We start from the raw sequence: 288,358 nt of genomic DNA, 5'->3' as shown, positions 1-288,358 counted from the left end.
AAGATGAGATTCCAGTTGTTGATTCTTTCTGCTAGTTCCTGTGCTGCTGAGATTTTGTTCATAATGTCTTTTCCTATGCCAATGCTTTCCAGAGTTCTACCTAATTTATCTTAAAGCAAGTTTAGTGTTTCTGTCTTAATATTTATATCTTTAATCCACGTCAATCTTAGTTTAGTGCCTGGTGATAGATATGAGTCTAGTTTTAATCTTTGGCAGGTTGAAATCCAGTTTTTCCAACACCATTTATTAAATAGGCTATCTTTCCTCCAATGATGGTGGTTGGCTCCTTTGTCAAAGATGAGGTGGCTGAGCATGTCTGGAGTTGTTTCTGCATCTTCTAATATATTCAACTGATCCTCAGGTCTGTTCGTTTGCCAGTACCATGCTGATTTTTATCACAGTAGCTTTGTAGTATAGTTTCAAGTTGGGGATTGTGATACCCCCAGCCATGTCTCTGTTGCTTAGAATTACTTTAGCTATTCTAGATCTGTTATGGTTCCAAAGGAATTTTTGGATTGATTTCTCTAGTTCTGTGAAGTATATTGTTGGAATTTCAATTGGCATTGCATTGAATCTATATAGTAGTTTTGGAAGTATGGCCATTTTCACTATATTGGTTCTTCCTACCCAGGAGCAAGGGATGTCTTTCCAGTTTCTTGTATCCTCTTCTATCTCTTTTTTCAGAATGCTGCAGTTTTCAGTGTAGAGGTCTTTTGCTTCATTTGTTAGATTGAATCATAGATATTTCATTATTTTGGATGCTATTGTAAAAGGAATTGTTTCCCTAATTGCTCTCTCAGTGAGTCTGTTATTTGTGTACAATAAGGCAAGTGTTTTTTGAGTGTTGACCTTGTAAGGAGCTACTCTGCTGAATTGGTCTATTAAGTCTAGAAGTCTTTTGGTGGAGTTTTTTGGGTCTTCTATGTAAAGTATCATATCGTCAGCAAATAATGACAGTTTAACTTCTTCTTTTCCTATCTTTATTCTTTTTATTTCTTTCTCTTTTCTAATTTCTGTGGCTAATGTTTCCAGAACTATATTGAACAGGAGTGGTGATAGTGAGCATCTTTGTCTTGTTCCTGATTTTAGCATGAAAGTTTTCAGTTTTTGATCATTTAGTATAATGTTGGCTTTGGTTTTTCATAGATAGCCTTAATCAGGTTAAGATAAAGACCTTCTATTCCAATTTTCTGTAGGGTTTTTTTTTTTATCATGAATGGGTGCTGGATTTTGTTGAATGCTTTTTCTGCATCTATTGAGATGATCATATGGTTTTTGTCCTTGACTCTGTTAATATGGTGTAATACATTTATTGATTTAGGGATGTTGAACCATCCTTGCATCCCTGAGATAAATCTGACTTGGTCAGGGTGTATGATCTTCTTGATGACACTCTGTATTCTGTTTGCCAGTATCTTGTTGAGGATTTTTGCATCTATGTTCATTAGGGAGATTGGCCTGTAGTTCTCTTTTTGGGTTGGGTCTTTCCCTGGTTTTGGAATCAAAGTAACACTTGCTTCCAAGAATGAATTTGGAAGTATTGCTTCCCTTTCAATTTCCTTGTTGAGTTTAAAGAGTAATGGTAATAGTTCTTCTTTAAACATCTTGTAGAATTCAGCAGTGAATCCATCAGGACCTGGGGCTTTTCTTTGTTGGTAAATATTTTATTACATTTTCAATTTCACTCATTGTAATTGAGGTGTTTAAAATTTCTATATCTCCTTCATTTAACTTTGGCAATTTGTATATATCTAGGAATCTGCCCATTTCTTCTGTATTTTCCATTTTATTGGAGTAGAGGGTCTCAAAGTATGTATTGATGATCCTCTGGATTTCTGTAGGATCTGCTATGACTTCACCTTTTTCATTCTTAATTGCATTGTATTTGTGCCTTTTCTTTCCTTTTTTTGATAAGGGCTAAAATTTATCTATTTTATTTATTCTTTCAAAAAACTAACTCTTTGATTCATTGATTTTTTTTTGTATTGTTCTCTTAGTCTCCATTGCATTGATTTCTGCCCTGATCTTTATAATTTCCTGTCTTGTATGAGCCTTGGATTCGTTATGCTCTTCCTTTTCTAGGAGCTTGAGGTTCTGCACTAGGTTATTTAATTGAGTTCTCTCTGTTTTCCTAATATGGGCATTCACTGCTATGAATTTCCCACGTAGAACTGCTTTCATTGTGTCCCATAGCTTCCTTTATGTTGTACTGGCATTTTCATTTACTTGTAGAAACTTTAATTTCTTCTTTAATTACTTCTGTGACCCATTGATTGTTCAAGAGGCTGTTATTCAGTTTCCATGTGTTTGTTGGGGTTTTGTGGTTTCTTATGTTTGTTTGTTTGTTTTTTGGTACCGGGGATCAAACTCGGGTCCTTGCGCTTGTGCAGCAGGTGCGAAACCACTGAGCTAAATCCTTGGCCCTTGCGGTTTCTTATGTTATTGATCTCCAATTTTTTTTTTTTTTTTTTTGGTACCAGGGATCGAACTTGGGTCCTTGTGCTTGTGAGGCAAGCAGCGGAAATGCTGAGCTAAATCCCTGGCCCCTTGAACTCCAATTTTATTGCACTATGGTCTGATAATATACAGGGGGTAACTTCAATTCTGTTACATTTACTTAGACATATCCTATGAGCTAGAATGTGGTCTATTCTGGAGAATGACCTGTGTGCAGCTGAAAAGCATGTGTATTCCGATTTTGTGGGGTGGAACACTCTGTAAACATCTATTAAGTCCATTTATTCAATAGCTTGGTTCAGTTCTAGAATTTCTTTGTTAACGTTTTGTCTAGATGATCTGTCTATTTGTGATAGTGGGGTATTGAGGTCCCCCACTACAATTGTGTTAGTGTTTATTTGGGTTTTCATGTCTATTAATATTTGTTTTGTATAGTTGATGGCATTTGTATTTGTGTATATATATTTAGGATTGTCATCTATTCCTCTTGGATTGTTTCCTTCACAAGGATGTAGTGACCATCTTTGTCTCTCTTAATTAGTTTTGGTTTGAAATCTACATTGTCTACAAATAAGATTGCTACCACTGCTTTCTCCTGGTTTCCTGTGGCATGGAAAACTGTTTTCCATCCTTTTACTTTCAGTCTATGAGTTCCTTTTTGAGTTAGGTGTCTTTGTTGTATACAGAATATTGTTGCATTTTCCCTTTTAATCCATTCTGCCAGTCTATTTCTTTTGATTGATGAATTGATGCCATTAACATTCACGTTATAATTGATAGATATTGATTTACCCTTGTCATGATGTTTTACTTTTGTTGGCTCTTTTATTTCTTGTTTTTTCCCCCTTTCCCTTTAGTGTCTTACCTTGCCTGGTGGCTTCCCTCTGTTGGGCCTCGTGGAGTTGTGACCTTCATTGCTTTTTTCTAGGATATTGTTTAGAATTGCTTGTAGTGCTGGTTTGGTGTTCATGAAATTTCTCAGGTGTTCTTTGTCGTGGAAGTATCTAATTTCCCCATTGATTTTGAAATATAATTTTGCAGGATACAACAGTGTAGTTTGGAAGTTATTTTCTTTCAGGGCTTGGAATACTTCACTCCAGGTTCTCCTTGATTTGAGGGTTTGTGTTGAGAAGCCTGCTGTGATTCTGATAGGCTTTCCTTTGTAGGTGATTTGTTTTTTTTCTTTAACTGCTTGTAGAATTTTGTTTTTCTGTTGGGTTTCTGGGATCTTACGTATTATATGTCTAGATGTAGATTTTTTTTTGATTATGGCTAGTTGGAGTTCTATATGCCTCACTTATCTGTATATCCAATTCTCTACCTCTGTCTTCCACTATTCCTTCTTTGAACAATTTTTTTTATGTCATTTGTGCTTTCTCCTGTTTTTTCATAGACTTCTGCCAGTCTTATGTTATTCTTCTTTGCATCATCTAGCAGTTGTTGGATTGATTTCTCGTGGTCCCTTACTATTTTTAAGAAATCTCTATTTTCATGGTCTCTAACCATGATCCTGTCTTCCATATCTGATGTTCTATCTTCAGATTCCCTTAATCTGCTCTGGATACTTTTAATGGAGTTTTTGATCTCCTGAATACCTGTTTGAATCTGTTTCATGGATTTCATTTCTTTCTTATGTTGTGTGATCATGGTTTCTATTTCTTTCTTATTCTGGGTATTCATGGGTTCCAGCATGTTTCTGAGGTCATCTATTTTTTTATCTGTTTCTGTTCTAGATCCTCTAATCATGTCTTTCACTCTGCTTACCATCTCTGTAGATATCTGGGAGATTATTTCTGCTTTGAATTTTTCTAGAGCCTCATTCATCTGTTTTGTTACTTCCTGTGCCAACAGTTCAGGGTGTCCAGGTGATTGGTTATGGATCTTTTCCATCTAATTTCCCCCAGGATTTACCCTTGGTGGGGTGGAAGTCTGAGTTTGTGCCTTGGTTAAATGTCTTCTCATTTTTGTTTTTGGTACTGCCCTTTGTTTAACTCCTGGGTTGATAGTTTGAAATTGCTTATTGTAGGTATCTTTGTTGCTTGTAATTAGAACCCTTATGGAATGATTGCTTCTCAGAGGTGTCTTCCAGATATAGCTGGACTTTAAGTTTTGAGTCTCTAATGTCTCTAAGGCTATCTCATTTTCCTTATACTAGGAAGGTTCATTGACTAAATCAATAACAACACCTTAGCCCAAGTGATACAATCAGCAACACCATTGCATCAAGTACATCTTTGGAAATGATATTTTGTTGTAGTTATTAATCTATCACCTTTAGCTGTGTGAATTAAATCAAGATTGAGGACCAACCCAACATATAGTGAATAAAGTCTTCAATATAACAACTTTACCCTTTGGGATGGGGAGTTAGAAGGGGTTGGGGAGGGAGGGACAGATGGGAAGAAGGATAGAGGAAGGTTAGCAGTGTGGCCAGAGGACACAGATGAGAAGGAAAAAGAGAAAAATAGGAAAATAAAGAACTCTGAATGAGGACCAAAGGAGGGACAAAAAGGGAAGATGAACAATGTGGGAGAGCAAGAGAGTGAGTGTAAGAGAGAGAGAAAGGAAAGTGAAAAGAAAGAAGAAAGAAGGAAAAAGAGAAAATCAAATATTTGCAAAGAGTAGGAAGAAAAGATAAGAGAAGCAAAAGAAAAGAAAAGAAAAACAATCTAATAATACTAATTTTGGGAATAAAAAATAACAATGAAGATGAAGAGCCTCTTTCAGGGTATGTCTCTGCTGTCACAACAGTCAACTTGGGTAGCAGTGTGCAGATATAAGTCAATAAGTCTCAGCAAGCTAGTTGCAGACCCATGAGATTCAGGCAGATTTCTGGCTGCAAGTCCCAAGTTGAGCTCCCTTTTCTCCTGTAGGGTTGAACTCTGCAGAGTTGTATTGCAGATTCCAGCTTCCCTTCCCCTGAAGATAGTCCCAGTCCTGATGGGAGGTGAAGATGACTCCAACTTACCCAGTACAGTGCTCTGGTGGTCCGGTGTCCTCTGCACCTTTGTAGTGTGGAACCAGGTGGCTGTACAGAGAAGAGGCCAGAGGAACAGGGGTGGGTGGGGGTGGGGTGGGGATGTGTCCATTGGATTGCTGCCCAGGTGCGGGCTGATTTGGTGTGTTCCATGAGACTCAGGACCTTCGTATGGTGTCCGCAGACCTGCCTGTCTGCAGTGGACTCTTGAAAAGTTTTTTTTTTAATGTTGTTTACACTCTTTCCTGTTTCTTCATTGACTCTGATCAGTCTTATGTTGTTCTTCTTCCCATCCTCTAGCATCTCCTGGATTGATTTCTCATGGTCCCTTACCATTTTTAAGAAATTTTATTTTCCTCATCCCTAATTGCAATCCTGTCTTTTATATCTTGTATTCTGTCCTCACATTGGTTCATTCTGCTGAGTAAATTTGCAATGGAGTTTTTAATCTCCTGGATATCTGTTTGCATCTGTTTTATGAATCCCATTTTTTCCTATGTTGTGATTCCATTGTGTTTCTCAGCTCCGTATTTTTTTTTATCTCTGTCTAAATTTGTTCATCATGTCTTGGACTATGGACACAATCTCTGTTATTATCTGATAAATTATTTCTGATTTAATGTTTTCAGACTCTCTTTCATTGCTAGTTCAGGGAATCCAGGTGGTTGACTATCAGATTGTTCCATCCAGTTGCCCTTTGGGGTTGCTTTACGTGATATGGGAGTTTAGTTTTGAGACTTCTTTATATGTCTTCTCATTTCAGCAGATGCAACCTGCTGGGCCTTTTTAAAGGCAACTTTTTGCTCACCCTGTGGTCTTCAATTGTCAGGAAGCCACAGAGAGGTCTTTTCTCCATCCTCACCCACGCACTAATTCCTTTGTTCAGAATTGTGGCCTTCTGAATCTCTGCACTGCCCTGTTTTCTGGACAGGGTTCTGCCTGGAATTTATGCACAGTTAGGATGGTATCTAGCCTTACTTCTAGCTGGGGCTTACCCCTCCATGTAGCTTTGTTTTGGAAGGGCCTTGTTGGGGGTTGTGCACCTGTCATTGAGTGGGCTTCTGGTTGGGGTCCGAATGAACTTGCCAATGGTATCAGGGCAGGCCTCTGCCTGTTGCTTGTGCACCTGTGGAGCTTTTTTTCAGTAGGGTCTTGATCTGGGCCTGTAAGTCCAAGCTGGATGGCACCTGCCTGCAACTACCTAAGGGTCTTTTTTTAAGGCAGTTTTATTTTGCAGTGAGCAAATTTTGGAGGTCGGTAACAACCATTCTTATTTTTTAGTTATTTTGATGGGAATTTAAACATTTGACACAATTTAAGTGAGAGCATAACTTAGTGAATAGTCAGCCATATGTAAGGAAAACTTATGATTTGCTTCTTGCAAACTGATTTCCCTGAGCAAGCTTTAAAATATCATTTGCCACACATAGAATGTTACAGGGCCAGTGCATTGCATAAAGTGAGGTACAGATTATTGATTTAATTTCTTAGAAAAGCTCAGCTTTTAGAGATTTCATGGAGGAACTAAATTTCTCACAAAGCCAAATTGTCGTAGTAAATTGACATTTCAGAGAAATGACTGCATTTTCCAAAAGTTTGGCACAGCTTTTATTTTTAAATAAGAAGTTGTGAACCACCTGGTGCTGTCTGAGCTACACCACCCCATTCTGGGCCTCCCAGCCAGCGGTGGACAGGTGAGGAGTGGAGCTGCTCAGAAGCCTGCAGCACCACACCAACCCCCCACCCACTCTGGCCTCCTGGTTGTGCCTGTACCTGGATCCGCACCTCAGAGGCACAGGGGGTCATAAAGGCCAGTGCCCTGAGCTCCAGAAGATAGAGCAGAAGTGAACAACAGAAAGAGGGCCTCTCTCAGCTCCTTGATGAAAATTGAAGCCCACTTGTAAAGTGAAGAGAATCTTTGCAATAAACGCACACCAGACCACTGTAGTTGGTAAGTTGGAGGGATCACCACCTCCCATTGGAACCTGGACTATCTTCAGGGGAAGGGTAGCTGGAACCTGTAGAAAACCCTTGCAGAGCTCAACCCTGCAGGAGGGCAGGGAGCTCAACTTGGGCCTTGCAGCCAGAAATCAGCCTGAATCTCAAGGGTCTACTGGTGGCTTGTGGAGACTAATTGACTTAGACCTGCACACTGCAGCCCACATTGTCTATTGTGACAGCAGAGACATACCTTGAAGGAGGCCCTTTATTTTTATTTTTTGTTATTTTCTTAATAATTTTTTCTCTCTTTTTAAATTTTTATTTGTTTTTTCTACACTTCAAATTTTTTCTTTCTCCTTTTTCTCACTTGCTCACTCTCTCACTCTCCCACATTTTTCTTCATCTCCCTTTTTGTTACTGTTCTTACTCTAATTCAGGTTTCTTCTTATTTTTTCCTTCTCTTGATTGTCATTAGTTTCAAAGGAAAGTGAATACAGTTTCTAGCTTCCCTATTGCTGATAGGTTGTTCTGTTCTTGTCTTTGTTCTTTAATTCTGTCTTTTCCTCTTGTCTTCAAAAGTTCCCTAGAGTTTGCACGATCTTCCTGTGTCTTCTGGCTTCACTTCTAACCTTTCCCTATCTTTCTACCTATCTCTCCCTCCCTCCCCAACTCCTTCTAAGTCCCCATCCCAAAGGATAAGGTTGTAATATTGAAGAGTGTATTCACTATAAACATATTTTGGGCTGGTCCTTGATTTTCATTTAATTCACACAGCTAAAGGTGATAGATTAGTAATGACCACAAGTTGTTATTTTCTAAGCTGTACTTTATATTATTGTTATTGCTGTCTGTATCACTTGGGCTAAGGTGTTGTAATTGACCTAATCAGTTATCCTTCTGGTTAATGAAAATGAGATTGCTCCAGAGTCATTAGAGATTCAAAACCTTAAGACCAGCTATATCTAGAAGACACCCTGAGAAGCAATCATTCCATAAAGGTTCTAAATACAAGCAACAAAGATACCTACAATAACAAATATTGAAGTTTCAACCCAGGAACTAAACCAAAGACAGTACCAAGAACAAAAATAAAAATGTGAAGACATTTAAGCAAGGCTCAATCCCAGACTTCCACCTCACCAAAAGCAAACTCTGGGGGAAAAGAGGTGGAAAAGTTGGATAATCAACCACCTAGGCACCCTGAACTGATAGCACAGGAAGTAACAAAACAGATGAATGAGGGTCAGAAAAATTCAAAACAGAAATAATTTCCCACATAACTACAGAGATGATGAGGAGAATGAAAGATAAGATTAGAGACTCTAGAACAGAAACAGATAAAAAAATAGATGAGTTCAGGAACATTATGGAAGCCATGAATGCCCAGCATAGGAAAGAAATGGAAATCATGAAATGGAATCCATGAAACAGATTCAAACAGATATCCAGGATATTAAAAATTCTATTGAAAGTATATACAGTAGACTGAGCCAATCTGAAGACAGAATGTCAGACATAGAAGGCAGGATGGTGGTCAGTGACCTTGAAAAGAGAGATCTCTTAAAACTAGTAAGGGGAGGGGCCAGGGATTTATCTCAGTGGTTCCTGCACTTGCCTTGCAAGCACAAGGTCCTGAGTTTGATCCCCAGTACCAAAAAAAAAAAAAAAAAAAAAAAAAAAAACCGTTTTGGGGCCAGGTATTTAGCTCAGTGGTTCTGGTGCCTGCTTCTCAAGTGCAAGGTCCCAAGTTCAATCCCCACTACCAAAAAACGAAACAACAACAAAAAAACTAGTAAGGGACCATGAGAAATCAATCCAACAGCTCCTAGAAGATGCAAAGAAGAATAATATAAGACTGTTAGGAGTCCATGAAAAAGCAGGAGAAAGTACAAATGACATTTAAAAATCTCTTCCCAGAATTAATGACAAAAAACTTCCCAAACAGAGCAAAAGAATTTAACTTACCCATAAGTGAGGCATATAAGACCCCAACTACCCATGATCAAAAAATATCTACACCTAGACATATAATAATCAAGAAACTAGAAACCCAACAGAAGAACAAAATGCTACAAGCAGTAAGAGAAAAGAAACAAATCACATAAAAAGGAAAGCCAACCAGAATCACAGCAGACTTCTCATTACAAATTCTCAAGGCAAGAAGAACCTGGAATGAAGTATTTCAAGCCCTATAGAAAAATAACCTCCAACCTAGATCAATATACCATGCAAAACTATCTTACAAAATGAGTGGAGAAATAAGATACTTTCATGACAAAAAGCACCTAAGGAACTTCATGAATACCAAACCCAAAAGCCAAAAGAATTTAAACAATATCCTAGGAAAAGATAATGAAGATGACAACCCCATTAAGCCCAGGAGAATAAATCCATCAGGCATGACAAGAAAATAAATTCAAAGGGAGACAAACCAACAAAAAGAAAATGTTATGACAAGGATAAGTCAATACATGTCAGTTATAACCATCAGTGTTAATGGTCTCAACTCACCAATCAAAAGAAACAGACTGGCAGAATGGATTAAGAAGCAAAATCCAACAATATCCTATATACAAGAAATGCACCTAGTTCAAAAGAAACTCATAGATTGAAAGTAAAAAGATGGAAAACAGTTTTCCATGCAACAGGAACCCAGAAAAAAGCAGGGGTAGGTATCTTATTTACACACAAATAAAATTTCAGACCAAAACTAATTAAGAGAGACAAAGAAGGTTACTACATCCTGGTAAAGGGAACAATCCAAGAGGAAGAGACGACAATCATAAATATATATGCACCAAATACTAATGCCCCCAACTACACAAAACAAATATAAATGGACATGAAAATCCAAATAAGCACTAATACAATTGTAGTGGGAGACCTCAATACCCCACTGTCACAAATAGACAGATGATCTAGTGAAAAAATCAACAGTGAAATACTAGACTTGAACCAAGGCTTTGAACAAATGGACATAATAGACATCTACAGAGTGTTCCACCCTACAAAGTCAGAATATACATTCTTTTAGAATGACACAGGCCATTCTCCAAAATACACCACATACTACTTCATAGAACATGTTTAAGTAAATGCAAAGGAATTGAAGTTATCCTGTGTATATTATCAGACCATAGTGCAATTAAACTGGAGATCAATAGCATAAGAAACAACAAGAACTTTACAAACACATGGAAATTGAATAACAATCTCCTGAACAATCAATGGTCACAGAGGAAATCAAAGAAATTAGACAGTGTTTGCAATTAAATGATAATATCAGTACAACATACAGTAATCTATGAGACACAATGAAATCAGTTCCATGAGACAAATCCATAGCAGTGAATGCCCACACTAGGAAAATGGTGTGAGCTCAAATAAACAACCTAATGCTGAATGTTAAGCTCCTAGAAGAAGAAGAGCAGGACAAACTTCAGGCTCACACAAGGGAGGAAATTATAAAGATCAGAGCAAAAATTAATGCAATGGAGACTAAGAGAATGACACAAAAAAACCAACGAATCAAAGAGTTGGTTTTTCGAAAGAATAAATAAAATTGATTAACCCTTAGCCAAGTTTATCCAAAAAAGGAAAGAAAAGGTTCAAATCCATGCAATTAGAAAAGAAAAAGGTGAAGTCACAACAGATCCAGCAGAAATCCAGAGGATCATCAATACCTACTTCGATAACCTGTACTCTAGTAAAATGGAAAACACAGAAGAAATGGACAGATTTCTAGATACATATGAATTACCAAAGTTGAACCAAGAAGATATAAAAAATCTAAACATCCCAAATACAATTAGTGAAATTGAAAGCATAATTAAAAATTTATCAACAAAGAAAAGCCCAGGTCCTGATGGCTTCATGGCTGAATTTTATAAGACACTTGGAGAAGAACTATTGCCACTACTCTTTAAACTTTTCAATGAAATTGAAAGGGAAGCAATACTTTCAAATTCATTCCTGAAAGCAAGTATTACTTCGATTCCAAACCAGGGAAAGACCCAACCAAAAAAGAGAACTACAGGCCAATCTCCTTAATGAACAATGATTCAAAAATCCTCAATAAGATACTGGCAAACAGAATACAGAGGTTCATCAAGATCATACACCTTGACCAAGTCAGATTTATCCCAGGGATGCAAGGATGGTTCAACATACATAAATCAATAAACGTAATACACTATATTAACAAAGTCAAGGACAAAAACCACATGATCATCTCAATAGATGCAGAAAAAGCATTCCACGATATTCAACACTCATTCATGATAAAAACCTTGCAGAAAATTAGAATAAAGGGTGTTTATCTCAACTTCATAAAGGCTATCTATGAAAAACCAACAGCCAACATCATACTAAATGGTCAAAAACTGAAAACCTTCATGCTAAAATCAGGAACTAGACAAGGATGTCCACTATCACCACTCCTCTTCAGTATAGTTTTGGAAATATTAGCCACTGCAATTAGACAAAAGAAAGACATAAAAGCAATAAAAATAGTAAAGGAAGAATTTAAACTGTCATTATTTGCTGATGATATGATACTATATATTGAAGACCCAAAAAACTCCATCAAAAGACTTCTAGACTTAATTGACAGATTCAGTAGTGTAGCTGGATACAAGGTAAACACTCAAAAATCAATAGCCTTCTTGTACACAAATAACAGATTCACTGAGAGAGAAATAAGAAAACAATCCCTTTCACAATAGCATCCAAAAAAATGAAATATCAAGGAATCAATCTAATGAAGGAAGCAAATGTTGAGAGCTACAACACTCTGAAAAAAGAGATTGAAGAGGATATAAGAAAATGGAAAGACATCCCTTGTTCCTGGGTAGAAAGAACCAATACAGTGAAAATGGCCATACTTCCGCAACTAGTATACAGATTCACTGCAATCCCACTTGAAATCACAGCACCATACTTCATGGACCTTGAGAAAACAATCCAAAAATTCATTTGTTACAAGAAGAGACCCAGAATAGCAAAAGCAATTCTAGGCAACAGAGACATGGCAGGGGGCATCTCAACCCACAACTTGAAACTGTACTACAAAGCCAATGTGATAAAAACAGCATGGTACTGGCAAAGAAATAGACCTGAGGATCAGTCTAATAGCCTAGAAGATACAGAAACAACTCTAGACATACACAGCTACCTCATCTTTGACAAAGGAGCCAACCATCCTCACTGGAGGAAAGATAGCCTCTTTAATAAATGGTGTTAGATAAACTGGATTTCAACTTGCAAAGATTAAAACTAGATCCTTATCTTTCACCATGCACTAAACTAAAATCAAAATAGATTAATGATCTAAATATTAAAACAGAAACATTAAACTTGCTGGAAGGTAAGTTAAGTAGAACTCTTGAAGACATTGGCATAGGAAAAAACTTTATGAACAAATCCTCAGCAGCACGAGAACTAGCACAAAGAATCAACAACTGGGATCTCATCTTTTTAAAAAGCTTCTGCACTGCAAGAGAAACCACCAACAGAGCTAAGAGACAAGCTACAATGTGGGAAAATATTTTTACCAGCTGTTCCTCAGACAAAGGTCTACTATCTAGAACATATAAAGAACTGAAAAAAATCAGACCCCCCAAATATAAAGACCCAATTCAAATATGGGCATCAGAAATGAATAGACATTTCTCAGACAAAGAAGTAAAAGCACCCAATAAACATATTAAAAAAATGTTCAACATCATCGGTCATTTGAGAGATGCAGATGAATACAATGCTGAGATTCTACCTCACCCCAATAAGAATGGCTGCTATTAAGAAATCAACCAATAACAAATGCTGGCAGTGCTGTGGGGAGAAAGGAACCCTTCTTCATTTTTGGTGGGAGTGCAGACTGGTTCAACTACTATAGGAAATCAATATGAAGGTACCTCAGACAACTAGGATTGGAAGTCCCATTTGATCCAGCTATTCCCCTGCTGGGTATCTTCCCAAAAGAATTAAAAGAATCATACCACAGTTATATATGCTCACCCATGTTTATAGTGGCACAGTTTGTAATAGCTAAAACTTGGAAACAAAAACAGTCCAATTGCCCATCAACTGGAGACTGGATGAGAAGATGTATTTGTTTTTTTTTGGTACCAGGGATCGAACTCGGGTCCTTGCACTTGCAAGGAAGGCGATGGAACCACTGGGCTAAATCCCCGGCCCTGTATTTTTTTTTGTAATAAAATGAAGTACTACTCAGCCATAAAGAATGAGAAAATAGAGACATTCATAGCTAAGTGGATGCACAATGAGGCCATACTCTTAAGTGAAATAAATAGAACACACATGTGTACATACCGAATAGTTTCTCTGGTGTGAAAAACTAAAGTGTAAGTAAGGATCAAAATGTATAATTGATATTGTGAAGTAGGAAGAAAAGGTCTAAAGGAGTAGGGGAAGTGGGAGGGTTAGGGAAAAGAAAAGAAGGGAAAAGAAAAAATATGAGAAAAGGAACAAAATGGAAACAAAGTCTTTGTAAATAGGGAAGGGTGGGTGGGGTGAAGGGAGGGGAGGGGAAAGGGGAAAAAGTAAGAACCAAGATACATCATGTAAAAGTACAGGATTCCAATAATGAATGTAACTGTATTGTACAGCTAAAATGTATCAATAAAGTTTATGAAAAAAAAAGAATTTGCATCTCAACTTTGAAGGTAGTTCAAGTAAGTCAATAATTGTGTTAGTTATTCTGTATATACAAAATAGATTATGCTTGATTAGAAATTATAATTAGTAAATATACCTAGAAATATTGAATACCTTTGTTTTTATCTTTTCTTGGTTATAAAGGAGATAGGTAGCTATAGATATACAGATATAAAGGAAATACTCAAATGTCTTTAGGATATGATATCCTCCTAGTGAAAATATAAAGGATGAGACAGTGTAGGATAGTCTACATACATATTCACTAGTATTGGTTGTAAATTGGTGTTTTATAGGGTCAAGGGAGAACTTCCTCATGACCATTGGATGCTAATAATCAGTCAGTAAACTGGGATGAGAATACAAAAGTAATAACATACTTCATTTATACAGTAGTTTATAGTATGCAATACCAATGCAACTTTCATAAATATTGTCATCTGTTAGCTTCTCCCAGATAACCAGAACAGGATGTGAGGAGAATCTGGCTGCAACATCTGTCATCCCATTGATCAACTCAATCTCAGGGTTGATTTGGTTGATCTGGCTGGCTAGGAGTGTATCCCCCTCCTCCCTCACTGCTCCATATGCATCCTCCTAAAGCTGTGTGCTCAGTTGAAGAGGATGACCACCCCCCCAGAGGAGGACCATTTCCTCAGTGAAGGGTGTACAATTAGCTATGCTCCCCTATTAGCATGTCCAAACAAGCTACGGTATAGATGTTCACACATAAAAGTAGGCTGTGCCACACTTGAAGTTATATTTTATATAATATATATGATATATACTATATATACACAACATATAATATATGCAATATATATACATATGTGCATATGTATATACACAATATATCCAATATATTTACTGTATTTATCTATACAATATAATATATATATATATATATTTCTCAAGAACAAACCAATGAATAGATGGCCATACTTACAACAGTTGTGAGAAAAAATATTGCTGAGCAGAAAAGCACACCGCTTGAAAGAGTGTTGGTTTGCTAAGGCAAGTACATTTCCTCAAAGATAAAGAGTGTCCTTTTGGCTACGTAGATAACCTGACTGCCCCTCAGCAGGCCAAGACAGTGTCTTCAGATTGCTACAAGGTAGGGACCTGACTGCCACCTAGGGGCAAGGGATCGAAAGTCAAATTTTTTACGTAATCCTCTGCACATTTTGAAAGTAAAGTTTTTATTGGCCAAATGCTTGTTATTTTGCTTTTTAAATTTGGTGGTCAAATATTTCTAATGTGATATTTTTATATCACTTTTTCTAGTCATAATGAAATGAGAATTCTGGGTTTCATGTCCCAAAATCGCCAGTCGCCTTATCCATAAAAGTAAATGTGGCCAAGGCTCTAATGAAACATTAAAACTGTGAGTCATCCTGAATGTTGCTCTTTTCTCACTCTCCATATTAACTCTTTCAGCTTTTTCTATTGATACTGTCCAAAATTTACCTGCAAGTCAGCCTCAAATGCATTCATCATCGGTTTTGTGAACAGCTTCTATATCTTTCCATCTGTTCTCTGCATTTCCCAGAGACTCTTTGTCAATTGTCATGGGTTTTGAGAGTATTGGATTGTTAGTGCCAACTTAGAGGAAAGTTGACATTTTATCACTTGTCTTCACAGAGAGAAACTTGACTGTAATTTTTCTCCTGAAGACAGCACATACCTGGGGTGTCATTATCCTGCCCAAATATATTCTTCACCTTATGGCCAGAGTGTCATAAATCTGATGATATTCTTATGCACTTTACACTTTCCAATGGCATTCTCTAGCACTTAGGAAAAATTCTTTTAAAAAATTATTTGATTCTAAATCAATCTCAAACTAACAAAAAAATTTCAAGTACAACACAAAAATCATTTTGCCCCAACCATTTCAGAAAAAGTTGTCGATCTGTTGCCCATTGTCCTAAAAATTATAGTGTATATTTCCTCCAGGCCAGGACTTTGTCCTCCATAATCACAAAGTGATCAGCAAAGACTAGAAATAAGAACAGAGAGATTGCTATCACCTATTCCTAAGATCCTACTCAAGTTTTGCCAGTTGTCATAAGAGCATTTTTTAATACCTAAGTGATTTTAATCATATCTTAAAATGGGTGGGGATTTTAATCTTTCTCTGTCTTTCCTGTTATTTTTTTACCTTGATTCTGTAAATCTTAAGTCAGTTATTTCCTTGAACACCCTTTATTTTTATTAATCTAATGTTGACTCAGGTTTTGTGCCTCTGAAATAGATATTACTAAAGAAGTGTTATGCTCTTATTCTTATTTACCATCAAGCTGGAGTTCTCCCATCTCTGCTGATGTTACTGGGGATTCCTGGACTAAGCAGCATCTGTCATACATCTCTGTAGTCACCTATGTGTGTAAGCAGCACCACATTTGAGAGTCTGTCTTCTCCATCAATTCTTACTCTCAGTTGTTGCTGCCACATTAGATCGAAACCTGAAAGCTGGCTTTATCGTCTTTCTTTCCCTACTTCTTTCCACACAGGAATTAAACAAGTGCAGTGAGGACAACTGTGTTTTGAAGGAAATATTGCTATTTTTCTAACATTATTAGAGGCCTTCAAAGTGGAGTGGGCAAAGTATTGACAGAATACAATACCCTGGGCCTCAGGTTTGAGGGCTGAGTAGGGAAACATTAACATATAGGTCTCAGTACAACCAAAAGGATGACTAAAATCTCTTAAGGAGCCTTATAGTCTAAAGAGAATAAGGAGATAAGAAAAGAATTTTTAAAAATAGGGATATGGCGAGAATGTTGAAGGCAAGAGTTGGACAGCAAATGAGAAATCACTACTGAAAGCTTACAAAAGGTATCAAACAGCAAGTGGATAGGTAGCAAGAAGAAAAAAATCTTTTAGAGCTTGATCAGCAACAGATAGATACACAAAGTGATCTAAGGGTGACGTAGCTAGACTTTGGAAGAAGAAAAATTAGAATTTTGAATGTGTGCCTGTTTTCCTTGGTAAACAGAAATTTTATTTATTATTTTTGCTAAGAAGGAAAACTAATACATATTGAACATCCATTATATAATCGTCATTTTGCTGGATGTGTTAATATGACATTATTTAATAAACTACCATTAAAAAAAATTAAATTGGCACTACCATACTTGGAATTATGGTTCAAAAACATAGATTAATCTGAACCTCAAATTTGCACAAGACCATAGATCAGATGTAAAAAAAAAAGATAAAATTAATGCTAGATTAATGATTTGTTTTATTTTTGTCTCTTCAGATTTTTATGGAGTAAATTCAAATTTGACCTTCATGAATTATAATTGTTTTGTAAGTCTTTCTGGAAGATCAGAATTCTCTATCTTATAAAAGTTAATTATAAATGTAGAGCACTTCAGTCATTATTGGACACTGAAACTTGGTAAAGGCTGAAGGGTGTGTAGTGCAGAAATAGTCTCCATTTGTTTATTCAATTAGTTAATATGTGTTTTATGAGTGCCTATAATGTTACAAATGCCCTTTTTGTATTGAGAATACATTAGTGAGAAAAACATTCTGTGCTCTCACTGACTTTGTCTTTATGACTATGAAGACATGCAATAAGTATGCAAATGTAATGTACACAGGGATCATGATCAGTATAACAAGAAAGCAAGGTCAAAGATTGACAAGTGATGGTGGGGATAGAAGGGAACTAAGGAATACTTCTTTAGGTAGAGAATGATGGAGATCTTCTCTGTTAAAATGATAATGAAGCACAGACCAAAGTGAATGAACCAGCCACATGAATATCTCCTAAAGAGCTGATCAAGTAGAATCAAAGATCTCTGCTGTTTGAATAATAGCAAGAAGCCCATTCTAGTTGGAAATGGAGTGTAAGGGAGGCAGGAAAGATTTATAGGAGTTATTAACAAGGTGATATGATATACTTGATTGATAGTCATCAATGGATATTGACTTATACATTTCAAATTTTTGTAACATGTTCCATTGTTATTATTATTATTATTATTATTATTACTATTATTTTGCAGTACTGGGGATCGAACTCAGGACCTCAGGACCTTGCACTTGTGAAGCTGGTGGCGAACCACTGAGCTAAATGCCCTGCCCCTCCATTATTATTGATTTACATCAAAAAGTACATAGTAATGCAAATGTTTTACTCTTTGAAGCTCAAGTGCTTTAGGTGAAGAGGCCCACTGGTTCATTACCTCCCTCCCTCTGGCAGTGAAGAACAGAGATTAAAAAGTCTCCTTAGCCAATTATACCTATGACTTTAATGATCTAAGTCTTTGTAATGAATCATTGAAAATAACCGAGAGAATTAGCTCTAAATATTATGATTTTCATTTTCCAGATTAAGAACTGGAGTCCATAAAAGTGAAGCCTCTTGAGGAAATTGTTTTTAATCTTAATATAAACTTTAAGCTTACTAACTAGTGACAAGTCATGAGACTGTAAATAGTTATCAAGTGGAATAAATGTCAATCCCACATGTCTCATGATGCACAAAAGCATTTAGCAGCCTATAAATCAGAGGGGAATTGAATCCACACACCCTGTTTCCTGGAATTTCTTACATAGTCAAATGGATATGTATAGACTTAAAACAGAACGGTGAGCCTCATAATACCACGAATTCCACAGTGGCTTTCTACTAGGCACGTTACTTATGAACAAAACATCAGTGATGTGTTTCTTCTGGGATTATATTATCTGGATCAAGTAGAAGTACTTTAAAATATCAAGCTCTTACCATACAAATTTCAGAAACCATTTTAAAAATCATGCAGAAGAGTATTAGAAGCACAGGGATAACATTGGCAAGATATTATTTGAGAATATCAATATTTTAAAAATATGAGCACTGGTGTTAAAAACATATGAAGTTAGTTACAGCTGGGTAAACTTTGGAAAGATGCCCAGGCTTTCTAAGTCTCAAAACCCTTAACTTTAAAATGGGAAAAATAATAATGTTTGTATCACAGAATTGGTATGGTTGATAAATAGAATAATGCCTGTAACTTTTTAAATACAACCCCTGCTATAATAACCATCTGATAAACAATATATATCAGAAAAGTATACACAAATGATTATATGGCCCTGTACCTTAAGTAATACAACTTATTAGACTCTTTAAAATGTAATTATTTAGGAGGATTAAAAGTAGTAGAGATAGCAGTAAAATACAGCCTCTCCAAGATCTGGAATCCAGTAACTTAATGAAAAGGGAAAAAATTGGATATCCAGTAATTAATAGGGAGCTGAAAGGAAAACTAGGAATTAAAGAGAAGTTGGGAAAACAGAGAACAGTGTAGACAAATGAATGAAGCAAGCTGGAAAGCTGACCCTGGATCTCAGGGGGACCTGTCTCCCTTGACACAAGCTAAGACTGGAGAGGGTTGGTGGATCCATGGAAAAACAACAGAGCAGGATGGCAGTGCTACCCTCAAGAAAAGCCCATGGCTATTATAAACTGCAGTAAAAGCATAAAAGAATAGGATTTTATTTTGAAATTATCTCTTTTCACAAGGTAGGCTACAGTTGGAGAAAAAAATCTAGGGCGATATCTGCCATATTTGAGAAGATTTAATACAAAGCCATTTTTGGAAGGAGTTAATTTGTAAAGACAGAGCCACATAACAACTACAGAACAACTACACTTCAGAACTTCTTTTGTCATCCTACCACAGTGACTGAGTGGGAGTCAGCCATAAGAGATTGTTATGGAAAATGAGTGGGCTATACATAGACTTCTTGAAAAGTTTGGCAAGAAGATAGGCCCAACTTGTGTGGCTTTTGGAAACAGCTGGGTCTGAAAGTGTTGGCATTAAATCCAGCTGTCTGCTTGAATTCCCACCCTGTTGCCTACATCCAGCACAAAACTCAGTGGTTGGTTTGCTTTCCTTGTCTACCAACTTGAGGAAGGGTACACTTCAGCTTGCCACAGCCTAGGATGTATGAACAGAGGGGACTCTGGAGCATGGGGTCACCACACAAACCCACGGCATGAAAATCTAAATGACTTGATATTAACAGAGAAGCACAGAAAGAGGAACCTGCCTGAATGACTGCTTATGATTACAGAAAAAACAGGACAGGATTCAGTATTCACATATAAATCATGTGTGGAAGCAAAATAAAACTTAGTAATGACTCACTATTTCTACCCCATCTCTAGTGGATTCCTACTCTAGAGCCTTGAAACAAATTACTTTTTCAAAAACAAGAAGCAATTCTTTTTGACTCATTTCTTTTTAAAATTTTTTGTTGTTTTTATTTGAGGTTTGTCATTTTCTTTTTTTCCGCTTAATTATTCCACTTTTCTTCTTAGTTTTTCTTTATTTTACTGTATTTCTTTTCCTTCTTTCTTATTCATTCTTTTCGGATACTTTTACATAATTCTATTAATTTTATTCTTTAATAGAATCTTTTACTTCACTTTTTTCTCCTCCTTGTCATCAACATTTTCTTTACTTTTCAAATTTTATGTACTTTATTCTCCTCTTCCCCATCCCTTCTATCTTCACTAAGGTAACCACCAAGCTTTATGAACCTATGGATATTCAGTTAACTCTATGTCAATATTGTTGAATTGTTTTCCATTGTTAAAGATGATTATTTAGTACATATTTACTGTATGCCAATATTTGGTTTGTCTTTGTGTCTGGATCACAATTATGCATCTTTTTCTATGGTTAAGGGTGGTATGTTGGTAGGCCTTATTGGTTCTTATGGTATGTTAATATCCAATTAGTCTTTTACTCTATTATTCTTGTTGATTTTGTTGCTATTGGCAGGGTGGCGTAATTGTTACTATTAATTTTTTTTCTGTACACCAATATCTCCTTTGACTTCTTGTCATTGACAATACTATTGTCCATGTCTAGAGAACTGGGAGCTGGGGCAATTGAACTGTACTCTCCTCTTCCAAGTTAGTGGAAATGAGTGGGTCTTGGGACAGAAGCAAAGGGCTATAGTTAGTCAAGTTGCACCACCATGAAACAGACACTAACTAAAGAGACCTCCATAGCAGCAACACAATAGCTACAAATTTCAGCATACAAATAAAGAAAATACATGTGGGTAGACAAGGCAACAAAATGGCTCCCCAAATAACCAACCCCCCTAATCCATAGAGCATCAAGGAGGATCAGGAAATCAAAAGCCATACAACCAAGTTATTCTAAATGATAAAAGAAAAGATTAAAAGAAGAGATTAATAAAACGCTGTGGATGCTCAAAAAAGATATAACTAAACAAATAATGGAATTAAATAAAATAATTAGCAAGCTTACAGAAGATATTAATAAAAAGCTACCTGAAGTAAATAAATAATGCAATACAGAAATGACCAGTTTAGGAAAGAATTAGAGTCCATGAAAAGCAGCTAAAGAGAAATCCATAAGCAGTAGAAGTGACCAGTGAGAGAACAGAATTTTGAATGTAGAAGATAGGGCTAATTCTGGTGACCATATACTCACAGATACCTTAAAAACAACAGGAGAATATGAAAAATGGATCCAACATCTACTAGATGACACAAAGAAGACAAACTGCAGATTAGTTGGGATTAGAAAATATCAAAAGATATCACAAATGGTATTAAAACCTGTTTATAGGAAAAAATAGGAGGAAACTTTCCAAATATGGGAGAAGAACTTAACACATAAATGAGGCATATAGAATTCAAATAGACATGAACAGAAAAGAATTTCTCCATGACATCATAGTCTTGATCCTAGAAGTCCAACACAAGAAGAGAATCTTGAAAGCTCTTTAAAAAAACCAACAAGGCACTAATAAAGGTAAATTCATTATAATTATAGCAGTTTTCTCCAAACAAAACTTAAAAGCCAGGAAACCTTGGAGTGAAGTGTTTCAAGTACTAAAACAAAACAGCTTCCAACCCAGACTGATATATCCTACAAAGTTATCTCTCAGAATTGATGGAGAAATTAGTCTTTCCATGAGAAAAGAGCACCTTAAATATTCATAATTACCAAACCCAGCACTCCAAAAATTCTCAAGGAAATTCAGAAAAGATAAAATAAAGTAAATGATGCCAAAATAATACACCAAATAGAGTGGGCATTTAAACAGAAGTGGGGAAAAGGAATCAAAAGCAGAAAAAAAATCCAATGACAGAAGTAACTCAATGAATTTCTGTAATAACTCTCTATATGAATATTTTTAATTCTCCAATCAAAAGACACATTGTTAGATTGGATGAAAAAATAAAACTCAACAGTATGCTATTTAAAAAACACACTTAATCCCAAAAGAAGTCCATAGACTAAAAGTCAAAGAATGGAAAACAATATTTCATGTAAGAGAAGTCTGAAAACAAGTAGGAGTATCTATCCTATTTTCAGACAAAGTACACTTCAGGCCAAAACTGTTCAGAAGAGTTAATGGAAGTCACTACATACTGGTTATGAAAACAATTCAACAGGAAGAAATAACAGTTACAAACATATATGCACTGAAATCTAGTATACCCAACTTCACAAAACAAACACTGCCAGACATAAACGATCTGGTACACATCAACATATTTATAGTGGGGGATATTAATGCCCTACTGCCACAAATCTACATATCAACTAGACAAAAAGTCAATAAAAATTTATTCCAGTTGAACCACACTTTCAAACAAATGGACTCAATAATACAGAGTGTTCAACCCAACAATAACACAACACACATTCTTCTCAAGGAAATTTCTCAAAAATAGACCACATGCTATCCATCCAATAAAGCATGCTTAGGTGATTGCAAATTAATAAGAATTATCTCATGTATAACCTGATCATAATATAATGGAACTAGAAATCAAAAGCTAAAGAAAGTATGCAAACATATGGAAATTAAATGATATACTGTTGAATAGTGAATGGGTCACAGAAAATATAAAAGAAGAAATTCTATCATTCCTACAATCAAATGATAATGCCAGCATAACATTCAGAACCTGTAGTACACAATGAAAGCAGCCCTAATGGGAAAGATTATATCTATTAAATCCTGCATCAGAAAAACAGAGTGAATCACTAATGATGCACTTCAAAGTCCTAAAAAAAGGAAGAAAAATCCAAACCATAAACTATTACAAGGAAGGAAATTATAAAGATCAGAGTGCAAATTAATGAAAAGGAAACTGAAAACCAATACAAAAAAATCAATAAATTGATGAGCTGGTGTTTTGAAAGAATAAAGAAAAGAGATATCCCTTTATCCAGTCTCACCAAAAAAAGGAAAGAAAAGACACAGATCCAAGCAATTAGAAAGGAAAAATGTGAAATCACAAAGGACACCACTGAAATGCAAAAGATTATCAGTAAGTACTTTAAAAATATATACTCCAAAAATTGAGGAACCCCGAAGAAATAGATAGATTGATATATATGAATTACCAAAACTGAACCAATACAATATGAAAACCTTGAACAATATAGTAACAATCAATGAAATTGAAGCAGTAGTTAAAAACCTACCAAGAAAAGCCCAGAACCTGATGGATTCAACACTGAATTGTACAAAAACTTCAGGGAAGATCTAAGACCAATACTCCTCAAACTAATAAAATTGAAAAGGAAGGAGTATGCCCAAAAATTATCCTTGGAAGCTAAGGTTGCTGTGATTGCTAAACCAGACAAGGACACAACCAAAAAAGAGAGCTACAGCTTAATCTCGTTAATAAATGTAGATCCAAAATCCTCAATGAGATATTGGCAAACAAAATGCAAAAAATCATACTCATTGCCAAGTAGCCTTTATTATAGCAATAAAGGGAAGGTTCTAAATACACAAATCAATAAATGTAATATATCACATAAGCAGAAATAGAAAAAAAATCACACAATGATCTCAAAAGATGCAGAAAAATCCATCGACTAAATCTTACATCAGTTCATTTAAAAAACTTTGAAGAGACTAGATTTGGAAGGACCTTTTTTCAATCTGATAAAAGCCATTTATAACAAACCTACTGCCAAAATCATTGTGGTGTAAATGGGGAAAATCTGAAAGTTTTCTCTCTAAAATCAAAAGTAGAACAAAGATGCCCATTGTCATCATTTCTGTTCAATATTACTTGAAACATTAGCCAGAGAAATCAAATTTTTTTTTTTTTTTTTTTTTTTTTTTTTTGGCACCGGGGATCAAACTCAGGACCTTGCACTTGCAAGGCAGGCGGCAGAACCACTGAGCTAAATCCCCGGCCCAGCCAGAGAAATTAGGCAAGAGAAAGAAATAAAAAGGATTTGTACAGAAAAGAAAAACCTTAAATTATTGTTTGCAGAAGACATGCTCCTCCACATAGAAGACTCAAAAATTTCCATGAAAATACTTCTAGAATTAGTAACCTAATTCAGCAGTGAAGCAGAAATCACACAGAAAACTGAATACTTTTTCTGTGTACATAAATCACACAGAAAAATGAATAGTTTTCCTGTACACCAATAATAAATTCACAGAAAGAAATTAGGAAAGCAATACCATTTATAAGGCATCAAGAAAAATTAAATATTCAGGAATTAACCTAATCAAGGGTGTGAAAGACCTGCACAATAAAAAATATAGTAGTCTGTAAAAAGATATTGATGAGGATATCAGAAAATGGAAAGTACCCTGTTCCTTACTCCTATTTTTGTAAGACATGAAACTAAGTGTGCAATATTGAAATGTTTGTCCCACATACCACTTCAACATAAAGTAAGTGCACCTTTTCAGAAATAAGTCATAAAATAGTAAATGGCTTTTATATTTAAATCTACTTTTATATGTTATTTCATTTTAGGTAAGTTGAATGAGAAAAATATGTTCTACATAGTAAGAATGTGAACATGGCCTCAGATCTATGTGTTATTTATATTAAGGATATTTTATAACCAAAATTAATTTCTACAGAAAAATATATGCCTGAAATTGAGATCAACTTTGTATTTCATGACAAAATATCAGTGGAAAAGAGAAATAGTTAAATTACCTAATAAGAGAAAGGCGTAAGAATTCCAAGAAGAAATTGGAGTTTTCTTTCTTGAATAGGTTAAGAAGCATGAGGAACATTTATCTATTTTTATCCATGTATTTGGTTGTCTATTTTCCTGGAAAATAGCAAAATAAAGCCAATGTGTTTTTTTTTCTATTCAGGATAATCAGCAGATTTTTTCTCCATTAAATTTATTGGTACATTTTACGCATAAAATACAGTTACATTAATCATTGGGATCTTGTACCTTTACATGATTATCTTGGTCCTTATTTTTTTCCCCTTCCCCTGACTTCCCTTCACCCCCCTCCATCCTTCCATATTTGCAAAGACTTTGTTTCCATTTTTTTCCTTTTCTCATGTTTTTTCTTTTCCTTTCTTTCCCTTCCCCTACCCCTCCCACTTCCCCTACTTCTTTAAACCTTTTCTTCCTATTATACAATATCAATTATACATTTTTAAAATTGCAATATCAAGATCTAGGAGAAATTACCACAGATTTTACAGAATTTAGAAGGATATAGAAAGTATATTACAAAAATATTTTTTGAAATAAATTTGACAACTTCTAAGAAGTACCTTGGAAGACAAATTAATGAAACTAACTCTGGAAGAAATATAAAATTTCAATAGCACCTATTAAAGAAAGTATATTCCTAGCTTGAAAACCTACCTATATGACGACAACAGACTCATATACATTTTAGCTGATAAATTTATCAAACAATTAAAGCAGAAAAAAGAAGGAACACTTCTCCCCTCATTTTAGGAACTCAACATTGTGCTAATCCTAAAACTGGATAAAGATAATAGGAGAAAAAAGTATGAACATAGCAATTTGTTTAACAAAACAAACTATTAGAAGTCAGATCTGGTGGTATATACAAAGTGGTTTTATTATAGTGATGGGAGTGTTGGTTCAGCATTGGAAGATCCACTCCCGAAAGTCATCATTTTAACAGAGGAAAAGAAAAAGCCATATGATCCTGTCACTAGTTGGAGAAAAAGTACTGGACTAAATTCTACAGCTCTTCATAGTAACAACTATCAGGAGACTAGAAGTAGAACAGAACTTCTCAACAGATCAAAGACATGAACTCCATACTTTCAGCAAAAATGCCTTATATGAATGGAGAATTTACAATGCTTTCTCCCTAAGGTGGGGAACAAGGGTAGCTATGCCTACTCTTCATCTGTCCATTAAACTTTGAAACATAGGCCTAAACCAAAATAGTCTGGCAATAAAAAGACACAATTAGTATTGGATTGGCAAGGTAGAAATAAAATCTTTATATGTAGATGAAATGATCATCTACAGAGAAAACACTAAGAAATCTCTAGGAGCCCCTAGAACTTGTATTTGAATTTACCAGGATTAGAAAACACAAGGTATATATAAAAATTCAGGTCTATGTATACTTGCTATAAATGAAGAATTGTATATTGAAATTTAAAAGTTATGTAGGAGTACAAAGGACCAGAAAAGTAAAAAGAAAAAGAAAAAAAAAATGTTGGAAGACATTTAGTACCTAATTTTAAGACTGCCTCTAAAGCTATAGTAATCAAGGCAGTTTTGGTGTAAGGAAAGACATATAGATCATTGGAATAAAACAGAGAATCTAGAAATAGAACCACACATATATGTTCCACTAAGTTTTGAAAGATTATTTAATATTAACATTTTATAGAATACAAAAACAATTCAAGAGCAGAAGAAAAGATATTGTTTTCAGCAAATTGCACTAGAGCACCTGGTATCCATATATAAAAAATTAACCTCAACCCTTTATTTCCATACATAAAAATAACTTGAAAGGATCTATGAGCCTCAATATGAAATACTAAAACTATAAAACTTTAAGAAGAAATTTTAAGGGAAAATGTTTATGAATTTAGGGTAGGCAATTACTCCTAGGATACAAAAAACATGATGTATAAAAGAAAAAAATTGATAAATGAACTTTTGAACTTTAAATGACATCCTTAAAATGAAAAGTAGTCCTTAAACAGACCATATTTACACTGCATATAACCTATGACCAGAATATATGAAGAATTCTTACAGCTCATTAATAGACAACCCAATTAAAAAGTAGACACAAGAAGATGATAAATAGCCAGGACAGCACAAGGAAAGGTGTGCAACACTAGAATCAGAAAAATACTAATCAGTACAATAACAAGATTGATTATACACTCATTAGAGAGATGAAGTTAAAAGTTTTTAAAGCCTTGTCATGACTTTTTCTTTTTGTTGGATTCTCCCTATTTACATTTAAATTCTTGTCACATCTGATGGATTCATTCTGCTGTGGTTCCTGAGGTTGTGATCCTCATTGTTTGTTCCTAGGATATTACCTAAAATTTTTTCAATTGCCTGTTTGGTATTCATGAAGTTCCTAAGGTGCTCTTTATCATGAACGTATCTTAATTCTCCATCAATTTTGAAAGATAGTTTTGCAGAGTACATCAATCTGGGTTGGAGGCTGTTTTCCTTTAGGGCTTGAAATATGTCACTCCAAGCTCTTCTTGCCTTGAGGGTTTGCATTGAGAAGTCTGCTGTGATTTTGATGGGATTTCCTTTGTATGTCATTTGTTTCTTTTCTTTAATTGCTTGTAGAATTTTGTTCTTCTGTTGGGTTTCTGGAATCCTATTATATGCCTATGTGTAGATATTTTTTGATCAAGGCTAGTTGGAGTCCTATATGCCTCACTTATCTGTATGTCAAGTTCTTCTCCTCTGCTTGGGAAGTTTTCTGGCATCACTTCTGTGAATAGGTTTTTTATGTCATCTGCACTCTCTGCTGTTTCTTCATCAGTGTTATGTTATTATTCTTTGCATTGTCTAGCAGCTGCTGGATTGATTTCTCATGGCCCCTTACAATTTTAAAGCAATTTTTCTTTACCTGGTCACTAATTGGAATCTTATCTTCTATATCTGAAATTCTGTCCTCACATTGGTTCACTCTGCTGCATAGGCTTTCACTGGAGTTTTTCATCTCCTGGAAATCTGTTTGTATCTGTTTTATGGATTCCATTTGTTTCCTATGTCGTGATTCCATCATGTTCTTCAGCTCCTCTATTTTTTTATCTCTGTCCTCTCTAGATTTATTAAGCATGTCTTGCACTATGGACACAATCTATGCTGTTATGTGAGAAATTATTTCTGATTTCATTTTTTCCAGATCCTCTTTTATTGCCAGTTCTGGGAGTCCAGGTGGTTGAATATCAGATTGTTCCATCATGTTTCCCTTTGGGGTTACTTAAGGTGATCTGGAAGTCTGTTTTTGAGGCTTGTTTACATGTCTTCTCATTTCGACAGGGGTGAGGGTTGTTGCTGGCACCCACACGACTCACCTCCTCTACCCTGGGAGTGGTGGAATGGCGGCCAGGGAGCCTCCTCCTGGGCTCTCAGATAACAGTCATTATTGTCAGAAATTGCAACAATTCTGGGCAGCAGTGGAGAGCGAGTAGACCCAGAGCCTGGAGGATGAGAGCAGGGGGGCACACGAGTGGTGTCCCAGGCCTGCGGTGCCATAGCTCCGACCTCTGAGTGAGGAAGCACCATTGTGAGGAGAGCCCCACCACTCCCTGTGCACCAGAGAGACTGAGCACTGCTATTCCCACCTCTTCCCACGAGATCCTAGCCACCAGCAGATTTTTTTTACTGATTGTGAAACATCAAATCTCAACCCTTCCAGGAGGAAACAAGCACTGTAACATATATTCATGTCATATGGTTGCTTAGACCCTGAATCTCAATGGGAAGCTTCCTGGCTTTTCCCTGCTTGGTGTCTCCGTGGGCTGGTGAGGATTCATTTAGGTTAATGACTGTCAGCTGATTCAAAACTACAGCACTAAAGACCTCCTTCATTTGCTTTCTCTTACTTGAAATATGTGTACATAATTTCACTTGCAAAAAGGAGTACTTCAAAATGAGTCATCATGAAGCCACTGAATATTTGGGGTGTTAGTAAAAAGGTATCACAGAATGAGCTTACCTTATAAGAAAACTCTATGGAGGGGGTGTACGAACTTAGTCTTTGCCTTTTTTTGTTATAAGCTACAACTGTCATGTAGTTAACATGCTATTTAATACTGTAATGATGATTACCTGGAATAACATCCTTATTTCTTTAATAATAAAGTATATAGTGAAATTGAAATTTTAAAAAACTATAAATATAGATTTCAAATTAAGATCTAGCTTTTGTTCAAAAATATAATGTACAAAATAAGTTTCATCATGGTTCTCAATAGAAAATTATCATCAATATCAAGTCCACAATTTTATACTATTTTTATTGTCTCAGGCACACTATATTTTTTAATTTTTGTTAAAAAAATATAACCTACAAAGTAAGTTATTTTTCTCAATAGAAAATTATCAACATCAAGTCTACATCTTTATGACATTTTTTATTGTCTCAGGCAGATTATATTTAAAATTATCAACATCAAGTCTACATTTTTATAACATTTTTTATCATCTCAGGCAGATTATATTTATAATTTGATTCAGCTTTGTTGTAATATAATGACCACAGTGTTATTATTTCTGTTGAGAAGTGAGTAACAAATGAGATTCAGACATTAGCAAATGAATGGCCTTTTTCTGAGTTTCCTACTAGGCAACACTGACTCTTCACAATCTGAGATTCTACAATTGTAGGAGCCATTTCTAAATCATATTTCAGTCCTTTGAAGTAGAAATTTGATTACTGAGGCCACATATAAAGTTGCTTTATAAGAACAAATGCATATTAATATGTATGAAGAAAATTGTTCCCTATAACTAATTGAAAATAATTCTCATTTCTTATTAACTGGTACTAAACTTGCTGTTAGCAAAACAAGATTTAGAAAATAATCAAATAACCAAATCAAACCTTAATACCCAGCACAGATAGAAAGGCAAGTTGTAGATCAGTATGATACTTTTAAAAAGAGAGCCAATAGCTCCTCGTGAGATAGGGATGAGCTCATTTCTCAGCTTTCAAGGAGTAGTCACAAAGAAAATAAAAGAAAACAATTAAGGGGAGAAAGGAGATCTAGGGGACCATATGACCCCATTTCATAAAAAAAAATTGTCAAGAAATCTGCATTTTGTAGAGTTTAAGAGGACAAATAAAATTAAAAATCCCTGTTGTGTGATTTCAAATTGATCTGGGTTTAATAATATGAAACTGTTCTTGAAGTCTTTAGTAGTTTAGTTATCTAGCTTTACGCAAAAACTTCAGGGGGGGTGGATAGTGGCTGTTCCCAGGGGATATTGCATGGCTGGAGTTTTTCATGTGTATTTTCATGACAAGGAGGAGTTTCATTATCACATGTAAGCAAAGATGACCAATAAAATTTTTTTTACAAAATTCACAGGAAATATTGTAAGCAGGGCCTCAGACACTTAGGGGTTTGGGGGAATCATTGAGGAGTTGCTCAGTCAAACAAGGACCTGAGTTCTTTATGACATTGGACAACACAGAGCCAGGGACAGCACACACAAGGTCATCCTGTCTCAATCTCTACACTGTATTCTCTGCCATCCTCATCACGGGATTTTTAACCTTGTAAATTCAAAATAATCACTTCTACTTTGTCAGGATGCCTGTAGAAGAAAAAGAGAAGGCAAAAGTTATGAACCAGCTGAAGCTTATTCTTTGTCTTAGTCACTTTCTCAATGCTATGACAAAATGCCCACTACCCCCAATTTGAAGGAAGAGAGGTTTATTTTGGGTTATGATTTTTAGAGGGTTCAATCCATAGTCAGCTGGCTCCTAAGCAGAAAGGTCATAGTAGAGGAAAGCTGTTCACATCCTGGCCACCAGAATGCAGAGAAAAAAAAGGAGGAACTGGGGACCGGCATCTTCTGACCAGACCCCACCTCCTAACAGTGCATTCTACTCTGAATTCTTCAGTGAATTAAATATACCAGGCTCCAATCAACTTCCAAAAGCCCAGCCTTTGAACACATGAGCCTTCGTATACATATATATATATATATATATATATATATATATATATATATATATACCATAACATTCTTTTTTGGTCAAAAGCAATTGGATTCCTAGAATCCCCACTCAGCTGGCACTTACTTGCCCATCATTGACTAGGACTGATTCATGTGGCCATGCATACTTGGGCAGGTGAGTACGTAACTAGATACACTGATATGCTAAACATAATTGAGATTCTGTTTATAAAGAAAAAGGATGAAGTCCAGTACCATTTTTAAAGGTTGAGCATTTGAAAAATTATTACTATTTAAAACAAACAATTCTTAAACTTGATGAGTCTAAAAATGCAGATAATTGAGTTTATCATTCTCTCCTAAATATTAAAAGCCCTGTGTTTCCCCTTAGAGTGAATGTAAATGGTACTTTCCTGGGAAAGACTCATTAAAGAAATCCCATATGGACCTCAAGCTCTCAGGAGTAAAAGGAAGTAGGCTGTGTGCAGCCACTACTTCATGAATTACAACCCATCTGGCTTCATGAAAGGACTCTGCAAGGCAAATGGATGTGTTTTATCTGGTGCAACAATAACGACACCTGAGGCTTGATGCCAAGTGACTTGATAATCACTATGCCAAAGTGGCTGCACACACATCTCCTCTGGCCTTCCCAGGGTCTTCCACTTTCATCGTGCTTCAGGAAATCATTAAACTGCACCACACTGGTACTAGAGAAACCTAGTTTTCATTTTTGTTTTTGTTTTTAATAAGGAGACAATATTCTTCCCTTTTAAATTGTGTTAGTATTGAATAAAATATAGTTTTGGAACTGAAGTCTGTTTTTCAGATGTATTGGAATCTATATTGTTTTTCCTACATAGTTGACTTTATGGACTATGTGGGGCCTTATGAAGAGCAATCTAGCAATAGCAAGAATAAAATTGCATTCTCTCTTCTGTGCAAAGACCTTGGGGGAAGGAGTTCACTTTTCTGGCTTCAATATTTCATGTTTAGAACTAGGAGTTTGGGGTAGAAGAAGATTTTCATTACTTTCAGTGACCATGTTGTCTCTTCCATATAGTAAGACATTGTCTTATAAAATGACTGGATTCAGGGTACATAAGATCATTTGATATGGTTTCCTTTTATTAGAAAGCAAAGTTGCTCTCCTTCACTTTCAGTCATTCTCCACAAAGACTGAGAAGGTCATGAGAAATTAGTAACAGATGGAACAAGTGTAGAATAAGGATGTTAGCTCGCATCCAGACTTTATCCTGAATATAGGCACAATGGTAACTAATGTGCCACTTAGGGTCATTTTTCTTTTCAGTTTTAGCAAATAGTCCACCCGACTCATAAGTCTACATAAGTAATTAAATAAATATTCATTTTTGATAATGAATAGAATGTGCATTACATACAAAAAGCATTATAAAAAAAGTTCATTATAGGGTTATATACAAAATTTCTATGCACAATATATTGTAAGTTCAGAACTCTGGGAGACTGAGAAACAAGTATCGCAAGTTGGAGCCCAGCTTGGGCAAGTTAGCAACTTAGTGGGACTCTGTTTCAAACATAAAAAGGAAGTAAAGATTGGGAATATGCTCAGTTCAGAAGCCCTGGGTTTAATCCCCACTACCACAAAAGAAAAGATAAAGAATGAATTTAATAACTGACAAGGTAGCATGGTGGTATCTAGAACATAGGATTTTATTGGGGGACCAGTGATAGGATTAAAATGAAAATCATTGCAAAAGAAATGATAATAAATAATATGAGTACATTATGTTTTATTGTGTAGATTAATTAAAAGTGTAATGATTGCCTCTCTAAAAGAAAGATGTATACTTTCTATCTATCACTAATTTATTCCGTTAAAAATTTTCCAAGACAACAAAACATAATGTTCATAACTGAAGAAGTTGAAGAAATTGGAAGTTAATAAGGGAACAGGATGTATGTGAACCTCTATGTTAAAGTTTTGCTTTGTGCTTCATCAAGCCCTTTTCAGTCTCCATTTTCTAAAATCATATATTTTTGTATCACCTTCCAGGTCTTATCATATTTGCATGTAGGAATATTATAATTGGTATTCTTGACACTAATTAACAATTTAGTTGTTAGGAAAATAATGTTCAAGTTAAGTTTACTTTAGTATTTTTATTGATAGGTAGTTTCAATCCCAGGTTTCAAAATGGATAAAGACTATGACTTTCACCTCTTTCTTGGGAATCTTTTATGACAGTAGATCAAACACTGTCCTTCACACCGATTCAGTTCAGATGGGTCAATGGATAAAAAGTGTCTACTTACATATAAAACATATTAATGAAATGAAGAGGAAATTGTGATGAAAATATGAGAAATCATGATTAGAATATTTAATAAAATTTTGCAAGATTAGGCTGCAAAAAGTTGACTCTCAACTTATAATTCTTTACTTAAAAATTTGAAAGGTACTTATTGGGCAAAGTCTCCCTCAGAGGGTTAGCAAAATTCTAGTGATAAATTCTGAATGAAATGGTCCCTCCCTTCAAAGATTCAGAGACAGTGGAGGACCATAATCAAGGGATAGCGTTATTTCAATTCAGCATTATAAGGGCGGTTGTGGATGTGTCCATGTGTACAGGAACAGAAAAGAAGGACCATGGGACAAGACTGGTAATGTCAGGCACTCAGATACTCAGTCCATGAAGGGGCTCCCAAGATCAGTGTGGCACAGGAAGGACAGAAGGTGACGCTGAGTGAAAACCATAGGTTAAAGTGGAAGCTGTTATAATGCAGACTGCATTTCCAGAATAGAAATCTGTCACTGTAGAAATACTTAGGTCAGAATATTCTTCATCTAAGGGAAGGGGAATTAATCTAGAAAGACATATTTAAAAATTTAGATGTCTGAAAGCCATTAATGGATATTGATGGGAAATAGTAAATTGAGAAAGAAAGGGCTGCGAAACTTCAAAGACACACTGAAGAGGAATTATTTGTTGGTAGTTGATCAACTGTTGTCTGACTTGATTTAAACTAAAAGAAGAGGGACTGGGGATTTAGCTCAGTGGTGCCACCCCCTCCCTCACGAGCACAAGGTCCTGAGTTCAATCCCTGGTACCAAAAAATAATAATAAATAAATAAATAAATAAATAAACTAAAAGAATTGTTAGAAAAGTTTTGATGGTTGCAGAATAGGAGAAGATGGAGAAGAGATAGGAGTCGTGACTGGCAGTATTTGTGTAGCTGAAAAATCAGTCCTACAAAAGTGAGAGAAGCCAACAATCTATTCTAGCATTCTGGTTTTGTTTCTGGGGTTTTTTTTACAGGGTTTCACTATGCATCCCAAGCTGACCTTGAACTCACTATTTAGACTATGCTGGCCTCTAGCTCACAGAAATCCTCCTGTCAGCCTCAGCAGCATTAGGATTGCAGGTATTGACACCTTGCCTGTCTTCCATACAGTTTTAACAAGGTAGCTTTTCTCTCACTAACTTTCTAAGGTTAACTATAAAATCTGAGTAAAACATAAAATGATTTTCTTAGAAAACAGACCATAAATCCAGAATATAAGGCACAAAATCCTGGAGGAAGGGGGAACATAAACTGCAATTTGAAACCAGCCACTTTCCTTCTAATGTGTAGGCAGTAAGCTTATGTAGAAAGTGATATTTTAGGGTTATTCAAACTCTGAAGTAGTTGTATAGACAAACCACAAAAGTACAAGTCTAGAGACCTACATTTCTGGTGAGGAAACATAGAAAAGGAAGCCTGATATTGAATGCTTTTCCTAATTGAACCATTCCTTCCTGAGATTTACTGGATAAGAGAGCAAAACATCCATCAGAAAGAAAAAGCCTGGAAGTTAAAAAAGTAAGCGGCAGATGGAATGGGTTTAGGAATACAGGAGTTGAAGGTGTGCAGAAATAGAACTCTGATTAATCAGTCCTAATATCAGCCAAATGATTGAAGTGCTCAGGTTGTGGGCAAGCTGGAAAAGGACTTTGATGAGAACTGAAATGCATCTTCCTTCCCCACTGGATCAAGATGAGTACTTAAACTCTAAACTACTTCAAGAATAAATGGAGCATCCTTTTGGGATACAGAAAATATTAATTAAAATCCGAATTATTTTAAATTCTACCTGTCATGTAATAAAAATATGTCAGTTATTCCAGGAAATAGAACCAAATAAATAACAACCAACAGTGAAAAGAAAGCAGTAGAAATACAATCTGAAGTGATTTATAGATTTGAATTATAAGACATAGACAGTAAAATCACTTTGATTACTAGTAGGAAAACTGAAAAAAGAACAGAATTAAAGCAAAGGATAACATTAAGAAAAAATTCTAATAGAAAAATTCTAATAACAGGAATTAAGAATTATATTGGTAAGTTTAATAGCAAATCAGATTTTTCTGAAGAAGAAAATTAAGAAATTAGGATATAAAATTCAAGACTGAATAGAAAGAAATAGGGGACAGGTAGCAAATGCAGAGAAGAGTGAACTAGAAAAGATAAGAAGACGTAATATCCTGACCCATCAATAGACAGACAAAAAAATTACTGAATCAAAAATACCAGAAAGGGCCAGGGATTCAGCTCAGTGGTTTTGCCACCTGCTGTGCAAACGCAAGGACCCAAGTTTGATCCCCGGTACCAAAAAAAAAAGAAAAGAAAAAACAGGAATATATAGTGAAATAAATGCGAAGAAAGCTGTATCTAGAATACAGTTTTAAGTTTGAAAACTATAAACAGCTAATAAAAGATATATTTCTTTAACAGGTCAAAACTTAAAATTGTGAATATAAATAATAAAAACCAGAAGGAAACAACATGAACTCTTACATAGCTGAAAGAAATTTTCCTATTGGATGGGAATATTAATGAGAAATCAATGTGAAGTAGAAATGCTTCAGTCAAATGAATGCTGAGAAAATTTGAGAGATCCATACAATATAAATAATAGTGGGGATTTTTTAAGTGGAAATAAAATGATGTTAGATTGAATCACAGAAATCCAAGGAAAGAATTTTGCAGTTTAATTAAATATTAAATATATGCCAAATTTAAGATCCAGTAATTCCATTTTTAGGCATTTGCCTAAGAAAAATGAAAACATGCTTTCACTAAAACGTTGCATATGAATTTAAGGGAAGTGTTATTCTTCCCAATCACTGAATCTGAGATATACATCACTGTCATCAGGAGAGTGAATGAACAAATTTTTGCATATTTTACAATAGAATACTGGTACAATAGCAATGAAAACAAACTCCTGATACATGAAACAGCATAAACAAGTTTTGAAAACAGCATGTAGTGCAAAAGAAGCCAGATACCAAAAGCTATGTTTGTAATATGATTCCATTTTCATGAAAACCAAGAACAACCCTAGTTTATGGTTAACAGTGTTTTTTTTTTATGGGGGGTTGGTTAAATGGGCTGATAGAAATATGTATATCAAATATAGTACTGATAATATAAATTATTTTATCAAACTCACAATATTATATCCCGAAAATCAATATATTTGAATGCCTGTAAATTGTATCTCAAGAAAAGATAAAAGATATTCTCTAAAATAGTAAAAGATAAAGGAAACTTCAAGGCAAGATGCATTACTAGAAACAAACAATAATATTGCATAACGAAAAGGTCAATCCACCAGAAATATATAACAATTCCAAATTTATGTTGCTAAATATCTAATCTTCAAAGGTCACCAGACTTCAAGCTGGTCCCCCAAAGTAGAGATTAAGATATTTGACCTACTCTACCTGTGGGGTAGTTGCAGGCTTGTTGATTTCCATCACAGAGAGAATTTACAGGATGCATCAGTAAGAGTTAGAATGGGATTTATTAGGTAGAACTTTACAAGCACAGACTCAGACTTAGAGTGCAGTCCCTCAAAAGGGAGAGAGGTGCATTATAGTCTGGAACTGGAAATATTTATTTTTTTGGTGGTGGAAATCTAGAATTTTTGATTCGGTAGAAAATTTAGGCTTGGTTTACAAGAGAAAATGGATGGCCCAATCACAGATAGCTAGTGACTTATTTTACTAGTAAAAGGATGGCCTATTTTACAGAAGAAAGGGCCAGGTCATCTATTGCATTTTTTAAAAAGATGGGTGTCCTGATTTTCCCCCCAATTTCTCAATTCTCTGAATCTATTTCTTTATCTTAATATCAGTTTTTTGCCCTTTGCCTTATCAACTAAAGTATTTTATGGACTTATAATATCTTTTAAGAGATTTGGGTGCAAGGGAGCTGGAAGAAAAGAAACATAAACTAGCCTAGGGAGTACAGATATGGGGAACCTGGGGAACTCTGATTATTTTCTGAAGCTGCAGGCTTCTTGAAAGTACAATTTTTAAATCATGGTTATTCTTGCCTCCTTTCTACCTTTATTTCTTCTAGTCCACCTCACAAAGATATAAAGTAAAATCTAACACAACTAAAGGGAAGAAACATATATAAAATTAAACATTTGGATTTATTTATTGATATACAACAGAAAAAATTGGAAAAAGAATGTTAAATATATATCAGGGCCAGTGAGTTGAAGGGAGGCCCCATCAGGTGAGATTCCCAAAGAAAAGAACACATGTGGATCAGATATTACAAAGCAGGAACAAAACTTTAATTTCCAGCACAGAATTTATAGTAGTTCTTTATCAGCTTTATGAAGACACAGTAAGACAAAATATTCTGGGTGACCTTGAACGCCATATGGCACGTGCATGGTTATCTATGCTGATTCATTTTTATATAATGGAGCCCCATCCGGCACCTGCACTAAATGATAGGGTTGTGTCCTCAGGTGCCCTCAGGCCTCCTATAATATACTAAAGAACTGAATAACATTATCAAATTAATATTGAAACCAATATTAAATAATGAATGATATAAAAATAGTTATATTAAATAGTTGTATTAAATATAATTAATCATATGTTCCAAAACCCCACAATATTGATTATGCCCAAAACATGCTGTGAGCAGCACAGGCTACAAAGAGTTAAATCCCTCGATTGGCTTACTTTAAGAAGGGAGTCTGACTGAAGCTACGTGACTCACAGAAGTATCTCATGAGCAATGTGGTAGTGGGCAGGTTAAAATGACCTCCCCGCTAACAGCCACAGCCAAGACAAGAGTAATGGCCTATGAGGCTGTGGGGGCTAATACAAGATGACAACCATAGCTGAGGTTAGAGTAATGGGACTCAAATTCCATTCCCACAATTAGTGCCTTCATAGCTTGAAGGACAATGCTGTGATTACAACCATATATTTTGTTCATCTTGCTTTTAATTTGAAAATGCTTTGACTTCTCTTTAAAGCCTTGCCTACATTAGTTTCCATAGTAATTTCACGTACTGCACATCTATACATGCACCTTTACCCTGACTGATGAATAATAAAATTCAGTGGAAGAAATGGACCAGTGCCCTTTGCCAAAGGAGCAATGGCTGTCCCAGTTCACACTTTGTTTTTAACTCTGTCTTAAGTTTTCTTCAACTTAGTATCATGCATTGGGCAGGTGGGGACTAGAAACTTACTGCAGGAGTCTCTGACACATATGGGGTGGGAATAGTTGCAGTTAAAGAATCAAACTGGACCTGAAATGGACCAGATACCACCTTGTAGAAAGACCATGCCCTTTCAGTAATCAGTGTAACCCTGTATAAGCTTTTGTTTTGTTTTCATGTGTTTTGAATTTTATTTCCTTCAGTCATACAAAGAAATTTCAGTATGAAATACTGAGTAACAGTGTTTTACTATCAAACACCTAATTCTAATCTCCCTCAAAAATTGTATGTCATGTTCATACCACTGTGTTTTGAGGCATCAATTATTTTGTTCACTTGTTTCTTTTCCCATAATGGTTTTTCAGATTTATTCATGAACACAGTGAAGGATTGACTCAGCAACTTGTGTCAGTCAAACCCTGCACATTCAAGAGAGAAAACCAGTTCATGACTGGCTGCTGGGAGACAACCTCTTACCCTTTGGAATATCACCATTGTCATCTTCTTCCTAAATAATTTACAAATTGTCTTTGTTTGCTTGAGTTCTTGACCACATTTTATGAGTTTGTCCGGTGAGTGGGAAGAATGAACTGAATAACTAAAGTCAGTCACATGAGCCCTGCCTGCCTAAAAATCTGATACCTTGGGCAGGGCATGGTGGCATTGGCCTCTAATCCTTGGAGGCTGAGGAAGGAGGATTGAAATTTCAAGCCAAGGAGGAGTAGTTTAGCAATTTAGCAAGGCTATCTGAATATAAACTATAAATTTTCCTTATGAAAATGTCCCTCTGAGAAGCACTGAGTTTGCTTCTTTCATGTAGACAGTTGGTTTCACTAATTTGAAACAGATTTTTTCTATTAATAATCTTGGGATTTCACATTGTACTATATAGCCATAAATTTCAATCACATAACTGTTTATAAGCCTGAGGCTTAGAATTTTCTCTCCCTGATAGTTCTTACCACTTTCTTGGGCTGGTAGATAGAGTATATGTCCCCTATTATCCTAATATTGTAATACCCAAATTATTGTGTTCATCAGTCTATCCATACTTCTAACTTTACATGGGAACAACATTTCCAACTCTTTTTCTTAAATCAGGTGGTTATCTATTCTTTTTAACTCATGAACCGATAATAAACTACTATTCTTTGTGGAATAATCCTATGACTCACTGTCTTATATTTAAATATACCCAATAGCCACAGTACGTTTCACTTCAATTTTAATTTGAACTTCACTTTTATAGTTGAGATGTTTATATGTCTTATGTTTAATGTCAGAGGAAACTGAATATATATCATACCAAGCAAGCCAGTACTGTTAATCTGAATGACTCAGATGACTCAGAGGTGGCCAAAGAACAGATAAATGTTTTAACCAAAATGAAAGGTAACCAATAACAATAATCAAGAAAAGTGGACATTTTAGAATCCATAAAATTAAGCAACCAAATTAAGATTGAAGTCTCCTAAAAAAAGAATTAACAATTTTTTCAGAAGCACTTATTTTACTCTCGAGATTTATGCATTAAAACTTAGTGTTATCATGGTAAACATATGTGAGGACAAACACTTTCAGGTGGATTCTTCTTGAATATTTGTGCAGTTCATCAGACTTAAGATTTCTAGTTAGAGAGACAAAAAGTGAGTGCCTTTGTTATTACTGTGAGTTCTTCATTGACAATTGTGAGGCAGAAGATTAGGGTACAGCAAACTGGCTAGGGAAGTGGGCATGACCCATTAAACTTTCTTCACAAAAGAGTTCCAAACGCTCTGCACAGAACCAATCAGAGAGAGCTATCTTCAGTTCTTCTTGTGAGAACTCAAACAGGCTTTTGATAGTATGGCCTAGACCTGACATCAGCCCGAGAAGTGAAAGATAAAAAAGACACCCACCGTCCAGCTGGGGCCATTGTTAGCTCTTTCAGTGGCCCACCTTCTTCTTTCCAGGGTGCAACTCTTTTTTTAACCAAAGTGACTCTACAGAGCATGTTTCTTTTCTTTTCTTTTATCTTTTCTTTTCTTATCTTAATAAATGTAAAATCTTGGGACATTTGCACTTGTCTTGACCAATTCTTTGCTCAGGCAAACAACCTTCAGAAGGAGACTCCAGCACCCCCGAACCTTGTAACAATTGGACCCAGTTATGTTCCTCACTTGACACTGTGCAGGAAACGTTCACTAAACATTTACCGTATTATAGACCTAGCAATTTTTCATTCTACTATTAAAATGTTATGTTCAATAAATTTTATTTTAAATTTACAAATATGTATTACATCTAATAAAAAATTATGAACTATTTTTTTAATTTATATATTAATTGGTACATTTTAGGTATACAACACATTTACATTTACCATTGGGTGCTTGTACCTGAACATGATGTATCTTAGTTCTTATTTTTTTCCCCATTACTTATGTGCCCTTCACCCCCACCACCCTTCCCTATTTACATAGACTTTGTTTCCATTTTTTTTTCTTTCTCATAATTTTTCCTCTCCTTTCTTCCCTTTCCCCTTCCCCTCTCGCCACCCCTCCACCTTTGGACCTTTTCCTATTTCAAATTATCAATTATTTGTTTTAGTCATTTTCATCCTTATTTACACTCAGTTTCTCACACTAGAGAAACTATTCAGTATTTACACATGTGTGTCCTATTTATTTCACTTAAGAGAATGGCATCAATATCCATCCATTTAGCTATAAATGACTCTAGTTTCTCGATCTTTATGGCTGAGTAGTAATTCATTTTATTAAAAAAAACCACATTTTCTTTATCCAGTCTCCAGTTGATGGGCAATTGAGCTGTTTCCAATACTTAGCTATTACAAATTGTGCCGCTATAAACATAGGTGCACATATATCGCTGTGGTATGATTCTTTTAATTCTTTGGGAAAGATACCCACCCAGTAGGTGATGAACTATTTTAGTCACAGACTAGTAGCATGATATGTAACTACTTTTATCAGATTATTACAAGCCAAATAATCTATTTGTGTGTATATTAGTAGTAATTCTACTCGGTGATAAAATCCAAGCAGTGTGGTACATAAATTAATCAAGGACATAAACTAGGTAACATCTACAACAGAGAGATTGTTCAACTTTATTTAATGGTCACCGACAGCCGGAGCTCAATCTGATATTTGTGATTTCACTGAGCACCTAAAGCAGTCTCCACACGTGAAAACAGCATGCTCCATACCCAAGTATTGCTTACACTTATAGCTCGTGTGTTGTTTTCCTTTTTTTTTTTTGGCATGACATACTTGACATCTTGCTTATCTTCTTGCTTTTTTTGGAGATTCTTGTGGTGTTTATCCTGTCTGTCCACCCGTTTGCTCCAGAATTCTGTTGGGGAGCTCTTTGGCAGATATATACTGTTCTTTCTTTATTGTAACTGACCATTTATCAAGTCGAGTCCCAATCCTCTAAGAAAATTTTCCATGATATTTTGTGCCTATTTTCTTTGTAAACTATGAAACTATGCTTAACATGTTTAGGATTGAGTAAAACACAGCTATTGGCAAATGCTTTGCCTTTCCAGTGATATTATAGTTCCAGTGATACGATATGATATGATACGATATGCATAACTCATCAACAACATCTAATCCACCTTTCATTTTGTTGTAAAATGTCAACATTAATGGCTTCATTTGTATTGAGGATTCATTATCAATCTTGTTATTTGTTTGTTTTTTTTGAAACAGGATCTTACTATATAATCCAGGCTAGCGTTGAACTCACTATATAGCATAGGCTGACCTTGGACACACAGGATCCTTCTGATTTAGCCTCCCAAGTGCTAGGATTACAGGCATCCACAACCAGCTTTGCTATTAATCTTATCATCATGGTGTAACATTGCCAGTATCAATATTATTTTGTTTTTATTCACCATAGTGCTGTCCAAGCTAGCCTAGAACTCACTATGTAGCACTGCTGACCTTGAACTCACAGGATCCTCCTGCCTCAGCCTCTTGAGTATTGGGATTACAGGTGTGCACCATGTCCAGCTTCACTACCAAGCTTACCATCATGGTGTAATGTTGACCACATCAATACTACTTTGTTTTTCTTTACCATATAGGAGCCCAATGTTATGTCTTTTCTGAAATTCATTATAATATACATTTCTCTATTGTGAACTTGCAGCATTTTTTTCAGGAATCTCTTCTTTGTTCCTATGCTGGTCAACTGGTGTTCTTTTAGCAAATGTAACATCAATGGGTAGGTGATTAGTGAACCAGTTGTTGAATGTTGGATCAGTTCTTGAAATAGGTGTAACAAGTCCATTCACAACATCATATGGTTTATTACTGCACAAATAGAGCCCTGGTAGCTGAGCTCCAGGGTAAATGTCTAAATTCAAGGTGTAAAATGCCTTTGCTTCTACAAGGACATGTATTTTTCTACCATATTTGGGAGGATTATTTGCCATATATCACCAAATACTTCAACAACCACAAAATGATGCAAGTTGTTTGTCAGTTGTCATGTATTCAGATGCTGTATAAATTACTTGACAGTTTAAAACAAAGCTTTCAAAACATGAGCAAATAGATGCCAAATTGTTAATTTTTTTTTTCTTTCTTGGTGGGTCTTTTTGTCTTCAAAACCTAGGCAATTTGGAAGGAAACCAAATCTCGAGTGTCATAATTGTTCTAAAAATTACAATGTCACATCTGTCACTTCTCCATAAATCCTTTAGATTCTGATGATTCGAATTAGGAAGTCCTGCTATGAAGGCTTTTAGTTCAGATAGTGAGGTGTTATGATAGTTATATTTTTGAGTATTACTATTGATACATATAGAATGTTTTCTTGTATTTCATTATTATTGTATTTAAAAATATCTTTTAATGTATTTTCTGTTACAATTTCCAACACTGAATTGCAATGTTGGCATTTCAACAGGTTTCACCCCTGGCAAGAATGTAATAACATTTTCTGACCTAGTACTAATGTTGGATAATTCAGGTATGTATAACCATTTTGTAGTATTTTGACTTGTCAAATATTTATTTACATTACTGCTTTCTTCCTCATCTGCATCAGAGGTCTTCATTCTGTATTTCTCTATCTATTTGTCATATCTTGCTCCATCTCAGTGTCTCAACTTCTTTGGTTTACATGATCCAAGTCATCATCAATAGCTGAATCACCTGATGACTCACTTTCTACCTCCTCCCAAAGTTGTAAAAGCAGATTTTCATGAGACATTGTACTGAAGTAGGCTAATTCTACAAGAAAAAAACAAAAGAAAACATTTAATAAAGCAAATTATATATGAACAAAAATTTAGTGTAGCACATAATGTGGGTAAAATTCACCTTTTTACACTTTGACACGTGGGCACACACCTTGCTGTTTGTCACACCAAGTAGCTGAACAGAAAGATTGCTTCCTGTATTGTCCAAGTGCAGCTACTGAGACTCACAGCAGGCTACCATTATGCTAAAGTACATATTTTCATTAAAAAGTATGGTCAGGGTATTCTTTTTACCCACCATGATGCTCCTTTTTGTTTTCCAAAGAACTTCTTTGCATTTATTGTTATAATGGAACTGGTGGCAGAACTATTATTTTACACCTTTAGGTTGGATAATCTGCATAAAAAAGCTTATTTATCTTCTTCACGTGTATTGTTTCATATGCTGTCACTTGGTACCTGGTAAAACTTTTGATCTGTGATTTTAAAAATCCAGATTTAAAAAAATATGTGTTCCCATGAATATGATTTTGTATATTTCTTCCACCAAATGAACTATAACAAAATATATGACTTTATTATAAATTCAATGGGTTTATATCTTGTACACATTAAAAATATGATAGCGATATTAACTTTAAATTAATTATTTGATGGCTTCTTTTTTCCACAACAAACTTAATAGAATTAAATGAACATATTAACATGTATATATTTTATATAAAGATGATTTGCCCACAGCATCATCTAATTGGCTGAGAGCTTAGAAAGAACATAAAGTAAGAGGAAAGATAAATTCTGTTTTATTTGGAGACAGGACACCCTTCCTCTGCCCAAGGATATCAGAACTCCAGGTTTTCCAGACCTGGTCCCTGAGATTTGTGCCAGAGGACTAGCCAGGCTACGAACTTCTCTGATTCCCCAGTATTCATAAGCTGTATATTCAGATTTCTTGGTCTTTAAAATTGCATAACCCAATTCTTTTAATAAATCATCTTTTCCCCACTTACCTATGCATGTATCATTATCTCTATCATTATTGTATAGAACTATGTATCCATGTAACTTATTGTCACTCTTTCTTTGGAGGGTCCTGACTCAAACACATCCTTTCTTGCCCTTTATCAATTCTCTTGGGAAAAGCATGAGGCTTATAATGAGTTTGTGGGGAGTTAATTAAATAACACCTATCAGCATTAACAAGTCTCAAGTGTTTAACATAAGAAGTCTACGTTTTGATAGAAAGTGGGCTTACCTTTAGGAAGCCTGGATTAGAATCTGTATCTCCAGTTTATCAGCTCTGTGAATGAGATTAGTTGACTTCTTTAACTCAGTTGCCTTACCTGTAATATCAAGATTGTAGTAGCATCTTCCCTCAGAACTACAGAAGAATATGATTAAATAATGTGTCCAAGACTCTTCTTTATAGTTATCTTATTGTACATTAAATTGTCATTTTCACCATGAATGTCTACTCTAAGACCTTAGAAAACTGAAGGGTCTATTATTGAAGAGCCAGCCTATGCTAACAGATGCCTGTGTTGTTTGCCTGTGTAGCAGCTCCAACCTACTTGGAATTGTCAGGTATATTGAGAGTGCTCCAAGGAGAGAAATGGCATTCAGGTCTTGTTCTAAAAGGGCTTGGTCATGATTGCATTGCTGCTTTTTATTAAGCTCCCCAAATATTTTCTTGAATAGTCCTTAGATACGTCTTTTCAGAAACTGACAAGAAGATTGAGCTGTCAATTTACAATTACAAAGAACTGCATCAAGAAAATGTAATGGCATCTGAAAAAATTACAAGTGTATCGATTCAATTATGCTTGTAAACCTCGAGGAGAATATAAATCTCTAAGCTTTTTTCCCCTGAAGTCCATCATGAATAGATGAAAGATTCTTTTGATTAAAAAAACTAATAGAAATAATTAAATTATATAATAAAAATGTTTTACAGCTGTTTTATGCCTGGCTGTGCCATATACACAGTTGTTTTTAATTCCTGCTTATTTATTTTTTGTATCCTGCTTGCTCTGTTCAATACTTTTTCAAATTCTAATTATCATTTAATGTGGGTGTTTGTTTTCAGTGTAGATAATTTTTATATACCCCTTTCTGCTTGTTAGCTTGATTCTCTTAGCACTTTAGCATTTGATTTGGCCCATCATGATTCCTCATATTATGGAAAAGCTTTTCACTCAATCAAAAAGTGTTTACTGTGCATCCATTATATTCCAAAAATAGTCCTATTTTCTGAGGACACAGTAAGACAAAGGATTTCTGCTTTCTGTCAGGGAGCTGGTAATCTCATAAGATAGGTAGACACAAAAATTAATAATCAATTAATTGAATTACCTTATAGTTGCCTTCAGGAAGACAGAATAAGATGCTACCTGTTATAGTGTGAATAATAGTGAGAAATTATCTAACATTATTTTTATCTTCCAACCTTACCAAGCCATTAAACAATATATGACATATAAGAAAACATTGCATTAAAAGCAGTGCTGGAACACAGATAATAATTCCTATGGTATACATTAATGGCAGCATTTGCTGGTAATAAGCATCATGCAAGATGTGATAGGTGGAAGAGATGGACAGGGTACAATTTTCCAAAGCACACATGGACCCATGAGCTTGGAATTCTGGCATTCTCACCTGTGTAGGAATGTTCTTCAGAACCACCCTCCCCTGCTCTACTTACACAGTCTTAAGTAGTTGTGTGAAATTTTCTAGAAAATCTTGAAGTTTGAGAATTTTTTCAGCATCAAAATTCCTTTGGCACATGAAATTGAGACCTGTGGCAAAGCCTCTCTGCCTGTGGCCCTTTTGTTTTTCCAAAGCTTTTTTATATCCATAATTCCTGAACATGGCAATAATGCCGCAACTGTTTACAGGGACTTTGATTTTCTTAGTTGCATAGTGACAGACACACCACACCCCATCACTGCTCACTTGGCTTCTTCATAGGCTTCTTAATATTTCCCATTGACCGGGCTCTACTCCTTGGTAGACTATTCTCAACAAGGCAGAAGAGAATGCCAGGTAATGTGTAGCCATATCATGTTACTACTCTGCTTGCCTTCCAATGGCTTCCCATTGGAGTCAGAAGAAAGACTATTTTTAAAGCAATATCTAATCATCTGTGTTTGATCTCATCCCCATCTACATCTTCTTTTTTCTCCTACCACAGGGATTCTATCATTCCATACCTCTCAGACTATTTTCTCCTCACACATGTAAAGCATACCCCCTTTGCCAGAAAATCTGTTCTCTCAGATACTGACATGTCTCACTATTGTACTTCAGTAATATCTTTTACAATTTTTTTGTGTTTTATTTATTTATTTTTATTAGTGCATGATTGCAGTACATAATGTTTGTATTCCTTTTATAGAGTTGGTACGTGTACATAGCACATCTTAATTCCTTTTTTTCTTCCCTTTTCCCTTCCCTCCCTCCCCCTCAACCTCTTAATCCCTTTCCTATTTGAGAAAGATCCATCTCCCTGCTTCCTACTATCTTTTATTTGCTCTTTATTTACATAGCATCAGAGATGTTTTTGTCTCTCCAATCTCATACCTCAATACCAACTGTCCTTCTAATATGACATGTGTAATTTTTTTCAAAGAACAACATGACATATTTTTTATTAGTTTTGTTGTTTGTTCTTTATTAAACTCTTAGATTGCATAATTCTGTGACTAAATCAGCTCCATTGAGATAGTATGAATGCAATAACTGTTTATTGCATGAGTTTCTACTTTTTGTGAGATGTTTGTTGGATAAATTAACAAGATCCAAAAAAGCCACCAAAAGAAACCATAAAACTTCTTGGAATTCCATGTAACTTCTCAGAATTCCAAAGTAGCTTAACTGCAGAAAACTCCTTAATATAACAAGAAAGGTCTCAGATATTTGTTAGGCTTATAAAAATCACGTATTTTATGCAAGGCAAAATTATCAATAATTTGAGAGATACAGGCAATTATGAAGTGTAGGTGAATCATGTGGAAGTATGGCATTACAAACCTTACCCCCTGGTTTTTTTATTGCTGCCTGTGCCACTCTGACATTTATTTAGCATAAGAATTCTCTAAAGGACTCAGGGAGGGTGTCATTTGCACAATAGGAGATATTTCAATGAGAAAATATTGTTATTTCTACTCAGTCACATACAGACTCTGACATTCCTTTTTAGTAGTTCTTGAATCACAGATCTACGAAGTATAAATGTATTTACCATAAGTTTTCTAGAATGACCAGGAGCATCATGCTAAAATTATCCTATAAGTGAAAGATTCTACTAGAAATTCTTATCAGAACATATTCAAAGAGAAATGACTATGGCCTTTCTTTTGTTCCTACTAGTTTCTCCTCTTTCTCTGGGCTTGCTTGGATAGGAAGTATAGGGGTCAGTTCAGAGGCTTACAGTTAGCTTCCTACACATTTAAACTGATGAGTGGGCAACCCATAAGAAGCAATATATTTCCTGTGTCCATATTTTCAAGAATGAATAACACTTTAGAAATTAACTGGTTAGAGATCTCAGGAAAGGAAGGTTAAAATTCTTGGAACTTCACCTTCTCACTGGTAAAATATAGATGATAACTTCTTTCCTTGAAAACAAGACCTAGCCTGTCCTTTTCTTACCTGCCATCACAATTCTCTTGTTTGGTGGTTACTTTGTAAGGAAGATAAGGCAAGGCTAAAGTAAGGTAAGGACAGGCTGATTAGGGCTGGCATTTTTGATCTCTAGTTTTCAAGGTTGATTATTTTCCACCTAGGTCTTATTTTCAGGGAAAATATGGTGTTGTCCTGAGACTTAATTAGATAAATACATGTAAAGTGCTTAGAAGTGTGCTTAATAGAAACTGAACAGTCAATAGTAGATACACATTTATGACTTCAGTGCAAGGTTGTTTGCTGGTTGTCTACATTTTGATATCAAGATTGTTTTTCTTTTTATACCTTCAGAATTAGGTAATTTTCCGAGGTTTGCTAAGAAAATAGAATTATGTAGTGTTTTGTAAGAGTTCAAATTTTAGAAATGTCCAGAATGCTTTTATATAAAATGAGTTTAATCATAAGAAGCTATGATTTCATCTGATTATGCTATAAAAATGAATCTTTACCCCTATATAGTCATAGATTGCAGGGAATCACAATTTAAACAGACCACTGACTGAGTTAGCATCATTCAATTCTATCAACTACATCTGGCCATCCCTCTGTTTGCTTAAGATAAAAGTTTGATAGTTTGATGGTGGTTGACTTTAAATAGATTAAAATTCTTATCACCAGGGGATTAGATTTAAAGTCATTCCCTGGAAAAAATTGAGGTTATGTATTTTTAACTTTCTGAGCTCTGCAGCTGATTAGTTAGAATTTAAATTTTTGATTCCCCTAGGCAATGGTTTGAAACTTCTTATAGACCAGGACAAAATCTCTGGGGCTCTTTTTGAAGTAGGCCTCTATTGAGCAATCATTTTGAAAAGTACTTTATTTGGAAAGAATAAAGTAAAATTTAAAGACACACAGGAAGTCATTGTGGTCCTCATAAGTGAATTAAGATGTTCTCTAGAGCTGACTAGGAAAGGAATATCACTTGGAAAGGTGATTTTCTTTCATGTCAATTTCATTTCGGCATAAATAACATGCACCTGAAAAAAAGTCCCCATGAAAATTGACTACCTGCCTATGGAAAGAGAATGTCTGCTGATTATAAAAATCATTATAGCAATCTAAAATTTCATATCTCATGTATAGAACTAAAATTCCAGAAATATTCTAGTAACAAAACGTATTTCTAGTGGTTAAGTTCTAATTAGGCAAAGTTGTCATAAATTAAACATAAATATCTCAGGGAAAAAATGTAAATGCCATTACTAAGAAAAAATCCAATTAAAATCCATTATAGCCCTTTGGTTTGTAAAACAGAAAAACTTACTAGATATTGAGAAATGGAACCCATTACACAGGTTAGAGGGCTAAAAAAAGAAAAACAGAATATGGAGTTAACAGAGAGATAATAAACTAAAAATCATCTCCTTCCCTTAGGCTGAAGAAAAGAATGTAAATATCAATAGGGATGGAAGAAATGTCTGGGGAAGCTCAGAGGAGGGCACCCACTCTGGTGCTGATGCTGTGGAGCCCCTGGGGATGTGGTCTCCAAAGACGGAGGAGGGAACTATTGAGTCAAAGTCAATAGGAAACAAACAAAAATAACAAGTCCTCATCTTTGTACTGGCCCTTCAATCTCCCTCTCCTACCCTCTAACAGAAGATCCTGAAGGATCTTTGCAAAAATCAGCTGATCCTAACAGGCAAAGGAAATTAATTTGCAGAGTCCCAGCCTTACTCATTCAAAGCCCAGTGGATTTTAAAGGAGTGACTTCATATCATAGCAGCTGTAGCAGTGCTTAAAAAAAATTATGTTCATATAAACACCTGCTTTCTTTTATAGAAAATATCTTCACATTTTGTACAAACAGAAGTGGGAGACAATGTTTGGTTATAGGAAAGGAGTAAAAAGAGAAAGCATTTTCTAAGTAATTAACTTTTTATTCATTTTAATATCACCAGCAAGTGTTAATAAATTGAAAACATAAAAATTATACTTTCAGAAAAATGGACAAATACACTATGTAAAAATGTTCTCATAGGGTACACACTAGCAAAACTGATATACTTAGACTGCCTTTTAAATACAACTAGCATATAAAATCTAAAAATCTAGAATGCCCCATGGATTCTAAATATATTGAATTGTTATTTAATAAGTAATTTATTCTAAATTGTGGTTTACGAATGATCAATTGTATTATGGGTATGATTTTGTTTAGAATGCCCAACCTACTAATTGAATTTTAAAATTAAAAAATGTTAATTTAATTATACATGTCAATGGGGTGCAGTGTGATAATTCAAGACATGTACAGTATTAATAATCGAATCAGAGTACTTAGCATTTACATCTCCTTAAATTTAAAAAAAATTTTGATTAAAATGTAATTATTATATATTTATGGTACACAATATGATCTTTCAATACATGTATACCATATGAACCGATCAAATTAGGGTAGTGAATGTTTCCATTTCCTTGTCATTACTTTAATCTTTGGAGGCTTTGAACTAAATTTAGAGTAGTAAAATTATTCCAATTTCATCTTTATCATGCATTCTCTTTCATCCAATAAAATTATAAATGTAGGTACAACTAATGTGATGGCTGTAAATAGAAAAATAAATCTTTAGATTAAAATATAAATGTATATAAAGTAGTCCAATAATAAATATAAGCCATGTGTCAGGGCAGGGCTTCTATGGCAAAGGGACGTTAAGTATAATTTTCCACTCATTCGCTCATTTAACAGACACATATGGACAGCCAATTATGTACAGCACAGTCGTTTTGCAGGATACTTAGATTGTTCAGTCCCAATGCCTATCTTCAAACACTTAAATTCCAGGAATCGGCAATTCTAAATTACACATTAATAGCGTATCAGTGTTAGTGTATTGGCCAGCATCATTTCTTCATTCATTCTGTATCATGGCACATTAAAAACTAATAGGCAATGTCTGACTCTCGCTTCATGCCACCTAAATAACCATTACCTCTTTCCCATTTGACCCTATCTTAATCATCTCCCCAGAAACTGCTGTCAGGCACTTAATGTCTTTGAAACATGAGGTTTTTCTCTAAATTGTCTAAAACCATTAGGATCAGAGAGGCAGGGCATGTTGTTGTCAAGAATGCCTGGTTCACAGATATATAAAAGTAGCACAGATCAGAGAAAATCTTCCCACTATGGAATACAAACTGGTAAAACACAAAGGTAAATACCACAGTCCCACTTGTGGCCTTACTGATGTCATGTTATTTATCCACAGCATCTTTAGTTCTCATGGGAACCCCATTAGATACAGCCTTCTCTACTTCATAGATACACGTGAAATTTAGAGGCTTCCAAAAACTTTTTAAACAAAACATATATAGTATTAAGTACAATTAAATTTTGAATTTGATCTGTTGAAAGTTATTTTCACTGTATCACGTTATATTTTGTTATAGTTATAAGACTGCACTCAGCTATACAGCTATTTGCTTGCTTATTTAATAGTAAACTATTATGTGAATTTATGTCAAACAACTTTCTGTGATTGGAAAGCAGGGCTCCCTTTTAATAGCTGCTGTCTGTATGTATAGGGATACTTGGGGCTTTGGAGTTGCTAAGAAGCTCAGACCTTCAATATTGTTCTTTGATGATGAACAGCCCTCAATAGTATGGTGCAATTAGCTAATCACTGAAGGAAATGAAAAGCAAATGAAGTCAGAATCAATGGTCCTGGAGGGTATGTGTTTTACGGTGGACTAAAGAAGGTAAAAGATATTTTGTATTGGTGCTTTTTAAAGATGATATGTTTGCTCCATGTCAATTATAAAATGAAGTTTACACATGATTTAGGAAAAATTATTTATTTTTACAATGCAACATAGGATATAAAAAATATCTTCAGTGCATGATCACAAGCTCTAAATTGGAAAGGAGATTCTGTAATACATATTTTACAGATGAGGAAAGAAAACTGTGGTGTTAACATAGATAAATATGAACTTCTATAACCTTTTTAAGTGAAATGAGCTAGACTAGATATTCATAATAATAAATAAAGTATAAAATAAATAGAAAAGCAAGAGAAATACTCCTGCATCTCTAACAATCAATTACTTTGTGTCTTGATTTTTTATTGACCTGATTTGCTCTACTTTATTTCACTCTTAATTCAACTTAGCAAACATATTGTCTTCAGAGGCTCTTTAAGCTATGCTTTGTCAAAAGACATTAAATAAAAGTAAACTCCTTTAGAAAAGCATTTTATGTAGTCATCAATCATGATATCAGTATGTACTTTCTATTGCAATTATATTTACAACGACCCCTTCTGTCTCCTCCTGTGCACCTGTCAACTCAAATAAATGATCTTCCAAGATCACTCCTGCTCTCATTAGTTTAGAGATTTCTCTATGCACTGTCCCTTGGCAATGTTTCCCTTTCTTCAAAACCTGCTTTAAAGATCAACTCTTCATAAAACCTGTCTTGATCCTCCTGAGAAGGTATTATCCTACATTTCTGCTACTAACTTCTTGATTGTAAACATCACCTGCACTCTATTCTCTGGACGGTTGAGTATGTCACATCTCCCACAAGATGTGATGGAGGAGGGATGCAGTGATGTGTAATCAGTGTCTCGAGATAGACAACATGGACACATTGGAGCTTCATTTTCATACTAGGTCTCCTCTGAGCATTCTTCCTTCTATCAGTCTCCATAATTATCCTCCTTGTTTGATCGCTTACTCCATTTTGATTTCCAAAGAACTTAGGAGGAAGTTTGGTACCTAGATTGTATAAGCTCAAAAAAGATTGGCTGTATTCATATCAAATTTAACTCAGGAAAATGAGCAGAGTACAAATTTTACAATGTGCTGTAAACGCAATGCTTTCTTTAGAGTAATTTATACATTGTTTTCTGGTCATTTTAAAGTTTTGTGCCAGTGTCTGTAACTAAGAGAGGCCAAGAGAGGGATGCTCACTCACATTTCTAATCCCAGAATTCTGGGAGGTTGAGGAAATTCAATCACAAGTGAGGGGCCAGCCAGTGACATATAGTGAGTTTGAGATCAGCTTGGAACTTGAGAAGGCCCTGTCTCAAAAAAACCCCCAAAAAACTCAAAGAACGAACCTCTAAAATAAAAGAGCATGTCTTGGTGATTGGAGAGACAGTAGGATCTCAGGACAACCAACATGCTGACTGCAAAGTTGCTAGGGATGTAAAGGAGCAAATTAACTCTTTGATCATGTTGGTTTTCTTCTGGAAAACATCCAAGTATATGACCGAAGTCTGAATCATATAAGGTATATTTTTTCTTTTGTCTGAGGAAATAGAAATATTTTAAGAGAGCATTTACTTATTTAATAACCTACAAGAAAGTACAGACCCCAAAGCTAAGAGGAAAATAATGAGTTGAGTGTCTGGGAACATTCACTTATACTTATTACTTTTATAACCCTGTTTGATTTTTTGGAATAATATAATTAAGCTAATAAAATTTGTAGCATGATTCATATAAATTTATTAATAAATGAATCAGAATAATTCTAAATTAACAAGAACCTTGGATTTATGGAACTGAATTATTGATAAAAACATCTCTGGCTATTTTGACAATATATTTTATTTTGCTTATTCATTCAATTTTTTTCCTTATTCAACTTTTAAAAGGAACATGAGGATTATGAATTAAATAAGCAAGAGATAAATTATTAATGGAAATCTCACTTATTTTATTCTTTTATCTAGTTAAGAATTTCTTAGCTGGATCCTTTGTTCCATTTTGTGATAGGCAGAAATTACTCAGTGGGAAAAATATCATGCACAGAAACTAACATTTCAGAGCAGGTGGAAAACTGAAGCTCATTTTCAAATCATATCCATTTAGGATTTAGAGAATTTTAATGGCTTTATGTATTTAACTTCCTTCCAGAGTTGGGATATTATATTCATTTTCTTCATTGAAATATACAAACTTCATGACAAAATGCTATTATTTATTTCACTACCAAAACTGATAGATGATACACTCTTATTTTAATAAAAGTAATGGGAACCAGGATTGTGTTTTGCAATTTATTATATTCTGAGGGCATGGAAATCTCATCCAAATGTCAGAAAAACCTGACTTCCTAAGTAAGAATTATAGAAAAAGCTCATGTAATAGCTTAAGTGAATATTCAAGTAATATCAAATACCAAAAATTTTACACACCAAAAATCATAACTTTTACAGTCATTTAGACATACTGAATATTTTTAAGTAGGAAAAAATAAAGTTACATAAAATAGCCAGCAACTCTATGATAGAGGCCATTCCTCTTTAAAGGCTTAATGTTACAGCCACATTGTAATTATCCAATTAAATCAAAGTGAATTACGGCAAAGCAAGTACAACATGTCTATTCTGTAATATGATGCACAAAATTGGTATGTGCAAAAATAGGTACAAAGCATCAGATTTCCAAATCAACACACCAACTTTAATTTAGGCAACCAGTGCATTTGGACAGAGGTAAAAACTCAACTAGGGGCTTCATAGTGTTGCATATAATTATGATATGTCACCAAGATTTTGAAAAATGAATTCAAACATAGAAAAATAAAATGAATAGCTTTACCAAATTAACATAGCAAGCTAACTTAATACATTATTTGAAAAAATTTTATTGAATTAATAAAGCACTTATATTAGTATATTTGAATTCATTTTATGAAAAAATAATTATTTATTAAAATAACTTGATTTAAAAAACTTGAAATATCTCCTTTCTTATCCATAGGTGTCACCCATTTGTAAATGTAGGCCAAAGGTTCATATTCAGGAAGTAAACTCTATGTAGCCATTAAATAGGAGGCTCTAATATACTGATCAATTTCAATACTGGCTTTTAAATAAGCTCCTCCAGGGCTCTTCAAAGAACATCTCCAAGCCTTGCCGGGGTCCTGCCCTAAGGGGTCAGCACCAAGAGTTGTTGCCAGAGTACAGCAGGGTACCTCTGGGTTCTGTTCCAGCAGCGTCAATATCTTCTCTTCTGATGATTCACTCTCTGTCATTAAGTAATTCTAGCATTCTGAGGGGGCCTATTCTTCATCGGAAATATTTTTGTTTTCCCATAGTGTTAATGGGTATTAAACATATACATAAACTATCCATCCTCACTAGTATACTTCTTTTAGTTTGTTGTTTGCAAAAGGAAATATCCATTAGTAGCTTTCTGGTGCAAACATCTTCTAAGCAGAGAATAAACATAGAATTCTGTATAACTAGGAAGAACTGGAGGTGATAGACATCCTGTGTGTGAATAGCTGCAGGACAAATGAATGGTAAATTTTTCACCTAATTTATTTTCCTTTCTTCACTGCTGTTATAAATGAAAAGCCTTAGCATATATACTATATTTTTTTCGATTATTCATTGAAAGTAAAGTGATCTATGAAGATTCCTAAAGAGACGAAACAATATAAAATATGGCTAATTATTAAAAAAATTCTTTGGTGCATCATCTTTGAATCAAAGGGCATAAAAGTAAGCATGGCAATAAATAAATCAGTCAAGCCACATAAAAAACAGTAAGTTTTATCGCAAGTAATGTGTATAAAATATGTAGAATAATGAAAATAATCTTGATTTATGGTATTTGATGAATCTTTTCTTATTCACCAGTTGATCAAATTAATGTGATTATTTTTATAAGTGGATATGTTTTCAATATAGAGTATTCAAAATTGCTACAATTCTTTGATTTTTCTATTACAAAATTATTTTATTTTCCACTTACTTGGTTTTATTTTTAACATGTGAAATTGACTTCCTATCAGGGAGATATGACAGTGATCTTATCAATGTGGTTTGTAAAGCCAACTAGACTTGCAAGGTCTGAATTGTGGTAGATCAAGTTACTTGCTATTTGGGGCCTGTCATGGTGAAGCATGCCTGTAATCGAAGCACTCTGAATGCTGAAACAGGAAGATCTCCAAGAGTTTGAGCACAGCCTGAGCTACATATTGAGTTCAAGGCCAGGCTGAACTACATAGTGAGACCCTGTCTCAAAAAACAAACAAATAAAAAAACAAAAATTACTTGCTATTAAAAGGTCAGAATTCTTTTAAAAGGTAGAATTCAGTAGTTTTGAAAATGTTGGTAGGTAGATGTATAGTAATATTGGTTCTTAAAATTCATTTTCTAAGAATACACATTCAATATTTTTGAAAGTACCCACTCACTAAATCAAACTTTATAAAATGGGTGTGCAATTCATCAGCAATTAAATATATTATAGAGTTTTGCTTTATTTATATGAAACACATCATAATCACTAAGCTTTCAGATGGTATATGTGTGCCTGAGTATAAGAATAACTCAGAATTGTGTAACTTATGCCATAAAAGGATCTATGATTTTAAAGCACTTAAAAAAGACCTTCCTATTTTAAAAGGAGAATGCAGTCCATAAAATTTTAGAAATCAAAGATTTGGGGAAGTAAACTTCAATCCTAAAGTATATTCTGTACTCTAAGATTTGGGAAGAGTTGATATAAATAAAGTGTATACTTATGTAAGTCAGTTTTTTTGTCACTCTAACAAAAGAAAACATTTTTCTTAACTCAAGTTAGGAAATTATTATACATTTTATATATCTTTATATAAAAATTACAAGTAGCAAGCATATGACACAAAGAAATGGAAGAGTAACAGCAGTATTTGAGAATGCATGCTTTTTACAATGTGTCTAATAAAGAGGATATTTCCCCAACTCAAATATCCAGTACTGACATGCAGGGTATTTTCTCAAACTGTCAATTCAGTCATATTGCTAAGTGCCTAATCAAAAATATGTCTATTGTAGGGTATGAATGGTAAAATACCTTATTTCAAAATGATTTCTGAAACTCGGTATCATCCTTTGATGCAACATAAAAAGGAAATCATGGTTATACAGGGAAGACAAAGAAAATGAGATTTTTTTCTTATTGCCATCTAGTAATTTTACTCATTACTTTTTACTGTGTTTAATAATAACACTAAAATAATAGGTGTGTATAGTCCATAAAACCTCTAGCTGGTGTTTCCATGGTCCACAGTTTCACTTTTCACTGTAGCATGTTCAAAATCACTCAGGAACGCACTATTCTCAAGCAGTCTATATAATGAAAACAATGTATATGTAACATAAGGTTCATCCAAAGTTGGTTTTTTTTCACATATCACACAATGTACAATTATATAACAAAGACATAAACAACATAGAAACAAAAGTGAAACTGACAATAAAAATAAGGTTGGGATAGTCTTAATCAGGAACTAATTTCTTCTTCAAGTTTCCAGTAAATCTCAAAATGTATTTAAAAACTAAGGAGCACTTGGTGGCCAGCAACCAAATTACGAAATGAACATATCATTGTGCAGCGGGGATGTCTTGCCGAAGGAGTAACAAATGTCTGTAATTCTTAAGTTTGGATAAAGGCAGTGGAATGAATTTAGAAATATGTCCACTTTTCACAATTCACTATAGAATTTTCTTTTCACAGTCCCCATGTTTGTATAAATAGTTCTTCTCTGAAAATAAAACACAGTTAAAACATTTTCTTCCAATGAAAAATGCATACAAATACACTAATTTTTCAAGGTAATATATATAGCAAGGAAGTGTATTCCCTAATTCAAGAATAGTTGACAGGCTTGAAGAGTTTTGAAGAGATTAGCTGTCAAGCAAATTTAATTGGAGACAAATTAGACTAATATACACATAGACTATCAAGTACAGAAAGTAAAACCTTGTGTTATTTGGTGACAAAATAGATGTACAGATAGACAAGTGGTAGTAATGAAATCTTTTACATGCTGCATTTAATTTTGATGAGATAAGCTACATATTCATGCAAAAATAAAAGTGACAAAATTGTCTGAGGACTACTAAAAACTTAACGTTTACATTTTGAATAGAATGTTGCCAAATTATCACTAAGGTAATTACCACTTTAATATAATCACTTCATTCACCTCCATTGTATTAAGAATAAATATTCTATTTTTATTTATTTTGTAAAATGGTTTCTTGTGGTATTAATTCTAAGAGATCATGTGTTCATTACTTTTAGTATCATTATCTTAAAATATGTAAAATATAGCTTATTAAATCAATATCCTTTTAATAATATTTTAGTACAATGCTTAATGGTAAGACTGTTAACATATATTTTAAAGTTATATATGGCAAAAATCATCCCCATAAGCATTGGACATTTATATTTATAATTATGAAATTTTATGAAACACGCATCTCAATAAATAATGAATAAATGTCACATAGCCTAAAAAAACTACAAGACAGTTGCAACAAAACAAAACAAAACAGAGTACAACCAAGTGGGTGAAGGAACCAAAGGCATTTGCTTACCTTGAATTTTCTTTTTAGACCCTAGTTGTGTTGTATTCAGATTCATGTTTGCTTAGAGACCCAATGAGGCAGAACCTGGAATGTTACGGCTATTTCATTCAACCAAGTAGTATTTGGGCATAAAATAAATATATGCATAGCGATATTTACTTAAAAGCATTCCCAAAATTTATAAAACAATGGAAATAACTGTTTGCCATCAACATGCAAGACATCAAATCAAATAAAATATTTTAGATTTTGAGAATGTATAAAAAAATGGAAAAAGTATGTACATTTATAAAATAAACTAAATACTAGTAAACATGCAAAAAACAAAATTAGATGATGTTAAATTTTAATTCTTTTCTAATTTTAAATTCTCTATCCTCAAAACTTTTATTCATTTAAGTGCCAATATACAATAAGAAATTACTTTATATCTCTAAACAAGAAAATAAAATGTTTCTACTCTCTACATTTAAATATCAATGTTCAGTATCATAGCAATGCTGTCATATGCAACTTGTGATACATCATCTGGTATGGAGAAGACAACTATTTTCATTTTCACACAAAATAAGTATATTATGTTGAAAAATATGTTATTTTTGTATCAGAACTGTTCAACAAAATGGATTAACCATTTTAGTAAGGCAATTTTTTCCAAATGTATTTTCTATTTTAAAATGTATAAATATTGAACAATCTGTATTATAAATTGAAAGTTTTAATTTTATGCAAATAAACATTTGTATATATGCTTAAAATAGAATATTTTTGTTCTATTGTGCATATGTATATATATCATGCAATATGGGACTTAAAATACAGATAGTACTAAAAAAGAAAAAGAGAATATGGTTAAATCATTTAAAGGGAAATGAAATATGAAGACAAAATAGGACACGATACTCTGGAAGTATTTCAGTCCTCAGGTTATAGTTGTCATCAAAAAATTTATTGATACTGACCGCTGGACGGCTTTATCGTGTCTGGACAGCCTGTGACTCGTGGTTGGCACCTCCTCGATTTCATCGATGTCACAGGCATCTGCAGCATCTTGTGAGTAGTTGTGTTTCATGACGAGAATGTTTCTTCTGTTCATGGGTGGGATGAGGGGCTTGGCGGGCTGTGCAGGCATTTCCGTCAAGATAGAAGCATCTCTTGTGCTGAGGTTACTGCGGCTGCCTTTAGTACTGGACAGTTGGGATCCACAGTGATGGTCATGAATGCATTTGGAAGATGACCTCCGCAGTTTGTGGTAATTTTCAAAGTCATTTGCCACATCTGCAAAGTCAGCTGTTGCTCCTGTCCCTCTGAGAGTACATAACTCATAGTGAGGAGGCTCAAACACCTCCTGGAAAACTGTCTGGTCAAAGTCTGATTTCCTTTGGACGTATTTTTTACGAGGCTGTTTGATCTGTACAATGACAGAAATGATAATAAGGATGATCACAATGCAGGAAGTCACGCCAATTACAGTCCCACTGGTGTTGGTCAGCTGGTCCAGCAGGCTGGTTTTCCTCTTTTCTGCAGGTAGGAGACAGTGAAAACAATAGACAGACAAAACAAGAAACAACCCACCACACATTAATATTATGGTCAAAACATATATTGAAAATTTTAAAATGAAATAGGCTGAGCATGGAATTTTCACAGGCTTAAAGCAGCATAAAAATATTTAAAAATAGAAAATGTTCTCACTTTTCACGAGGGCCCTACCTTCTAGCCCTGCAAATACCCCTCTCATTGCCCAGCATATTGGCTTTAAATAATTACGTGTATATATGTATAAGTATGTATGTATATTTATATATACACATATACACATATGAGTGCATCTATATGAGTGTATGTTAAAGAAATTTGTACAAGATCTGTGTCATGACATTTGGGAAGAAATTATAATTTTATAAAGTAAGTTATTTTCTTCAGTTAGTTTTAAAGATACTGGTAAACCACACTGCTGTAAGTATAAATATATTCATATTATTCTGTGCCTATGCTTGACAGAGATGGCTGAAGTTAAACTAACCATAGCATCTGGGTACCAAAATGTAATCTAATTCAAATTTAAGACAGACATTTTGGAATGGTGTCATGAGAGCCTGAATTAGTTCTTTGCCAAATTAAGTAGCCATAACTGGCAAAAATTACTGGGAAAAGTAATTGAATTTAAATTCTTATATAATGCAACTTTGGAAAATGTCTGAAAGGTATTTAGCACATGGAGATGCATCTATTTGAAATTAGCTGGATTTCTTTCAGAACAGTGAGCATCTGTGGCATTTGAGCCACAACTGACTCCCTGCACCCTCAGATTATTGCCTCTGCTCAGGGAAATTGTAGAAAAGGACACAGGGCATCCTTTGAAGATAAAGAAATTAAAATTTACTGTATTACCAAAATAAGAATGGGAAAAAAAGAATTCAGAAAAAGTAACAGGGCCTCAGAAAAATATAGCAAACAAACAAGGGTGTACAGAAGGAGAGAAGAAACAGGAAAAACATTTTTAAAAAACAATGGCTGAAAATTTTCCAGACTTGATGACAGAACCCATATCTAAGTTCAACAAAGTTCAAGTAGAATAAATGCAAAAAATCCATGCTTAGATATATAATATTTAAAAAGTTAAAAAGAAACAAATAAAAAAATATAGAAATGAGCTCAGCAAAAACCCTCCTCAGAGCCCTAATCAGACTATTATCTGGTTTGTCATCAATGGAGGCTGAAGGCAGTAGAATAATAAATTCAAATTACTGCAACCAAAAACAAAGCCCAAATCATCACAACAAGAACTGTACACTAAACCACAATATCTAGTAAAACTACTTTCAAGAATGAAATGAACAGACTGATAGATAAACAAAAGCAAAAACAGAATCAATGCTGAAAGAGAAGTCTGTAAAAGAAATAAGGAAGGAAATTCTTTGAAGTGAAAACATGTGACCAAAGACAATAGCAAATCCACATGGAAAATGTAATGACAATGGCTTAAACTGAAAAATAAATACAGAGGCAATCATGTCAATAATTAGGAAAAACGATTCAGCTGAGAATTTCTTTTGTACTCACTTATTTAAAAAAACCCCACAGTGTTGTACATACATAATTGTACTGTTCAGTCCATAACTTACAGAAATATCACGTATTTGAACAAAAGTACAAACAAGATTGCCGAGTTAAACTAATCCTGGAGTAAGGAAATGACATCAAGGGTAAAGTAAGTCTAATTAAAGAATTGTGTAAGAAATTATACTGGCATATATGTGCCATCTTTTCTTCTGCCAACTTCTCCAAAAGATTTAAATTATATAAAGTAAAAATTACCATAATAAATTAATGAGTGTACCACATAAAGAGACATAATTTGGGGAGAAAGGAAGAGAGATAAGAGGTTTACAGAAATAATGTTTTTATATTTCACTAGAATTGTTAGTATAAATCTGAAATAGCTTCTGAAAAGTCAAACTGTTTATTACAACTCCAAAGCAATCACTAGGAAAAAAATCAAGAATACACTGAAAAACTACTAAAAAATTAAAACATTACACTAGAATATATTCACTTAATAAAGAAGAGCAGAGTAAAGGAAGTCTTAGAGGGGAAAAATGTAAGAAATGTAGGAAAAACTATAATGGTAGATAAGAATCCAACTATATTAATAACTGTATATTAAATATGAATACATGGAACAACCTAATAAAAAGTAAAGGGTGCTAAACTGGATTTAAAAAATAAGATTCAACATATGCTGTGTATAGGAAAAACACTTTTAGTACTGAGGGTTGAGCCCAGGGTCTCATGCATGCTAGGCAAGCATTATATCACAGCTATATCCCCAGCCTACATAGAAAAAAACACTTTCTATTCAAAAGATAGAGACAGATAGAAAGTAGGGAATGGTTTCACAATTGTAAGGAAGCTGGAGTGGCTACTCTAGTGTCAGACAAAGTAACTTTAAGAGAAACTATGTTACTAAACATATTGCTTTATGGTGATAAAATGTTCAATTCATCAGAAGACATGAAAATTATAAACACATACTGTCCTAACAGCAAAGTTAAAAAATACATAAAACAAAAGCTTTACAAAACTAAAGAGAGAAGCAGATAACGCAGCCATACTTAGAGAGTTAACTATCCTCTTTCAATAATGGGTAAAACATGGAAGATCAAAAAGAAAACTGAATATTGATACGTTGTAGAACAATCCCCCAATATCAGCAAATGCACATTGTTTTCAAGGGCACATGGACATTCTTTTCGGCTATATTTCAGGCTAAGCCACAAAATCTCCAGTACACTGTAAGTTATTGAAATCATAAAAAGTATGTTCTATCACAAGAAAATCGATCAGAAATCAAATGAATGGTTGAGCCTTCTAGAGAACATGACAGGGACTTTCATAAGACACATCAGTTCGGAATTTCTAGATTGTTGCCTCAGGCAAAATACTCTTTACAGGTATGGCAACAAATCCCGCTGGGCAAACAAAGCTGGTAGTGACTATGACTCATTAATAGTGCGGTGTGAGGATAATTCAGCCTACAATAATAATTCAGATAGTATTTAACTTTCTATCTACTGACAAGTGGTTCCTGGGACACAGAATTAGTGATGACCAATACCTCATTATCAAAATAGTTACTGCTATTCAACTCATCTTATTGACTCTGCAAAACAATGGCTGCTGTGTGATGCTTTCCTGTGCCTATGAACAGAAGCCTTTTCAATAAGTAATACCAGATTCTAGCCATCTGAGAGTTACCAGTCTGCTTATGTTTTTTTGCAAATTGCTTAAGAGTGAACCTGAGCAAAAGAATACATGATAGTTCCAACTTAACATACAACACAAACCAGCCAAGGAACCCTGTCTACATAACCCTTTACAGAGAGGCTAGAGAAGGTACTGGGAGCACTGGGAAATATTTTTAATTGGAAAAGTAGAAAAATATTTTGGTAGCACATTTGGAGTGGAGTTAAGAGGCTGAAAGAACTTGAAAGCACAAATGCTTCTTGAAGATATTCTATCTCTAGAGTGCAACAAATAAAAAAAAACTGGAATGAATGAGAGGTGTGACTATGGGTTGAGGGTTACCAGGTATGAGAGTGAAGTAATGTATTCTATGGAAGAATCCAATTTACTCTCTGTGGCTTTACAGGTTATAAGATATTTTTAATCAGCATTCTAGTGGTGAAGATAGTCCACTACGAATTAATGAGTGAGGAAATGTGTGGATACAGCCTAAGTAAAGGCAAAACAAAATGCCTACAAATTGATTATAAGACATGTGCAGCTCACAAAGCCCCTATATACTTATTTTTATGACCAATGAATATAAGCTTTTTTCTCATTGTACAGGAAGGAGATTTTGCAAATTTCAAAAACTAATCATTACCTTTACAATGATTTTCATCCCAAGGATATACACAGTTCTGGAGTCCATTGCAGACCAATGTATTATTAATACACATGTTACTATGGCAGAAGAATGTATTGCCTTCACAAGGAGCTAAAAGCAAAGAAAACAAGACAACAGAATTGTATCTTATGCCCAGTATTAAATCACTCACATTCCAAAGCTAGAAATGAGAAGATTAGAGTGACAAGTTGCCATAGGATTGAGTTAAGCAATCCGCCTGGTGGTTCTGAGCAGTGCTGCTGCACTGGTTATTATTTCCTGTACTACAGACAAAGCAGGCATTTGGGGGCTGGTACTCAGCTTACAAGAATGGCAAGGAATCTTTGTCTTCTTCTGTTTATTCCCAGAGGTGCTTTTCTTTTTGGTTTTTAAGATGATGAATTCACTTAGCAAAACTTATGTGGCTACTAGAGCATAAGTTATGCTTCACACTTGAATTCTGCTTGCATAAGTTTAGTTTTTCTGTGCCAAACACTCATTTGAAATATTAAAATAATTTTGAAAAATATATGGCAAATGCAATACTAATGAAGAAAATAAAGGAGGGGTGGAAGTGTAGAAGGGAGGGAAGGGGAATGGGAAAAAACAAGAACTCAGATATATCATGTACAGGTGCAAATTCCCAATGATGGATGTGATCATAACGTATACCTTAAGTGTACCAATAATTAATAAAAAAAAAAGAAACACTAAACCAAACCTTGTAACATCATTTAGGCATATCAAAAACAAAAGAGGTCATGACAATTCAGAACTAAAGTAAAGTTAATTCTAAAAAACATAGGAAAAAATGTATCAGGGTCATACACTGTATACATTTACTCTACTACACAGTATTTTACACATTCTAGTAACAATGAACAGTGACCATGATCTTCAGATTACAGTACACATTTATGCAAAGGAAGGCAAAGCTGGAATCCCAAGAAGATACAAAATCTGGCCATTTAACTACCAGGATATGTGAGGGACAAATACAGCATAGCGAAATATTAGATAGGATTTTAACATTAGGAAGACTACATTTCTTTCATTATTAGAATAATAGCATATTTAAAAGTTTCTATAGTACATTACATTGTGGATTATAGTTTACAGAGAATGCCTTAAAGCTCACTTTTGTTTTTGTCTTTCTGAACATTGCAAATAGCTCATTAAATATAATTTTAGGGTTTATTTTGTTCAATAATATTTCTCCAATCCTTTCATAAATAAACATCTTAGAAAAATGTATATTAATGCAAACTACACAATTTATGGTAATTAATCATTCAAGATTTTATAATGATCAATGCTGTCTAAGCACTGCGGTAATGAATTATTTACAAAACTATGTATTGTTTGTGTTTTAGAATGGTAGTTTCTTTACTATATTTCTATACTACTCAAAATGCTCAGGAAAATACTTTGCACAAAGCAAACTTAGTAGTATTTTAATACTCCCAGAGAAATTCTTATGAGGAAAATATTAAAATCCTGAAAATCAAAAGTAAGGCAAAGAGAGAAGGAACTCAAACTAAATGGCTCCTTCTGACTTTTAGCCCCATCCCAATAAAAAGTTACTTCTTCTTCCTTCTGTTCATTTTGACTTTCAGGTCCTTGTTAAAGAGTAAAAACATGTAATGGTTAGAAAGAAATGAGAGTAAAGTGTACATAGTGGTAATTTTGGAAAGTATCATTTTTATACTTTATTGGGTTAGTGATTTGCTAAACAGAATATAAACCCATTATAATGTAAAATTTAAGGATCTGGGGTTTTATTGCAAAAGCCTGTTTCTTACCATAGAATTGAATTTGCATTTCTGTACCCAGCCTCAGTGGTTTCTATGGAAATGACATGGTCTGCTAAGGAGATAATGAATGTTGTCAAAAACTTGTCCACAGAATATAAAGAAGTTTTCTGTAAATAGATTGGAATAGCTACAAAATGCTTTTGTAAAAAGCATCACTTAACAAATTGCAGTGATTTTGAATGTATAGTTAATCACCAAGCAAAGAATTTCTTTAAAAGAACATAAGTGTTTATCTACCTTCCATAATAAGTTGGAAAAATTGTAATTACTCAGTAGAATGGATTTGTTTAGATTTTATATATATATAATTACATAAATTAAAGAGTCATTTTATGCTGTGTTTGAGTGAAGTACTATAGTATATCGGTGAGAACACTGAGATTTGGATTTTAAATAATTCAAATGTGGCTTTGTTTTAGCTGTTTATTAATTTTGAAACTGTCAATCAATGCATTGGTATCAGTTATTCAATATTAGTGGTTTTACTGGCAATGCAATAGATAATCCAGGAATGACAATAAATCACATTCTTGACAAGCTTCTTGACAATAAGTAATTATGCATATACGCCATCTAATTAGGAATCGTTTTCGCTTTTATTTTATTCTCCAGATAATACTCCATATCTTTTCTCACTTACTTTTCTTAGTATTTATAGAATTGCTATGGAAAAGACAAAAACACACAAGTAATCAAACCCTGCTCTGTTTAAAAAACAGATCTACAATGTCTTATACATACTAAAGAAAAATAAAATTTATCTTATAGATACCAAAACTATATCAGATTCTGAATTTCCTTGATATGGTTTGCTGAATAATTCTCTCAAAAATACAGAGAGGCAATGGCCTGTTACAGATCTCTATTTTCTTTTGCTTAAGAAGTAAAATGTCATTTCATACTGACCACATCAAGACAGTGTTCACAATGCTTTCCCAGGGACCCTGGGACACTGTGCACCAACAGCAATGGTGAGGCCTCACGTCACACGTAGAGTTTACCGACCATTCCCGGAGTGTGACTGTGATCTAGAAATTGATTTGTTAAGATGTAGTGCAGCAGTCTTGTCGCCAAAAGATTGTCGTATGTGTAAGGCATCATTAGTTTTGATTTGCATAATACAGAAAGTGTACATTAAAATACTACAAAGTGATTCTGCTGCCACTGTCGTCTCCTCTTTCATGAATCAGTGCATGCACATTTGTGAGAAGCGGGATTTTTCAGCTATGGAATTGACTGTACTTTACATAAATCATAGAGAGTGCTTCTTCAGACATGGAAGTCTGGGACTGAGTGGCCTGACAGCAGGACAGAGGGAGGGCAGGCTGCAACCAGGGCTGGAAAGAACTATGATCCTGGAGGAAAGATTTCTTATTGCTTGAGCACATGCAGTTTTATTAGACAGAGGAGAGCACTTGATGAGGCACACTGGACCCTGGCTACCTGGTCTCAAACTCCCAGAGCCATACCTGTCAAACACGGTGGGCTTGAGCCTGCTAGTGCATCAGCTATTTGGCTGTTACATCTGTCAGTGAGATGAACCTGGTGCTTCCCTAGCGAGTGTGTGAGGGCAGATGTAGTGTCTGCTGCATGGTACAGGCATTCTAAAATGACTGCCATCTGGTGTTAAGGACAGTTATGCAAAGGTTGTGAGCCAAATGTCTGATTTTAAAGCATATGTGCAGCACTACTAAGTTATGTGACTTTAGGCAAACACATTCAAACATTTTCCATTTCACATCTAACAGCAATCCAACATCTAACAGCAATAATATCAACCACTGCATAGTCGCATGAGAAGAAAATGTGCCAAACTTTTAAGTACACGAAGGAGACACTGTCGGTTACATGGTATACTGTAAGTAAATATTAGCTTTTTTTTAAACAATTGCACTGATAGTTACTAAAATAAGATAAAACCTTGCAATATTGAGGAGATATATGATATAAAAGATAAATGATAGCTGGATGTGGTGGTACATGCCTGTAAACCCAACTAGCTAGGAGGCTGAGGCAGGAGGATTACAATTTGGAGGCCAGCCTGGGCAACTTTTCAAGATCCTGTTCTAGGTTCAATCTCTAGTACCAAAAAAGGCGATTTAATTGATATTACATTTCATAATTTGTAAAGTGAGGAGTGTCATTCATAGATTTCATACTAGCACTATGTGTGAATCTATATTTGAAAGATATGTTCAGAGCTTTCTTAAAACTAAGTTTTCCTGATTATTTTTGTATCTTGGAGAATATATACCTCTATATAACCCTGCTCACTGAAAAATATTATGGTTCAATTATAAAAAGGAAACAAAAAATAGAATTTAGGCATATTAAATACCATGGCTAAAACAAAATTTAGGATATGTTTGTCCTACTTAAAAAAGCAAGGTTTAATTGGACAAGATATTCAACTTTTAAAAGTTTAACAAGACCATCAAAACAGTACATATTTTCTAACATCAAGTTGTAAAGAGAGTTATTTTTGGAGACATAAGATGAGCAAGATTTAGAAAAGAATGCATCATGGCCATTTGATTGTAATATGAAGGGACTCTGTTTACAAAGTATTGATCCATCCCATCGAACTAAAACTTGCACAAAAGTGACAAGATTGTCTTAAAATTGTAGTAACAAGATTTTTCAAAATATTCAGAAATTTAATACACACATCCAGATTTTGAGATTATCTACAGGCACTTTGATTGAATACTACAGTTTAAAATGTCTTCAGTGAGTGTGTATCTTAATATTTCATAGCAAATGCTTTGGAAATGCGAAGTCCAGCTTGCTCAGGAGTGAAAGACAGAGATTGTGTGAGTCATTGAGACATGTGTGGTTCATCACTTTCTCAACCTCCCCTACACACAAAGGGTTCTGAGAAGTCCTGTAGGAAGGAAGCTCATTTAACTTTAAGTCATGTAATTCTTATTTTATTTGTTTACCACTTAATAGATGAAATAATTGTTTTTAAAAACTTTAGGAAATTTTGCCCTAGTATTAAAATACCACTGTAGTGATGAAATTTCTAATTCTTAAGAAAATATAGAACAGTGTGTGAGATTATTAAGATATAAATCTGGATAACAATGAGACTATCCTTTTTTATTTTAAAAACTCATGCATAAATACACTGTGGGAAAATTTTATGGGAAGTTCAGCAATGGTTATATCCAGATTCGCTGAAGTTACTGTGTAGTTCTTTTTGAAAAATTTTCAATATGGACACATATATGTATGGTAATATGAACAGACATGTATGTGTATATACACACACAGTTTTGTAATTGTTGAAAAATTCCTAACTTTTCATGAAATGAATACTGAATCCCAATCAAAAAAGGGAACTTCCCCTTTCATACTTTTGGACAAGTAATGCTGTAGGTTTTGAATAGCACCTATACTTTCCTATATTTTAAAATAGTTAATAAACTTAATGTATTTGATGAATATTGTTTCATTGCTCTTGTATTGGCTTTAAAATAGTATATGTTCCCAGTAGAGTCACAAGGTGGCGGGATGGCATCAAAGATCAGTGACAGTGTCTCTGTCCCTCAGGATGGTTAAGCCAGGAATGTACCTGGGACAAACCACTTTTATCTGTATATCCCAAATATATTACTGCTTCCTTCAAGAAATGAATAATACAGCAGGAGAGATGAATAAGAATTTTGAGCATATATGAATTTGGTTAAGTTAGGGCACAAAAAGACTACTAGTCATAACACAAAATTTTAAGGAAGTTTCAAAGATCTCATAATGGATAGTGCCACCATTTTTCAGTGTTTGTCTCATGTAGATAAATACTGCATCTATTCTATAATTGAGAGGCTTTAAATTTGTAATTGCTACTTTAATGCTGAAGTTATTAAAGCTTATTCTTGCTTTTTTTTCTGGGATTCTTTCTTTTTATAAAACAAATCCAAAATCCACTAAATAATCTTCAATAAATACTTAAACAAAACTGAAGTAGAACTAGAAAATTTTTCTTTGAAAAAGTGATATTTCAAATATTTGTTTGTTACCATTAATAAAAACAATATCGATATACTAATTCAACGTCAAAGACATAACCAAAATGCAGCAAAAAAACATGGAAATGTAAGGGCTGTTTGCTAATGTTCTCCTAAAACATCAGTCATTATCTGAATTTGTGCTTAGGGCTGAGGATCACATGACCCCTGCCCTATCCATTCGTACTTTTGTTCTCTCCGCGCAGTCTCCTTGTTTCTTGCTTTCCTCAAATTCTTTTCTTTGAACTTTTACGGTGGGGCGGGGGGGGCGGATAGGGCAGAGTCTCACTAAATTGCCAGGATTGAATTGAAGTCAGACACTCCTGCCTCAGCCTCCCAAAGGCTGGGACTACAGGCATGTGCCACCATGCCAGGCTTTTTTAACTTCTGTCATCTGAACTTCATCTAAAGTTCACATAGCTCTCGTCCTCCCTGTGTGGGCAACAGCCACACACATTCCTTCACACACAAATACCTGCTCAGACACACATGCATACACACTCATACACACAGCCACATGCACTCCTTTGGGTCTTCTGCCTTTAAAAATATCATTCATCATTTCCTCAACCTTTAATTTCAATGGAAATGCTCACTGATGTGTGCGGAGAAGCTGGCGGATTAGGGAATAGCTTGGAGTACATGTTCATCTTCTTGGTTTATTTCTTAGAATCAATTCTTATCAGCTTTGAAGACAATGATTTATTAAAACACTGATATTCAAGATGATATGGAGCCAAGGAATAGAGGATGAAGCAGCCTATCCTATTGCTCTCTTTGGTTGAGAGATGAAGGCAAAGCTCCACATTGTTATAGACGTGGAATTGTGGCACACATCTACTCTACACAGTTAAGTAATTCATACTCCATAGCAAAAATCTAGCACACTCAAAATTAAAGTGCTTTCAGTTTGTAATAGCTAAAGCTTGGAAGCAGCCCAAGTGCCCATCAACAGGAAACTGGATAAAGAAGATGTGTTTTTTTGTAAAATGGAGTACTACTCAGCCATAAAGAAAGAAAAACTCGAGTCATTTATAGCTAAATGGATGCATATCGAGGCCATACTCTTAAGTGAAATAAATAGGACACACATGCACACACGTGTAAATACCGAATAGTTTCTCTAGTGTGAGAAACTGATAATGTAAACAAGAGTTAAAATGATTAAAATGAATAATTGATAATTTGAAATAGGAAAAAAGGTCCAAAGATGAAGGAGTGAAAGGAGGGGAAGGGGAAAGGAAAAGAGGGAAAGGAAATCTACGAGAAAAGAAAAAAAATGGAAATGAAATCTATGTAAATAGGGAAGGGTGGAGGAGGTGAAGGGTGCACAGGTAATGGGGGAAAAAATAAGAACCAAGATACACCATGTACAGGTACAAACACCCAATGATAAATGTAAACGAATTGTATACCTAAAATGTACCAATAAAATTTTTAAAAAATTAAAGTGCTTTGTTTAATTTAGGTGGGTGAGATGATTTTTCTTCCCTTTGGCCACTATGCTAAGGTCTACTGAAGTCTGTGGTTATTTCCTGGGGTTCTGTGCGCTCTTTATATTCTCTCTCCAAATCTTCTCTATGAGTGACTTGGGTGGACTCAGAGCCCCAACTCTTCCTTCACTCAGGGCTTACATCAGAGAACAAGACTTGCCCTGAACCCTCAGATTTCTACTTAACATCCCCACTTGGAATTCTAATCACCATCCCAATGAAGTATGGCTAAAAGGACTCACAGAAAGCTACTGTCATCCTCATACCTGAACTCCCACCTTCATTCTCCCCCAGGCACACCTTCCTGGCATTAATTAAGGGCATGGCAATCCCATAGCCATTCAGGTTAACAGCACAGATTGTTCAAGTCCTTTATTTTTTCTACACCCTCATGCAAATTGGACAGTGCCCCTGGCATTGCTTAACTCCAAGTCCTTGTTATTGTACTCATTGCTACCACTGAGTTACAATCAGGGTCTACATTTATCCCATTGGAATGGCTGCTACAGGAAATTTTGCCATTGGAAAAGTAAATCAGACAGCTTTCACTCTATGAATAATACTCCCCCCAAATACTCCAATACTTTCTCATAAAGTTAGATTAAACCATATCCCTTGGTGTATGGTGATTTCCACTCTGAGAGCCCGTGCTTACCCACAACCTGCACTGGATCCTGTTGCACTCAGGGGTCACAGTCCACTCACTGTGCACCCTCCTCCTCCTTCCCCACTATGTGACTCCACAGTGGCTCTTCCCACAGTAGCTCCTAGGACTTGACCTTGTCTCCTATATTTATCTTATCTCCAGTGTCTGCCTCCTCATATGAGAATATACAGGAGCAACATGGACCACTGTACATGTTTAATAAATGCTTATTGTCAGACCTTATATTTTTATCAAATTTTGGTTTTGGTACCAGAAATTGAACTCAGGACCTTGTGCTTTTGAGGTAGGCAGAGGAACCACTGAGCTAAATCCCCAGCCCCAGACCTTATATCTTTAAATGGCAAAATTTCTTCAAAAAGTACAATGGATATGAAATGCTATCAACTCACTAAAGTCATATCTTAATAATAGTATTAATTTCTAAGGAATTTCAAACTTTTCTTAATAAAGTTGATGGAGGAAAATAACTGAAATATCAGAGATACCAATTATAAATAATTAGATCATGGGGTTTTAAAATGACAAAACTGGATTAAAAAATGTATAGCTCACTGCTGATTGTCATTTTTAATTGTAGTGTTCTAATTAAAGAAAGATGAATATATATTCTTAGTTACTTTCATTGCATTGGAGCATAATATCCAATACCAACAAATTAAAGGAGGAAAGCTTTCTTTGGTTCACAGTTGTACAAGTTTCAGTCCACAGCTGGCTGGCTCCAAGGCAGGGCGCTATGACGTACAGGAAGAAGAGAGAGAGTGTAAAGGGTGGTATGAGGAAGAGACAAACACTTCCAGGCCATTCTCCCTGGGACCCACCTCTTCTGACCAGATCTCACCTCCCAACAGGAAGTCAGTCATAAACTCATCAGTGGACTAATCCACTGATGATTATCATGGGCCCATGATCCAGTCACCTCTCCAAAGGCCTATTTATGGGTGTATGAGGCTTTGGGGGGATATCTAGATATAAACCATCATCTATATCTATATCATCTATATCTATATCTATATCTATATCTATATCTATAGTCTCAACATTGCCCCAAAACAAGTGTTTTGGGTTTTTCAACTTGTTTGGGGTTTGTCAAAAATAAATGAGAACTTTTCCCTGCCACCAGATTTGAAACTGAAGATGGTCATTAGGCTATATAATTAGGAGAAATGATATCGCATTTAAAAGTTACTGATCAAATTTTAGGCCAGAAATAGATTCGTGGGTCTTCTATTTATGTCCTTTATCATTTGCATATTTGTTTTGTAAAATCAATACTTGTTTCCAAAACTCTCTGTTCTGATGTGAATGTGACTTAAGTTATTGGTCAAAAATATCCAGCTTTATCAAGAGATATATCTTAATCTCTTTTTTAATATAAAAATATTGTTCAAAAACTTTAGTTTAATCTCAAACACAATTATTGGATTCTTTTTCAATCTTGTGCTAAAATTGCATATTCTCGTTGTTCTAGGAGATGCTATATTTAAGAAAGGGAAACACATCTCCATGTGAAAATTATGTTTCATAGACAGATACAATTTCTTTCCCCTCAGATAGTTTGAACCACATCATGAGATAACTATTTTTAATTCTAAAAAATATTGTAAATTTTATGCTATTGTTATGTCTGCCATGAGTCAGCTACACAATGATTTATTCATTATGTGCAATTAAACTTACAATTGCAATAAGAAGGATGTTGAATTGCTTCTTGTCCACACACTGATTATTATTAAACCTTGGACATGTGGTCTGGGTTTGTTTTAAAGACTGATTTATGCATGTCTGAAATAGTCAATGTTTAGACACATTGTTCCTGTAAAAGGAACAATAATATAAGTTCAATAATATTTGGCTTACTATTGAACTTGTCAAATTCCAAAAAAGAAAATAGCAAGTAAAGATTAGAGCTGAGCATTAACAAACCTCAAATTTGTGTTTGTGCTAATTTAAGTGGTAGCAATGCAAGATAATAATCTGTCTCATTATAGCAAACATACACTGTGTATTTTCAGAGACAAATGTAAACTGCAGTGGCTGTAAAACCAGAGTAAGAGAGGTCAATATGTGTTTTCTTCAAGGATCCTACCAAAAGGTACAAGAACTCTGCTGCCTGTAATTGTGTCCATGAGATCCTTTGTAGACTCACACTTTTAATATAAAGGCAATGTTGTTCTAAAATGTTCTATGAAAGTTCTACAACATTCCTTAAGTTATTCAATGAATATACACAGAATCCAGATTTATTTAAATAACTTGTTTTACCTAAAAATTGCTTGATAGGACTGATGTTAAATTTTAAGCATTTCATTAAACTGTTATACATATACATAAAACGTTTTCAATAATTTGAATTGAATGACCAAGTCACTAATAAAAATCCATCAAGAATATATTAAAATATTTGATAGTTGTTTGTTTTATGGTCAATTAGACTAAAACAAAAGGTTGGAAAAAGGAAAAGGAAGGAAGGAAGGAAGAAGGGAGAGAAGAGGGGAGAAAAGGAGGAAAAAAGGAAGGAAGGCAGTTAGGAAGGAAGGAATGAAAGAATGAAGGAAAGAAGGAAGGAAGAGACAGAGGAAGGGTGGTTCCTTACAGTTAACACAATTTTATATCATTTTCCTTTGCTCAATAGCTTCATTGCATTTGAAAATAAAATGTTAACAATCAGAATTTCAGTATTTGCTATCCTGCTAACAGATACAATGTTAGCTGTCTTCCTTTCACCCTCTGTTCAGTTCCAGACACAAATATTTAAAATTTTCATCTGTCCAAAATGCTTCTCCTTTTTTTTAGAAAGAGAATTGAGCAATAAAAAGTAGGCATTATAATTGAAGTTACCCCCCATATATTATCAGATCATAGTGCAATAAAATTGGAGATCAATAACATAAGAAAACGCAAAACATCCACAAATACATGGAAATTGAACAACACCCTCCTGAAGAACCAATGGGTGACAGAGGAAATTAATGAAGAAATTAGACAGTTTCTACAAGTAAATGATAATGCCAGTACAACATACAGGAATCTGTGGGACATAATGAAAGCAGTTCTACGTGGGAAATTCATAGCAGTGAATGCCCATATTAGGAAAACAGAGAGAACTCAGTTAAATAACCTAGTGCAGAACCTCAAGCTCCTAGAAAAGGAAGAGCATAACAAACCCAAAGCTTGTACAAGGTAGGAAATTATAAAGATCTGAGCAGAAATCAATGCAATGGAGACTAAGAGAACAATACAAAAAAAATCAATGAATCAGAGTTGGTATTTATAAAGAATAAATAAAATTGATAAACCTTTAGCCAACCTTATCAAAAAAAGGAAAGAAAAGCCTCAAATCCATGCAATTAAGAACAAAAAAGGTGAAGTCACCACAGATCCACCAGAAATACAGAGGATCTTCAATACCTACTTTGAGAACCTGTATTCTAATAAAATGGAAAACACAGAAGAAATGGGCAGATTCCTAGATACATATGAATTGCCAAAATTAAACGAAGAAGATATAGAAATTCTAAACACTCCAATAACAATGAGTAAAATAGAAAATGTAATAAAACACTTACCAACAAAGAAAAGCCCAGGTCCTGATGGCTTCACTGCTGAATTTTACAAGACGTTTAAAGAAGAACTATCACCATTACTCTTTAAACTCATCAAGGAAATTGAAAGGGAAGCAAGGTGTCCAGATTCATTCCTGGAAGCAAGTGTTACTTTGATCCCAAAACCAAGGAAAGACCCAACCCAAAAAAAGAACTACAGACCAATCTCCCTAATGAACATAGATGCAAAAATCCTCAACAAGATACTGGCAAACAGAATACAGAGGGTCATCAAGAAGATCATACACCCTGACCAAGTCGGATTTATCCCAGGGATGCAAGGATGGATCAACATCCCTAAATCAATAAATGTAATACACTATATTAACAGAGTCAAGGACAAAATCCATATGATCATCTCAATAGATGCAGAAAAAGTATTTGACAAAATCCAACACCCATTCATGATAAAAACGCTACAGAAAATTGGCATAGAAGGTCTTAATCTCAACCTGATTGAGGCTATCTTTGAAAAACCAACAGCCAACATCATACTAAATGGTCAAAAACTGAAAACTTTCATGCTAAAATCTGGAAGAAGACAAGGATGCCCACTATCACCACTCCTGTTCAATATTGTTCTGGAAACATTAACCATAGTAATTAGAAAAGAGAAAGAAATAAAAGGAATAAAGATAGGAAAGGAAAAAGTGAAACTGTCATTATTTGCTGATAATGTGATACTTTACATAGAAGATCCAAAAAACTCAATCAAAAGTCTTCTAGACCTAATTGATAGATTCAGTAGAGTAGCTGGATACAAAGTCAACACTCAAAAAACAATAACCTTCTTATACTCAAATAGTAGACCCATTGAGAGAGAAATTTGGGAAATAATTCCTTTTACAATAGCATCTAAAAAAATGAAATATCTAGCAATCAACCTAACAAAGGAAGCAAAAGACCTCTACACTGAAAACTATGGCATTCTGAAGAAGGAAATCGAAGAGGATATAAAAAAATGGAAAGATATCCCTTGTTCCTGGGTAGGAAGAACCAATATAGTGAAAATGGCCATACTTCCAAAACTGCTATACAGATTTAATGCAATGCCGACTGAAATTCCAACAATATACTTCACAGAAATAGAGAAAACAATCCAAAAATTCATTTGGAAGCAGAAGAAACCTAGAATAGCAAAAGCAATTCTAGGCAACAGAGACATGGCTGGCGGTATCACAATCCCCAACTTGAAACTATACTACAAAGCTACTGTGATAAAAACAGCATGGTACTGGCAAAGAAACAGAACCGAAGATCAGTGGAATAGATTAGAAGATCCAGAAACAACTCCAGACATACTCAGTCACCTCATCTTTGACAAAGGAGCCAACCACCCTCACTGGAGGAAAGATAGGCTATTTAATAAATGGTGTTGGAAAAACTGGATATCAACCTGCCAAAGAGTAAAACTAGACCCATACCTATCACCATGCACTAAACTAAGATCAAAGTGGATTAAAGATCTAAATATTAAGACAGAAACACTAAACTTGGTGGAAGATAAGTTAGGTAGAACTCTTGATGACATTGGCATAGGAAAAGACTTTATGAACAAATCTTCAGTAGCACAGGAGCTAGCACAAAGAATCAACAACTTGGATCTCATCTTATTAAAAATCTTCTGCACTGCAAGAGAAACTACCAACAGAGCTAAGAGACAACCTACAATGTGGGAAGAAGTTTTTAGCAGCTGTACCTCAGACAAAGGTCTACTATTGAGAATATATAAAGAATTGAAAAAAATCAGACCCCCCAAATTCAAAGACCCAATTCAAAAATGGGCATCTGAAATGAACAGACATTTCTCAGACAAAGAAGTAAAAACTTCAAATAAATATATGAAAAAATGTTCAATATCACTGGTCATTTGAGAGACGCAGATGAAAATAACACCGAGATTCCACCTCACCCAAGAAAGAATGGGTGCTCTCAAGAATTCAACCAATAACAAATGCTGGCGGGGGTGTGGAGAGAAAGGAACTCTTCTCCATTGTTGGTGGGAATGTAGACTGGTGCAATCACTGTGGAAATCAGTATGGAGATACCTCAAAGAACTAGGACTGCAGGTCCCATTTGACCCAGCTATTCCCCTACTGGGAGTCTTCCCCAAAGAATAAAAAGAATCATACCACAGCGATATATGTGCAACTATGTTTATAGCAGCACAGTTTGTAATAGCTAAAGCTTGGAAACCGCCCAAGTGCCCATCGACTAGAAACTGGATAAAGAAGATGTGGTTTTTTAATAAAATGAAGTACTACTCAGACATAAAGAATGAGAAACTAGAGACATTTATAGCTAAATGGATGCATATTGAGGCCATACTCTTAAGTGAAATAAATAGGACACAGAGGTGTAAATATCGAATAGTTTCTCTAGTGTGAGAAACTGAAAGTGTAAATAAGGATGAATATGATTAAAATGAATAATTTATAATTTGAAATAGGAAAAGCTCCAAGAGTTTGGGGGTGGTGGGCAGGGAAGGGGAAAGGGAAGAAGGGAAAGGAAAAATTATGAGAAAGAAAAAAAATGGAATCAAAGTCTGTGTAAATAGGGAAGGGTGGAGGGGGTGAAGTGTGCATAGGTAATGGGGGAAAAAAGAAGAGCTAAGATACATCATGTTCAGGTACAAACACCCAATGATAAATGTAAATGTATTGCATACCTAAAATGTACCAATAAATATATATTTACAAAGTAGGCATTATACATAACTAAGAGGCCAATATTGAACATATGCTCTTAAACATTTTATCACCCTATTGCATATTTCTTAAATGAAATAATTTGTTCAGATAACTGATTTGTGTTTCTGTCTCTGAAAATGTTTAACATTAATGTTGAATGTTAATGCTTCCCAGCCACCCTGAATTAAGCATCTTTGCTCCACCACGCCCTTCCTCCAAGGTGTTTCTGCCATGGAGCCAGGCAGTTTGATTTTCCCAAAACTGTGAGCCAAATTAAACCTCCTCTTTGTGGTTATGGTTTTGTGCGTATTGGTACTGGGTGTGGGTTAAGCCACTGATAAGATTAGTGACCTCATAGTCCAAGCACCTCTACAGGAGTCTCAATCCAGTCAAGCTGACAATGAAATTTAACCGCATAGCTAGGTCATACACTTGTGTTGTTTGAAACAACTAAATGAAAATTACTTTTTACAGCAGCAATACAAAACTAATACACCTAGCCAATATATAAAATAGCTGGTCGCACAAGTAATCCGAACACTGAAGTTCCTCTGTACTTCTGCAGAGATGGATATGGTCATACCACACTGCAATGGGGGGCCACATGAGGGCAGAGATAGAAATAAATGAGATCACCAATATGGGACAGCTGCAATTTTCACCCACGACACTCTGACAACTCATGTACCACACAGCTGTGATATGTGCCAAGTGTGACACATCTCTAGTTCATTCTACCTTTTAATGTGTGAAAGTGAATTCAAGGACATACTCACGTCATACCAAGTGGGACTTTTGATATTGCATCTAGTGTTCTACGGCCGTTGCAAAAATGAAGGCTTAAATGCAAGATTTTGTCATGAATTAAGACATCCGTTATATGTGTTTTGGATGACAAATGGTGAAGAAATTTTGATTGTAATGAATTCATAGTAATTATATAATCTGAAAGAGTAAGTCTTTGGGTTATAATATAATATCTTCAACTGTTTGTACAATTAAAACAGTATTGATCATTTATGTTCTGAAATTGTAAGTCTTAATTTTATTAACGTAGAAAAGTATATACAGTTTTGTTTTCTTAGAATTAATGCATTCTTTCAGAAAGTCATATTTCTAGATTTTAATTTTTTACCAAAACAATACAAAAGACAAAAATACTGGTAATATCTTAATTTCATTTTCTTCTGCTCATGTGTATTACGTATATAAGATAAAATATATTAAATATGTGTTTCACATAAATGTACAAAAGTATATTCATAATGCATATGTGTTTTCTTTGTTACTTACCTTTATCATTTCTCTCTCTCTCTCTCTTTTGCAGCGTGGACACTCAAGCCTAGGGCCTCTACCAACTGTATAATATCTCTAACCGACATCTTATATTTTAACATAGTTTTCTGCCTGCATTCATCGAGCCCACCACCTTAAGGATATTCCCAGAACCATTTAAACAAACTACTTGTCTTAGTTATTTTTCCTTGTTGATGAGACAAAATATGCAATACCCAAAGTTAAAGGAGGAGTTTTGGTTCACTGTAGAAGTTTCAATGCATAGTTGGCTGGCTGCAAGACAGGGTGGCATGGCAGAAGGACATCACAAGGAGAGAAACAGTTCATGGCAGGCAGAAGGCAGCAAGAAGCAAGCCACAAACACTAGATTCTTTCTGTCCCTTTATATCATATGTACTTTTAGGTGGGTAGCACTCACATCCAGGTTGGAACACCCTGAATCCTACCCAGAACTATCCCAAACCAATCAGTAGGCTAATTTAGTAATCACACACCCTTAATCCCGGCATCACACACTCTAGATCCTGCCACCCCCACCTATGAGTGCATAAGGATTTGAAGGACATCTACACACAATTTATGATACCACTTAAGCATGTTTCATCTTTCCTCACTTCTTTTTAACCTATCACAGGTAAATAATCTTAGTGGCCAATATTTTAGATTGAAAGTGAGGACTTTTCTTTGCTTATCTCTATTTAGAACTTTGATATGTGTACTGAATTGCCCCTTTGGAAACTTGCACTTTTCTACCAGCAGTACACATGCTTTCCTTTTTACCATGGCATCTCCAAGTTGGGTATTTCATTATTTTTTAATCATCTCATAGACAAAAATGGAGTGTTATTACTATTTGAATGTACATCTCTTTGTTTACTACTGTAATACCTACTACTGTAGGTATTTTTAATGTTCAATAAACTATTTTCACTTCATTTATACATTATTCACTTTGTCTCATTTTCTTATAAGATACCTATCTTTTAATTATTGGGTTATAAATCTTTATCATTTATGTCTATTGTTTATTATTCTTCAGCTCATTTTTATTATTTATCTTGACCAATGATTTGTATATTAATACATATCTTAAAAATTACATATTTGAAATACTGATGTTTTCTTTTATGCATCATGGGTTTAATATTTACTTTCAGAAGACCTGCCAAAGTATGACATAATACATTATGCAATTTCCCAGCATAATTTTTATACTGTTAATATTTATACCTATGCCATCTGGTATTTATGTTACTGTATGACATACATAAGTAAATACCTCCTACATTAATAAAATGTTCCTAATCTTCATAATAGGGAGTTACTGAGATCTCTAGAACAAGATGTCCATTTACACTTGACATTAAGTTTGTAACATTGCTATCTCTAGTATGTAATATGATCTTTACTTGGTGAAATACTGAGTGAAATCAATGCATTTTGGCTTTAGTAATTACTCCAAATTTGTATTGTATTTAACATCACCTTTTCTAGTGGTATAACATTATTGTCAAACAAGAATTACTGGTGTGAAATATTAAATAAGAAGATTGAGATTTTTCTTTCTCTAATCCTGGATTGCTTTAAGAACTCTAACTTTGAAAATGTGTTTATTTATTCATAATCAAGAAAGTATGCAAAATATTCTGCATTTTTATGCCTGAAAGTACTTGGAAAAGATAAACTTCAGAAGATTATTATCAGCATAGTTGGTGTGCGTTGACAGAATGTTACTGAACATGGTACATTTACACATTAACATTTAAGTTACAGTCTATATTTTTTTTCTTTAGGATCCAACAAATTCAGTCTATTGAAATAATATGATTGTTTTCTTAGTTACTACAAAATTAGGAGTTTGAACTAAGACAAAACACTGATTTTGTAAACAAGAGGCAGATGAAAGGCTATACTTGTGTTCTAGAAAGAAAAATATAATAAAACTGAACACTGAAATCATAATCATAAAAGATCTAACTAAGATAGGCAAATGCTGGAGGAAAAATCTCTACAAGAAGAGAGTTCAGTTTTGTAGAATACAGTTTTACTGTTTAATTTACCAAAGCAAATAAGGAAGTGTGTGGTGGGGGTCCAGAAGAGATTACCAGATACAAATGAATGTTTTCTGAAGTCACATACTGGAATTAAATTTGAATGAATGAAGCATTTTAGGTAGGCAGCATCTTAGAAGCATCTTAGGTAGGTAGCATCTTAGAAGAAGTGGCTGTCTTAAGTAACTTCATGCATCAATTTCTGAGTGCCTAACATATGCTTAAGAAAAAAAAGTAGGAGTGGAAAAACAGAAATATCACAATAAGAGATGATGTAGCTAAGATGATTAGGCTAAGAAACTAGTAATAGTCACTCAACTTTTAGGGTCAAACTGATGCTGGAGTGGTTATATTTTCTTCTTTTAATACAATTGCCTCTTGGCACATCTCTCTAACTACCACACTTAGGAACAGTAATATGTTAATAATTATATTGTAAAATTTGATATTTAGATCATTAACAACCCCACATCATTGCAGTAGGAACATGTGTTAGTTTTATATACTGAGTCACAAATTAGCACAAATTTACCAGCTTAAAGCAACAGTCATTTATTATCTCACCTATATGTATCCCAGAAGTCTTGGTAGGACTTAAGTGAGTTCTTTCCTTATAACCTCACAAAGCTAAAGTCAAGAATTCAAGCTGGGGATTTAGCTCAGTGGCACTGCTCCTGCCTCTTGAGTGCAAGGTCCTAAGTTCGATCACTGGTACCACACACACACACACACACACACACACACACACACACACACAAAGAATTCAACTCCAGTTGGGCTTTCATCGGAGTCTGGAGGCCATCCTGAATGTCATCCAGGTTGTTGGGATTATAGGACTGTGGCTTCTGCTTTCTGGCTGCCTGACAACTGAAGGACATTCTCAAGTCATAAGAATGACCTGCCAGTCCCTACCACATGGTCCCCCATGTAATAAGGCTGTTTGTTCCTCTATTACCAGCAGGAATATTTTCTATAGTGTAGAATCTCTCTAACTTCTCCTAAGCCTGAATTTCAGAACTTCTTTTAAATCAGACCATTTGATTGGACCAGGTCAACCAGAGCAGCTTTCCTTTTGATTAGGGTCAACTTATTAGAGACCTTAACTACCTTAACTTCCCTTTGTCATATAATATAACATGATGATGAAGCGGGACCCTGTTAGTTTCACAACTTTTTTTGTACTTGAAGATAGGATTATATATAAGGGTTTTTTTTATTGTTTTCTTTCTTTCCAAGCAAGAGGGGAGATATTAAGGTCAAACAAAGTTCCTATTGTAGTCTGGCTGCCTGTGCTTTCCTTCCCTCACTGCTGCAACACACATTCAGAAGGGGAACATTTCATATAAATTCACTCAAAGTCCAAAATTTCTCTTAAAACTCATCAGCATGAAGCTCCAAATCTCATCAGTGAAATAATCTGGCGCAGATGGGGCAGATGGGTGTGTATGGCCCTTGAGGATTACTCCATTCCAGCCAGGGTCTGGTTTCTCTCCCTGTGTAGGCTTATGAAACTACAGAGACAAGCTCCCTGGCACAGCATTCCCAACCTCTAGTGGCAGTGCAGATTTAAGATTCTGGTTTAAGAATACAAAAATGAAAAATGGAAAGGAAACAGGAGTAATGCGGCTATCATGCCTTTGAAACATACCAGGTTACAAGTTGATTTTTCTTGATTATGTTTCAGAGTCTAGGAAAGATCCTTTGTGGCTTTGGTTCTGCTGAGTAATCTTTTCTCATGCAAAGCAAAATATATTTGCAGGTGTGTAATTTTATTCTGATTATTGAATGTCATTAGAATTTGGGTATTCTGACTTTATTTTCATTAGGTTCTCTCTTTGTTCTTTTCAGTCCAGTTGGAAAGTATTTCTCCTGAAATAATTTTCCCAAGAAGCTTGTAGGCCTTCTTTGAGATTAGTGGGGTTTTGCTCCTTTAGAAAAAAAGTCACCTTTACAAATCCCTTTAACATGGTTCTTCTGCCTGGGTTCTGGTAAGATGGTGAAGGTCAGGGCCCTTCATCCTTCTTGAGGCCCTAAGGTTGATGTAGAGAACCTGGGAAGCACAACTTTAACCATTTAAAGGTGTCTTTTTTTGTTATTAAATACTATATCTTGTGATATTTCTGATGTTTTAGCAATGCTTGTACATCAAAAATGCAGTCTTTTCTTTAGGCCATGGGTTCAGTAATCATTTCTGACTTGTAACTTCTCTTCCACCAGAAGAGGCTAGGGGTTTCCCAAATCACCCTGTTCTGATTGCCCTTTTCTTTAATTATTCTTCTTTTGATTTATTTTTCCCATCTCATAGGTAACTTTAAGCAACATGAAGAAGCCAGCTGACACCTTCCACACTGAACTGGGTGATTTCCTTAGGCACACAGCCTTGGGTGCAGGAGCTCTGCTTGACACATGCCTGCAAGGCACTGTTCTGCTGAACTTTCTGCTGTTCCCAAACAAAGATACCTGTCTTCCAGTTTCGAATAACATGTTCTGCACTTATGGAGCCCTCACAGGCCATCACCCAAATCTAAGCTTCTATTCCCTGTCTGTCCAAGGCAATCTAGGCTCTTTCCCCTCAGCCTCCTCAAAATGACTCCAATTTCCTTCAACTACACATCACTGCCTAGTCTCATTGTTATAGCAGTACCTCATTTTCAATTCCCAAATCTGCAGTAGATTTGTATTGCTGTGTAGCAAAGTACCACAAATTTAGATTTTTAAAATCTCACCCACTTATTTTGATATGGTTTCTGTGGGTCAGAGGCCACAGCACTTGATCTTCTGCACCAGGTACAGTTGAGTGTTAGGTGTAGCTGTGCTCTTTAACCTTTTGCTGAGATCCCTCTTTCTGGATTTTTAGGTCATGGTCAGAATTCAGTTCCTCAGAGGCATTTGACTGAGGTCCTCACCATGGTGCTTACTGTTCAGGTTAGTGTTGCTCTGAGTTCCTACAGGCTGCCTCTCTCACAGCCAAGCAGGTCACACGTGGCTGCTTGTAGGGATAGCAGTATCACTGACTGACGTTTCAGCTGAGTTTAGAGAACTGCCTGATTAGGGCAGGCCCACCTAAGATCTTATACCTTTTAGTTAATTTACAGTCAATTGATTGAGGGCCAGATTTACACTTACAGAACAACTTTTGCTATAGACTATAAAATAATAACTAAGTGATATCTGAAGCTTCTATCTATTGCAAGAGGAGGCGATTACAGGAGGCTTCTATCAAGAGATAACAGTCTTTTTGTCATACAAGAAAAAATTTAAATGGAACTCAAATGTTATTGTATCTACATGGCTTTATTATAAGTAAATCTGTAGCTCAAACTTGATAGACTAGTGTCACATGTTAATTTGAAACTACATTATTTCATTTCTGCAAACTATAAACAATTTCCTTATAACCTCAGTATTTTCTTTTTATTTGTATGTCTGTTTTCAACAGAAATATGTCACTCATTAATCAAGTAGTAAGTGATTGATATTTTATTGTGTAAAAGCTGTAAATAAGAGCAGATGAGAAGCTAAATGTAGAACTTCAGAAATCAGAACTAGACCCTACTCATGTTATACACCCATCATCATGAATTGATGTTTCAAACACAGAGCAAGATTGTTTCAGAAAAGGAAACAGGTAATTCTACTGGTACAAGCACTTTTCATTATGGTCCCTATTTTTCCATATTGGACAACTAATCTTAAATATATAGTTTGATAATAGTTGGTCACAAATAAGTACATTCAGAATTAAAATATCACTAAATATAATCATGTTTTAAAAACTGCATAATTCTTTAAGGTAAATTAATTTATAAAAAGTTATGCAGGGCCAGGGATTTAGCTCAGTGGTTTCGCAGCCTGCCTTGAAAGCACAAGGTCCCGTGTTCGATCACTGGTACCAAAAAAAAAAGTTATGCAAATTTATAAAGCTATATTATAGGAATCAAATCAATAAAGTGAAACAGCATTTTTTGATGATTGTAAGAATTTTCCAATGTATGGCGTATTTATCTCAAATTGGATTCTTTTTAAACTATAAGTAGGTTTCTCATGTAGATCTGTCTCAGATTTGTTGCTTTTTGAACTATGAAAGTGAATTAGGTACTTATAAACTAATTGTACTATTAGCTCAGAACATTTCTGAAGTGTTAAATATTATGTCATAGAGTCCTTCCTTAGAACATATAAGCCATAACTCATATGTAAAATATTTTTTCTTCTATTTTGGATTACCAGTACATGATGTCTTCTAAGAGTGGACTAAATACATCAAAAAATGCATTGAGAATGTTTAAAATGATACAACCTAACAAAGTCAAAGATTGCCCCTTTGGTAATAATACAGATTTGTGTCTTGCCCGGTGAAGGATATGGTGTGGGTGTGATTCTTCTGAAGACAAAGTGTTTTGCAGCAGTGAAGACCAGTGTGGCGCAGTGAGTTCAGCAACAATCTCTGATGAGACAGCAAAAAACGGAAGGAAAGAGAGCCCGGCAGGGAACTGCAGTACTCCACCCAGGAGATGGAGGTTCAGAGGCATTATTTCTCAGCCTTGGCTGCAGGTAACCCCTTTTTTATTTCAATGACCTTATGATCTTCCCATTACTTGTATTAATGAATTTTTTGTTGCAACTATCATCATCTAACACACATTTTATAAAATTCTTCTACTGTGTACACGCAAGCTAAAAGTCTGAGGGCATTTGTAAGAAATTTATACTTTCCCTTAGAGATTCATTCTTCCCCTTTTCTGTAGTTTATTCAGATACAGATGTAAAAGTAGGATGACTTGAAATTATATTCACGTTGGTATTCATCAGTCCTCAGATTAGTATGTTTTAGAATAGAAGTTCCACATTACAATTTTCTCCTTAGAATACTTGTAGTCCTTGGAAATTCTCATGATTATAACATGTAAGTATCACGTGTAGCCAGAGTATGTAATAAATAGGAACAAATAATCAAAATTCTGCTTGTAGCCGGGGATTTAGCTCGGTGGTTTCACCACCTGCTGCGCAGGCGCAAGGACCCGAGTTTGATCCCCGGTACCAAAAAAAAAAAAAAAAAAAAAAAAAATTCGCTTGTAAAGTGCTTAAAACACTGCTGACATCCAACCTTAACTGTTCCCTATTTTTCATCTTTTTCATCAGACTTCTCTGTAGAAAATTGAGTGCTCTGTCACAGAAGTGCCCAAAGTGCCCAAGTTATACACAAGAGGCTTCATGAGACTGGGAACCAGACTGCTATTCTTGCCTCAGTCCTATTAAAAAATTGCATATGGGATTGAGAATGAGCAGGGAAACTCAATTAACTTCCCTGGACCTTTTCTTTTTCTGTTTGAGTTCTTAAAATATGAGGGATTGAAATAGATGGTTTTTAAACTCGCCTCTGACCCCTGGAAAAAATACCCTTTTGTCCTAACATAAAAATATTTAACAGACATCACTACACTACTGAGTAATTCTATTCTAGTTCATCTAGGCTGCTATACCAAAATATCATAAACTTAGTAGCTTATAATCAACAGAAATTTTATTTCCTAGGTCAGGAGGCTGGGGATCTAAATCAACTCCCTGGAAAATATGGTGTCTAGTGAGGGCCACTGTCTTTAGAGAAATAATCTTCTTCCAACCTCAGCTGCCAGAAGAGGGAAGGGATCTCCCTAGCTATTTTTTGTAAGGTTACTAATCTCTCTATGAGGGCCCTGACCTCACCAAATATCACCTCACAAAGGCCTTACCCACCACTACATACCATCCCCTTGGAGGTGAGAGTCTCAATGTACAGATTTTGAACAGACAAAAACATATTATTAGTTATGCTATATATTTATTATACATAAAATTATAAACATAGAGGGAGACAATTTGTACACCTATTTTTGTGAGATGAATGCGGTTTGTCCCTGAAAACTGATGATAAAATTTAATCCCCATTGTGACAAAAAGGGTGGAAATCTAACATAAATAGGGTTTTTAGGGATGTAACACTTGGGAAGTGATAAAAGGCATCAGGGTGGATCCCCATGATTGAACCCTGGTGGCTTTATCAGAAGACAGAGTAACCAAAGTAACACACGATCACTTTTCTTGCACGCGATGCCTGCACTGCCTTTGGTGTCTGCCAGCCCAGAGCCCATTGCCACATGAGGCTCCAGGCCTTGCACCTCTAGAACCATGAGCCAAAATAAACTTCCTGCCTTTATAACTTACACAATCTGTCATCATTATCAGCAACAACTACAATCGCCATCTAAAGCAATAAAAACATAATACAGAGTCCCATCTCAGCCACTAATAATGAGGAGAATAATGGAATCTGAGGAACCTGAAACGTTCTAGTCCCCAGCTTCTTCCTTCATGACCCAATAATTCTGAACTCCTATTTCTAAGTGGAAGTCTACCCCTTGTTATCTTGAAGTTTTTTTTAATCTCTTATTTGGAATATCTTGATTATACATGATGATTTCCAACCTTGGTACATATAAAGGTAGAATTTTGCAGTTTTAGCCAGTAGGGGGGACAACATAACAAAAACTAATTGGAAAAATCTTAATCTGTTTAGGATACAATCACAAAATACCATAAACTGGGTAGTTTATAAACAACAGAAACTTATTTCTCACAGTTCTGGAGGATGAGAAGTCCAAGATCAATACACTCACTGGTAGATTCAGTGTCTGGTCTGTGCTTGTTTCCTGGTTCACAGATGGACTCTTCGCACTGTGTCTTCACAGGGTAGAAGGGGAAGCGATGCAATGCTTGAAGACTTTTATTCCGGTACTCATCCCATTTATGAGGGCTGTGCCCCCCCAGGAGTCACTTTCCAACCCCACCTCTAACAACCACACATTGGTGATTAGGTTTTCAACATATGAATTATGGGGGAACATAAATATTCACACCATAGCTGGCAGAATGATGGAGGGGATACAAATAGGTTTTGGTAGGTCCTTAGTGTAAATGTGAGAACCACAGAGAATGTTGTGGTATGTATCATTCAAAGACAGTGATCAATTTTCTACCATGCAAGAACATAAAGGGTTAGGTGCCCCTTCCTCCTCCTATGTAGGAAAGACACCCTGTGTTTTTGAATCATTAATTGATAAACCTATCCACTTGAATGACTTCTAGTTTTAATGCCTGTCACAGGTATTAACATATGAGCTTTTATCTTGAATAGACATATGTGATGTATACACAGTATGATTTGCCATTTCTTATCCTTGCAGATATTTCAAGATTGTAGAAGTTATTAATTCATTCTAGAGTTGAAAGGGAACATAGAAGTTAGCTTTTTTACCTGCTATCAAATATAGATGCTTCCCCTCCACCAATCATGCCAGATGATACTACATTTTCAGGCTGAATCACTATCCATAGTCTGTATCTTTTATAGGGAGCCATTCAGTTTTCCTGGTTCACAGTTCATGTGACCTAGACATTTCCTCATAAATTTCACTCAGAAGTTTTCCTACAATTTTCAAACATTGATCTTACTTTTGAGACATTAATTCCTATCACCTAGGCCAACGTAGTTATCACAATTTCAACAACAGTAACAACAGAAAACTCTAAGGTTAGCTCTCCTCTTTGCCATTTCTCATGATTCTAGATTGTTCTACATTTATGCCAGCCTCTTCAGTTATTCTCCCCATTAAAACCCAGAAAAAAATGAGCCAGGCCTTTTTCCTTTTGATCAATGCATCTTTTCATAAGCCCAAAATCTCACTTGATGACTGTACTTTTCTTAATATACAGATTCATATATATTTTTAGTCAATTACAATGAAAGTAATGGCTCACACTGAGTTTGAGTAAAATAAAAGCTTAGAAATCCTAAGCCAGAGTTTTCCTATATTATCACTTAGTTAATTTGTAAAATACAACAATATATTTTAGAATTATCTCAATTATATTTTATAGTGTTGTTTGGATAAAAATGAAAGATTTTTCATAATATCTTTAAAAATCTTTATTATATCATTTAAAATATTAGATTCTGTAATTTTGTCATTAAAATTAGATAAAATTAGCTATGAATATAGTATTATCCAAAGCCCATAATAATATTGAATAAAATAAATTTGTTTAATGCTTAAATCTAGACAATCAGCATAGCCAAATATTATGGTTTTTCTTTTTGTAGTGAAAATACTTAATATTCACCATGAGAAATTCTCAAGAGCAAAATATATCACTATTAGCTACATTTAACCATTCTACAATATATACGTTCTTTGATACATCACGCTGTCCTTGACAAATGCATATTATTTCATGTGAATTAAAAAATAAATAAAAATTCATATAATTTTAAAAACGTTAACATTTATGTTATATGTAATGCACCACAAATATACATGTATTATATATATATATATATATATATATATTTTTTTTTTTAATTTAGAAAAGCAGAAGTCCAAAACTCCACACCAAAGGCATTTATTGAATTTGGCAGAGGAATCAGCTGTGAGACACAAAAAAATGTTATCCTGTAGCCTGAATTCCTTCATATTCTAGCAAGAAAATGGTGAGTATCCTTTTTCTCCCCCAAATACCTTACTGAAATACAGATACACCCTCTAACATTTTAATCAACTACTGAAATGAAGACATGAATATTGACACATTGTTTAAATCTATGACAAATCTGGGAAAAAAGATTTAACACCCTGAAAGATGGTATCAAGATTTAGTAAGACTGAGTGATATTGACAACTTCTGGTGCCTTGCAATTCGCCACTGATTAATTGGAGGGGAATTTAAAGCCACAATTATTTATTCATTATATAAAACTGCCTAATACATTTAGTATTTGTGATTTTTTAAAACATACTGGCCACTGTGCTGTTGCTAATAATAAAAACCTTAAAACTCCAAAAATATTTTTATCTTTTCTATTTAAACAAAATTAATATGGTTTGGAAATACAGAGTGCCAATTCCTTAAAGCTGAATTTCTCAGGATTCTTTTTCATTTGCATAAATGTATAAAACATAAATATTCAAGGTTTCTGAAGAACAGCAGTCCAAATATATCTATTAATGATTCATCAGTATCTGTTAAGAATATACTTTCCTATAACTGCTGCACTTAGCACCTATCTTTGAGAATCACTTATCATACCAATTTAGATATTTCTTGAAATTTTTTCTACTTACTCTCTTAAAAACAATTCTCTTTCCCTAATTGTGACACTAATTGAACACTATTTGAAATAATTCAGCAAGATAAGCTTATTAAAGTGAATCTACCAAATATTTTTATGGAGGTATTTTCTTTTCAAGATTTAAACTGAAATTTCATCAGAAGCTATTACATCAGTTTCATATGCTCGGTAAGAGCTAAATGAAAGATAAATACAATTTACTATGATATGTACCCTGAAATAAGGAATATGAATGTAATAGTAGCTCTCTCCTGTCACTGGATCAAAATGAACGAGAAAGAATCTCCATGACTTTCACAACTTATTAGGAAACACCCTGCTGTGCTCAAGCCGCATGAAGAAAACACCATTACCAGCTTATGAGACTTGATCATATGACATATTTGAAGGACAGTCAAGTGCTGAGAATCTTACGTTCTTGAAAGGATGTGAAGAGCATCTGAAATCGGCTGTTTCGACTGCCCTCGTCTGCCCACATGCGGATCACCCCAAGACCTGTGCGGAGCATCACATCATTAGCCACAGTGCTACAGAACTTAGCTTTCAAATCTTCCACAGAACTGCTTCCATCATACACAGCCACAAAATTCCTTTTGCATTCATTGGAATTCTGCATCTCATAGTCCAAGAATCGTAAGTATATCTGTAAAATAAAGATAAAATAATTTCCCCTTTCAAAATATGATTATGGAGCAGAAAGTAGCAGAGAGATCTTCCTTTCTCATTTTGAATCTCACAAGACAGTGTTGATTGCAATCAACCTTATTATTTTTCACTCTGGATAGAAGGAAGCTGTATAAATAAAAAATATTGTTTAATGTATTTTGGCAAATGTTATTATCCTCTTTACTTATATACACCATTTTCTTTAGCTGCGTATTTTGGTTTAAATGATTCTTGTATCTTCCCTTAACTTATTTGGAATTAGTTATTAGTTTTACAAGCTTACACACTGTTTACGTTGGTTAGAAAAAAATCTTTCAAATGTCTATAATAAATTCTTTTAAATTCCATGGATTTTATTTTCAAAAATGTATGGAAAAAAATCATTTGTATTAATACCAAAGGAAAATAAAAACTATCAAAAGACAGTCTCTAACTTCAGTTTGCTTAAATTTTTGAACATAACTACACTATTTAATTTTTAAAGAGGGGCACATTAAAAACTTTTAAAAGACAAAGCAAATCTATAATCATTCTTACCAGAATTACAGTCAAGCCATTTCCCTTAAATCCACATAAACACAAGTTAACATTTAATAAGTAAAAAGTACTACGCAGGTTAAATTCTGTGTTATTTTTTTAAATTCCCAATAATTTTATAATTTTTTATGCTGTTGTAGTCAGATGCGGAAGCTCAGACTCAGAAGGAATAAGCTAGAAATTAGACATGAGGCCTTCCTAATGCCCTAGACCACAATCCTTCCACAATGTCAACCTGCTTCCAACACTCTGATTATTGACCAACAGGCATTGTTTGACTCTGTACCAATGTGTATTCAGAATCATAAGCCATCAATTCAATAAGAGATGTCTATAAAGACATTTGTTCATTCATTAAACAATTTAGCAGTATTCACAACTTGGCCTTTTACTCAGTCATGGGCACATGTCATGGCATTATAGACATAATGGTGAACAACAGAATGAAAATCACTGTTGAAAATAGGCATCAACTAAATCCTGATACCAAGATATTATGTCAAGCTGTGGGCATTATATCAAGAAAAGAAAAAAGAATAAAAGCCTAGGCACTGTCAGAGGGAAATCTAGAATGGTTCTGGAATAACTAAAGGGTACCTTTCACACAGGTTATTTCTAAATGTTCAGCTTTATTTTTAACATGCATGCCTACAGGCTATTTCTTCTTAGATTCATATCTCTTTATGTAACATGGATTTAAAATAAAGATATCCATTCAATTATCCATTCATTTTTCAACTCTTTATATGCATTTTTTTCTTATTTCATATACTACAAATCTCATGAGAAAACTTTTTCCAAGATCTGGAATGTCTACCCCAAATTTAAAATTTCACTATTTCCATTATCTTTAGCCTTCACAATGTTCATAGTGAATTAGGTACTAATCTCTGTTCACTTCACCTTCAAAAGAGTTGTTTTCCATGTCCACTCACACTTAATGACATTTCAACCATCTCCTAACTAGCCTTGATGTTTATGAAGTATAGACTCCCCAGTCCACCTCACAAGCCCAGCCCAGAAGTTAAAAAATAAACCCAGCTCAATCAATGTTAGGTTTCTAAGGAACAAATCTAATAATCACACTCTTTTAATCAAAATTGTTAATTGGCATGTAATTTAAAAATGATAGGCAAAGGGCCCGGGATTTAGCTCAGTGGTTTCAGCGCCCTCCTTGAGAACCCAAGGTCCTGAGTTCGATCCCTGGTACCAAACAAACAAACAAAAATCATAGACGGGCATATATACCTTCTTATAGAAAAAAACACACACTTATTTTGAAAAATGTAATCCTTTATGCCCATGACCTTAGACATGACATCCTCTCTGTTCAGTTTTCTGATTTGTCAAGGTCTCAGTCAATTGTTGGATGCCAATAAAGAATTTCCCACTTCTCCCACACCTCAATCCTAGCAGAAGTTTTCTTTTCATTTTTTTATGCTAAATTATGATTCTGAACATATTTTGAGCTGTTATTCAGGTGGTTCATCACTTTTATTAACTTGTTCTTCTGAACAGTTGGGGTAGTGGTCCATAGATTCACATTCTAAGCATTAAACCATGTTTTACATGTAGCAAGCATTCCATAAAAGTTTGGGAATGGATATACTTGTGAACAACTAGTTAGAAAATCTTTCTTTATTAATTCATTTTTTGTATTTGTCAAATATTTATTGGACATCTACATGCCAGACATTATGGTGCTATAGATAATAATAATTACATAGAATAGCCATTTTCTTATTTATAGGAGAATATTATTGGAAGTAATTCTTGATGATAAAGTGCAGGACTAAGGTATGAAGCAAAAGTACATGACAATATGTTGTGGACTTGTAAAAGCTGAAAATGAAATGTGATGTCAAAAGTGAAGTACTCCTGATATAACATTGGGAAGAAAAATAACAGAAATAGGAAAAAAGTGAATGAAGTTGAGCAACAGTGGAAAACAGTAGAATTTTATTATGCTTTGCCTGGTAACAAAGGTTTCATACACAGGCAATCTGCAGCATTCAGTTGTAAGCTATCCTAAAATTTCCAGTTACTTAGATGATGATTTTAAGTTAACTGCCATGGATATAGTCTCCTGAAACATTCACTCCAAGAAAGCCCGCATGGTCCTCCTGCCCAGGTAATTGCTTTATTATATTCAACCAAAGTCTCAAATATTACCCACATAGTCCATCTGTGATCTGCTCTTCCCAACACAATACTAAGTTGCTGAAATTATACTGAGAATTCCAGAAATAACCAATTTAAGAAAGCATGTATCTGAAAAACATTATATCTTCCATATCTTTGGCAGTTACTCTATTTTGTTTTTCAAATACTCAAACAATTTATCTAAAAAGAAGTGGGTTTTCAGATGACCTTATGAGAACTCTGGAACAAAGAAGACAAAATAACTTGCTCAAGAAAAGTAAGCAAATTGATAGAAGAGCCTTAAATAGGATTAAAATTCTCAACTCTGGTCTTATGTTCTTTTCACCACATGACTCTACCCTCCTGACCAAAGCAAACAAACTGAAAATAGTATAAAAATACAAACTAAAATGTTGGTACAGTTTGACAAACTTGTAAAGTGCAACAAAAAGTTAAACATATTCTAAAACATAGTTTTTCAGCTCTCAAAATAATATACAGTTTAAATTGACATTATACAAATTTACTAATAGGAGAAATAAACATGAGGGTAAATGCCACAGTATATTCCACTATTAGAAGTGTAACGCACAAAAAACTCCTCATTCCAATAGTTTTACAATGATTTAAAAACCAAGTAATCTGCCCACAGAAGAAAAAATATGTGATTAATGTTTGATTACTTCAAGAAAGAAAAATAGTTGATCACCTGATGTTTATCTGGTGAAAGTAATTATTTCAAGTTTCTTACACTACATGCAGAAACATAATTTGAAATGCATAACCTATTATTAGGAAAAAAGTTGCTTGGTATATTGACAGTAACTTTTGGCCTTTCTAATGCATTATTTCATTCAGTTCTCTAATCAACAATGGACACTTGTTATAGTCATTTTAAGATGAAGAAAACTAAAACTTAGAAAAATTAAGAAACTTTTTCAAAGTGACGCAGACATATAAGCAATGAATTGGTACTGCAATCAGATGTACCTGATGTTTGGCTACTCATTGTCAAAATATGAAGCCTCACAGAAAACTTTTAAAAAATCCTCAATGACACTCTTCTAGAAAGAAAGCTACAATATTGAAGGAAATGAAACAAATTGTATCAAAATAACTAATCAAACAAAAAAAGCAAAGCCAACCACTTCTATTTCCTAGAGGGCCTAGGAAACATGTAGAGAATCTAGATGTAAAAGAAACTCATAGATTTTTAAATGTGTCCCTTTGAAATAAATGGCTGTCTTAAAGTTATTTAGAAATAGGATTACTTTATATATGAGTATTGTTACAGTTAGGAAGTCAACTTGCACGCTTTGTCATTTGACAGCTCTAAAGGGTCTGAGGTTTTCATGAGGTGATTATCTTGTATGTGAAGTAAAATGGCTGCTATTGGCATACCTTTTATATTTAAAAGATATTCTTATTAAATAAAATACTATTTATAGGGGAAGTGAACAATTATTATCAGTAAAGTTTATGTAATCAATTCTGAAGCATTTCACAATTTTTAACTTCAATTTTTATATCACATAGTAGAAGAAATAAAATATACCAGTAGAGAATTCTACTAGTGGGCCCAGAGCAGGCAGTGTACAACCTGAAATTTCATTACCCAGAAAAACTGATCAAGCTTTCTCTCATTAGCTCTATGTATGTCACATAAAAACTCTCTATGTATTATTATTGGAATAACCATTCATTAGCTTAAAACTTGTGCCACAATAATGCTAAGAGAAAGAATTATTTAAGGTAGTAAATGAGAAAATTTTTCAGTCCTTCTGCGTAACTCTAGCAAAATAGTCAGATTATAATCTCTTCTCAGTGAATCATTTTGATGTATACTTCCTTTTATTCAATCACAAAGAGTTGGAGCTGACAAGATGATTTATTGAGCAGGACATGGTAAACTTCAAAACATAAGCAATTTGTGGTGATTTCTGTTTTCCAAATCACAATAATGTGGAAGGCTGAATCCTTTATTATATGCAAAGTAAATAAATCTGGCTAACAATTTACTAGGTAATATTTTTACAAACAAAATTTAATACCAACTGCTCAATCTAATCCCTCCTCCCATGTTATGTGCAAAAAATAGATATTGAGGCAGTAACTGAAGACCTGCCAGATAGTTTTCTCCATAAGAATTCAATACACCACAGTGTGAGATGCTGCACATGATTTCAATATTTCTGGATTCTTTTATTAATAAAATCACAGACTAAAAAATATATAGCCCATTGTATGGGCTATGTATATTGTATGTATGTATATTGTGTTGCTATTTATATACATGTGTATACATACATGTATGTATATTGTGTTGCTACTTTACTGGTGACTGGACCTTTCAGGTTTATAATCTCAGGTAGGATATCACGTGAAATTTGGGGCTAGTAACATCCTCTTTATTTGGAAAAGAAAACTAGAATATCATGCTGTTTTCTGAAATCTTAAAATACACATACACACAACCATGAATCCTGGTATTATAATATTAAAATGATTTTCAGGTAGGAATAAAAAAATAACAAAACCTTTTAAGTCCATCTGAGCAGCCCTCTAAATTCTAACAGTAAAAAGAAAAATCTTTTGTTTATAAAAAAATTGAACCATAACATTTTCTTTGGTAGACATCTAGACAGTTAAAATTTTCACTTTATCTAATTTTATTCTCTTTTTGGAGATAAGGATAGGCTTAATCTTCAGAACCTTTAGTGCTTATCACTGTAATCAATTATAGTTATTACCCTTAGTCTATTGCTTTAGTTTTCCATTGCTCCATAACAAATTATCTCAAGTTTAGCAGCTTTAAGCAGCACCTATTTATTATCTCACAGGTCTACATTTTAGAAACACAAAACCCAGATTGGCTGCGTTCTTTGCTAGCTGGAAATCCAGTTTCTTGCAGTTGCAAGACTAAGGTCCTGATGGCTGCTTACCAGGGCTCACCTTTCCTACCAGCAGAGGTTGCCTGGTGCTCTGGTTCTCTGATTGCTCCTTTGATCACGGCTAGAGAAAAACTCTGCTTTTAACAGGCTCATCTGATTAGATTAGGCCAACCTTACCATATTCCTTTGGGTTAAATTCAACTGATTGGCAACCTTACTCAAGTCACAAAAACCTTTGTGAGGAAATTTAACAATCAGATGTCTGTTTTCTCAACTTCACAGTTCCAGGATTGGGATCTAGAAATCTCCGGTGTTTAAAATCCTGCCTTCAGAACTTATCACCATCATATAAGTAATTTTAGCACAACTATACCATAAAAGACTACTGAGTTAGTATATTAGTCAAGATTTATGTTTAACTGATTGTAATTTGACTCAAAATATTTTTGAATTAGGTAACAAATTAAAAGTTAGTTTTAAGTATTAAATGATGGGTAAATAATAAAAGCTCCAGTTTTATTCTCCCTAACCATTAATCACTAAATTACCTTCCTTGGTACAATTTTGAAAGTTTTTTAAATTTACCTCCTATCCTTTCTTACCAAACTTGATCATTTTCCAAAATAGTATGGTTTTATGATATCAAACTGGACCAGGAATCAGGAGATATTGATCTTGTTCCAGCTCTTTTGCTAACTAGCCAAATATTTGAGCAAGTCACTTATCATAGATTCATGGAATTTTGGTTTTGAGAGGACTTTCATATTATCTCTGCCAAGATCACTTGATATTTAATTGTTATGTAAAACCCCTGCCAAACTGCTTGGATTCCTCCTCTGGAATCTCATTTGAACTGCATTATTAAAACAAAAACCTTCCCTATATTAAATTGAAAGCTCTATCTTCCTCGTGTCAAAAATTCTAATAAATTACAGTATGTCTTATTCCTCTTTATATGACAGTCTCTCAAATGTCTGAAGATTGCTACAATGTCATTTCTTCTAGATATACATCAGGTTGGCTTTTCATGAGTTTTAATTGAACAGCAGATATGTTGGCTTGGCACTTGGTAGCTACAGACACCTAGGGTCCGGACATCATACAAGTATAGCTCATATCGTTATAGGATTCGTTCTCCTATCATTCCATTCTGGCTGCTCTTTTCTGGATTAAATTCAGAACTAGACATAAAAATAGCCTTCCACCACACTGCTCTAGAATCTGTATGCAAAATATATGCTCATAGAGTTATATTTCTTCATTACATGGTCAATCCACAGAGAATTCTATTTTTTTAGCTCAACTTATTCATCATTAATGAGATGCTCTATAACAGACATTCTATGTTCATTTAGGATCTTGTTATTCAAATTCTAGGAAACCTGTATTAATTACATTTTAATTAAAGCAGACCACCCATTATTTTTCTAAATAAAGGATATATCAGTATATTTTCTATTTATCAGAAGTTAAGAAACAACGTGTAATTTATATAAATTTTAATAGAGCTCAAGCTACTTAGCAGTTCCATTGTACAACATGGTTCAGTCCTGCCAGGTATTATTCAAATGTTCACCAAGAGCTATGTCAAATTTAACTTGTACTGTGATGGTTTGATCTCGTAAACTGCTGGCAACTCCATAAAAATAGAAAGCCCACATGGTCAGTAATACTTATCTCTTGCTTTTCTCCACAGCATTCAAAGCTACTTCCTGTCCTCTAACCTTTAATTCAGCAGAGAAAGCCTGTCACAATAGAGCCATCTTTGTTCAGCTCTGCAGGCAGCTTCCCCTTTGGGTCAGAGAATGCCAAATTCTATAATAGACAGGTACAGTCAGTATCATTGTTCTGGGGTTATACAAAAGACAGCCTATTTACCAGCTGGAAAATAGAGATGTGTATTCACACTCTCATAAAAACCTTCCACTTACCACTGAAGTGACAAGATGCTGGTTATGGTAGTAAGGTGCCATACACATATTCCCTGCTCACAAAATCTTTTTAAGAATCCTTCATTTATATAGGTTAGGAAGAATGGAAAGCACTTGCATGTCATTCCACAAATTATGTAGGGAAGCACACTAATATGAAATCTAGCTCTGTGATAATCCATGTAGATATTTATGGCTTTATGTTTCCAAAAGCTTTTAAGAAAAAAAAATTATTACGTTTCTCCATAATGCAATTAATATTCTCAAAGACTTGCTGTGATGCAAACAGACCTGCAAGTGTCACAGCTGGAAGCTGGATCACAGTCTCTGATCTCTGTAATCAGAAATGCATGTGCCACTCTCCCCTTAGACATGCAAACCCTAGAGGCAAATTTAAGGTAAAGGCAAAGGTGTTTCCTGAAGTGCCAGCTCCCTCAGAGATGACTCTTTCTCCTCAGCCTGAATATCCCTGTATCTGTCTTTCCCATTTCCTTCCCTGTCTACCAGCATAAGGGTCACACCACTGAGATCTCTGCCACAGCTCTGCTTCAGGCTCTGTTCTGCATTAACCTCCTTGTCCTTTCTTCCCAGGGAAGCACTATACTTTTGAAATGCAAATCCAGCCACATCATTTTCCTGCTTTGCTCTTTCATCTATCACTAATGGGTCTAGAATGAAGTCCAAGTTCTTTGGGGAGGCCCACAGAGTCCTTCAGCTTGATGACTCGCCACACCTTCAGAGTCCTGCTTGATAGGGTCACATGCTATTGCTTCCATTCCTGAAAAATGTGCTCTCTTATGATTCCCTGACACGCAGATGCTGTCCCTGTTCCCGGAGAGCCTTCCTCTACTGCCAACCTGATAAAATACTGTTTCTTAAGCAGATTCTGCCGAGGAGCTGGCTACACTTTGGTTCCATTTCTGATGACCCTGCTAAGTGTGCCTGTATTTTTCCTCACTCCATGTATTCTTATCAACACCTCAGCGATTTTATCCTATTGCTTGGACGCTTTTATTACATATTTGTCTAAGTATTAAGCTAAGAACCTGAGGACAGGGGCCAGCATAGTTTTTATTTCTCTATCATAGTACTTGACATTTTACAGAGCCACTAAAGAAATTAAGTAAATGTTTCAACCTCAGTAAAGTCTACTATGAATCTAATAAATCTGCAATGTTTTGTTGCAATTCTATAACTGAGGAATGAGAATAAAAGGAAAAGAAAAAGTAAATAATCAATACTTAACACCTCCAACAGCTACTGCCATAAATTACTCATCCTCAATGTTTCTTAAGTGAAATCCAAAGCTAGTATGAACATGTTTGCTCTAAAGAAGTGTTTCCTAAGTAGTTATCTGAGCCTGCATTTGCCTCATACTGTATTGTGTGATCCATACATTTCAAATTTTGTAGTGTATTACAGCATAAAATCAGGGTAATCAACATGAAGTATAGATTTTCAGTATTATGAAAATAATCAGAAGCGTTAGTAATGCTGACCACAAATTTTCCTATTATAATCCCAAGAAACTTTTCGCCGGCAGTTGCAAAGTGACCGTCTCCTTCAGATGGGTGCACTGTTTCCCAAATCCTCTTCCTGCGGCCCCTCCCCTTGTCTCATCAGAATTCTGTATTCCAGAGATACACGATTCTGTAATTCCTGGCCATTTCTTTCATAGATATGTTTTAGGTTAAAAAAATACTACAGACACTGATGAAAGGGCATAAATGTAATTAAGCTTATAACTTTTGCTCCTGCCTAACATTTCAACCTCTTTTTCCAAAAAAACATAGACCTGGTTTTAGAGTTTCTCAACTAGGTTATAAAATGATTTCTTCACCACGCTCTGCATATTGTAGTACATGGCACACAAAGTTAGACCAGACGGGGGAAGACAAGTTGCATTGCAAAACCAGAATAAAATGAGACCTTAGGATTGCACTCTGAGATGTCTGAGGCATGGCCAGACATTGCTTCAGAGCCATGTGCAATCTAGACTTTCCCAAGTCAACCCTCAGGCTGTTTCATCTTGAGACTCACCTTGGACCGTGGAGGGGCTCGGATGTACCACTTGCAATCCACAGCCTCACTGGCAGAGGCTTTGCCTTCCTTCAAAATTTGTACGGACTCCACAATGCCTTCTGGGCCACCCATCTCAAACTCACATGCTAAAGAACAAAATAGCAAACAATACACAAAAATGGAGCTGGAATAATAAGCCAAAAGTATATTTTACAGCAGGAAACACACATCTCTGAACATTATTAAATATCTATGTTACCAACCTGGTAATGGTTTCAAAACTCCAAGGTCCTTAAAGTCAGGATCTTCAAAAATTGAGAAAAAAGACAATTAGTCCTAGTCTGCCTTTGTTATTTACAATGATGTTGAATAACATATCATCAAATTATCCAGGAATCATCCTAAGAAGCTCATTAAGGGAAAGAAAAATATACAATAAAAAGTGCTTGGAAATGTCAGAACAAAGTGTTACGTGACATAGTATCGCCACTCTTTTCTTCTCTATACAAAAAATAAGTATTAAAATCTTCCAATGCCTTTCCTGCATCTCATCATCAAACACAAATCTCATTCTTTACCTATAACTTCATATTGAGCAATCAATGTTTTTTTACAATGCATCCATAGGTAATTCAAGGTTTGAGTCAATTGGCCTGCATTTATAAGTTTACTGCCTTCGTGCATACATTTGGGTCTGTGTGTTCTATGTATAATTTTTTGTCTGACTCTAATGATTCTATAAATTGTCAAAACCACTTTTTGTCTGTAATATTGGAGGTACACAGTTAAGGAGTAAAATTTGGGGTTCCTCTCCTCTGGTGGATTGAACTGTCCTGTTTTCATGAAATTGTCATTTCGCACATGCTGGCTCTCACAGTTTTCCCCCACTTTCCTACTTTGTTAACTCAGCATTTACCCTTTCCTGCCTTCCTCTCAGTGGCTTCAATCGCAGGCCTCTCTCCTCTAATTACCGAAGCATTTCAGGGAACATGCATTTCACTGTGTGCAGCGGAAGGATCCCACCTGTTTTAAGCCCAAAATGGTGGTTTCATTACAGTATTGTGGAATTGATTTTACTTTGGGTATGCAGCTCCGGAAATAAAAAGGTGACCTGTAAAAGGATGTTTGAGAAAGTATTCTTCATACAGAGACAGGATATACACAGTTTTCTTGACTTTTTCCATGGTCCTGTTATTTTGGACACTTAGAAATCACATATAATGGTAATTATATGTAATATAATATACGGTAATAATGATGTCGAGAGACACTCTTGTGAGAAAATGCTAACTCGGATCATAAGCAGAATGGAAATGTGAAGCACTGTCAATTGTTTGTGATATCATTGAGACACTGTGTTAACCTGTTTTGCACCTGCAATTCTCTGCTCTCTTTTCCTTTTTGAAACAATGTAGGTCATTATGGCCCCACTTTAAATTGGATTTCCTTTCCCACCTATGGGTGGGTAAAGGCATCAATGGCTATGATATATCATTGGATGTACATAGTATGCAATTTAAAAATGATTGTGAAACAAAAGGATATTACTATAGTATTAGCTATAAATTACAAGTCTTACAGAGTTAGAAATATTTTGTGAGACACTGTTCAGAAATGATCTAGGACTGTGGAATGAAAATAGAGCACTCTTTCTAGAGGGAGTTAGCTCCAGGTACTAAGACCATGTCAACTCATATGTATTACAAGTGTGCCTCTTTATGTGTCTGTGTACACAGATGCAATAATTGTGAAAACACAGGCTCAGTGTCTTATTTTCATTATCTTTGTGAAAGAGTGGCTTCTGTTATTGGCTTTTGTTTTGTCAAAGAGTGATGTGCACTAATTTGTCAATACTGAGCATTCTGGATCAGCCATGCTATAATCTACTTATACAACTGTATGTACTGTTTATTGTAGAACACTCTTAAGATAGATTCATAAGTTTTGAATCAAGAAATAAATTCCTATCAATAAATGTTTTGAAACAATTCTTTTACTTTTGAGGAAAAATAAAAGATAAATACCTACAAGGAATGTCCATTGAAAACACAGAAATGAGGACAGATATAAATAAAATTTGGACCAAGATACTTCTTAGTAGGAATTTCTCTCCATATAAATCAATGAGTATTTGATCACTGTTTCAAAAATGCAAGTTTAATAACTAATTGTGTATAAGAAAGAACTTTATGTGGTAACCCTTAAGCGTATTATTAGAATTAAAGAGACCACTCATATTTTCTTTTTTTTCTTCAGTACTGAGGATTGAGCTCAGGGCCTTTGGACTGGGTTATATCTCAAACATATTTTTAATTTTTGATACTGGGTCTTACTAAATCATTAAGTTGCTCATCCAAGGCTGAAACTTATGACCCTCCTGCCTCAGACCCCTGAATGCTGGGATTAAAGGAATGCAAAACCATATCTGGTTTGCTTATTTACACTGAGCTACAAGAAGAGCCCTCTTTTTTTGTTTTGAGATAGGGTCTTGGTAAACCACTAAATTTGTTTGCTCATCTCAAGTATTGAGATTTTTATTATTCACTGTTTCTTTACTATTTAGCCTACTGCTTAATTACATGTATTATTAATATTATCACTTTTTATTAGGATATTTTAGCTGTACATGGCTGTTCCTGTAATATTTTGTGGAAATGTAGTTGGCATTCTCTTGTTTAGTTTGGAAGCTAACAGTTGTCATTTTTATAACTCATGCCAGACAATTTTGCGAGAAATGCCAGTTATGGGAAATGAAAATTTATTTTTGTCTTTGTATTAATAGTGATAGTACGAGGACATAAAAAAAATTAGGGAAAAATGTTTTTACAATTTATTTATATTAACCACCAGTAATACCATAGTAATAGATGGCCATGTGACCTGCAGAAACAAAAATATTTTTGAAACAACTTAAATTGAATTTAAGTGTACAAAGTTTGATTGGTAGTCTGAGGTTATTTGGGGTCAATGACATAAATTACTATACAGATTATAATTAAGTTGGATTTAATAACTAGTACTGTAATCTCTAGATGTCTCCTCACATCTATTCTACACAAAACCACCTGAATAAATTTTTGAAAATACAAGTCAAATTATGGTACCCGCCTGGTTTTCCCTTGCTCTCAGAATGAGATTACAACTCTTTGAGCTCTTGTTCCTGACTGCCAAGCCCTATGGTGCTCAGCTTTGCTTTCTCCTTTGCATTCACATGGGTCCAGTTCTGCCTCAAAGACACTCAAGGCTGCTGCACGTGGAGCATTTTGAACTTGTTCTTTTACATGGCTACAATACTTTTCCTCCAGGTATTTGTGTAACTGGGTTTTTTCCCCATTCATCAGTTGCGAATGGCCTTTAAATCCTCTAAAGCACCACTGTCTCCGTTTTTTTCCCTCTCCCCTTACTGGTTCTTATTACAGTTTGCAATCATGTTATTATTATTTTTTTTTTACCTTTTACTAACCATTTATTCTCACCTTTCCTTAACAAAATCCACTCTATAAGGGACCTATATCTCTTGATCCCTTCTCTATTCAGGATGTATTGCACAGTAGGTGAAAAATAAATGTTACTGAATTAAACATAGTTCTCTGTATATAGAAAAACAGTTAAATTTACTCTGAGTTGATTTTCCTGTATATTTGATTTCCTGTATATTAAGCAAGACCTTTTACTCATACTTTTTCAATCCACAGGATTTCACAGTAAGTATATCACAGGGGACAGTGTATCAGAGGCCAGCCAGCACACAGCTACACTCTGTTGCCCAGCCTTCCTACACTTGCAATTGACCACATCACAGTTCTGGTAGATCAACTGAGGACAAAAGGGTGAAACTGCAGGTCAGGCTCATAAAAACTCCTAGAAAACAATCCATTCTTTCTAGCATGGTTAATTTTTAAAACAACACATGTATGTCAAAAATGAAAGACTTCATCAACTTCACTTCCCAGATGAATATGCAGAGCACAAAGAACCTCTTTCTTGACTCAAATTAGACTTTACAGGAGCAGGTAATCAATTATTTGAAATTGCTGCTATTTTAGATTTTTAAAAATATTATCACCACCCTTGTTTTCCTAACTTTAGAGCTATCCCTTTCATGGAATCTAAAGAGTAAACTATTTTCACTGTAATAGTAAAATACTATTTGTTCTATGGAACTTTTCTTTTCTCAAGAAAGCATGCATCTTTCACCATACACTAAACTAAAATCTAAGAGGATTAAAGATCTAAATATTAAAACAGAAACACTAAACTTGCTGGAAAATAAGTTAGGTAGAACTCTTGAAGACATTGGCATAGGAAAAGACTTTATGAACAAATCCTCAGTAGCATGGGAACTAGCACAAAGAGTCAACAACTGGGATCTCATCTTATTAAAAAGCTTCTGCACTGCAAGAGAAACCACCAACAGAGCTAACAGACAACCTACAATGTGGGAAAAAAATTTTACCAAGTGTTCCTCAGACAAAAGTCGACTATCTAGAATATATAAAAAACTAAAAAAAACCTCAGACCCCCCAAATATAAAGACCCAATTCAAAAATGGGCATCTGAAATGAACAGACATTTCTCAGACAAAGAAGTAAAGACAGCAAATAAACATATGCAAAAATGTTCAACATAACTTGTCATTGGAGAGATGCAGATGAAAACAACTCTGAGATTCCACCTCACCCCAGATAGAATGGCTGCTATCATGAAATCAACCAATAACAAATGTTGGCGGGGCTGTGGGGAGAAAGGAACCCTTCTCCATTGTTGGTGGGAGTGCAAACTGTTGCAACCACTGTGGAAATCAGTATGGAGATACCTCAAAGAACTAGGATTAGAAGTCTCATTTGACCCAGCTATTCCTCTGGTGGGTATCTTCCCAAAAGAATTAAAAGCATCATACCACAGTGATACATGCTCACCCATGTTTATAGTGGCACAGTTTGTAATAGCTAAAACTTGGAAACAAAAACAGCCCAATTGCCCATCAACTGGAGACTGGATTAAGAAGATGTGGTTTTTTTATAAAATGGAGTACTACCCAGCCATAAAGAACAAGAAACTAGAGACATTTATAGCTAAGTGGATGCACATTGAGGCCATACTCCTAAGTGAAATAAACAGGACACACGTGTAAATACCAGTTTCTCTGGTGTGAAAAACTAAAAGTGTAAATAAGGGTCAAAATGTATAATTGATATTGTGAAATAGGAAGAAAAGGTCTAAAGGAGTAAGGGAAGTGGGAGGTGTAGGGGAAAGGAAAGAAGGGAAAAGAAAAAATACGAGAAAAGAAAAAAAATGGAAACAAAGTCTTGGTAAATAGGGAAGGGTGGAGGGGGTGAAGGGAGGGGAGGGAAATGAGAAAAACTAAGAACTAAGATACATCATGTAAAGGTACAAGATGCCAATGATGAATGTAACTGTATTGTATACCAAAAATGTACCAATAAACTTAATGAAAAAAAAAAAGAATGCATCCAAAATGTTCCAGGCTTTATGGTACCTGTGAACTTACAAACATTGTTGTAGCTAATGAAGAATTTGCTTGTGTTTTCAAGACTATTCTAAGGTGCAGAGCTTTTGGCTATAAATAATGAGAATTTTCAGAGACTGGTTCAGTTTGCTCTCAGTGATTTTACAGGATACTTACTGCCTGTTTTCAATTCTCTGTAGTATAACCCTTGGACCCCACTATGATCCAAATGCTGTTGTTTTGAAATTTCATAATTTCTCTTGACTTGACATGGAATCACAGAAAATATTAAGTATATTTTGTGCTTTATTTCATGAATGCCTCTATTCTTATATGGATGTATTTATCTATGTAGTTTGAAATCTTTTATAAATGTTTAAATGCCACTTAAAATGTAGAAATTGAAAAACTTTATTATACTTTTCTTTAAATAAAAGAAAATATATTTCTACTGTATTTATTTTGTGGAGAATGATGGACATTTGTCTTAGGAAAAGGAGATTAATTAAGAGTCCTTTATCCCCCGTTAGCTATACTACCAATTTAAAGGGGCAAAAAGTAGATCATACTGTCATTTCAAATAGATTTCTTACGTATGAGACAGAAAAATATATTCCAAATAAAATGAGAAAAATTATAGACAAAAATGAAAATATAACAAAATCTACCTTTCAATTAACTTTATGGATGTTAATAGTTGACTTTATTAGAATTTAGATAGAAAAGAATTTTGTGATAATTTTATTCTGACAGTTTGATCACAAAGTTATATTAAGACAAGGACTGGGGCTGTAGCTCTGTGGCAGAGCACACACTGAGCAGATATGAGGTCTTGGGTTCAATTCTTCAGCAGTGAAAAAAAAATTTAGGACAAATAATTAAAAGTTCTGAAAAATATAACTAGATTTTTAAATGCAGATATCATTACCTCTTTAAAAGACAAGCATCACTTTCAAGTTAAAACTAGCCAGTAAAAGCATCTTACAGGGTATGCTATTGCATTGCTTTGCCTGAGAAGCACACATAGAGCTGAAAGACTAACAGCAATTTTTACCAGCCATTGCTGAATCCCTACTTGGTTCCAGGAAGGAAGCCAGTAAAAGAAACCAGGAAATGACCACATTCCAATCAAACAGTTGTTTGTGGTCTGAAAGTTTTAGCTTAAACAGGAAGTCAGGGTTGATAAATTCCCTGCAATGTTACTTTTATCTAACCAATTGATGTATGTACAGACAACATTAGACTTCCTTATTTTACCTAACTTGGTTCAATGTCAGAATGAACCAATCCTCAAAGATCATCTTATGTAAATGCTTGGCACAAGACAAAGTGGAGACGAAATATTTAAATTTTTGGATCAATTTCAGATTCAATGGATTGTAATAGAACTTCTGGGTTGACATTTGTGTTGATAGTGCCAGAGCAATGAGGGATAAAACTACAGATGCCTCAACAATCAGGACAGCAGGGCCAAACCTTAGTATCTAGTGTTCATTGCATAATTCACTGCAGTGCATTTTCAGGGTAAAAAAAGAAAAAAGTCATTAAAATCTCCTTGATGAAGCACAAAAACTATTTTTAATATCTAGAATCTTTAATGTCTTGATAGTCTATAGGATGAACTCTTATATATGAATAAGGCACTTTTGCTGCAGACTGACTTCCACGATAGTTTTCTTAGGAAAAGCACTTTTGCAACTGTTTTAATTATAAGCTGAATTGCTTGTTTTTTCATGGAGCATTTCTGTTTGAAAGACACACTATAATAATTCAGCTTTGGATATTTGGCAGACATTTTCTTGAAAAGTGAACAAAATTAATCTGTTAACTTTAAGGAAAACAACTGAAAATATTTGTTGCCAATAATAAAATTTAAGCTTCAAGTCAAGAAAATGTTGTTGCCACAGTGCACTTGACAGTTTCCCAAACTTAGAAACTTTTAAATTGAGATTGATATGAGTAGCTATGATTTTTGATATTACATAAAGAAATGTGTCAACATTTGGATCTTCTGCTTAATAATGATGCCCAAACTGCCAAAGGAAGAATGTATGACCTTAAAACAATCCTGCATGGAAAGGTCATTTGAACAGGAAAATGCATTGATGAATTTTAATAAAAAATATTTAAAAATTCATTGATGTAGTTTCACAGTGCTTATTACAACTAACTATTAAAAACCTGCTTCTTGCTGAAATTTGGTGTAGTATGAAAGAACAGGTGTTGTTATTTGAAAATTTACTAACATAATCTCCACTTTATGAACTATGTAGCCCTGTGAGACTGCATGCTCATCACCTACTTCTACCAAAATAACATATAAAAAGATTTAAAGCATTCACAGATGTGAGATTTCAGTCATCTTATTTTAAGCCAGATATTAAATTTACAAAATGAAAAATGTTGCCAGCCAGGTGTGGTGGTGCATGCCTGTAATCCAAGTGCTCAGAAGGCTGAGGCAGGAGGGCTGCTGTGAGTTCAAAGCCAGCCCAGGCTACATAGTGAGTTTCACGACAGCCTGAACTACATAGTGAGACCCTGTCCCCACTCCCCAAAAATGTCACTCTTCTAAAGAGTATTTTAATGTTTATTAAGGCTTTAATAGTATTTGATTCTTTAATTAAGTATGCTATAAATTTTAACACTTACAGTGTTAATTAATTCTTATCACGATTCTGGCTGCAAACTAAATTGGATGAGAACCAAATCAAATTTCCCTATAAGGTCAACACTGAACCTAACCACTGAAGTTGATTGGGTTCTCATCCAATTTGGCTTGTGGCCAGAATCGTGAAAAGAATTAAGTTCGTGAACTGAGGTACTGCTGTAATTGATTTACTGGTATATTTTATATGAATTAATAAATAGCTCTTTAAAATGTTCTCAGTTTAAGTGGATAATATGACAAATATTGATTGCTACAGTTACTTAGAGAAAGCTCTTTGTGGTCTGCAATAATTCTGAGGAGGGAAAATTTGTTTTAAGACCCACAAGCTTCAGAACTTCTGCTCTTACCAAGCCTGCCTTTGTACCATAGGTATCTTCTTTCCATAAAGCTCTAGGTTATAACTTTTTAACAGGTAGAAAGTCTGAATCCAGCCTGGCAATTTAGTGATTTAGCAATATCCTGTCTCAAAATAAAAAATTAAAAAGAGCTGGAATATATCTCAGTGCAAAGGCCATGGTTTCAATCCTCAGTACCAAAACAACAACAAAAAAATAGCATTACAAATGAATCAAATTTTTATGAGGCACACAGCTTCTTAAATATTGTACACAAGTGAAAAGAATACAAGTTTAAAATAAATCTACATAACTAAAACAATGATTGTTTTGCTTTATCAAATTTAATTAATAAATTACTTGAATTTAGCTAGATTCGTGAAAACTGTTACTGTAATAACAAATACATACGAGATATTATTTTAATCACTTTAAAAGTAGTAAATCCTTCATTGTGTGACACTGATATGAGGTATTTCACAATATTATGCCTATTTTACAGCTGAGGAAGCAGGTACAGATTGATTCAGTAACTATATCCATAAATTTGTAAAAAGAAAGTGACTAAGTGTATTCATAAGTGTAACCGGTCATCTTAAAACTTGTAAGTAGAAAGTAACTTGATTACAGATGCACAACACTCAGAGTGCCATCTGGTCTTCTCAACCTGTCTGAACTTTCCTCTGGGCTATTCTAGGCTCTTCCCTGAACTCAAACTGAGATGATATAAAACTATTTTATGTAAAAAAGTGATAACACAATTTTTTGGATATGGGAAAATAAGTTTCAGGATGATGTTGAAGTATGGTTAAAACATACAAAGATACCTCAAAAATAAATTTTAAAAATATAAAGATAGATATTTTCCATTTGTTTTACAAAGGAATAAATTAGAACTGTACAGTGAAACTTAACTATGAGATGGGGTATGTGTTGGAGGCTCCCACTGGGAAGCAAGTATTTATGCATGTGTGGTGGTACGGAGGGTGTACACTCAACTGCCTCTGACATCCTTTCCACCCCAAAGCCCCAGCGATGCTGAGATTAGCTCTTCTGTGCATATGATAACTTTAGGTTCAAAGCAAATTTTTTCAAGTTTACAAATTGCAGCAAATATTCAGACAATTCTCTTATTTTAGACTTGTTGATAGAATGGGTATTGGAAGTGGATGAAAGAGAAAAACAACTCAGGGGAAATATTTACTTCTTTAATTTCAATGAATAGATTCCTTGATTTGGGAATTGACTTAATTCTCTACCTATTATCTCATCTACACACATTCTCATAGGTACATATTTACAATCTGACTCTGGAAAAATTCTTTTTCTAAATCTAATCATTGGTCCTCAGGATTCCTTGATTACTACTATCTAGCAGCAGTTACCATGTTAATTATCTTCTCATCCACTAATAGTGAATATACATTCTGTTATCTACATCCTTTCAGAGGATAAACCTGACAAAGTAATTTCTCAACTAAATATAAAACAAAAACTCTTTAATTACTTCCTACTCTACTCATTCTTACCTGTCCTCATTCAATTCCCAGATGCAATTCCTTAGACAAGAGATCCCCAGTGTCCACATCCATATCTCCTGCTCGGTTTCCAAAGCCCTATAATGTCTGTGGATACATCTTTATTGAAACAGCTCTTGCACTCAAACTAATTGCACAATAAACAGCCAGTTTCTTAGTTCCATTATTTTGTGTTTACCTGCAGCCTCACAGAGTTCTCTTTGCTTCTTACTCAAGATTGAAAACCATGAGGTTTACAGTTTTTTAAATTGGCTGATTAAATTTAAAATATTGTTATAAAAATCAAGAGCAAAAATCTTCATGGCATAGTACTAAAATAGGTTGCATAATCATATTATTTTAATAATTTGATTTTCGTACCTCTCATCTTCAAACAGCATTACTTTAGCATTAAATTCATAACACAATGCTTAAAGCCTCTTTTAATCATTTATTGTTTGCTCTGTACAAGAGATTGGTAATTATAGCTTCTTATTTTGAGTTTTTCTTCCTAATGATTTTATTGGAGTTATGGATTTCTTTTTTTTTTTTTTTTTTTTTTTGGTACTGGGGATTGTGAGGCAGGCGGTGGAACCACTGAGCTAAATCCCTGGCCTATGGAGTTATGGATTTATGAATCATAACGTTTTCCTAGGTTAGCATAAAATGCATTCATACATATATTTAAGAAGTCAAAACTTACTGGATTAACAGGAAAGTTGTTTTTAAGGCATTTAAATATTGACATTTGCATAGCTTCTATAGCTTTTTTGTTCCCTTTATTTGTTTTATTTAGCTGAAATATATAAAGTTTCATCATGGTTCCTGCATTCATATTCTAAGTAGGTTGAGAAAATATAGCTACTTTGATATCATTGGCATCCAGAAGCTGGACTTCATTTGGATTCCCACTAAATAGATTTTACAAAGATTATTCAATATTCCCAGTATTATTCCATAGAGTAAAACATGCCAATTTATTACACATAATAAAGAAAAACCCTAGGAAGAAGAAATCATAAAGAGGCAGAAACAAAATGATAAACACAAAAACAAACAAAATAACAACAGGAAGTAGATTTTCCAAAAACTGGATAATCCTTCTTAATTTTCTCAGAATGCCCTTGTTCACTCAGCCCCTCAGTACAATTTAGATTGAATGGGATTGAAAGCAAGGAGTCCTGCTGAACCAGTTTTTCAGTAGCACTGGTTTACCAGGACATTTAGGGCTGCACCACTGTGATGCCAGTGCTGTGAGTGACTTATATACCTGTGCTGTCCTCTTTCTCCCAACTGCTCCACATTAACCCTTTCTACAATATTCATTCATTCTCACTGACATGCACAAAGAGTGGTGCAGTAAAGAAGGAGAGGGAAGAACTGCCAACCACAGAGGGTTTTAGAGTTGGTGGAAATTGTAGCAAATGCACAAGACTAGGTCTGAGGTTTATACCTGAAGAGCGAGGGCAGAAAGGAGCTTTCCATGAGAAGGGAGTGAGTGTCCAGGAGCAATTAAGTGCACTGCTTCAGAAGGTAGAAAGCAGGTATGGCACAGCAGCAATGGAGAGTGACCTGCCTCTGACACAGCAGACTGGCAAGTCATGGTGACACGTCAGGTTACTGTGAGTGTGACAGTGTGTTATGAGTTGCCAATATCCTTTTCTATCCCATTTATGTCACCATAAACTAAATAAATTATGTCAATGGCAACCAAGAAAGAAAACATTTTATAATAACAAGTTATGTTTTCTAAATTTCATAAATATAAATGTAAGCATGATGGAGATGTTATAGCTAAATGCTTAGTAATGACATAAGAAAGATATATGTCATGCAAATGTAGCTTCAAGCAAATTTGAAGAGCCTCTGTTCATCAAATCCACAAATTCCAGTTACATAAAATAGCTGGATAATATTTATAAATAATCCATAAATACCATGTGATACGCACTGATTTAGCAAAGTTGAAATTAATAGAAGAAATGCTATGCCAGTCAAGCAATAAAAACCTTACATGACCAAATTATGTTGAAAAATATCGACTTAAAAGCTTGGCATGCTCAAGGACCTGAGTTTGATTCCTGGTACCAGGAAAAAAATGGACTTAAAAGCAAAATGAAAATATACAATTAAAAAGTAGGTCAAATGTTTCATTTCTGAAACAATGCTCATAAGAAAGGATTAATAAACTGAGCCTATATATACGTAAGAACACTTATTAATTCAATTCTCCCTTCTAAGGCTTCAGTTTGCCTCTCTTCTAAAAAACTGAATTTGAAAATCTCAACCTGGCTCAGATATAATGTAGAGTATATACAAATGTCAACTAGTTAATGAATGAGATGTAGATTTGCTATAGTATAAAGTGCTATGTAAATGTGAATTATCCCATGTATAAATAATTCAGAATTTCAACTCCTATGTGATAGGTGGATATAAAGAATCTTAGTTAAAATACTTGAATATTTTATTGCTCTATGGTATCATTTCCAAATCAAATTCTATTAATTGTTGCCTCATTGGCTAATATACATTCTATACTTATTTCCATTATACAGCAATTAAATTTGGGTGTTAATCAGAAGTTCCACTTGTTCCTTCAAATGCCTGGGATTGGCTACAGAATTACTACAGAATGTTTGTAACCATTCTGAACTGCCTGTTCACAGGTATCCAAATCCCCAGATATTCATTTTTCCATAAACATGTAGCATCATATGCTATATCACAAAAATTCTTTTATGATAATTTATCCCCCAAATTATACCTATATTGTGGGTAATGGTAAAACTAAGCTAATTTAAGTAGGCATGAAGCAGTTCTAAACAGCATGTGTCTAATGTCACAATTTGCAACTGAAGACTTCTGTAGATACATGTGGCTCTCTGAAAACATAAAAGATTTATTTGCTTTCTTCAGCAACAAATAATTTTTGTCCACTTTAGGTATAGGAGAAGTAAAGAATTACTAAGAAATCTGAATTCCATGCACCTCCACTTCTTATATTTGTTTCCATCCCCTGGCAATTGTTTTTCCAATTAGGATCATGGTTCAGAAGGTGTGAATGGGCATCTGAAACCATGTATATAGCCCACTGGAAAAGAAAACTGATCCAAGTCCAAGTGTGAATGTCCAACTTCATGTTGATAAACTTAGTTTTAGCCCCTCTGCCTCCCAGAAAAGATTATTTCTACAAAAAAATAGCTTCCATATTTGATGTCTGGGGAGAATGACAAACCTTGGAGCTCCAGACAGAACTATAGTGCCAGGGCCAATCAGGCTTCTAAATCTTCCAAAGTACTTCTTAGAAGTTGTCCAATTTATTTCAAAACAGATTTTTGAAATATGCTTTCTATATCCTTTTCAATTCTGTAAAATCTGTGGTGATGTCTCCCAGATCTTAGTATTGTAATTTAAAAAATGTATAATTGATATTGTGTAACAGGAAGAAAAGGTCTAAAAGAGCAGGGGAATTGGGAGGGGTAGGGGAAGGGAAAAAAGGGAAAGGAAAAAATATGAGAAGAGGAAAAAAAATGGAAACAAGGTCTTTGCAAATGGGGAAGGGTGGAGGGGGTGAAGGGTGGAGGGGGTGAAGGGAGGGCAAGGGAAGGGGAAAAAAAAAGAACCAAGATACTCATGTAAAGGTACAAGATCCCAATAATGAATGTAACTGTATTTTATACCTAAAATGGACCGATAAACTTAATGGGGAAAAAAAATGATTGGAAGAATCAAGAATATTTCCCACCTATGTCAAATACAACCATGCACTGAAATAAAAATCTGAGGACTTTTTAGCAGAGCTATATATTGTTTCTTCCCACTGGCATTTAAGAAGGTGTAATTTTGAAAATGACATTGCGCTACAAAAGAGCTTTGAAATGGTTCAGTGACCTCCAGATTGCAGTTTAAAACCCTGATGTTTATTGAAACACTTGCTAAATCTTTGATCCTTTTGCACATTTTTCTGTCATTCAAACACAAAAGCACCACAGGTGATTTCATTAAGAGCTGTGAAAATAATCTAAGGCTTTCCCAGAGTAATGGTCTCAAGCAGAATAAATCAATATCATAACTTGATGTCCTAGTATATTAGAAGGAAAAAACAGGTCTCTCTTGTTTAGTCAGAGAGCAAGATTGATGGGATGCTTTCAGCTTTCTTCCCTTAGATTTTTCATTTTTATCAGTCATCAGTCTTCTCCTGATTACTTGAACTGAAAACATAAACAATAGCCAATGAACTTGACTCTTTTTGCACTTTCTTCTAATCAGAAACACAATGAGAACTTTCAAGGACTCTTTGTGAAACCTCTTCTACCATCCTCGCTTTCAATATCCACAGTGGTCTTCTTAATCTTGACCATTTTGGAAATTAACTTTATTGGTACATTTCAGGTATACATTCATCACTGGCAATTTGTACCTGTACATGATCTTAGTTCTTGAGTTGTTCCCATTCCCCTTCCCTCCCTTCCACCTGTCCATTCCTCCCTATTTATAAAAGCTTTGTTTCCATTTTTTCCTTCTTTTCTCATATTTTTTCTTACCCTTCTTGAATGATAAACTAGAGACATTTATAGCTAAATGGATGCATATCAAGGCCATACTCTTAAGTGAAATAAATAGGACACACATGTGTAAATACCAAATTGTCTCTCTGGTGTGAGAAACTGAAAGTGTAAATGAGGACCAAACTGTGTAATTGGCCTTCATCATTTTAGGGCAATGCAATCCTATATAGTCTCCCTCCCATCACTCCTTCCTCTTCTGCTGCTTGGCAGTTACCTGTCAGACATCCAGTTCTAAGCATCTTATTTTCTGTCCACTCAGAGTAAAGCAAAGTTCATATGAGATTAAAGAACTCACTAAAGTCATAAAATCACTAGGGAGGCAGTATTTGACTTTTTTTTTTCTGGGCAGCCATGCATGCTGTGAGCTGATACTATCAATCTGCCAATGTGGGCAGCGGCTTAAGAATAGAATGTACCTTACCATTGTATGTCTTCAAAATAACATCTCCTATCTTTAGATTCTCAAATATTTCCAGGGCATTGTTTTATAAATGCTCCACACACGTAAAGATAGATTTGAAAATGCCATTGAAATGATTTCATCTCCACTACTTTTTAAAATGTAGACAAAATGAAAATGAAAACATACAAAATAATCAAACATAGACTATAATTTTTCCAGTCCTATTCATTTACTATATAATGAAATTTAAATGCAAATGAAAGTAATAGGCATATAATAATACAGATTTTAATTTGCACATCTAAAAATAAAACAAATTCCGCTATTAATGACAACAAATGTAATAAAGAAGTATTTTATTGGCATTTACTAAAGAAGAGAAATTTGGATTTGATCAAGATGACAGAAATGAATATAAAGCAGATATAATTGTTTTTATATGAAACAAGACCTGGAAATAGAGGAACATTAATTTTTCCCCCTGAAATCAGCAGTATGCAATACACATTCATGCCAAATAGTCCAGAGTCTGAAAAAAAATATTTCTGCTATAATTAAGTCCCACTGTTGATACAGCCTCTGTGGTCCTGGCCAAAAGAAACTATGAATTATGATGTGGACCAGCAGGTAAGGAGCACACACTGAGACAGGCCAGAATAAAGTTCAGGAGCTCATTTAATGCAAGGCTGCTACCAAGGAGATCTGTGCTTGGGGTTTGTACTAAACAGGTTTATCATGCTGAGAAGCCCCACTTGCCCTCAGAGCCAAGAATTCTCATTGCGCAGTGCCCTGTGTCACCACGAATGCTGCGCAATATGGCAGCTGCCCCTTAGTATACTGATTCAAATTAAGCCATTGCCTACTATTTGGTTACTATACCAAGTAAAAGGAACTAGGAGAAAATAATGCAACAAAAGGACTCCAAAAGGGCATATGCAGAGTTATGTATGAAGATATGCATAAAAGTATAATTGAGTTTGAGTAAAAGGAATGGAGAGACCATCTTGTCAAAGGTAATGGTGAAATGATAAAAGACCAAAAATGATAAATAACTTTCTAAATAAGAAGAAGAAGAATATGTCAAGAATATGAACCTGGAAAAATAAAAGCCAGAAATATGGCTGATAACGAAATTCAAGAAATCTTTGGGTTAAAAGCCATGAAAATATATTAACACAGGATTCATAAGGAGATATATTTTGCTAATTTTGGTCCACATTAATCTCCATCCCATAAGAAAAGGGCTTGAATTTCCTATCAAAGGAAACATAAAACTGGACTGGATATATCATGGCATCCAATTAAATACAATGATTTTCTAATTCAAATATTTTGTACAAAAAAACAATGTAAAATATACAAACTCTGAATATATATTGATTAGTATTCAAGTGTGTTGACTTAAATTCCAGTATTCCACTTTATTTACTTTTCTTCAATGCCTTACCACTACACATTCTATTAAAAATATAATTTTTGTTTTGCCACACTTGATGTGTCAAATGTGTATGCATATGTGTGGAAAAGCACATGATAATAACTTCAGCTTTAAAGGACTAAATGGAACTTCCAAAACCATCTGATGTGAAGATGGAAGACAAGGTAAAAAATTAGTTAGCCATATGCTGTTCAAATAATATATTTGGAGGCAAAATCAGAGCTCTTTGAAATGGAAAATCAAAACAAAAATACAAGTAGTTCAAATTTCTAACTGACAGATAGTAGAGAAAATGGAACATTATGATATATGTAGAAAGTCAAGAGTAAGATTCAATCTAAAAAGTGTTGCATGTACTTTCCACAAACAAAACTTTCATAGACTAGTATGCAAAAAGTGTAAAAAGTGATATAAATTACCAAAATCTAGGATACTGTAAATCCTCATGTAGAACCTATTCAATGAGTGTTGATAGTGTAATTCAATACCATTATTTGTATCTCAGATTAGCAGTTGATAAAAAATTAATAACAAGAAGTATGGTAGGAAAATGATACTACTACATAAAGTTGGTAGAATTAACATTGGTAGTTATTCTCTGCAAACCAACTGGAAACAGAGATAAAAACGTATATCACCCTTGTTCCACCAATTCAAATTCTAAGGATCTATGATAAAGTAATAGAACAACAGATACAGATATTGGTTGTGTAGTGTTTTTATAATACTTGATTTTTAGTACCTCACATGCATGTAGCAGAAGACAAAGTCTAGGCTCTCACCAAGAAAGAACTGATGAGAGAACCAGCCTCCAGGAACATGGAATTGGACAATGCATCACCACGTAGGTAAAGTGAAACCAGAGGATGTCTAGTCCATTCTAATTACCTACTCCATGCTTAAAAGAATATGCAAAGCAAGGAGTATGCCTTGCTGTTCAACAGTAAGGGATTAAAAAATTGTATAAATAAGGAACAAAATAAAATATAATAAGGAGTAGGGAGATGATTTTCAACTGGGAAAGCGAACAAGAGATGGAGGGAAGGTGATGGAGAAGAGGGAAAGAGAATAGAAAAAAAGAATCAAAGAAAATAAATGGAAATAGAACATTTGCAAAAGATAAGGGGACTAAGAGTTAAAAGGAAAAGGGAGGAATGGAAAGGGTAGAGGGCAAAAAAGAATTAAGAGGTGCTGTGTATGTGTACCAACTCCCCATGATAAATCTAATCAAAATGTACTGCAAACATGTAGTAATAAAAATTATGAAATAAAAAATTTGTATGAAAAGTTTTAGATTAAACATGTCAATAGATTTGCAGCCACCCCCCCCCAGGACCACAGTAGTTGGTTTATCAAATTACCATTGACCATATATTTAAGTCACAAGGGTTATGAGAAGGTAGAGTGCCAGGCTAGTGTAAGTAACTTTTCACAAAACTATAACTTCATTTTAGGTTCCTAACAGTTCCCAAAAACCATTACCTCAAAAATGTGAGGTGTTGATAATAAAAAGTTAACCACAAGAAAATAAGACCTGGAAAGAAACAATAAAAGCAGAGATAGCAGAAATACATCTTTAAAGACACCAGCCAAGTAGCAGAACTACCATTTAGACTGTAAAATAACTGTGCTTATCATTTTTAAAGAAATTACAAAAAGACTGAAAATCTCTGAAGAAAGAACTATAAAAAAGAATAACATATTTTTGAAAAATAGAAATCATCAGGGCACAGGAATTAGCTCAGTGGTTCCGGCATCTGCCTCACAAGCACAAGGTCCCAAGTTTGATCCCCAGCACTAAAAAATAAATAAATAAATAAAACAAAAGCTAAAGTTTAAAAAAAAATCAAAATCATCAGAATTAAAATTAGCAACTCAATTACAGATATATTGGTAGATTAGAATTCATGCATAGCATGCATACAATTGATGCATCAAAAGAACTTGTCAAGTACATAGCACTTGACAGTGAGAAAAATATAAGAGAAGTTAGGATGGAGTGAGAGATGGTAAATTTTTCTGTTTTCTAGGAACAGAGGAAGACAGCATGCAATATTTAAACTTTTTGAGGGTTTTCAAAAACTGTTGAGTAAGGGAAAATATTTAAAACATACAGAAAAAACAACACAATTTCTCCAAAGAGCAAGTTGATACTGTATTTAGTGAAATCCAGAAGACACTGGAATGATATATTCACTGTGCTGAAAGAAACTGAGTGCCAATCTGGACTTCACTCCTGAGACGAAACCTTTCAAAATGAGAGGGAAGCAAAGATTGTTTCAAGCAATTGAAAACTAAGATTATTTGTCAAAAGTCTATTTCCACTAAGGGAATTTCTGAAGAACGTGGTTCAGACAGAGGCAAGTGACACTAGGAACCCAATTTTAGATGTAAGGAGGAATGAAGAGTACATTTATAAGTAGAGACAAATAGACACTGGCTAAATAAAATTGAAACAATAATACAATAATGACATACAGGTGAGGAGAAGGTAGTTTGAGATACAAAAGTTCTAAGTTTCTTATGTTTTCCAAGGAGAATCTAAAGGTAGATTTTGTGAAGATATTGTGCATGTTTAATTTCTTAATACCATTTCTAGATAAGTAATGAATGATTTAAATCCAAAGATAAATAGAAGACTATAAACATAATAAAAAAGAAAGTAGGAAGTGAAAAAAATAGAAATAAAAAATAAAAAACAAATATGAAGGATGAACTAGCATGATTAATCTAAATGCAGAAATATGAACACAAATGAACTAAATATGCCACTAAAAGACAAGAAAAATGCAAATCTAACACTGTTGCAGATGTTATTCTCCAAAGACAGAGACATCTACAATATCAGGTTATAGAAATGTTGAAAGTGAATTTTATAATAGTCATGAAAATCCAAACTCAAAGCAAGTTGATTTAACAATCATAATAAAAATAAAAAAGGACCTTAAGGGAAAAATATTAGATATAAACTGAATTTTTTCAAAACTGCCAAAGATAAAGTTCACTGAGAAAATACAAGATCTTTTAAATGTACTGTATGTGTATTTAATAACATAGGTACAATGTTTGCATTTTATCAGTGAAGTATTTCTGGAGTCCAAGAAAAATAAAAATCTACAATCCAAGTGATAAATATGGTCATAAGCAATAACTTAAAAAATTACTTAATAAGACAAGTGCAGTGATACTTCGGTTCATGAACTGATTTCATTTCACGATTCTGGCCAGAAGTACCACTATAAAAACACTACATAAGCAACTATTTTGTCAATGCAAAAGCAGAACTTACAGCCAAATTAGGAAGAAATGTTCAGTTTACTTCAGCAGCATCTATCTTGGTGATCTGTTTGATAATTTCTCACATTGATACAACTTGAAGTCCATATGTGAGAAAGAATGAAACTGAATTTCTACTTCACATCATACACTAAAAATAAAAACCCAAAAGATAAGCAAGTGTGGTAGTTAGCAGATAATAAATAAAAAAAATAGTTCACGGGGAACTGAGGTTTTGTTCATAAAACTTTTTCCTACACCAGCGTCTTCAAGAGTTCTACCTAACATCTATTCCAGCAAGTTCAGTGTTTCTATTTTAATATTTAGATCTTTAATCCATTTTGACTTTAGTTAGTGCATGGTGAGAGATATAGGTCTAGTTTTAATCTTTGACAAGTTGAAACCCAATTTTTCCAGCACCATTTATTAAAGAGGCTATCTTTCCTCCAGTGAGGGTGTTTGGCTCCTTTGTCAAAAATGAGGTGACTGAGTGTGACTGGAGTTGTTTCTGCATCTTCTAATCTGTTCCACTGGTCCTCAGGTCTGTTTCTTTGCCAATACCATGCTGTTTTCATCACAGTAGCTTTGTAGTATAGTTTCAAGTTGGGGGTTGTGATACCCTCTGCCATGTCTCTGTTGCCTAGAATTGTTTTTGCTATTCTAGGTCTCTTCTTGTTCCAAATGAATTTTTGGATTGTTTTCTCAAGGTCCTCAAAGTATGCTGTTGGAATTTCAATTGGGATTTCATTGAATCTATATAGCAGTTTTGGAAGTATGGCCATTTTCACTATGTTCATTCTTCCTACTCAGGAGCAAGGGATGTCTTTCCATTTTCTGATATTGTCTTCAATCTCTCTTTTCAGAGTGCTATATTTTTCAGAGAAGAGGTTTTTGATTTCTTTTGTTAGGTTGATTCCTAGGTATTTCAGTTTTTTGGATGCTATTGTGAAAGGAATTATTTGCCCTATTTCTCTCTCAGTGAGTCTGTCATTGGTGTAGAGGAAAGCTATTGATTTTTGTGTGTTGACCTTGTAACCAGCTACTTGACTGAATTTGGTTATTAAGTCTAGAAGACTTTTGGTGGAGTTCTTGGGGTCTTCTATACAGAGTATCATGTCATCTGCAAATAATGACAATTTGACTTCTTCATTTCCTGTCTTTATTCCTTTTATTTCTTTCTCTTATCTAATTTCTGTGACTAATATTTCCAAAACTATATTGAACAGGAGTGATGATAGTGGACATCCTTATCTTGTCCCTCATTTTAGAGTGAAAGACTGGAAATCCCATTTGACCCAGCTATTCCCCTGCTGGTTATCTTCCCCAAAGAATTAAAAGAATCATACCACAGTGATATATGTGCATACATGTTCATACCAGCACAATTTGTAATAGCTAAAACTTGGAAGCAGCCCAATTGCCCATCAACTGGAGATTGGATAAAGAAAATGTGGGTTGTCCATCAACTGGAGACTGGATAAAGAAAATGGGGGCTTTTTAATTAAATGGAGTACTATTCAGCCATAAAAATGGGAAATTAGAGGCATTTATAGCTAAATGGATGCACATTGAGGCCATACTCTTAAGTGAAGCAAAACAGGACACTTATGTGTAAATACTGAATATTTTCTCTCGTGTGAGAAACTGAAAGTGTAAATAAGGACCAAAAGGTGTAATAGATAATGTGAAATAGGAAGAAAAGGGGCAAAGGGGAAGGGGAAATGTGAGGGGTAGGGGAAAGGAAAGAAGGGAATGGAATTAATATGAGAAAATGAAAAATGGGCAGTCTTTGTAAATAGGGAGGGGTGGAGGTGTTGAAGGGAGGGCAGGGAAATGGAGAAAAAATAAGAACCAAGAGAGATTATATAAAGGTGCAAATTTCCAATGATGAATGTCATTATATTGTATACCTGAAATATACCAATAAAATTAATTAAAAAATTCTTACAATTTAGATAAACTACAAATTTTCTTAAACTATAAAATGAAAGATTAAATTGCCCCAAAATTAGGAACTCCTCATCTTTAAATGAAACCATGAAAAGAGTGAAAAGATAAACTACACAATGAAAAAGGAGCTTCTCAGCATATACACCCTTCTCATCACTAATACCCAGAACACAGACTTTCTACCAATCTACATGCAAGGACAGACCATAGAGTAAGCAAGGCTGAAGTCCTAGACAGGTACTCCAACAAGAGGAAATTTAAAGATCCAGAAAATTTAATACACACCCTGTTTGATCCTGTGAATAATAAAAACACCACTCTAACTTGTTAAGCAACCAACACAACCGAAAAAAGAGTGTCAGGCTGACCACTGACAACACCAAGATTTCCTGAAGATGTGGAACAATGAGATTCATACTCAGTGCTGGTAGCAGTGGATGTCCTTACTACTGTATTTAGGAAGAGTTTTGGAACTGGCCTGGAGCCTGGCTAGGCTATGGAGGCCAGACATCCTGCAGAAGACTTTCCCTGGTGGCTGGGAAAATGATTAGGAAATGTTTTTGGCATAACACAGGGAAGTGTGTTCTACAATGGTAGCAAGTCTGGCAGCTACTGCCAAGGTAACATGGAAGGTAGGAAACAGCCTAAACAAACTTGAACATCTCACAGTGATATTTCTAGGCAAAATGTTAAGAGGTCCAGTGCTCTTCATAAGGTGCTGCTAGAAATCCATCTAAGAAGAAGGAGACTTAGATTTTTTTATTTTCATAGTTCTGGGGATTGAACCAGGGGTGCTCTGCCATTAACCTACATCATCAGTCCTTTTTGTATTTTAGTTTGTATCAGGTTCTCAATAAATTGCCCAGGCTGGCCCCAAACTTGCAATCCTCCTGCCTCAGCCTCTGGAGTAACCAGGATTATAGTGGTGTATGCCACTGTGCCTGGCCTAGATTTGTTTTGTATCAAATAGAAGAGAAGAACATGTTTTACCTTTATGTTATATAATTTAAAAAATTCAAGTTGATAAGCTCTCATAAAACTTTAGAGTGGTCTTTTGATACATGGATAGTCCCTTAACATTCATTTAGCTTTTACAGATGATAAGAAGAGGATAAATTATTTATACTTCATATTTTTTAGGAAAGGTCAACAATAAAATTGTGCCTGTTAAAATTTAGAAGCACTTTTCTAAAGTTTCAACTCATTACAAAACATCCCAACTTAGAGCAATTAAATAAGGAGATTCACATGATAGAAATCCCTCAGATTGGAAAGCAAACTCAATCAGAGTATGCCAGTCTGTGTTCTCTTTTGCCATCTTTATGAAGCCACATGGTAGAATTCTGATCCTTTCCCCATCAGCCTGTTCAGACTCTTAGCGTAGAGCTGTTGTTCACCAGCCACCTGACCTCTTTGCCTCAGCTTTGAAGACACCTAGGATGGTAAGATAGTTAATTCTCCACACCACCTTGACTGAGCTGCTGAGGGCACCAGGACCTCTGTCTTGACATTACCTTGGGTGTACCTGGGAGGGTGTTCCTGGACGAGATGAACAGACTGAGAACTGCAGATTGCTCTCTCCAACATAGGTGAACCCCATCCACTCAACGGAAGACTGGAATGCTACACAATGCACATTGACTGAAGAAGAGGGATTGCCTTCTTTCTAACTGCTTCAGCTACACCTGGGGTCTCCTGCATTTCAGGCTTCACACTGAAAACCTGAGTCATATTGTGCCTTGAATGTGCCAATTTTGCTCCCCATTTTGGGGGGGATACCGAGGATTAAACTCTTGACCTTGCACTTGCAAGGCAGGAGGCAGAACTACTGAGCTAAATCCCCAGCTCCCCTAATCTGCCGGTTTTGGACTGAAATGCACAATGGCTCCCTAGGTCATCTGCAGATGCTGGGACCTCAGCCTCTGTCACTGAGGGATGTAATGGTGTAAGCCAGTCCTCGTGATAAGACTCTTATAGGTAGGAAGACAGACAATCTCTTCTCCAGAACTGTGACTGACACAGAGGACATAATGGCCTTCATGATCTACCCCTGCACATCTCTTCTGCTCATCTGTTGCCCAGGAAACCACCCTCTCTTCAGCTTCCTGATCTGGGAGGGGCTTCTCCTAGGTGACACAGTGCATCCTGTTCTTTCCTTAACCCTGTCTTAAGTGATCCTTGACATGCTACCTTCTTTACCATGCATGTTCTCTTCTTTATACAAATAAAAATGTGAAAATTATCTCCAGAAAACCCATGCAATAGTTTAGTAAACCTGTACTATACACCATGCCCAGTGTAGGGAATTTTAGCATTGATGATCTCATTAATACTCAGATAATACCTATTGCATAGGATGCTACCATACCATTTTTTAAAGTTGAAGAAAAGGTGACTTGCAGTGAGAAAATTGATGAAGGTCACACAGCAAACAACTGGCAAAGCTGGAATCTGATTGCAGGTAATCTTATTCTCAAGGCTACTCCCTTAACTACTATGCTGTTAAAGTGTCATTTAGAAATTTAACATAAAGACTTTATAACAGGCATGGTATGAAGCATAAGTGGGACATGTCCCTTACTGACCACCTAGGTTATATGCTGACCTTTCTTCCTCTTAATTTCCTGTTTTCTAAATTATCCGCATAAGCAGTAGAGAAGCTGACACTGTATTCTTTCCTACCAAGGTCTGATGAGTGAAGATCTGATGAGTGAAAGGCTGATGAGTGAAGGTCTGACAACAGTTACCCGAGACTAGACTCAGCCAGGAGGTTCTGTGAGGGGAGGACCAAAGGCCTTGTACTCAACCCTGGCTTTTCCTCAGAGCAGGAAGGGGAATCCGTGTGACCTATGTATACAGAAAAGAAGACAAATTATCTGGAAGCTTGATTGGGCTCTAGTGTTAGAGATGCGGAGTGTGTGTGTTTGTGGGGGGATAGACACCAGAGAGCACTGGCCAAAAGGTGTTCAGGTGAGTCAGGACAGATAGCCTGGCTCCCATTGTCTTGCCAAGCGAAGAAGCTGCAGAATGGCCAATGTATCACCTGGGAGACCAAGCACTGGACACAGTTATGCCTCAGGTCAAACCACAAGGACAGCCAGATAACCAAGCACATGGGAAAGACACTGCCTTCAAGCCCCTTTACAGGATTTGGGGCAATGCAGGGAGAAACAGGAGCCATTTTCATAAAGAGGTTTCAAATGAGCAAGTTAACTTATCTTGGATCTGGTGCTTTAAAAAAAAGACAAAAATGATAATTCACTAAATAAATTGGAGTTTTCTATTGCCAAACAAATCTGTGAGCTCAGATTCAGGAAAATTATTTTATTTATAAAGGAGTGTGACATTTTATGTCTGAGTTTTGTGCATCTTGTTCTTATAAAATATATAATGACTATGTTACACTTATCAAAACAACATGAACTGTCATAGGAATAAACACTGGAGAACTCATTTTTGGTAGGTTCTGTTCTGTAAACTTTCTTGTAAATAGTCAAATTTGAATATATAATCACATTTCTGTAAGAACAGGAACTCAACAGGAGCAGCAGCAACACAGAAAGCTGGAGGACTGTTTATGTGGGTGTGTATCTGTACTGTACTTATATACATTGCACAAAAAAGCAGTTAATATTTACTAAACAAATTGTTGTCAGTGTCTCAAAGGAGTGAGAGTACAGGAGTCTGTGGGATTTTGAATTTGTCTTCATAGTTCTTTTTTTTTGGTACTGGGGATTGAACTCCGGTCCTTCCGCTTGCGAGGCAGGCGGCAGAACCACTGAGCTAAATCCCTCGCCCATAGTTCTTTTTAAACCATGGATTACTTTTATAATAGATGTGCCCACCAAAAGCTTTCTATGTACCTCCTTTCATAACTGGACACATGTAATGTCTTTCTTAGTGTCCTTTCCAACCATTTTTTACTTATTAAGTACTTGTTGAGTGCTTTCCAAGTTCTAGGTGCTAAGGAAACAATATCTGTTAAAATGTTTCTAACCTCATGGCATTAATATTCAGTAATAAGAGGAGATAGCGTATGACAAGAGTATGACAGTATGACAAGAGAGAGCTCAGAAGATGGGATGAAGGTGGAGCAGATCATGAGAGCAGGGGTCGGCAAGGTTGGCCCACCACTAGACCCTACACAACTCATGAGCTAAAATAATTTAGGATTTTTAAACAGATTTTTTGAAAGTCAAAGAAAGAATATTTTGTGACTTGATGAAAACATATGAATTAGGGATTTTAATGTCCATCCGTACATTTTACTGCAACATCTCCATACCCATTTCTACTTTCCTGACACAATGGCGGATCTGAGTAGCAGGCAGAGATGGTGCAGTCCATAGGCAAAAATATGTACTATCTGACCTTTCACAGATGAGAAGTTTGACAATTCCTAATGTACAGCATTTTAGGGAATGGGAGAACCCTGGCCCAAAGCCTGAATGGGTTTCTGGAGGACTAACTTGTTGCATTTTTAAAACATCACACTGGAAGCTATAGGAAAAATATTCTGTTGGAAATAAAGGCTTGACTTTATTGTAGAGTTTTATGTATCCTATCATTCTTCTCTAAACTAATGATGTTTACTCATCCAAAACTGAAGAGATGAGAAGATACAAGTTGAGAATAAGTCATGTGTTTGTTTTAATCCCAGTAAATGTAGCTTCAGAATTCATCACATTTAGTATGCACATATTAAGTAATTGTTAAAGAGCTAAGGCACTCAAATTATTTTCTGGAACTTGGCTGCTGGTAACTTCATTTATAATTGCCTTTCCATGGTATTTTATTATTAATATGTTTCTCCTCTTATAAAAATTTTTGTGAGCCTCAATCTTAAAATGATGCCCTCAAATTGAATTTATAATTATCTGGCTCTGTATATTTGATATACACAAGTTAGAGATCCCTTCTTAACAATAACAAATGTTCTTGGACATACTCATTAACTGCCAAGGTTATTATCACATAAGAATATTTCACAAACATTAATTTTCTTTCTTGAGATGAGGAAAGCAAGTTAAATTACAATAAAAGAGATTGGGATTAAATTGAAAGATTTCTTAATTTTAGAAAAATGGAACAAAAACAGCTGTCAAATATTCATGTGGGAGGATGAAGGAAGAAAGACTCAGCCATGAATTCAAAAGGCAACCTAGGCATGGAAAGAGATAAAAATAACAATAAGAGGAGATAACATAAACTGCCACAATTTTAAGTATGACATTCCAGTAGGAAACCAACAGGAGGCAATCCTGAGGAAGAGAAGGAAGTAAATGTGAAAGAAGAAGGTCAAGGCTGGAGGTTCAGCTGGCATGCTTGCCTGGCATGCATGGGACCCTGGCTTCTGACCATCCCAGCGTGAGGAGCTATGTAAGAGGGGAGCTCAGAGCCTGGCCTGGGTCACTTCTGAGCCCTCTGTTGGCTATTCCCCGTCTCCTGCAGAGTCACTAGTTTCCACTTTTTCAAATTTAACAGTTGCAAGTATTTATTTTTTTCTGGAGTGATGGTTGGGGGGATTTTACTTGTTATTTCCTGAGCAATGGCTTATTTTATTTAAATTTTCAAATACACTGTCAAAAAGTTTTTATAATTTTTCTTGCTACTTTTCCTAATCTAACTGTACTCATATGCTGTAATTCCAATAACATTATATATTTTTACCTTCCTTTCTTGACCAATTTTTACAAAGATTTTTCTGTTGTTTCATTAATTCTCTAGTTTGTTTTATTTCATTGTTTCTAATGTTAATATTTTCCATATTTACACCTTGAAATTTTAATCTATTAATAGTTTTTTAATTTTTAAAAATAATAACTAAATCTTAAATGTTTTGGTTATTTTTGATAGTTATTTCTGATAGGTCTTTTAAGAGCAAGCCAAAATTTTTAAATAGCATAAAATTCTATTTTGTCATTTCTATTGTTGTTTCTTCTTATAAATATCTGGCATTTAAAGGTAAAATTTAAAACTTTCAAACACTCAGGAATTTTAACAGTCTTTTTATTGGTCCTGTATAACAAAATAAAAGATGATTTTAAAAATTAAGTTTTTTATTAAGTGTTGAGATCTTTATGATATATGGTAAAATTCTGCAAGTAGTTTATTCTTGAAAATATACACTATTCAGGCAGAGCTGTAAACACATTGGTCAGGTCAAACATATTAGTTTTCTTTTTCAGGTCATTTACATACTGGCACAACTGTATCTATGTTAAACCCTGACCATATTAATTGATAAATATTCAATGATTGTTGGGCTTTTGAAAATAACATCTCTCTTGTTCTGAATTTGCCTCCCCAGCTTTTTATAGTTCTTAATTTTCTACCTTCCTGTCTGTGTGCATATATTTTTAACTTCAGGCATATTTTAATCAACATCATGTTACTGGAAATTTTCTTAATCTAATCCATTTGCCATGCTTTTTTTCAAATGGTGAATTTAACTTGTTTATTATTCCTACTCTCATACTCTAGATTTTTCTTATTCCATCCTTTTCTTCATATTCTTGTTTTTCTCTATATATTCCCTAAATTTTATTGATAAAGATTGTGTGTTCTCTTTTCATTCTTTGATGGGTTGGGAACTATAGACTGCATCTCTGAAGCAGACTGTCTATTGATTAACAACTCAGCTCAAGTGTGGTGAGACAGAACATTCTCATGCAACAAGTTATATGGAATTGGTTTGTTACCTAGGAATCATCAACAAGGGATAAAAGCCACAAGCCTCCTAGGTTTCAGGAAAGATGGAAAGCTACCCATATGTGGGTGTAGTTTCATCTTATATGACCCATTTGCACAGCAGTCATGGGTCTCCAGAAAACAGTCCCCACTGGGTCTCACTCCAAGAACCACCTAACATTCTGGGCTAAAGTCCTGAAAACTTCCTGTTTCTAAGGAATAGCCCAAAGTCTGGATGGGTCTGACCAGCCCTTCTTTATCTCAAGGTTTTGAATCATCAGTTCATTGCAGTTATTTTGGAGAAATACACGTGGATAAAGAGAAACCTGGGTTAGTCCAAGTCCACCCAGAGAACTGTCCAGAAATATCTAGTGGTTTTGCTCAAAGTTTTAAATTGCCTGTTTAGTATAACCTTTTAATATTTGTAAAGGGTTATGTTGGCAGAATTATATACTCATGTTTTGTGAGATTTTTTATATTTTTAATATATTCAAAGTTAATTGTTTGAAACAACTAAGGGCTTTTTGTAACATAAATGATTGGGAATTTTGAGAAGCAAGGGATGCATATGCATGAACATGCACATGTGTGCACACAGAGACACACAAACACTTCCCCAACAATAGTCCCTTGACATTCACACTTATGAAGGCCTCCTTGGTACCAGTAATTTCAGGATGACCCTCCTGAGCCAAATAACCACATAACCATGACCTAAGAATCTTGCTGTCATGGTGAAGCCTTGGGTGGAGGAACATGCACAAGGTGGGGGGAAATATCTGAAATACAGGGCAAAGAGTCAGGTCCAGGGAGAATGAGCCATCTTTCCCCAAATTTCCTCATATAACAGCAATAGCCTAAATTAGGAAAAAAAATCTCTGGAAAAGGAGAATCAACATCACAATGTATGAACATATGAGAACCAACAGAAACACATACAATAGATCCTAAAGTTTGAATTGAACAGATATATAATTTTTTCTGTAGGTATATATGCAATGTTTTGAAAAGAGACATTTACAAAAGTAACTATACAATAGGAAACTATAAAAAGTTGGGCAATAGAATTGAAAAATATTCATAAAAATATAATTAATTTTTGCAATATTCAATAAATAACAATTATAAAATATTAAGAACCGATTAAAAATATGGTCAGTGAGCTATGAGATATAGTGTGCTCTGCACACAAAACTAAATGCATAGAAGTATATCCACACCCAGATACAAGGCAATAGAATGTATAAAAACAGAAGATAAAGGTAAAATCTTGAAGGGACAGAAGAAAGACCATGTCAATTAAAGGAAATGACAGAATGATTTCAGACATTTCAATATCAAAAACACAAGCCAACAGTCAAATGGTATCAACTAAAGCTGGAAAAATGTGTGTCAACCTAAAATTATCAGTTAGCAAAATGCTCTTTCAAGGGAAGAGAAATAAAGACATTTAAAGATTAATAAACATTGAAGGATTTATCTCCAAAAGACCTGTTCAAAAGGAAATGTTAAGAATGTAGTTCAAGAAGAGGTAAAATGATCTGAAAACAGTTGCAAATTCTAGAAAGGCCAATGACTAAATGAAACTGAAACAAAGAACGCTCCATAACTCTCTGAACACAAGACTACTTAAATTAGAAATTAACTGCAAAATAAATGAGTCTCGCTTAGAAGTTGAAAAACAGAATCATGATAAAGAATAAATCAAAGAACAATTCTAAAGACTTATAACTGAATGGTAAGAACATTAGATTAAAATCTAAAAACTGGGGAGCTATATTGTATTTTATTCATGACATATGAAATACAAAACTTAAAATAATAAGAATTGTAACTATCTTTAAGAGATCTATAGACTAGTCAAAATCCTAACAGGGTTTTTAAAATGGAATATGACAATTTTATTCACAACATTTTTGTGAAACAGTCACAAGATGAAAATATCCAAGACATTTCATTTAGATATTAAACCTTATGATAATACTCTTTACCATTATTATTACTATTGCTGTAGTTCCACTATTGCAGCACTTTCACCAAAACAACTTAACACCAGTTGAAAGAACACAAAGGAAATGAATTCAGTTCTTTGACGATATTTTAGAGAAACTATCTTAACTTTGATTGTGAAATTGAAATGTATATTTTCATATTCAAGTTGTACTTAAAACTTTTGAACGTAGTTCTATGCTTTCTAAAGCTGTATGTTCACCTTAGGGAATTAAAGTGAATTAGTTATACCATTTCCCAAAAGTAGTCTGAACAAACATGTTCTAATACAAACAGACTTGGAGTCCAAAGGAACTAAACAATATCTATGATACAGCTCTCAGATAGAAGAAGCTACAGTGTTCATGAGTGTCTTGGCCAAGACTCATAGATAGCGTTGGTCTTACTATTTTATCCTATCTGCATAGCTCTAAAAGCACCACACATAGACAAGAATTTTTGTTGTCTTATTGTAGATTGAGATGAAAATGCATTGCCCAAAGATTGGATCAAGGCCCATTATGAGACTTCTGAATATATCTGTATTAACAGAGGAAAATTAATAAACTTCACCAAAGAACAGCAAGTCTGGGGTATACAAATAAAGGTTCAAGAAAAGGCAAATTGGGAGGGGTTACAGTATGGGTGTCTCAGATTTCTTCAATTTAATTTTCAGATCTACACAAATCTGTGGCTAAAATTTTTTTAAAAATGTTCACGACCTCTACCTTTCAGTATTGTAAATTGTCCATAGACTTGTCCGTAGAAATGGCATCACAGGTGAGAAGGTAATCTGCAAATGAGATAGAAACCCCAGGGCCACGCTGGTGTAGAATTGCAGGAGTGGGATCCGTGCTTCTGAAATTGCCACGGTTCAGCACCACGGACAGAGTCCAAGTCCAGAAACACTGCTAGGTCAGTGTGAATTCCCACACCAATAGTGCCACGTACGTTTGCTTTCAAAACGACATTGCAGCATCCTATTTGTTGGACGCTCAAAGGGCTAGGGCACCTAACCAGCAGCCCGGAAAAAAAAGTAACAAGTGACAAAAATAACAAAGAGCATAAGGATAAGGATGGAAGGTTGGCTTATAATTCCTCAATGAGCAGGTGTGTGACAGATGGGCAGATATTTGCAATAGTAACTTTTGGATTGGAGAAAGTATTAGATGAGGAGTCGGTGGACTTCACAGGTAGGGTTAAAGCATAAGAAAACATGTTTTAAGACCACTAATACCTACTCTTTTGGAAGGGAGTAGTAAAAAGCAAACTGAAAGTTTCCCTTCTGGCTATATATTGCCCCTGAAATTGACCTCCTACTCTTGTTTAGTCCTCCATCAATATTCTTTGACAAGCAAGGCTCTTAAAAGATTATCCCACTATTTATAGGCTCCAACTGCTCAGTTTTTATTCACTTCTTTGTTCTCTCCAGTTTGAATTCTAATTTTACCACAGCAGGAAAACTGAACTCAACATGATTATCAATTACTTCTAATTGCAAAGTTTAGTTAATTAGGCCATTCCAATTTGTACACCACTAATTTGAATTATGTCTGACTCTTCCTGTGGTGTCCAGAAACCACACCCCAACACTTCACGCTCTTTGGGCTGCTGGCCACAGATTTCAGGGTTTATTTTAGGTTCGTCAAACAGCAGACTGTCTCTTCCCTTGCCAGCACACCTACACAAATGTTCTGTCTTTATATTTCCTGATTTTTCTTTGCTATGCTATGTCATCCACACCCATGAATTCTATCACCACCTCCATGACAATGACTAATACATTTTATTCTATAGACCAGATCTCTCTTACAATCTAAACTTTTGTTCAACAAGTGGAGCTGCAACAATGAATTAAAATGATTTATTCCATCATAGAATTACACTGTGGTCTCTCAGATAATAAAAGATACTGGTTTACTTTGCTTTTATATTTCAAAGGCACCTCAAATATAAATGTACCTACATAACACACTGTCTCTCCTCCTAACAGCAATCAGAATATGCTATCAAATTCAACATTTACATAAGTCTTGAAGATGTATCCCCTAGATCATATTCACTGTGAACATTGATACCGTGTTACTTTACCTGAACACCTTTTATAGCTTCCCATCTCATCAATAAGTCTACCCTGTCCAATTTACCTTCTCTTTTATGATGCAGGTGTGTCTCAAATGTGATATAATTTTACGGTTGAAATCATTCACTGATTCCCATTATTTCAAGACTAAACTCATTATGTAGTATGCTGATACTCATTTTTGAAATCATATCTGCATGCATACTCTTTATTTCAACCAACCTAAATCACTAACCATTTCCCTGGTGAGAAAGCAGTAGCAGTATTTGTCTTGGAGAATTGTGATCCTGCAGCCTGGAAGGCCCTTTCTTACCAACATCCTATTGAGGACTTCTAAGTGCTCTAAGATCATTTTCATGTTTTAGGAAAATAAAGGCTCATTAATTTCTTATATTGTTAGCCCTACTTTATTACATCATATATCACACTATGCTCCATTCATCCCCAAGTAGGGTATGCACTGGTCTGAATTTTATTTATTTGTTGCCTCCACTACAAAGCATATAGTAAATGAACACCCTGATAGATGAACTACATGTTCTTTTAAATCTCTACTGGCTCTTCATTTTTATCATTAAATTTTGATGCAATAAAAAATGTCCTATAATTCTTAGAAAGTAAAAAAATGCAGTCTTTAAATTGTATAAACTATTCTTTCACAGCACCCTAAAAATTTGAAATATTTTGGGAAAAATATACCTTTTGCAAAAGTTAGTAAGTCTCAGGTCTGAAATGAAAATAATTTGCATCATACCCAGGGTGATTAAACTTCTTTTGATGAAATATAAACAAGTCAAGTTTTATGTACTTATATTTATCATTCAGAAAGAGCCACTTCTGAATTATGTAGTAAAGGAATTAAGAAATAGCTAACCAGTTTTCTTAGAATTTTATTAACTCATATACTGCAATAAACAAATTTTACAGCTCTATTTCTTGAGCTCCCCAGTGATATCTGGCAGGTAAATGTTCATAAATCCCATTACACAACATCTTCTGGCCTCTTAGGGTCATCCAAGGGATTGTTGTGTGATTAGACTAACCTAATCTATTCTGCTTTGCTGCTCTTGTTCATATAGGTTGTTAATAATAGACAGACTGAAGTATGAGTTATTAGAATGTTATGATTATATTATAAAGTATAAGGTTTATATGCATATTTTCATGAATTCAGTGTGATAAAAAGCTGTTCTTAATATTGTTATTGTTTGCTAGAAGATGATACTGTTGTATTCTTTTTATGAGTGATTTATAATTCTGGTAGGTTGAAACTTGAATAAAATGAACAAGGGCTAGAAATGCTCTTAAATTCAGTCAAGTGTCATTGACAGTAATAAATTCTGAGAAGTGCATCAGGTGGTTTGGTCTTTGTGTGAACATCATAGTGTACCTTCACAAAGTGAGAAGTCTATGATTCAGTAAGTGGCATAATCTTAGGGGTCACCATCCTATCGGCAGCCTATCTTTGGCTGAAGTGTCATTCTTTAGGCTGAACATTATTTAATAGAAATAATTGTCATTAATTTACAAAGTTTTTAAAAGAATTTGTTATTTTACTTTTACTCATCATCGACCTATAATCATCAAATATATTTTGATTCCAAAAGACTAATGACAAGCACTGTGTAAAATACAGTTGGAAGATCAAGAAAGTAAAACCTAACTGGGAATATTTAGCACAACAGTATGAATGTGAGTAAAACATAAAGCAATATATAATAACTATTGGTGAATCTAAGGAAACAGAGGAGTGTGACATAGAGATTAAAAAGAAGAATAAGAAAAGGAGGAAGAGGAGGAGGAGAAGAGGAGAAGGGAGAGAAAGAAGCAGCTGCAGTAGCAGAAGAAAGAGCTCATGGTGGTACAAAGACTGGGTAAGAAATATTCTGAGAAAGAAGGGTAAAATGTAGTGGAAACAGTACTTTTGCCAATTTGTGGTAAAAGATATGTGGCAAAAGAGATCAAATTGTGGCAAAAGAGGAAAAAATTGTGTCAAAGACTGATAAAGGCTTTTTGTCCGAAATAAAAAGCTACCACTGCCATGTAAGTACCAAGCAAATTTTCAGAAATAAATTCCAAATAGAATAACTTTATAAGACAAACCAATCACTTCATAAAGTAATCAATCAAAATAGGGAATAGGCAGCTTACGACTAAAAGTGCTTACTGGGACTGCTTTTCATGTCCTGGAGAGAGATCTAATTGTGCTTCTTGTGCAAATTCTCTAAAGATTCAAGTGTTTTGAACCCAAAGAACAGTAATGATTATAATGAATGCACAGTAAGCAGCATTTGCCATGTAATATACCTAAAACTTTGCACCCACTACATCTTAAATTGCCACGGTAACACAGTGCATTGATATTTCTGCTCCCGTGTCATAGGTGAGAGATATGAATTCACTTAGGCCTCTCGTGAAGTGATGGAGAAAGGTTTTGGCCCAACTTCCCAATGTGAAACACTTTATTCGGAACCAGTGATTATAGGTAGGTGTCACAGCATCCTGAGAACGGCAGTTAAAGGGATCTAATATGTGTTAATTTTCACCAGACTTACAGAATTTAACTCTAAACTTTTCCCATAGAAATACAATCTGTTATGCAATAATGCACTCTTTTACATCAGTTAATCATACATACAGTTAATAGATACATACACCTTACAAAACATTGCTTCATAATCATGTGATCTTGAATTAAGCCTATTATTTCCAAAATTAAGGACATGAATTATACAGATGTGTCATCTTTAATGCTTTTCATGCACTTGGGCCTCCCATATGGAATGGGTGCATAAACTAGATTATTGAATTCTAAGCTTCCAGACAGCTCTACAAACCTATTAGTTTTGTGAATTTAACTTAAAGTTTCTCTCTTTCAAAATTTGTATCACACATTACGAACTTTGGTGCATCTGAATGTTGATGAAGCCACATCAAAATGACTTTAGCAAAATGTAAAGTTACTGTGTACCCTGACACCGAGCTTGAGCCACATGTACTTCTTACTTAAACTTTGATCTTATTCCTTCTTCAGATCTGTACCTGAATTCTGAAGGCTTGGTCTGACCTCTAGACTACTAGGTTCTTTTGGTGTGCTCTCCTATGTAACCCAGTTTCCTCTACTGTAACAAACACTTTTAACAGATTGTTTAAGGCTGCATTTGCCACCAAATGCCAAGCTTTATCTTCTTCATACTTATGTATCCCTACATAGAGCAGCACTTGTAACAGTCTTATTTCATCCCTGTCTGTCCCCAATTGCTGATCTCCACCACATTTCTGACACTCACCTCATCTCTGACCAAAACCACAGGTGTATTTCATTGCTCACACTCTGTCCCATCATCTCAGCTCCAAGGACTGAGAGTGGGGAAAAGATGCAGCCTGGAGTGGCAGGAAATCTATGCCATGCACGTATCTTTTACAAATTGAAAGAATAATTACTAGTTTTTCTGCCTCCTAAAATGGTCTCCATTCAAAATAACTCCAAAATTAAGGGCTCACAATGTCCCCTTCACTAAAATAGCGGCTTCAACTCACCACATAAAACATATTACATCTCTCATCAACCAGCTCAATTTCTTTCCATTTTGAAGTGTATTTTCACAGTTACAACTTCTACTTCTAAAACACTGTTAGGCTAAAATCAACAGGTCCTAACGAACATGACATTCTACTATCTAGGTTTTCAGGACAAAGATGTATTTTCACTTCTTTGTTTAAAATCAATACCACCATGTTTTGAAATTCCAAAAATTATTTCTTTATAAAGAACATTTTAGTATACTAATAAAATATAATGTGTACATTAGTGCATTTTGGTATAATGTTCAATAATTTTTAATGATCTCCACAATGATATAAGATTGATAATTCCTACAGCAATAGATAATGCATAGAAATACCTTTATAAATAACTAAAGTATGATATAATCAGCTTCTTCTTGGGAAAAAGGGAAGGCATTAAGTAAGATGAGATTTGGAACCAGACAAATTGGATTTAGCAAAGGGAGCAAAGAATATCTCATTATTCACAAAAAATTCACAGAAAACCCCAAACACAAACCAAATATATTTGAACCACATTCCTATCACATTTAAAAAAATCTATGGTACAATTAAAATTTAATCAAATATTTCTATTTCAATTGAATAAAATAAATGTAATGAAAATGAGTTAGTAATCAACTATACATTATACAGTGTTGCTCATCCATTCAGATCTGAATGTTAGAGCTATAGAAAATTTGTGTTTTATAATGTATTTAATTTTGTATTTATTTAAATCATCTTCAACTTTCTAACTTAATGGAGGGATAACATATTATCTTCAGTTTTTAATGTTCAACTGTTAAATCTATTATAATTCCCAGTCACTGGCAAGAAAATGAACCACAAATATCAACCTGAAGAACTCAATATATAGGGCAGAGGGATTTAGCTCTAACATTACATTAGAAAGATTGTGACACTATGTAGGAGTAATAGATATGAATACCTCAAGAGGGCTGTTTGAGGGAAGGAGTCCTGGGAGAGATGGGCCTCCCTCTGAGTGTCAAGCAAGAGACTGGAATTGGCTAAGTTGGAGAATGTATAGATCTTTCTAGAAAGAGCAAACAATATATTCAGTGCATTAGAACCCTGCCTGTGGGTCAACACAGCTTTAGATCAAAGTTCTGGGCACTACAACAACTAGAGAAATAAAGAAAAAAGAAAGAGGAAGATCATGGAACACTGTGTTTTCTGCTAAGAATTATCATAAAGGCAAAGATAAGCCAATATAGTAATTTAATTAGACCAAAATCATTTTCAGAGATGAATTTTAGGAAGCCCACTCTAGCAGATGTTTGAGTAAGATGAAAGGAGCAATACTGAATAGGAGAAGCACAAGATAAAAATTTATTCTAGCAATGCAGGTAAGAAATTAGGAGGGCATGAAGTCAGTGCAGATGTAAAAAGGTCAGAAAGACTCAAAAAATAATTGCAGAGCATTTCTGAAGATTGTGTGGTTTGAGAGGCTAGAAATGATGGATAACTCACAGGTTTACAGTTTCTTGCTTGGTGGACTAGTGTCTGACAGTACCTTTGCCCAAATATGAAATGAAGAAGGAAGACAAAACTTTATATCAAGAAAATATCAATATTCTTGAATTTGAGGAGACAGTGAAATATGCAAATAAAAACAGCGCGGTGAGAAATAAAGGGGGAGAAGGAGGTAATACTTGAAGTACATTTTCCCATATGTTGACACTATGGCTAATGCTTGGAACACAAATATGACTCACAGTTACTTCCTTAGAAATCTCACAGTTTGGCAGAAAAAAAATACATAAACAGATAATTACAATGCAAAGTGAGAGAGCACTAAGAGAGGAGTAAACACTCCTGTTATACAAAAGCACCAAGAAGAGGTAGGGAAGAGACAAGAGGAAAGAAGTGATTACGGAAGTAGTGTTCAGGGATAATTCATCAAAAGCATGCAAAAATTTCTCATGTGGATCATCTTCTACTACTTCTATTTGAGTATCACCTATGCCGCACCCTACCAGCCTCCCTTCATACCTCAACGTGCCACATTACTTTTCACTTTCAACTGTTGCACAAACTGTCTTCACCGTCTAGAACACCTCACACCTTTTCTCTGCCAGCCCAGTAGCAATCTTTTGTTTTTTTGCATTGTTGCCTTTCATTGACCTCTTCACCTTGACTCCAAGTTTCTTTTCCAGGAAAGTCTTAACTATATTTCCTGATCTAAGCTTTCAAAGGTATATACTTTTTATAACACTCTCTTCTCCTTTACCTGTTTATTTAGTGTAGTTGTACATAGTTAATGATTTAAATATCTTATTTAATATCTGTGATGAGAAATTTACGGTCCTTAAGACTAAGGTCCACAGTAGTCTAGATTATTGATGAGTTCTCAATGTCTAGTACAGTAAAACTTTATAAGGAGCAAGTATAAGCAAACTTGTTTAATACATACATAAATTGATAAATGAGTTAGGAAAGACACAACAGGCAAAAGGAACATGCAGAAGTAGTGAATATTTCCACTGCAAATAGTTTGCATGGATGGAAGACTTGTGTCAGAAATAGTTGTGAAAGAAGACTGGGTGAAAGGACAGGAAACAGAGTGTTAGTTTTTGGGGTTTTTTTATTTTTTTATTTTTTTTTGTACCAGGGATCGAACTCAGGACCTTGCGCTTGCAAGGCAGGCACTGGAACCACTGAGCTAAATCCCTGGCCCTAGGAAACAGACTATTAAGATGCTTGATTTCCATAAGAAATGGTACACAGTGCTAAGCTACTTAGTGGTTCTGATCAGGGGATGAGCACAATTAGAGCTTTGTTTTATCTATCTCTTTTGCAACTCTGTTAGATGAGTGGGAAAAATATGTCCAACAAAAGGAGACAGGCTGTTATCTTCAGCCAGGTGAAGAATCAGGAGGGCCAGAACAAATGTAATGTCAGCCGGTGTGAAGAAGAGAAAAAGCAGACAAGAAGACTTGGGAAGCAGATTTACCAGGACTTAGTGATTGATGGTAGGAGAGGGAAAATCAAATATGTTTCATAGAACTTTGGCTTGAATTTCTAGGTCATATTGATTAGTAACAGAACATAGGAAGAAACTTGGGCCTTGGGCACTTTTCTGCATGTGGCATTCGTATGGGGATATGAAGTTAATATGATGAATTCAAGTTTGAATATCATAAATATAATTCCTTACTATGAAGGTATCTACATCTAAATTTAATTTATCATTTAAATTTTCATAGAAAGTACTTCATAGAAGAAGTTAAGAGCAAATTTTTAGGTTCAGATTATATGAGATTTGAATTTTTCTGCCTAAATTATAAGCTGGGTAACTCAGGATCACCAGAGTTTCTTAAGTTTTTTAAGTTTCTACTGCTTTACCCCAAGTATAAGAAATGTAGTTACATGTAGGCAATTTATTGAGACTACCTTTTATGGATTTCAAAGAGAAGTTTTTTACTTTATTTTTCTTTTATTTACTTTATTTCTAAGGGCCTTTGGCTCTTGTAAAATTTCATTTTTTTGGTCCTTCAACAACACTCTGATATGATCCCACACCCTTTCTAAGAAACCTCTTGTTATACTTAGTAAGAATCACTTCCATACCTTTTATCTATTTAAAAGCCAATAACTACACAGCTGATTAAAATGATTACAACTTCTCTCTCCCCTAATCTCCCTATGATAGGGTCTTGCAGAGAGAAAGGGGATGTGAATCTTCCTTGACTCTTTCCCTTTCCCTTCTAATCTTCTGCAAATCCCTGGTTGGAAAAGAGGTGAAAGGAGGGAAAGGAGCAAAATCTGCGTATTTAGCAGATGCCATTTACAGTTACTTTCTGACTTTTGATGCATACACTGTGAGTAGTAGGTATTTATTAAAGGATTCTCACACAGAGAAGACAATTGTGTGAGCAATGTGTCTCCTCCTCCACTAATTCTCTTTGGCTCTCATCTTGGGACAACTTTTGACAAGCAGGCCTAACAAGCCACCTAACAAGCCACCAGCATGGGCAGGTTCTTTCCAGATAGTGTCAGTAGTGACGGCGTGCTCACAGGGGACTGAGCCATTGTTGCCACACTGAAACATAGAAGTACAGGCTTGAAGTGCTGTTCCCTGAACACTTCTACTCCTATCCTAGGCTGTTACATACAGACTCCATGCAATAATATGCTGCTCATGAGAAGTAGATGCGTTTCCCAAACCACAGAGACTCCAAGAGCTCTCAAGCTCCACTTTTCCAGAGCACCTTGGTGCTAGAAAGTTCTAACACCACACTTGGAGAAATCAAAAATCTCTAGATTGGTTCCTAGAGGAACCACTAGCCTGAACGGAAATTTTCCTACCCAAAGACCTGGTGGATTTTTAGTATTCCATTTAATAAAGGGTTTTGAAAAGGTTAGGATGAGATGTGAAGCTCAAGCTTGTTAGCTTTAGTTCTGCATAATTTATATAATAGTTGTCTTTAGAAGTTGGGGATAATTTTTGTCACCTACTTCTTTTAGCTGTGAAGTTTTGAGTAAAATTTTGAAACAAGGAAAAACACATCCTGTAGTACTTATAATAATGCTTAAGCATAAAGAGCATAAGTAGATTTGGCCTACTGTTATCATTTCTTTCTTAATGTTTTATTAAGCATTCACAGCCATCTAACTTTTAACAAATTTAAATCTGTATTACTCTAATGTCAAAGGAAATAAATGACAAATATTTTGTTATTGCAGAGTTATTGTTAAAACCAAAATATGAAGAGAGGATTCTGAATACATGTAATGAGTCTCAATCTGTTGTCTGCCAGGTCGAATAAAGAGAGATAATGTGGGCTTTAGAGGTAGAATGAGTTTGAATGCTAGCTTCCCCACTTAGGAGTTATATCAGGGTGCACAAGCCATTCAGTGCTCCAGAATTCAAATGATTCACCTATAAAAACAAGCACAGTGTGAAACAGTGCAATTTTGTTTGAAAAAACCAAGTGATCAATGCTTCTGAAAGCAATTTTTATAAAATAGGAAGTTATTCTTTAATTTCAGAATGCCAGATCTGCAAAAGTCTTGGATGACATCTAGTTCTCTGCAATCTTTTTCCAAATAGAAGCTTCCAAGGATGAAGGACTTTCCTGTGTCACATGGCCTGTTTTGTAGTCCAGAGCCACTGACCATGGTGTTATGCAACTGCCTTGAAGGTGAATAGCTTTCTCTTATTTCAGTAGAATGCCTCAAACACCTTTAAAATGTCTATTTATTTTAATTCTTGTCACAAGAAAGGCACAGACTCTCCCTATGATATAGGGTGTAAACAGTACAATGTTATCCACATGAAAAGGACAGAAAAGAGGAAGAGGCTGTCTTTTCTGTGGTTCAAAAATTCAAGAATAATTTTGCAAGCCTATTTAAGAAATGTTATTGGAGGTTGTTTTGTACATTCCACTCAGTCTTGGCCCTTTGTGTTTGCCCTATGTTGTTCTTCTCCAAATCTTTTATTTCTATTATTTTATTTCTATATCTACTATTTCCAATGCTAACACATAGCAAGTACTCAGTGGACTTCCTGTTAAAGAATATATGTACTGTGTGAGTTAAAGGCTTTGCAGTTCACTTCCTGTTGGCAACCTGTTTCTGTCTCTCCATGGTTTGTCCCTTTGCCTAGAAATCTGTCCAGCATGTTTCAGTCCTTTGAAGCCAGCATAGTTTTCCGTCCTTAGGAGTCACCGTTTATAATGCAGATGGCCCTAGTTGTAGTGAAGACAATTCCTAGTCAGTAAGAACTATTCTCCATTAGGAACACTAGCTCAGAATCAGAATTTGCAGACTGAGACATCGGATCAAATTCTGAGGTGAATACTTGGGATGCAGAAAGGAGGGTAGCATGATAGATGGAAGTTGCAGAATGTAATAAAAATGGAAGATATTAATGGGATAAAAAATCTCCTTGCTTCATGTTTGCTCAGCCCTTATTTGCCTCCTATTCTTACAGAAAGACAGGCAATCTCTGAAACATTCATTCTTGAACTAGCAACTTTCAGTCGCTGTCTGTAGGTAGTCATCTGTCACAGATCTTGAAACCATCATACATATTATCGCAATGCTAATAAAGGCAAGTAAGCATCCCCAAATAACAAACTGTTGCACGCCAGCCAAGCATTTCATATTTCAAGGATTAGTCTTTCACTGAGACAAGCAACAGGGCAACAGTGAGTGAGGATGATTTATGAAGAACTTGGAAAGTTGGTTAGTGGATGAGAGAAATTTTCCTAAAATTATGCATTGTATAACCCAAAGGTAAATCTGGGTTTGCTTCAAGGCAAATTCTGAGAGAAGGAAAATAAATAAATTAAAAGAAAAAAGACCTTGGAAGTTATGTTCTTAGATTTAGACAACCTTACAGGAATAAGATAGTGGCTAATTTAAGTGTAAAGTGAGGTCAATTTCCTGGTGAGGCCAGTGTTTGTTTAAGGGATTGCAGTAGAATGACTCACCCCAGATATGATTATAATACTATAGTAAAGACAATTTTGTAAGACACTAAGTAAACCACATGAATGATGCCTCCCAAATATTGTTAGCTCCCTTTTGTGGAGGCACTTTCACTAATCACACATTCTCAGACAATGCACAAGGTAATTCCCAAAGAATAGAAACCATTCCTTTCCATTGTGTGCAATATAAAGCCTAAATGCCAGCCATGGTTAGTCATTTGTTTGTTTTTTATCAGTGCTGGGGATTGAAGCTAGGGCCTTTGTACTAAGCTATGTACCTCTCCCCTCTTTTGAGACAGGAATTGGCTAAATCGCCCAGGCTGGGTTCCAACTTGTGATCCTCCTGCCTGAACCTTCCAGAGTGCTAGGAATACAGGCATGCACCATCATGCCAGGCTATGGTTGGTCACTTAAATGTTGCCATGCTTTAGTGACAGGTCTTTCTTTAGCTGTTATTTTGGTTGTCAGGGTGAGGGCGAAGAAAAGTTTGTGAGATATTTAAAGACAATATTTAGGGAATTTGCTTTTTTGATATTTGAAAAATGACCTAATAACTCAAGTCTTTGGAAACATTTAACAAAATCTGTATTGTAGATCAAAGATTCTGCTATTATATTTGAACTTTTGGTATGGCTGAAAGAAATGGTTTCTAGGACCAGTCTCTACACAGGCCCAAGGAGAAAGGGGGAACAGAAAAGAAGGCTTTCCAACAGGTCACACATGCATTATGGTATTTAATCCTTGCAAAATTGGGTCAAACAGTTATCATAAGAAGCACTTGGCAGATGAGAACTATAGAACTTGGGAAGGCTATTTTTGTCTTAATTCATAGCTAGATAGTATCCTAAGTGACCTCAATACATATATACCTCACTTCCTGGATCATGTTCTTTTAGCCGCTATCCAAATCTAAAGTCCTAGCTTCAGCCTGGCCTTTTTGTCCCCCCAGGGCTGTGTGTTCTTTGTCCTTATGACACAGCACTCTGACCCGCCACAATCAATTAAACCAAGAATCGTACCATTTGGACCATCACACAGTCAAGAAAATTAGGCTAAGAGAAAATAATATTTAGCTCTTTTAAAAATTTAATAAAAAGGTACAATAGATTGATATTATTTTCACTTAGTAAAACCATTCAATAAAAAAAAAGGTTGGTAAAAGGAAGGGGCAATATTTGTGCTGTTCTCATAAACTTTTCTATAAATTTAATAGTTTCCAAATTAATTCTTAAAAAAAAATAAACAAATATAGAGGACTGCCTGTAAACGAAATAACTCAAAATGAAGAAGGCTGAAGTCAATTATCATTTCAGCATTTTTAACTGCTACTCACTCTTTCTATTAATTAATAGCAATGATTGAATTAATCATTTTCATATGGTAAGGATATATAATAAATGTATATGAAAAATTGATTCATAAGATAAAATTATAAGGAATGATATCATTATTATTGATGAGTAATATAATATGCTAATAATAAAAGAAATAATAATGCAATTAAAATTTTAAAATTCCTTATATTACAGAAATGAACATATGTTGCTATTTTATAAAAGATGTAGGAGTGTAGAGATAAATTCTATGATCACTGAAAATGTCTGAAAGCACCCAATGAAACAAAAAAGGGTGAGAAAAATCAGTATCTTTGAGAGTTTAAGCCTGAAATAAATAAACATTTATTACTTGTTTTCTGTGGGGGACAACATTTAAAAATAAACTCTCCTGTGTTCAAATCTCAGCTTTGCTCAAGAGATGAACTTATAGAAATCATTTAAACATTTTAAGTCTTTTTTTTAAAAAAAAAAACACCCAAACAAAGATGGCAATAATATAATACATCACAGATGAGATATAAAAGTCAAATAAGACAATGCATGCAAAGTACTTAGAATAAGGCCAGGGGTATGTAAGAATTCAATAATTTGTTATTTTTATTAAGATGGATTTCTTACGAGATTTTTTTAGAAAGCAAGAATCACTGCCTAATTGTACCACATTTCATCTGAATTAATTTTGAATAACTACATTTATCATATTCTATTCTACAGGACATTTTTGTGTGGAAACATGAGAGTGTTTTCTCTAATAAAACTGAAAACTTTTGATAATAGTTATTTTTATAAATATATAGAATATTTATCAGAATATATTCCAAAATATTTTCCTTTTTTTAGCTCCGCCATTGAAATTTTAGGCAATAGAAAGCATAGTTATTTTAGTGTTGCAGCTTACAATTCCACTTAGTGTAAATCCTAAGAGATAATAAAAAAACATTTAAAATAGTGAAGTAAATAGTCTTAGTAAATATTCTGAAAACAGTGGTTCTTTTCTTTTCTCCTCCCCATTTCTAAAAGTGGACCAAACATATCTCATCAAGACTTTTCAAGGAATGAAGAAAGCCATGGAGAAACTTGGACACAGTGATTGCTGATGCTGTAGTGACTCAGTTGATAAGAAGCTCAGCTGGGGATCAAAATCAGCACATCTTTTTAATATGTATTTTTAGGTGATACATGAAATTGCTACAGAATATGTCAATGTTATTTTTGAAGATCAACAAAAGATAAATAAATTTGCACAGAATACGAGTAGAATCACAGAGCTAAAGGAAGAAATAGAAGTAAAAAAGAAACAACTCCAGAATTTAGAAGATGCTTGTGACGACACCATGCCCACAGATGATGACAGCTTAATGATACCTTACCAGATTGGTGACTTTTTCATTAGCCATTCTCAAGAAGAAACACAAGACATGTTAGAAGAAGCAAAGAAAAATTTGCAAGAAGAAACTGATGCTTTAGAATCCAGAGTAGAATCAATTCAGCGGGTGTTAGCAGATTTGAAAGTTCAGTTATATGCAAAATTCGGCAGCAACATAAACCTGGAAGCTGATGAAAGTTAAACATTTTATGATACCTTTTTAAATTTGTTTAATAAACTTGAATATTGTTTAAAATGATAATTTCCCTACTTCAAATGACATGGAAAGGAAAACTTTCTTTTTTTAAAGTTTTCATTTATTTAGTGGAAACTTCCTATTTTCACGTCTTGCTTATTTATTTTATATTTTTAAAAGAAGACAGTATCCTTCTATGTATTTTGGATAATAATTATATCAATTCTAGGGGCTTTATGTTATGTTGTTAAAATCAGTTAAACAATAAAAAAAAGACTTTTCAAACCATCCTGAAAAATCTAGATGACATGATAATTTCAAAGTACATAGAAATGAATGAAGAGGCGTGACAAAGTTATATAAGAAGTAAAACCAAACTACTGAACAACAAATTCCTAAGTGAGCTGATCATTTAGTATCCATTACAACTTAGTCAATTCCTGTACCTTTCAAAACTATCCCAAGGAAGCTCCTTTTCTTGTAGTTACACTTATAAATCCAGTCTTCTCCAAAGTTTAGGGAAAAATCACTGACTATAACAATGATCCAAGCACAGGCCATATCCTAGGTTTCTTGCTTGATCACGGGATGCAATACTTAACACCCATAGATTAAAAAGAGATAAGATTTATTTTGGCTCATATTTTGTTAGAGGTTTCAGTCCATTATTGGCTGGCTTCAAGGCAGAGTAGCATGGAAGATGGGCATGGCAGAGGAGAAAGAACTCATGTCATGGCATCAGGAAGCAGAGTGAGTGATCAAGGGAGGCAGCAGAGAGACAGATCCTTCCAACCCACACCCCCCAGTGACCCACCTCCTCCAACCTGGCTTTACTGCTCAACATCACATTTAGCTATAAACTCATAAGTAGACAAATCCATCCATGAGCATCACATACCTATGACCCAATTACCTCCCCAAAGCCCCACCTATGAGCACAGGAGGCTTTGGGGAGATACCTAGATATAAAGTATACAGAGTAGAAATTTAAAAATTAAAGGTGTGGTGGCACACTCCTTTGATCCCAGCACTTGAGAGGCTGAGCTAGGAGAGGAGGATCACCAAGAGTTCCAGGTCAACAGGTCAACCTGGGTTACATGGTGGGCTCAAGGCCAACCTGCACTACAAAGCGACTCTGTCTCAAAAAAATAAATAAATAAATAAGGTTTTGGTTGTTACAGTCACACTTATCCTCAAAGAAAAACTAATGCCAATGGGTAACCTGCTAAATTTACAAGGAAAGAAGCCAAGACTGAACGAAATGTAAAATTCCCATGTTACAATTTTGTCTTCTAATTTGCTTAGCAAGATTATTGGCTCAAACTCATGTAAAGGCCTATTTTAATATTTGGATGTCATAATCACTTGGAGTTTTGTACTTAATTCTCTAGTGTGTGGCTTCCTTTTCTTTGCCGGCCACTTTTACTTTTTTTCCTTTTGCTATAAATTTCTAACATGTCTGCAAAGATATCTCATTTATAAATCTTTCCAGTGTCTTTAAAAGTAAGCATAACCTTTGCTATCATTCTGTTCTCCAAGATAATTTTTGACATAGCCAATTATAGAATCATCAGTCATTTCTACTTCTCTTTCTTAACATGAATATTTAAGTGGTCACTAAATTTTACTGACTCCAAATTTTTTCTATCACTATGTTGCTACAGATACTAGCATTCATTCTATTTTTTACCTATATTACTTTAATTGCATTTTAATTGTATTTTTCCTATGTTTTTATTGTCTCTACTCAATCACCCACATTCTGATATATCACAATCTTGGAATAAAAATGGTATTCAATTTAAAATATTACTACATTTACCATTTCTTCTGAAGTTTTGCATGAATCACTGGCATCTCTTACAAAGGCCTTAATCATCTGAAAGAGATAATTGGTTTGGTCTTAACTTCTCCCCTTCCAGTCACAGAACTACTTTCCAAATGAGATGCATCAACATGTTAGAAATTCTTTTTATGTCTCATGTCTTTCTCATTGTACCTTTTTATTCCTGAACTCTACTTGTTTACTCCTTCATGGACTCACTTAGGTATCCACTTAAACAAACTTCATCAAGCACCAGCTGTTGCTGTGTGCTGATGAGGCACTGGAAATTTAAAGATGCAAACCAAAGATACTTTCCTTTAAGAAACTTGATGTCAATAGTGAGAAAGAATATTTTATTGTAATGTACTTCCTGAGGGCATGCTAGAGCTACAGGTGAGTGTGCCTCAGAGCACAGCTTCTCCATCCTGAGGACACAGTAAGGGCTGTGTGGGAAGTGCCTTACACCCTGCCTGGTGATGCTCCATTTCTTGAGGAGAAGACAATATTCCTCACGTACCATAGTAGTCACTTAGTTAGGCACAAATATTTATTTCTCCAAACACACTATAGGGTCCTCAAGAGACATGCTTCATCTCAATAATTTTCATTTCTCAGCTTGTAGAACAGAGTCTAAGACAATGATTGCTCAATTATCTTCTGTTGTCATAATCAATCTTGGAAACCATGAGCTAGAGGTTTAGATGTGATCCTATGTGAGCAATGGGAATTAATGTTAGTAATTTGGCTGTATCTGTAGGTAGCAAAATCTGTTATCATATGTGTCAAATGCTGATTTCATAAGAAATCTCAAGCTTTGTAAGATTAAGTAAATTTCTGCTGGCCAAAGTCACATAACAACCAAATGTCTGAGCCAGAAGTGAAACTTAATCTAGCATTGTAGTCCATGTTTAATGTTTCATGAAACTATGAGATTTACATGTATAATTGTATATAAGCTTGTGAATTATATGAAGTTATGAGGTATAATAAATAGATATAGGCAAAAATGAAAAAGCAAAGGCCTATTAATATGAACTACAGCAATGATTTGTCACATTGTCAACATCATCTGAAAGAAACTTAGCATCATTCAGTATTTTTTTAAAAAAACTAAACTTCTTTTAGTTGACTACAAATTGTAAATTATGGCCACAAGTAATTCTTTTCCTGATGAAGTAATGGCAGTTACAGTTAAAATAACTAGAATCCATTGAGTAACATGGTACTTCCTGGGCATAAAGGAAATTTTATCCATAGACAATAAGAAAACATACCCAACCACATTTTTATAACCATTTTATTTGAAAAAAAAAGTTGGGCTTTATGGCATATTATTTTGTGATCTAGAATAAAAACTATTAGAATAAAAACCACTTTGCTTCAAGCTAGACAGTAAAAAGTCTTGCACAATGAATGGAAAGGTCAGCATTGGCATTTTGAACAGGAAACTAAATACCCAGTTTATTCATATAATGGCTTTTTCTCCTATATTGAGGGCTCATAAATAGTTCAGATGTAAATGGTATCTGAATTTTATTTTAGAAATTGCAAAAGCAGACCAGAAACATAAAAACAGTAGTGGCAGAGTAAAGAGATGTAATGTAGTTTCAAAGTCTAGAAGAGGAGCAAGTAGAAGGTGAGGGAGGGTCTTGGTTTCAGGTATGCAGGGAGAACCTGAAAGCCCAGCAAGAAGCCGAGAAGGTAAGTGTCAAAGGCACGGAATGGAATGGCGTCAGAAATATAACATAGCTGTAAACAGAAAGCAATCATGCAGAATTATTTCTTAAATAATCATTTTCTTTTCATTTAAAATTATGGTATAAATATTATTGAAAATGATTATGAAAAGAAAGAAAAGTGCAGATGCAAAAAAGCTATGAATAATTTTCCCAAAAATTAACCAATTATTTTCAACTCCAGATCTCTGTAAGGCCAATTCATTTTTATGCTCAGTGAAACTCTTTCAGATGATACCAGTCATTGTCACGGCAATTCTCATTGGTGTTTTCTTACTTCATCATCTCAGCCACTGACCGTTCTGCAAATACTATTTGCTCGCCAAATCTATCAGATTATAAAACTAATTCTTTTCAGACTATACTGGCAAGCATGACAAGAGTTCCGGGAATGTTTTACGGTACCGCCGATTTTTGTTTGTTTGTTTGTTTTTTGTTTTTTTGTACCAGGGATCGAACTCTGGTCCTTGCGCTTGCGCAGCAGGCGGCGAAACCACTGAGCTAAATCCCCGGCCCTGGTACCGCTCATTTCTGTATCGTACCTATTAAACTTTCTCTCTCAATCACTTACAGAAATTCTTTGGTCTTTGAAGTGCAGGTTTCTGAAAAGTTCCCAGGGAATAGAAGAGTCTTCCAATTTTGGTATGACCAGTAAAGAACAGAACAGAAGTGACATATTGATGGCTGATATGTCTTCGTGCTTTAAAAAGTCAGCTATAGTTCTTTTGCGGGCACATGCCATGCTGATTGTGAGTAGTCATACTACATTAGGATCATCCTGTACTTCCTGGGGTATTCTAGTTGAACTGAAATGTCTGAATGTAGTTGCGAAGGAAAAATGGCGTAAGGACATACTGAAACAGAATTTCAAGCAAGTCAGCATAGCTGTGGAACAGTGGGAAGCTAGCCAACTGAGCAGGCAGGAACAGACATTATAGCTCTTTTGAAGCAAACGCATCAGACAGATATGCCATGAAGAGGCAGAGACTTAATGAGTGCCAGGTTCGAGCAATACTTATTTCCACAAACAAAAATCCCTCCATCCCAACCACATCTTTGCAAAGGATTGAAAATTATTTCATTGACGTTTCAGCCATATATATACATAGAGATGAAATTCCAGTAAAATCAAATGATGTAATAAACAAATACATACATATACATCTGGATACAGATTATTAATTTGTATGTAGAACAGTTTAGCTGTGATGATTGCATGGCCTGAATTTGGAACAGGGGTATTTTTAAAGTTTGCGCTGACAGATCCATATTATTCTGCTTTTCATTCTGCAGATGAATTCTTACATCATTTGTTTACTTCCTGTATCACTTCCCAGATGCTAACATATTTTAAAATTTTACTTGCACCTAAATTAGTTGTTTTCTCTTATTTTGCTCCTGCAACAAATTATCACATGTTCTGATGCTTTAAGAAATACAAATGCATTATCTTTTTGTTAGCTTTCTTTCACTCTGACAAATACCTGAGAAAATCAACTTAGAGGAGGAAAGATTTACTGTGGCTCATTATTTTGGCTCATGGTTTTAGATTATAGTCAGCTGTTGCCATTGCTATGAGCCTGAGAAGAAGCAGAACATCATGGTGGGAGCACATCATAGAGCCCAGACGCCCATCTGAGGGCAACCAGGAAGCAGAGAGAGAAAGCCAAAGTGAAAGAACCAGATTTCAGGAAGGGACCAGGGACTTAGTAATGACTCCAAGACCCTATCTTTTAAGAGCCCATTCAGCTATGAACTTATCAATTGATTATGAGGTTATGATAATATCCCTATCTTAAAGGCAGCTGATTAGCAATATTACTTCTATCCACAAGAATCTTACTTTCCTTTTTCCTTGTGGCATAACATATTTACAGGTTTCAAACTGTAGGATATAGACATCTTCGTGAACTTTTGTCGTATCACAGTTGAAGGTCAGACCCACCAACACACATGTTCATCACACATGGAAAATACATTGAACCCTTTCAAAGTGCCCCAAAGTTTCAACCCACAACATCAGCTCAGAGTCTAAATCTCATCAGTTCCAAAGTTTTTCTTTTAGTATCTGTGTCATCTAAATCAAGTATGGGTGAGGTTCTGGATAGGATTCATTCTGTGACACAATTTTGCTTCATGTCTGATCTTTCAAATCATGAAACATGACCTGCTCCAAAATTACAACAGTAGGGCTGCTATAGAATAACACATACCAACATTCCTGCTCATGAAATAAATAGAAACCATGTGTAAATACCGAATAGCTTCTCTGGTGTGAGAAACTCAAAGTGTAAATAAATGTATAATAGATAATGTGAAATAGGAAGAAAAGGTCCAAAAGGGAAGGGGAAGTGGGAGAGGTAGGGAAAAGAAAAGAAGGGAAAGGAGTAAGTATGAGAAAATGAAAAAATGGAAACAAAGTCTTTGGAAATAGGGAGGAGTGGAGGGGTTGAAGGGAGGGCAGGGGAATGGGGAAAAAATAAGAACCAAGATATATTATGTACAAATTCCCAATAATGAATGTCAGCATATTGTATACCTAAAATGTACCAACAAAATTAATTTTAAAAAAGCTAAAACAATGGAAAGAAAAATATCAAATCCAAAGAAATTTTTAAGTCCAATTGATAAATTTCTGTTGACAAATTTCACATGGTTTCAATGCCTGGGAATTACTTCTGTGCTTCTTAGATCTATTTTCCAGGCTCAAGGCTCACCCTCTGGGTTTGGAGTTGTACCTTCAAAGTTAACCATCCTTTTTCATGAAAGCTAGCCCATGCTTACATCTGAGTAATTTACAATATTATGTTTCCTTCTTGTACGAACTTGACAGGTCTGGCTATTTTCTTTCATTTTATTCTCTTTTTCCTTTAGTTCAAGATAGCAATGTTTGTGGTGATATAATATTCTCAAGACCATGTGTGTCTCTTATACACATCATGAGACTCACTACCTTAACCATGAATTTTGCTCAATGGTCTTTACTAAAAAACACTGGATGAATTTTCACTTCTGTGGAGATAATTGACAATATTTATGAGTAAGTCATACACTTATTCATTTCAAAGAGCCTTTTGTAACACTGAATATTCTGATTTTCTGACCTTTCCATATTAGCAAATGGTTGTCCAGATCATTTTTTTTCCTTCAGGACATGTTCAACCAATCTAATCCAATGATTCCCTATATTTTAATTGATAGCAAAACTGTTACAGTTAAATATCAAAATTATTGTTTAAATGTTCCACTTTCCACATAAGCCTAGATTATAATTCTAATAAGCTTTCTGAATTAATATAACAATGATTTTCTTTCTTTGGGCTTTCAAAGACATGTTCATCATTTCCTACTAAACCTTTTTCCTCTGTGCCTCTAAGTTTCATATTCTTACCAAGGGTCCAGTTCTGATACTGTAGGTTGACTTTAAGATATATATACTTTTTTTGAGCATACTTCCTATTAATGATGCAGTCATTAATATCTGTATTTCTACAGTCCTTTGGGGGGGAAATATAAGCTATTTTCTAACATAGTTTTCCAAATTCTTTCACCTTTTGCCCACTGCCAAATTCTAAAACCATTTCCACACCTACAAGATATTTTTATAATGACATTCTACTTCCAGGAAATAAAAATTAGTATTTTCCTCTTACTGGTGCGATAATAAATCATCATAAATTTAGTGGGTTGAAGCAGTATATAATTAATACTTTGTGATTCTGGTTGTCAGAAGCCTGGAATGAGTCTAAAAGCTGTGGTCATTTTTAGGGGCTCTGAGGAAGAATTCATTCTTTTGTCTTTTTCAGTTCCTAGAAATTACTCATATCCATTGGCTGGTTGTGCTTTCATTCATCTTTAAAGATAACTGGTGTCCTTCACATCACATGATCCTGACAGTTCTGCCTCCTTGTTCCTCTTCAAAGGACCTTTGGGCTTAGACTGAGCCTTCACACACAATTATATCCCTGTTAGATTTTACATCCAGATGTCCCCCAAGAGCCTCATGGGCTCATAGGTGAGGCCTTTGGAAGGTGACTGGATTATGGGGGGTTAGTACTGACTTACCGGTAGGAGGCGGGGTTTAGTGGGAGGAAACTGATCACTAGGGCTTGACCTGCCTCCCAGCTCCTCCCTTCTCTCTCTGCTTGCTTCCTGTCCAATATGTGGTGAGCAATCTACTCCACTATGCTGTTCTGCTTTGGAGCCAGTCACTGTGGACTGGAATGTGAGACAAAATTAAATTTCTCTTTTAATTTGTTAGTATTGAGTATTTTGTCTCAGCAAGAGGAAAATAGCTAAGGCAAATCCTAAATTAAATTAGCTGATAAGCATCCTTAATATAATCTGCTACTGTAACTTTGTTTTGGTGTATAACTAATGTAGGGGCTGGGGATTTAGCTCAGTGGCACTGCACCTGCCGCACAAGTGCAAGATCCTGAGTTCAATCCCTGGTACCAAAAAAAAAAAGAAAAAATCTTCTGCTGTATAACTAATGTAGACAAAGATTCTGGGCAGTAGGACATGGCCATTTGGAGAGGGTATTTTATGTCTTCCACGTATAAGTTCTAAGAAATTTTGAACAAACTACATAGAAGCTAGAATCTTTCAATACTATATTTCTAGAGTGTTAGCATAAATCAATAAATATTTGTTGAATAAATGTAAGTGGTAAACACAGTTTAGTACAAATCAAGTTATTCTGTGTATCCACTTTAAGAATGGTAACATGAGATATAATTAAGTATTTATAATGGCAAACAAATTCTAAAATAGAAAAACTTTTTTGGTTAAGACACATAACTCAGTTGTTTTTCTTATAATTCCTTGGCTTATTTTATATACAAGTTAATTAACAAGAAGCCTCAATTTATCTGCAGATTATTACAAAATACATAAATTAATAAAAAGACAATAGTATTTTCTTAGGCAAAATATACAACATTCATAATTTGGAAAGTATATTCTTTGAATTTGCAAGGATAAGCTAAATGTTAATCAGAGATTTCTGGGAGAAGGAGATTATACCAAGAAGCCATGTAACCAGAAGCACCCAGAATGTTGAGAAGATATAGGCATTATTTCAGTGGAGTTTTTTTCATTATTATTAAGTTTCTTGAGTGTTCCTCTTGCTCTAATGACCTGATTTCTCTTTAGGGCAATGTAAGTGAAGAGTGGATATTGGTCATTTAATGCTGGGGTTACAGGCAGAAGTAATCATATGATTATTGAAGGCATGGCCTGCCTACTAGTCTCTAGGGCATCTGATTTGTAAATCAATCAGTACTGTCATTTCTGCGTGTAGCCCTGCTCCAAAAGATCTGGAGGTGTCCACGTCTCTCTTTCAATTCTGGATCCTGGAAGGGCACGGGTGGAAACTGAAGCCCTTGGAAAAGGGGTTGTATATGAGGTAACTAGAAGTAACTGTCATCAGGGAAAAAAAGCCAAAAATCTATGTCTGTTAGGGAGCAAGGAAAGACCTGGTGGATTTGGAGAAATAAATTGTAGCTTTCTCCTTCAGTATTTCACATGTGAACCATAAGTTTTAACTAATGAAAGCACAGTACACACAAAAACCATGTCAGTAATAAGAGACATTAGAGAAGAACAGGAAATGAATCATGTATTCGAGGCTTAGGTGGGTGGAGAAGGCAAAATTTTATAAGAGAGGTAGAGGGAGGTGAAGACAAATCATTGCCCTTTGGTCATTGCAAACTAAGATATTTCTAATAATGTGTGAAAGCTGTATTTTAGATTCATACGCCAGTTAGTGGTGAAATATGAATGATATAGTATTATCTCTTAATTACATTTCTTAATATAACTGTATTAAAAGTACTCCCAATATGTGATGTAATTAAAGTCATAATCTCAAGCCTTGGTAGAAAGTGCATCAGCACAGTGTTATGTAACCAATAACCAAGCAGATTTTAGCATCTGTAAAGACTTCATGAACCCAGGCAACAAACTGCCTCTAGATATCTGACTTCTTTATCTCTGAAATTAAAGAACTGAATGAAATGAACTCCAAAGTCTCTTTCCAGTCTAAGTGGGACCCCATGTGGTCCAAACCTAGATATACCACACTCAAAGCATGCAGTCTGGCAATTGTCTACTGTCAGTATAAGCTCACCTAAATACAGCGTCCACCTTTCCAGGAAACAAGATGAAGAAGGCACCTTTACAGTACAGAAAACTTCTCAACAACTTTCCTATTCCTTTGCTTTTGCATTCAATATTTTCTGCACAGATGGTAGCTAATCCTGGAAATTTTCTCTCCCACTCTCAGTTTCTCTTCTGAACACCCACCTAGACTAAACAGTCTCTCTCTCTCTCTCTCTCTCTCTCTCTCTCTCTCTCTCTCTCTCTCTCTCTCTCTCTGTCTCTCTGTCTCTCTCTCCTCATCCCTTTTCCTTAACCCTCTACTACACGGATCTCAGCCAAGTCATGGGCTGGTGAATGAAAGTAATACAAAAAGAAATCACTCACACGTGAATATCTTTGTTATGGACTGCACATTTATAATTTTATTACTGCTCTATTTCAAGTTTTTAATTTCATTACTTGAAAAACATGCCTTAAGAGAAAAAACTATTTTATTCATTATATTTTCCACTTGACACTTCCTCAAGCTGAAATTAGAATATTTTGGGGTCACAGGGAAAATATTATGTTAAAAAATCTACATTTATTTGCTCTTTTGTTTCTACATTAAAAACAAAGCAAAGTCCTTTTTTCAACTTTAGCCTTTAAAAGCTCCTATTCTTTCATATTTTAGGGCAAAATCCAAACTAATCTTTTGGCATTAAAGATAAAAATATGTATTTTTCTTTTTTTTCTCAGAATAGACATCAGGACTTTGATTACCTAGTTAAGAAAATTTAGAAACTTTCAAAATTGTTAATTACATATATATCCACATATCTGCCACAAAGAAAAACACTGCACTAAATAATAAAATAGCATTAAATCCATAACAATATTTTAAATAAATAATATATTTCATCTACTATGCATAGAAATGTTTTAAAATCCTCTACTGAAGCCCCTCCACTGAAGTGGACCTCTTTCTGGTGCCTTTGAAGTCAATCAGCATGCAGTGGGAGAGGAAGTGAGATTTGACAAAATGTCCTTACAAGACTCTGAGCTCCCCGGATAAAAGGTGCTATTTTAGTACAAAGTATCAAAATAATTCCAATATATTTAACAGCTCTACTCATTTCAGTGCCAATGCTTAACTTATCCTCACCTATTGAATACTTCGAGGTATAATCTTTAAATTTCCCCAGTAGGATGTGTGTAACTTCATTTTATAAAAATAGTACAGAAAAAAAATTATCCAATGTGGAAGATTCCATAAATGTTCCATTCTATTTCTGTAAATAGCAAAAAAGCTCTTCATTAGAAAATCAAGTCAAAGGCTGACAAAAGATATCTGTTGCTAAAGAGGTTGCAAAGGTTACCTTCCCCAGAAACAGAGCTTCCTGGATGTTTCCTGATTAGAAATCCCTGGTCAGGGAACGGGGCTGGGAGGTAAAGCGCATATTGTTAAGGCTTTCTCCTTAGACAATATCATCTAGCAGCAAAGACAACTGCAGGAAAAGGCAGCTGTCTGAAAGAAAGTGTTATTCCCTGCTCAAAAGGCAGAAGGTTGGATTAAGACAAAATATATGGACTATGGAGAAACAGTATTGTCTTCCTGAAGATGATCAAATATACTATTTTCTATTTTTAATCTTTATTTACACAAATAATACCAAAACAGCATGTTTAAAACCAAGAATCATTCGTTTTTAATGTTTACTATATTCCTAAAAATCTTCTTCATTCTCTTACTCTTGTCACTTCCTGTCTATGATCATAGCGTATATTATTACAGTATTATTCCAGTGTTTGAAATATTTTCTAATTATTTTTCTATAATAAATTTGTTTTAAATATTTTTAAAGAAAATATATGTCATCAAATAATATAATATAGGTCATTAATATAGGTCAATAATATAGGAAAATAATATAGGTCAATTACAATGAGAACCTTTATGTGTTTTATATGTTTTTTTTACTGAGTTGTCTGTGGGTTATCAGTTTTCCATCCCATGACTTTTAACACTGCCTGTGACTCAGCACTTACCTCTCTTCTTGGAACTGAGAGAGTGTATGGCTGACGGTGACCTCACAACAGAGGGAGAAGAGTCATTCTCTGTGTTTAACATTGAGAAGCTGTCCACCAGGGCTCTTGGCTACTTGTTTTTGTTTGTTTATTTGTATGTTTTGTTTTGATTTTTCAGTACTGGGGATTGAACCTAGGGTCTTCACACTGAGCTACAAACCCACCCCTTTTTTATTTTGAGACAGAGTCTCGCTAAATCACTGAGTTGTCCAGTCTGGGCTTGAACTTGCATCCTCCTGCCACAGCCTCCCAGAGTCCTGGGAGTACAGGCGGGCACTGCCATATCCAGTGAACTTGACTCTTCTTGAAGCTTCATCCATGTTTTCTGAAGACTCCAGAACAGCGGTGGTGAACCTATGGCACACATGCCACAGCAGCATGTGTGTATCATTGAAAGTTCTAAGCAGTTGGCCATCACTGCCCCATGAGCTAGTAATTTTTTCCTAATTCTTACAGTCCTACTTTTGCATCTGAGACTAATCCTACTGCACCATAGACCTGGGTAATGACAGTTTCCCATGCCAGGAGAACCAGAAATACCTCCTTTCAGACAGTTTCTCTAGCTCTTCCTTCTTACTTTCCTTTGCCACATGATCGCCAGTTGGCTGGTTCTAGATATCACTGGGAAGCAGAATCACACACACCAAGAATAGTAGCAATCAGGGATGGAATGACTCTTTAATTTTTTCCAGTAGTGCAGATTGAACCCAGGGCCTCTGCACTGAGCTATATTCTCATCCCTTTTTATATTTTATTCTGAGACAAAGTCCCCTAAATTTTTCCAGGCTGGGGTTCAACTTGTGATCCTTCTGCCTCAGCCTCCCAGAGTGTTAGAATTACAATCATGCACCACCATCAGCTAGTTTGTTTTTAAACTTGAATAGAAAAGAAAGTCATATACACAAATATTTGGAAATAGAAACAATTTGAGAGATAGGAGTTGGCAAACATTATCATGCCAGTCAGGCAAAATGGAAGGAGGTGAGAGAGACTGGAAATGGGAATGAATTCATGGGTATCAGAGACCTAAAGCATCACTGGAAAAATTGATCCATATTACAGAGAGGAACCATGAAGAATCGTGGTTCAATTCGGCTAAGTATGCATGTTATATAACTAAGCTGCAAAATATGGATTGGACTTTCACGGTGCAATCTTCTGATCTTAATGTGGCTCTACAGATATGTTTACATGCCAGAAAAACTGAGGTGTATGATTCCCCAATTTTTTGAATATGTGCATATACGTATATGTGTATATGTGAACCTATGTATATACAAGCTGTATATGCACATGCATATGTACATGAATATATACGTATATATGCATGTTTATCTTGTTCGCATGGCCAGTGAGATTCACTCTTAAGAAACAGATATATTCTCAATGTGCTAGCATCAAGTTTCTGAGGCTTTCAATTTAAAGTCCAGATTTCAGACTGTGGTAAGTTCATCAAAATAATACTGGCCACCTGTATTTACTGCTGCCATTTCCTCTGTCACGTATTTTATGATTATCATCAAAAATGGTTATAACCCCCACTTAGAAATTTAGCAAAAGAGGTGACATGATGTATAATTATCATCTTCAGCCCTCACAGAAATTTTGGAGTTCTTCTTATGATCCTATTGTCACAAATGCCAAAACATCAGAGAAAGGAGGGTTGTAATTTCAAAAAAAAAAAAATCTAAAACACTTGTTCTCCAAAAAAACCTATACTAAGCCTCCTTTGCTTCTAAAGATTGCATGATCAAACTGAGCAAGGCAGTGAAGTCTGTAATCCCAGGACTCTGGGAGGGTGGGGAAGGAGGATAGCCAAGTTTGAGCCCAGGCAGCCCAGGCAACTTAGTGACTTAGCAAGACCTTGTTTCAAGATGAAAAATTAAAAAAAAATTAAAATGGAGTAGGATTTGGCCCAATGCACAGGCCTTGGGTTCAATTTTCACTGCCAAACAAAAAAAAAAAAAAAAAAAAACAAAAAAAGGAAGAAAAAAGAATCCATAATCAAATTTATTCAAAAAATAGCTACTGATAGTTGAGATCTTACAAGCACTCAAGAAATTCATGAAGATGCATTGGTTGACTTCTTCAAAGAATTCTATGAAATGATCAATATTATCTTTTATTTTAAAATTAAAAATATTGAAGGGTAGAGCATTGTGGACTGTGTTCAACATTTACAACCAAACAAAACCAAAACAACAAAAACAAAACCCCACAAATGAAAACCGAGCATGGAAGCCACATCTGGCTCCAAAGCAGTGGCCTTCTCATTGTTTCTGGGCCTAGCCCTGTTAGCTAGTGGGCAGAATTTCAACTCCAATGTAAGTTCGCTGAAATGCCTGGCAATTTCAGCAATACTTTATACCTTGGATCATTAATTTCATGTAAGGAACTCTTCCCTCCCAACTTCCCACATCATCACATAAAGCATACTACTCCAAGTAGTATGCATGGAGTAGTAAATAAACTCCAAGCCAAATTGACAGGAGAGCCTGCTGGTTCCACCTTCCTGAAACACTGTCTGAATTGTCACTAATCCCGTTCACTTCCTATTTCAGTAAGTACTGGCTTCCTCAGCACTGCCTTCTTATGGAAGGAGTTGAAGGTTTTAATGCCACACATGTCATCTTCAGCCCCCATGGAAATTTTGCAGGTCTGCTCTCATGGTCCTCCTGTCACACCTAGACTACGTGCAGCCTCCCCTGTGGTCTTTCCTCAAGTTTATGAGTGAAGCCTTGGGCTATGGTCAACCTCTTCTAATTTCTTGGAATCATCTCCTCAGGGTCCTTCCTGAATCAGTTTTTCCTGGCTGTAAAATCTGCTGCTAGAGATGAAGTTTGGTGACTCCAATGAAATTAAGAACAAAGTATAGTGCAATATCCAGGCCACAGAATGGCTACTGAACACCTCGGATAGAACTGAGTAACACTGTTTATGTTACGTCAGGGGCAGCATTACTTATGTTGAGTAAGGATGCTAGTGCTAGTTCATCCTACATATCTTAAGATACCACAGTTTTAAATCTTAGAAACTATGTACATGACCTCCAAGCCCCCAATGGAAATATAACTTCAGGTCCATAGCATTTCCAAAATTATCAGTTAAGGAAAAATCATACATTACAATTTACAACTCTAGCACTAATAACCTAACAGATAAAATAATGCAACTCTTTGTACCTTTTTGGAACACATCACATTAGTTTCATCATGGCCTGTGAAATATTTATGGTATACATGACTGATCCAATATTAGCAAAGCACAATTAAAACCACAATCCCATACTAATATTAGGAAACATTTGTAATGCTTAAAGTGAAGTATATGATAGCTAATATCGCATTTATTTAACATATACCATGATATCATAGTGAAAGTCATTATGAATCTCATAATTATTTAAAATTCTATCTCTTTGTACAACAAAGCCATGTTCCGATTTTATCTCAATAACAGGGGCTAGAAACTACAACAAATTTTATATGTATTACAAAGTTTCTCCTTTATTATTATAACCAAAGTGTAACAATACATACAAACTGGAAAAAAATGTAATCATGCATACATAACACGATGTACTTAATTTGAATTATTTTCCATCTTAACACATGATTTCACTTTATCAAGTGTCAATGAGCATGTGGTGCTTTTGCGGTTCAAAATGTGATAACTAAATTTTATTGTAATGAATGACAACATTATGCTTGTGGGATACTGGGGATTGAACCTAGGGCTTTCACACTGAGCTCCATATCTAGCCTTTTATAATCTCTTATTTTGACATATGATCTTACTAAGTTGCTAGTTGCCTAGGTTAGACTACAATTTGTACTCTTCCTGTGTCACCCTCCCAGAGTCCTGGGGTAACAGGCATGTGCCACCATGCTTGGTTTCGTGATAACTTTTAGTAAAACAAGTCAGTCAACATCAAAGACTCTTTTTAATGTTAACTGGTTAAAAAGAAATTTGACATAGACTACATAATCTTATAATTGTACTTATGTCTTCCAGACCTTTCAAATGAATATTTCTCTGCCACAAGTCTCCCTTTCCTTTTATTAAAATCCTATGAATTTACATTTCTAAAAAGGGATTAGGTTGCTTTATAGTGGGATCTGTTTGCTTTAAAAATGATAATTTTCAGAATAAATGAACCTTTTATTCAAGTTCTTAAAGATCATTTTAATGAATCTATTTTTATAATACAATTGCCTTTTCACATTTATTGCTGTCCCAAGTACAATAAGATTTTTTTATGGAGTGTCTCAAATTACACACTTCATTATAATAGAAGTTGATTTAATTAATTGCTCTACAATAACCATTTAGACTTCTTTTTTATAATTTTAAATTTAATTTTATGGTACATTTTAGGTATACAATATAATGACATTCATCTTTGGAAATTTGCACCTTTACATAATCTCTCTTGGTTCTTATTTTTTCCCCCTTCCCCTGCCCTCCCTTCAACCCCTCCATTCCTCCCTATTTACAAAGACTTTGTTTCCGTTTTTTCATTTTCTCATATTAATTCCATTCCCTTCTTTCCTTTCCCCTACCCCTCCCACTTCCCCTTCCCCTTTGCCCTTTCTCTTCCTATTTCACGTTATCTATTATACTTTTTAGTCCTTATTAACATTTCAGTTTCTCACACCTGAGAAACTATTCATTATTTACACGTGTGTCCTATTTATTTCACTTAAGAGTATAACCTCAATGTGCTCCATTTAGCTATCAATGTTTCTAGTTTCTCATTCTTTATGGCTCAGTAGTACTCCATTTTATAAAATAAAACACATTTTACCATTTAGACTTCTGAGTCATTATGTTTTATTTGTGATGGAGACAAAACTTTAAAGATTTCCTTTTAAAGAAATGTATATATTGTCAAAAGAAAGCATTATAGTTGATTTATTTAAGCAGACCTGAAAAATTCTTTTTAAAAATAACAATGTTTTATAAAAGATTTTATACTATAAAGACAGAAAACTAAGAAAGAAAAACACAGAGAGAGAAAAATCTAAAACATGTTCCTACTTACCAGGTGTGAAGTTGTAACGAGCTGAAAATCCCATAGACTCCAGTTCTCCATCAGCAAAAAATTTAATCCACAGAAATCTTCCACTGGATTTTATTACAGGTGGATTTTGTTGTCCACAAAAACGTCCAATTATTGGAGAAAAGCCAAAAGGTCCATCTCGAACTTCAATATGATCAAATTTGCATTCCCAAGACGGTTCAATAGAATATTTTTCATCAAAGTAAAGTTCAATGCACTGTCTTGGGGCAGCTGTGAAAAAGAAAGATTATGTCTTGAAGGCCATTTCTTATATATTTAGGTGAATTTTGGGGGTTCTATTTCAGGTTTTACCTATACACTTTTTTCTAACTCTGCTGATGCCATGTGTGGAAATGCAATAAATGGAGATGACAGTTAATATTTGAAGGAATAATTTCATAAAAATACCAAAGGGGTGCTGGTCCTTAAAACTGATAAATTTGCACAAAATGTCATTCTGATACAAGTGCCAACAAAACTAACATATCACAGTACTTTTGCAAAAGCCTGCTAACGGAGATTTAAAAGGTTGAGTGGTACTGTTCTCTTCTCTTATGTATTCTGGAGTGCCTGGTTTTAAGATCAGAAACCACTTGAGAATTGTTCAGCATAGAGTTACATAATCATTCAAGTAGTTCCAGTCAGGTGTACTGATGAGATCCCAATTCATATATAAGGATATCTGAAGTAGTTTTTCTAGAGCAAAAATCTGATCCTGCACACTCAGTATAATCTTTGGCATGTCTCTATCAGCTGCAGGACAATGATCAACAGCCTTGACCTGCAAGAGCCTTACTGACATCGCGCTTTCAGGATTCTATCACCTTACAAGGATCCCAAACTAGGACCACTTCAACATGTCATGATTTCTAAGATAGTACACCCTTTCAGGCTGCTATGCATTTTTCTCACTTTCTTCCATATCAACATACATACAATTTAACTCCTCTTTATTTAAGAACATCTTGTTTAAATGGAACTCCACTCTACATCTGTTCATGAAAGGCAAGACCCATACTTATTTAGCTTTCTTTTCTCAGCACAGAATTTGTCACTAAGGATTCCTCCTCCCAAATCTTTTTGAGTGAATTATAAAATGAACTTATCTTTATAAATGTTTTTATAGCCTTCTAAAAAAACCATGGAAAAGCCATATGGGATTACCAATCATATAAACCACCATTTGACTGTATTATCTAATGTTCTCCCATTCTTCCCTTGTGAGAAGTCCAAAACAGACTAAAATTCTGTTATATTCAGCAAGGATACTCTGGAATGGCTGTAATATCAGTTGAAATATCAGTGCACATTTGTCCAGGTTGGCCCCCAGCTGTTGCTCTGAGATGTTGGAGTGCTTCCCTGGTCCTTCCCTCAGAGTCTTACAGGTTCAGACTGGGCACAGCACAGCCTGTTGCCAATGTGGTCAACAACCGTTCTGATGGCTGCTATCCATACTCTGGTAGTTCTCAAATGTGTATTGGATATCATCCCTGATGACCTAAATATTCAACCCTTGTACACACGGATGTCAAAAATTTATATAGTATTGAGATATACGAAGACCTGGGAATCAGAGACTTGCAGAACATAATATAATCCTACTACTCTCCAAGTATAAAATTAAAAATCAATTGGTAAAAGGTCAGTTTGTGTTCAAAGATTATTTTATGAAGTATTTTTAACCTCTGACAGTATTTCTTACTTTTCTAGGATTGAAAAGAGATATTTATAACACCTATTAGAAAAATTAGGCATAATTTTATCTAATATTAATGTATATTGCAAAGGTCAGCATACATAGAATCCAAAATAGTGATAGATTTGAGAAAGTGTCTGTCAAATATTTGAAATCTGGAAATTTGAACATATCCTAAGAAATCACCTGGAAAACCACGTATTAATCTAAAAGTAAAGAGGCAAATCCTTAAGCAACTGAACATGTTTTGGATTTTGGACTAAATATGCCATTTGCATGCATTACTATTCCACAGAACATGTCTGCTTGTTCATTTCCACAGATCATGTCTGCTTGTTATTTCCTCATGGTAAGTCATGGGGAAATAAACTATTTAAGAATGTGGGGTAATTCTTTTAGAGGTATAGAATATATGGTTAGGAAAAGGTAAAGAAATGAGAAGAGTCCTGTGCTAATTTACTGAGATATTTGTCTATATCCTCCCATTTCCCCATTAGGAAATACATGATTATATTACACAAATTTAATTATTCTTACCTTCATTTTTATTGTTATTTAAATTCTGTCCCACATGGATAAACAAATTCTCCAATGTCTCTTTCAAAATGATGCTATCATTATGACTTTTGAAAACAATTCATTTTCCTATGGTTCAGGAAACTTTAACTTTCCTGTTAACATTGTCTACATATACCTGCATAGGAAAAGTCCACTAGCTGAATTTTAAGAGATAGTAAAATAACTTTTTAAAAATAAGTGTGCTATATAACTCTTCTTGTAAATTTTAAAAATAAGTGATTATGGCATAAATAAACTATGGAAGCTTTCTAGGTTCAATTCCTTGAACTTCTATTTTCTTCAAGTTCAAATCACTCCATTCACAGCTGCTTCATATGTTAACATTTTCCCTGAACTGCCTAGGATAAAACAAAACAAGACAAAACAAAGCAAAACAAAACACCCTGAGGTTCCTTTATGAGAATCCTCAACCCGTTGGTGAGTCCTTGGACATGTTCTACACTATAGGCAGTCTCACTTGAATAGTGAACATTTATACATTTTATTTCCTCCAATTTTAGGGTGTTTCAAGACCAGCAGAAGTCCATGAAAGAATCTTTCTTACTGTGACTGAGATTCCACCTGTATCATTTATCACAGACTGTCTAACCACAAGAGATCTGATCAAGTACTTGTCCCTTTTTGACTTTACTTTTATTTTTACCTTTTCTTGTATAGGACATGCTACCCATTTTAGAGCTAAAGATGTACAATTTGCCCCATTATTAAAAAAAGAAAAGACAAAGGAATGTACTGCCTGTCAAGCATGAATTCCACTGCCCACAAATACCACCCACTGCCCTTACTTCTACTGGGAGCTGCTCCTGTCCCTAATGTGTCAATGAAAGTTTATCCTAAAGTCACTAATATTCATTCACTTTATGAGACATCTCCATAAATACCAAAATTGAACACATTTTCCCCCCTTAAACCCTCTTTTTGTTCCACGAATATTTCTTCTCTGGTACGGTGTTTCCATTTAGTAAGCAGCCAGCAAAAATACCTTTAGTAGTCCTGGGATTCTCTATTCCCTTCCTGATTCCCACATTCCACATCCTAAATACTTCACATTTCTTCCATTCATTCCATCACCAGTACTGCTTCTTTAGTTCAGGATTTCAATATGACTTGCTTGGTCTTTTGCAATGGTTTCTTAGTTTGTGTTCTTTTCCTTCATTACTTCCTAAAAAATCTTACCCTGTTGTCTTTCTACTTAAATTACTTCAACAGCACTCTATTGTGTACTGATTAATGTATAAACTTCCATGGTGGGACAGGTAGAATACTCCTTTATCCAAGACCATGTACCTCCTCTCTGTTTCTCTCTTCACCAGTGAAGAGACTCGGTCTCTTTCACATCTCCGAACTTCGCACATACTCTTTTGTATAGAAGATGATTAATTCCTGAATGTTCTTTGGAAATGAAAGCTAACATCTCTTCCTTACTGTCCTCACTTTAGTCTTTCTACCCTAACCATTCTGTGCTGCATTGAGGTCCTTTTATATCGTCTACTGAAAGGAGCATAGGTCCCAGGTCATATTGTAAGTACCATTGGTGTGCAGTCTGTTTTGTTCAATGTTCCCTAAACTGTAGTTTTAAGAGTAGTTGCTCAATATTATGAAATAAATGTATAAAATGTTTCAAAAAGGGTACAGAGTCAGGAGTGGTGCTTTGCATATAAATCTTGCCACTCTGGGAGGCTGAAGCACAGGGATGGCAAGTGTGAGTCCAGCCTGAGCAATTTAAAAGAGACTTTGTCTCAAAATAAAAAATAAAAAAGGGGCTAGTTATGTGGCTCAGTGCAAAGGCCCTAGGTTCTACTCTGAGTACCCCACAAAAAACAAGTGGAAAATCAAGACTACTAATAAAAGGAGGTTCTATTTATTTTATGTATCTATTTATTTTATTTATTTATCTATTTATAGCTTTGTCCTGATGTAATTACAAATCCATGAAAATTTTACATAATATTAAACCAAAATGTTAGCAATGCTTTTCAATTACAAGCAATAATAACAATGAAAGCATAATTTACTTCTGAATTAATCTCTAAAGTAAAAGAACCAATTGATTTTACTCTTTATAATGATTTAGAGATTTAAACTATTGTTATTTTAAAATGCAAACTATGTCATGTGAATCTAAGCAAAGCATTTAACCTTCATTATCTGCTTCCTCATCAGTAAAAGGGGCCCAAATACCTATTTCTTATGATTAAAATTTTTTTTTTATTTTGAAACTTTTACATAGTATTCAACAAGCACACTATTTTTACATGGAAATTATATTTATGGTATATCTTTAAAGTTTTAATACATGTTTTTACAAATACATGTTAATACATGCTATTTGTGATATATATAATTAACAAATATGTATTATTAACTTAATAAAAAATTAATTTCAGTACAGAATCTCTATTATTTCAATTTCCTTTTCATCAAACTTCAGATGTCTATTTTTCTTTTTTTTTTAATATCAGAGTTTATGTTTGCCTTCTTGTAACTTGGCGTATTTTTGCTAAAAGTTCTATTTTAAGCATGATAAGTGGAGAGGAAATATTCTTGCCTCATAAACTACCATGAGAAACAGTACTATTTCTAAATAGAAATTCTTAAAGTCAGTTGAGCAAAAAGTCTGTTTCTTGTGAAAGTTTTCTCAAATGAACATACCCGTGGTTTTTAAGTGCATATTGAGCACATGTAGCTTTTTCATTAAGGTAGCTTTATGTATGTGTGGGAGTGGTTGTAAATTATAGACTGTTTAGAATTAACACCAAATATTGAAAGTTTCCAACACTACATGAAATGTTCACATTTATTAAAAAGCTATATTTAGTAGAAGAATTTCAGGGTTAGAAGAAATTATACATGTTCTGAGAAGTGATTCTTTTCAGTAATATTTATACTTCAAGTTGAAAGAAATGATAAAAGAAACCATCATTTATTAGAATTCTTACTTTTACTTTAATATGTGATAAAGCACTTTTTAGCAAAATATATGGTAACCAGGGGCCAGGGATTTAGCTCCATGGCACTGTGCCTGCCTTGTAGGCACAAGGTCCTGAGTTCAACCCCCGGTTTCAAAACAAAAACCCCAAAAACCCCAAATGGTAACCTCCATTCAGATTAATATTTAGAAAACATTGATTATCAACTTGTCTCTGGCATTAATGGTTTTTCATGCTTTAATAACATTAAAGAAAAATAACATGTATAGGTTATTCCAATCATTGTTAAACTAATAAAAATATTACTTTCTCAAACTGTCACACTTTAGGTAATATTATGGCAACTCTATCCATTCCATTACTTTTACACTGAAAATAGACAGCTACAAAATAAGCTCTTATGTTGTTGACTTGTTTTTATTTCCCGGAATACTTGTTCATAAGCCATTACTGATAATTTCAGTAATTAGCCTGATTCCAGATTTTACAGTTATTTGCTCCACTCAGAGATACTTGTGTTCACTACCTCCAGTGTCTACTTTTGTTTTGTTTTTTTTTGGTACCAGGGATCGAACTCGGGTCCTTCCGCTTGCGAGGCAGGCGGTGGAACCACTGAGCTAAATCCCCAGCCTCCTCCAGTATCTACTTTTATAATGTCTATCTGTACAGTCTCCATGACAGGAATGGAGACGGTCAGGTTTTGGCCTCTGTTCCCCCGTATGGCACTCTCCTCCCCTTACCTTCTATGATGTAGATGCACTCTTGGTCAGGGGGGTACTTGCTAGGATAGTTGGGAGAGGTAAAGATACCTCCATTTGCATGTTTTGTCCACGTTCCACACTGCACTGATTTCTGTGTTTCTGAAGTGGTTTGCTTCTCTGTAAAATATAAATAAATAAGTAAATTTTAAAAGAATCATCTAATTTTCTATAACACTAAAAATAGGACATTGTTATAATATCCATTAGTAAATTAATTTTGAAAGGCTCTGTTAGTCAAAACCAATCAATTATACACACTGTAAAATATCCAGACATTCTGGAACATTAAGAGTATGGGGAATATAGGGAAATGCAAAATAATTAGAGGTCTTCCACTAGCATTTTTCCAAAGAAACACACCTGTTCCTTTCTTGGTTGCCCCAGAGAAATGGAGGATGATTAAACTTGCTACAACTGAAATAGAAAAGAAAAATTAGAAAGAGATAATATGAACTGAAAGGACCAAATCTCATAAAAACATAATAAGATTTAAGGATATAATGATACCAAAGCAGATTAATGTCATATTGTTAACTGTTACAAGTTGACTCAGAACTTCCAAAAATTAATTCAAAATGTACAAGAGAAAACTTGGGGAATCACTTAAGGAAGCAGTGCATGTTTATAAGGGGTAAGATCCAAACTCCTAAGGTAAATGCATACCTCAAAACTAAAAGATAACATTATTCTCCTCTACTAATGGTCATATAGATTACAGTGGGATTTCAAGACCTATGCTGTTATTAATCTGTGCTTCGTGGAAAGGCTTTGCCAGCATCTCTAAAGAAAAAAAGAGGGGCAGTAGGTAACAAGAGAGAAAGGAAAAGCAAACAACAAGAAAGAAATCTGTGATTGATCCCAACATACTGCCAATGCACTTATATTTTAGAAAAATAAACAGGCAAATCCTGCAGGGTGCTGGGGAGGAAGAACAAGAGCAAAACAGATTAATGTGGATTGTAGGCATTAAGCACCATTATAAAATCTTGCTTACAAAAATGTAACAAACTACCCTGACCACAGCCCTTCTAAGCTGTGAATTTAATCTTTTCTAACTTTAACTTTGAGTCAATATTTAGTGTTATCCAGAAAAAAATGAGTACGGTTTTTAGGAGCATTTTATTGAGTCGTTGAGGATCAGAGACTGATCTGTAATTTCACAGTAAATCTGCAATGCCATTATAACCTGAACCTCTTTTCATTTCTCTTCTCATGATTACCTCAACAATGGTACAAATCTAAAACTAGTCAAGTAGTTAAGTCATCTAGCATTCAGAACTCCTAATTTTTCCTCTTCTATCTGTTTTTTTAAAATTTATTTCGCCTCCCAATTATATAAAAGATCTATATTCTGATATTTCCACTTAAATTAATTGTGAGGAGGGGGTATATTTCATTATCATTTCAGTATTTCAACTAAGGTTTAGTCTAAGAGCTTATGAATTTATCCCCAAACATTATTCTAAGAAAATTGGAAAATTGGGCTGTGATATTAATATCTGATCAATCATCAAGAGACCATCTATTCCTTAGATTTAAAAATGTAGTCATTGTTACTGTGTTTGTGTGTGTCTCTGTGTGTAAAAACAGCAATACATAGCGGAAACATCACCTTGTCTTGGCACAGCTCTACACAGAGAGAGACAGACATTCGCAGAGACGTTGCACATTTGTTTACTCCGCTCTCCGTTTGGAGGGACTCACGCTATGTAATGTGTGGTGTTGAACTCTTCGGCAAAGCAGATCTCAACTGCGTGGACAGGATTAGGACTCTAATCCTCGCCTTTTAATGTGAGATTTCCACCACACATTTTCTTCCATGGCCAGTTCCTGATTGACTTTTGATGCTGTTTGCCTCCACTACCTCCCCACCTTACACTGCATGCTTTGCCACGCACTCAGAAGCAGCCAGCCAGAGTTCCAGGTCTAGCAGGCAGCAGAGTGGAGACTGCCACTTGCTCTTCCAGGAGCCTTGGGCTCAGGTGTGACTTCTACTACCTACGAAACTGAGAGTGTGGGTCCCCAAGCTCTGCAAATTCGTGCAAAAGGAGTATTTCTTCTTGTCCCACCAAGTAACCACCCCGCTCCCTTGCTGTTTCCACCTGCGCCCTCGCTAGGGCTGCAGATTCCCCGCATGTGCGTGCTCTGCCCGACCCTCAGAGCTGCCTACACAGAGACTGTTTTCCCTGGCGGGCTCTGAGGTCGAGTGACGCCTGGCTGCGCGCCGCCCCCACGCTCGGCTCTGTGATGCTGCAATACAGAAAGTTTACATCGGCCGCTAGACGCGCGTGGACTGCGGGGTCCGGCTGGAGCGCGCGGCCGGCTTCTCCCCTGCGCGTTCGGGGAGGTGGGGGGGCCTGGCACCTGGGGAGCGGCGCGGCGCGGCGGGAAAGGTACTCACTGTGAAACAGACTGCGTCCATGGATCATGTCTGTGCGTTACACCAGAGGCTCCGAGCTCCACTAATTCCATTTAGAGACGGGAAGACTTCGGTGGTGGGGGAGCGGATGGAGGGGTCCAGAGGTTTTAAATATGCAAACCAAGAACAAAATACAGGGGGGAAAGCGATAGAGACAGGAGAGAGAGAGAGATCCGAGCCCACACAGCAGCCAGATCCGAATTAGTCTGTCCTCTGCCCCTGGCTCGCTCCCCGTCACCGCCGCGAAGCCAGCATCCCCACCATGACGCTCGCATCACACCCGGGCGCCGACCGCCACCGTCGCCACCGTCGCCACCGCCGCCGGCAGCAGCCTCCTCCTTTGCATCACCGCCGCCGCCGCAGCTGTCAGGAGGACGCGCGGGCAGGCAGGCGCGGGCGGCGGCGGGCGCAGGGCGAGCCCCGGGGCGCTCGGAGCCGGGGACGGGCAGGGCCGGGCCGGGCCGAGCCGGGCCGGGAGGCGGGCCGAGCAGAGCGGGGCGGGGGCCGGTCCGACCGACGGCAGCGACGGCTGGGGCTCGCTCAGTCCCCAGTCTCGTACACCACGAGCGGCAGGTGGGAGCAGCCTCCCCGGGAGGGTGTCCAGCAGCAGCCCTTCTCTCTCCAGCCCTTGAGGATCTTCCGTTGAGGCATTGAAGACAGGAGGAAGGGGTCCGTCATCGGCTCGCCGGGCTCCGCGCCACCTCTGCGATCTTGCGGAGAGAGGAAGGGGTGGGTGGGCGTCTGGGAGGAGGGCTGGAGGGTGGCGGAGGGGAACGGGGGTGGCCTGAGGGGGCGGGGAAGGGAGGGAGGGAAGGGAGCAGGAAGAGGGCAGAGTTACCAAGTGAGCGCCTTAGTCATAGCCCTGGGCTGCTGGACCCTCCTGGAAGCCAAGAAGCGAGGAGAAATCGGGCAGCTGCGCGCGGCCGGCACCCCCAGAGCTGGTGCGCGGCGGACTGGGGCGGCGACAGCAAGGACATCACAGCTGCCTGGATCCTGGGGGGAGGGGAGGGGGCGGGAGTGAGGACCCGGCTGGGATCCCTCACTCAGCCCGCCCGCCCGGGAGAAGGGGCGAGAGTGGAGCGGGCAAATCCCCAGCTGGACCTCGGCGCCGGAACAGAGGTGGGGAAAGGGGAGGGGCCAGCCTGTGAAAATCCCCTTTGGGGTTCGGGTTTTTCACTTTTTGAGGGTTAGAAATTGCAGCGGGGTTGCCTCCCAGCCCTTAGCTTCCTTCCGCCGGTCCCAGGGGAGCGAGAGCTTTGCAGCTCTCGGTCTTCTCTAGGGCGAAGGCTTCTCCGTTTTTGTCGGTCTGGAACCCGAGGCCGGGTGCTGGAGGAAAGGGCGGGCTGTAAAAGTTTCCGGATAATCCCCTGGTCAGAAGCGGAGGCTGTCGCATCAAATGCCGTGCAAAGAGGCAGGTTCCTGTACTGTACCTTTCCCCTCCTCAAACGATTTGAAACAGCCCCGAAGGCAAACACGGCTCACCCTACCCCCCACATGCAAAACGCGTGCTCGTGGCGCTTTAAACTCGGGGAGAAAAAGAGTTGGTAGAGCAGCAGCACCAGGAGATCCGGAGCTTGTAAAAAGCGAATAAATGAGCAGGAAACAACCGAGCAGCTGAGGCAGCGCCGCGGGAGCCGGAGCGCGGGAGTGCGGGGAGTCCCTCCCAGGCAGCTCCGCCCCCCGCCCAGAGGCGTCCCCCCCTCCTCGGCCTCTGCGGACTCCGCCGCGCCCGCCGGACCTCGAGCACGCAGAGGGGTCCGAGCTCCGTCACTGCCCGGGCGGCCCGGGACCTCCCCGTGACGCGCCGAGGACCTCCAGCCTCCGGAGCCGGGACTTCGCTCCAGGTGGGGATGGAGGCGTTGAGGAGCTGCACGTGGGGAGAACGGAGGGGTGTAGACTGCGGGCCGGAAGCTGGGCTGCAAGGGGGGGGGGGGGGCTCAAAAGGTCGAGGAGAGAAGAAAGGGCCTTGGAAGGAGAAAGGAAAGCGCTGGTAGCTGAGTTGCTGCCGTGGAGGTCCTGCCCGTCACCTGCCAGCACCTGCTGCTGTGTCCCGAGACGCCCACGTGGATGTGTGGGTACGCGAGGGTGTGGGCGCTCGCCGGGGCCCTGCCCACAGATCCTCCCCGCTCCGGGAGAGGGTGGTCTCCTGCCCAGAAATTGTGACCAGGAATAGGGGTGTGAACCTCCAAGTCCAGAGGGGCTTCCGGAGACTCAGTCGCAACCTGCAAGACTCCAGACTCCAAGCTTTTGGTTCCGGGGGGGCGGGGAGGGCGGTAAAGACCAAGTAGAGGTATGTGTCCCTTCTCTTAAGGAAAGGGGGGGGCAGATTTCTCGGGGGGGGGGGGGGGATCGCGCCTCCGCAGAGCTCCAAGTCCAACAGAACCCAGGCCTGAGCCTGAGAGAGGAGCTACAGACTCAAGAAAAGGAAATGGAGCGAGGATGGGTGGAAACTCGGTGAGTGTCTGCCCGCGCAGTACTTGTAAAAGGTAAAAGTATAGGGGGACAGCAGGTCCCGCTGGAGTCCTGTGTCCCACGTGGAGAGCTAGTGTGAAGGTTGGAGCCCGGAAGCAGCGGTGGGCGTGGAGTTGCAGAGGGAGACCCTCTCCTCACCCAGCTGGGAAGAAGGCGAGCCGCTGGAGTCTGTCAGCAGACCTGTTAGCAGAGGAGTGGCTGGGTGACAGAATGCCTGGGAAACAACAGTTTGGATCCGGTTCACCCCTGGAGCAGAGCGATGGGAGGCCAGTGACTGCAGAGATGATGGTTTCATATTGGAATCTATCTGGAGATTGGATGATCATTACCTTTCACATCTAAATATGCCTTTTATAAGAAAATGGGCCAAGTTCTCTAGTTAAACGATGGAGACACTTAAAATTGTTTTTAAAAACTGCACTGTATTTAATAAGATTTTAAGATAGCAGAATGAAAACTTTGTTATGCTAACACCATATCTCAAGTACCCATTTCCTGCTCCTTTCCCCAGACGAGTTTCCCAGGACACAGATTTGGTAACCTTGCCAGGGAAGTGGCCATCCCTGATGTGTTAGACAGGTGGTCCTTTGATCAGAAGAAAAGATACAGAAAATTCAGGAAGGAAATCCCAGGGAGGGGGAAAAGGTCCCTAACTTTTGAGCATGCCCCCATTTGAAGTCAAATTCTCATAGTGGCTTCTGACCGATAATGCCTGCTGCTATCCTGGGCAGTGCCTGGGGCTGAAGGTTTGTGTACCTGCTCCACCCTCAGGGCCAAGAGTGAGTGTGCACCTCCTGGACCACCTCAGGACAGACCCACAGAGGGGCTGTGTCACCTGAGACTGACCCAAAGCAGACGTGGTGCAATGTTTTGCTTGAGGAGCCTGTCCTCTGCTATTTCGCACACACTCCCATACGCACACACTTCTAACTCTCTACGACATCCTGCTTGCTTGGAGAGCTGCCTTCTTATTTTTGAGTCCCATGATCACCACTTGCTGAGTAATGCTACTTCCCTAATACAGGGAAAATTATATATATTTTCTGTGTAAAAGCAACATATGGGAAACTTTCAGCTTTTCCAAGGAAGGTTATTTGTGCATATGGTCAAATTACATGAGGTGCTTTATTTTGAAAGCAAAAACTGGTAAACTGATAGCTTTTAGGAGTTAAATATGGTGTCCTAGAAGAGAATGTTCTTATTAGAGTTGCCCAAAGTTAGGATTAAAACTGGCTGCAAGATAATACAGAATTAAAGCTTTTTGGACCCAATTAAGTGTTTGTGGTTTCTTTTTAGCTTATATCTCTATAACAGTGATAGGTAAGGAAGATTTTCAAAACCCTCAATGAATTTGTGTAGGCAACTTACACGTAAAATTCAAATACATAATATTTGTCTCTATGCATATGATTCTCTATAGAAAAAAAGCCAGGGTCCCCAAGGGTACTTCATTAATTCTTTCTGTGAGACTGGCAACATTTTAAAAGTCATCTTTCTATTCCTAAAGAGATGATATTAAAAATAACTGAAAGAAAATAATGCCTCTGAAACATTCCATATTACATAGTAGTTTTATTTCTAAGTAACATTTTATTCAGATGGTTACAAGACATAAAAATGTGTTTTTCCACTTTATTCATCAATATACAAGTCATAGTTTATCAAAAACTTAATAAATAATTTGCTGCCTAGTGGAATATTTTTGCAATTTATTTCCAATACTCTATGATGATCTGGCTTCCAGCAATATTGATGAAGCCATTTCTCTTTTATAATCTGTAAGTGTATCCAATCAGAGTAAAAAGTCATCATAAAGAAGAAGATATGTCAAAATCTTTGAAGTCTGACATTTAAATCAAACAAGATTACTCTATGATGATGACTAGGGAAATATAAAATATGTTTTCCTTATAAGTATGAATATACTGAGTTCTTAGCACAGGAATACCAGCCTCTTGCAGGTGAGAAACTTGTTCAATTAATATTTAACTAGTACTTTGTGATATGTAGTTACTGTCCATGTTCTTTCACATCATGTCACAGTTGTGCTCCAGAGACAGTATATTATGTGTTCTACTTAGGAAACAAGAATAAAAATAATTTCATGCTATACCAATCTATGCTAAAAGTTTAGAAAAATTTAATTTCATTATGACTGATATTTGACAATGGCTTATAAAAATAACATGGAGTTTTTTGTAATCACAGAATAATTAGTTCTATAAATCCGCATAGACCAAAAGACTACTTCTAATGATACATCCCGAGTTTGAAAGGAAGGTGTAAGCTTTTGTAAATGTGCTGCCTTTGTAGTAAATATCATATCACAACATCTATTCACAGCTACTTTGGGGAAAAAATAAGTTTCTATCATTTAAAAAAGGGATTGAATCATATTTAGGAGATATAAAATAAGCTGAAAAGTAAATCTACATGTTGTAGGCCAAAATGTGAATACAAACTAAACCTTACTTTAAATTGCTAAGTCAGATATATAATGTTACTTTTGGTATGATATTCATTTTTATTCTTCATTATATAAATTAACAAGTCACATAATTTTAATAACCCTGGCTATAAGGACATAAAATGTTATTATGATTTGTTGCTATGTCATAAAGGAAAATAATAAAAACCAAGATTTGCTTGTTGAGATTAACCCTGAATATTAAGGTAAAGAGATCTTATATCTAACTCAAGAAATACATTTTAAGGAGAGAAATAAGTTTTGGTACATGAAAGTAAATAATGAATGAAAACCTTGCTATTTTCTAAAAACAAACAAACAGAAAAAAAAAAAAAAACCACCCTGCACAGCCATTTATCTGTTATTCTGTCTTTGACTTTCCATTTTTCTCTTGTTCTTTTTTTTTTCTTCTTTTTTTCGTTACCAAGGATCAAACTGAGCACCTTGTGCTTGCAAGGCAGGTGCGCCACCACTGAGCTACATCCCTGGCTCTCTCTCTTATTCTTGATATGATCCAAGGAAATGTCTTGCAACACTTCATTGACATTTGCAAGGCAAGAAGAGAGGTATGAAATAGCTTTCTTCTTAGTTTTAGGGTAGAACAAGTTATAAAATAATATAATTTCAGAAAATGGCAATATAGGAGTAGAATTTCTGTGGAGCAGTTATGGTTATGATACTTTTCAAAAACCAAGAGAAAATATCATATTATAAGCAAATTATTATTTAAAATAGTCTTTTAATAGTCATTCAAATTAGTCTTCAAATTTGTTTTCTAATTGACATACCCAGTTCTTTTATTTATATATTGCTCTAGGACATAAAAGGATTTATTCTGGTTATTACCAGACTATCTAACATTCATGACTTCGGTCACAATCACATTCTCTTCTAATAGAATGAGAAAATGGTTCTAATAGAATGAGAAAAAAGTTTTGTTGGAAATGACAGAAAGCAATAATATAGCAAGAGGAACCCTGAAAACTGTCTCAACACAGTCCTCTGAACAGGGTGAGTCTATATCAACAGGACCAAGAAAGAAGAAAAGGAAAAATAATTGTATATATACTAGTATAGATTTCAATATTTTATTTAAAATAGGTTTGTTTTTTCCCATGCAGACTATAGGATAGAAGAGATCTTTTGTACTACAGTAACTAGTTATTTTCATTTAGACAGATTATGAGATCTGAGCTTATATCTGAATTGAGATTAGAGAGGAATACATTAAAGTCATTTTCATTTACAATTGGAGTACAGCAGAGGTCATATGAACCAAATGTAAGTGCCTATATAAGCATCTTCTTTTGAGTAAAGTCTTTTCTTTAGTCCACTTTTGGGTAATCTCAGCTTTACTTAAAATTTCTCATTGGCTCATAGTTGATCAAGTTCTTATATGTCAGCAGCCTATTTCATCAAAACAAGCAAATGATAATTCCATTCAGTTTCCTCTATCTTGAACTACTGCTTAACTCTGTGTAAGAAATCACCACACCTCTAGCCTTTCATTTGCACTAACATACAGTTTTGTGTCTTTCTCAACATTTTTATGACATTAATTTTTGCCACTTAGGGTATAGGACACAGATATAATGTGTGAGGCCTTGTTTTCCTGGTTTCCATATGCATTTTAATTAGAAATCTTTCATCTTATCCCATCTTATGATTTTAAAAATGAAGAAAATGAGGCCAAAATATGTGCAGTGATTTCTACAATGTCACTTTATAGGTAACATATCTGATAGAATTCCAGATCTTCACTGGCAAAAACAAACAAAAAACCCTGCTTATATTGGATTGTTTCACATGACTTCAACAAAAGAAAGCATTTTCTGTGTTTTGACACCTATACACTGCGAGCCAGATTATGAATGCCACACGAGCTAAGCCATTGCTGAAGTAATCAGTGTCCAAGAGAGTTGGAAAAATATATTCCAAAAATACACTAAAGAAAACAGCAAGTGCATTGTGGAGAGCAGCATATGATTCAAAAAACCCTTGGTAGAGAGAAAGTAAAAATCATAGACTGGTAAAGATATTGTTATTGCAAAGTATTACTGGAATCACACACAAATGCATCATAAGGGGAAAGCAGGTGGGTAAATCTTATATATGTTATCTGAGATAAATAATAATAACTTGACCTGTTAGAAAAGTAATATGATTTTTAAAATGTTTGAATATTATGTGTAAAAAGTTAAGAAGATTGAAGTCAAAAACATTTTCTTGAATGTCATGTCTGTCAATTTATGGATATATAATAGTCACTTAAACTTTCTTAGCTTATGTACTCTCATCTACAGGACAGGAATAACAGCACAAACAACTATTTAATAATCAAATGGGAAAAATAAATATAATACTGAACAAAATGCCAGACATATATACATACATATATATATTCCATCTATTCTTCTTCCATTGTCTATGTCCATATCTATAACTATCTTATCAAGGCATATGTTTTTAGGGTTTAATAGCATCAGAGAGAAAACAAAGAGCAAAAGAGGATGGGGCTGGATTTCCAATATTCCCTTCAAAGACATATCCTCAATGAATTAATCGCCTTCCACTAGGCCCCACATCCTAGAGTTTTGCTACTTCACCATAGTTCTGCAGGCTGGGGGTAAGGCCTTCAATACATGGTCTTTAGGGGACATTTAGGGTCAAACTCATAATAGGCTGAGAGGCACCTAAGCTAAGAAAACTTAGTACAGATCAAAGGTAAGCTCAATAGCCAATAGAAATAAATGTGAAAAAATTATTAGGAAAGACAAGAAATTGGTGTCCTGGCTTGAGCAAACTTGAGGAGGCTAGGCCTATGAGTAAGGCTGTGCTTAGGTGAAGACTAAGAGCTATGAATATAGATTTTCTGAAGAAGATCTTTATGAAAATGCCACGATCTCCTCTTTGCGTCACTCCAATTGCTTCTGACAAATATACTTTCCTTAAAAATTATATGGGTTTCCTACAGACGTTATTGGAATACTATCCATCAGATACAAATCACATTCTCGGATCTCTGAGCGAACTCCATTTTTGCCTTGGGATGAAAGCCAAGAATTAGAGAAAAAAATCCTTTAAGAATGTCACATGTCATATTGTCTAGTTGAGGAATTACAGGTGTATCTTGAAATTATTGGGCCATTTTTCCTCTGAATTTTCTGCTTGAATTTTAATCAAAGCTTAAATGTGCAACTTTGAGCTGAACTCAAACTTGAAGTCCTATTTCATTGGATATGCCCTGAATTTGACATATTTTTAAGTAATTTAATGTTGAGACCATTTTGTCATCTGAATAGGCTACTTTTGAGCTGGAAGCATGAGGATGAGAAAGAGGCTGGGTGAAATAGCAAAGGAAAGTAGTATGTGGCCATAGTGCAGAGCCATGGAAATAGTAATCATCATCTTTCTGTTTACTGCATGCCAATCACTCTTGGGTTGGGGAATTAAAAAAAAAATCAGAAGCTTTAGAGAATAGCACCATCTGGGACAGGGATATGGTACAGGGACTGAATAATATCTAATTTTTCTATATTGAAGCAAACTACAAACTCCCATCTCATAAACTCAAGTGGAGAAGAACAAACTAAGACTTGGAATTTGTTTGTTATTGATGTTGATGTTTTCTTAACATAAGTATCACAGTCACCATAGCTGCTGGTCCCAAAGGAATAACAAATTATTTCATAATTGTTGTGCAAGCACTCTGAAAGGAAAACCACATGTAATATGTGCACCAACATAAGAAAAACACCAAAATGAGAAGTTATTAAAAACCTCAAGAAGTTAGAAAGATGTGGTAGAATGTTCTCATTCAAGGGCGCAATAATTCCTTCCTCCATCTGTAATTGCTCCTTGACAATATGACCCTGGTATATTTCCTCAAAAATGTTGGGCTTTACTTTTACACCCACTAAACCTGGTCTTAATTGTGTGGTTTATTTGGCCAATAAGACAGCAAATATGACTCAGGCAGTGACTTGGCAAATCCTTACAAATTGGGGCTTTCGTTTTTGCTAGAGAAATGTGCTCTATCATTGTAAAAAGAATCTGGTAGAGACCTGGAAGGTGGAAGGTAGAGAATCTGGAAGGTGGAGGACTGCCTGGAGCATGAGCCATGCTGGTAGTAATCCTTAGACAGACTCCCAGCCAACTGTCAGCTCAGTGAGGTGATTTTAGAAAATACAGTACTAGATAAACATCAAAATATTGCTAGAGTGAGTAGCTTCAAGTATGACCAGACAAAAATGACCAACTGAATCCAGGTCAAATTGCTTATCTAAAAAAATCAACAATTTGATTATTATTTATGCTACTAAGTTTTGGATTCATTAATTTTATAATAATATATAACTAATACAGGAGGAAAATACTTTAGAAATATTAGGTGTAATATGATGACTTGCCTTGAATTTCAGGTATTTTGACTGTAATGTGTTGTAGAGTGGTTCTTTTCTGATCATGGTTCTTTGGGGTTTTATTGCCTCACTTATCTGTATGTTAGATTCTTTTTCCATTTTGGCGAAGTTTTCTGCTATGGCTTTTTATGCCCTTTGTACTGACTTCTGATTGTTCACTGATTCTCTTCATCTTAGTCTTTGTATCATTGGGCAACTGTTGGGTCCATTTTTCACATTCTCTTGTTGCTCTGAAGGAATATCTCATTAATGGATCACCAACCACAGGCTTGTCTTCTAGGGCTAACGCGCGGTCCTCATACTCATCACTTTTGCTGCCCACACTTCCAACAGAATTTTTAATTTCTTGGATTTGTCTAGGAACTTTTTTATGGACTCCAAGTATTTTCAATGCTGGGCATTCATGTCTTGCATCTTTTTCCTTAGCTCTGCTGCTTTTTTATTAGTATCTTCTATCGACTCACTGATTATGTCATAATCTGTTTAGTTATATCTTCTTTGGGCTCATCAAGCACCTATTAACCTGTTTTTTATGTCTACTGTTATCCTTTCATATATTTTAGCTATGTGGCTTTTGAATTTTCTCTCCCTTAGTGGCCCCTGGTATTTGTAAACAATGAAGTACTACTCTGCCATAAAGAAGGATAAACTTGAGGCATTTGTCAGTAGATGAATGCACCTTGAGACAATAATATTAAGTGAAATTAACCAGACACACAAGCTTAAATATTGCATGGTTTCTCTTACATGAAAAACTCAAAATATAAATAAAGAGCAAATCAACAGCTAAATATTAGGAAGTAAGGAGATCTGTTTCAAATGGGAAAGAGAAAAAAAGAGGGAGGGAAGGGGAGGAAAGGGAAAAGGGATAGAAAAAAAGAATTAAAGAAAAATAAAATGGAAATTGAGCTTTTGTAAATGGAAAAAGGACCAAGAGTTACAAGGAGTAGGGAGGGACGGGAAGGAAAAGGAACAAAAAACGACTTGAGTTATGTACATGTATCAACTACCCATGATAAATGTAATCATTATGTATCACAAACACATAGTAATACACAATGATGACTGTTGGCTGGGTGCACACCTGTAATTCCAGCACTCGGGAGGCTGAGGCAGGAGGACCACTGTGAGTTTGAGGCTACAATGGGTTAAATAGTGAATTCAAGGCCAGGGATTTAGCTCAGTGATGCCACCACCTGCCTCACAAACGCAAGGTCCCCAGTTCCATCCCCAGTACAAAGCAAAAACAAAAAGCAAAAAACCTAAAAATATAATGAATTCAAGACCAGTCTGAACTACATAGTGGGACTCTGCCTCAAAAAACAATGATGACTGTGAACTATATCTTGGAAAATTGCTAAATGTATTGAAATGGGCACAGATCAAGTACTTTCCTAGAAAACATCAGGAAAAAAATAGATGTAGAGAGTAAATATAAAAAGTTATGCACACATCTCACAATACAAAAAGGGTGAAAAAGTATTTCAAGTTAATAATAATATAATGAATGTCATAAAAAATTAGACCAAATACATATAGATTACTAATATATTTGGGAGAGAAAATATAAAACTAGAATCATATTTAAGAAATCAAAAACAAATAGAAAATTCTAAACGATAAGAAAAAAAACAATAATGGAAACCAACACAGATAACCTCCGGTAAAGGACAAGAAATAGATCGGCAGCAATCTCTTGTAACACTTGGCACAAAAATGTCAGTGGAGATATATCATTAAACTGGAGAGAGAAAAGAACTTGAACTTAAAATTTATATGGTGTTTCCATGTGTAAATATTGCATTGTCTCTGTCTGGTGTAAGAAACTGAAAATGTAAAGAGGGACCAAAATGTGTAATAAACCATGTGAAATAAGAAAAAAAATCACACAATAGGAAGGGGGAACTAGGGAGGGGGAAGGGGTAAAGGAAGGAAGGAAAAAGAAAAAATGAGAAAAGAAGGAAAAAATGGAAATTATTTTGTAAATAAGGAAGAGGAAGAGGAGTTGAAGGGAGGGGAGGGGAATGGGGAAAAAAGGAATCAAGAGACATCGTGTAAAGGTACGAATTCCCTGTGATGAATGTGATCATCATGTAAATCTAAATTGTACTAATAAAATTAAAAATGATTAAAATAAATAAATTTATATGTGTGCAAACCATTACTAAAGTCATGAGTAGAAAGAAGATCTCCTGTGTACCCAAATTAACAAATCCTTAGGTAGCACGAAGTGGCACAGACTTGTAATCCCAGTACTTTGGGAGTTGAAGCAGAAGAATAGAACGTTCGAGTCCAGCCTGAGCACTTTATTGACTTAGGGTCTGTTTCAAAATTTAAAAAATACAAAAAGATCTGCGGTTGTAGCTCAATGTGAAGGCCTTGAATTCAATACCCAGTGCTGCCCTCCCCCCAAAAAATCTTTAGGTGGGGTCCGGGGATGTAGCTCAGTGATGCCATAATGCCTGGCAAGAGCAAGGTCCTGAGTTCAATCCCTGGTACCAAAAAAAAAACCTCTTTAGGTGATATATTACAGCAAGAAAAATAATGACATAAAAAACATATTGCAATATGGAAATAAAATTCTAAGGAAAAGTCATTGTTTCTAGATAAACAGTAGATATCTATGTGTGTTATGGGCAAGATAAAAAGGACACAGAGAGATATGCGTGTTCTAAGGTTCTTGTCCTGTTTGGATTAAAAAATAAATTTTGAATATCAGACACTGGTAGGGAATGTTAGGATAGTTACATATAAATAAGTTATGCAATCACAATAAGAATTAAATTATAAAATATTCATGTCAGCTAGGGAAAATACAACACACCCAATGGAATGTACTAGTAAAGCAGTGATGACAAGTGAAGCAAAAGCAAAAGATGACAAATGGGAAGAAGGAAGGAAGGAAGGAAGAAAGGCAAGCATTTTGAGTTTTATATTGTTACAAATATTGAAGAATGAAAAATAGACATGGGAATGCATCCATAACCATAAATAAGTTGAATTGCTTTCCTTGCTCATTAACTCTCATTTCAACAATATAAAATACCTAAATTAATAAATGCAGGCTGAGTGAACTTACGAACTAATAGCTAACTGAGTTGCTGAACAGTAAGATATTACATGCGAAGGTTACTTTTTGATAAGTTTTACCTCTAAGGGCATGTATTTTTTCATATGGTGCTTCAGAATACCTTTTGTTAAAAGAGTAACTAACTATAAAACTAATTTCCTGAAGTTAATATAACCTTGGAATCAAAACCAATTTCACATGCACTGAACTCTGGTCCCAAATTGCCCAGCATTTTCCTGTTGGGCCTCACAGTAGCACAGACTGCAACTACTCCAATTACAAACATTGTCCTCAGTGTTTTGTCTTTAAGAAGGATCATCACAAAGAAAAGAGCCAGCAGTTTTCCATCAATGACTGTTAAGAGCTCATCTTCCTCACGCATCAAAAAGTACAATTAGTACGTCTATGCCTTAACCTAGCTTCCAGGGCCCCCGCCAGGATTAAAGACTCATTTCACATGGTAGTGACATGTTTGGTAATCAACACAAGGCTGTCTTCCTTTCCTGGTCTCAGGGCACCATACGATACTCCACCAGTATTTTCTGGCAGAACTTCCAAAAGGACTACTTATACTGATACTTTTATCCCAGGTGTTTTTGTAGCAGTAGTTGTTCATTTTGCTGAGGAGAGACAAACAAAACCACTGGTACATGAATATATACACAATATAAAGTGGGATCCCCCTTTTGGATTCCTCACCTACCATTCATGACAGCATGCTTGTTGGTGGTGGGGCTAACTGAAACAATGATGCCTCCTGCATGTTACAGCATCACTATTGCTAAGTATTTTGCCTCTGGAAACTTGGGATAGAAAATAAAGGAGGTGCCCTGGTTTATGCCATATCTTTTCTGTCTCTATATTAAAGTTCATCTCTGGAAGTGAAGAAATAGTATATTAAGATCTATGATGCCTGTGTTTAAGAATACTGAACACTCGTTTCCTCCAAAAAATTTAGGACAGCACCAGTGTCTCACCTACATTTGGTAAAGAATAGAAGCCTCCTCTGGCCTCACCACTATGTCATTCTTTCCTCTAAAGCAAATGCCTTGCAAGATAAAGTATTCTTGCCCTCCTCAACACCTGACCTCATCTTTCTTCTTTGTTTCTGAATCAATAACTAGATTTAAATCTTAGAATATCTTAACTGAGGAAGACTTGTCTCTGATTTGGGAAAACAGAGATTATTAGCAGAACTTAAAAGTAGGTCTTGAGAATGCTACATATCTTCAAAATCAAGATTTCCTGCTGATTTTTTGTGAGCCATTATTTCCTCAAAACGTAGTAGCTTATTATTTTATTAGTAGTGCTTACTTTGAGTGTGTTGCCAAATCATTTATTTCTGATTCATACTCCCTCATATGAAATGACCTCTCACTGATATTTATATTTTGTTCCATCATCCCACTATCTCATCTTGGTACCTGTTGATCAAGTTCCAGATCCTAATAAAAGTTGGATTAGTCTCTGAGCAGTATCAGGACTTTCTCAGTTGAGAGGTGCTGACCTTGAACTTATTCAGTGGTCTAGAATTAATGAAGGGAAGTGATGAAGTGAAATTTCAATCATGAGATCATGAGAGATTAGGCTATTTCTCATCCCTAAAATGAATATTTCTCTTTGAGCAATTATTAGGGCAAAATAATTAAATAAGAAGATAGAACTAGCCATACTATCGAATACTGTCTTCGTTACTTTCTTGTTGCTGGGGCAATATACCCAACATCCATAACCTAAGGAGAAAAGATTTATTTTGGCTCATAATTTTATTTTGGCTCATAATTCATAGCAGTTTCAGTCCATAGTCAGTTGGTTCCAAGGCAGAGTGACATGGCAGAGGGGCATGGCAGAGGAGAAACAGTTCATGGCATGGCAAGCAGGAAGCAGAGAGCCATCAAGAGAGGAAGATATATATATATATATATAATCTTATATATTATATTATGTATTATATATAATGGAGATAATATATAGATATATAGATAATATATATCTATATATAGATATAATCTTTCCAGGCCACAGTGACCAACCTCTTCCCATTTGGCTTCACCTCCCAATATCACACTCAGCTATAAACACATAAGTGGACTAAATCCAGTGCCATATACCCATGATCCAGTATTACACACCCATGATCCAATCACCTTCCCAGATCCCTGCCTATGAGCCGGCTTTGTGGAACATCTTATATATAAAACAAAACAAACTCAGAATAAACAGTTTACTATGTTCACACTCAGATCCTGTACCATGTGAAACACTCTTATTTGCAAATTTTTTATGAGACATTACTCAGTGATATTGAGATAGCTACCATTGTGATTCCACCTGAAACCTTAATTCAACCTGAAAGTTTGTCTCAACTCTTAAATTAAGAAAAATATGTACAATAATTGTTACAATTTTAGAAGCCTTCAGCCCATAGGAACAATTCCCCAAAATTTAAGGAGATAGTCATATAAATTGCAAATATGTTATTTCAATAAATCTGTGGCCATGACAATTGCTTTACTGGGTAGACATCAGCCTTATCTACTTATTATTTTCAGTTTCTTTCTAATTATTTTTCAAATGATACAGTCTTTCGGACAAGAATAAAAACCTGACATAACATCTCTTCTTTTTAGAGGTTTTTTTTTTTCTCAAAAAGATTCAGTATTGAGTAAACAGAGATTAGATTTGCAAGGCAGCGAGAAAAGAAGGTCAGGTTGCTTCTTGAGCACATGTGCTGTGCTAAAATAACAATCTGTTAACAGTCACAGACTGTTTTGTATAACCAAGGCCAACTTGCCTTGGCAATAATACCAAAGTTACTTTTGAAAAGAACTTTTGAAATTGTTGTTTCCTAATAATATGTTCCATGAAAACTAGGGGAAAGTGTTCAATAAATGAAAAACTGTGTTCAATAAATGACTGATGGATGCATAAGGTAGTTTGACAATAGATAGAAGATAGGGAGATGGTGTATACTAATGTTTTGAAATCTGATGAATTATTTGTCTAGAATTTACTTTTATTACTCCTCTATGTTTTCCAAATTAAGGATTTTCCTTTCTTTCAAAAATTTATATTATTTTAATGATAGAACACATTTTCCTTGTTACCCTTAGCAATAAGGATTTTTTAATAATGTATTCTTAGTGTATATAGCTTTGACTCATAATCTTTTATTTTAGGCACACAACTAGGACTCATATCGATATACATATGGATAGAAGTGCTTGCATAGAAAATCTTGTCTTCTGCAATACTGAACGTAAAATTAAAGTCTCATTGCAAGCAGAACTTGGAGAAAAGAATGGAAGATGAAATATAGCTTTTAAAAGAACTATTAAAATATAATGTGTCCATTTTGCTTAAACAATAAAAATTTATGCCATTATTGTACCTTGAATTCTGATTTATTTTGGTAAGCTACTTTAAGACATGTTGAAAGTGGAGTTTAATAGAACCACTAAAACCTAGCTCTTATCTTTTATTACAGTTATTTAACAATAAAGGAATGTTTAAAATCATGAAATATATTGATTCCTCCTAAAATTATGATCCTTAATATAACTCACCACAAGTTTCACTATGTGTGGAAGTCAGTTAATTTATATGTTGAGACATATTTAACTGGAGGAAGAATTTCCAATTGTTCGATTACTCTCTGGAATATCAATTTGTCAGAAACTCTCTCAAATAATCTTTTTCAAGTATGCTTTAACAGGTTGCAAGAGAAAAATAGATACCAAGAAATAAGGTTTCTTTGTGGTGGAAAATATCATTTGATAAGGCAATCAAGGGCACACACATGCATCTGCAAACAATCTTGCAAGTTATCAATAGAATGAAACAAATAAAAGAAGTCAAACAGATCAAGTTATTTCTTCTGTTGATTCATGTTGAAACTCAGGACAAGACTTGTGGTTTGAAGAGGATTTGTTGGGGAGCCATTTATTGAGGTTCATGTTACATTTTTTGATTACACATTTCTATAACTTTCAAAGTGTTTCAAATTTCCTAATTGATAGCTCTCCCCCTTTCCCCCCCCTCTTAAATTCTTTTATTGGTGTATTTTAGATATACAATAAGTTTACATTTATCATTGAGGGCTTGTACTTGTACATGATGTACCTTGGTTCTTATTTTTTCCCCATTCCCTGTGAGCCCTTCCCTATTTACATAGCCTTTGTTTACATTTTTTCTTTTCTCGAAATTTTTCCTCTCCCTTCTTTCCTTTCCCCTTTCCCTCCTACCATCCCTGTACCTTTGAACATTGTCCTATTTCAAATTATCAATTTATAGCAGCACAGTTTGTAATAGCTAAAGCTTGTAAACAGCCCAAATGCCCATCAATTGGAAACTGGATAAAGAAGATGTTTTTTGTTTTTTTTTGTTTTTTGTATTAAATTCTTTTATTGGTACATTGTAGGTATACAACACAATTACATTTCTCATTGGGAATTGTACCTTTGCATAATGCATCTTGGTTCTTATTTTTTCCCCATTCCTAGCCCTCCCTTCATGCCCTCCACCCTTCCCTATTTACAAAGACTTTATTTCCATTTTTTCCATTTCTCATCATTTTTCCTTTCCCTTCTTTCCTTTCCCCTGCCACTCCCACTACCCCTACCCCTTTGGACCTTTTATTCCTATTTTGCATTATCGATTATTCATTCTAATCATTAGTACATTTTAGGTATACAATATAATGACATTCATCATTGGAAATTTGCACCTCTACATAGTCTCTCTTGGTTCTTATTTTTCACCCTTGACCAGCCCTCCCTTCAACCCCTCCAGTCCTCCCTATTTACAAAGACTTTGTTCCTGCTTTTCCATTTTCTCATAGTAATCCCATTCCCTTCTATCCTTTCCCCTAGCCCTCCCACTTCCTTCCCCTTTGCCCCTTTTCTTCCTATTTCACATTACCTATTATACATTTAGTCCTTATTTACAGTTTCAGTTTCTCACACCAGAGAGACTATTCGATATTCACAAGTGTGTGCTATTTATTTCATTTAAGAGTATTGCCTCAATGTGCATCCACTTAGCTATAAATGCCTTTAATTTCTCATTTTTTATGGCTGAGTAGTACTCCATTTTATTTTTAAAAAACCACATTTTCTTTATCCAGTCTCCAGTTGATGGGCATTTGGGCTGTTTCCAAGTTTTAGCTATCACAAACTGTGCTGCTATGAACATGGGTGCACATATATCACTGTGGTATGATTCTTTTAAATCTTTGGGGAAGATCCCCAGCAGTGGAATAGTGGGGTCAAACGGGACTTCCAGTCCTAGATCTTTGAGGTATCGCCATACTGATTTCCACAGTGCTTGCACCAGTCTACACTCCCACCAGCAGTGGAGCAGGGTTCCTCTTTCCCCACAGCCCCACCAGCATTGGTTGTTGGTTGATTTCATGATAGCAGCCATTCTTTCTGGAGTGAAGTGGAATCTCAGCACTGTTTTCATTTGCATCTCTTGAATGACCAGTGATGTTGAACATTTTTTCATGTATTTATTTGCTATTTCTACTTCTTTGTGTGAGAAATGTCTGTTCATTTCAGATGCCCATTTTTGGATTGGGTCTTTAAATTCGGGAGGTCTGATCTTTTGAAGTTCTTTATAGATTCGAGATAGTAGACCTTTGTCTGAGGAAGAGCAGGTGAAGATTTTTTCCCACATTGTGGGTTGTCTCTTCACACTGCTGGTGGTTTCTCTTGCTGTGCAGAAGCTTTTTAATAAGAAGAGATCCCATTTGTTGATTGTTTGTGCTAGTTCACGGGCACCCAAGGTTTTTTCATAAAATCTTTTCCTACAGCAATGTCTTCAAGGGTTCTACCTAACCTCTGTTCCAACTGGTGCAGAGTTTCTATTTTAATATTTAGATCTTTAATCCATTTTCATTTTAGTTTAGTGCATTGTGAAAGATGTAGGTCTAGTTTTGATCTTTGGCAAGTTGAAGCCCAATTTTTCCAGCACCATTTATTAAAGAGGCTATCTTTCCTCCAGTGAGGGTGATTGGCTCCTTTGTCGAAGATGAGATGGCTGAGTGTGTCTGGCGTTGTTTCTGCATCTTCTAATTTGTTCCACTGGTCCTCAAGTCTGTTTCTTTGCCAGTACCATGGTTTTTTTTTTTTATCACAGTAGCTTTGTAGTATAGTTGCAGGTTGGGGATTGTGATGCCCCCTGCCATGTCTCTGTTACCTAGAATTGCTTTTGCTATTCTGGGTCTCTTCTTGCTCCAAATGAATTTCTGGATTGTTTTCTCGAGGTCTATGAAGTATGCTGCTGGGATCTCAATTGGAATTGCATTAAATCTATATAGCAGTTTTGGAAGTATGGCCATTTTCTCTATATTAATCCTTCCTACCCAGGAGCAGGGAATGTCTGTCCATTTTCTGATATCATCTTCAATCTCTCTTTTCAGGGTGTCATAGTTTTCAGAGAAGAGGTCTTTGATTTCTTTCTTTAGGTTGATTCCTAGGTATTTCAGTTTTTTGGATGCTATTGTGAAAGGAATTATTTGCCCTCTTTCTCTCTCAGTGAGTCTGTCATTGGTGTAGAGGAAAGCTATTGATTTTTGTGTGTTGACCTTGTAACCAGCTACTTGACTGAATTTGGTTATTGAGTCTAGAAGACTTTTGGTGGAGTTCTTAGGGTCTTCTATATAGAGTATCATGTCATCTGCAAATAATGACAATTTGACTTCTTCATTACTTATCTTTATTCCTTTTATTTCTTTCTCTGGTCTAATTGCTGTGGCCAATGTTTCTAGAACTATATTGAACAAGAGCGGTGATAGTGGACATCCTTGTCTTGTTCCTGATTTTAGTGTGAAGGATTTCAGTTTTTGACCATTTAGTATGATATTGGCTGTTGGTTTTTCATAGATGGCTTCTATCATTTTGAGATAGAGACCATCTATTCCAATTTTTGTAGGGATTTTATCATAAATGCATGTTGGATTTTGTCAAATGCTGTTTCTGCGTCTAGGGAGATAATCATATGGTTTTTGTCCTTGGCTCTATTGATATAGTGTATTACATTAATTGATTTTTGTATATTGAACCATCCCTGCATCCCTGGGATGAATCCCACTTGATCAGGGTGAATGATCTTCTTGATGATCTTCTGCATTCTGTTTGCCATTATCTTATTAAGGATTTTTGCATCTATGTTCATTAGTGAGATTGGCCTATAGTTCTCTTTTTCAGTTGGATCTTTCTCTGCTTTGGGGATCAAGGTGATGTTTGCTTCCAGGAATGAATTTGGGAGTATTGCATCTCTTTCAATTTCATTGAAGAGTTTAAACAGTAGTGGCAGCAGTTCCTCTCTAAATGTCTTGTAGAATTCAGCAGTGAAGCCATCAGGGCCCAGGCTTTTCTTAGTTGAGAAGTTTTTAATTACATTTTCAATTTCATTGGTTGATATTGGGTTGTTCAGAATTTTTAGGTCTTCTTCGTTCAACTTTGGTAATTCATATGCATCTAGGAATCTGTTCATTTCTTCTGTGTTTTCCATCTTATTGGTGTATAGGTTCTGGAAGTAGGTATTGATGATCATCTGGATTTCTGCTGGGTCTGTTGTCATTTCCCCCTTTTCATTCCTAATTGCATGGATTTCGGCCTTTTCTTTCTTTTTTCTGACAAGGTTTTCTAAAAGTTTGTCAATTTTGTTGATTCTTTCAAAGAACCAGCTCTTGGCTTCATTGATTTTTTGTATCGTTCTCTTAGTCTCCATTGCATTGATTTCTCCTCTGATCTTTATAATTTCCTCCCTTGTATGAGCTCTGGGGTTGTCCGGCTCTTCTTTTTCTAGAAGCTTGAGGTTCAGCATCAGGTTGTTTAATTGGTCTCGTTCTGTTTTCCTAATATGCATATTCACTGCTATGAATTTCTCTCATAAAACTGCTTTCATTGTGTCCCATAGATTCCGATATGTTGTATTGTCATTGTCATTTAATTGAAGGAACTGTCTGATTTCTTCTTTAGTTTCCTCTGTGACCCATTGGTTATTTAGAAGTGTGTTGTTCAATTTTCACATGTTTATGACATTTTTTGAGTTTCTATTTCTATGGATCTCGAATTTCATGGCACTATGATCTGATAATGCACAGGGGATAACTTCAATTCCTTTGCACTTACTTAAACATGTTCTATGTGTGAGTATGTGGTCTATTTTGGAGAATGACCCATGTGCATCTGAGAAGAATGTGTATTCTGATTTTGTGGGGTGGAACACTCTGTAAACATCTGTTAAGTTCATTTGTTCAAGAGTTTGATTGAGTTCTAGTATTTCATTCCTTAGTTTTAGTCTAGTTGATCTATCTATTTGTGACAGTGGGGTGTTGAGGTCCTCCACTACAATTGTATTAGTGCATATATGACTTTTCATGTCCATTAGTATTTGCTTTGTATAGTTGGGTGCACTAGTGTTTGGTGCATAGATATTTATGATTGTCATCTCTTCCTCTTGGATTCTTCCCTTTACAAGGATGTAATGCCCTTCTTCATCTCTCTTAATCAGTGTTGGTTTGAAATCTACTTGATCTGCCAAGAGGATAGCTACGCCTGCTTTTTTTTGGGTTCCTGTCACATGGAGTATTGTTTTCCACCCTTTCACTTTCAGTCTATGAGTTTCCTTTTGAATGAAGTGTGTTTCTTGTATGCAGCATATTGTTGGATTTTGCTTCTTGACCCATTCTGCCAGTCTATTTCTTTTGATTGGTGAATTGAGACCATTAACATTGATGGTTATAACAGAAATGTATTGACTTGTCATTGCCATGACTTTTTCTTTTTGTTGGGTTCTATCCCTCTACATTTAATTTCTTGTCATGCCAGATGGGTTCATTCTGCTTTCCCTCCTGGGGTTGTGATCCTCAATGTCTGTTCCTAGGATATTGTGTAAAATTCTTTGGAGTGCTGGTTTGGTATTCATGAAGTTCTTAAGGTGCTCTTTGTCATGAAAGTATCTTATTTCTCCATCCATTTTGAAAGATAGTTTTGCAGGGTACATCAATCTGAGTTGGAGGCTGTGTTCTTTTAGGGCTTGGAATATGTCACTCCAAGCTCTTCTTGCCTTGATGGTTTGTGTTGAGAAGTCTGCTGTGATTCTGATGGGCTTTCCTTTGTATGTGATTTGTTTCTTTTCTCTGACTGCTTGGAGAACTTTGTTCTTCTGTTGTGTTTCTGGAATCTTAACAATTATATGCCTATGTGTAGATTATTTTTTGATCAAGGCTATTTGGAGTCCTATATGCCTCACTTATCTGTACATCAAGCTCTTTTCCCCTGCTTGGGAAGTTTTCTGCCATTATTTCTGTGAAGAGGTTTTTTATGTCATCTCCACTCTCTCCAGTTTCTTCATTGAGCCCAATCAGTCTTATGTTATTCTTTTTTGCATCATCTAGCAGCTGCTGGATTGATTTCTCATGTTCCTTTATAATTTTGAAGCAATTTTTCTTTTCCTGGTCACTAATTGCAAGCTTATCTTCTATATCTGAAATTCTGTCCTCACATTGGCTCATTCTGCTGTGTAGACTTTCAATGGAGTTTTTCATCTCCTGGAAATCTACTTGCATCTGTTTTAGGGATTCCATTTGTTTCTTATGTTGGGATTCCCTCATGTTCCTGAACTCCTCTCTAGATTTATTAATCATGTCTTGCACTAGGGGCACAATTTCTCCTGTTATCTGAGAAATTATTTCTGATTTCATTTTTTCCAGATCCCCTTTTGTTGCCAGTTCAGTGGGTCCAGGTGGTTGAGTATCAGAGGGTTCCATCTCATTTCCCTTTGGGGTTGCTGTAGGTGATCTGGAAGTCTGGTTTTGAGACTTATTTAAGTGTTTTCTCATTTCTACTGGGGTGGGGGGCTGTTATCGCCTGCACGGATTACCTCCTCTGAGCTCGGTGAGGTGGGACAGGGGCCGGGAGCAGCGGTAGGGATGGTGACCCAAAAGCCCTTTCCTGTGGGCTGGGAGCAGCCGGATGTATGGTGGCTGGGAAACCCCTTCCTCTGGACCAGGAGCAGTGGGATGTTGGCTCAGAAGCCCCTCCCTCTGGGCCGGGAGCAGTGGGACAGAAGGTGGCCCTAAAGCCCTTTCCTCTGGGCTGGGAGCAGCTGGATGCCGGGTCAGAAGCCCCTACCTCTGGGCCAGGAACAGTGGGACTCGGTATCTTGGTCTGGTGGTCTGGTGTCCTCTGCGTCTTTGTAGTGTGGAATCAGGTGGCTCCCTGTCTGCACCGAGGTGATTCGGTGTCTTCTCCACAACTCAGGACCTTGGTAGGGCATGCACAGACCTGCCTGTCTGCAGCAAGCTGATTCGGTGTGTTCTGTGGGACTCAGGACCTGCCTGTCTAAGATGTGGGTTTTTTTAAAAATGGAGTACTACTCAGCCATAAAGAACGAGAAACTAGAGACATTTATAGCTCAATGGATGCATATTGAGGCCATGCTCTTAAGTGAAATAAATAGGACAGACATGTGTAAATACTGAATAGTTTCTCTGGTGTGAGAAACTGAAAGTGTAAATAATTATTAAAATAATCCCCTTTTTAAACATATGTGAGGAATTGCTTAAGGATGATAAAATAAAACAAATGCATGGCTTAATAATCCATACTAGATAACAGAATGCAATTCTTGGTAAATTATTTATCATAAAAGGTACTGGTTTATTCTTTTTAAAGTTAATCTTTTCTTTCTATCAAATTATAAAAAAGTTAATATCCTGTCTTGCAAATTGCAAAATTATGTATCTAAACAAACAGATCTTTAAAAACAATGTTTAAGAGATAAATATATTTTATATTCCTTCTAATTTTGAAAATTACTGTATTTTAACTTTCCATTGAAAATTTCGCTAAGTATATAGTTCTACATGGACAACTGTATTTCATAAAAATTGATTTTATGCTTTGTAGTTCTGGTCCTAATTGTTATTGGTAATTTTGATACCATACTGACTCTGAAAGCTTTATATATACTTTTCCATCTTTGTGGTGGATTTCAGGACTTCCTCAATTTCATTCATAATGCAGGCAATGAACATATGTTTTCATCTGAAAACTTGATTTTTAGCTCTAGAGAAAGAAGGAAGAGAAACAGAGGCAGAAACTGCACACCAAAATGGTTGATGCTATGAATCTTATCTTTGCCTGTCTGTATTTCTATTTCTTAATATTTTACAAGTTGCATATTCATTGTGGTGATGAAAACATCGACTTTAATAAGAAGAAAGAAATCTATTTATTAAAATGTGTATCTGCTGCATTAACAAGCATCACACATAACACAAGTTTCTGAGGGGTTTTTTTCCCCCAAGTGTCTGTTTTTATCAATTAGGAAAAGTGATGGCATGAACTCCATAGTTTGGAAAAGTACTTCGTCATCTCTCTTTGACAATAATTGAATCATCGCGTTCTTTTCTAAGTCAGTTCCTGGCCAGGGGGAAGGAATCACAATATTTGGTTGAGGAATTAGGTCCCTTCTGTATCAGGGCACAGGATTTCTGACTTTCCCTTTATGACAGGACTTCTTGAAGTTTCTGTCTTGGTGCATAATACTTGAGGCCAGTCAACTTAAAGAAGAAAAGGTTTAGTTTGGCTTACAATTTCACTTGGCCACATCATTTCTGATGCCATGTTAAGGGAAAAATCAAAAACAAAAACACCAAAACTCATGATGGAGACCATGTAGAGGACCAAAGTGGGCCACCTCAGAGAGAAATGGAGAGGTGGGGGGAGAAAGAGAGGGGGGGGGGACTGGAGAAGATGCCAGTGACAAATATACCCTTCAGAAGCATCTCCTCAATGACCGACTGCCTCCAAATAGTCCCCACTTCCTAAAATTTCTACCACCTCCTAGTAATATCATCAGATATGAAGCTACCAGTGGATTAATCTATTGATAAAGTCAAAGCACTCATGATTCACTCACTTCCCCAAAGCTCTACCTCTGAACATTGCTGCATTGTCTTAATCACTTTTCTCGTTTCTCAGTCAAAATACCCAACACTCAAAGTTAAATGAGGAAAGGTTTATTTTGGCTTACAGTTTGTAGAAGTTTCAGACCATAGTTGACTGGCTTCAAGTAAGGGAGGCATGGCATAGGGATACTACAGAAGAGAAACAGTTCTTAGTAGGTAGAAGGCAGAAAAGCAGAAAAGCAGCAGCCTGTACCCTCCCTTTTACCCCTTCCAGGCTACCTGCCCTTTGGTTGGTGCCACCCACACCCAGGGTGGGACACTCTTAATCCCAGTATCACACACTTAATCCCAGAACCACACACTCTAGATCCAGCTACTTTCAAAAAATTCCACCTATTGGGCCAGGGATTTAGTTCAGTGGTTCCACCACCTGCCTCGCAAGCACAAGGTTCTGAGTTCAATCCCTGGTACCACCCCCCCAAAAAAATTTCACCTATGAAACTTGTGGGGACATCTAGACACAAGCCATAACTGGGACCAAGTCTTAAACACATGAGCCAGTGGAGGATATTTCAGATCCCAACTAAAAGTGATGGACCAGTACTTACCATGTGCTGTTTTCCATTCTCTGTTAATGACAGTTTGTATTTGATTACCCTACCCCTTCTAGAAGACAGGTTGTTGTTTTTTTTCTCCCCAGTACTGGGGATAGAACTCATGACCTTGAGCTTGCGAGGCAGGCCTGGTGCCACTGAGCTAAATCCCCAGCCCTGACCCTACTCCTTCTATACCACTGCATATTGGATATATTGAGTGTGGATAATTTTCCTTGTTTCCCTCATAACAGCCCTGTATAAAGAGTAATTTTGGATTTGGTGGAGTAAACTACGTATGTCCATAAGATCCTGAATTTGAAGCTAGAACAATAAAAGGGTGAGGATGTGGGGGTTCGTGGAAGACAAAAGCGACTATTGTATACATGTGTTCCAATATCTGCATAGGATAAGCATAGAAATGGATAGTGTGCATCCAGAGAGGGGTGCTTATAGTCATTGATGGTTGCTGAATCATCATTAATAGTTCACTATGTTTGTAATAACTCTGATTTTATGATGGCACTCATTTCTTTCATGTATTTTAAACAATAAATATTTAAAGTGAGCACGGTGATACCTTAACCACTCCCAATAGTCAGTTGGGATTAGAGTGCATGATTTTTTTCTGGAAAAAAATCTGCCTTGACCTTTAAAAAAGAAATTAGAAGCCGGAAACTTACTTTCTTTTAAATTATCTGTTTGTTATTGTTTTACGAACATTGTGCTATTACTTCTTACAGTCCTGAATCTGACAACAAAATCCCCCTACTGAAGAGAAAAGGAGATGCCAAGAGAGTTAAAATATGAGAACTCAGTACCAGAGAATATTGTGCCTGAATCCTGCTCAACCCTTCAACTTCTTGTTATAAAAAAGATATATTCCTCTATAACTTGTCATAAATTACCTGGTTGTCTCTTAATTTAAACTAAAAATTTTAAAACTATCAACTGATGAATGGATAAAGAAACTAAAGTGCATACACACAATAGAACGCTATTCAATCACAATAAAGAACAAAACCCTGTCATTTGCAATGCCTTAGATGGAACTGGAGGTCATTACGTTAAGTGAAATAAGCTATGCACAAAAAGACAAGTACTACATGAGCTCACTTATAGTTGAAATCTAAAAGAGCTGATCTCACAAGAGCTGAGAAGAGAGTGGTAGTTACCAGAGGCTAGGGAAATGAATTAGGAGAGGTTAAACGATGGTTACAGTTACATAGAAGTGAGAAGTTCTAGTATGTTGTACGGCATGCTACTGTGGACAATGATAATGTACTGTATATTTCAGAATGATATATGAAAAGATTTCAATGTTTTTACTATGAATAAAAGATAAATGCCTGAGGTGATGTAACTGATTTAAACATTACACAATGAGCGAGTTGGGTAGAGCATGCCTGTATACTATGGGAGGCTGAGACAGGAGGATCACAAGTTCAAGTCCAACCCAATGAACCTATTAACTTAGTGAGAAGGCTTCTCAAAATTTAAAAAAATAAATAAAGGGCTGAGGATGTAGCTCAGTGCAAGTACCCTGAGTTCAATCCCAGTGCTACAAGGCATAAATATGCACTGTATGTATGTATTTAAACATTGTGTTTTACAATTGATATGGTGCAATTATTATATTTTTGTCATATTTTAAAATAAATTTAATTTCGAAAAACCTATGGCTACCTAAAAGAAAAATTACCTCAATAGTGCTCTAATGGCTCTGTTTTTTGACTTCTACCTTAACTCTCAGCAAGAACCAAAGTCTGGCCTTTTGCTGCAATGTTCATTTTGCCAGTGTACAAATGTGTCAGCTACAGTGAAGCTATAATAAATCAATAGTTACAATGAAATGGATTACTTAAAACATGAAAGCATTCTTTCTAAGTCGCAGAGCAAAACTTTTATTTTTATTGACCTCAACTCAATACAGAAATAGTTCTAAAATAATTATAGATATGGAGATAGTAGCATGGTACTGCCATTTTATTTTTTTTCTAAAAATAAGGGAAATCAGGAGAGAAATAGGGAGTAGTTGACCCATAATTCTTACTTTCTAGGAAAATATGTCACCTGTATATGGAATCAGTCAATTCACTCAGACTATTGACACTTGTTGAGGTCAAAAAGGGGGAAGGTGGGAGCAGCATGCATAGAAATGCTGTGACCATAAATGTTAAGAAACTAATTCTCTCAATTAAAATTTGAAAAGGAAAATAGATGGATACAAAACATTATATTACATGATTTCTTTGTAGAAAGAAATGATTTTTTATAATATTATCAGCCTAAGGAAAACTATAAACTTCATTTAAAGTTGTTAAATTAAGTAGGCTAACAAAAGAAGTATTTAATTATTTGAAAGAGGCAAGTAATCTATATGGTTTAATTTTTACATTGAATTTCCAAACCAGTAAAAACAAACCAACACAACCTCACATCAGAAACAAGGTGGCTAGTTTGACCTTTAAACTGATCATGCAATTGCTTTTATGAAAAGAAGGGGAGAAAATTATATGATCATTTTAAGAGATACATAAAGATACTAGTAAATTTCAAAGATGATCTCTGTTAAAAATAAATTAGGAGCCAAGTGGTCATTTGAGTTCAATAAATACCATATATCAAAATAATAATATAACTTTATATACTAAAATAAAACTCCTTAAAACATTACTGCTAAATATTGTGTCAGAGGTCTTAGCTAAAAGCAAGCAGAATAGAATGTACCAGAAAATAAACAGAAAATAAAACTGTATTTGATGACAATATGATTATATAAGTAAAAATTCTAGAAGAATCTATCAATAAATATACTATGAAAATGAAGGAGAATAAAATGAGATCACTGACTATAAAAGTTAACACTAGAATTATATTTATATATGTCAGCCTGTAAGAGGAATACATGTTTTGTTCACAAATTTGCACACACAGAGCAAAAGAAATACAATTTTACTAGTATAAAAAAATCCTGTATTCAGAAAAGTCACCAAAAAGGGTACAAGGCCTTTATATAGAAAATAATATATTATTACTGAGAGAAAAATAACACAATTTTTTTAACTCAAAGGTTTAACATTTTCATAGATTAGAAGAATTAATTTACAAAGATATTAAATGAAACTGACAGATTTATCTAAACAATTTATTCAATCTTATAAAAAATCTCAACTGTTTTGGGATGACGACAAACTGATTGTAAAATTTAGATAAAAATGAAAAAAGCCAGGACTATCCCAGCCTTCCTTGAAGAAAAACAAGGAAACAGAACCATATGATTGCTTAGTGATTGAGATTTATTATATCTATGTAATTGACAGTGTGCTTTCAGGGCAAGGAGAGAGAAGCAGACTGGTAAACAACCAGGAGGATCCAGAGATTCTGGACACTTACTTATGATGAAAGTGAGGATTCTAATGTAGACAATGGAGAGTCTTTCCAAAAATAATGCTGAGTATGCCTGTTGAAAACTTCACACATAAAATCTGATTTAAACCCAACTTCAGAACTACTATAAGAAGAAAAAAAACAAGATCCTTGAAGGAAAAATAGGAAAGTAGTTTCATGACTCTCAGATTTGTTAAACTATTAATTGTACACAACATTATTCATAAAGTAGAATAAAATTTTACTTCAATAAAATAAATTACTTTTAGCTAAGTTAACTGTGAATGCAAAGACATTAAATAAAGCAGCAAGCTATAGAGTTGCAGAAGATATTTATAAAACCTATAAAAAAGGGCTTCTCAAACTAAGCAATGAGATAAGAAGAGAGCATAAAAAGGAGCTAAAGATTTAAAGGACTTCACAGAACAGGATACCAGATAAACTAACTTATGAAAAGTTTGCTCAATTACTTTAGTTGTCAAGGAGATGAGAATTAAAATTACAGTGAGGTTCTTCATATCCACCACAATAGTTAAAATTAGAAAAATAGAAGACATCATGCATGAGTGATGAATTGCACTAACAAATAATCACATATACTAGTGTTAGCTGAGTGCATTGACACAATCTCTTTGGAAAACATGTTGCCATATTTACGAGATAGAATATATATACTTCCTATGATCTAGCAATTTCATACTATGTGTGTACCCTCTAAAATGAAGCAAAATGAATATTATTCTCTGTGGAAGTATTTATAATAGTCTAATTTTCCTGTCAATAATAGTACAAGAGAGCCCAGAAATACACAGAGACAAGAGAATAATCTCAAATGGTGCTGGAAAAAGTAGAAGAAAAAGAATAAAATTTAATCCTTATAACATAAAAATAAAAATAGCTGAAAATTTAAAAATTACCTAGATTTGTAGAACTTCTAGAAGAAAACATAAAGGAAAATCTTCATAGCACTGATCTTCACAACAGTTTCTTGAATATGACTGTAAAAACACAGGCAGCAAAAGCCAAAGTAGACAAGTGGGTCTGCTACAAGCTAGACAAAACAAAACAAAACAAAAAGTAAAACAACAACCGAAATTCTCTTCTACATAGCAAAGGAAAAATAGAGTGAAAAGACAAACCATACATATAATGAGATGTAAATGTCCAGTATGTATATAAGAAACTCCTACAATAAGGTAGGTAAGTAATAACAACACGATTAAAATGAACAAAGAAATAGACATCTCTCCAAAGAAAATATATAAATGCTCAATTAGTATATGAAACGATGCTAAACACTAACAAAAAACACTAATCATCAGGGAAAAGAAAATCAAAAACATGATGAGATACAATGTCACAGCTGCTCCCGTAGCTTTTATACCTAAAAACAAAACCAAAAGATAAATGCTATGGAGCTATTAGTACCCACTGTAAACCAGTGATACAACATCAGGAAGACTGTATGGAAGACAGCAAGAAGTTTGCTCAAAAATTATAAATAAAACTGTCACAGGATCTAGTGATTTCTTTGAAGGGCATTTAAAGCAAGGTGTTGAGGAGATACAGAAGAATATTATTTTAAATTATTTTAGCTTGCATATTACAATGTGACCAAAGTACTAGCCTTGGATTTTTAGTTTTACAATTCTATAGGTCCGATTTTGCAAAAGTTTGTTTGTAGTGATTTATTGTCACTTGCACAGGAAATTCCTAATTGATAAAGCTCTATTTGATGTTACTTTTGTGATGGAATCTCCTTCAGTCAGGTTGTGCAGGAATGCCCTAGCATGTAGCCCAAACTCTAGGTTTTGTCCTAATCAGACAAGGTCTTGGAAATGGAAGACACAGATGGTCAGTTTCTTGTTGGGTTATGTGGTATTTTTCCCTCCAAAAGCACCCAGTTTTTCTGGGTTTGAATTGTTACAATTAGTTATTTTTAATTTATTGTAAAGAATATATAATGACATCCACATTCTCCACACATTTTAAGTGTATGCTGTAGTATTTTCAGTGATAATTGAAAATTACCTGCTTTTGCACAGGAGGTCTCAAAAATTTATCAATCTTAAAAAATTAACTGAAATACTATACCCACTGAAAAGCAACTCCACATTTCTCTTCTTAGATGCTTCATATAAATGGAGTACTTTTCCTTCTGTGACTGATTTTGTTCATTTAGCATAATGTTCTCAAAATGCATTTGTTAGGGTTTGGGTCTGGATGTCCTCCCTAAACCTCAGGTGCTCATTGGTTGGACCTAGAGTGTATGACTCTGGGATTGATTCAGGATGCAATGCTAGGCTCCAGGACACTAGGATTAAGGATGTGAGTGCTACCCACTCTAAAAGTAGTCTGAATAAGATAAAAGGGGCAGAAAGACCCTGTTAAACCTCCTTGTTACCTTTGTTTGTTGTTTCTCCCCTGCAATGCTTGTTTGGTATCCCAGTCTCAGAGCTGGCCAATTATGGACTGAAACCTCTATGAACTCTAAGCCAAATAAACCCCTTCCCTTTTAAATTTGATTGTCTAGTATTTTGTCTCAGCAATGAGAGAAAAGTAACTAGCACAGCATTCATTTAGCATATGACAGGATTTCTTTCCCATTTAACATTGAATAATATTCCATTGTATGTCTATACCAACCTTATCTTTAATCTTTCATCTGTCCATGGACATTTAGACTGTTTTTAACTCTTGCCTACTTTACATAATCTTGTCATGAACATGGGAGTGCAAAATTCTCTTTGAGATCCTATTTGCAATTATTTTGGATAAATACCCAGCAGTGGTTTGCCAAATCCTATGATACCTCTATTTTTAATATTTTGAGTAAATTCCATACTGTTTTCCATAGTAGCCACATCACTTTACATCTCCACCAACAGTGTAAAAATATATATACACACACACACATTTGGTAATGATCAACTCAGGGTAATTAATATATTTATCACCTTAAACTTTCATCATCTCTTTAAGGTGAGTAATTAAAATTCCTCTCTTCTAACTATTGTGAGATATGTTATTTGTATGTCCCGTTTTGAGAAATGTCAAGTTCTTTGCCTACTTTTTAATTTGTGTGTGTGTGTGTGTGTGTGTGTGTGCGTGTGTGGGTTTACTATAGATTTGTGGGAATTTCTTACAAATTCTGAATATTAACCCTTTATTAGATAATGAGTAAATATTTTCTATTTTTTAGGATGTTTTTTCACTCTGTTGATTGTTTCCTTTGCTGTGTAGAAGACTTTTAGTTTGGTGTAGCCCCAGATTTCTATTTTTTGTTTTTATTGCTTCTCTTTTAAATTACATATAGAGTTAAATGGGTATTTATGACAGTTGTTTTAGAATCATACATTTATTTATATGAAAATGTAGTTAGCAATTATTAACAGTCATGTATTCTTTTAGGTAACTTACATGTGCTTACATATAAAAGTAAAGAGGTGTATATATTTTATCCATGTTTTCCAGGCGAAAATACCTGGGAACAGTGTATTGGCTGATATAACAAGGAGGCTGTTTTGCTGCAAAATCTGTATGTTGGAGCCTTGAGTCATGTTGCTTCTCCACTACATGATGAGTTGCTTAATTGAATAAATGACTGTATTCATGTGTATATGAGTTAATGACCAAAGAAATGAATAGAGTACTGACATCATAATAAAATTAAGAGGTGATGTTTATCTTTTCAAATAATTGGTAGAATTTTCATTTATAAACATTTTGGGAATAAAAACTAACTTTGGAAAACTGAATTAACAAAAATATATTCTAGATAAATAATAGTGAAAGTCTATTATTTTAAAGGATAAAATATCTTTAGGCTTGTGTACTTGGCAAATAATTGCTTTTATAAAAGTAAGAAAACCAAGTATTGAGCCATAAGTTATTACAGTACATCTTTCATCACAATATAATGCCACAGGCAAAACCCCACCAATTATATGTAAGCAACTGCATATAAATTTATATAAGTGCATTTCCTTGGAATGTGTAAACAGTCCCATGGCTACTTCGTGAATGTGCAAGCTTAAGGCCAAAGTCAATATATTAATGATGGCAATGTGGAAGGCTTGTAATCTTGTTTTTGATAAAACCATTATACTCTTAAAACTATTAGAAATTTCAGTAAGCAAATAATATATTCCATCAATGTTTAAGTCATTTGATTTTGCAATATACTATTTAGCAGTTTAATATCAACTAAAATTTAGAATCTGATTTTAGAGTTTTAAAAACTATGCCTAAAACCAGGAATGTAGCTCAGCAGCACAGCACTTGCCTGGCAAGCTGAGTTTGATTCCTGGTACAAAAAAAAAAAAAATGTCTATGTCTGTCTATCTATCTATCTATCTATCTATCTATCTATCTATTTAACATTCAGCAAGAAAAATATTTAGGAATATTGATACCTTGAGAGCATAATCCATGAAATTAATAGGAAAGTGTATTAATGTATTAGAAAAATACATCGGATGCATTTATTGCATTTGTAATGTCAGAAGTAATATCATACTTCCACTTTTCCCTTTTAAAAATTTGCTTTAAGAATTATCAAATAGCAAAAATATCATTTGGAAGAGTCTCATTTCTGCAGGTGGTGTGTTACAGACTGGCTGGGAGAAGGGCCAGGTGCCTGGAGAAACTCAGCAGGTGGAGGAGGAGGTGGAACCCACCAGTCAGGACTACATCAGACTGGAAGTCTTCATATATTATGTGCTTGTGAGGAGCAGGATGCAAGGCACCTCCTTACCTCTTCCTTCTTTTATACTCTTGAGTTGGATGGTCATCTTTATGACATTATGCCTTTCTATTTTTATGCTCAAATTTGCTAGTTTTGTTCATTAAGACAAAATAAACTTTTTAAAAAATGAAACAAAGCAGATCTAGTGATTACTTTGATCTTTTTTCCCCTGTGTCCGTTGCCTAAGCTCAATTTCTAATATTTGGTGAGAAGATGGACAATGGGCCTGAGTGCTTGCTTCATTTCACAGGCTAAAGAGGTCATGCCTGAACTGCACAGATGAGGTGGTTTAAAATTCCATTTGTCCATTCCATTTTCTGTGTCTAATCATTAATCCATGACATCAAAAGTTGGACTGGGCAAACTGGACCGGTGTTAAGAAGGGTGCACGGTGAGAACTTGGCATGAGTGGAATCCAGGGAGGGAAATGGCTATTTTGTTTTTTAATCAGTTATGTTCCTATTTTGTTCAAAAAAAGATAGGAAAAACTGAATTCTACTCCAGATATTGAAATCTTCATACAGCACTAATTCTTCATTTGAAAGACCCTGTCATTCTGGGGCTAATCTTGGGCTAACAGAGAAAGACACCTTGAGGATACCTATAAAAATATATTTAAATTTACCCCCAATGTACATAAACATGGATAAAAAAAACTAATCTTGAAAGCATTTTAGTGGAAAATGTTTCCACTTCTAATTTTCCCCTTTGTGTTTTTCCCCTAATTAACAGAATTTTTGTTCCTTTCTTTTTTTCTTTTGTTAGCTACATTCATACATTTGCAGTTACACAGACTGCTAGTCTCTATTCTCAAAGCTGAATCTTACCCACTTGCTTACTTCTTCCTATGAGGGAGAAGAATTTAGCTTTCACCACACATTCCTTCCCTGCTTCGTGTTCACAAGTCAACAGCATAGGACTGTCAAATCGTATATCATGATTACCTTTCCTTCGCATTTAAATTTTGCTTTTTGCTACAGCACCTGATTTTTCTTATTGTAAGGTTCTGTTAAAACTCAGCTACATTTGAAAAGATTTGAAGTAGCAGGGATCCTAGGGGAGCCACATTTTTCTTGATGATCTCTGAGTGTTTTGTCCTCTAGCTCCAAACTGACCCAGCTACCCTCTAGCTATACTCCTTACTATTTTCATTCACTGTGGTTTTCAAAGGGATCCTCTGGGCCCCATTTCTTAAGTGTAGTGGATATTTGGCCTTTGTTTCCCTTGTAGCATCCATTCTCCTCCCTGACTGTATCCATGATTGTTTTTTTCATGGAACCATTTTATCTCACTCCCAGTTACTGACTCTTCTCCGGGATTGGCCCAACCTTCATAAAAAGAGGTGGACTCGGGAAGTTTAAGCTATTTATTCTAGCTAATTTTTCCTGCTCCAGTTTTTCCAGCATAACAAGTTTTGTCCAGGAAAATTCAGATGTGAGGCTATTGGTTGTTTTTGGAAGGAGATGGGGGGAGGAGCTTCCCTGAGAACACGAGGCTGAGGGTATTGTCTCTATCTTTTTCATTTATCTGAAGTCAGAAGAAGATAGAGAATCAATAAACAGGTAGATTAGAGGAGAGAATAAAATCAAGAAGTGGGTGAGGAGAGGTGGAGCACTAAAGGGAAAGAATCAATTTAGAATGAAATTGTTTGGAGATAAAACTACACCTGCCCCTAAACTTTAATATGGCACAAATGAGTAAATGAGACCCATCCTGCTTTGATGATAATGATTTGCGTATGCTAGTTTGTATTTGGATTAAAATTGAATTTTAATATGTCAGATCTACCACTCTTGGCTTAATGCTGTTTGACTAGAACATTTTAATGTAATTGTTTGAGAACAGTTTGCAAAAGAAGTGAACTTTCTGAGTTTTTCTATATATGGAAAATCCTTTATTGAATCTTAATTTAATTTATAGTTTGAAGAGATACAAAATTCTAGATTGAAAATATTTTTCCTCAATATTTTGAGTGCAGTTTTAGTCTGGTACTGATAATAAGAAATAAAAAGGACCTATGAGCCTCTTTCTTGTGTAGATTAACTGCATTTTTATTTCTAGAATTATTAAATGAAAAATTTATTCCTGATTACCTGACATTTGATGAGAATGTACTAGAAGGCTTAGATTTTTTTCATCTTTTTAGGCACCTCAATATAGACTTCATGTTGGACCTTCCACATAGATTTGTCATTGACTGGTTCTATGGTTTGAAGAATAAGGCAAGTAAAAGACAGTGAGAAATCTGGTATAACTATAAGGCTTACCTATTGTTAGATTTGGTTTGGAATGATTGAAAGCAAGCTAGAAGTAAATATTCAAAGTAATAGCAGAATTCTAGACTATGGATAGATCTTCTATAAGACAATTTCATTTCCATAAATATTATACCTGAAGTTATATGCCTGGAAAGGGGTAAAGAAGACAGATACGTGACATGCAAGAACATGTGCATGAAAATGGAGTATGATAATTTACAATCATTTATATAGACTTTTAGGTAATTATTCTCTTTTCAGCCCTGATAAATGTCCATCTTTCTGTCCATATTGGATCTGAGCACTAAGTGAAGTTGAAAGAGCAGAAATGGCTAGCAGATATTGGAAGAAGAGAAAGAAAATCTCAGAAGCTAGGGCATATAATGCTAGGTGAGGATAGGATTATAGCAGACAGTTATGATCCCCAAGGAATCCTGAGGGAGGCATCACTAACTCTCATTGAAAGGAATCAACTGGTTGCAGGAACTAGCACCCCTGCATGTTTAATGTGGCTCTCTATTCCAAGCCAGTGTAAATGAAAACAGAAATCATTACAGAATCAGGCAAACAGCAATTCAAACAACAGTAACAAAAAATAGACACCATGTGGTTGGAAGATCGCAATTACAATGGGTTGGAATGGAAGCGATAGAATAGGCCAGTCCTAAGGACAACATAAATGGAAGCCCATCCAAGTACTGCTGAGAGTGTACTAGCATAATCAATCAGGGGATATGACCAGAAGTTTGAAGACAGTACCCAAGTAATCTCAAAATGCTTGCTCAATGTTTGGAACTCGTCTAGTTTTCTGAATTGGAAACTATGGACAACAGAGGAAACTGTCCCCAGAAAGAAGAACTCCACAATATCTTGTCGGCTAACATGCTTAGTAATAATTTACCAGTTCTTTCCCAAAGAGCTCTATAGAAAACCCCTTGGGTGAATGTGTACTAGGTGTATTAGGTTGCTGCGGTTACTGTAACAGAAAAACTACAGATGGAATGACTTCACAGTTCTGGATTCTAGACATCAGAATTCATGGGTACTGGCTGGGTTGTTTCCTTTTGAGAGTATGTTATGGAGAATCTGCTCCGTGGCCCTTTCCTAGCTTCTGGAGGTTGCTGGCGATTAACTTTATTTTGCTTGTGGAACCATCACCCCAATGTCTTCCTCTTCAAATGGGTTCTATTTGTTCTCTGCCCGAATTTCCACCTTTTATAAGGCATAGTCATACCAAATTATAGCCCCCTCTATTCCAGAATAATCTTATTTTAACTAGTTATAATGCAACTAATCAATTTCTAAATTCTGAGGTACTAGAGTTATTATTTCAACATATTAATTTTTGAGGGACACAATTCAACCCTTAACTCTGGAGAAAGTGTGACCACAAATATTTAGAGGGCTGTTGGACATGGTCATTAGAATATGAAGATCCCAAGCATAACCATAGAGCTCCTATATTGGGGACACAGGAGCAAAGTGACAAAGACCCTCACTGGAAAGGGCTGGACAGAGGTTTAGGAAACTGTCCCCCACTCTCAGCTAAGACAGCAGATCAAGAGAATACTATGTTGGCATGGTAGGAATTGCAGAGCTCAGAACCAAGTCTAAGGGTCTAAATGAAGGGTAAGTAAATCATACCTGTGAAATTATCTCATGTTGGGTCAGAAAGCTAAGAATGTTTTTCACATTAAAAAGTTAAAGTAATGACTTTCATTAAGTCAATGTAGCAGAAAGTTGTAGGTTGCTGGTATCTATATTTCTTGTTTACCTTTTCACCAACATCAAGCCATGAATTTATCTGACTTGAATCTCCCTTTTCCAGTCAAATGTCCTGATTCACCTGATTGTCCCTGGTGAGATCACACAATAACCTGAAACCTCCAAATCTAAGTTACAGTGTGCTATTGTTCTCTTTTATGTTTAAGTTAAACTATTATGAGCAAAATCTTACTCTACACAATCAAGATATTTATGAACATGAAAAGTTTTCCAAAGGAAATATGTAAATACTAAGCTATGGATGTAAACATGAAGTGTCTTGAACATCCAATTTCTATTTGTTTCTCTTGGTTGTGATTTGCATGATGCTCCTGCATTATTTTTGCCAACAAGCAGGGAAGCAATGCCCCTATCCTCAAAGAGAAGATGGATGCAGACTTTGTTCATATAATTTTTCTAATGGCACTCTTCTTTGTAAATACTGAGGTAGGGCCTTGTTACGTGGCTACTGAATACTGACATAAATTTTTGTTTGACTTTTTGAACTGAAGCAAACACACATCCTAAATCATATGATTACACACCCAGTTGACTGGTTTAACTTTCCTCTTGTTTTATTTTTGTTTAAACTTTTCCTTTTTAAAGTTAGATTCTCAAAAAGTGACTGGTAGTGGGTATGGTTGGAGTGCACACAGAGAGGTGCCCTGTGGTCTGAGCCTTAACCACATGCTGTTGGCACCCATCTGCAGCAGATGAGTCTAGAAACATATTCTCCGCAGATAGTCTGAATGAGAATGTGGGCCTTTCCCCTTTGTTTTCATCAGCCAGATGAGGCCTTAATTTGGGAAGAAGAGCACTTTATTCTATTGATATTCATTACATTTTCTAATATTCTCTTTATTTTGACCAAACCACAATCTCCTGATTACAACAAGTTACAATAAGTTACTCCATATCATATAATTCTAATTAAAAGCAGTTCATGGAAAAAACCCCAAGTTTTTATTTGGCAGATTTTATGAGTAGAACATTTTAATTAAGTAGAATTTCCAAGGTATATTGATAATAGTATTTGGTTTTAAATTGAGAACAGAATCTCTTTGCCCCATGAGAATGAAAGCAGCACATAAAGATTATATTTTGTTGAGTCTATTTATAAGACATTCCAGTGCAAACAAATGACTTGTATATTTAAGTCATTATCCCCTAAAGTCATGAGATCATTTCTGGCAGACACAGGTACAAGAAGGCTTCTGAAGAATTGGCTGATTCTGTTATTCAACAAAAGCATTTGTTCTGCCAATGTAACTATTGTAGTGTGAGATTTTAGCTGCACTTTGGGAATAAACAAGTTCAACAGAAACATTCTTAGTGATTAGCTTCAGATGAAGATGATTCTTTGCCTTTATTTGCTATTTTTTATGCTTGCCTTTCTAAAGAATTAAACAGATAATCTGCAGGGTGCTGTGATTATTATCTGTAGTATTATTATTATCAGTACTCTCTGTAGGTACAGTTTCATTCATTCTCCCAGAAGCCCATCTTCTTCATTGTCATATCTTTGCCAGAGAGGGGTCAAGCACTTTCCCTGTCATCCTGACATTTTCTGTGCAGAAAGTAAGAACTGGGAAAGATAAGTGACTTAATCATGACAAGTATAGAATTAATGCTGAAGGTGGATCGGAGGACATTTACTCCCTAAGTAGAGATTTGATATGGGAGAGGGGAAAGAAAATTTCACCATCTAAGGAGCTTGTGTCACACATTCAATTTCAAAGTCACAGTAGATTTTAACTGATAGAAGACTACAAATTGTATTTCAACTTTGAAGCATTGATTTTGATAAACAAATGGGTGAATCTTTTGGTAACATGAATAAAAATGAGATTAGATAGTGGAAATAAGATGAAGTCAACCAAGGTAAAAATTACTATCTCTTTCCTTCCTTTATTTTTTTTCTGATAAGAGCACTTAGAACCTGGGCATTATTAATGTTCAATATCAAAAGTACTCTCTCATAAATACATGTTTTATACAATTTGATAGTAGAACAGCAATTGATTTATATTAGTGTATGTTCAGTGAAAATTTTATTTTCATTTGATTATAAAGTCTTCTTTTAGTGCATTACCCTTAAAGAGGTGATTGTGAGCCTCATGCTGTAACCATGGAAATAATATAGGTTAAAAAAAATGGTAAATGTTATAAGAATTTGCAACAAATCTATCTCCAAATATGATAGGCACTTTACAACTCCCTGAATTTTATTAAAAAATGCTACAATGTAAACATTATATTTTCTAATCTCTTTAGGTTTATACCAAGGTACCTAAGGGCAGGTCACTACATGGATTTATGAAGAATTCAAAACAAATTTTGGCTGAAACCAAGAATTATTGAAATTTATGTAATTATTATAAATATCCAAAAATGCAACAAGCACATTTAATGAGATAGTTTATTTATTAATGTGCTTATTCTATCTATTGATAGGACTTCAGGAACCTACAGGGCAGGCTCATAATTACATTGTTTCTGTCTACATTGTTATAAATGGACTGAACATTTAAAGTACAAGGTATCAGTCAACACATTCAAAATATTTAATTACTATAGGCAATATTTCATGTAATTAACATGAAACATCAAGCCTTTATGTAGCTTTGATGATGACCTACAAATGATGAGAAATTGACATTTTTATTAATATAAAATAGAAATATTCACTAGAATCTTCTGTGAGTTCATGAAACTGTAAACCATATCTTTTTAAACATGGAGATACTTGTAGACAGGTACAATGTCCCTAACTCCAAAGAAATAAACTTCAAATTAATAATATTTTAGGTCCTGATCAGATAAAATTTAGCATCTCCAAACTGTTAATATTTAAGTGAGATCAGATTTATCCTTTTGTCATTTATATTATTTATTCAAGTGTACAAATTTTCTAGTTCAGACTTTTATATTTAGTTTAGATATCCAACATGCCTTTTAACATACTAATTATGATTCAGTTTACTCAGTGTATCTTTTGTTGTCCAAAACAGCATTTTGATTTATCTATTTTTTCCAATAAACCAAATATTATGTTAAGATCACAAAACAGTAGAACAAGTAATTACTTCTGAGATTCAGAATAACATGCTCTTTTAATTAAAGCAAGTATAAGTACTAATGACTTGCTATTTAATCACTTACTAAATGTTTCCCCAGTCATGAAAAAGTTGCTGTAAAAAGCATATTATTGTTTTACATTTATTTGGCTAATAAGCCTCAAGGATAAACACTACTAGTCAAGAAAGATAATGAAAGAATTCTAGGAAATTATGAAAGAAGCGAAAGAAAATGCCAAAATTTATCATAAAAGAAATGAACACCAATGGGAGCTGTAGGGGGTTTAGTGTCTCCCCAAAACTCATGTCCACCTGGAAAACTAAAATGTGACCTCATTTGGAACAAGGATCTATGCAGAGGTCATGAGAATGAAGCTGTTGAAATTAGATCACTCTAGAGTAGAGTGACATCTCTTCAACCCAGTGACATGTATCCTTGGAGGAAACTAAAGGAGAGGAGAGAGACACGGAGTATGAGGCTGTGGAAGATGAAGTCAGAGACTGGGGGAGATTTACAAGGTAAGGATCACCAAGGATTGTTAGCAGCCACCAAACAGAAGCTAGGAGTGAAGCACAGGACAGCTTCTCTCTCTCAGCTTCCAGAGTAGTCACCTCGGCCAACACTGATTTTGGACTGTATCTTAAACTGTGAAAGACTAAATTATTTTTTACAATCCTTTTTAGGAATTTGTTAAGACATACATAGAAAACTAATACAGGAGCATATCAACTAGAATTTATATTTAGCATCTACTTTCAGGATATTTCAAGTAGAGAAAAAGACACGCTGACAGGAATATGTTTATTATCAATCTCCTCCAACTTCATATTTATTCACAAGTTTCTGTGAATTTTGAAAGTTCATGTGATCTTTATGTCTAAGATAATTTTTAGTTCCTATCCATTCAAAATTTTACAATACATTAAAAGCTAGAAAAACAAAAAAATGGAGCTGTATTTTAACTTGGATTATTAGACGATAGTGATGCAATTTCTGATGTATTTCTTTTTTATGTCTTGATATACCGTTTTATTCTGATTTATTTAACTTTAAATGAAATTTTAAAGTCAAGTTTACTGCTGACTATTTTCTTGGAATACCAGGTAAACTTTTTCAAAAATTTTACTATGCTTGTGTGTGTTTGTTAATTAAATATTTCTAGTTTAGGAAACTAGGTGATCTGGATGGTGGTAGATGTGAGAAGTAGATTTCCTAGTGCCTTCTTTAAGCCTGATTGTAATATAAATCATAACATTAACTTAAATAAGACCGGCACAAAAAACAAAGGCCACATGATCTGAATCATATATGGAATCTAACAGTTGACTTCATACAAAGAGAAAGTAAAATAGTGGTTACCACAGGCAGGGTGGTTAGTTGGAAGGGAAAATTAGAAGTTGGTTTAAGGTTATATATAATTGTACTTAGGAGGAATACGTTCAAGAGATCTGTTGCACAGCATGTAACTGCAGTTAATGATGATCCATCATATTCTTGAAAAATACAAAGAAAATGGGTATTAAGTGATCTCATTATTAAGATTATAACTGGGGAAATACATTGATTAATTAATCAAATTTGACCATCTCACAACACATATATACTTCAAGATATCATGTGTATAATATTTAGAATGCCACTTTTCAGTTTAAAATTTCTTTTTCAAAATTAAAACAAATCTAGGTTTTAACTCCTTAAAATTTCTTACATATGTATGAGGAATAGATCCTTAGATATTCAGAAAACAACTAACAATTTGAAAAACTGCTTTAAAATTGAGAACGAATATAATTTATACTTCTGACAAATAAGTTGCTATTTGAAAAAATAAAAGAATGGATCATCTTAGAGTTAAAAACATACCTCTTGTCTCTTTCCTCTTTCCTTTCTTTACCTCATCTCTTACTTGCCCCTCCTTCTTCATCCCCACTGCACTTCACCTATCAGCAACATCCCTTGCCCTTATGGGACATGACTTCCTCTTGGCACTCCTCTTTTGTTGGCCTGTTTTGTAAACTCTCTTTGACCTTTCCTCAGCAATAGGACTTTTACAAAGAAGAGGTTGTGCTCCCTCAAAATCTCTTCTCTTTAAGAAGGCTGAGCATGTTGCACATAGTTGCCATGTGCCTCCTCGTTTGGATCACCACCCACCTCCCCCATCTGCCAATTTTCTTCAGTTGCCTCTGGTATGTCACCTTTCAAGTAAAGTATCAGCACATGATCTGTGCCCCACGCTATTTCTGGTGAACCCACTCTATGAGGTATGCATGTATATGCTGTCCATTACTCACTCATTTGAGCCATAGTTCACAGCTCTCCCTTGAATCTCATTGTGTTTCTGACAACTCCAAACCTACTCTGCTCTCCAATTTTCTGTTTCTGGTTGGTCAAATAAAATCTCTGTATTAGTAATTGTCAACTTATTCCCCTCACACCTGTCATTAAGTCAATCTGCAAATATTGTGACCCTTTCTTTGAAGCCCACACAGAGAGGTATTTACCGCCTTTTGCAATGTGTAGGTCCCACTGTCATTCTGGGATTGTGCTGTGATACAGCCGCCCTCCAGAACATTCTGATTTCTCTAATTGTGCATTATCTATGTTACAACCACAATGCCTAAGCAAGCCATGTTCTTCTACCCCTACAAACTCTTGAACTGAGTTTCACCTCTTCCGGTTCCTAAAATTGAGTTTTGCTGAGCAAACCCTTGTCACTTTTCTGATATGATCTCCTCCATTTGTCCACCTCGTTCACCTTGACAGGCAGGCTTAAGTCCCTCTCCTAAATGTTCGCATTACTGATTTCCCAAGATAGGCCTGAGTTCTAGTCCAAGAAAGTCAAGGTATCTTTCTCCTTTGCTTCTCCCAATTCCCCATCTAAATGTTACATTATCAGCAAAGCTTTCTCTAAATACTTAATACATGAGAGTAACTTCCACATCTGTAGTTTCTTTTCTCTCGCACTCTACTTTGCTTTTTCATGAGGGTCCTGCTCATTGTTTGGTATACTAGATATTCGCTTGCTCATTTCTCACTCATTTTTCTGTCCTATTACAATATAAGATCTTTGAGGGCAGGAAATGTACCAATTTAATGATACACCATCTCTGTTATGTTAGTGTCTTGTATGCAACATTTGTCTTGCATGAAGAAGAGCGTAATTTAGCTCATAAATTATTTGTTGAGCACTTCTCAACACCTAGTCTGTGGTAGTGCTAGAGAAATCAGGAAAAACTAGAGACTGACATCTAGATCTCTCTAAAATTCAAAATGTATAATAAGTAATGTGAAAAAGGAAAAAAAGGTGCAAAAGGGAAGAGAAAGTGGGAGGGGTAGGGAAAAGGAAAAGGGAATGGAATTAACATGAGAAAATGAAAAAATGGAAACAGACTTTGTAAGTAGGGAAGGGTGGAGGGGTTGAAGGGAGGGCAGGATATGGGGAAAAATAAGAATCAAGATATATTATGCAAAGGTACAAATCTCCAATAATGAATGTCATTATATTGTATACCTAAAATGTGCCAATAAAATTTTTAAAAATTAAAAATAAATAAAAAATAAAGTTCCACGCCTGCCTTTGGAACCACAGCACCTACAATGGAACTATTTAGGCTCCTGTCTCTCAAGCTTATCTTCACTGAGCTGCCGTAGCATCCTTTGTCCACACGAACATCTTTACTTTTTTCCTAGAGATATTGACCTATGATATTTCTATAGGTCTGGTTTCCAGTTGTGAGGATAGGAATAAACATTCTGCGCATCTCCCCTGGTTTGATCTGTGCCTGACAAATCTCAGGTTGACGCCAGCTTCATCTTTTCCACATTCCAAGTTGCTCCATCTTTTGTTGAAGTTACTGTTTTTCCAGTTGTGGAGTTAAAACACTCATAATGACGTTCAAGTTCTTTAAGATTTTAGTACGCATTTGATTTTCCAGTACTTTTTAAAGTCTTTTTTAATAGGCATTAGCTTTCTCATTTTCCTAGTTTACATGTGAAATTTTTTTCTAAATAAATGCTTTAAAATTTATGCCTAGATATAATATCTAAAATATAATCTTGGAAAATCTGTAACATGCAGAGAGGAAATTTTATTGTTTAATCTCTAAAATAATAACTACATTTTAAAAATCTTATGATTTTACTGTGCAGCACTTCCCATTGTAGAAAAGTAATAAGTATACCTAGAACTCAAAGTATGAAATAGTCAACCTAAACCCCACATATCCATGTTACATATTTGAAAATTTGTATGCATTTGACACGAAGCCTTTTGACTTTTGAAAAATTACAGTAGCGACACTTTCTATATTTGAAAAGCAATGTGAAAACTATAGTTTGATAATTTGGACCTTAAATTATTATGCAAAAGATAAACTGTGTCTTCAGGATTCATTCTTACTGGAGAATTCCATCTCAATTTGGAATTGAGAGATTCTTGTGTTCCATTTCAGGGGACAATTATTTACAGAAATGGCAGTGCAAATTTATCAGGTTTATATGATGATCAAGGTAAGCTTTAGGAGTGGCGACAGAAGCATAGCATTGATTTGTAAGTTCCAACGTGTCCCAAGCTCTCTGCATCAGTGGCCAAGCATTGGGGGATCTTCAGACAGTGTCCTTACCTTTCATGCTTCAAAATGTCTAAAAGTTTATTTCTTAGAATAGAATGAAAACCTTTCATGACCAGAATGTGGCACTTTCAAATTGTAATAAATAGAAAAGTCAGTTGTATAAATAGATGCTTTTAAGTGATATATTTAGGGATGTCTTCACTCTGCATATAACAGTATTTTAAAGGGCAAATTATGTTAATCTGAAGGTCTTGCTCTTATTGTCTTCAAATCATGTACAGTACGTTGCATTCAAACAATTGCTGCTATTTTTTTTCCCTTTAAAATACAGAAAAAGCAAGAGCTAACATTATTTCCATTGTTCAATATTCCCACCTCACTTATCTGATCTCTCTAAATTTAACAAAATGGGTATTATTTGAAAAAAAAAAAAAGCTAAAAATTTCACCTAAGGTGTCTTTGCACTTGAAAAATGCTCCAGAACACGGAATTCAGGACACTTCCTCTTCCTCTTTCCTTGATCCTGGGTCTATTATTTCATTCATGTGTGTGTTTCTTTTAAACTCAGTATTTGCAGCCTAATGGCTGAACTATTCTGCATCATCCCCCTAGCCCTTGTCAAATAGATACAAGCAGTGCTGACACATTGAAAGAGGGCATTTACATCTTCACATAGTCCTGGGATATTTGCCATTGTGAACCTAGGTTCACAGTAAAGTTCTTCAGCTTCAGCACCACCTGTGTGGTCACAAGTCTTTTTGTGGCACAACTATCTCTTCAGATTTGAAGCCACTAAATAAAGCTGAAACAAACTGCAGTGATTCACCTGATTTCAGAATAATAAGATATGAGGGCCAAGAAAAGAATGTGCTTGCTCACTGCTTTGCATCCAAATAGAATGCAAAGCAAAACAAAATACCCTGTTTTGTTGAGTATGAAGTTATTATTGGCCAAGCATGATGGCATGTGCTTGTAATTCTAGTACACAGGAGGCTGAGACAGGAAGATCACTGTGAATTTGAGACCAGCCTGGGCTACATGGCTACATAGTGAGCTCAAGGCCATCATGAGAACCTGCTCAAAAAAATAAGCTATTATTCCCTGTTATTCTCCCCTGACTGTCATATTTATCTACACTCTACATTGCAGAATTGAAAAATTCCATGTCCTCATCCTCATCTCCTTTCTACTGTTGCCACCTTAGTACACTCAGAGACAGTATCTGAATAATGCCTAGACCTGTTTAATCAATGCTAGAACTTTATTACCCGCAATTCTTTTTTATTTGGTTTTTTTTTTTGTTTTTTGAGATAAGGTCTCACTGTATAGTCCAGGCTGGCTTCGAACTCACAGTAATCCTTATGGCTCAGCCTCCCAAGTGCTGAGAACACAGGTGTGCACCACCACACTTGGGTCTATTACCATCAATTCTTACCTACAGGCCTTTGAGAGTTACTTAGAATATTTTTCTTACATTAATAAAGCAGCACTCTTAATTTGCCAGCTGATTTAAAATTTAAATTTAACATAATTGATCATTTTTTTAAAAAATACATCATTCACCGTGCAATGTCTATACATCTCTACTCTTCAAATGCTGTGCTCCTTTCAACATTATTCCTGTTGCTTTCTTTTCATCATAGATTTCAGAAAGAGTTAATGCCGATTGTGAGTAAATATCTGATTGCTACCTGTACCTGAATAATGTTGGCAATAAGGAAGTATCTTAAGAAAACAGCACCCAGTACCCAAGCACACAGATATACATCAGTATAAAGTTATAATAGCATATAAAAATATTTATTTGTAAGGAAAAAAATTACCCTCAGGTCACCATTTTCTTAAATTAGCTTATTCATTCTGTTGGACAAAGCAGAGTATAAAGAATATACATACCATCATTAGTGCTATTTGTAATCCATTTAATAGTGACTTTGGCAGAGAAAGGGAAACCAATTGAAAATGAGGCAACATAAAAATAAAGGAATTATTTTGAGGTTTGTTATCATTTGATTAGAATAATTTTAAGGGATTGGGGCTATCAGATTGCCATTTGTTTATAAACTACTGCTTCTGGTTACAGTGACATATTCTATAGCTCTATAATCCAAAAATAACATGTAACAATATAAAATTGGTAGAATAATTTCAGGAATAAAACATGACATGTTATTCTGAATAATGAATTAAATGGCTCAGATTTTGACTGTATATCTGACTCTTGGGTCTTAACATGCAATTTTTACACTTTATAGATAAAAGATTTTATATTTTATATTTAACCCCCTTTGGACATTCAGTTTATTATGTTAGTGGTTTTGCAAAAATTGTGTTATATTTTCTTATGTTTTACTTGTTATGTACATATTTATGTGTCTTTTTTGACTATTTCTGTGTGAGTTTTTAAAACAAGACAACATAAATATATATATATATATATGAATACCATTAGAGTTTCTAGGATCAAGTACAAGGGGTGTATAATAGGTTACTTAAAAGTATTTTAAGATTGATGTTAGGCCCTCAGCAAGAGGACGTTAGGTAGGTTAAATATATAATGAATATTTTTTGACATTTTTGCACTTGATATCTATATCCAAAATAGATATTTTTAAGTATTGATGCGTTGCCTATTTCTCAAAAATGAAGAATATAAGAGAAAAGTGCTGTTTTATTAAATATTAATATGAGGTAATCAAAACCTATGGCAAGTGCTTAAACTTAAAAATTTATTATGATAAAAGACACATTGCCATTAATCTCTTTCAAAATACTCTGAACACACTCGGGACACACATTCTACCATTTTGTCCCTTTCTAAGGCAGTTTTGGAAGTCTTTCTCATGAATTTCTTTGCAAGGTATGATTAAAAAATACAGTGAATGTTGTTGCCAAGCATCATCTAATAGAAAGGCAGTTTCATAAAAAGATTATGGTGTGCCCTTGTTCGCTTTATTGACTGGATTTGGTAGCATGCCATTTCTGGCCCTTTCCCAAAGTCAAAATGGCCAAGAAAGGTAAATGTTTTGAATTTACTGAGTACACCAAGGCAGCCCTGACAGTGCAACTATAGACATGAAAGAGAACTTCCAGAGCACTTCAGAAAGTGACAAGAGCAATGGGATAAGCATGTTTGACATAAGGGAGAATATTTTGAGGAGAATTAATGGCAATATGTCGTTTACTATAATATTTACAAAATTTAAACACCATATTTTCATCATACCTCAATACTTTAATAAATTATTTGAAATGTTTTTCATATAATCTAAATAAGCAAAGTTCAGTTGTATGTTGTTATAGCCATTTCTTTTTATTTCTCTTTTCTTTCTTTCTTTTTTTTTTTTTTGGTACCAGGGATCGAACTCAGGTCCTTGCGCTTTTGAGGCAGGCGACAGAACCACTGGGCTAAATCCCCAGGACTTTATTTCTCTTTTCATTTTAACAGGTTTCTGATCTTTCAATATTTTGATAACTTTCCTTAAAATGCGGCCTGATTTGCCAATATCTTTCAAATTTGATATCTACCGTGAAATGAACATAACAGATTTGTTCTAGACCATTGCCAGTGTTCAAGGTCAGCATTATCAGTAACACTTGTGGGCTTGCCATGAGGAGACACAGACTTCTACAGACGTATGACTTGTGAAATCCTCTGATATACACAGTATTATGCTTCCTGTGGGCGGGGGAAGTTTCTATGCATCTTTACAAGACCACAACCTAACAGTGGTTGCTTATTTATCTGAGGTAGCTATATTTTTTTCTGATAATATAGAATAAGATTATCTCACCTTCTTTAGCTGCGGAATAGCTCATACTGTTATGGTTAACTGTTAATCCCAGAATTTTATCAAACAAATTGCTTCCAATTTCAATCTCTTCCATACAATAATGATGAGAATGATTAAAATTTCTTCAGTATTTACCTAGTGTTTTGTAGTATGCAAAGCACTTTATATTTATTATCTTGCTTAATCCTTCCACATTTCCAAGTAAAAAAAAGGAAACAGTCTTAAAAAACCAGTAATTGACCAAAGTCACAAAAATGAGAGTGATATTTCACTGATTTTCTTCCAGTTCTATCCAGCTTCGTTTTACTTTCTTAAATTCTGCACATAATTCTTCCTTCAACACACACATATGCATACACAGTCTGTATATGGATTTTTTATTTTTCTGTGGTGCATTGCATGAGTCTTGTATTGGTCTTTCATCATAGCTTTTCAAAAACCATTGTAAACACCGTTGCTGCCATTCTACATGACAGCTTCTTAGATTTGTGCTATCAATATATTTGTTTAACTGACATCTTACATTCCAAAAAATAAATGATAAAATATTAAAACAAATGGCCAAGGACAGAGTCTGTGGATATGAAGCAGAGTATTGTAGAATGATTATTTTTCCAGCAAAATCTACTACCTGACATTATTTAAGATATGTATTTTTATTTCAATTTTTTAAGGAGTAGAAATCTTTAAGTTTTGAGATCCACTGCAGAAAATAAACAGGAAAATGGAAAGAATTAGCAAGCTTTTTAGAAAGGCTGGGAAGGGGCCAGAAGTAAAGATTGTAGTGATTTAAGGTTTAGGGCAGATTTGGAAGGACAATTGATGCCATGGGAGAAATACTCAAAGTCCAGGGTAAACTCTGTTCAATGGAGAAATGGGAGAAGATGGTTTTTGAAAACAACAGAGGGTCTTAGATAAGAAAAATTGAGGGAATTATAATGCCTAGTAGTGGTGCCTCAAACCAAAGGCACAGTTAATCTGAGGAAAGAATATGTCTACTCTATGATAAAATTTCAGTAATAAAACTTGAGCTATACAATGGTCAAAGGGACAAGTCTGAGCCAGCACCTGACTTAAAGATTCCCAAGTCAACAGAGAGGGAAGATGTTCCTGTCTTGGGACCACTATTGATTTGAAAGGTGTGACTGTCAATCTTGATATGTGAAATTAATTGAACTCCACAAACACCTAGCAGATTAGAAAAGCAAGTTCCAGGATGTGTTTGGGTGACGCATGGAGGCTCGGCCTTGAGTACTCTACATGGTCCCTTGCTTCTTCCTCTCTGTCACTCTTCCCCTACTTTGCTCTTGGGCCATAAGATCTAAGAAGCTTTGCTCTGCCACACATTTCTACTCTGAGGTCCCTGCCTTAGAGCCAGCTGACCATAGACTGAATTCCACCAAACTTTGAACCAAATTAAACCTTTCCTTCTTCAAGCTGTAAATGTCAAGTATTGTGTCTCAGTTGACTCGTGGAAGAAGAATGAAGGGGAGAATTCTGGTATAAAAGCAACACAGGTATTCGAGTAACTAGGTTGGCATGAACCTGGTTTTCATTTCCCTTACTGGAAACACAAAGTAAGAAAGCAGCGAATATACCTGTCCTGGAAATTAGGAACCAGATAATCCTAAATCCCATCAAATGATCACAATTAGAGTTCTAGGATTTTGGAAAACAAAGGAAAAAATCACGTCTAGAATGACCTCTTAGGCACAAGCATTGAATTTGAGACATTGTGTAATACATGCTTTCATGAAAGCACTCATTTGTCTTCTGGTTTCATTTATCCCTGTTGAAGAAGTGTATAAAATTAATTTTAAGTAAATTACAGCCATCATTTTATGATTCATTTAAATTTATTTTTCTTTTAATTTTCTGAAACATTTTACTAAAAGAGGAGGCAAGAATAAACTCTTTTTAAAAGTAATTTTTGATCATGAACATTTTCCACTTCTGCTTTTTGAATAACTATCTTGTTTTGTTTTGACTTAATATAGATAATAATAAAGTTTGTTCTAACTCTTTAGTAGAATTTACTTTACTTTTTTTGAAGGGGAGTGGCATGGTCGCAGCAAGAATTGAAGCCAGGGCCTGCACCCTTAGCTACATCCCCAGTCCCTTTTTATTTTTTACTTTAAAATAAGTTCTTTTTAAGTTGCTAATTTGCTCGGGCTGGGCTTGAACTTGTGTCCCCCTTGCTTAAGCCTTGCAGATTGCTAGGATTCGAGGCATGTGTTACCACAACTGGCTTGTAGCATGCTTTCTATTTAGATAATATTTCCTCTGTGAAGAGGAAATAATAATAGTATTTGAGTAATTTGCATACTAACTATCACTACCAACACCATATTATTGCAGGAAAACATATGGTAGTGGCTTTAAAAAGAGAACTAGTTTCAGCAGCTTAAGAACAATGAAGTCTATTTCTTGCTCATACAAGTACAATTGACACCAAGGAGCAGGATTATTTTCTCCCTGAACACTGATACAGGCTATCTTGCTCATGGAAACTCTGCCATGCTCAACAACTGGCTCCCAAGGCCACCAATAGGGATATCTGGCCAACATTCAAGGAAAGACAAAGGAGAATTCCCCAGGAAGTGTATATGGACCGGTTCTGAGGTTTCTTAAAACATCTGAGAAAAAATTTTCCAGCAATCAACCACTGAGAGGTCAATAAATATTGATAGGTGCTCATTTCTGTTAGCCCTCTGTTTTTACACACAGAAAATGACCTTTCCTAAGGGAAAAAATTTAAGATTTCATACAATTTTTTCATCTTAAGTCATCAAATGAAGATTATATTCTGCCTGATGGGATGGAAAACTAGAAAAATTTTAGATTGGGGCCCTGGGTCTTTGATGTCAGATTGTTGGTATACACGGCTGATTTGCTTGTCTCTGAACATCTTATAGTGTGAGAAAATAGAATAAACTCTTGTTTTATTACAGCCACCATTTTCATTTCTGCTGCAAAAGCCAATTGGTGCTAAAATCATGATCAGTCTATACTTTTATTGCATCAAACACACATTGGGTTGCATAGCCAAATATTAGTCTCTTAGCTTGCCTATGAAAAACTGTATTACAATACAATACTAAAGTTATTTTATTTGGAGAGTAGGAGAATAAAAATTTCAGATTGTAAGGCTCTCTTATAAGGAGTGTTTTTTTTAAACCCAAGTAAATAAATGTTTTAAAACTAAATTAAGGTGAACAAACATGGCAAGAAATAATATATGAAATATATCAGTTACATATAAAAATCTCTGTCATATTTATTAAATTGACACATTTCAAAAAATTATGTGATATGTAGAACATTTTGGTAAAATAATATATAATTTTATATGTAAATATACTGTGGTTTTAAGTTTCCTGGCAACCTGTGCCAAAAACAGAGAACTTTATGCTTTAGGGTAAAAAAGAATGACAAGAAGAAATTTAAGTTAAGTATTTTTTTGTCCACAATATAACTCTGAAGAGCTGGAACCATATGGTGCTTTACTTTATGCACACGGTAATGAAATGGGAAAAATTCTCAACATATTTTAACTGCAAAGTTAGAAACTGACTTCATTTGTTATTTTATTCATTAACTTCTCAAAGAAACTATCAGTAAAACTTATGAGCCTTTTTGGGTATTCTAATCCTTTACCAGACTTTGAAAGTAACAATTTTTATTCAGTTGAAGTCTTCAACTTAGCTACATAGTATTACCAATTATAATCTTACATCATTGAAGAAGCAATTAATATGACAAATTAATGAGCCTGTCACAGATCACATAGCTGAAAGTCTGAAATGGAATCTGACTCATGGTGCTTTTCTGATGAAATATTTGATTCCAAAATATAGAAAATCAGATTCAATTCAGGTAATACTTAAAAAAACTCCAAAAATTTAGTTCTAATATATTGTGATGACCTTGAACTTGTGACTGCTGCATTCAAACAGAAATAATTAAAACTGAGTCAGGTATTAATACAACTAAAGTATATCTTCTGTAATATCTTTTCTTTAATAAAGCTTCATGTTAGTGCCTAAGTATTAGATGCTAAAATGTGTTTTCATGAATATATTCTAGAAAAATTAAAATAGATTGTAATAAAAGAAGATAAAACAATTTAACATAATATTATAATTTCATCCCCAAAGGGTACATATCCCTAGATTAATCTCGAGAATGTTGGCTACTAATAATTTATAGTTCCTGTCACATGGAGCATTGTTTTCCGTGCTTTAAGCTTTCAGTCTATGAGTTTCTTTTTGAATTAAGTGTGTTTCTTGTATGCAGCATATTGTTGGATCTTGCTTCTTGACCCATTCTGCTAGTCTATTTCTTTTGATTGGTGAATTGAGACCATTTTGTTTCTTTTTATTGCCAGACTATTTTAGTGTGGGACTATGTTTCAAAGTTTAAAGGACAGATGAAGAGTAGTCATATCTGCCCTTGTTCCCCACCTTAGGGAGAAAGCATTGTATCTTTTCCATTCATATAAGGCATTTTTGCTGGAAGTATGGAGTACATGTCTTTGATCTGTTGAGAAGGTTCTGTTCTACATCCAATCTCCTGATAGCTTTTACAATGAACAGCTGTAGACTTTAGTCCAATACTTTTTTTTGCAACTACTTATAGGATCCTATGGCTTTTTCCTTTCCTCTGTTAAAATGATGACTTATGGGGGTGGTCCTTCCAATGCTGAACCAACACTGCCATCCCTATAATAAAACCACTTTCTACATAATGCCAGATCTGACTTCTAATAGTTTATTTTGTTAAACAAATTTTTGTCTATGTTCATACTTTTTTCTTTTATTATCTTTATTCAGTTTTAGTGTTGACACAATGTTGACTTCCTAAAATGAGGGGAGAAGTGTTCCTTCTTTTTTCAGTGTTAAATGTTTGATATAATTCATCAGTTAAAATGTGTATGAGCCTGTTGTCATATGGGTAGGTTTTCAAGCTAGAAATATACTTTAATAGGTGATATTCAAATTTTATATTTCTTCCAGAGTCAGTTTCATTAATTTGTTTTCCAAGGTATGTCATAGAAGTTGTCAAATTTATTTCAAAAAAGATTTTTGTAATATGCTTTCTATATCCTTTTAAATTCTGTAAAATCTGTGGTAATGACCTCTAAATCTTGATATTGTAATTTAAAAATGTATAATTGACATTGTGTAATAAGAAAAAAAGTTCTAAAGCATCAGGGGAAGTGAGAGGGGCAGGGAAAAGGAAAGAAGGAAAAGAAAAAATATGAGAAAAGGAAAAAGATGGAAACAAAGTCTTTGTAAATAAGGCAGGGTGGAGGGGGTGAAGGGAGTGCAGGGGAATGGGGGGAAAAAAAAGAACCAAGATACGTCATGTAAAGGTACAAATCCCAATGATGAATGCAACTGTATTTTATACCTAAAATGTACCAATAAACTTAATGGAAAAAAACCCCAATTTACATCATGCAATCTGCTACAATAGTACCATAGGTCCGGAGAGTAAGTTTATGTCTTTCCTTTAATTTCATGTCTGAAAATACTCATCTTTAATCATTAGTAGTAATCTGTTTATTCTGTGGATTATTTCCAAAATGTGGGTTTTTCTTATTTCATTAAATGCTGCTTTTGTCCCCATCACCCATAACCATTCCCTAGAATCAATCTTTCATACTGGAGTTGCCCACATCTCAAGTCTTTTCTGGTGTTATTAATGTGGAAATGAAGATGTCACTGATTTCTAGAAATGTTTTCATAGAGTATCACCTTATGTTTTTCCTAAAAGTGAGAGAAAAACACATTTTAATATAGCAATCTTAATAAGTATCATTTTCCCCTAAACTCTAATAATATGATTATCTAGCATTTAAGTTACTGTATTTCCTCAAATACTGAATTTCAAAAAAAAATACCCAACATATATTCCAACTATACAAATTCACTGGTTAAGAAAGCAATTATTATTATTGGAATTAATTATCATCTAATCTTGGTTTCTTTATGTGTATGAATATAGCCAATGTCAGTATAGTGCATGGCCTTTTTAGTTTCCTAGGAAATGTTAATTTGATTCTTCAAATGTTAATGTTAATTCATCAAATACAGTAAATTTTTGGGTCTCATATTGGAAAAATGGTCATACACCTGTGAAATTAGAAAGGCTGACTAATACTAGAGTAAAATTCCCTCTCAAGCTACAGGTGTAAGATACAGAGAATTTTCAGATAAAAACTTATCGTTAATATGAAAAAAAAAATGAAATATTAAATGAATGTCAACTGACACTATGTACAGACAACAAATTAAAGGATAATTATAGTCACAAGAATACACAACACTTTATGTTGAAGGGCTCTCCAAAAGACAGGGACCGGAAGCACTGGAACTTATATTCAGCTCAGGAATATGCAATGAAATTCCAGCCACACCTCACTGAGGTCCCCGGTTGCACAGAACACATGGCCGAATCAGCCTGCTGCAGACAGGCAAGTCTGTGCACACCCTACCAAGGTCCTGAGTCGGAAGAGGCCAAATCACCATGCTGCAGACAGGCAGGTCTGCCCACACCATACTGAGGTCCCCAGCCACAGGGAACACACGCCGAATCAGCCCGCTGCAGACAGACAGGCCTGTGCACACCCTACCAAGGTCCTGAGTCATACAGAAGACACCGAATCACCCCGCTGCAGGCAGGCAGACACCTGGTTCCACAATACAAAGGCACAGAGAACACCAGACCACTAGGCCAAGGTACTGAGTCCCACTGTTCCCAGCCAAGAGGTAGGGGCTTCTGAGCCATCGTCCCACTGCTCCTGGTCCAGAGGAAGGGGCTTCCTTGTCACCATCCCTCCCACTGCTCCCAGCCCAGAGGAAAGGGCTTTTGGGCCACCTTCTGTCCCTCTGCTCCTGGCCCAGAGGAAGGGGCTTCTGAGCCAACATCCCACTGCTCCTGGTCCAGAGGAAGGGGTTTCTCAGCCACCATCCCTCCAGCTGCTCCCAGCCCACAGGAAAGGGCTTTTAGGTCACCATCCCTACCGCTGCTCCTGGCCCCTGTCCCACTTCACCCAGCTCAAAGGAGGTAATCCCTGCAGGCATTAACAGGCTCCCGCTCCAGTCGAAATGAGAAAACACTTAAATAAGTCTCAAAACCAGACTTCCAGATGACCTACAGCAACCCCAAAGGGAAATGAGATGGAACCCTCTGATACTCAACCACCTGGACCAACTGAACTGCCAACAAAAAGGAATCTGGAAAAAATGAAATCAGAAATAATTTCTCAGATAACAGGAGAAATTGTGCCCCTAGTGCAAGACATGATTAATAAATCTAGAGAGGAGTTCAGGAACATGAGGGAATCCCAACATAAGAAACAAATGGAATCCCTAAAACAGATGCAAGTAGATTTCCAGGAGATGAAAAACTCCATTGAAAGTCTACACAGCAGAATGAGCCAATGTGAGGACAGAATTTCAGATATAGAAGATAAGCTTGCAATTAGTGACCAGGAAAAGAAAAATTGCTTCAAAATTATAAGGGAACATGAGAAATCAATCCAGAAGCTGCTAGATGATGCAAAAAAGAATAACATAAGACTGATTGGGCTCAATGAAGAAACTGGAGAGAGTGGAGATGACATAAAAAACCTCTTCACAGAAATAATGGCAGAAAACTTCCCAAGCAGGGGAAAAGAGCTTGATGTACAGATAAGTGAGGCATATAGGACTCCAAATAGCCTTGATCAAAAAAAATCTACACATAGGCATATAATTGTTAAGATTCCAGAAACACAACAGAAGAACAAAGTTCTCCAAGCAGTCAGAGAAAAGAAATAAATCACATACAAAGGAAAGCCCATCAGAATCACAGCAGACTTCTCAACACAAACCATCAAGGCAAGAAGAGCTTGGAGTGACATATTCCAAGCCCTAAAAGAACACAGCCTCCAACTCAGATTGATGTACCCTGCAAAACTATCTTTCAAAATGGATGGAGAAACAAGATACTTTCATGACAAAGAGCACCTTAAGAACTTCATGAATACCAAACCAGCACTCCAAAGAATTTTACACAATATCCTAGGAGCAGACATTGAGGATCACAACCCCAGGAGGCAAAGCAGAATGAACCCATCTGGCATGACAAGAAATTAAATGTAGAGGGAGAGAACCCAACAAAAAGAAAAAGTCATGGCAATGACAAGTCAATACATTTCTGTTATAACTATCAATGTTAATGGTCTCAATTCACCAATCAAAAGAAATAGACTGGCAGAATGGGTCAAGAAGCAAAATCCAACAATATGCTGCATACAAGAAACACACTTCATTCAAAAGGAAACTCATAGACTGAAAGTGAAAGGGTGGAAAACAATACTCCATGTGACAGGAACCCAAAAAAAAGCAGGCGTAGCTATCCTCTTGGCAGATCAAGTAGATTTCAAACCAACACTGATTAAGAGAGATGAAGAAGGGCATTACATCCTTGTAAAGGGAAGAATCCAAGAGGAAGAGATGACAATCATAAATATCTATGCACCAAACACTAGTGCACCCAACTATACAAAACAAATACTAATGGACATGAAAAGTCATATATGCACTAATACAATTGTAGTGGAGGACCTCAACACCCCACTGTCACAAATAGATAGATCAACTAGACTAAAACTAAGGAATGAAATACTAGAACTCAATCAAACTCTTGAACAAATGAACTTAACAGATGTTTACAGAGTGTTCCACCCCACAAAATCAGAATACACATTCTTCTCAGATGCACATGGGTCATTCTCCAAAATAGACCACATACTCACACATAGAACATGTTTAAGTAAGTGCAAAGGAATTGAAGTTATCCCCTGTACATTATCAGACCATAGTGCCATGAAATTTGAGATCCATAGCAAAAGAAACTCAAAAAATGTCATAAACATGTGAAAATTGAACAACACACTTCTAAATAACCAATGGGTCACAGAGGAAACTAAAGAAGAAATCAGACAGTTCCTTCAATTAAATGACAATGACAATACAACATATCGGAATCTATGGGACACAATGAAAGCAGTTTTATGAGAGAAATTCATAGCAGTGAATATGCATATTAGGAAAACAGAACGAGACCAATTAAACAACCTGATGCTGAACCTCAAGCTTCTAGAAAAAGAAGAGCCGGACAACCCCAGAGCTCATACAAGGGAGGAAATTATAAAGATCAGAGGAGAAATCAATGCAATGGAGACTAAGAGAAGGATACAAAAAAATCAATGAAGCCAAGAGCTGGTTCTTTGAAAGAATCAACAAAATTGACAAACCTTTAGAAAACCTTGTCAGAAAAAAGAAAGAAAAGGCCGAAATCCATGCAATTAGGAATGAAAAGGGGGAAATGACAACAGACCCAGCAGAAATCCAGATGATCATCACTACCTACTTCCAGAACCTATACACCAATAAGATGGAAAACACAGAAGAAATGGACAGATTCCTAGATGCATATGAATTACCAAAGTTGAACGAAGAAGACCTAAAAGTTCTGAACAACCCAATATCAACCAATGAAATTGAAAATGTAATTAAAAACTTCTCAACTAAGAAAAGCCTGGGCCCTGATGGCTTCACTGCTGAATTCTACAAGACATTTAGAGAGGAACTGCTGCCACTACTGTTTAAACTCTTCAATGAAATTGAAAGAGATGCAATACTCCCAAATTCATTCCTGGAAGCAAGCATCACCTTGATCCCCAAAGCAGAGAAAGATCCAACTGAAAAAGAGAACTATAGGCCAATCTCACTAATGAACATAGATGCAAAAATCCTTAATAAGATAATGGCAAACAGAATGCAGAAGATCATCAAGAAGATCATTCACCCTGATCAAGTGGGATTCATCCCAGGGATGCAGGGATGGTTCAATATACAAAAATCAATTAATGTAATACACTATATCAATAGAGCCAAGGAAAAAACCATATGATTATCTCCATAGACGCAGAAACAGCATTTGACAAAATCCAACATGCATTTATGATAAAATCCCTACAAAAATTGGAATAGATGGTCTCTATCTCAAAATGATAGAAGCCATCTATGAAAAACCAACAGCCAATATCATACTAAATGGTCAAAAACTGAAATCCTTCACACTAAAATCAGGAACAAGACAAGGATGTCCACTATCACCGTTCTTGTTCAATATAGTTCTAGAAACATTGGCCACAGCAATTAGACCAGAGAAAGAAATAAAAGGAATAAAGATAAGTAATGAAGAAGTCAAATTGTCATTATTTGCAGATGACATGATACTCTATATAGAAGACCCTAAGAACTCCACCAAAAGTCTTCTAGACTCAATAACCAAATTCAGTCAAGTAGCTGGTTACAAGGTCAACACACAAAAATCAATAGCTTTCCTCTAAACAAATGGCAGACTCACTTAGAGAGTAATAGGGCAAATAATTCCTTTCACAATAGCATCCAAAAAACTGAAATACCTAGGAATTAACCTAATGAAAGAAACCAAAGACCTCTTCTCTGAAAACTATGGCATTCTGAAAAAAGAGATTGAAGATGATATCAGAAAATGGACAGACATCCCCTGCTCCTGGGTAGGAAGGATTAATGTAGTGAAAATGGCCATACTTCCAAAACTGCTATATAGATTTAATGCAATTCCAATTGAGATCCCAGCAGCATACTTCATAGACTTCGAGAAAACAATCCAAAAATTCATTTGGAACAAGAAGAGACCCAGAATAGCTAAAACAGTTCTAGGTAACAGAGAAATAGCAGAGGGTATCACAATCCCCAACCTGCAACTATACTACAAAGCTACTGTGATAAAAACAGCATAGTACTGGCAAAGAAACAGACTTGTGGAGTGGTGGAACAGATTAGAAGATGCAGAAACAACACCAGACACATTCAGCCATCTCATCTTTGACAAACGAGCCAAACACCTTCACTGGAGGAAAGATAGCCTCTTTAATAAATGGTGCTGGAAAAATTGGGCTTCAACTTGCCAAACATTAAAACTAGACCTATATCTCTCACCATGCATTAAACTAAAATGAAAATGGATTAAAGCTCTAAATATTAAAATAGAAAGTCTGAACCAGTTGGAACAGAGGTTAGGTAGAACCCTTGAAGACATTGCTGCAGGAAAAGATTTTATGAAAATCTTTGGGTGCCCATGAACTAGCACAAACAATCAACAAATGGGCTCTCTTCTTATGAAAAAACTTCTGCACAGCAAGAGAAACCACCAGCAGTGTGAAGAGACAACCCACAATGTGGGAAAAAATCTTCACCTGCTCTTCCTCAGACAAAGGTCTACTATCTAGAATCTATAAAGAACTTAAAAAGATCAGACCTCCTAAATTTAAAGACCCAATCCAAAAATGGGCATCTGAAATGAACAGACATTTCTCACACAAAGAAGTAGAAATAGCAAATAAATACATGAAAAAATGTTCAACATCACTGGTCATTCGAGATATGCAAATGAAAACAGTGCTGAGATTCCACCTCATTCCAGAAAGAATGGCTGCTATCATGAAATCAACCAATAACAAATACTGGTGGGGCTGTGGGGAAAGAGCAACCTTGCTCCACTGCTGGTGGGAGTGTAGACTGGTGCAAGCACTGTGGAAATCAGTATGGAGATACCTCACAGATCTAGGACTGGAAGTCCCGTTTGACCTCGCTATTCCACTGCTGCGGATCTTCCCCAAAGAATTAAAAGAATCATACCACAGTGATATATGTGCACCCATGTTCATAGCAGCACAGTTTGTAATAGCTAAAACTTGGAAACAGCCCAAATGCCCATCAACTGGAGCCTGGATAAAGAAAATGTAGTGTTTTAAAAATAAAATGGAGTACTACTCAGCCATAAAAAATGATGAATTAAAGACATTTATTGCTAAGTGGATGCACATTGAGGCAATACTCTTAAGTGAAATAAATAGGATGCACATGTATAAATACCGAATAGTTTCTCTGTTGTGATAAACTGAAAGTGTAAATAAGGACTAAATGTATAATAGGTAATGTGAAATAGGAAGAAAAGGGGCAAAGGGGAAGGAAGTGGAAGGGCTAGGGGAAAGGACAGAAGGGAATGGGATTAATATGAGAAAATGGAAAAATAGGAACAAAATCTTTGTAAATCGGGAGGACTGGAGGGGTTGAAGGGAGGGCTGGTCAAGGGTGAAAAATAAGAACCAAGAGAGACCATGTAAAGGTGCAAATTTCCAATGATGAATGTCATTATATTGTATACCTAAAATGTACCAATATTTAGAATGAATAATCGATAATGTAAAATAGGAAGAAAAGGTCCAAAGGTGTAGGGGTACTGGAAGGGGCAGGGGAAATGAAAGAAGGGAAAGGAAAAATGATGAGAAATGGAAAAAATGGAAATAAAGTCTTTGTAAATAGGGAAAGGTGGAGAGCATGAAGGGAGGGCTAGGAATGGGGAAAAAATAAGAACCAAGATGCATTATGTAAAGGTACAACTCCCAATGAGAAATGTAATTGTGTTGTATACCTACAATGTACCAATAAAAGAATTTAATACAAAAAAAAAGAAATTTCAATCAATATGCAAAGAAATGCTTTATAAATCTAGAAAAATAGTGAAAATATAAATATCACCAAGAAAATTATCTGATGGTTTAGTAAAATGATAGTATGATAAAATAGCAATTCATGACACCTCTAGGCACTTAAAATTCTTACAAAATCAATATTGTGTTCCACTGAAGGTTGCAAAAATCTTGATACCGATTTTAAAGCAAAGGAACTAGATAGATAAGCACTCAGAGCCTTTTATTGTATTGAAAAGAATTTAGAGATTTCAGTTAAACTTTGAATGATGCCTGGTGTGCTCATTGTCACCTTTGCTTCCAATTTCCTGTGGCTTTTCAATCGTGCCTCTGTTTAGAGTCACAGAGACAAGAAAAATTCTTTGTCAGAGAAAACCTGTTTATATAAGTAAACCTGCTTTTGATGAGACTTTTAGATATGTGGAAAAGTCATGTTCCTTTGAGAGCTTTTCTTGTACTCTATTAATACAATAATATTCCATTGGTGTGGGATGAATTAATGATGTTAACAATGTAATTAGACAAAGCACAAGCATTTGCTGTGCATCCTATTAATAATATCTGGTCATAAATGATAAAAGCAAAATGTATGTGGCACTTTTCACTGATGTATTTCTTTTTTTTTTCAACGTATTATTCTTGCCAACAATATTTTACCTGGTTTCAAAAAATGAGGAAAAAAGCAAAAGAGAGGCAATGAGAATGTGGGAGTTTCTGTACTACTATCGACCTGGACTTTTAAAAAATCTTTTTAGTGTCATAAATGACAAAAAATACAAAATACTCTTCTGATTTAATTAAAATAACGAGGTATGAAAATCAAATGCCATGTGAATCATAAGAAAAAATCTTTTAGGAAATATTTTGAGGCAGAGGATATTTGAATATGATCCTCTGAGATGGAAAGAATTATGCAGCAATTCTGCAATTCATTCTCTTCCTTGTCAGTGGGAAGCCCCCAGGAAATGAAAAAGGTTATAACTGATCTCCTTGGAAACAATCCAAAGTAATAACTTTTAACTACAAGCTAACAATTTTTACTAGCAAGAGAGTTACATCCATGAAATTCTGTAAGTAATATATACCTGGTTGTCTAGGATTATTTATAATTAACAAATATGCATTCCATTGATGGGGTTGGTTGCTGGGGCATGACTTCTTGGAAAATATTACATGAACTCACAGATGTTATACAATTGAGTGTAAAAAGATTTCATGACTACATAGCTCTCTTTCATATTAGTACTATGAACTGCACAACTTTCTTGCAGACCACAAATGTGTGCTCTGCTGAGACAGGACCAGATAAGGTGAGCTGTTGATTTCAGACCTTTGCTTCCTTGGCTACTTGTCACTTCCATATTTATAACCATCAATTAATTGTGATACTTATTAGTTTCCTGTGTGATTCATGCTCTCTGAGGAGCTATAAACACAGACACATATATGCATTGTGTATGTATTTTAATAACATTTTATGTTTACAAAACAATTATTTCCAGGAAATCTTTCATGAACTCTATTCTTGATTCTCCATATATTCTGAAGTTTTATTTGACAGTTTATGTTGGTGCTACCTTTCCCCACACTAAGTCATTATGGGCCTTTGTGAGATTTCTGATTTTTGATGTTATTTTTTTCTTTATCTTTTCTTTTAGATTCATAGACAGTAGATGTTACCTGTTCTCCAGGAATGGTTACTGAGCTGCCAATGGTCAGGAGACTGCAGTTCAAGTACCTGGGAGTGAGCCTGCTCTCAGGACTTGACTGACCACAGTCCCAGAAGGAGAGAACTCTCATGAGATATTTTCAGTACTGGTTCTTCTGCCATTAATCTGAGGTTCTCTCATGTCAGGGTTGGCCCGTTAACCAGGCACAGAGGGTAGAAAATTCTAAGCAGAGATTCAGAGCAAATTGTTAGTCTTGCAATTTACTTTGTATGAGTTCCTGGAGAAAGCAGATAAATAGCAGGGACAGACCTCTCCAACATAGAGGAGGCCACCTTAGCAGGGTGGAGGAGGTATTAAGTGGCCCTGAACTGGATCACTGAATGACAGCTGGAGACAGCTACACAATGATTCTGCAAAAAGTGGACAGTGATGTGAGGGAGAAATAATAATCAAACACCTTGGTCTTTGCCAATAACTTTGTAAAAATGGCATCTTATTAAAAAATGGCATCTTATTGTTCATTTCTTTCTTTTTATGAATAAAGTTACTGACATTATATATTGATTAAAATCATTTCTGCTTCCAGAAATTTTTGTTTTCAGAATTTCTCTTGCTCATTTTTTCCCTTGGTTTATTTCTTTTAAAACCTTCATTATTAGTTTTAGGAATATAAAACTTCCTGTGTCCTACTGGCCGAAAGTGATTTCCCTATTAGCAGTAATATTTTGCCATGCAGAAAATTGTGATATTGTAGGGACTGGGGTTTATTTACTTTTGAAAATGTCTCTTAAAAGTGATTCTTGATTTGTTTCATCCTTACTAAAATCTTCTATCTTCTATTTTTTCATAACATAGATTTTATTCTAGTATTTCCTGATTTATTTAGGTTTATGGGCACAATTAAACCTTTGGAAATTTATTTTTCCAAAACCTATAAACTTGTGAATCATTTTTATTCTGCATGGAATAGATGCTTGATTATCACATTTATTAAATAATCTGCTTCTTCCCCTAGAGATTTTAATTACTATTTTATAATGTTAATACTGAAGTTTGATATTCAAATAAATAGGACCCTATAAAATCATCAGAATCTAATATTATTTTCACTAATAACACAGAATCCCAGATTAGCTCTTATTCCCCCAAGCAATATATTTCATTATTATCTCAAATATTGCTGGGAGTGGATATTAGAAAAGCGTTGAGGGAGATTACATAGTAAAGAGCAACCAAAGTCAATGATAAATATCTAGACCTAATAAAATATTTATTACAGAACATTGTGATCTCACTTGTCTTGTCACTTTTAAAAATGTTCATAAAATTTCTATAAAATTCTTTGAACTCTTTTACTAACAAAAATCTAAAGTATTAATTTCTTGAGTATTCTAGTGTGAATTTTATGTATGAATATTACAACTAGCAAAATTATGAAGAAAATGTCTTACTATTTGCATGAAAAATATTTAAAAACCCAAGCAGAAATAAATTATGATTGGCAGTTTGTTTAGCTGTTGATTTGTATTGAGTTCCCCAAATGTTCTACAGATGAGTGCCTCATACATGAGAAGACGCCTACATGAACTTCACAAGATTTTGGACTTTGTGTGAACTTTTCTTGTCTTAATATGCTTTATTCAGTACCATCAATGGAGTGTGATTACAACTTTCTTGGAAATAAAAGAATGTAGTATCACATTGAATTTATTCTCTTTGAGATGACTGAGGATTCTCAGATGAAACTGAGAATAAATATTGTTAGTCAAGCTTGCTGCCTTTGAGGCAGCTGCCAATTAAAACAGTATTTAAAGTTAATGAAGGATCTGTCCAAGAGAAGGGTGTATGAAAGTTTCCATAAGAATATACAATTTGTGAATGAAAGCATGTGTAACAGGGCTGTGGCAAGCAGACGATTGTGATCTGTAACAATATGTGGTTGCACCGTGGAAACTCTGTTGGTATTTAGGCAGTGAGGGGAAAAGTCATGCTTGTATCTCCCTACATGGCACTCAAATACAAGATTTTGTCCAAGGAAAATGTTTGGAAGGTCTCTGCCACTCAGAGCTTTGTATAATTATATTTAATACAGAGTCTTGTCCATAGAAATGGTAGCTTCAGTCCCTGCATAGCATATTTCAGCTAAAGAGGTCCAGGCACTAACTCCAGACTTTGGTGGCCTGAAATGTCAGCCAAATTGTGTGACTTTGTTTTTAATAGAGTACCAGCCTGTGAACAATGGCCCTATAGTGTTTCTCTTATTCGTCTGTTCTCATTTTGAGATGAAGAGACTAATGAAAACTCTCAATGAGAAAAACAAACAAAATGGAAACCAAAAAGATGAGTGCAAAATTTTACATAGCCTATGTTAAAAGGAAATGAATATTAATCTCCTGTTTCTTTCTTGACATAAAATTAGAAAGTTTATGCCTTTATTGTTTTCTACACTTTCCCTGTAAAATAGTTTTAATTATCCTTGTCCTGGACAGTGGTAAGCCTGATGCTTGATGATTTGTTCTCTCTTGATCTCCTTGACTGTAATAAGTTTTGGCTACTTTGTCAAAAAACACCATGTGTCTGTGTTTCTGGATAAGCCCATGATTTGTGTGCACCTGGGGTTACTGTAAGGTGGTTCCTGCTTGGTTGCCTCTTTTGGAGCAATTTCTTCTCAGCCTGGCCTGCTGTGCACTCTTATTCTTGCTCTTTTGCTTTTGGGGATCCTTGCCTGTCCTAACAGAGGTTGTAAACAAAGGGATGTCTCATTCTTTCCCTGTCATTTCTCCTAGCCAATTCTTTCCATAGTTGTGTGAATCATTGACATTCCTGTTATTCCAAATTAAGATTGACTGTAGAAAGTCAAACAATTGCCCCTCCATGTATTTTCATATGAAATCATGTACTCTTATTTTCTATTTTCAAACCCTGAGTATTAAAAGACCAGCATGATATAGCAACAAGGGCTATGACAGAGGCTGTTGTCTGCTAGTGCTTCCAATGAAAATGTGGACGGCAGTGCTCAAGCTCTTAAAGAAGATAATCTAAAATTATCATAATATAGGAAAGATAGAAAATTTCTGAGAATACAGAATTTCTTGAGTTACTTATGTCCAAAATAGAGAATTTAAGCTGTATTATGGGTATTTGCAATGGAAATCTATATATTTAAAATGGATGCACCTTGAGACCATGATAAATGAAGTAAATCAGACACACAGGTTAAATATCTCATGATTTCTCTGATATGAAAAATCCAAAATATAAAGAGGAAAATAAAAGAGAGACAATAGTGTTGCAGAAATCTCAAATAGAAATACACAGAGACACAAAATTTGGATAAAATAATAAAATTTCTTCTCACGCATGCGGACAGAAATCCAGAAACAGGTCTGGTTACTAGCCACAGGTCCTTTGTTTGGCATTTCCCTTTTTGTATCCTTTTTAGCCATTATCTCATCCCTAGTAGCCTTTGATGTGTAAATACAATTCCAGTTCCTATTTACAAGTCACAGACACAAGATAGGCACATATACATTGTAAATTCACCCTGGCATGGTAACTTTGTTAGGTTAATAAAGTTACTGCTTAAAGACTCAGATAACCATCACCTTAAACAAGAAGTTATGGGAAAAGCAAATCTTAAAAGAACACATTACTTAGTTTCCTTCTATGACTACCTTAATATTCAATCTACTATGTTACCTAAAACTTTTTCATATCATTCCTCCCTCTGTTTACTTTGGGATAATTCTCCTATCCCTTACAAGTTCTCTCCAGTTTATCTGCATTTCTTAACACCAGCATTTGGTAGTCTGGAGCTGCAGCACCGCCCTACTGTATAAATTTTGAAATTCATTGGATGACATAAGGACCAACATTAATAGTAATATTATAACAAGAAGGGGACTCAGAAGAGTTCCTATCCAAATTTTTTTCATCCTGCCCAAGTAAAATTAATCCCATAGGACAGCTCTCCTATACCAAATTTCTCATCAAGAGCCTTGATCTGATCTTTTAGTTTGTCTAGTCATTCTTGTACTACACCTGATTTATTAGCATATTAACAACTCATAAGCAAGTCCCTCCTTTCTGGGCTGTGAGAAAATCTGCCCATTCTGTAATGACATTGGCCAGTCAATCTAGTTGGGTTTCTAAAGCCTGAAGTGCATCTTGAATTTCCTCAATATCTTTTTAAATTTCTTGTCCCAGTGAAATATATTACTCCTTGTAGCCAAATAAGATCCCATGGGGCAGGCATATGCATAGATAAAGGATTACATTGACCTTGTTTACAACTGTTACAATTACCAGTGGCTTGTCCAACAAGGGAGCCATTGATCCAAACTTGTGTTTTTTCTTTGCAATATAAGTTTTCATTAGAATAGCCCCCCACAGTCAGAAGTTACCCCAGGTCCCCCATAATGTTTTTATCAAAGAATATTGTAAACACATAGCCTTCTGGTTCCCATTTTACCATTTTAAAAGTCACATATTGTTCATCAAACTTTTCATTACTAGGCCTAAACACCTGCAGTTCAAAAACAAAGAAACCTAAGGCAGTGGTGATCTGGCACAACACAATAATCCATGTCATCCTTGTTGGTCCTTCCATTCTTCAGCTGTGTGTTGACTCACCAGCCTCTGGAGTGGTGAGAGCAGGGCTTTGATTGCATTGTTTTCTCAGCTTTCAGCATCAGCTTTATTGTTACCTTGTGCAATGAAGTCTTTGCCTTTCTGATGTCCAGAACAATATATATTACAGAGACTTTGCTAGGTTCCCACACTGCCTGTAACTGTATAATTTCCTGTTTATTTTTAATTAGCTTCCCTTCTGCCATGAGAAGACCTTGCTCTCAGTAAATCATGCCAATGATGTGTCAAAAGTCCGTATATATATATCTTTTTACCCTTTGCCCTTTGGAGTGCCTGTATGAGTGCCCAGAGCTTAGCACATTGTGCCACCAGCCAAAAGGAAGGGGCCTCAACTAGGATCACCTCATCCTTTGTGGTTATTGTATATCCAGCATGACAAACCCCATCTTCCATGAAGCTGCTCCCATCTGTAAATAGAACAAGGTCAGCATTAGACAAGGCTGCCATTTGCAAGTCAGGGTGTCTGGAAAAGAGTTCATCAGTGACACTCAAGCAATCATAATTAGGAGGGCCTGTCTCTGTGGTCAAGATGGTAGCGGTAGCAGGATTTAAAGTTTTTATAGAAATAAACCAAAAGCAGGAATTCTCACACAGAAGGGCTTGATACTGAGTAACCCAATTATTTGAGAGCCAATGATGCTCCCTTGTGTTCAACAGTTCTAGGACCAAGTGTGGAACCTGCACAGTCAGTTCCTGACCTAAAGTCAGCTTGTCTGTTTTTTTGAATCAACAGAACTGTAGTTGCTAAGGCCCCCAAACAATGAGGTCATCCTTTTGTTACTGAATCTAAATTTTTAGACCAATATGCCACTGGTTGATTCCATGGGCCTACTTCTTGGGTAAACATTCCAAGGGCCACATGGTTTTTTTCAGTCATATATAGAGTAAAAGGCCACTGTGCATCTGGTATGCCTAGGGCTAGGGTGGCTGCCTAAGTCAATTTTAATTTTTTAAAAAGCTTCCTTTTGTTCTACAGTCCAATGCAGATGATTCTCCTCCTGTCCCTTTAGGGCTTCATAAAGGAGTTTAGAGATTTCTGCAAATCCTGGAATCCAAATTCTACAGAAGCCTACTGCCCCAAGAAACCTTCTCAGCTGTTTCTTTGTTTCGGGTTCAGGGATGGCACAAATAACCTTTCATTTCCTAGGCAATGCATGCCTTGTGTTATTTGAAATCCTAAATATTTAACATGTTGTACACAAATCTGGGCTTTTTTCCATGATAACATATCCAGTTTTCTTGAAAGAGCAGCAACAACTTTTTTCTTTGGTGCCTTCCCAGCATTTCTCTTGGGTTGGACTACATAATAGCAAATCATCTACATATTTCAATAGGCTGTAGCTATATTGTTCTGCAGGGAAGGTAAGCAAGTCCTTGGCTAAGGCTTCCATGAAAAGTATAGGTGAGTTTTTAAATCCCTGTGGCAATCTAGTCCAAGTAAACTGAGTATTTTTCCCATCACTCAGGTCTTCCCATTCAAATACAAAGATGAGTTGACTGAGGGGAGTGATGAGAAGGCAAAAGAAGGCATCTTTTAAATTCAAACAAGTAAACCATGCTGTTTCTGGGGATATCAGACCCAACAAAGTATAGGGGTTAGGGACCACTGGGTGCAGCATTACTGTTCTGTCATTTACAGCCCGTAGATCCTGCACTGGCCTATAGTCCCCATGGCATTTCTGAACGGGCAGCAAGGGGGTGTTCCAAGATGACATACATTCTCTACTAAGTCCCAATTCCTTTAATCTGATGATATGGGGTTTAATTCCAATTCGGGCTTGCCTGGACATTGGGTATTGTTTTACATCAATGGGGCTGAATTGTCTTTTAATTTTTTAACTATGGGTGGATGATTCTTAGCTAAGCCTGGGGCAATTCCTCTGCCCATACTCCAGGGAACATAGTGCTTAATCCTTGCAGAGCCTGGAAAACATCATCCACGTTGTAACACTGCCATTCACCCTCTCTTTTAGTTGTTACCATCATGATGAGATCTCCTCCTGGGTCTAAATGCAGAGATGCTTTTCCTCATTGGGTGAAAGTTATTGTAGCTCCCAATTTAGATAATAAATCTCTTCCTAGTAAGGGGCTAGGACATTCTGGCATATACAAGAATTCATGTTTCACTTTATGTCCTCCAATTTCACAAGTCCTTTCACAGCAAAACTGGCGCTTTTCTGAAATTCCAGTGGCACTAATCACTTGGATGCACTCTCTGTTCAGAGGGGCAACTGGAGCTGTTAACACTGAATGTTCTGTGCCACTCTCCACCATTAAGGACGTATTTTGGCCCCTATCAATATATCTACCATGGGCTCATGGGGCCTAGCTGCATTGAGCCCGGTCTGTGTCAGTCACTGTCCTCACCACAGGCAACAATGTGCCAGTATCCTTCCTTTCCTTCAAGTCCTGCTTTTTCTTTTCCTTGAGCCTTGTCTTTCTTTTTCCTTCTCTTCCTTGGCTCCCCTAGCTACTGCTATCTTCCTTCCTGGCTCTCTTTCTCTTTCACTGTCTCTCTATCCACATACACTTTCCCAGCTAATTGCAACAATTACATTATATTTAGGCCTTCTCAAGTCTCCTATCTTTGGATTTTCCTTCTACTGAAACCAGAAACCAAAAACAAAAGAAACCACAGAAATATGCAAATACATGGAGATAAAACATTATACTCTTGAATAGTCTATGGGTTCCAGAAGAAATCAAGGAAGAAATTTGACAGTTCCTAGAATCAAAAATGATGGTAGTATAACATACTAGAGCCCCTGTGACACAATAAATATAGTCCTAGGAGAGAAATGCATAGTTCTGAGTGGCTATGTTAGAAAAACAAGCCTTGCCCAAATAAATGACCTGTGATGCACTTGAAGATCCTAAAGACAGCTCTAATCCAAAGCTAGTAAAACAGAACATTTAGAAGATCAGAGCAAACACTAATGAAATTGAGACAAAAACACAATACAAAGAATCAATGAATTGAAAAGTTTTGAAAGACTAAGAAATAGAAAACACTTTAGCCAATAGTATAAAAAAGGCAAGACCTATATCAATGCAATTAGAAATAAAAAAGTTGAATCACAATAGACCCCAATGAAATATAGAAGATTATTAGTGACTACTTTGACAATATCTACTCCAAAAATTGGATCATCCAGAAGAAATGGATAGATTGCCAGATACATACAAATTACCAAAACTAAATCAAGAGGATATGTAAACCCCAAATAATTCAACAATAACAATAAAATTGAAGCAATAATTTAAAAAAACTACCTACTGACTAAGAAAAGCTTATGACTTGATAGATTTACCACTGGATTCTATGAGACAGTCCAGGAATATCCAAAGACAATACTCCTCAAACTCAAAACTGAAATTGGAAGGAAAAGAGCATACCAAAAGTCATTCCTGGAAGCTAGAATTAAATTGATTCCAAAACCAGACAAAGACCCAAATTTAAAAAAAAGAACTACAAGCCAACCTCCTTAATGATCATAAATGCAAAAATTCTCAACAAGATTCAAACAAAATACAGGAAATCATCAAAAAGATCATACATTATGTCCAAGTCGGCTTAAGACCAGGGATCAACATACAGAAATCAATAACTGTAATACATCATGTAAACAGAATCCAGGATAAAAATTGCATAATCATTTCAATAGATGCAGAAAAAGTCAACAAAGCTCAACATCCATTTATGATTAAAACTCTGAAGAAAGTGTATACAGAAGGATCTTATTTTAATCTGATGAAAGCTAATTATGACAATAGTACTGCCGACATTATATTATTTGGGGAAAAGCTGAAAGCTTTCTCTTTAAAATCAGGAGGAAGCAAAGGATGTCCACTGTCACCACTCTTGTTCAATGTCATATTTGAAACATCAGACAGAACAGTCATGCAAGAAAAAGAAAGAAAAGGGATATGGATAGAAAAAGGAAGAAGTCAAGCTATTATTATTTCCAGATGACCAAAAAAATGCCACCAAAAGACCCCTAGATTTAATTAACAAATTCAGCAAAGTAGCAGGATACAAAATCAACCCCCCAAAATCAATAGAATTTCTGCACCCATAATGAATCCATGGATGAAGAAATTAGGAAAACTCTACCATTCACACTAGTTTTAAGAAAAATTAAATACTTAAGTATTAACCTAACCAAGGAAGTGAAGTCCTATATTACTTAAAATATGGTATTCTGAAAACAGAGATTGAAATGGATATTAGAAAATGAAAATATATCTCATTTTCCTGGAACAGACAGAAAAAATATTGTCAAAATGGCCATACTTACAACACTGATGCATAGATTTAATGCAATCCCAGTCAAAAAGCCAACAGCATTTCTCACAAAGTTATAGAAAACAATCATAAAATTCACATGGAATGCAAAGAGACCCAAAATATCAAAAATAAGTCTGCCTTACCAGAGTAAAGCAGAAGGCATCACAATCCCGGATTTCACTTTACATTACAAAGTTATAGGGATAAAAACAAGATTGTTCTGGCACAAAAGCCCATCTATGGAACTGAACAGAGGACACAGAAGAAAAATCAGGCACATTAAGCCATCAGATCTTTGACAAGCTAAAAACATATGCCGGACAAATGGTGCTGGAAAAACAGGGTATACACATACAGAAGTTTGAAGCTAGACCCACATCTCTGACCACATACAAACTAAAAGCAAAATGGATCAGAAATCTAAATATTAAAATAGAAACATTAAATCTTCTGGAAGATAAAACATGAAATTTGAAGACATAAGCATAGGCGAGGACTTTCTAAACAAAATAAGTGAGATTAAATCAAATTAAAAAGCTTCTATACACAAAAGGAAACAATCAAAAATGTGAATTGACAACTTGCAGAATGGGGGAAAATTTTTGCCAGCTATTGCTTGAAAAGAAGATTAATATTTAGAATATATAAAGAACTCAGAGATTAAATCCTCCAAAATAAAAAGTTCATTCAAAAATGGGCAGCTTAAATGAATATTTACTTCTCAAAAGAAGGACAAATAGCCAAAAAATACAGGAAACTGTGTCACTATCTCTTGTGATTATAGAAATGCAAATTAAAACAACACCTACCTTCAATCTTATTCCAAAAGGAATGACTATGATGAAGAAATCAAATAATAAGAAATGCTGGTAAGGCTCAGGAAAAAATAACCCTTAACAAATCCTGGTGAAGCTTCAGAGGTGAAGGGAGCACTTGTCTATTGTTGATGAAATGTCAACTAGTACAACCATTATGGAAATCAGCATGGAAAAATTCCCCAATAAACTAAAAATATTTCTAATGCTTTGTCTGAGAAGTGTCTGTTCATTTCAGATGCCCAGTTTTGGATTGGCTCTTTAAATTTCAGAGGTCTGATTTTTTAAAGTTCTTTATATATTCTAGATAGTAAACCTTTGTCTGGGGGACAGTGGCGAAAAGTTTTTCTCACATTGTGGGTTTTTCCCTTCACACTGTTGGTGGTTCCTCTAGCAAATAAACATGAAAAAATGTACAACATCACAGGTCATTCGACAGATGCAAATGAAAATAATGCTGAGATTCCACCTCACTCCAGAAAGAATGGCTGCTATCATGAATTCAACCAATAACAAATGCCGGCTGGGCTGCGGGGAAAGAGGACCCCTACTCCACTGCTGGTGGGAGTGTAGGCTCTTGAAACCACTGTGGAAATTAGTATGGGGATACCTCAAAGGACTAGAATTAGAAGTCCCATTTAACCCAGCTATTCCCCTGCTGGGTATCTTCCCCAAAGAATTAAAAGAATCATACCACAGTGATATATGTGCACCCATGTTCACAGCAGCACAATTCGTGAGAGCTAAAATTTGGAAGTAACCCAATCGCCCATCAGCTGGAGCCTGGATAAAGCAAATGTGGTGGGGTTTTTTAAAATATAAAATGGAGTATTACTCAGCCATAAAGAATGAGAAACTAGTGACATTTATAGCTAACTGGATGCACATTGAGGTGATATTCATAAGTGAAAAAATTGGACACATGTGTCAATACTGAATAGTTTCTCTAGTGTGAGAAATTGAAAATGTAAATAAGGACTAAAAGGTATAATGGATAATGTGAAAGAGGAAGTAAAGGTGCAAAGGGGAAGGGAGAGTGGGAGGCATAGTGGAAAGGAAAGAAGGGAATGGAATTAATATGAGAAAAAGAAAAAAATGGAAACAAAGTCTTTGTAGATAGGGAGGTAGGGAGGGGTTGAAGGGAGGTCAGGGGAATGGGGAAAAAATAAGAACCAGGATGGATCATGTAAAGGTGCAAATGTTGAATGATGAATGTCATTGTATTTTATACCTTAAATGTACCAATAAAGTTAATTAAAAAAATAAACTAAAAATATGAAATTTCACCTGTCCCAGCTCTTCCTCTTCTAGCTATCTTTCCAAGAGGGTTAAAGACATCATATTTTAATGATACATGTATTCCCATGTTTATAGCAGAGCAGGCCTATTAGTTAAGTCTTCCAAGTAACCTATATGTCCATCAACAGATGAATGGATAAAGATATTGTTGTATTTATACACAATGGAGTACTATTCTCCTATAAAAAGTATGAATTTGGGTCAGTTGTATGACAATGTTTGCAACTGTAATATTAAGTGAAATAAATCAGACACACAAGGTTAAATATCATATGTACATGATTTTTCTCATATGAGAAACCAAAATTACAAATAAATTAAAAAGCAGAATGACATAATAATAGGAAAGAAAGGAAATAGAATTTTTGCAAAAGGGAAGGGACTAATGGGTTCAGGAGGAAGGGGGAGAGAGGGGAAAGGAAGGTGATGAAGAAAGAATTGAGATATGTTATGTACATATACCTACTGTTACCAGGTTGTTTGTTTCCAAAAAGTGTCTCACCACCTAAACATTGCCAGGTTATGGAAAGCTCACCTTTCCTTCTGGAGTTGGATTCCAAGTTCTTCTCATTCTGAACAAAGAATTGAATGAAACAAGCAAAAAGCAGTGGCAAAGTTTATTCAACAAAGCAAAAATGAAGAGTAGGAGAGAAACTGTCTCCAAAGAGTGAACTTGGACCAAGTAAATAGAAAAAGAGGGTGATAGCAAAGATAAAAGTGCGTGCTACATTAAGGAAATCCAGCATGGGCTGTCATATAAAATTATGATGGCAAAGCCTTAATGGTGTTGATATGTTCCTTTATGCTGTCCAAATCTTGAGGAAACCCATAAGAACTATTACATATAGGTTCTTAGAGGCAGTACTGGTATCTCACAGCTCAAGCCAACTTCAGATTTAGGCAATTCCATTGAAAATATGCTCGAGTTCTCACAAGAAGTCCATGGCCTGTGTTCAGGATCTTGTAGGTAACAGATCATGCTCACTTCCTCAGGCAGCTATTCCCACGTCCCAATCTCCTATCTCACTACTCCCCCCCAAAACTGAATATGCAGGTGTCATGCACATAATGAAGTCAAAGCTGGCTGATGGATTCATCACATAGGAGAGTGTGCATATGTCCTTTGTAGATCCCCATTTATAAAGTACTCAGACTCCATTGGAAGATGTATTACACATAAAAATGTTTCACTTCCTTTGTTAGATTGATTTCTATGTATTTTATTTTTCTTGATGCTATTGTGAAAACTGTAGTTTCCCCAATTTCTCTCACTGAGTTTGCTGTTTCTGTACAGGAATTCCACTGATTTTTGAGTGCTGGCTTTGTATCCTGCTATGCTGCTGAATTTGGTACCTAGTTCTAGGAATCTTTTGATGGAGTTTTTGGAGTTTTATATGTAGAGTATCATGTCATCAGCAAATAATGATAATTTAACTTCTTCTTTTCCTATCCATACTCCCTTTATTTCTTTCTCTTACTCTGGCTAATATTTCCAGAAGTATATTGAATAGGAGTAGTGATAGTGGGATCCTGTCTTGTTCTTCATTTTAGAGTGAAAGGCTTCAGTTCTTGATCATTTATTATAATGTTGGCTGTTACCTTCTCATAGATGGTTTTTATCAGATAGAAATAAATATCTTCTATTCTGATTTTTTGAAGTTTTTTTTTTTTATCACAAATGAGTGTTGCACTTTGCCAAATGCTAGTTCTACATGTATTGAGATGATAATGTGATTTTTGTCTTTGGTTCTCTTGACATAGTCTATTATGTTTATTGATTTGCATATGTCAAACCATTCCTGCATACCTGGGATGAATCCTACTTGGTCATGGTGAATAATGTTTTTATACCTTCTTAATTCAGCTTTGGGGATTCATATGTATCTGTCCATTTTTTCTGAATTTTTCATCTTATTAAGTACAGGTTCTCAGAATAGGTATTGATGGTCTTTTGGAATTCTGCAAGATCCACTGTGATTTCACTCTTCTCATTGCTAATTGCAATGATTTGAATCTTTCCTTTCCCTTTTTTGATAAGGTTGGGTAAATTTGTCAACCTTATTTGATCTTTCAAAGAACCAACTCTTCAATTAATTCATATTTTGTACTGTTTTCTTAATATCAGTTGCATTAATGTGTGCTCTGATGTTTAAAATTTTCTACCTTGTATGAGATTTGGGAGTGACTTGCTCTTTCTTTTCTAGAAGTTTGAGGTTCAATGTTAGGTTATTTACTTGAATTAGCTCTATTTTTCTGATGTGGGAATTCACTGCTATGAATTTCCTTGTTAGGATCACTTTCATTGTGCTCCATAAGTTCTGGTATGCCATCCTGGCATTATCATTTAATTGTAGAAACTGTCTAATTTCTTTTTTAATTTCATGTGTGAGCCATTGGTTCTTCAGCATGATGTTACTTAATTTTCATGTGTTTATGTAGTTTTTGTGGCTTCTTTTGTCATTGATTTCCAATTTCACTGCATTATGATCTGATAATATGCATGTTACATTTTCAATTGTTTTACATTTAGTTAAGCATGTTATATGAGTTAGTATATGGTTTATTTTGAAGAAAATTCCATGTCTTGGTGAGAAGAATGTGCATTCTATTGCTGTGGTTTAGGACACTAGATATCTACTAAGTCTGTTTGTTCAAAGATTTGGTTCAGCTCTGAGTTTTGTTGATTTTTTGTATGTTTATTTATTTGTGACAGTGGGATATTGAGTCCTCCCCATTACAATTGTTTTTTTTAATTAACTTTTTGGTATATTTAAGGTATAAAATACAATGGCATTCATCATTCAACATTTGCACCTTTACATGATCCATCTTGGTTCTTATTTTTTCCCCATTCCCCTGACCTCCCTTCAACCCCTCCCTCCCTCCCTATCTACAAAGACTTTGTTTCCATTTTTTCTTTTTCTCATATTAATTCCATTCCCTTCTTTCCTTTCCACTATGCCTCCCACTCTCCCTTCCCCTTTGCACCTTTTCTTCCTCTTTCACATTATCCATTATACCTTTTAGTCCTTATTTACATTTTCAGTTTCTCACACTAGAGAAACTATTCAGTATTGACACATGTGTCCTATTTATTTCACTTATGAATATCACCTCAATGTGCATCCAGTTAGCTATAAATGTCACTAGTTTCTCATTCTTTATGGCTGAGTAATACTCCATTTTATATTTTAAAAAACCCCACCACATTTGCTTTATCCAGGCTCCAGTTGATGGGCAATTGGGTTACTTCCAAGTTTTAGCTCTCACGAATTGTGCTGCTATGAACATGGGTGCATATATATCACTGTGGTATGATTCTTTTAATTCTTTGGGGAAGATACCTGGCAGGCGAATAGCTGGATCAAATGGGACTTCTAATCCTAGTTCTTTGAGGTATCTCCATACTAATTTCCACAGTGGTTGCAAAAACCTACACTCCCACCAGCAGTGGAGTAGGGGTCCTCTTTCCCCACACCCCGGCCACCATTTGTTATTGGTTGAATTCATGATAGCAGCCATTCTTTCTGGAGTGAGGTGGAATCTCAGCATTGTTTTCATTTGCATCTCTCAAATGACGTGTGATGTTGAACATTTTTTCATCTGTGTATTTGCTATTTCTACTTCTTTGAGAAATGTCTGTTCATTTCAGGTGCTCATTTTTGGATTGGGTCTTTAAATTTGGGAGGTGTGATTTTTTTAGGTTCTTTATGTATTCTAGATGGTAGACCTTTATCTGAAGCACACCTGGCGAAATTTTTTTCCCACATTGTGGGTTGTCTCTTTACACTGTTGTTGGTTTCTCTTTCTGTGCAGATGCTTTTTAATAAGAAGAGATAATCTTAGACAAAGGAGCCAAACACCATCACTGGAGAAAAGATAGTCTCTTCAATAAATGGTGCTGAAAAAATTGGATTTCAACTTGCCAAAGATTAAAACTAGACCTATATCTCTCACCATGCACTAAACTAAAATCAAAATGGATTAAAGATCTAAATATTAAAACAGAAACACTAAACTAGCTAGAAGAGAGGTTAGGTAGAACTCTTGAAGACACTGGTGTAGGAAATGATTTTATGAACCAAACCGCAGTTGCCATGAATTAGCATAAACAATCAACAAGTGCAATACCCCATTACAATTGTATTAGTGCTTATTTGATTTTTCATGTTCATTAATGTTTGTTTTATATAGCTGGGCACATCATTATTTGGTGCATATGTATTTATGATTGTTATCTCTTCCTCTTGGATTGTTCCCATAACCAGTACACAGTGACCTTCCTTATCTCTTCTGATCAGTCTTAGCTTGTAATTCACTTTGTTTGCAAACAGAATAGCTACCCCTGCTTTCTTTCTTGATCCACTCTGCCAATCTGTTTCTTTCGATTGGTGAATCGAGACCATTTATATTGATTATTATCACTGGTATGTATTGACTAGTTCTTGTCATATTAGTTTCCTGTTGTTGGTTCCTTTTCTTTCCCTTCTATTTAATTTCTTCCTTTCCTGGTAGATTCTTTTTATTGGGATTTATGGAATCGTTGTCCTTGCTATCTTTTTCTAGGATATCACTCAGAACTTTTGGAGTGCTGGTTTGATGATCATGAATTTATTCAGGTGTTCTTCAATATGGAAATATCTCAATTATCTATCAATTTGAAAGATAATTTTGCAGGGTATATTAATCTGGGTTGGGTGTTGTTTTCTTTTAGGGCTTGAAAGATTTCACTGTAAACCCTCCTTGACTTAAGTGTTTGTGTTGAGAAGTCTACTGTGATTCTATGGGCTTTATGTATAGGTGATTTGTTCCTTTTCTAGAACAGCTTTTAATATTTTGTTCTTGTGTTGAATTTCTGGAATCTTGACTATTACATACTTTGGGGTAGTTTTGTTCTGATCATGACTAATTGGGGTCCTATATGCCTCACTTATTTGTAAGTTTAATTCTTTTTCCATGCTTGAGATGTTTTCTGTTATTATTTCTGTGAAGAAGTTTTACATATCTTTTGTGTTTTCTGATTTTTCATTGGTATGGATTAATCTTATATTCTTCTTCTTTGCATCATCTAGCAGTTATTGGCTTGATTTTTCATTATCCCTTGCTATTTTAAAGATGTTTTTCTTTTGGAAAGTGCTAATTGCAAACCTGTCTTCTAGATTTGATATTCTGTCTTTGCACTAGTTCATTCTGCTGCATATACTTTCAATAGAATTTTTAATCTCCTGGATATTTCTTTGAATATGTTTTATGGAATCCAGTTTTCTTCCTTTATTGGATAATCATGGTGTTCCTCATTTTTTAAGCTTATCTATTCTGCTCTAGATTCATTGACCATGTCCTTCATTGTGGTCATTTTCTCTCTAGTAAACTATGCAATTATTCCTAATTTATTTTTTCTAGAGCCTTGTTTATCAGCTTTACTACTTCTGCTGCTACCATTTCAGAAAGTCTGGCTGTGTGGCTTTTGATCTCTTCCACCTCAATGCCCACTTGGACTTGGTTTCTCAGTGAATTTACCCTCTATCATGGTTACTTTCTTTGATATAATTCCTCCTTAGTATGTTTTTCCTTTCTTAAAACTTAGTATTAACCATTGATTTCCTGTTTCTCTAAAATCAGACTGATTCCTAGCACATTTATCCTGCCTTTGAAAAATGTTTTCTATTTAAAGCAAACTTTCACCCCTGTTCATGCCCATCCCCAGCTCCAGCTTCTTATACCCTGACATTTCCTCAGTCTTTGGGCACTTACATCAGTTTTGTGTGTCACTAATGATACAATTAGGTGAACTTTGTTAACTCCTTGGGCTTATTTTCAATGTTTGTAAAATGCAGATAATGATTTTCATCTTACAAGATTGTGAGTAGTGTTACATAAGATGATGCTCTTTACATTTATACACGACAAAATCACCAAAGATTCTGCACACTGAATAGGAAAAGATGAGGATAATCACTTGAAATTCCAGAAATGTCACTTCAATTGAATATACAGAGTCCAGAAAAAGTGTATATTGAAACATATTTTGAAAATTATGGTTTCATCAGCACAGTGTTGGGACTACATAAGCCATTTCTATTCTTTGAAAATTTTTTGTACCAATAACAGAAGCCCAATACATAAAGCATGTCAAGAGCCTTACAAAAGATCTTACCTAAACTCTGTTTTTATGAGACTTACATTTTTATACCATATTTGCCTTTGGCAAGCTGGAGATCTGGGATTGCATCTTGTTTCCATGTTTTCTCATTTTCTTTTCTTTCTTTAAAATTTCTTTTCTGCATTGATATTTGTAAATTACTTATGGTAGTCGACTTTGGTATTAGTATTGAGACCTCTTTAGGAAATTATTATTTTTCAGACATGTCTTCTACATGTAGTTGGATTTTGGCTTGTGAGTGTGACCCAAAATCCTGCTTGTTTGATTTGTTAGAGAAGTTCATGGTTTTTTTGGCTTAGCTCCCAGTTCTTTGATACTGGACAATGGCATTGTTTATGATGTCCAGACAATCTTGGTATTGGCATATGAGGATCACAACTATGTCACCTTAACTAAAGTAGTACAAGCTGTAATAACAATAGCATTAAGCACTGTCCAGAAAATGATAAACTGTGATAACTATTAATTTGCCACTTTAACCATAGGTATAAGCTTTATAGCTATATAATAGAATCTAAAACCAATAAGAAATTTATATACATTAAAATTCCCCTTAATAGAGTGATTTTACCCTCAAAGGAGAGAGTTTAAAAGGGATAAGAGGTGATGTATTGGTAAGAGCTTCTAGCTCTATCCCACACCATACAAATACCCAGGTCAGTGTACATCTAATCACTATAAAGGGTATTTGGTATAGCCAAATACCCTCAACCCTTCTCCCCCAAAAGTAGAGATTACCAAATACATCCATTTATCAGTGTTCAAGAAACAAGTGAATGAAGTTGCTTGGTGGTTGATTGTAAAAATGTGAAATGCATAATCAACATGTTGAATCACTCACTCATACTTACCATGTCTCCCATGTCTTTGAACTATGAAAATTCTTGCCCCAAGCAAAGCTTGCTTAGAATAATTGTTTTCCTCTGTTACAGCCTTCACATTTTTTAAAAAAATAAGCCTTGTTTTTTGTATCAACATTTCTTTCAATTCTTACAGAAAGGTTGCTCAACCAGGAATCCTGAGAGGATAGATTATATTGCATCTTCTTTGTTCCTTGAGACATTAGTGTAATTGCTTGATGAATAAGTTCAGTAATATTAGTGTCTTGATCATTTTTGTGATTGAAATCACACAACAGTAAGCTAGACAAAAGGCTCCAGTTCCCTTTCCCCCTTTTGTGAGAATATTGCAACAGCTAGAAAAAAGGTGATATAACAAATCAGTAGGTAATTGAAACTGTGATTTTAGGACATCACAAAATTTCTACAGGGAAAAAATAAATAAAAACTTGGTCCTTCTGACTCAAGGCTTTCTTTTAAATTGAAAAAATAAAATCCTAGTAGACTCAATTTTTCAAGAGTGCATGCTTTCAAACATGCTTTTTATACCTGCCCAAAAATAACTCAGAAGCATTAACCTTTCAATCTCTTGGGGCACTCCTGTGAGTGTGTTACTGAGGCTCACAACCAGATCTGGCCTGAGGCAGGACAGAACCTCTTCAAAGAGAATAGAGGACCTGTGCCTCGGAAGCAGGTAACCACCAATGCTCTGGGATCAGTATGCTATGGGTGTGTAACAAAGCTGTCTGATCTCAATCTCAGTGTCTCAAAGCAACAAGATGTATTATGGCTTCTCAAGACCCTAAGAGTTGACTGAGTTGTCGTGTTGGTCTTGACTGTGCTCACTCATATGCCTGTGGTCATGGGATGGATATTCTTGGCTGGCTAGCCTCACTCCAATGTCCCAAGCCTTAGTGGCCAGGCCAGAATGGCTGGGATGCTGACTACCATCTCCATGGGGTTTTCCATACTGGCTTCTTCCAAGAGAGTGGTTTCAGGATTCCAGGAGATAGCAGTGAAAAGCTTAAAGCCTGTGGGGAAATTTGAGTGAAAAGTTCACCAAGCCTCATTATACTCATCAAAGCAAACCACCTAATTCTAAGAGGTGGAGAGATAGGTTCTACATCTGCATGCTTCAGCTGCAAAGAATCCAAGAATGCTCAACACAAATTTCCACAGTGGTTGTTAAAATATTGATGTCACTTTTCCTACTTCCCTATAACTATGTTATCCGTAGTCCTCAGACCCAAAGTTGACTTTTTAGAACTTATTTTGAGTCAAAGATTATTTAAAAGCCCCACAGTATTGCAAAATCGAAACTTATTTTTGCTATGGAGTTCATAGGTGGGCTTTTCTCTAAGGGAACATCATCATGTTTGTGTAGAATACACTTTTTGAAGAAATGTTGTGGCATCATGGGCATTCAACTAGTGTGAGAGAGGTGAATGTCGATGGAAGCAGGTAGAGAAAAACTAGGTGGAATGTGGACTCTTGTATAATTGTTTTTTCAATGAACGTACTTTACTTTTGTAGTTTGGAAAGGAAGAGACTCTAGTAAATATACTTTTAAAATTATGTGAATTTGAGACCCAGTAAATAGGAGCAATGGGTGGGACTCAAAAAAAAGGAGCTCTATGTGTGAGGGATGACAAGCAAGTGTAGGGTCAATTTTATTGAGAAAAGCAGTCCACTTTTCCATGGTTTTGCCACCAAGAAATAAATGGGTCTATACAGCCTAGTAGATGTGAGGCTATCTCCCCATTATGATGCACTGTCTGCTCTGAGCTGTGGATCTTAAAGCAGATCCAGACAAACCATTCCACTGGTGTCAAGCTCTGTGGGCATTGACTTCCTCATCTCAGCTCTGCCTTTCTTTATCCTTCCTGATATTCTCTTCCCTGTGTTCACTCCCTGTGTGACATTCGGCCATTACTGAAAACTTTGGTCATTAAGTTAAAATTAAAATTCTGGTTGTAACCCCAAAGTGTTCATATGTCAGGCCATTTGCACTCGAAGGTCCACTGTACTCACAATTCTCCCCATCTCTCTCTCTCTGTAGGTTTCAATGCACTCAGTGTCATTAAGGTAAATGTGAAGCAGCTCTACCTCCCAGGAATGCCCATCTGTAGACTTCAGTTGGAAGAGGCCATGAAAATAGTTCAGAGCAGTATTTTCCACTCTGCCAACTTCCTTGAATATTTTGTTGCAAGTGTGGATAAAATGTGTAGCAGTGACACTTGACTTACTAGTTATAACAGTATGAACTTTATTGACTTTTGATTGTTCATACATACATGTTCATTACTCTTTTCTTCTGAAGTCATTACTAAAAATTGGTGTTTACTGCATTTTTCTTCTCACATCCTTGGTCAAAGAGATGGGGTGGAGAAAGGCTTGCAAGCTCAATTCTGTTAGACGTATGAACAGATTCTGTTTGTCCTATCAGAAGGTGTGTGCACTTTATGTAGTAGCTTTATAGGTGAAGGAGATCTGAATGAAGCTTCACTTCCTCATAACCTTCATTGAATTCTACTCTTGAACAAAGTGGTACAGGCTTATAAAATCAACTTGCCTTGACAAAGCAAGGTTAGTCAGTGTTAAGGTGGTCAGAAAGATTAAGAATGTTTTCTTTTGCTACTTGGTTAGAGATTTGAGTGTCTATAACATTTGGTATGATTCACCTCCCTTTAGAATTTGGGATCTCAATGCCTCTGATTTTTCTCTTATTAATGCGACCATCTCTCAGACACTCGAAGGCTTTTAATAACAGAGACAATAGGGTTATTTTCTTTCTTTGTGATAGATTTAATGTGTGGCTTTGTAAAATTTCACATCATTCAAAAATTCTGTATAAATAGCAAAGTAACATTAAACATTATAATTCTATTCATGAATTTTGATGACTAGCTCAACACTGGTAATAAGGAACATAAATTCTAAATTGTGCTATTTTCTATACACATGCCATTGCTTCTTAATAAGTACAAGCAATTCAAATAATTATCTCAACAGTGAATCATTAAAAATCATAATAATTCTAAAAAAAAAGGGATAAGAGGAGGAAATAGAGAAGTAAAACAAGGGAAAGAGATTAGAAGCAAAGCTTAAAGGCCCAGGAAGTTTATTCAAGCTTTGGGAAACTGGTAAAAAAGACAGGAGTGAAAGGAAGAAGGGAAAATCAAAAATAACACAGCAAAACCAAAAACCTAAACACAATATTCACCTCCATGAAAAAACAAAAACAGACAATCAAGAAAAAAAATTAAAACAAAATAAAGAAAACAACAAATAAAGATATTTCTCTGTGACTTCAAGTTTCTGGTTATCTTCTGGTGTCTATAGTTTTGTGGTAGTCTCTAAGTCATATTCCAAATCAGTTCTGGGTAACCTCAGTAGGTCTGTAGCAGGATTAAAATGGGGTGCTGGATAATCTCTTCAAGCCTGTAGCAGGATTGGGGTATGCCACAGAGTCTGGTGTTCTCAGCTCCACAAGTTCAGGCTGATCCTGGCCTCCGGCCATGGAACTGAGGTGCGAGTCTTCAGCCAGCAACACTCTGGGATTTCCTCATTGGCCAGCCCACAGTTTTGGGACCCTGGATATATCCCATGGTTTTCCCTCCATCCAGTTACTGTGGGATTTCAACACTGGTAGCCCTAAGACAAAGCCAATGGTCAGCTGCTGTGAATCCTGGGTACACGTGGCCTCTCCTGAAAGAGGCAACTGACCAAACGCTCTTTCCAGGGAACATAACTCTCACCTGGACTGGAGTCACTCACTGGGCATTGCAGTGCCTAGCATTCACTGCTCCACTCTACCAGTGCATTTCTTGTTGGAGGATTCTGAACTTACCCACTGTCTCTCATGCAGAGAGCTGTAAGTGGCAGGGTTTGAGGTAATGGTGGTGCAGTCTGCCTCCCCCTCTTTCTGCACTTTGGTTTGTCACCTCAGTTTCTCTGTGGGTTTCAACTTTTCCTTCAGATTCTTCCTGGTTTCTGGGGATCTACCTCTCTCCTTCTTCTCTTCTCCAAGTTGTTAATTTCCATGATCTGGATTCTGCATTATGGAAAGGTCAACTTGTGCTTCTCACTACTCTGCCATCTTCCTGGAAGCACTCCACAATTCCATGTATTATGGAGCATATACTTTTCTGGAAGAAACCAAAAAACCCTTTCCTTTGCAGTTTCCTAAGTTCTCCTGTGTTGCAAACCTCAGTTCTCCTAAGTCATTAGTTAGTCTTCTGCTGTATTTTCAACTTCTTGGCTGCCGAAAAGGAAAGGACCTGAGAACTTGGGCTTGTGGCAGGTGATTGGGATTGCTGTATAACTCAGACACAAACTGAATAGGGAATGACAAAAAATAAGAACATTGTTATTGCTGTGTCCAGTGTGCCCCCAAAGCCTCAGGCAGTCATGAGGGGTGCTTTGAAGAGGTGGCTAGATCAAGAGTATGTGGTGCTCAGATCAAGGGTGTATGATTATTAAATCAGTCCAGTGATTGGTTTGGCATAGTTTGGCTAGATTAAGAGTGTGTGTGCTACACTCATCCCACGGTAGGTAGCCTGCATAAAATATAAGGTACCAAAAGTGGGCTAAAGTGCTCTCACCTGCCTGCTTGCCATGGACTATTTCTCTCTGCAATGCCCCTCTGCTATAGCACCCTGCCTTGGAGCCAGCCAACTCTGGGTTGAAACTTCTACAAACCATGAGCAGCAATGAGAAAAGTAACTAATACAGAGTTTAGTACCAGAGAAGTCAGATTGTTGCTGTGACTGTATCTGACCTTGTGGTCCAGAAGCCTTTGGAACTACCTCATGGAAAGATGTTATGGCTTGTGTTTAGACATCCCCAAAAGACTCCCTCCATAGGTAGGGCTTTCTCAGAGGTGGCTGAATGTAGTGTGTGACTGACTCACAGTTCAATGGTAGGATTAAAAGTGCTAGGATTAAGACTGGGTAATTACTAAATCAGTCCACTGATTGGTTTAGCACCACACTAAACCCAGTAGCTTGAATAGAGTATAAAAGGTGCAGAAAGAAGCTGGTAAGGTCCTGTGCTTACTTTGCTATGTTATGCCAGCCATGAACTGTTTCTCCTTTGCAATGCCTGTCTGCCATGTTACCCTGCCTTGGATCCAGACAATTATGGTCTGAAACTTCTACAAAATGTGAGCAAAAATAAACCTTTCCTCCCTTAACATGTGAGTGTTGGGTGTTTTGTGTCAACAATGAGAAAAGTACTAATACAGACATTTCCAATTTCAGCCAGCATTCTGGAGTGATATCACCACCAACAAAGGTCCAATAGGAACTTGCTACATGGTCAATACAGAGAGAGTTAAGGAATGACTTCAAAGGTGTTAAACATTAGAATTTGTCTTATTTTTGTTTTGTTGCTGAGACACAATACCCAACACCTAAATTCAAAGGAGGAAAGGTTTATTTCATCTAACATTTTGTAGAGGTTTCAGCCTATGGTCAGCTGGTTCTAAAGCAGACAGCATAGCAGATGAGCCTCACAGAGGAAAAACAGCTCATGATGTGGCAGGAAGAAGGCAGCAACCAGTAAATAGTAGCAATGAAACAACAAAAGCCACTTTAACAGCAATCCTGCCTTTCCCTTTTATCCCATCTAGCCTTTTGGGTATTGTCGCCCATACCCAGGGGTAAGCCTTTCCATTATTCACACCCAGAACTATACTGAAATAATTAGAGCAATTTAATAATTAAGTGCCCTTAATCACAGTACCACACCTCAAATCCCAGTATCACATACCCTGGTGAAAGGGCCTGGTGCAGGAAAGTGGCTCATCTTATGGCACAGGGAAGGAGATACACCCTTTCAGGATCTTGACCCCAGGAAAATCTCTTCCAAACAGACCTGCTCTTCCTCCAGCAAGTCAGCTATAGTGTCCCCGTGATCCAATCACCTTCCAAAAATCCTGCTTCTGAGCACATGAGGCTTGAAGAGAGATTCTCAATCTAAACCATAACAGATAAAGCTTTACAAATCCTTGAACATAAACTCCATATCGTTGCAAATGTGAAGACAGTTTAGAAACAATCATATTTGATATATTTAAATATCTTTATCATTAGTTATAAATTGAAAAGAGTACTAGTAAAATTTCTACTTCTTGTAGAAAACATTTGCATCTTATTAAAACTTAAAGGCACATGCAGATTTTTATATTGAAAGTATCAAATTGAATGAGAAGTGATATTTTAATTGATTACAAATTCTTTTCTAGCATTAACAATTTAAATTTAAGGGTTAGTTCAGCACAATAATAAAATACTTATTTTAAAGCTGATCCATCACTTATTTGAAAAGCTTTTATTTCAGGAACATTATCATTGTGCAAGTTCAAGGTCTACTAGCTTATCCATAGAAACATCTAGGGCATTTTTCATGGGTCCCATGTGTGAATTCCACAGCCTTTTCCATGTTTATATGAACTTTCATGACTATTTTTTTTCATTTTTTAATATTTTGTAATGTATACACACACAGTACATTTTAAAGACCTCCCTAGAAATTAACTTTGACTTAAAGGACAACAACATTTTGCTGTTGAAAGTATCACCAAGCTATTTAAATATTGAATTGATGGTCTTTTTTCATCTTTAGGTGTTTCACATATTAATTACAGAATTAAATTTTAACAATGTATGAAAGCATGATAAGTATGCTGTGATAGGGCTGAAGTAAATTGCCCTTGCCCTTAGCAACCATATTTAATGAGATTAAGAGGTGATAGACAACTTTATAATTTGAGCTGCATAGTAAATGCACGAGATAGGCAGAAAACTGGCTACTCCTAGTGACAAAAGTGAAACATTATCAGAAAGCCTGTGGCTCCTTCAAGGCTGTAGAGCTGATAATTATTAGAACCAGGAGAATCTGGTGCCCTTAATTTATGACTAATCCACCTGCTTTTGAGATGGAAGGGTGAATTGTGAATGGATGAATGAGTTAATACATACAAGAATAGAAAGATGCCTGGCTATTGAAGACTTAGGGTAAAGATAGAAGCTATAAGTTAAATGAAGTACAGCTTATGTTTTTGTAATATTTTTATTTATTCTAAAATTTGTAAAAGAGAAAATTTGACAGTGATAAACTTCTGTGTATAACAGTTAAGAGGAAATTAAGGAAAGTAAATAGCTCATTTATGAAATATAAGTTAATTACTAAAAATCTTACATATGAAGCAGTGGCATAGTTCCTAAGCTGATTATTAGATTTTTTTTTTTCTTTTAGAAATTAAAATATTTGAAACCATTCTAAGCTCTGCAAAATAAAGTTAAGGTCAAATCATTTCTGGAAGCCAAAGCAGATCATTTTATATTTACTAACAAATTTTTTTTTTTAGTTTTGAAAAACGTTTCATTCAAGAATTTTACATAATTTCAAATATTTTCTAAAATATAGTTTCCTAGATTGCTACCAAAGAAAGTAAATTCAGTAAGAAATTTAAATCGTTAAATATGTTTCACTAATATATATATATATATATATAGAGAGAGAGAGAGAGAGAGAGAGAGAGAGAGAGAGAGAGAGAGAGAGAGAGAATGCCAAGCAGTAACATTTAGCTCTGAAACGCGTACCATGCCTGTTTTCCTTGTGAAGGCTCAACCCAGCAAGTGTGCGCAGGCTTTGTGCAATAGACAAAGTCCTGTGGATGTCAGTGTGAGTTTGCCGCCTCAACTCAGAGCCGTGGTGGTTTGTCCACTGGGGTGTCAAATTTGGAGTCTGAAGGGAAGAGGTCTGGGGCTCGAGGTTAGATACGTCTGTAGGACTGTCTGATTGTAACATCAGCAACATCAGCAATAGCTCCAATTTCTTTCTGGGTCCTCTTCTCGGCTGTTGCCCGTGAGGCCATGTAAATAGCTGCTGCTGCTGCCACAGAGATCGGGCTTCTTCCCAGAACCAGGTCCAGCTCCACAGCCTTGCGGGGTATGTGTGTCGCTGCCATCTGCATTTGCTTAGGAAGACAGAGGTTGGAGCAGAACCTGGACACGAAGTCCTCAATAATAATTAAATCCACACTGGGTTCTAAAGCTTTCAATATAAGTTTAAAACATTGGCCAATTTCTTTCTTAGAAATCCGTGATACAGCACATATTTCTTCAAATGTCCTAGGAACCCCTTCTTGTCTATAGGCAATATAAAGACAAGCAGAAGCTATGGCATCATTAGTTCTTCCCTTCAGCCTCTTCTGTTCTTACACTTGCTTGAATAAATTATTTGTTCGATCAACTCTATTTCGAGGGAGGTTGATTCTGTCTGCCATGGTAGTTATTTCCTTGAATGTATTCATCATTGCTCGATCAGAGCTACTCTTCGTTCTTTGATTCTGGTACTTAGAATTGCCAAACTCATCAAAACTTGTAAGTCCTTCATCCTTGCCAATCATAGTAGACAAATCTCCATTACTCAGAAGAGGATTCTGGGCATCTCCAACCAGAGATGGATCTTTTGTTGCTTTGTCATTCCTGAAAGTTCTCCATTCAGATCCCACATTGATAACCCGGTCATCGGCTGACAGACACCATCTTCCCAGCCACTGCGGTCCCACTAACAACAGCTACGCCGAAAACAGGAAGCAGTTGTGGCCTACTAACAAAGTTTAAAATGCAGGATTAATGGGACAGTTTATTGGTTCAGATAGATTTCCTTAAGGACATGAGAAAAACAGAACTGGTTCTATCTACTCACATTTAACTGAGAAGAAATATGGGTATCAAAGACAGAGATAATTATCTCAATGTGAAACATATATTTGCAATTTTAAAGTATCCTTTTCTTATAAAATGACAGAATTGTAACTCAAACACTGAAGTTTTCATGAAAAATAAAAGAATTGAGTGACTTATATAGAAATAAAAATTCTAGTTAGAACTTTATTTCAGGTATTTTAATTAATGATAACTACTGAAATATTGTATTAAACAAAAGACAAATATACTATTTAAACACACTAAAAATTTCACAAAAATAATTAAGGAACAGAAAAGCTAAAAACTAACATTAATATCTAAAATGTAGTGCAGATATGCTTGGAGCTCAAAAGTCCCTTGAATAACAATCCCTTGCATATCCAGCTCACAGTAGAGTTCATACTCCTATGAGAATCCAATGCCACCACTAATCTGACAGGAGGCAGCAGCACAGGCAGTAATGTAAATGATGGAGAGAGGCTATAAATACAGGTGAGGCTTCACTGGCTCACCTATGGCTTAACTGCTGCTGTGATGCAGTGTTCTGAATACACCAGTATTCATCTGTGGCTCCTGAGCTGGGGACTCCTGACACTATAGCTTTAGCACATCAAAACCAAAAATGCTGAAACTGATGGAAGACAACATAGGGGAAAAGCTTGAAGACATAGGCACAGACAAAAACTTCCTGAACAGGACTCCAAAAGCACAGAAAACAATATCAACAACTGGCAAATGGGACTACATCAAATTCAAAGGCTTCTGCATGGCAAAGGAAGCAAAGAGTGAACATGAAACCTGCTGAATGGAAGAAAATCTTCACTAGCTATTCTCCTGATAAAGGATTAATATTTAGAATATGTAAAGAACTTTAAAAAATTAACCTCCATAAATCAATGAACACAATAAAAATTTAGGCAAATGAACAGATTGTATACTTCTCAAAAGAAGAAGTTCATATGATCAAAAGTATGTAAAAAATGTTCAACATCTCTAGGCATCAGAGAAATGCAAGTTAAAACCACCCTGACATTCTTTCTCACCACACTCAGAATAGCTCTCATCAAGAATATAAAAAAATAAATCCCAGTAGATATTCAGGGGATGAGAAAAAACCCACAATTGTTAGTGGGAATGTAAACTAGTATAACAACTATGAAAATCAGTATGGAGATTCCTCAGAAGCCTAAACATAGAAATACCCTTTGATCCAGCTATACCACTTTTGGGCATATTCTTGAAAGAATTAAGAATTACATTGTATAGTGATACATGCATAGCTATATTTATGGAATCTAAGTTCATAGTAGCTAATTGGTGGAAATAACCAAACATCCATAAACAGAAAAAATGATATAGAAAGTATGGAATATATACATGGTGTAATATTACTCAGCCCTAAAGAAAATGAAATTATTTTATTTGCAAGAAATACTGATGGAACTATAAAACATGATGCCAAGTCAAATTAGTCAAAGTCAGGAAGTTATTATATCATGTTTTCTCTTATATGAGAAAAATTAAACATAAAATAAATTAATTAATATAATTAAAATAAAGAAGAGATGATAACAAACCAGGAGGTAGACTTCCGGGAATGAAAAAGAGAGAGACAATCAGGAGGGAGGAAAGAAAGAGATGGGTAATGGTATTGAAATTGGTTAAGATAAGTTAAATGCATTTACTAATTTCCCAAATTAAACCTCCTCTTCATATAACAGTAACCTGTACCAATAAAATATGAAAATAAAAAGGAAACATCTATATTCCTATCTTTGGTATAAAAGTAATCACTGTAGGCATGATGTAGAATCATTTTACAAGTGTCCAATGACGGAGAAATGGATTTCGAAGTTGTGATGAATATGCACAATGAGATATACTACTCAGCCTCTCTGAGGGAAACCTATCATTTGTAGCAAGCTGGATGAATGTGTACAATGGCATGCTAGGTAAAGTTTTCTGAATATAAAAAAATAAATGCTCTATAATCTTACATGTGGATTCTAAAAAATTTGGATATATAGAATCAGAGAACAGAATGATGATTTTCAGAGGCTGGTGGGTGGAGAAAATGGGGAGACGTTGGTTAAAGGACAAAATGTTTCAGTTAGAAAGGAAGAACAAGCTCTGGAAATGTATTCAATGGTATGAGGGCAATAGGTAATAATGTATTTTACACTTGAAAATTAGTGAGAAGACATCTTGAAGATAGATTGTAAATGTTTTCATCCATTAAAAATGATAAGGATCTAAGATGATGGGTAGTTTAATTAGCTTTCACAATGTACAGATATATCCAATTTTTATTTTATTGTGTAATTATAACACAATAAAGTCAAAGGAATAGTTTTAAAAGAAATCCCAATTTGACAGTGTTTCTGTCTTGAACCCTGGGCTTCTAAATGTATCAGTTGAAGTCACCTGTTTTTTTGTTGTTTTGTTTTGCTTTGCTTTGCTTTGCTTTGTATGTGATGCAGCATATCAAACCCACAGTCTTGAATTTACTAAGCGCATGCTCTACCACTGAGCCATCATACCCAAGCCAATTTATATCTTTTAAGGCAACATTTCACCAGATGTTTTCAAAACTATGTCTTAAATTTTAACAGTTTTACTATGATATCCTTGTTTAGTTTGCTTTATATTTATGCTATTTAGGGTTATAGAGGTTTGCAAGTATTTTCATTGAGACTCTTGTCATATTTTGGTGGGAGGCCCACCTATTATATCTTCAAATATTGCTCTAATCTCCATTTTATCTCATTTTCTCAGAATTCAATTATAGTTATGTTAGCATTTTTTCTGAATTCCATTTGTCTCTTCTGTATGTTTCCTGCTTTTCATCTCCATTCCTGGTATATCTTCTGACATAGCCGTTTACTCTTCCTGTCTTCCAGTGTGTCTTAACTAGTGTTAAAGCTGCTTATCAACATAGTTTAGTTTTTATGTTTTTTCACTTGTAGAATTTCCTTTATTTTTCATGTTTTATTCTCTCTTGATATTCTGTATTACTCAGTTATAATTGCAATATTGTGACGTCCCGTGGCTCTATCATCATATTTTTTATGTTTTCATTTGGGTAAATGCTTATCTTTTTATGTCTTCTTTTTCTGATTGATCAGCACACTGTAGAAAAGCATAATTTAAGAATCCACATAATGTGATTTTTTTGTCAGAGAATACTTATGCTTATAGCTGTCCGTCACCGTAAAGTCAGGTAATTTTGCTCCAAATAAAAATTGAACTTCTTGAGCCAGACTTTGAGATTTTGTGTGAATTGGCTTAACCAGGTTTGTTTTTCTTTTATGTTGTGTGGGAATTCTCTGGATCCATAGCGAAAGACTGTGTGTACAGTAAGGGAGTATCTCTGGAGAATCTTAAATCCCACTCCCATCACAGTCTTGTGTGCCTGCAGCTGATACTGAAGTTTGGCAATTACTTCAAGTGCAAAAGTTGTGCCAAAGATATGTCTTCCCTTTCCTTCATGGGCTGGGCTTCCCTCTGCAACACGGGTCTTAGAAGTGTTCTGCTGCCTTTGTAGAGACTTTTGAAATTATTTTTATAACTGTTCTCATTGTTTTTGGAGGGAATGTTGGTCTTCTAGAGCCAGAGAAAACAATTATTTTATAAAATGATCATAATGGGAAAAAAAAGATCATAATGGGTCAAATAGTCACTACCTGTATCCCTTTTTAGTTTACTACACGTGATCTCACTTTTGGGTTAGAATACAAAAGCAAGTAATAAAATAGAAAAAGTAATAATCCAGTAAAATGTTCATATTAAATCCTTATTTGGAGCCAAGTGAAGATGTAGTACATTTTGAGGAGGATTTTGATCAATGTGCCTTTCAAGTGAGGAAAATTTATTCAATATGCTTAGGGGAATTACTGGCTTTCAACTACTAAGTACCATTTTATGTAAAGATATGTCAAGTGCTTTAATCACTATATTCAGTTAACATTAGTAGCAGAAAAATCAATGACCATGTTCATTGCAACTTATCCAACCTAGTCTACTGTATGTTAATCTGACAAAACTTTAAGATCATTATACAATGCAAATTAAATATTATAAAATGAAGTATGAGAAAATAAAAACATATTAGGAAATCAAGCAAATAAGAACAATTATATTCTTCATTATGACTCTGCCCATTAAAGATAAGTAGGAATTTAGAAAACGTGAATTTGTTGAGTACATTTCTTATGCCTGATAACTTTAATATGTTATTTTTTTACTTAAAAATAAGGTTCCTTTTCTATATGATTGGTGCATATGAATATTTGCTTAAATATTGTTATTGATTTGACCATGTAAACATGAAGAAGAGTAAATTTTAATTATTGTTCTCATAATAATTTTATATGCTAAGAAGTTAAATATAATTGAGCAGGTGATCCCAACACTTGAAACCATAATGTTTATTTCCAACCATGCCACTTTTTTCCACCCACATTACTCTCTGAAGAAATTGGCATATTTTGCTATGATGTCATCTTGCTTGCAAATGTATTGTTTTATGTCTATCTCTCTGCCTCACTTCATACGGTCAGCAACTTGAATATACCTAGGAACATGTGTCTTGAAAGTTGTAATTAGAATTGTACTGCAAAATATTATTTGAGTTTAATTTAATTCTGAGGGGTAAAAAGGATAATACACCAGTGTTTTCCACATAAGGAACTTAATAGTTGACACACAAATAAAATGTACATTATATATAATTATAAAAATAAAAATTATGAAACACATAGTAGGTGGTATTGGGATTTGGGAAGACTGTATTTGTTGGCCAGTACTGGTTACCTGTCTTAGGAAAATATGGTTGTATAGTAAGCAGCTAAAATTTGTGCTGGTGTATTACAATGTGATATTTCAGTGCTGAGTCATGCAATAGTGAAAGTTCACATTTATACACTAGTACAACCACTATGGAAATCAGTATAGAGATTCCTCAAAAAATTAAAAATAGAAATTTCATTAGATCTAGTTATTGCCCTTGTAGGTATCTTTCCAAAAGAGTGAAAGACATCATACTATAGTGATGAATGCATACCCATGTTTATAGCCACAGAAATGATACAGCTAAATCTTAGAAGGGGCTTACCTATCCATCAACAGATGAATAGATAGAGAAAATATGGTATTTACACAAAATGGAATACTACTATGCCATAAAAAGGATAAACTTGAATCATTTGCAGGAAAATGAATGTACTCAAGACCATATTATTAAGAAAAATAAATCAGACACACAAGCTTAAATATCACATAGCTTTTCTTACATGAGAAACAAAAATATAAATAAATTAAAAAGCAATAAGATAGATAATAAGAAACCAGAAGATAGATCTTATCCAAAAGATGGGAACAAAGAGATAGAGTGAGAAGGGAGGTGAGAAAAAAGGATGAAAATAAAACTAAAATATGCTACATATTCATACCAACCCCCACAGTGAATATATTCACCATGTACTCTGCAAACATGTACTAATGAAAATGCAAAAGATTGTTAATGTTACGTATACATGGCTTAAAAGGATGCCCCAGCATTTGCAGTCAGAATGGCAGCTCCTTTGAATTAAAGGGGGGTTCAGTGCAGTTATGAAAGGTGAACATGAGCATGCAATGTGAGTTAAGAGATGAAGTAGGCAGAGTAGAAGCCTCAAAATTGTGTACGTCCTTAGAGATCTATGGAAAATGAATTATAAACAAAAGCTTGTGCTCAGATTATTTTAAAATATTCTTTTCAGTAGAGAAATTGCTTGTGCAAATATGAAACAACAATTTTTTTTCATGAGTGAAGATGTTTATTTTAAAGACAGATTTCTAAGTTGAACATTGTATATGACTCCTATTTAATATTCTGAGGCTATGTTCTATTTCAAGAAACCACACTCTAGGAGAAATTTCATTTCCTGTTCAGAAAACCTCAACCTCTTTCTAGCTGAGCTTGCACATAATAATGAGCATAGATATTCTACATACATCAGTAAAGTATACTCACACAGAAAGGTATCCACCGACATTTCCATAAAAATTTAAGAATTTCTGTCATAATTATAACTCTAATTTTCAAAAATTGACATTTGTTGTAGAATGCTTGAGGTCTCACAAGTTCTTTTGTGGAGTGTCCTCCAGACCAGCCCCACCGGATACCTCCTTAGGAGCACTCATTGGACTCATGCAGTCATAGAGCTATGATTGATTACGATAAAGGACACAAAGAGAACCCAGCAAAGGGCAAAGCTGCATGACACCAAGTCAAGTGGAAACCAGGTGCACAGTTCCAAGATTCTTCTCCCTGTGGAGTCACATGCGATGCTCTTAATCCCTCAGTACCATGCTGAGTACAAGGTACGTGCACTGTCTAGAAGAGAAGTTCATTAGAGACTCAGAGCCCAGAGTTCAGTGTATTTGGGGTCTAATTGCAAGGCATTCTCTGCCTGGAACATATCAGGTTAAAATAAGGAAATTTCATTTGCCTAGCAGTTTTGAGGCAGTATACCACCTTTATGATGGAGTGATGGAAACCCTGCTGAAACCTAAGTTCCCAGACATCTAAGGACAGACCTCATAAACAGGCCATTCTGCAGTCTTAGACCTGCTCTGCCAGCTTATTTTTCTGCACAGTCCCTTCAATTCTGTGGTCTTTTTTTTTAAACTTGTGAGTTAAGGTCAATTAACACAGGGTACACCAATTCAGCTACTATAGACACATCAATTAATATAATGGCAAAGAAACAATAGTAATTTTCTCATATATTTTAGAGAATTTCTTAATGTAGCACTCCAGAGAGCACAGTTTTTGAAAGGTAATTAGCAAACTATGGCATGAAAATTTTCTTTACACATCATTGATCACTAAGCTCTCAAAAGTAACTCTTTTATTCAAAGAGCTTACCTGCTTTGACAATATTCTTCAGGTTTACAAAATGATTCCTTTCTGTATGTATTTGCAAGTGCAATTTAAAGGGACTAGTTTAAATGTGCACACTCCATTCAAGGACTTTTGTGAAAAAAGTAGGATATATATATGGGACAGTAACTCGATTTATATTAGGAATAGTTTGAGCACTTATAGAATGCATGAATTAGAATTGTTGCATAAGTGAATTTTGGAAGTACTCATCTACTTGTTATTTACTTATGTTACATATCATTCGGGGTTACTACAAGTTCAACATATCAAACTAGCCATATAATATTGGCTGGATGATCTTCATATAAATGTCTTCTCAAATAAGGGTTTTAATTTTTGCCTTGACCTTTGAATTCAGAGTTATCTTTGATTTTAATTATTCTCTTCATGGCATTGACGTTTAGGTGGTACTTAAAAGTTTAGCATTAACTCCTCCTGCATATTAAATTCATAATTAAAAATCTATTCCTTTTGCCCTAACAAAACTAATTATTCTTAAGAATGAAGCACCATCAACAAGCATTCAGTGGGTTAGAAAATATGTTGTTTCAACTGAAGTAATACATGCTAGCTGCTGTAGCATTCTCACAATGCAATCCCCTAAATTAAACAAAATAAGGGTTTACTTCTCACTTGTACAAAGTTATATACGATTCTGTTAAATTGCAAAGCAATTTACCTTATTTTAACATTGGATTTCAACCATCTTATCATTTCACCCCAAGACTCTGTCGGAGCTGCCTAAAGAGAAAAAAAAATACCCACTAGAAATACTCTGGATTTAAATCCCTAAGCCCCCAGTGACCGCACCCCACATGTGACCCATTGCTCAAAGTGATCTCATGGCTGAAATTCTTCTTCAAAAGGTGGGGAAATCTGAGGCATTAATTGGCATACATAATAAGCATGATCTGTCCTATACTGGTTTCTAATTGTCCTTCTGTTTTTTGTGTGTTTTTTTTTAACTTAAAGTCTCCTTTTTCTTCATTTCAAAACACTCATATTCTGTCATTTTCATTCAATTGTCTCATTGACAACTAAAAAGACAATCATCCTGTATTTTAAAGCAATTTTCATCTAGAAGTTTTAATTGCATACTAAAAAACACAGTAGTGGCATGTGGGTTGGCAAGAGATAGGAAAATCAACCCAGAGAAAATGTTGCTTAAACTAATTTCTGATATTACTCAGTTTCGATGGTGATATAATTCTACTATTGTGAGCCCTACTGCCCACTTGGGTGCTTTGTATACAACGCAGTATTTAACACTGGCTATCATTTTATGAGTCAGTCTTTATTCCCTACGTTTATTAAGAATTATTATGATTTAGCTCAAAAATATCCCCTAAAATGTACCGGTGTTCAGAAATGGGCCTTTTTGAAGGTGGCTGATCATGATGGTGCTCTGTTCCTCGGTGAATCAATCCATTGATGAGTTCATAGCTGAATGTGATCTTAGGAGGATACTGGATCTGGTCAAAGGAAGTAGATCACTGGGGGCATAAGCTGGAAAGGTATATTTTTGTCCTTGGCCCCTTGCTTTCTCTCTATTTCCTTCTCTGCTTCCTGGCCATAAATGACGCTACTTTTCTCTGCCATGCCCTTTTGTCATGATGTTTCTTCCCTGAGGCCCATGGACTGAAGTCTCTGAAACTAAGAAAAAAAAAAAAAGAAAACAAAAAACAACTTCTCCTCCTTTAAATTTTGTATGTTGGGTGTTTTGTCTCTGACAAAAAGCTAACTAATACAAAGATACAAAGTTAACATGAAAGCACAGCCTTTTCAAAATGTCCATATTACTTGAAGTAACGTACAGATTCGATAGAATTCTGATGTCATTCTGAAACATCATTGAAACCATGAAACTATTTTAAAACTTAATGCTGAGATAACTAATAGAGGATCAGTGATGTGGGCAGTAAAAAAATTCATTGACTATCAAGAAATATAGAAAAGAAAATTTTATTCAGATCAGAGTATACCGTCTAGAGGGACATGGGTGAGTTCAAGATAAGATTGCACCAGGTAGAGAAGGGAAAAGCCCTTTATAAAGGTTGCTTGAGCCTAAAATTATGCCTACGGTATTTAAGAATACTATGAGAGTGTAGAGAGAATGGTACCTTGTGTTCGGTATTCTTCAAGCCATTGAGGTAGGTCATCCTTGCAATGAGATTGATAATTCATATGATGCTGTGATAAGACACAGGCCAGGGGCATGGATTCATGGAATAATCACACTTTATAGAAAGAAATATTAACATGTGTTCTCCTGTGCATTTTTGAAAGGCTCATTTTTGAAACAGAGTATGTGACTCTGGTGTAAAGCCAAATGAAGGCCAATATGGCCCTTTTTTTGGCTTAACCCTCCACACATAGTTTTTGAGCTGTCCTATCATGTGGAGTTGTTGCTCTTACAGGAACATAACTTTTGTGTTCATCTGAACATAATGTTAAACATTTTCAAGTAAAGAAGAATGAGCAACACAGATATTTAAGAAATAGATGGAGAAATAATATATTCACTAGCAGTTGATCAGATTTAGCTTTCATGATTGTAACTGTGTTTTGATATTGGTTTAGATGCTATACTGAATGGTCTGAAACAACAGTGTCATAAAAAACAAGAGTCATATATAGGCAAAAGACACGAAAATAAATACTATCACACAAAGACTGTTCATCATGGTTTTGTTCCTAATATCCCCAAAACAAACATCCACTAGCACTTAGGAAATCTATAAAATTAAGAAGTAAAATGAACAAACTCTTGATACATAAAAGAACATGGGTGAAACGCATTCCCTATGCTGCATAAAAGAATATGGACACAAAACAGTGTACATATAAAATGCATACATATTCATTATGAAAATGGTATGATTCCATTGTATGCAATGTAAAATAGTGTATTATAACAGAGAGTAAAACAATGGCTCTACTGGTGGAGACAGAGGGAATGGCAAATTGTAAAGGGACATGAGAACTCTTTTTTCGGGAGTGACAAATATTTTGCCTCTTGATCACTGTGGCGGTGTGATGGATGAACATATCTGTCTCACTCACTGCACTGAATATTGTAAACATGTTCCTCTCTAGGTTCTGCATATCTCCTTCTATCTTGGTTTACAGTGGATGCTTTTGCCATTGTTTATAGCGTATTATTATCACAGGGTGGTCTTTCTGGTGAGATTCTGAGCTGTTAGATTTCGAAAACAAGGACTATTGCTTTTCTAACCTAAAGTTTAACCTAGTGTCTCTACAAGATAATATTTGAGTAAATAGGGAAGGGTGGAGGGATGAAGGGCACTCAGGTAATGGGGGAAAATAAGAACCAAGATACATCATGTACAGGTACAAGCACCCAATGAGAAATGTAAACGTATTGTATACCTAAAATGTACCAATAAAAGAATTTAAACAAAAAAATATTTGAACACTAGGTGCTTGTTAATTCAAACTAGATATTTATCTATAAGCCAGTCAAAATCCCTTGAGGAACTCAAAAGCTTTTGAGACAGACTGGGACATAGATAACGGATGATAAGTTAAGAGCTATTATTGTATTTACTGTGCAGGTTGTGAAAGAAAAAAGACAGCAATGATTCTTCAAGGCTGAACTCAAATTCCAGTTCATTCTTGAGTCACTGAATCTCATAGAGATCTTTTTCTTTCAATTTTTAAGGCACCTACAGATTATAGCATGTTTGCTTCTAATGAGATACTACGAGTAACATCTCACATACTATGATATGTGACATATCTTCTACACAAATGTGAGCTCACAATGAGCTAAGCCTTCGCCACAGTTCTTTGTATCCCTAGAAGAGCACCATGCATTTTGTCATTTCTTACTGATGCTGATGTGTCCTTCATGACAATAATGATGAAACATTTTACCAAATAGGCTTGCAAACATTTGAAAGACTAATCTCAAAAAATGCATTATAATAGGATGATATAAAAATATATGGAACTGAAAGACAGAACAATTATACTGTGATTCACTTCCTATCTAGATCTAAAACAACCGTAAAAAATTTTCTAAAGGATCCTGGTATGTGAATAAGCTTTTGTGGCCTAATTATACTTAAGTAAATATTTTATGTAAGCGTGCATCATTGGAACTATATTTAGTTATGGGTGTATGATAAAAAAATACCAAAACTTCTGAAGAAAATTTGAAATGCAAATGAAAATGGATTATCATTTTATAAATTTAACGTGAATTATATTTCATACCAATTAAGTTCTGAATCTTTTCTGGTAAATTATGGCACATTAAGAACAAAATACTAGAATAGCACCTGCTATTATTTCATTTCAGTAATAGCAGTGATTCTTATAGTAACACCTATGAAAGGAATTTCTGAAAATTGGAAAGAGAATCTGAGTTCCCTGAAAGACAGGCTTAGTTATTATGCTGGTTCTTAAGCTCCTGTCCTTTAGCTTTAAAGCTAACCTGGTCTGCATTGCTTTAGGATACAATTGCTTGCTTCTTCTACCCAACATTCTCCTTTGCTAGGTATGTGGAGATCCTCTTTTGAGCTCCTAAATTCCTAGGCAAGTAGAGCTGTACTTAGACATCTGTGTACCAGCTCAAAAGGCCTGTCCTTCAAATGTCTAAATTCTAATAATTTTAGCACTTTATTCTTCTAATATTTTAGAAATACTTGATTTTTACATTGTCACACAATGGTTATCTCCCGGTGTCATATTTCTGCCTTTACAGATCTCAAAAGGCAACTAATGGTTATGTGTAAAATTCTGTTAAAAAAAACCCAAACAACTCATTTAGTTTAACTGCTCATGTAGGATCTCAATTGATGCAGCTGAATGAACATCCTGTAAGTGAATGCAGGGTGGGAACTTGGGCTGCAATAAATAGCATTTGTGGTTGCTAAGAACAATTTCTTATCCACAAGAGCCTGAACATTCATGTCAGTGAGACATGAATTCTAATCGCTTTTCTGCCTGTCACATGGACCCAGAGAAGTTATTTAACTGACTCATGTGTGGGAGGAAAACAGAATTCTGTCTTTGGAACTAGATTCAATTTTGTTTGGTCTAAGAGCCCTATTCTTTTAAAAACAATTCTTGGTTCTACAGTGAGTTCATGGTGAGCTCTTTAAGGAATACTGGGGACAAAACAAGCTAGAGAGAAGTAAATGAAAGAAAGGGCAATTAATAAAACAGTATTGGTATATTACCATTAACTGAAGTGCTCTCTATTTTTCAAAGTTTCATAGTTCTCATCCACTTTAGGATTGCATACAGACTATAATATAACATGGAACCATCTTGTCTCCTGAAGCTCCTGTGGACTTGAGAATTTCTCAGATTTCCCTTATTTTGATAACTAATTATTCTGATGAGGATATCAGCTACTTTATAGACTAGCATCCATTTTCATTTTTTTCTGACTCTTTTGTTGCGGTTATACATGGCAGTAGGTTTAGGGGAAGAACCTCAGAGTTAAAGCACCATTTTTATTATATTACATCATGGATTCATGTTTTCTACATGGCTTTTCACTGTTGATATTAAACTGGATAGTCTGGTTGAGGTTTGCACATTAAGCCACTGTGAATTTGTTCTTCTTCTCCTTTTCTTGTTTTATACTTTGAAAGGAAATTCCTATATGAAAATGAAGAGTGGAGATTTATACTTCTTGAAAGCAGAGTTTCTACATAAATTATTTGAAATTCTCCTGCATAGGCAATCTCTTTCCCTATATTTATTTACTTTCTTAAGTATTGACTCATAGATGTGTAGTTCATATTTCGGGTTGCAATCTGGAATATATTTTGTATTATTTTGCTCAAATTATTCTAGCTTTGTCAATTAACAGCTTTTTCTGTTCTTTCCTTTCCCTATTTCAAATTATCAATTATTCATTTTAATCATTTTAATCCTTATTTACACTTTCAGTTTCTCACATTAGAGAAACTATTCTGTATTTACACATGTGTGTTCTATTTATTTCACTTGAGAGTATGACCTCAATATGCAACCATTTAGCTGTAAATGACTCTAGTTTCTCATTCTTTATGGCTGAGTAGTACTCCATTTTATATATAAAAAAACCCACATCTTCTTTATCCAGTTTCCAGTTGATGGGCACTTGGGCTGTTTCCAAGCTTTAGCTATTACAAACTGTGCCACTCTAAACATGGGTACACATATATCGCTGTGGTATGATTCTTTTAATTCTTTGGGGAAGATACCTAACAGAGGAATAGCTGGGTCAAATAGGACCTCTAGCCCTAGTTCTTTGAGATATTTCCATACTGATTTCCACAGTGGCTACACCAGTCTACACTCCCACCAACAATGAAGAGGGGTTCCTTTCTCCCCACACCACTGCCAGCATTTGTTATTGGTTGATTTCTTGAAAGGAAAGAAGGGAAAGGAAAAATTATGAGAAAAAAATGGAAATGAAATCAATGTAAATAGGGAAGGGTGGAGGGGGTGAATGGTGCTCAGGTAATGGGGAAAACATAAGAACTAAGATACATCGTGTACAGGTACAAGCACCCAATGACAAATGTAAATGTATTGTATACCTAAAATGTACCAATAAAAGAATTTTTTTTATGGGTTGCTTTCTTTTCCAATAAAAGAATTTATTAAGAAAGAGCTTTTTCTGTTGAAAACTTTGCCCCTTGACATGCCCTCATATTACATTAATTTTAGTTTGAACATTTTTCTTTGTGCTAGTACTATAATGTGTAAAATAACCTCATCTTCTTCATTCCATATCCCAGTCCTAGGCTAAGCCATTCATAGATTTATAGTTATTTTCTGTAGAATGGTATCATGAGACAAGATCTGTTCAGTGGGTGTTGAATCTTACTTTGTACTGAGCTTTTCTAGGTCTCCTGTACACATCATGACACCTGAAAAGCTGGAGTCCAGGGATATGTGAATATTCTCAGACTCAGTCAAAATGATACTTGCTCTAGTGGTGATGACACCCTTGGTCTCAAGGAACCTAGGATTTGGTTTTTCCCTTTCTTGCTTGCAAGGAAGAAGTCTCTAGCATGGACACAGCTACTCTTGTCCATTTCCCTCTATTCCAAGATATCTCATTCCCCATTAACTTTGGTGAAAAAGTGGCGCTACTTACCATTTGCCCTGCTCTGGCAGAGACTTGGCTCTCCCAACCAGGGAGTGGGTATGGATGCACCCGTAGGACAGAACATCACGAGCTACCATTGTTGTTTCTTGAAGTTCAGCACTTCTACAAGCATGATATTCTCAGACTGCTGTTTACTTTTAGTTGATTGTACAGCATTGAAACAGTTCTCAGTTTTGTTCAAATTTACTTATGTTTAGGCAAAGAGTTTATCAATCTCTTTACTTGGCCATAGATGGATATCTTGTCTTTATTGAATTATTTGGTCATGAAACTTGAAATATTATATGTTAGGCATGCCCTTGCAAGTCACTGTTACATCAAAGAGTAGAAAAGGGAACCAAATATTCATGGTTCAATTACCATATCAATGAAGATTTCAAGAGTTCAGTAATCTGGAACCTGCTGGGGTACATCAGAATTAAAGGCTAAGTTATTGCATCTTATACCACCTACCACAAAGAAAAACCTTTTCAGTATTTTTGAGGCAGCATGCACTTCCTGGGACGCATATACTAAGTGACTTGGACATTGCCAATTTTGAGTGAAGCTGAAAGAAAAGTAAGATTCTTTAACAGGTTCAAGCTGTGGTACAAGAGCACTTGACATGGACTGAATATCTATGTCCTCCCAGATTCATATGTGATTCTTATTTTTTGTATTAAATTCTTTTATTGATACATTGTAGGTATACAACACAATTGCATTTCTCATTGGGAATTGTACCTTTACATAATGCAACTTGGTTCTTATTTTTTCCCCATTCCTAGCCCTCCCTTCACACCCTCCACCCTTCCCTATTTACAAAGACTTTATTTCCATTTTTTCCATTTCTCATCATTTTTTCCTTTCCTTTCTTTCCGTTCCCCTGCCCCTCCCACTACCCCTACCCCTTTGGACCTTTTATTCCTATTTTACATTATCGATTATTCATTCCAATCATTGATACATTTTAGGTATACAATATAATGACATTCATCATTGGAAATTTGCACCTTTACATAGTCTCTCTTGGTTCTTATTTTTCACCCTTGCCCAGCCCTCCCTTCAACCCCTCCATTCCTCCCTATTTACAAAGATTTTGTTCCTATTTTTCCATTTTCTCATATTAATCCCATTCCCTTCTATCCTTTCCCCTAGCCCTCCCACTTTCTTCCCCTTTGCCCCTTTTCTTCCTATTTCACATTACTGATTATACATTTAGTCCTTATTTACACTTTCAGTTTCTCACACCAGAGAAACTATTTGGTATTTATACATGTGTGTCCTATTTATTTCACTTAAGAGTATTGCCGCAATGTGCATCCACTTAGCTATAAATGTCTTTAATTTCTCATTTTTTATGGCTGAGTAGTACTCCATTTTATAAAAAAAAACACCTTTTCTTTATCCAGTCTCCAGTTGATGGGCATTTGGGCTGTTTCCAAGTTTTAGCTATTACAAACTGTGCTGCTATGAACATGGGTGCACATATATCACTGTGGTATGATTCTTTTAATTCTTTGGGGAAGATCCCCAGCAGTGGAATAGCGGGCTCAAATGGGACTTCCAGTCCTAGTTCTTTGAAGTATCTCCATACTGATTTCCACAGTGCTTGCACCAGTCTACACTCCCATCAGCAGTGGAGCAGGGTTCCTCTTTCCCCACAGCCCCGCCAGCATTTGTTATTGGTTGATTTCATGGTAGCAGCCATTCTTTCTGGAGTGAAGTGGAATCTCAGCATTGTTTTCATTTGCATCTCTCAAATGACCAGTGATGTTGAACATTTTTTCATGTATTTATTTGCTATTTCTATTTCAACTGAAATACCTAGGAATCATCCTAATGAAAGAAATCAAAGACCTCTTCTCTGAAAACTATGGCACTCTGAAAAGAGAGATTGAAGATGATATCAGAAAATGGACAGACATCCCCTGCTCCTGGGTAAGGAGGATTAATATAGTGAAAATGGCCATAATTCCAAAACTGCTATATAGATTTAATGCAATTCCGATTGAGATCCCAGCAGCATACTTCATAGACCTCGAGAAAAAGATCCAAAAATTCATTTGGAACAAGGAGAGACCCAGAATAGCAAAAGCAATTCTAATTAACAGAGACATGGCAGGGGGTATCACAATCCCCAACCTGCAACTCTACTACAAAGCTACTGTGATAAAAACAGCATGGTACTGGCAAAGAAACAGACTTGAGGACCAGTGGAACAGATTAGAAGATGCAGAAACAACTCCAGACACATTCAGCCATCTCATGTTTGATAAAGGATCCAAACACCTTCACTGGAGGAAAGATAGCCTCTTTAATAAATGGTGCTGGAAAAATTGGGCTTCAACTTGCCAAAGATTAAAACTAGACCTATATCTCTCACCATGCACTAAACTAAAATGAAAATGGATTAAAGATCTAAATATTAAAATAGAAAGTCTGAACCAGTTGGAACAGAGGTTAGGTAGAACCCTTGAAGACATTGATGTAGGAAAAGATTTTATGAACAAAACCTCAGTTGCCCGTGAACTAGCACAAACAATCAACAAGTGGGATCTCTTCTTATTAAAAGGCTTCTGCACAGCAAGAGAAACCACCAGCAGTGTGAAGAGACAATGTGGGAAAAAATCTTCACCTGCTCTTCCTCAGACAAAGGTCTACTATTTCAAATCTATAAAGAACTTAAAAAGATCAGACCTCCCAAATTTAAAGACCCAATCCAAAAATGGGCATCTGAAATTAACAGTCATATGTAATTCTTAATCTCTGATGTGATAATATTAGAAAGTGGGGCCTTTGGGAGTCAGTTAGGTCATGAGGGTGCAGTTCTCATGAGAGAGATCCGTGACCTTCTAAAGAAGCCTGAGAGAGACTACTTGCCCCTTCCATCATATAATGACATAGAACTGTGTATGGACCAGAATGCAAACCCTATCCATACAAGGAATGTGCCAACTCTTTGATTTTGGTTTTATCCAGCATTCAAAACTGTAATGAATAAATTTATTTTTTTTAAGGCACACGTCTCTAAGGTACTTTGTTTTAGCTGCCCTAATGGGTTAAGACAGTACTACTTGGGCATTTTGATCCAGTATTCCAGTGGCATTCCTGGTATTTTGTGTAATGAAGAAAACACATGGAATCTCTGGTAAGCCCCAGTTTTTAAGCCAAAGTGGAAATGCTTAAGGTTCTGGAGTGTGGCTGTCATCTTCAGGAGAGATTTATTTAACAGTCTGAAACTAGTTCCTGGCAGGCTAGCAGGCCATGATAGGGGATTAGTTTGAACACCTGTTCATGGGGAGCTAAATTTTAATGGAAGCAGAATTTCTCATCATCATTATGTGGCTACTCTTACCCATCAAAATTATTTGATGGGTGGTCAGGCTCAGCAGGAATCCATTAGGCAAAAAACATTATGGATTTAGAATCAGGCTTGAGCAGACCAAAAGGAAAGGAAGTTACAAAGAGATGGTATGAACTTTCATATCTATCTCTGTAGCACTGATGTTTACCATTTTTCTAACACTCATGGCCTATAGGAATGAGAAGATCCTCTACAGCCACCTGACATATCCCATGCCCAGCTTAAGGAGAACCCATATGTTGATTATTGGAGGTCAAATGTACTGTAGGGTATCAACCTTGCGATCAAAGGACAACTAGACAGATGGTCTAAGAAAATCCTTCTCCTAAGCAAAACTGTAAGAGTACGCGTTGCATTATCTTCCTATTGTGGAACATGGGACCTAAGATAAGGGAGACTATATACTCCAAGGAAGGGTTTGATCACACAGGAGCATGAAAGGAGCAAGATTGAAAGATTGAAGAAATAAAGTTGTGCAGAAGAAGCTTACACACGCTAGAAATTATATAGAATCTTTTCTCACATCAGTGTCCACTGGTTAGGATCCACTACAGAGGAGACATCAGGCAGTTAGGTACACAGGAAAACCATTGAGTGTAAGTAAACTAATTTCTGTACAAATCTACACCTAGATGTTCACAATCTTCCCATAAAAGGAGAGACCACGTTGGCAGGGCTGGAGACTGGGTATGAGTCCAGCAATATGGTCAAGTGTGACACTGCTATAAGTCTGAGCAGTCAGCAGCAGAAACTGAGGCCGATGCCTAGAATAGGGATCAGTCTCAAAGGACATCCACCAGTCAAGTGATAAGAGCCTTTTTTGCTTAGAGTCTTTTCTCTTTGAGGAGGAAGTGTTTGTCCTTACTGAGAGACAAACATCATCTGGGATTGCAATTCTTTGCAGGTAATATACAGCCAACATCACTACACAAGAGCTCACACGCTAACAATTACATGGGATCTCACTTAATATTACATTAGACAAAGGAACCTGGTTTCTGTAGAATGTGGTGATTTATGAGCAATGCTTTAGTAGTAGTATATACTTTGACTCAACAGCCACAAGGAGGCAACAGAACAAGCCGTTTTCTGTTGAAAGAAAAACGTTTCGGTCTTGTTTTGTTTTTGCTTTTTTGTGTGTGTCCGGGATTTGAACTTGGGATCTCAAGCTTGTGAGGCAGGCGGCTGGACCACTGAGCTAAATCCCCAGCTCAAGAAGAGGCCCATTTGGATGACTTGTGTTTCTTTGTCTCTCAACTTTAGACTCTGCTTGACCAGGGATCCTGACTTTCATGGAAAACATGCTGGCACTAGGGGACTTAGCAGATGAGGCATAAATTTCAAAGTTATGACTGGTATCTCACCATGATGGCTCACTCATATGAATGGATTATTAGGCAGAGAATAGAGTTAGTGTACTGCCAGAGGAATTGCCCCAAATTTTCATAAGAAGACTTTTCCTTCATGGTGAGAACAGAAAGAAATGTATCTGGAATTTAGAAGATCCATCAAGTGACTGCTGGGACTTCTACATCCAGAAATAGCTGTATGTGCAACTGTGACCTAGACATAATAAGCAGGTGCAGAGACCTTGAGGAATAGCTTCATTGTGCCAGCAATATAAATTGGCAATGGAGTAGCTGAGTTTGGGGGTTATGCAGATTAAATGGAATGAAATGACAGGTATAATGTGTGGCTTTAGGATTAACTGAAGCAGTGGGGAATGTAATTTGATGTACTAACCTTCTCTGGTCAGGCTCTTCTCTCCTGTGCTTAGCTACCACCATTTAGAATGGTCAGTGGCACAACTGCATAAACTTACCCTGATGGTATTGGCTTTGAGCCCTGCAAAAGTGTCAGGACCATGGGCAGCTCTCCTTTACCTACCTCTCAGCATTGTGGAGGGAGTCACTGCTCTACTAGAAGGAAGACTCAGTTAATGTCCAGCGGGGCAGAGTAAGGATTTCCTATGTTGGCTGATAGTTATGTGAAGTGTTATATCAGTTTAAGGTATGTTTTTGATAAACATTTCACAGTATTTTATAATTACATTAAGTGATTTTTAAATGAGTCAAAGAATTAAAACTAGCAAAAAACATGCTCTTGTGGGTCTGAACTTTGTATTAACTATATCTTCATGTAATTCTTTTTGAATAGAAGATTCTAGGTAGCCCAAGTGATTTATTTTTAAAATAAATCATTTTAAAATTAGCCTTGGCAACTTATCTTCCATGGTGAATTTTCTAAAATCAAAACTTTGCTACTTTGGGCATGTGATTCACATTCTGTTTTATAAGCTTGAATCATTATGCTGGCTCTTCATAGAGTAAATTTTAGAAAATCAAATACCTTTCTGTGTCCATAAACCTCAATCAAAAACCAAAACAATTTATGCATCATCGACAATGTTTGGCTAACAGTGCATACAGGATAGATGTCTATTCCTAGAGAGATAATAAAGTTGCATAGCATCAAAGTGGAAAGTGGCTTAAAAATGAGTCCAGTGAGCAGAAGACCAATAGATAAAAGGAATATGGGGGGGAGGGAACAACAGATGTGACAAGAAGGGACTGAGAAACTGTATGAGGGGTACCATGAGCATCTTCTATTAGTTCCTATGTGTATGATATCTGATCTGTACTGTGAAATCTCTGTAGAGAAAATAACACACAGATTGGGCAAAATTTTACAGCTAAGTCCAGTCATTTTGGTGCCTATTTGCAGATATTCTAGGAGTTTATATTTAATGAAATGCTGTGAGATAAGCTTTGGAATCATGGAAATCAAGCCTTAAATATGATTTAACACTTGTGAATTTGATGAGAAAGTTCAGTGACACAACACAATTTTAAATACTAATTTTCAGTGGTTGAGGTTACACAGTATGTTTCACTGAATTATCAGTACATTGTAAATGACAATTTTATAAAACATGAATTATTTTATATACATTACAAATGTATAGTATGAATCTAGGGGTACATAATGAAACATTACACATAGAAACTATAAATTTTAATCTATAAGTACATAATTTTAACAATATGTAGATTTATTCTGGAGTATCTATATACTTTTCAACATAGGGAAAAAACATCAAATGTAATTTTATATCTCTATATAAACTATATATTATATAATGAATATATTATATATATGTCATCTATATTTCCCTGAAAATAAGATCTAACCAGAAAATAAAATTCAACTATAATTAATAGCTGCTTATTACCATGCTGATGACCAGTGTCATGCAGAAGATTATACCTCACTATTCTCTTGCTCAATGCCTACACTATAGTGGAAGGTAAGGCAAGGATGGACTGACTTGGACTGGTGTTTTTTATCTCTAGTTGCACCTTATTTTCAGGGAAATATGGTGTATATATAGTTTATATATATAGTTTACTTATCTTTGTAAAAGCATTTAAAAACATTCAACTTTGGGGTAATCAGAAATTTCCTACCAGAAAAAATCATATTTTGGCTTGATTTAAATCACCTTTATTATTGCTATTTAAAATACACTTAGCAATCATTAAAAAAATATATACATAGAACAGCAAGCTTTGTCAGTAATAGATTAATTTGAAAATGTCTTGATCCTGAAAATCACTTGTGAATTCTATCATTTTAGTGCTGGAAGAAATCTTTTGGCTATGGATATAACCATTTCCATGATTAAATATATTTCATAGAAACACATACTTCCAAATTCTGTATACATTGAAAAAATTTTTTGTCATAATCCTTAAAAGATGCTACATATAAAATATTCAAGTTATTATTTTAGAGGCAATCTGTGCCCTGTTTTAGAGTTCTACTTCACCCCACCTACAGGGGAACCCATGCTGCTTTCTGCTGTGAGTGTGGACCAGGGCAAGAGAAGGCCTCTAGCAAGTTATGTTTGCAGTGCCAGCTGCTCTACCACTCCATTAGTTGCAAGGATGTTCCATATGTCCATGGCGAATTGGAATGTTGTGTGGACCCTCTGGCAAGTGCAGATGCTCAAATCTCAGTACAGACTTCCATTTGAAGCAAATCTATATAGTCCTTTCAGATGACTATTTTCATTTTTGCAATAGTTTTTGGCTTACTCCTGGGCTTTGAGAAACTGCACACTTAGCCATGGGATATCAGGTGACTATGTGAGCAGAGCTTCTGTCATTAATCCTCTGTTGTTTGATCCCCTTAACCAAACATTCGGGTGTGTAGGGCAACAATCAATTCAACAGAATGGAAAAAGTGACTGAATTCAGGGAGGTCCTAAAGGTACAAATATGTTGCAAGAACAGGTGGCTCAGACTCTTTCAACATCAGTGGTGGGTTCATCATCTCTCCTCATTCCAGCCAAATCTGTGACCATCTGGGGTATCTTCATTACCAACTAACTAGGAAACACTAAGCCTGTGCTTGTTTTCCAGCTGGTCTCCATTAGATACTGGCTCCACCTGCATATGAGCAGCTGTAGTAACACAGAGCTGCTTACGGGTGAACAGAAAGGAATGCTAGTGTGAAGAAAAACCTCCTACAGGAAAGAGTTGTGAGCAGTGCATTTGGTTGTTCACTCTTTCTGTTGTCAAAATTGAATAGAGGCACAGTTTATACTAATTCATAGACTTTTGCTAATTATTTTACTAAGTGGTCAAGAACCTGAGAAGAACAAGACTGGAAGACTGGTGACAAGAAAATTTAGAAAAGAAATAGGTAACAAAATTTTCAAAAGGGGCATATAGTGTGAAGATATTTGTGCTACAGTGAATTCTCAGAAAAGGTACATTCATTGGAGAGGGGACTTAAAAATCACCCCAATATATCTTGGGTCTTGAATATTTCTCAGAGGGCCATGTTTTTAAGACCTAGTCCCTAGAGCAATGCTATTGGGAAGTAGGGAAAAACTGTAAAAAGGAGGGCACAGTGGGAGTTCTAAGTCATAGGGGCAGTGCTGTCGAAGGAGATAGGTGGACCTTGCTATTTCCTCCTCCTCATTCTGCTCCTGGCTGCTATGAAGTGAGCATTTTCCATCAACATGTGCTCCCACCAAGATGTACTACGACATCAGCACATTTCCAAAAGTAACAAGGGTGACCACCCATAGACTGAATGCCAGAAACTGTAAGCCAAAATAGATTTTTTCCTCTTTTTATTTTTAAGTTTGTTATCTCTGGTATTTTAAACCAGGGACAGAAAATTGACTAACACACACTCTTTAGTGATATCAGTTAGTCTCTTTGTCGAGTTAGTTTGATGCTTGATGAATGGATCCATGAACACAGCAAACTTGGTGGCAGGGATGGAGGGTATTCCTGGACTTCTCCCTGACACTGACCTGGATATTACTGAGTGCTTAATGTGCTATTAACTGAGGCTTTGATTCCCAAAATGGAAACATTCTCCAACCACACTAGCTTTATGCATGGTGGCAGGTGGATTACAATTACCTCTTTAATCAGAGAGAAGGAAAACGTTTTCCTACTGAAGTAAATATATGTTTTGGACATGGATTTTCCTTTCCAGCCCATGATATTTGCGTTAGCACCATCATCTGTGGACTCACAAAAAGCCAAGTTACACGTCACAGCCATTCCATGACCTGTCAGACCTCAGAACTCACTTCACAGGAAGAGAGACACAGCTAGACTCCTTTGTCTGAATCTCTGTGAAGAGATAAATAAAGTCAAGAAAAAGAATAAAAATCTGAGATCCTGGAGAAATGTGTGTGTGTGTGTGTGTGTGTGTGTGTGTGTGTGTGTGAAATAGAGACTCAGGCAGAGACAGAGTAACAGACATACAGACAGACAGAAAGAAAGAAATAGAAAGAGAGACAGGTACAAGGAAAAGGAAGTTAGTGGGGTGTCTGGAGTGTGCTGAGAAAGTAGAAGTCACTCAGAAATGAGTTTGGAAGAGAAGGCAGAAGCCAGATCATGTGGAAAATTTTAGATTTTGATAAAAGTTTGGATTTTACTATTCTGTGGCTTTACATGATTTTGTTCTTTATTTTATTTTAAGCCAACCCCACATCATTTATTGTTGTTGTTGTTCTGCCTCCACATCCTGTCATGATATAAAAACTTACAATTATTTAATCTAATATACTACCAAGATAAAGGCTGGCCATCCTCCCAAGAGATTCTATTCTAGGTAATCAGTGAATAATTTGACACACATGGTTCTCTTTCTTGGTATTTATGCAAAATCATCTGCCCCATACTCCTTAAAGGAAAGAAAAATTGGGGCTGGGGATTTAGCTCAGTGGTTCTGGCACCTGCCGCGCAATCTCAAGGTCCTGAGTTCGATCCCCGGTACCAAAAAAAAAAAAAAAAAAAAGGAAAGAAAACTCAATATAATAGTAGCTAAGCTAGAGGTATGTGTTTGAAAGAGACAAAGTATTTCTTAAATGTCTAGCGTTAAACTCACAAATACAAGGAATGTATGGCTTTCCTAGTATTTCACATATTTCACATTTCTTCTGAGACAATAAAGTTGCTCATAAATTATTTAAAGGAGTATATCTACATTATGCATAGACTCAGGTTCCATAGCTCAGTTAAACAGCAAGTAAATGCTAAAATTTGCAGCAATGTTCAGTGATTTCCAAATAACTTCATTCTGAGTAATGGTGGAGCACTTTGAGTCCAGTCAGGAGCAGAAGTCCCCATAGCGCTCCATACAAATGTTTGTAGTTTCCAGACACTTTCTCACATTTATGAGCACTATGTCCCTGGTAACTCTGATTTTTATGTATCTGAATATATTAACTTTACTATCATTCATTCTTCACAAGATACACATGTGCCCATTATTATGCTGAACTTCTCATAATTGGGGACACTGAGACACATGATTCTAGGTAATTAATTCAAGGTCACACAGATCAGAAGTAGATAGGCCATGATGCAAATCTAAGCAGTCTGGTTTTAGATTGTTTCCCATTTTTCCAGAGCCAGCAAAAAGAATGCAGATATACTTATGATTGTTTTCAAATATAGCTTCATTTTTTTTAGAGCAGAAGTAGTGACAGATGGCTTTACAATTTGAATGTTTGGTGATTTTATTGAAAACATCACTCAACTTGACAAAGATGTGAGAAGCAGCATAGTGGAAAAAAAGTGGACAGAAAATCTGATCCCTGAGATTTTACTGCAAGTCCTAAAAAAAACTACTGAATGTGGTTTTTCAGGAAACTATTGCATCCATTTTTTCTCTCAGACAAAAAGGAAGTACACTTCTTACTGAAAAAACCACAAAATCACTTTTATATACGTTTTATTTTTGATATTTTTATTTAAATATTTCCTTTCCGATTCCTCTCATGTTGACAGTTACATTTTAGAATAAAGATAATAGAGATGTAACATTAATCTACACATCCATGAAGTATAAACTTGGTGATTACTAAGAGTGTTAATGGCTAATTCATTAATCAGTTACAAGCAATTTAAGTTTATAGCACATCCAGATATTAATATGAGAATAAACTAAAGTGGATTAACTAATGGTCAACTTGTAACTCCCAGCTGAACTGAATCAGCATAGTCTGGCCGTGGAAAATCCACATGAGGACTGTTACCAATAGCTATAAAAGAGAACTGGAGGGGAAGATCATGGCCAGTTGAGGTTCTAGGAGAAGCTTCCTGCAGATGATTTTCCTGATGAGAACGAGGCTGTGTTCATTGGAGGAGGAGCTCAGGGCCTCGCTGCTGCTGGGAATGGCTGCCGTTTTCATCAGAGGAGCCCTGATCTTCACCATGAGCATCGCTCCCTGGCTCCAATGTGGATCCCACAGTTTGGTGGCATAAACCCTTCATCCCACCAGCATAGGTTTTCTGGCTGTCACAACTGGCCTTTGGGACTTGCAGGTGCAGATCCTCAATATGGACACACATGAGACATTGCTGTGGGCTCTAGGCCACTGGCTGGACTCATGGAGGACATTGACTTGGACTCTAAACCTTTAGCTGGTCTTGTGTGGGACATTGCTGGGATCCAGGCCCTCGGCTGGTTTCTTTGGGCCCCTAGTGTGTGGTTAGTCTCTTTCATTCCTTTGCATTTGACTCTTTGAGTAATTATCAGAAACTAATCCTATAAACTATGTGTCCTGTAGTAAATGTATTCTCTGACTATAACATAAACTAAAAGAGAAGTGGTTGGTGATAGAGAGGACAAGATAACTTCTGGTGAACCATACACAGTAGTTAAGGGTGTCTTGGGCCATTTGGCTTCACCTCTGCTCTCTCCTCCATCCCTCCGGGGTTTACTGCCTTTGGACTACCTACATACCTTCTCCAACACTGCAGCTGGCATTCTTAAAACACAGTTATCAGTTCCATATGCTTTGCTCTGCCTTGGTGGTATGCCTAAAATATGTCTAGCCATCCCTTAGTATCCCTGGGAGATTGATGGATAACAAAGTTCATAGTTGCTCAAGTCTCTTGTAAGAAATGGTATGAAAGTTACACGTAACTTTACACAAATCTCTACCATACTCTCTACCACACTTAATTCATCTTTAGATTACTCTGTAATAATACAACATCAATGTTATATAAATTTTTTATGCTGTATTGTTTAGGAAATTAGGAGAAAGAAAAGTCTATACATGTTCAGTGAATACACAAGTTTTATTTTAAATTTTCAAATTGTTTCAATCAATGAATGAATCCATGGAACCATCCTTGGATACAGAAGGTTGACTGTATTTCCTTTAGACAGTATGATATAGTGACACTCAGGATGTGACTGAGCTGGAGTGCATGAATTTCACACAAACACCTTGGGAGGTGTTTTGTATAGGACATTGTCATAATACTCCCTGTTATGGCTGTGTCTAGATGTCCCCTCAAAGCCTCCTGTGATCATAGGTGGGGCTTTTCAGAGATATCTGGATCTAGGGTGTGTGAATATAGATTAAGGATATGTGGTAGCTAAATTATGCTAAACCACTGATTGGTTTAGCGTAATTCCGTGGGTGGATAATGAGAAGGCCCACCCTGCCTATAGGTGGCACCAGCAAATAGGCTTGTGGCTTGGATGGAATATACAGGGACAGAAAGAAGGCAGGCTCACTGTTGCTGCTTTGCTGCTGTCTGCCTACCACACCTGTTTCTCCACTATGATGCCCCTCTGCCATGCCACCTTGCCTTGAAGCCAGCTGACCATGGACTGAAACCTGTACTATGAGCTGAAATAAACCTTTCCTCCTTTAACTTTGTGTGCTGGTTATTTTGTCTCAGCCATGCAAAAAAACTAAGATGCTCTCCATAGGGCCTGGGATTTAGCTCAGTGGTTTTGCTGCCTGCTGTGCAAGCACAAGGACCTGAGTTCGATCCCCAGTACCAAAAAAAAAAAAAAAAAAAAAAAAAAGATACTCTCCATAATATACCACGCATGTAGACATAAGTACACAGAGATTAATTTCCTGGAAATAAAATGTAGCATAGTCCAAGAATACAAGACATAATAATTCACCATTAAACAAGGAATCCACTGATCTCAACATTCCCAGTTTTTGCCTTTTGCCTGTGTGATCTTTGGCAAGTCATTCAAGTGCTCTGAAAGTCAATTCCTTTATTGCAAAAAGTTACACTTAGCACTATAAGTTTTACTATATTATTTTGAGGATAAAAATATATTAAAAACTATTTCAAAACAAGAAAGTGCTATAACATATTCATTAAAAACAAAAATCCCTCTCATTTTTCAATACAGAGAGATACTTATACTGATGACATTGATAGCTAGAGATTTAACCTACAAATAAATTTT

The 288,358-nt window shown here is 35.5% G+C and overlaps 1 protein-coding gene and 3 pseudogenes across 3 annotated transcripts; 2 read left to right on the top strand and 2 right to left on the bottom strand.

The window, feature by feature from the left end:
• Nucleotides 1-56,969: 56,969 nt before the first annotated feature.
• Nucleotides 56,970-171,938, bottom strand: Neto1 (neuropilin and tolloid like 1). Of its 3 annotated transcripts, none has more exons than XM_004861962.3 (11): nucleotides 171,577-171,938; nucleotides 169,536-169,589; nucleotides 169,155-169,292; nucleotides 163,192-163,440; nucleotides 101,385-101,426; nucleotides 101,140-101,267; nucleotides 91,347-91,575; nucleotides 64,141-64,254; nucleotides 59,711-60,269; nucleotides 58,758-58,832; nucleotides 56,970-57,916 (listed from the first exon to the last, which is right to left on the bottom strand). In XM_004861962.3, the coding sequence occupies exons 1-10, from the start codon at nucleotides 171,602-171,604 to the stop codon at nucleotides 58,772-58,774; spliced, it is 1,602 nt and encodes a 533-aa protein (XP_004862019.2). In that variant the 5' UTR covers nucleotides 171,605-171,938; the 3' UTR covers nucleotides 56,970-57,916; nucleotides 58,758-58,771. The 3 variants fall into 3 exon arrangements, with proteins under 3 accessions (XP_004862019.2, XP_004862020.2, XP_021097822.2); XM_004861963.4 differs by having other exon boundaries at nucleotides 56,970-57,500; XM_021242163.2 differs by lacking the exon at nucleotides 64,141-64,254.
• LOC106010819 (prefoldin subunit 4 pseudogene) lies at nucleotides 146,190-146,424 on the top strand (annotated as a pseudogene).
• LOC147830019 (uncharacterized) lies at nucleotides 171,708-172,785 on the top strand (annotated as a pseudogene).
• Nucleotides 172,786-260,169: 87,384 nt separating this feature from the next.
• LOC101725113 (transcription initiation factor IIB pseudogene) lies at nucleotides 260,170-286,969 on the bottom strand (annotated as a pseudogene).
• Between the last annotated feature and the right edge of the window lie 1,389 nt (nucleotides 286,970-288,358).

This window comes from Heterocephalus glaber, unplaced genomic scaffold, assembly GCF_053883595.1.
Source record: "Heterocephalus glaber isolate CG9 unplaced genomic scaffold, H.glaber_assembly_v1.0 deba00000331, whole genome shotgun sequence".
NCBI classification, from domain to species: Eukaryota; Metazoa; Chordata; class Mammalia; order Rodentia; family Bathyergidae; genus Heterocephalus; species Heterocephalus glaber.
The sequence above is the reverse complement of the archived record's forward strand: the minus strand, read 5'-3'. Positions and strand labels throughout refer to the sequence as shown.

Bases quoted from the DNA above. Each gene is read 5' to 3' on its own strand.
- Neto1 (XM_004861962.3), bottom strand. From the start codon at position 171,604: ATGATCCATGGACGCAGTCTGTTTCACA. The intron at 163,441-169,154 runs GTAAGGGGAGGA...TCTTTTTCACAG, and splicing joins GTGCATCTACATCATAGAAG to CTGCCCCAAGACAGTGCATT. The intron at 101,427-163,191 runs GTAAGTAGGAAC...CAATTTTTGAAG, and splicing joins TCGTTACAACTTCACACCTG to ATCCTGACTTTAAGGACCTT.